General features: G+C 48.6%; 2 protein-coding genes and 1 non-coding gene across 3 annotated transcripts; 2 read left to right on the top strand and 1 right to left on the bottom strand.

Moving 5' to 3' along the window:
- The first annotated feature begins 14,800 nt into the window (after nt 1–14,800).
- Nucleotides 14,801–194,214, top strand: APOLTP (apolipoprotein lipid transfer particle homolog). Its single transcript, XM_088833046.1, has 74 exons — nt 14,801–16,480; nt 21,130–21,183; nt 22,488–22,648; nt 26,842–26,912; nt 29,218–29,383; nt 29,464–29,601; nt 30,472–30,664; nt 32,322–32,452; nt 37,105–37,205; nt 39,944–40,109; nt 42,156–42,341; nt 42,469–42,621; nt 44,396–44,540; nt 47,098–47,256; nt 48,015–48,139; nt 51,284–51,478; nt 60,949–61,104; nt 61,676–61,860; nt 62,762–62,944; nt 63,989–64,080; nt 66,163–66,326; nt 68,955–69,114; nt 69,359–69,438; nt 74,430–74,616; nt 75,500–75,655; nt 76,269–76,402; nt 77,519–77,677; nt 87,608–87,788; nt 92,855–93,066; nt 94,929–95,117; nt 95,542–95,681; nt 96,764–96,926; nt 97,048–97,134; nt 102,059–102,196; nt 102,292–102,411; nt 103,757–103,849; nt 108,037–108,254; nt 110,141–110,334; nt 124,032–124,340; nt 125,202–125,431; nt 125,510–125,647; nt 131,295–131,651; nt 132,777–133,133; nt 134,372–134,725; nt 137,051–137,182; nt 138,035–138,184; nt 138,271–138,387; nt 140,462–140,669; nt 143,608–143,774; nt 145,128–145,240; nt 146,289–146,370; nt 151,825–151,962; nt 154,393–154,567; nt 156,707–156,828; nt 157,380–157,520; nt 159,020–159,133; nt 159,239–159,367; nt 159,999–160,160; nt 161,800–161,964; nt 165,731–165,899; nt 166,313–166,497; nt 166,700–166,792; nt 166,949–167,153; nt 168,784–168,968; nt 169,050–169,147; nt 171,190–171,374; nt 175,682–175,887; nt 175,998–176,175; nt 177,072–177,181; nt 177,435–177,551; nt 177,695–177,836; nt 182,548–182,758; nt 188,106–188,215; nt 193,540–194,214. The coding sequence occupies exons 1-72, from the start codon at nt 16,414–16,416 to the stop codon at nt 182,565–182,567; spliced, it is 11,355 nt and encodes a 3,784-aa protein (XP_088689172.1). The 5' UTR covers nt 14,801–16,413; the 3' UTR covers nt 182,568–182,758; nt 188,106–188,215; nt 193,540–194,214.
- TRNAG-UCC (transfer RNA glycine (anticodon UCC)) lies at nt 109,314–109,386 on the top strand. The gene has a single exon. It is a non-coding gene; the product is annotated as a tRNA-Gly (tRNA).
- A 31,469-nt stretch (nt 194,215–225,683) lies between the features above and the next one.
- On the bottom strand, nt 225,684–231,022 carry RMI2 (RecQ mediated genome instability 2). Its single transcript, XM_055409499.2, has 2 exons — nt 230,706–231,022; nt 225,684–226,808 (listed from the first exon to the last, which is right to left on the bottom strand). The coding sequence occupies exons 1-2, from the start codon at nt 231,001–231,003 to the stop codon at nt 226,660–226,662; spliced, it is 447 nt and encodes a 148-aa protein (XP_055265474.1). The 5' UTR covers nt 231,004–231,022; the 3' UTR covers nt 225,684–226,659.
- Between the last annotated feature and the right edge of the window lie 10,068 nt (nt 231,023–241,090).

Genomic DNA, 241,090 nt, shown 5'->3' on the forward strand with positions numbered 1-241,090 from the left:
TGGATCAGGGATCCAACCAGTGTCTCCTGCATTGGCAGGTGGATTCTTTACCACTGAGCCACCAGGGAAGCCCTAAGTGGTTATTTTTAAAAGTGCTCTGGGAAAAGCAAAGCAGGAACTTGGGCGGTGGGCTAAGGCATGGGGAATCCTAAACCCAGAGCCTAGAAGTCCAGACTCTGGGTGTGAGCAGCGTTGTCATACTGTAAAATGTTTGTAGACAGAAAAAAAACCCTGCCTGTCACATCATTTCATTAAATAAAGAATGTTGACCACCAGCCACTGCGGCTGCCCCGGAGGGGAGTTCAGAGAAATTCAGAGCACGACAGGGCAATAAATCGAGAGATGAGTTGTTGAGTAAGGAATAGCGACTTTATCTGGAAAGCCAGCAGACTGAGGATGGTGAAGTAGGGGCCCCTCCAAACCATCTTCCCTGAGGTAGAATTCAGGCTTTTCTACTAAAAGGGAATGGGGACGGGCGTCAAATCCTCGTTGTGTGGAGACCCTGGAGACTCCTTTTCCTCCTGCAGTCCTTCACAGGTGGGCCAGGTCAAGACGTTTCATGTAAGATAAACAAAGGCATTTTAGCTTAAGGCTCATTCTATGGGAGGCAGGGCTCCCAGAGATGAGCCACTAAATTTATAATTGAAGCTTACAGGCAACATTCCTTTCATGATTAACTTGTAGCAAAGGCAATAGAATACAAAGGTTAAAGAAACAGATCCAATATGGGGTCAGACTGGTTCTTCTCTATTGTAATACCGGCCCTAGGCAAGATGTACATGAAAGGAGTAATTTGGGGCTTCCCTGGCAGCTCAGTTGGTAAAGAATCCTCCTGCCAGTACAGGAGATACAAGAGATGAGGGTTCGATCCCTGGGTCGGGAAGATCCCCTGGAGTAGGAAATGGCAACCTGCTCTAGTATTCTTGCCTGGAAAATCCCATGGACAGAGGAGCCCGGGGGGGGCTACAGTCTTTGGGGTCGCAAAGAGTCTGACACGGCTGAGCGACTAAACAGCAACAGCAAACCCTCACACTGTGCATTTTTTTAAGTCAGCATTGTGATTTGCTATCATCTTTTGATATTCGATTACATTTTTTTATTCTTTTTTTAATTTATTTAATTGGAGGCTAATTACCTTACAATATTGTATTGGTTTTGCCATACATTGACATGAATCTGCCCCGGGTATACATTTTTTTCTTTTTTTCCAGCAAAAACTCCTAAATATCCTGGCTCCTCCCTTACCTCTTTGGAACAACTGCTCAAACCTATCTGAGAAGTTATGTCGGGGTTTAACGTTCTCAGTCAGGTCCTCAGATAAAATATAATGCAGGTTTTAGGTTGTGCTTTTTTTTCAGTTGACAGTAGGCAACAACTCAAAATGGATATTTTTTCATCACAGCTGACACCCACTTTGATGAGGAATTCTAAAGGGAGGGGTGGTGTTTGCCCTTGACAAGATATACTGTCAGTTTTGAAGGGTTTCATATTCTTGGCCTTTATAGGTCTCTCTTCTCTCACCTGCAAAGTGTCCAAACACCTTTTCATGTTTCTCTTCCCCAACAGCACCGTGTCCTCATCCTTCACAAGCTGCCAGTATTACATCCAGACTTCTTGGCCCTTTCACTTATATAAACTATTTTTGAATAAATATATGCCCCATAACAAAATTCAGATGGTACAGAAACAGGAGAGAAGTGGGCAGGGCATAACCTTTAAAAGAATGACGTGACAAACTGATTAGAACCAATTCGGTCCAAGATGGTGGATGATTCGACTCCCAGTAGATCGTGACCTTATTATACACTCATTGTAATACATTAGCATGAGCTAAGTGACACCCACCCACCAGCCCATGACAGTTCCAAGGTTGACCATCAAAGGACAAAATTGGGAGGTGGCCCAATTCCTGGAATCCTCCCACTCATTAGCCTATGAAGTTACCCAGCTCATAAAAACTAACCACCCCATATTTCATGGCCTTTCACCTTCTGAGATGGCCCACACTCTATCTATGGAATATATATATCTCTAAATAAATTCACTTCTATCACTTTGTCTCTCATTGAATTCTTTTTGCCGTGAGGCATAAAGAACCTGAACTTCATGAAGTCCTGAGACCAGGTGACAATGTTAGTCATTCACTTGTGTCCGACTCTTTGCAACCCCACAGACTGAAGCCCACCAGGCTCCTCTGTCTATGGAATTCTCCAGGCAAGAATACTGGAGTGGGTTGCCATGCCCTCCTCCAGGGGACCTTCCGGACCCAGGGATTGAACTCAGCTCTCCTGTATTGCAGGCAGATTCTTTACCACCCAAGCCACCAGAGAAGATGAGGTGTGCCATCTCAATTAAAAGACAGTGGGTTCAAGTCCCAGTGTGAGTTGCACAGTTTCATTAAGTGAACGTGGGCTTTCCTTTACAGCTCTGGCGCCTTGTTCCGTTGTTTTCCCCAGATGAAACCACTCTTACCAGTTCCTGCTGGGTCCTTCCAGAGAGTTCTATACATTAACAAGTGCATTTTCTCTCCTGCATCTTTTAACATACAGTCGTGGCATAAAACCTGCAATACCCTGCATCTTATTGTGTTTTTCTTTCTTTAACAAAATATTACAGATCTGGCCCCTTTTTTTCCTGAAGTTACACATTACGCCATTGTGTGGATGTATTTTTTCATGTAATTCACCGGATCTTGTACAAAGGACATGGTGTGGCCTCTAGCCTTGGGCTATCATGGGCAATGATGCTGTGAATGAGCTTGTGGATTTGTAAGCAGATAGGAGGTCTTCAGAGAAAGGGAACCAGGCATGACTTTCTTGACAAAAAAGAAGCCAATTTTAGCCTAAAGCCATCTTGTGATCTAGGCCTGGCCACAAGGCTTGCCCTTGAACAGGGCTCAGTAATTAATGTTCTTAAGGGAAGTGAAGAATTGCAGGAGCAAAGCAAAAGCAGTCAAGAAACAATAGTTTAGCAATAAAACGGAATCCCACTTCCTCCTCAAGGGATGTACATAACAGTCTGCCACATCTTTGAGTTCTATAGAAACTAAGGTTCCCACCTATGTGGAGGGTGGAATGATGGGGTCAACTTTCCTGACTGCAATCAAGGAAAGCTTGGACTTTGTTAACCCTGGTCCCAACGCTATGCTGAATTTTCCTTTGCCTAAGCCCCTTCATGAATATGCATGTATTCTTAACTTAAAACTATTCCAGTTTTGCTGTTCAGGAGACACTGCTTTGTGAAAGATGACTGGTATTCTCCTTACATGAAAAAGTAATGAATCCTCCCTTCTCTTGATCTTTGGCTTGGTTGTGTCATTTGGCCTGACACCCACCAAGAAGTGAGCCCAGTTCTCAGATAACAGATTTACTGCTTTTCCCTCGAGCAAGTACAGTGGTGGTCAGGTGGCCCCTGAAGATGTCTACACACAAGACCCTGGAGCCTGTGAGCATCTTATGGCCCAAGGCCAGAGGACTTTGCAGATGGGGTTAAGTTTATGGGCTTTAATATAGGAGGATTATCCTGGATTATCTGGGTGGTTTCAGGGTGGTAAACTGAAGGGAGTGGGAGTGAACATCACTTAGTCTGTCTGACTCTTTGTGACCCCGTGGACTATACAGTCCATAAAATTCTCCAGGCCAGAATACTGGAGTGGGTAGCCTTTCCCTTCTCCAGGGGATCTTCCCAACCCAGGGATCAAACCCAGGTCTCCTGCATTGCGGTCAGATTCTTTACCAGATGAGCCACAAGGGAAGCCCAGCAATACTGGAGTGGGTAGCCTATCTCTTCTCAGGGGATCTTCCCAAACCAGGAATCAAACCAGGGTCTCCCAAATGAGTTATGAGGGAAGCCTCCAGGTAAACTGAAGAATAACCCCCAAATATATTCACATTCTGATCTCCCAAGGCCTCCTACCTGTGGCCTAAGGGGCAGCATTCAACAGGTAAGAGCCTGGAGATGGGGTTCCTGGATTATCCTGGTGGACCCACTGTCATCACAATGGTCCTTGAAAGAGGGAGACAGGAGAAGTCAGAATTGGAGGAGCAGGTGTACCAGGACTGAAGCAGAGGCTGGGGTGATGGATCTTAAGATGAAAGAAGGGGCCACAAGCCAGAGAGCGTAGGAAGCCTCCAGAAGGTGGTAAAGGCAAGGAAATAGATTCTCTCCCCTCAGAGCCTCCAGAAGAAATCAGTCCGGACAGCATCTTGAGTTTAGCCCAGGGAGATAGATCCTTGTCAGACATCTGATATCCAGAACAGTAAGAAAATAAATGCCCATGGTCGTAAGTCACTGTTTCTGGTAATTTATTATCATAGCAACCATAGGAAACAAATACTCCCAATCTATCACATGAGCAGATAACTTTCTCTAGCTGGAGGAAGAAAGATGTAATGGAAGGAAATACTCAAAGCACACAAGGGACCATGAGGAAGTCCTGAAAAGGAAAGTGGGCAGGCTCTGGGAACAAAGTCAGGCTTCCAACTGGAAATGGACACCTCAGTCCCACAACTGCAAGGAACTGTGTGCCGCCAACAACCTGGATGAGCTTGGAAGCAGATTCATCCTGTGAAATAAAATTCATATTTTATGGCAAGAAAACTTGAAACCTAAAAATTTCTCTTCTGTTCTTTGGCCTCCCTTTGCCCCTCTGTGCGTTGTATATCTGCATTATGAAATCTGTTGCAGTTCAGTCACTCAGTCATGTCCGACTCTTTGTGACCCCAAGAACTGCAGCATGCCAGGCTTCCCTGTCCATCACCAACTTCCAGAGCTTGCTCAAATTCATGTCCATCAAGTCGCTGATGCCATCCAACCATCTCACCCTCTGTCGTCCCCTTCTCCTCCTGCCTTCAGTCTTTCCCAGCATCAGCGTCTTTTCCTGTTGCAGGGAGGAAGCCAATTCTGACTCCATGTTGGAACTGTTTCTTTGACTTGCCTTTCGTTGCTTCTGTTGTTAAAATCATACAGAATGGTTTGCCTCAGAGAATCCTGCCCCTCTGCCTGACTGTTAAACACAAGCTCCTTTGTTCAGAACCGTGTCCACGTGTAGATGGCAGGAAGGAAGATATTAACACATCCCGTGCCTGAGGTTTGCCATTCTAGGAGATGTTTGCAAGATTAATGGCCTTTTTACTTTGCTTCCTCACTTCCCCTCACCTCTGATCTATAAAAGAACCTGGCATCCAGACCCCAATAAAATGGTTATTTTGAGGCACTAGCCTGCCATCTTCTAGGTCTGCCCGCTCCCCAGTTAAAGTCTTTTCCTTGCCTCAACACTTCGTCTTCCGGATTCACTGGCCTGTCACGCTGAGAGAACAGCGAGCTTGGACTCGGTAACAAATCGACCAAACTTCTTCTATTAGCAGCGTCGCCTGAAAAAACACATGCCATCTGAAAGCTGAGAGTTGTTTAATTTGGTGGAAAATTTTAGGACTTCAAGTCCAGGGGACTGCATCTCAACTAACCCTGAGATAATTGCTCTGAGAAGGGAATAGGGAGGCCAGTGGAGGAGTCAGGTTATACAGAAGTTTGCAACAAAGGGCGGGTAGTCTAAGCATCAAAAGATTTTTGTTAGTTAACAAAAACTAGGTATCTCAAGGAATTTAGCGCTTTTCTATGTATGGGAAGATGCACGAGTCTGGGTTCAACTGAAATCATTTCTTTCATATGCATCTCAACCATCTGGGGACAATATTTTGTGATTTTTCATATCCTTAGTTCCTTGCTCACTGTAGGGAGTGGTGGCAGCCTAAAGACTTCAGGATCACAGAGATTGTTCTTTCTGGATGCCACTGGGGCTCAGAAATTCACTTTGGAGGGCTGGAATCACTAATGACTGTGATGTCCTTGTTTACTGAAATGGCAGGAAATACTCCATTTCTCAGCAGGAATACCTACTCAACCATAAAGAGCAACATTCTCCCAGCATAAACAAGACAATTCCCTGAAAGACAACATTTCGTCTTGAGCTTGTAAGGGGTCACATGACCTACTACAATGATGCTTTGATCTCGATTATATCAACTGTCAATAATGTCTTCTGATGTACAGTCCTCTGTCTCAAAAATATTATATAACTATGCTTTGCCTTCTAGTGGGGATAATAGTTCTCAGAGCTTTCTGAGATGCTCTTCCTGGATTTGCTCAAATAAAATTGTCCATTTCTTTCTTAGAATGACTAATTTTTCATCAACAATCCCTAGAGTCTCCAGAAAAGAACATGGCCCTCGGTGGATTAATAAGTGGCACGTCTAAGAACACTGAAGTAGTATGCAGCTGCAGAAAAGAACAAGTCAGATCTATGAGGGTTTGTTAAAGAAAAAAATAGACACAGTGTTGCATGTTTTAGGTCACCATTATACGTTAAAAGGCGGGACAGAAGGAAGAAAGAACACGTGGCTTTGCTTGGCAATGTGTAAGATTCCCTGGAAGAATCCAGCAGGAAAAAGTAACACCTTGATCTCAGCCTGTGAGGTTTGAAGCAGCTGAGCTGTTGTTGCGCTTGTTGCTCTTCTGTCCTCCAAGACTTTGATATCATAAATGGGTGTTGTTTTAAGCCACTGAACTGGTGGTAATGTGTTATAGCAGTAGTAGGAAACTAGGTAATTAAAAAAAAAAGTATCTTTTGTAGATGTAGGTCAAAAGTAAGTGTATTTAAATTTTCTTGTTCAGTTACCAAGTCGTGTCTGACTCTTGGGGACCCTATGGACTGTAGCACCCCAGGCTTACCTTCACTATCTCCTGGAGTTGGCTCAAACTCACGTCCATAGAGTTGGTGATGCCATCCAACCACCTTATCCTCTGTCGTCCCCTTCTCCTCCTGCCCTCAACCTTTCCCAGCATCAGGGTCTTTTCCAATGAGTCAACTCTTCACATCAGGTGGCCAAAGTATTGGAGTTTCAGCATCAGTCCTTCCGATGAATATTCAGGGTTGATTTCCTTTAGGATTGTGTAGTTTAATCTCCTGGCTGTCCAAGGGGCCCTCGATTAAATGTTAGCAGCTGCTAAATTTCCTCCTCAAAGCTTGTGCTCATTTCTGCCCTGCTGAAGTGCATGGGATGCTTGCTTCCCCACACTGTAGCCATTTATCACAGTGCTTTATCTTGGTCTGTCTGGCAGAAGAACAGGATATCACATGGTAGACTTAGGAAGTTTTATTTAGGTATAATTGACTTTGGCCACCTCATGCAACGAGTTGACTCACTGGAAAAGACTCTGATGCTGGGAGGGATTGGGGGCAGGAAGAGACGGGGATGACAGAGAATGAGATGGATGGATGGCATCACCAACTTGATGGACATAAGTTTGAGTGAATTCCGGGAGTTGGTGATGGACAGGGAGGCCTGGCGTGCTGTGATTCATGGGGTCGCAGAGAGTCGGACACGACTGAGTGACTGAACTGAACTGAACTGAATTGACATGCAGCAAAGAGTACAATGTGATACATTTTGACGTGTTTATGCCAGTAGAACCATGATCACAATCAAGATCGGGAAAACACTCATTACCCACAAATTTCCTCATTCTTTGTGATGCAAATTCCTCTTTCCATGCAACCAGTGATTTGATTTCCAAATTTTCAGTCTCTAGTATTTCATGTAAATGGAGACACAGTTCTCCCCTCTCCAGCATCTTTCAGAATAGTTATCTTTAGGTTCATCTATGTCCATGTATATACCAATTGTTTGTTTTTCTTTATGACTGAATAGTGTTTCATTGTATGGATTTACTACACTGTGTTTCTTCATTCACCTATTGATGGACATTTGGGTTGTTTCCAGTTCTGAGCTTTACAAGCAAAGCTGTTATGAATATTTGTGTCCAAGTCTTTGCGTGGACCTATGCTTTCTTTACTGTCGGTTAATTATCTCAGAACAGAGTGGGTGGGTCAAACAGCAGGGGTGTGTTTGACTTTTGGAGAAACTCACCCGGTAGCTTTATTTTGAATTTCTTTTATGGCTGAGGTCAAGAGTCTTTAGTTTGATAAAAGTTTATTTCTGGATTGTTTTCTGTGAATAGGCTGCTCATATAGCTGTCCATTGAGTTATCCGTCTCTAACTATTTGTAGAGCTGTTTTCATCACATAGTAATTCCCATGTGTACTTGGCTCCTTTCAGGCCTCTCTCTTTTCCATTTGAACGTAATATGGAGCCAGAGGACACTTGAACAGTAATTTACAACCCGTTCATTCTGCCAATAAATAAATGAGTCCAGAGAGGTCAGGTGGCTTTTCTAAGATCACACAGCTAAATGAAAAAGTAAAGAGATGGGCTGTCCCTCCCCACCAACCCGTGTTTCCAGTCACATTAGTAATCAATGTAGAGCAGTCTTTACTTCAAAGATAAAAGGTACGGCAGAAAATAGAAGTCACACAGTGTCTGGTCTCAGATCACAATGGAATGAAACTCTAAATCAATATCAGAAAAACCCCTAGAAAAATCCTCAAATACATGGAGACTGAAACACACACTTCTAAATAACACATGAGCCAAAAAAGAGTCTCAAGGGAAAGTTTTAAGTGTTTTGAGCTAAATGAAAATGCAGCTTGTCAAAATGTGTGGGATTCAATGAAAGAAGTGCTTACAGGGGGATTTATAACGCTGAATGCATGTACGAGAAAAGGAGAAATATCTAAGGTCAATAAACTTCTTTTAGAGGAAACTAGAGAAAGAAGAACAAATTGCAGAAAGCAGAAGAAAAGAAGGGATAAAAATTAGAGCGAAACCAATGAAGTTGGGACAGGAAACCAGAGAGAATCAACAAATCCAAAATCTAGTTCCTAGAAAAGATAAGTCAAGTTGACAAGGCTCTAGCCAGGTTAACTAAGGAAAAAGAGAAAGCACACAAATTGCTAACAGCATAAATGAGGGATGAGACATCTTTACAGATCCCACAGACATTAAAAAGATAGTCAAGGAATATAAACAAATCTAATAAACTAGATGAAATGGACCAATTCCTTGAAAGACATAGTCTGCCAAAACCCACACATGAAAGAATAAACTATCTAAACACACATATCTTTTATAGAAATTGAGTCAAGAATTCATAGCCTTCCAACACAGAAATTATCAGACGAAGTGGGTTCAGTGATGAATTCTACCAACATTTAAGAAAGAAATGACACCAATTTTCTACATTTTCTTGTAGAAGATAGAAGCAGAGGGGATCATTCCTAATGAATTCTAGGTGGCCGGCTTTACCCTATGAAAATCAGACAAAGACACTAAAAGAAAGGAAAATTACAAAACTATATCTTATGAATCTAGATGTGAAAAAAAATCAGCAAAATATCAGCAAATCAAATTTAGCAATCCAAGCTTTCCTCCTGAGATCAGGTTCAAGACAAGGGTATCTCTTTTCACTACTCCTTTTCAACATCTTATTGACAGTCCTAGGTAATTCAAAAATATAAGTGAAGGATATACAAGGAAGAAATTATCTTTCTTCACAGACAACATGATCACCTATATAGAAAAATCTGAAACTATTAAGCAATTATAGCAAGATTTTAGGATGCAAGATTAATATACAATAGGGACTTCTTTGGTGGTCCAGTGGTGAGGACTCTATATTGGCAATGTGATGGGTGTGGGTTCAATCCTTGCTTGGGGAATTAAGATCCCATGTGCCATGCAGCCTGGACAAAAGATTTAAAAGTTTAATATACAGCAGGAGAAGGAAATGGCAACCCACTCCAGTGTTCTTGCCTGGAGAATCCCAGGGACGGGGGAGCCTGGTTGGCTTCCGTCTATGGGGTCACACAGAGTCGGACACGACTGAAGTGACTTAGCAGCAGCAGCAGCAGTCAACTGCTTTCCTATCTACTAGCAATGAACATGTGGAATTTGAAATTAAAATTGATACCATTTATATTGTGTGTTATTATGACCAACCTTGATAGTATATTAAAAAGCAGAGACATTACTTTGCCGACCAAGGTCTGTCTAGTCAAGGCAATGGTTTTTCCCGTGGTCATGTATGGATGTGAGAGTTGGACTGTGAAGAAAGCTGATCGCCGAAGAATCGATGCTTTTGAACTGTGGTGTTGGAGAAGACTCTTGAGAGTCCCTTATACTGCAAGGAGATCCAACCAGTCCATTCTAAAGGAGATCAATCCTGGATGTTCATTGGAGGGACTGATGCTAAAGCTGAAACTGCAATACTTTGGCCACCTCATGCGACGAGTTGACTCACTGGAAAAGACTCTGATGCTGGGAAAGGTTGGGGGCGGGAGGAGAAGGGGACGACGGAGAATGAGATGGCTGGATGGCATCACCGACTCTGTGGACATGAGTTTGAGTGTACTCCGGGAGTTGGTGATGGACAGGGAGGCCTGGCGTGTTGTGATTCATGGGGTCGCGGAGAGTCGGACACGACTGAGCGACTGAACTGAACTGAACTGATATTGTGTGTACTCAAATGTGTCTGACTCTTTGTGACCTCATGACCTCATGTTGACCTGCCAGGCAACATGCGATTGCAAAAGACCCAGAGTAGCTAATACAATATTGGAGGAGAAAAAGTTGGAAGATTGAACTACTTGATTTCAAGACTTACAATAAAGCTACAGAAATCAAGAGTGTGATATTGGTATTAGATAGATCAGCAGAACCCAGAAACAGGCCCTCATAAATACACTCATAGGTGCAAAGGCAATAAAATGAAACAACAATAGTCTTTCTAATAAGTGGTGCTGGAACACTTGCAAAAAAAAGAAGACAACGCAGACCTCACACCTTTCACAAAAATTAGCTCAAGATGGATCACAGGTATAAATGTAAGTCACAACGATAAAACTCTTAGAAAAAAAATCTAGATGACATGGGATTTGATGATGACTCTTTAGCTATAAAACCAAAGACATGATCTATGGAAGAACAAAATTGATAAGCTGGAGTTAAGTAAAATATAAAATGTCTGCCTTGCAAAAGACACTGTCAAGAGAATGAAAAGATCAGTTACAGATTGGGAGAAAATATTTGCAAAAAATACATCTGATCAAGGACTATTACCCTAACATATCCAAAGAACCCTTGAAACAACAATAAGAAACGATTAAAGTACGGGACAAAGACCTTAACAGACACCTCACTAAAGAAGGTGGCAAATAAGCATATGAAAAGATGCTTGGCATCATATGTCATCAGGGAAATGAAAGTTAAAACAATGATGAATACCATTACATGTTTGTTTAGGATGTGCTGTGTAGCATGTGGAATCTTAGTTCCCCAGCCAGGAATTGAACTCAGGCCAAGGCAGTAAAAGCCCAGAATCGTAACCATTAGGCAACCAGCAAACTCCCAGTACAGCTACTTTGGAAAACAGTTCAGTGATTTCTTACAAAATTAATTACAGTCTCACCATATGATCCAGCAATTTACTGGATCATATTACTATTTACCCAAGTGAACTGAAAACTTATTTTCACACAGAAATCTCCACATGGATGTTTATAGTGGCTTTAGTGTAATTGTTAACATTTGGGAGCAACCAAGGTGTCCTTCAGTAGGAGAAATAAATGGTGGTACATCTAGACATTGAAATATGATTCACCTCTAAAGAGAAATGAGCTATCAAGCCATGAAAAAGACATGGAAGGAACTTAAATGTATCTTGCTACATGAAAGAAGCCAGTACGAGTAGGCTATGTACTGTGTGATTCCAATTACACGGCATTATGGAGAAGGCAAAACTATGGAGACAGTAAACACATAAGTGGTTGCCCGGGATTCGGGGGAAGAGTGATGAACAGGCAGACTGCAGAGTTTTAGGGCAGTGATGTGATACTATAATGGTAGATATGTGTCGTCATACGTGTGTCCAAACCCACAGAGTTTTCAGCACCCAGTGAACCCTAAGGTAAACAACAGACTTAAGGTGATAATGATCTGTCATCAAAGGTTCATCAGTGGTAACAAATGAACCTTTCTGATGGGGGATATTGACAGTAGGGAAGGTTATGCATGCATGAGAGCGGGGGTATTTGGGAAATCTGTATGCCTTCCTGTCGATTTTGATGTGAACCAAAAACTGCTCTGAAAAATAAGGTCTTAGGAAACATGGCTGAAGTGTTCATAAAGGGCAAATTGCCTATTAAATCTTTACCCAGGTAAGAAGAGCTCACTGCACCCCCTACCGGTCAGTTCTTCTCTGTGGTGCGGCATCTCCTGCAGCTCTATAAAATCAGGCTGTCTTTGTTCAGGGCTCAGTCATGTCTGACTGTGAAGCTATGGACCGCAGCATGCCAGGCTTCCCTGTCCTTCGCTAACTCCTGGAGTTTGCTCAAACTCGTGTCCATTGGGTCAGTGATGCCATCCAACAATCTCATCCTCTGTAGTCCCCTTCTCCTGCCTTCAATCAGGGTCTTTTCCAATGAGTCGACTCTTCGCATCAGGTGGCCAACAGATTGGAGCTCCAGCTTCAGCATCAGTCCTTCCAATGAATATTCAAGGTTGATTTCCTTTAGGATGGACTGCTTGGATCTCTTTGCTGTCCAAGGGACTTTCAAGAGTCTTCTCCAACACCACAGTTCAAAAGCATCAATTCTTGAGCGCTTAGCTTTCTTTATAATCCAACTCTCACATCCATACACGACTACTGGAAAAACCATAGCTTTGACTAGATAGACCTTTGTTGGCCAAGTAATGTCTCCACTTTTTAATGCACTGTCTAGGTTTATCTTTGCTTTTCTTCCAAGGAGCAAGTGTCCTTTAATTTCATGGCTGCGGTCACCGTCCACAGTGGTTTAGAAAGGAGACTTCTTATATTGGTAGCTCTGACTTTGGAGTGATAGGCCTTATCTTATCCTCTGCCTTATTTCAGTACTAGAAGCTCTCCTTCCAGTTCTTTGTCACCCCAATCCTGCAAATTCTTTCAAGGAGGAAGCAGCTTAGTTTTCGGTGGGAGGATGAGGAGGTAGGAAGTCTTGTCTAGGAGAGGTTGATTGTGAATCAGATCCTTGAATCCTGGTGCTCCATGTAGCCAGTGTATCAGGTTTTTGTCTAGTAATGACAGACACGGGAAAGCGAGGCCAGAGATGCTGGGAGCCCTACTCTGGTCAATTCCAGTAGACTGGGTGATGGCAAACCCAAACGGTCATCAGAATGTCCTAGGGAGAGGAAGTGGGAGAGCCGCCCCCCCACACAAGTGGTTCCCATTTTCCAGGCCTATACTGTGATGCTGTTATGTTGATTGAGGAACATCATATGGAAAGTTGAACAGTTGTTTTTTCACTTTGCTTTTTAAAAAAGTAGTCTGTATTTATTTGACTGCACCAGGCCTTAGTTACCACACTCAGGATCTTTAGTTGCAACAAACATGCAAACTCTTGTTGAGGCATGTGGGTTAGTTCCCTGGTCAAGGATGGAACCTAGACCCCCTGTATTGGTAGCACGGAATCTTAACCACTGGACCACCAGGGAAGTGCCTGTAAGGTTTTCTTTCAGATTCCTGACTGTGAAAGGGGAAGGAAGCTAGATGTGGGGGCAGAGACCAGAGTCTCCTGGAGGAGAAGATGGAGAAAGTGACAACCGCTGAGCAAAGCTGCCCAAGTTAAAGGGTTAGAGACCCTGGAGCAACCCTGGGTTAAAATCCTCAGATGCTGTGTGGCTTTGGGCAAGTGACTTAGCCTCTCTGTGTCTCTTCTTTTTGTCTGTACAATGCGGTGCTGCTAGTTCAACCTGGTGGGTTGTTGTTGGGTGGGGATGGTCAGTGGGAAGGTTTGACTGAATGAGTTAATGTTCAATGAGTGTTTTGCCTTGTACCTGTACAGGTTTTTACAAAATTGAGATATGTTTGACACTTGACATTGGGTGAGCTGATGGCATGTGACCCTTTAGTTTGATACATTTATATTGCAATACTGTTGCCATTGTAGCCTTAGCTAACACCTCTCTTGCACCATATATAATGTATTTCGTATAGTGTTGGGGAAAATTCAGATCTAGACTCTTAGCAAGTTCAGTGTTTACAATAGCATTTTGCTGTCTGTAAACACTGTACTGTGCGTTAGGTTCCAGGACTTATTTCTCCCGCAGTCGCAAGTAAACAGTTTTCTAGCAACGTTACTATCTAGTCGTGGAAGTCCTGGGAAATCTCTCCTCCACAAGCTGTTCCCGGTGATTCCCTGACCAGGGTTCTCCCTTAGTACATTTCATGTTTTTTGCACGTGCATCTCATTTCTCCAAGAATTTTAGCTTCTCCAGGCCAGCCTAGTCGGATGTCGTTTTCTGCTTTTTCTCACAGTATTTAGTGGCACCCCCTGCCCATAACGCATCGTGGGGCCCCAGGCAGCTGTCAGCTGAGTGGCCATTTCAGTCTTCAGCCCTATCTGTTGGGAGTTTCTGTGCTCAGGCAGTACAAATGCTTGAGCTGCAGGGGGGGAAGGTGAAATTACTGATTTCAAACTATAAAAGAAAATGACTCAGGCTTCCCTGGTGGCTCAGTGGTACAGAATCCACCTGCCAATGCAGGGGACATGGGTTCGATCCCTGGTCCAGGAAGATCCCACATTCCTCACAGCAACTAAGCCCGTGCACCACAGCTGTTGAGCCTGTGCTCTATAGCCTGTGAGTGGCAGCTACTGAAGCCTGTGTGCCTCAAGCCTGTGTTCTGCAACAAGAGAAGCCCGCACACTGCAACTAGAGAGTAGCCCCCGCTCACTGCAGCTAGAGAAAAGCCCCCACAGCAACAAAGATCCAGCACAGCCATAAATAAATAAATAAAATTTATAAAAGAAAATGAACCAAGTTTAAAAGCATAATTGGTTATTTCCATAGAATATAATGTGTCAGTCAAGTTTGTCTTCATTTAAGAAAGCTACATTTAACTGTTAAGAGGTGAATGAATGAACAAATGTGCTTTACCCATTCGGTGGAACAATATTCAGCTAGAAAAAGGAATGAAATACTGACACAGGCTAGTACATGGCTGAACCTTGAAAACGTGGTGCTCAGTGAAAGAAGCCAGACACACCACACCACAAGTCGAATGATTCCATTTCTAGGAAGTGTACCAAAGAGGCAAATCCGTGGAGACAGAAAGCATCACTGGGGACCAGGGACTAGGGTGACGGAAACGAAGAATGACTGCTTATGGGGGGTGGGGGTATCTTTTACTGTGATGAAAATGTTCTAAAATTGGTTCTGGTATTGGTTGTACAAGCCTGTGGATATACAAGAACTATTGAATTGTGTACTTTAAATGGGAGAATTGCATGACTTATCTCAACGCATGTGTGCTCAGTCGTGTCTGACTCTTTGCAACCCCATGGACTGTAGCTCACCAGGCTCCTCTGTCAGTGGGACTTTCCAGGCAAGAATACTGGCGTGGGTTGCCATTTCCTTCTCCAAAGGATCTTCCCAACCCAGGGATCGAACCTGCATCTCCTGCATTGGCAGGTGGATTCTTTACCATTCTGCCACCCATCTCCAAGGGGTTTGTAAAAAAGCACATGTGGGGCTTCCCTGGTGATCCAGTGGTTAAGACTCTGTGCTTGCACTGCAGGGGGCGCGTGTTCCATCCCTGGTTAGGGAAGTTCCCTGCATGTCGCATGTCAGAGTTGCAGCCAAAAAAGAAAAAAAGGAAAGCACACTTATTGTGGAAGCAGGTGCGTAAGAGGAGGGGCTAGTCCATGAGACCTGCAGGGGCTGAAAGGTGGTAGCTGAGGAGCTTAGCTGCCTGCAGCCCAGAAACCAGGGGGTGCGGGTGGATGGCAGGGAGCCTGGGAGTACATGTGAGTGGACCCTCAGGCTTCCCAGAAGACTTGCCCTGCTTCTCTGCTGGTGGTCCTCACGTGCGCAGGAGGGAGGCCTTGGGCCTGAAGCATGGAAATAAGACCCCTCAGCTGCTGAGAGCCGTTTCTGAGGCTAGGCTGGCCCTTCTGTTCGCTTTGCCCACCCTAACTAAGTACTGGGGATGACAAACCCCAAATCAGACCCCAGAACTCAATATGGTGGTGATGGTTGCATAATGTCATGAATATACTCAATGCCACCAAATTAGCACTTTCAAATGGCTAAAATGATAGATGTTATGTTCTGTCCATTAGACCACACACAAAAAAGGGCCAACCATGCTACACTGCCTTCTGCCCCAAGAGCTCTGTTTACCAGACTTGAAGAGGCAAATCTTTTTTTTTTTCCCTAGACAGAAAAGGGATTTCTTTTCCCCCTCACTGATCAGAAGCCCCTCTACCTCCCTCCCTTCTGGGGCTAAGAACTTTTTTAGAGGCTTCTGATTGGCTGGGTCTTTGCCCTGGAAGCCCCCTCCTCCCCTTTCCATCCCCTGCTTGCTGGGAGAGTGGATTGAAGCTGAACTCTCTCCTTTGGGAGAGAAGGCTCCTTTCTGGGCTGTTCAGTGTTGCCCTGCAGAGAGAGGCTGGTGGCGTGGGGCTTCCTCGGGCCAGCGGCAATGCCAGCGCCCCTGGGCTTCCTTGGTCTGGTCTTGTTCTGGGTGCTGGCGCCAGCGACTGCAGGGAGTAAGTAAAGCTACTCAACCCTATTCTGTCTGGGGCAAAGGGGCGGCAGCCCAGATCTGCTTGGGATGGTGTGTTTATAGCCAGATGCCTGTTTACCGGGCCTTCTGCACATCCTTGGTTTTACCTTTCATGGGGGCAGAGGGAAGGAGAGGTTACAAGTGGGTCCTTCGTCTCTCTCTCACTCCCATCTTCCACCAACATCCTCTGGAATCCAGAGTCCAGATTTGAAATCCTGAGCGAGGAAACGCTGACTTGTAGGCTCCCCGAGCCTGTGTGCAAGGTTGCTTCACAGTCTGCAGGGTAGCAATGTGAAATGAACTTTAATTTTTAATAAACTTCTGTTTATTGCAAGAAGGTATAGGACAGCACTATCTACTAAAAATACAGTGCAAGCCAATATGTAATTTTAAATGTTCAAGTAGCCACATGTAAAAAGTGTTAGAAGGTAAAATTAATTAAAAAATTTTTTAAAAATTTTATTTATTTTGGTTGCCCTGGTCTTCATTGCTGCACATGGGCTTTTTCTAGTTGTGAGTGGGGGTGCTTTTTTTTTAAACTTTAAATTTTGTACTGGGTTAGCTGATTGGCAGTGTTGTGGAAGTAGTTTTCACATGAACAGCAAAGGGACTCAAGCGATACGTATGTATGCATCCATACTCCCAGCAGAGGCATCTCTTGTTGCAGAGCGCTGGCGCAGTAGCTGTGGCGCATGGGTTTAGTTACTCCACAAAATGTGGAATCTTCATGGACCAGGGATCCAGCCTGTGTCCCTTGCATTGGCAGGTGGATTCCTAACCACTAGGATCACCAGGGAAGTCCTGAAATTAATGTAAAAGTATATTGTAATTGTTGTTCAGTCGCTAAGTCATGTCTGACTCTTTTTTACCCCATGGACTGCAGCACTCCAGGCTTCCCTGTCCTTCTCATCTCCGGGAATTTGCTCAAATTCATGTCCATTGAGTCAGTGACATGACTCACTGGTTGAGTTACGGGTGGTTGCCATCCAACCATCTCATCCTCTGCCACTCCCTTCTCCTTTTGCTTTCAATCATTCCCAGCATCAGGGTCTTTTCCAATGAGTCAGCTCTTCGCATCAGGTGGCCAAACTTATTGTACCTGACCCAATATATCTAAAATATCATCAGAAAATGTAATCAATATAGAAATTATTAATGAGTTTTATTTTCTATTCTTCAAAATCCAGTGTGTCTTTTATACTTAGAACATTTGAATGCTAAATGTTCATTACAAATGTTTGATCTCTTATTAGATATCTTAAAATTTTGAGTTGAAAGAGATGAATGAGGTCATTATGCTTTTCACTTTGGGAGTGGGGCATGATGAGGTTTTAGTATTGAGTGGAGAAGTACTTATTTGAGACAGTAAAGATGGGAGATATGAAACAGTTATCTCAACCATTCTGGGTAAGACAGAAGTAGGGGTTAAAGTCAAGGCATGGATCCTCAGATTATATCAAACAAAGTAAGGATATGAGGCAAGACTATTTATGGTGTATTCTGTAGAATGTGATAAGCCAAGAGTGGGGATAAACATGCAAGGAATTCTTGAAAACACCAGGCTTAGACCATAGCACTACTATATTACTTTGTTTTATGTAATGTGTTTTGTGGAAAATGACTATTCCATCATTTAATAAAAATTAGCTCAAATCCCCACCCCCAATTCTTTCACATACTAAGTCGTTTCAAACACCTTTTAAAGTTTTCCCCGGGGAGTGGGAGGAAGGTTCAAGAGAAAGGGGGCATGTGTATGTCCATGGCTGATTCACACTGGTGTACGGCAGAAGCCAGCACAACGCTGGAAAGCGATAATCCCCCATTTAAAGCATTAAAAAAGTTATTTAAAAGTTTTCCAATAACTGACTTGAGCATAGGTTTTCAATTTTATTAAAGTTACATAAAACGAAAGGCTTCTCTATAGCACCAGCTACATTTCAGATGTTCACTAGCCTCATGTGGCTGGTGGATAGTTCCCAGACAGAGCAGGTCCCAACTGTTTTACTCACTGTATTTTCACCTATTTGCCTCTCACACAGGTGGTGCCTAGAGAGTGTGTGCTGGCTGGGTAAATAAATGAATGGGAATCAGACTTGACCTCTGAGAAAGCTGAAATGAGGCTCGATTTCATTCCTGAGTGGTAGAGATGACATCAATTTCAGTCCATTTCCAGTCTCTCCCTAGAAGTGATGGAAAGATTTATCACTCCCCAGTTTTCAACGTTTCCCCCTTCTTGATTGATACATTTAGAAGGATGATTGAAGGGTCTTTGTTCTTCAGAAACTTTTTTTTAAAAGCGTTCAGTTCAGTTCAGTCGCTCAGTTGTGACCGACTCTTTGCGACCCCATGAATCACAGCACGCCAGGCCTCCCTGTCCATCACCAACTCCCGGAGTTCACTCAACCTCATGTCCATCGAGTCGGTGATGCCTAGATATGTCTTTTTAAGTGCTTGAAAAATGGAAGGGAAACAGACTTGGTTCAAGCAGAGTGCTCTCCGAACACCCCTTATTCCTGGGAGCTTATGGTAGACCCAGATCACTGCTCTTGGCGTAGCTGGGCAGAAAAAGTCGATGGAGAGGTTATCGGTGGAACAAAGAAGCTGAATGCTGGATCTGTGCACAACTGGGAGTTTAATGATTATTCATGAACATGTTTAATTTGGAGCGCAGGGTTCAAGTGATCAAAGAGTTGAAGGCAAGTTGGCAGGGAAATTAAGTGCCTTTGAAATGTGGTTTTATCCATTGATATTTTACTTTAATGCAAAGAGTGATTTGTTGGATGAGCCAAAACATTCAGGGGAAGCAAAAACTCTGCCAAATGCCCTACCGTTTTCTGTTATTGCAAAGGTTTAAATGAAATGGCATGCATAAAATGCACTTTCCCCCCATTTTGGGAAAGTATATATTTTTTAAGGGATTAAAAACAGGCTGGCATGTGTCATGATTACCAGTTGAGGCACAGTGGGGTGGTTTTGAGAATGGTCTTATTGGAAAGTCATTCTACAAAAATGGCTGCAGATGGACCCCTGGCTAAGGCTGTTCTGAAAGGATATGGATGATGTCCAGGGAATGCCAGGCATGTGGCTGGAAGGAAGGACAAATGAGGAGTGATGGTAGGTGGAAATGGGACGTCTTCAGGTGAGGGTTGGGACGGGCGGATGGAGAGATGCTGACCCTCCAGGGAAGAGGTCTGAGGGTCCCCTGCGGAGCATCCTCGGCAGCCTGAGGAGGTCCCTGGCCGTTCTGCTCGTACCCTCGTTGTTCTGCAGCTTAGATGGTGGGTGAATAAGGTATTATGAGATCGACCAGGGAGCTGAGCCAGACACCATCCTTCACTGCCGCAGTCTTTCGGGCTTGCCTTTGTTGGCTCACCCATTCCTTTATTCACGCGCCTATTCCTTCGTGACAATGTAGTGGTTAAGGCTGTGGACTCAGGATGCCTGGGTCCAAACCCTGGCTCTTCTACTAACTGTGTCTCAGTCTCTGGGCCTCCGTGAAATGGGAGTAATAATCGCACTCACCACAGGGAACTGTCAGGATCGAAGGGTTGAATATATAACTTGTTTGGAACAGCGCTTGGCACATAATAAGTGCTGTATGCTAGCTGTGTTCATTCATTTATTTATTCCAGTGTCGACTGGGAACCAGGCACTGGGCGATACAACTTGTGAAGATGACCAAGATAGTGAAATCATTAACATTTTTATAAGCATTGTGAAGGGAATAGGATGCTAAGATAGGGACTGACAAGTCGGGGTTTACTCTGGACAGGGAGACGTGCTTACGCTGGGGTCTGAAGGAGCGTAGGACGTAAGAACTGGAGGAAGAACGTTGAGACCAGAGGGAACAGTATGTGTGAAGGCCTTGAGCTGGGGAAGGACCAGCATGGCTGGAGGTCAAGTCGGGTGAGATATGGCCAAAGGGGCAGACGGAGGCCAGCTGGCTTGGGAAGGATTTTATTATGAACATGTGTGGGTTGTGGTGGTTGGGGAGACTTAGGAGCTCTTACGCAGGGAGTGATGCGATTAGATTAAGGGTTTTAAAACATGACTGTAACTGTTGGGAATGAACTGTGGACACAGGGAACAGTTGGAAGGCTACTGCAGTGGTCTAGGTGAGAGATGAGGCTTTGCCTAGAGCGATGGCTGTGGGGGTGGAGACATGAATGGAGAGAGAGAAGGATGGAGTAAGGGAGAGAGGGTGGCTGGATGAATGAAAGGAGGGATGGAGGGATGGCTAGAGGGAGGGAGAGCCAGATGGCTGGAGCAGGGGTTTGATAGACAGCTGGACGGAGGGAAGGAGAGATGAGCTGATGGAGGCAGGGGGCTGGAGACCTGATGGGACTGGCAGCGCTTGCCGACACATGGGGCTTGGGGTGATGATAACGGAAAAGGCGGGGAAGCACAGGAGGACAGTGGTATTAGTGCCCAAGATGGGGAGGAGTGGGATGGGGGAGGGTGCATGGAGGTTACTCCCAGCTCCACGCGAGAGAGGAGAGCGGGAATTATCTCTTTTTGTCCCCCTGGCCCCTTTAATGTCCTCTTGCCAGAGCAGGTCGGCGGCCCGCGGGAGGGGGCTGTCGCATGTCTCCTCCTGGCCTTGCCCTGGTTCCATCTGATTTGTGATTGCAGAAATGCCAGACTCGCTGGTGGGGCAGGCGGCCTCCTGCATGACTTCCTGCACAGGTGAGTCTCTCCGGGGACCTTATCACACTTATGGTGAACTCAAGACAGGGCAGGGCAGGGGTTTGGGGAGGCGAAGCTGATCCTGGCCAGGTCTAATTAGGGACAACCCCTGAGGGCCTCAGCCACATTCCCAGGGAGACCAGTGGGGAAGAGCAAGACAGGTTCTGCAAAGGCCACCCAGTCATCAGCATTTCGAGAAGCAAATCACACACTCAGGTTAAAATGTCCTTAAACCATCCCAGCACTAAAGCCCTGGGGCTTTCCCTCAGGTGGTCCCCAGGTGGAATAAAATCTTCAGCCAAGTGATTCTATTTGCATCTTGGGGTGGAGTAGACGAGAGAAACGGGGCAAATGGCTTAGAAGGAAGCATTTTCGGAATGTGAGATGTGGGTATATTTTGAGCACAAAGAAATGAACAAGAATGCGTTCATTCAATTTCAAAGCCCAGGAGAAGGATGAGCTGTCATAATTAATACTTTAATGGTGTTTCACAATTGGTCTGTGGTCTAAATAGAAGGTTCGGGAATCACAGACTCTCTGCTCTCTAGATCCGATCTACCCCAGAGTACCTCCCCCACCATCTCCAACACCTCCAGACTGGCCAGTTCTGCAGCTCTGTGTTCTGTAAAGATCAGGGAACTCTATCCAACCCACCCCCCTGTCCCTGCTGATATCCACCAAGGCAGTAGGTGAGAAATCATCAGACAGCTGAGGTTTGGATCCCAGCTCTGCAACCTTGGGTGAGTTAGTTAACCTCTCTGAGCCTTGGTTTCCAACTCTGTACGGTGGAGAAAATGAGAGTACCCACTTCAAAGTTGTTATGAGGCTTCCAAAAGCTAATGTAAAATAGATCAGTGGTTCTCAATCAGGATGACCATATCTACCAGGGACATTTTGCAAAGTCTGGGGACATTTTTGCTTATCCCAACTGGGGTGTGCCACTGGCATCTGGAGATGCTGTTGAGCATCTTATAATGCACAGAACAGCCCCCACAACAGAATTATATGGTATCAAAATTTTGATACCACGGAGGCTGAGAAACTCTGGAATGTATAAAGCCCTTATAAGAAGGCATAGCACGCGAAACACTAGGTAACGTTGACTAAGCACTCCTTGTTATTATCTTCATTTTCTTCACTCTCTTGGGGTCTGCAGCCTTCCCCTGAGCTGGGAGCAGGCAGCTCACAGGCCAGATGAGAGGGGAAGGTGACAGTTAGGATGCCTAAGTAGTCCAGGTGGAGCTGAGTCTCAAAAGGTGTCAGATTGTCGAGGTGACACCGTGTGCCCTCTCTCTGCCCTCCAGGGTCAGCTGATCCTCACCTCCCCGTGGGCACCAGATACATCTATCACTTTTCCACCAACACGAGCACCAGCCTGCAGGGGGCCCAGGTGGAGGGGAGTGGCCTTGGTCTGCAAGGCTTGGTCACCCTCGATGTGCTTGGCCCTTGCCAGATGGCCTTACGGGTGAGTACCGCTGAGTAACCAGGGGATCGCGTTGACATGGAGGGCCACGGGGAAGCCATAGCCCCTGAAATCAAATTCAAGTGAGGGCTCCAGAGTAGTGTGGGAATGTGGCACCATTTTGGTTGTAGAGGGTGCCAGGGTAGATGCAGTGTGGGGAGGAGTGGGGATTAAAGAAGGAGTGAAGGGTATTCCTTGGAGCAGGTATAGCCACAGGATGGGATCAAGCTATGTCCTTGGGACAATCAGTTCAGTTGTTAAGTTGTGTCCAACTCTTTGCGACCCATGGACTGCAGCACACTAGGCTTCCCTGTCCATCGCCAACTCCTAGAGCTTGCTCAAACTCATGTCCATCGAGTCGGTGATGCCATCCAACCGTCTCATCCTCTGTCGTCCCCTTCTCCTCCTGCCTTCAGTCTTTCCCAGCATCAGGGTCTTTTCCAATGAGTCAGTTCTTTGCATCAGGTGGCCAAAGTATTGAAGCTTCAGCATCAGTCCTTCCAATGAATATTCAGGACTAATTTCCTTTAGGATGGACTGGCTTGATCTCTTTGCAGTCCAAGGGACTCTCAAGAGTCTTCTCCAACACCAAAGATCAAAAGCATCAATTCTTCAGCACTCAGCTTTCTTTATGGTCCAACTCTCACATCCATACATGACTACTGGAAAAGTCATAAATGGAGGGTCACAGTTGGGAAACTGTAGGTCCCAGGGGTGAGCAAAATCAAACCAAATCAAGGCTTTGTAGGCAAAGGAGCCAGACTATGATGGACAGCCCAGACCCAGTTGGGGGCTCCAGGCCTGCCCTGGGCATCTCTGTACAGGCGCACTTCAGAGATATTGCAAGTTTGATTCCAGGTCACTGAAATAAAACAAATATTGAAATAAAGCAAGTCACACTAATTTTTTGGTTTCCCAATGTATATCAAAGTTATGTTTACACTAAATTGTAGTTTATTAAGTGTGCAATAGCATGATGTCTATAAAAAGTACATAATTAAAAAATACTTTATTGCTGAAAAAAGCTAGTTATCATCTGAGCATTCAGGGAGTTGTAGCAGTAACATTAAAGATCACTGATCATAGACCATACTAACAAATATAATAATAATGAAAAAGTTTGAAATATTGTTAAAACCACTAAAATGTAACACAGACATGAAATGAGCAAATGCCCTTGGAAAAACTGATAGACTTGCTCGATGCAGGGTTGCCACAAACATTCAATTTGTTAAAAAAAAAAAGCAGTACCTGGAAGCACATTTAAGTGGAGCACGGTAGAACAAGGTCTGACTTTATTGGACAGCGGTGGTACTGGGTTAGGTCAAAGTGGAATTATGAGCTAGATTCTCTTAGTTGCTATAGGTTTCTTTTTCATCAACATTTTCCTGAAGTTTTCCCATGTTCTTGCAAGTGGAAATGCCTGACTATTCTCTGGTCTCTTTCTGATGATGCTCGTGTGTTTCCTGGACAAACATTCCCACTCTGCATCAATGGTTGCCAAGTTTCCACTAAAGTCTTATGTCCCATTTGTAAGGGTTTTTTGAACTGACTGGAGTGCTTGCTGATGAGTTTCTCAAAACTGCTTTGTTGTGTTTTCATGTAGACCACAGGATGGAGTCTTTTGTGAGGTGGCTCTGAGCTGCCTCTGACTTCTTAAACTATCCAAAATGTTGGTTTTGGTCAGAATTGCCACTTTTCTGTCCTTTAATGTCCATCAATGAACTCTGGGAGTTGGTGATGGACAGGGAGGCCTGGAGTACTGTGATTCATGGGGTCGCAAAGAGTCGGTCATGACTGAGCAACTGAACTGAACTGAATGTCCATCAAAACTGTAGGGGTTGTTTTTTCTACAGGGTCGGTCTTCACAAGGCAAATTGTGTACTGCTGTAATTTTGTTTCTTTGCTTTGTTTTTAGCATTAAAAAAAAAAATGGATACTGTTGAATGTTGGCAAGGGTAGAAAGAACTGGCTCATTTCAGAGACTTGTGACATAGTGAATTCCCTGGCAGTCCAGTATTTAGGACAGTCCAGTATTTAGGACACTGCAGGGGGGCACAGGTTTGATCCCTTGTCAGGGAACTAAGATCCCAAAAGCCACATAGTGTGGCAGAAAAAAAAAAATTGTGTCATAAATGGAAAATTTACAGCCACTTAGGAGGCAATCCATTAAGTATATTTTTGTAGGAAAAGGCTGAACGTAAGTATTCAGGACAATGAATTTTATAGATTGAACACTCCTGTGTAGCCACCTCCAGATCAAGAAATCCCCATAACCTCCCTCTTTCTCTCTTCCAGTCCCTTCTCCCAAAGGCTCCCCTGAGTTCAAATACCATGGATTAGTTTTGTTCATCTTTGAACCTCTCTTTAATGGGATCATGTAGGATGTTCTCTTTTGTACCTGATTTCTTATTCTTTATTTTGATTTTTTTTTATCATGGTAAAATATACATAATATAAAATTTAAAATCTTAACCATTTCAAGTGTACAATTCAATAACGATATGTACACTCCTGTTGTGTGACCATCACCACGCTCCACCCCTAGAATGTTTTCATCATCCTAAACAGAAGCACTGGACCCCTGAAATGACACATATATAGTTTATTTATTGGCTATGCTGGGTCTTTGTTGTCGTGAGTGGGCTCTCCAGTTGCGGTGCTTGGGTTTCTCATTGGCACGGCGTCTCTCGTTTCAGAGCACGGGCTCTAAGGCACGTGGGCGTCAGTAGCTGCTGCTCTTGGAGTCTAGAGCGTGGGCTCTGGGTTCAGTAGTTGTGGCACATGGGCTTAGTTGCCTCATGATATGTGCGATCTTCCCAGCCCAGGGATCGAACCAGTGTCCTCTGCATTGCAAGGTGGATTCTCAATCTCTGGACCACCAGGGAAGCCCAGGATTAGTTACTCTGGAAAAGTGAAATCACGGGGCAATGAAACTATGTGATTCTATAATGACAGATACATGTCATCATACATTTGTCTAAACCCACAGAATGTATGACACCAAGGAACCCTTATTTTTATTAGGGACTTTGGGTGGTAGTTATGCATTGGTATAGGATCTCAGTTGTGACTAATGTCCCACTCTGGTGGGGGATGTTGATAATGCGGAAGTCAGGGGGCACGTGGGAAATTTCTGTACCTTCCTCTCAATACTGCTATGAACCTTAAAACTGCTCTAAAAATAATAATAAAAAGTGAAATCACGCAGCTTAGGGATGCAGGGTTTTTAAACAGTTTTTTGTTTTTGGCTGTTCTAGTTCTTTGTTGCTTCCTGGGCTTTTCTTTAGCGGTGACAAGTGAGGGCTACTGTCCAGTTGTGATGTGCAGGCTTCTCATTTCGGTGGCTTCTCGTTGTGAAGCACGGGCTCGAGGGCGCTCGGCCTTCAGTCGTGGCCCCTCCCGGGCTCTAGAGACAGGCTCAATTTTTACGGCGCACGGGCTTAGTTGCTCCGTAGCATGTGGGATCTTCCTAACCTAGGGACCAAACCCACATCTTCTGCATCGGTAGGCGGATTCTTTAGCACTAAGCCACCAGGGAAGCCTGGGATGCAGGTTTTAGGGGTGATTTTATTTTTCATCTTTAGAGAGTCCATCTTCTTTAGCAATAAGTACACATGTGTGAAACCATGGTGATTTGGGGACATCCAAGTCTTTTATTCATGACGACGAAGCATTTTTTGTTTGCTTTGCAATCCTAGCTTATTTTTGTTTATACTGTGTAGCCATATGAATCTCTCACTCAAACTTCAGGGCCTTTTGGGGAAAAATGAGAAGCTAATGGGGCTTCCCTGGTAGCTCAGCTGGTAAGGAATCTGCCTGCAATGCAGGACACCCAGGTTGGAGCCCTGGGTCTGGAAGATTCCCTGGAGAAAGGGATAGACTACCCACTCCAGTATTCTTGGGCTTCCCTGGTGGCTCAGCTGGTAAAGAATCCACCTGCAATGCGGAAGAAGCAAATGAGAACTTTCTGTACAGTGAGTGGGCAGCAGAGGGGCCTGACTGTTTAAATTATTTACCCTGGAGATATTCAACATCTACCACCTTCTGCTCAAGGGGCAGATCTCCCTGCCTACCCCTCCCTCACCAGCATGAATCACGAGGGGCCCCAGAAATACTTTAGGTGGGGGAGGGGGTGCTGGTGTGGTCCTGGAATATCCCAGGAGAGGTCACCAACACAGTGCATCCTGCTTCAGCTCCAGCACTTCCAGCTGACATCCATCCTGGGGTCCAAGGTGGAAGTTCTGAAGCAGTCAGAGAGTTTGAGGTAAGACGCTAGGCCCTGCTCCCCATGGGCCTACATATGTGAGCCCTGCTCCCTTTTCTACTGGCACTGGGTGCACCAGATCGTATTGAAAGAATCCAATTAGGGTAACCCCCTTACAGCAGAGAAAGGCTGTTTTGGACTGAAGTTCAAAGAGGATTCCATCTTTGTTTTGACCTCGTAAACACCCAAGCCATTGATGAGGACCACTGGGGGCTGTTGTGATGTGGGAGCCTTGAGTGGCTCCAAAGAGCTTCGGATGGCCTTCCCTTATCTGGAGGAAGGAACTCTCACCCTGTATTTTCCTGGCTGTCACTCTCAGCATGTCCAGATTTTATGTCTGCCCAGCACCTTCTGGGCTTCATCCTTAAGAACATTCTGGAAGACACTGGGCACCCACTGAGGCCTACCCTTCTCCTCCTCCCCACTGCTGAGATGGGGGTTTTTCCTGGAGACCCATAGCTTCTTTCTCCCTTCCGAAGCCAAGCTCCCCTTGGTGACCCAGCCAAGCCTGGAATTCTCCCTCAGCGTGTTTCCCAGGGACTCCTGACAGTGGCTTCCTGGCCACAAAGCTCAGTCCAGCCGCCAGTCTGAAGACAAGCCCATCTCCGCAGATTCCTCTTCCTTTTTGATTGCAAATTCATTTGTTAAAAAAAAATAATAAAGTCTTTGTGCAGGGATACAGGGATGGGAGAGCTGCCAGGGGCAAATGGATCCCCACTGAAAAGCTTAGGGAGGTCCTCTCCTAAGGGGCAGGCAGGGCTATTGTCCCTGGGGAGTCTCATCAGAAATGCTAAGTCAGTGCACAGGGCTGTCAGCTCCTAGAGAGACCAGACTGACACTAGTTATTCCAGAAGGGGTGGGAGCCATTAGCATTTCTCTTGAGGCCTGAGGCCCTGAGGGCTGCCACAGGGTGGGGGTGGGGGTACAGACTCCATGTGGAGCTGCAGAGGGGCTGGAGAGGGGGCAGTGACCTCCCCGGGGAAGTTCAGTAGGGATACTTGTGTCCCCCAAGGTTCTGCTTGCTGGCTGGCCGGTGGGGTTTGGGGCTTTGCCAGTTTCCCCTTCATCACAGGGCACCTCCCTCTTCAACGCTCCCCACACAAAGAGGATTACTCCCCAAGCCCTCGCCCCCAACCTGCCCTATCCTCTCCCTCACCAGGCCATACCAGACACAGGCTCCTGGTCTGTGTCAGGTGAGGGGCGACGGGAAGAGCACTGGGCTGAATTCTGGACCCAGCTCCTCCCAGACTTGCTGCGTGATCCTCTCCAGTTGCTGTCCCTCTCTGGGCCTTCTTTCCTCCTTTCTACAGTGCTGGAGCCTAAGTCACTTCTGTCCTGGTCTGTCTGTGTGCGGGCTGGAAAAGAATTTCCAGACACCAGGCAGAATGAGAGGAGAATAAAGTTTAGTAGAGTGGGAGACCCTGATAGAACAGCAGGCTGACTCTATCGGCTCTGCTGCTGCTGCTGCTAAGTCGCTTCAGTCGTGTCCGACTCTGTGCGACGCCATAGACGGCAGCCCACCAAGCTCCCCCGTCCCTGGGATTCTCCAGGCAAGTACACTGGAGTGGGTTACCATTTCCTTCTCCACTATCGGCTCTAGGGAGAGCCAAACCTTTTGCAGGCGAGCAGCCACTTTTTTAGAGCCTCAAGACAGAGAAAATTCCTACTGGAAGGGTGGCATTATGTGATTGGTTAGGATGCTATAGGGTAGGTAATAGGGTGGGTATCTTACCTAATAGGGGGTCACGGTTAGATCTGGAGGCTCATGGCAACAGTTGCTATGGGGTTTGGTCAGTTCCAGAGATTTTATCCTGTGACCTTGGTGCAGGGCTCCACAACTTCCAGCTCATGGTGTCTGAGACCTGTGACTCCGGAGCCATCCTGCCTGGGTTTGAATCCCAGCTGTGGCCCTGAACAAGTCACCTTACCGCTGGAGCCTCAGGTTCCTTCCAATATAACAACATGAATGGGCTGGGAAAATGAGAAGTTTTGCAATGCAGGACGTCCTGGGAAGCTCAGCTTTTTCTTTTTCTTTTTTTTTTAAGCTGGGTTCACCCATTTTATTCAGGTGGCGACAAGGCTGGCAGTAGCTTCAAGCATAGGCTTGGCTGTCTATTGTGTGGTTTCGTTGAGACCTGGCTAGAGAGCTGAGCTGAGTTAGGAAGCCAGGCCATCTGGGCGGGGTGTGGGGATAGCTGGGTGCTTCCTATGGGAGGGGCCCCCGCTGGAGGGGCAAGGTTGCGGTAGCAGAGAAGAGGTGGCCTGCGGCCTTAGATGGGCCCCCCTGACGCCCACCCCCGCGCAGCGCTGTCCTGGGCCGGGCGCCGCTGCGCTTCGTCCTGCAAGCAGGGCGTGTGGTCCGCCTGTGCCCTGGCCGAGCCGAGCCGCGCTGGGCGCTGAACGTGAAGCGGGCGGTGCTGAGCCTCATGCAGGGTCATCCGGGTGTCCGCAACCCTCAGACCGTGGAGGAGGTGAGTTCCGAGTCTCGAGAGAGCGGGGTGGGTGATGGAGTGATGGGGAGCAGGGCACTGACTGGGTCCCGCTCGCCCAGGTGGACATCCTGGGCAGGTGCCCCACCACCTACCAGCAACTCGGAAGCAGGCTGCACAAGACCAAGGCCCTGGCGAGGTGCTCCCCGCGCAGGGTGCGCGCCTCCCTGCGCTCGCAGGCCCTGCCCGCCGCGGAGGAGGTGAGAGCGGGGCTCGCCCCCACCCGTCCTCCCTTCTTGGCCCACTTCCGCTTCTCTTCTCCTCCTTCCCCTCCCCGCTCCGCATCTCTCCTCCGCCTCTTCCCCCACCCCCCAACTCTCCCCCACTTCCCAGCCCGTCTTCCCCTTTCCTTCTTTCTCCTCACGGTTCCCTGCAGATGAAACTGTTGTGTAAACAGTTCAGTTGCTCAGTCGTGTCCAACTCTTTGAGACCCCATGAACTGCAGCACGCCAGGCCTCCCTGTCCATCACCAACTCTAGAGCCCGCCCAAACTCATGTCCATTGAGTCAGTGATGCCACCTAACCATCTCATCCTCTGCTGTCCCCTTCTCCTCTTGCCTTCGATCTTTCCCAGCATCAGGGTCTTTTCAAATGAGTCAGCTCTTCGCATGAGGTGGCCAAAGTATTGGAGTTTCAGCTTCAGCATCAGTCCTTCCAATGAACAGTCCGGACTGATTTCCTTTAGGATGGACAAGGGACTCTCGAGAGTCTTCTCCAACATCACAGTGTAAACAGTAGGCATCTATGTAAGGATAGGAGGTGTGATCACTGTTAACACGACTAATACAAAGTCTCAGCATCTAGAAGCAGCTGCCGGACTGCAGGCACTGGCTTTCTTCATTTTCCAGTTGAGGCTTTATCCTTCCTCCTCTTGGGGTGACCTCTGACTGCTCTTTTTTGCTTCCCTTGGTCTCCCACCTCTGTCTATGGGGAGGGGGATCCTGAAGCTCCAAGGTAGTCCCCAGTGGGCTTACCCCAGCCTTGGCTGTTGCTACCAATTTGGGGGTTCCAGGGGGTTCCTCACTCCCAAGGCCTGGCCTGAGCCTCCACCTCTTCCCCACATGGTCCAGCAGTCCAGCCTGGCCTCCCGTCTGACCTGCGTCCAGAGTTTGCAGGCTGGCGTGCTGCGGGAGGCCTCCTGCATGCAGCTGGACACCGCGGGGCCCCTGTCCAGGGAGGCAAGTGCTGCGCTGATGTGGACCTTCTCCTCGCTCTCCCTGCTGCAGGAGGTACCCCAGGACCCGGCTGTCACAGGTGATGGGGGTGGGGGTGGGGGGTGGCCCCCCGACCCTTAGGTGAGCCTCCCAGTCTCCTCTGACCAGAGGGGCTCCAGCAGGCAGAGGCTCCACTGCTGTGTCCCTGTCTGGACATCCTTGAACACCTTCTGAAAGTGGCCATTGTCAGGGTCGGCCTCTTTTTCTAGACGTTTCTGTCGGCTAACATGGCTTTCAGGCCATGTTGACTTCCTCTCTGGGTTGTTTTCAGTGGGAATGGCATTTTCTGGTTCCCAACTTTTGTGGGAGAATCCACCTTACACCTGATGACCCTTCGACCTGACCATTTTGGGGACGAGCTGACTCAGACTTCCTGATTTTCTAGAAAGTTCCTGCCAACATAGAGCATCCCCTGGAGCACAGTTCCCTTCTATGATTTTTGTACAGAAAGAAACAAAGCAAGGCATGCATCTGAGGGAAAGAGATATATATTTTTTCCACGGTGAAAAAATGGCTGTCTCCCTGAATCAGGAAATAAGGATGGTTAATTCTTACTGCTGACAGTTTGGAAGGATTTACTGTGGGCCAGTATCTGTGCTGAGTGCTTTATGTGGATTATTTAATTTAATTCTCATCATGACCTCATTAGGAAGTTGTTTTTAGTTATATTTTTTTCACTGAAGGAAGCTGTGTCCAAGAGGTAGAAATGACGTGTCTGAAATCACAGAGCTAATGAGAGGCAGAGCTGGGACTGGGACCCGTGGGGTCTTTTCCACAGCCCTGCTGGATAATCAGGTTTGCCTCAGAGAACAGACTTGCTGCCTGCACCAGCCCAGGCAGAACCCAGCAGATGGGGACGGAAGCCCTGGGTCTTCCCAGCATTCCGTTTGGTTCCATGGGGCACAGGTTGAGATCCTAGGCTGACCTGCCCTCTGAGGCTCCCTCAGACACAGACGCTGGCCACGACTGGGGCATCTAGTTTCAGGACCTGCCTGTTGGTTGACTATTGAGTTGAATGAGCTTTTCTTTTTTTTTAAACAGGGTGTAATTGAGATGTAATTCACATACTGTGTAGTTCATGCATTTAAAGTGAATAATTCAGTGGCTTCTAAGAGTCAGAGTTGTCCATCCATCATCAGAATCAACTTTATGACATTTTCGTCATCCCAGAAGAAACCTTGCACCCATTGGCCATCACCTCCTGTTCCCCCAATTCCTGGCAACCACTAATCTACTTTCTACCTCTAGATTTTTCCATTCTGGGGAGTTTGTATAAATAGAATGAGATAGTATGTGACCTTTTATAACTGGCTTCTTTCACTTCCCATAGGTTTATCCTATGGGATGAAACTACCTTCTCAGGTTCATCCGTGTGGTAGCATGTGTCACAGTTTCATTTCTTTCTCTTGCTGAATAATCTTCCATTCCGTGGAGGAGGTTTCCATGTTTCCTGTGGCAATCCCCAGAGGGTTTTGGGGTCACCTTATTTGGCCCATTCCTTACTGATGGGCGCATGGACCGTTTCCCATCTTTTGCTGTCAGCAGTAACACTGGCATGATTTTCTTGTGTGTGTTCCCCTCCCCCGTGGCCAGAAACATACTGGAAGAAGCCTTGGCAGGGTGTGGGAATGGCTCCCAGGGGTCCTTCCACTCACTCTGACATTTCCCCCCATGCGGTCATCCCTGCTAAGAATTTCCCACCTCAGATTCAGACGGTGGAGACTTAACCCCGAGCAGCTTGTTGTACGAGTGGGAGGAGACCCCGTCCCAAGCTACGGTGGCTACAGGGGCTGCATCAGTGAGGAAGCTGTGCCTGGCTGGGGCCACAAGCTTTGAGGTAAGTGGCTTCTCCAGCCCCAGGTCAGGGTCTGCCTGGGGCCTGGGGCTCTGGGACACCCTCCTCTTCCTACCAGATCCTTTAGGGTCTACTTGGTAGAATATTCAGTATTAGAGATGCTGTATACTGTTGGGCAGGTTATGCACTGCACAGCTGTGCCTCGTTGTGAAAGCAAAAGGAAGAACTCTAGCAGGTGTGTGCAAACCTTGACCTAGCACTGACTGGATAGGAGCCTGGAGGGGGCCTCCTTCTCATCGGTCTGTCTGTGGGCTCAGGGTCCTAACCAGAGTAACCTTCTGGACCTGGCCTGTCCTAGAGATCTCTCAGGACACACCCCCCCCATATACACACACAATCTGGAGGAAGAAACGGTGACACCCCCCCCACATACACGTATACACCCCCCACCCCCACACACAATCTGGAGGAAAAAATGGCAACCCACTCCAGTATTCTTGCCAGGATTATCCCATGGAGAGAAGAATCTGGTGGGCTATATAGTCCATGGGGTCACAGAAGAATCAGACATGACTTAGTGACTAAACAACAATGAATACACACACACAAGAATATATTGAGACTTCCCTGGCAGTCCAGCAGTTAAGACTCTGCACTTTCACTGCTGAGGACCCAAATTCGATCCCTGATTGGGGAATCTAAGATTCCACAAGATGCACGGCAGCCAAACACCCGGAATATATTGAATTTGTATAAAATACACTGAACATGTAGTCAGTCAATACAGACTCTATGTGTGTATATAGTGAAGACTCACAGGTGTACACACACATTGTACATTTTGGGTGTACGTAGCAGAGACACCTTGCGGCTGGTTCTTCACTGTTTCGGGGACTGGGAGCCAAGGCCCCAGCTCATTGTTCTCTGGAATCCCTGAGCTGGGGGGCTCTGTGGGGGTTAGAGAGCAGCCCAATGAGAGGGCCCTCAGCCCCGCGAGGTGGTGTGCCAAGCCTGTGGCTAGAGGGTGACAGAACTGGCTGTTCGCCCAGGCACCCTGGCCCCCACAGCAGGGCTTCTCACCCTGGCACTCCTGACCCTTGGGGAGCCCCGTGCACTGTTGGATGTTTAGCCACCTCCCTGGCCTCTTCCCACCAGTGTCAGCATCACCTCCATCCCTGTCACGATAACCCAATGTCTCCGCGTGTTACCTGAGTCCCCTGGGGAGCACACTCACCCCCACTGAGAACCACTGCTCTGCCTCCTATGTTCCAACCTGTCTCCTTCCATCTGGCCCCAGAGCCTCACCCCCTGGCTCCCTGATCGGGCATTTCCCCAGCAGAGGCAGCTCAGGGCCAGGCATGTCGCGGGCCTGTCTCCCCTCCTGCAGACTGGCAGTGCTGGCCCCAGAGGGCGCGGGGCGGCTGTCCTGTCTTTATAGCGCTAACAAGGAAGCAAATTGTTCCCACCAGGGAGGTCCCCTGGGCTGGGGTGAATTGCTGAGGACTTTGTTCCTGAAAATAGCTTTTTGGGGATGCCTGAGTGCACATCAAGCAGTGCTTCGCATCCCTCTCCCTAGGAGAGGGCCCACCGGTTACCAGGGGGATGGCTGCGTGGGCTTCGGCTGGGAATGCCTCTGCCCCACCCCATTGTTGGTGGGCAAGAGACAAGATGGGTTTTTCGGTTTGGAAACAAAACCAGGACTTGGGACTCAATAGAGAGCAAATTCCGCAGCCTGACCCTCTGCAGAGAGGCCCCGGGGATTTCGATGTGGGGGGGCAGAGGCCTGGGGTGGCCCAGAGCCTGGTGGAGTGAAGGATGGGATGGGGACAGAAGGTGGGCGGGCCAGTGCCTCCCACGCCCCCAGGCTGCCAGGGAGGACACCTGAGGAGGGCACAACTCCTGACCACCATCTGGGGTACTCAGAGCACCCATATCACAGACACTGATCCAACACTGTGTACAGCCAAGTGTGGATGGTGGTGTGCCAGGCTGGCTTGTACTGACTTGCCAGAGCTGATGGTTAGCCTCTGGAAATCCTGTGGGTTGGCTGCTAAGCAGACATTACCAAAGATGAAGTTATGCTCTAATGAGAACCTACAGTATAGCACAGGGAACTTTATCGGTGCTCTGCGGTGACCTAGATGGGTGCTGGAGCTAACTTGCTTCAGTTTTGTCTGACTCTTTGCAACCCCATGGACTGTAGCCCGCCAGGCTCCTCTGTCCATGGGATTCTCCAGGCAAGAATACTGGAGTGGGTCGCCATGCCCTCCTCCAGGGGCCTCCCCATCCAGGGACCAAACCCATGTCTCTTATGTCTCCTGCATTGGTAGGTGGGTTCTCTACCACTGGCGCCACCTGTTAACCAAAATGGGAGGGAAGTCTGAAAAAGAGGGGATATATGTGTATGAAAGGCTGCTTCACTTTACAATAGAAACTGAAAAACTGGCACTGCCACGTGCAGCAACTTTGTGTGCTTAATCGCTGTCGTGTCTGACTCTGCGACCCCCATGAATTGTAGCCCACCAGGCTCCTCTGTCCATGGGGATTCTCCAGGCAAGAATCCTGGAGGGGATTGCCATGCCCTCCTCTAGGGGAATCTTCCCAACCCAGGGATTGAACCCAGGTCTCCTGCATTGGCAGGTGGATTCTTTACCCTCTGAGCCACCAGGGAAGCAACAATACTCCAATTAAACAAAAGATTGTTATACCCATTTACAGTGAAAATGAATCATATTCAAAACGAAGGTAATGAGTACTCAGTATCATCGTCTGCGAGTTATTTCACTGCATTTTGATTTTTGCATTGGTGGTTACTGGCATCCCCTGTAGGACAGAAACATGGCACAATGGCTTGCTTCTGTGCAGTGACTCCACGTCTGCGTTCAGTGATGGCACCTGGCTGCCGGTAATGGCCACAGTAGGGGTATTGATAGCACGGAAACTGGCAGTCGGGGCTTTTTATCCCCCCTCTCCAGGGCCTTGAGTGCAGGATGCTGGTCAAGAGTGTGAGTTAAGTCTCAGCTCTGCCACTTAGTAGCCCTGTGGCCGCTGTCACCTGACTTAAGTGCTCTGTTAAGTGAGGAGAGTCACGGCCCCTCGTAGGGTCAAGGTCAAATGAAGCGGTGCCTGGAACGTGCCTAGAACAGCGCCTGGCCCACAGTGGAGGCTCCACGCAAAGCAGCCATTGTTGTTATTATTACTCCTGTGTATTGATGTTGCTGAGGAGGGCATGGCAACCCACTCCAGCATTCTTGCCTGGAGAATCCCATGGACAGAGAAGCCTGGCGGGCTACAGTCCATAGGGTCACAAAGAGTTGGACACGACTGAAGTGACCACACACACACACACCCACACCAGCTCCGCCAGCAGAAGTCACACAGTTGGGATGCTGCCTACCCTGGGGGCAGACACTCTGGTGGGAGGGTTGGCCCATGAGGCCTGTGTCCCGTTTGCATCCACTGAAGTCAAGCTGTGTGCACAGAACTCAGTCCCAGCCGCTTAGAGCAGAGGAAGCCTGAGCGACGCAAGCCCATCCCTGCAGCCGTGGACCCCCGGCCGGGTGGGGTGAGGGCTCACACTTGGCCTCGACCAAGCCCAGCAGGAAGCCAGGAACCTCATCACTCTTTCTGTGGCTTTGGGTTTGGACTGAGGCAACAAACCTGAGACTAAGGGGCCACTGCGGGGGAAGGCAGGATGTGGGGCCAGCATCCCAAACCCACTATCTCCTGAAACTCCTGAGAGGTGTGGGCTCTGAATAGAGTCCTTTATTTCCTCGAGTGTTTGGAGACTTGGTGACTGTGCCAGTCAGACCTGTAGACAAGGGGCAAAAGCTGCAAACCCCTGCCGATTAGCCATCACTGTTCATAATTGTGAAAAACGTTCACATATTTTTTTTAGTTGGAAATATCGGAAACTTTGTGAAATATGGTCGGACTCATTATAATCATTATGATCATTGTCACGTGTTTAGTTACTCAGTTGTGTCTGACTCTCTTGTGACCCCATTGACTATAGACCGTCGGGCACCTCTGTCCATGGGATTTCCCAGGCAGGAATACTGGAATGGGTTGTCATATCCGTCTCCAGAGGATCTTCCTGACCCAGCGATTGAAATCCCATCTCCTGCAAGTCTCCTGCATTGCAGGTGGATTCTTTTCCTCTCAGTCACTGGGCTTTTATTAGAGCATAAAGTCCACGAATACACATGCCATCTCTCCTTTTCACCCTCATGTCCCTGGCCCTAATGTATGCCTGGCACATAGTAGGTGCCCAATAAATGCTTGTTAAACTAAAATATAAAAATGGGCCAGCCTGTGTGCCAGGAGCTTGGGATTCAGTGGAAAGAAGCCCATATGAGCAGCCTCATCCCTTTGGGTCTGTGAAGCTGTGGGAGACACTGGAGTTCCCACCTTCTTTGCAGGCATGTTGGTGGCTCAGCTGGTAAAGAATCTGCCTGCAATGCTGGAGACGTGGGTTCGATCCCTGTGTCGGGAAGATCCCCTGGAGAAGGAAATGGCGACCACTCCAGGATTCTCATGTAGAGAGTCGCATGGACAGAGGAGCCTGGGGGTTTCAGTCCATGGTGTTGCAAAGAGTTGGACACAACTGAGCGACTAAGCACATCTGGAGACAGGGGGATGGACGAGGTGACCTTTGGGGTTCAAGTCTCTCACGCTGCCCCCTCTGATTCCAGGCCACAGAACTGTTCCTGACGCTGGTGTCTGAGCTCCGAGGCCTCTCTGCGGATGAGCTCATGGAACTCTGGGGACTTTCTTTTAAATGCCGAGACAGCTGGTAAGGGCCTGTCCCTGAATTGGGGGCTGGGCCAGGAGTTGGCGGCGGTGGGGGGGTTCCTGGTGGGGCTGGATAATCTTGCTGCTGTCCGAGGTCGCCTTCGAGAGATGGATAGTGACATTTCAGCTCAGCCCTGTGATATGTTATCTCTTTCCTGACTTATCCTTCAGTCTAGGGACATCTGCCAAGAAGACGATTAAGTGGGGAGCTTGGAGGTTCCCACGGGGGCTGGAGGCTGGGGAGACTGGAGTCTGCGGGGGCCTGGCGGGGATAAAGACAGGCATTGTTCCCTCCCCACACAGGGTCCCTCTGGCTGGGAGCTGGAATTAGCATTCCAATGCGCCTTGGGTTCCCTTCTGCTGGGAGTGGGGGGTGCTGGGCAGGGCTGGGATCCACCCCCACACCCTGCTTATGTGGGGCCAGCAAGGGGTATAGAGAGACCCCAGGGTTGGAGGGGAAGTTCTGAGGTCCTACCTCCAGGGGCAGAGGACTGTAGAGGGTCGAGGGGGGAAACTTGTAGCTCCTTTCCCAAGTTCAGCCAGCCGTTCATTAAGCCCATGAGATCCAGATTTCAGGTCTGTGAGCTTTTCAAAGGCTCTCAGATCTTGAGACCTGAAAAAAACTTTATTGACTCAGAAATAAGAAAGAAATCCCCCCCAACCCCTGCCGCCCACCATATCAGCATTGTTGTTTAGTTGCTAAGTTGTGTCTGATTCTTTGCGACCCTATCTTAGCCCACCAGGCTTCTCTGTCCATGGGATTTCCCAGACAAGATTGCTGGAGTGGGTTGCCGTTTCTTTGTCCAGGAGGTCTTCCCGACCCAGGGATTGAACCTGCATCTCCTGCGTTACAGGCGGATTCTTTACCGCTGTGCCACCAGTATGTTAGTCACTCAGTCGTGTCCGACTCTTTGTGACCCCATGGATTGTAGCCCACCAGGCTCCTCTGTCTATGGGGATTCTCCAGGCAAAAGTACTGGAGTGGGCTGCCATTCCCTTCTCCAGGGGATCTTCCAAACTCAGGGATCAAACTCAGGTCTCCTGCATTGCAGGCTGATTCTTCAGACAGTCTGAGCCACCAGGGAAGCCCGTGAATCAACATTATCACATGTCTATTTGAACGACTACCAAACTTAATAGCTAATAACACACAGATACCTTCCAAGCCTTTTATCTGTATTCACTCATTTAATCCTCACAATGACCCCATGAGGTAGGGGGTTTTATTCCTATATAACAGTTGTAGAAGGCACAGAGCAGTTAGGAAACTTGCCCAAAGCCACACAGCAGTTTCGATTTGAACCCAGTTTGTCTGTGCTTATCCATCAAGTTCTTAGGGTCTTAAAAATAAGTGATACTTGACTTGGGCACATTTTAGCTGTCTTTGCTGTAGGGAGGGGCCTCTGCGTCTCCATGTGGAGTTCCCTGTTCCCCTGGTGACTCACCCTACTTGTCATTTGGGATATTCCCACAAGTCCCTGTGTCTTGCTTGTCTACCTAGATGTTAGGAGTCAGGGAGGTGGGGAGACCATCCCCAAATCTAGAAGTTTCCAAGAGGACCGATACTCTTGAGAGATTTCTCTTGCCCTCACCTCCTCCTCCATTTCTGCCCAGAGCCTGGTTTTCCTGGGCCCAAATCTATAAGGGAAAGAGAGGAAATACAAGGGTGAGAGATGGGAAGGGCAGGTGGGATATCTTCAGGTGAAGAGGCTTGTGTTCCTGAGGCCTCGTGGTCATCTTGGAGCTGGCCCAGTCATCAGCATTCCCATTCTGTAGATGAATAAATTGAGGCTAGAGACTGTTTATGGGCAGACGGTGTGTGCGAGTTGAGGGTGGGTGGGATGCCTGGCCCCCTGTGGCCCTGGATGTCACTCGTCAGGGTTGATAAGGTGGGGAGTCCACTCCACTCCACCATGCGCCCTGCTGCCTGTGTGACCCCAGCCCTGGGAGCCTCCCGTTCCAACTACGATTGAGGCACCCACCCCCGTTCAGTCATCATCTCCCCATTTAGACTCATCACTGTGCAAAGGTTCAAAACCTTTCCTGAACATACCAACCTTTCTGTAATTTCAAAAAAAGAAAAAGGAAAGATTGTGATGTTGGGCTGAGAGCATTAGAGACTTAACGAGGGGCTTCTTTTTCTTGTGGGGCCACCTGCCAGTTGTTGACTCCTGTTCTACGCAAGGGATTCTTATCCTATGAGGTGAGTGTGGTTGGTTTTGGGAGAACAGTGGGCAGGGACTCACATCGCCCCAAACTGCTGTGTCTCCAGAGTGGGCTGAATTGCCAGGGTTTAGACCGGGCTTCCTTGGCAGGTCAGAAGGTAAAGAATCTACCTGGAATGCAGGAGATTTGGGTTCAATCCTTGGGTTGTGAAGATCCCCTGGAGAAGATGAATGGCAACCCACTCCAGTGTTCTTGTCTGGAGAATGCCATGGACAGGGGAGCCTAGTGGGCTACTGTCCGTGGGGTTGTACAGAGTCAGATACGACTGACCGACTAACTTTCAGACAGGGCTGCTGGTATCTCCCGGGCCCTAAGAGCACAGAATCCCGGCCAGGCTGCCTGGGTCTGGCTCAGCCCCTTTCTGGGTATGTGAGCATGGACATGTCCTGCCGTACCTCTCTGAGCCTCTGATTGCTCCCAGATGACCGGAGGCTACATGAGAGAGGAGTCCCGGAGGACACCTGGGCGTGTAGGCTGCCATCGTGATGTTCCCTGGGCCTCTCTCCATGTCAGGCAGCCGCTGGTGGATGCCCTGCCCTCCTGTGGCACGGAGGCCTGCGTGGGCCTCATGGCAGAGCTCATCATGTCCGAGGAGGTGGAGGCAGACGAGACAGAGGCGTGGCTCTGGTCGCTGGCCTTCGTCCCGGAGCCCACAGATGCTATGGTCCGCGCGCTGCTGGTGAGCCCTGTGCCCTGCCTTCACCCATGTGGTCCCACCCCTGCTCCACTGCTGATTGGACGCAGCAGGGAGGGATGGGGGACCTACCGTCCTCCAGGCTTTGTGCCCCTGCCTGGTGGGGCCAGTGGAGGCAGATCAGAGAAACCGGCTTTGAGTCTCAGCAGTGTCCCTGCCAGCTGCGTGATCCTGACCTATCTGAGCCTGTTTTTCTGATCTGTAAGATGGAGATCGAGAAGTATTTGCCTCTTGGGCTTGTGGTAAGAAATTAGATGCTGAATGTAAAGCACTTCTCTGGATACCTTGTGGGGAGACCCAGCAGTTTAGAGCTGCTATTGTTCTTGTAATCAAGCGTATTTCATGAGTCTCAGGATTAGGAAAGCATGTGAAACAAGGCTAGTGACTTTTAACAACCCAAGGAGGTCCTATTTAACCCCCATGATACCGCTCTGATGTAGGTGCTCTTATCCCTCCCATTTTACAGATGAGGAAACTGAGGCCCAAGGAGGCTGGGCAGCTGGCCCAGGTGATGCAGCTGCTGTGCCATTTTCTTGGGCCGTGGGGGGTGTTCTCACTCACCTGGGGGGCGTGTCCTCACTCACTTTGTGGGGGGGAGTCCTCACCCACCAGGGGGCGGGCTCTCTTGTCACTCTTCACTGTGCCCTCCCAGACTGGCAGGGGGCCAGGATTCAGAGGCCACCAGTGGGGAGCGTATGCGAGACCGCTGGGCTGGCTGATGGGGTGTTCTCTAGCAGGGTCTCTCTGTTCCTCATGCTGGTTGGACTCTTGACTAACGGGCCAGGTGGTGTGTAGGGAGCACTCACCCCTGTCCCCGCTGCCCCGATGCCTGCATTTACAGTAGGGCCAGTCCATGCAGGCTGTGTGGTTGGCTCCGTTCAACAGGGAACCAGGCACTGAGTCAGAGCCAGGCCGGGACTGGGCCCAGGGGGCATTGCTCACAGCCTACCAGGGGACACGGTGGCCACACAGACCTCAGTGCCCTACAGGGCCCGTTGGGGCTCAGCCAGCGCCGGGTGGGGTTGGGTGTCCCCTTCTTTCCTCTCTCTCCCTCCTTTGTTGGCTCAGCAGAAGTGTGGGGGGTGGGCGGCTTGAAGCGCAGACTCTGGTGCGCATACCGCCTCCCACCCCGCTTTAGAGCCAGCCTAGTCCCTTAGCAGCACGACCCCAGGCAAGGTGCTTTCTCTGCCTTGTGATGGTGTGGACTGATAGTCGTTATGATGTGGGCTAAGTGTTATGTACACACTGGTGTCGCGGCTGTGACCACTTGCCAGGGACATGCAGGGAACAGAGCAGGTGGGTCCCTGGGCTGTTGGGGTCCAGGCTCTTCGCTTGCCTGTCTCCTGCTGTTTCTCATCCTGCTAGCCCAGAGCTTGTGTCTCTCTGTATTGTTATTTATTCTCTCGTCCCATCACAAGAACGCACTGCCCCCCAGTTGTGGCAACTTATGCTGTCTCCAGCCTTGCCAAATGTCCCCTGTCAGCCTGAGATACTGTTGTCCATCCTGGATGCACAGGAAAGGTCTTCTGGGGCATTAAAACAAATAATTGATTTATTTAATTTTGGCTGTGCTGGGTCTTCATTGCTGCGTGGACTTTTCTCTCGGTGCGGCGAGCCAGGGCTACTCTCTAGTTGTGGTGAGGGTCTCATTGCTATGGCTTCTCTTGTTGTGGAGCAAGGGCTCTAGGGTACACAGGTTTCCGTAGTTGCAGTTCCCAGGCTCTCGAGCACAGGTTCAGTCGTTGTGGCACATGGGCTTAGTTGTCCCGTGGCATATGGAATCTTCCTGGACCAGGGATAGAACCCAGGTCTCCTGCACTGGCAGGCAAATTCTTTACCACTGAACCACCAGAAAGGCCCCTGGGTCATTTTAAGAAATGCTCCCTGCAGGTTGCACCACAGGCAATTTATTCAGACCCTCAGGAGTGGGGGCTGGGGTGTCTGTATTTTTAGGAAGCGTCCTGTGGGGAAGCCTGTGAAAGACCCCTTACCAGGCTTCTTGGCTGGAATCGGGGCGGTTTCTGTCCCCAGCCTCTGCTGCAGACCCCGAGGGCCAGCTCCAGCGCCTTCCTGGGCATCTCGGCTTTGGTCCACAACCTGTGTGTGTCTCTGGACGGGCCCTGTGAGCAGCTGTCTGGTGTCGGCTCCCTCGTGAGGATCCTGGGAGATGCCGTGGGTGCCAACTGTACCTTCCGGGAGCCCTCAGATGCTGATCAGGTGAGGACAGCCTACACCCTGGGCATGACCCCTTGAGGGGGTCCCTGTCAAGCAGGCGAGCTGTAGACTGGACGGGAGGGCTGGGCGCCACCACCAACCTCAAGGCCCCACTGTCATCTTGTTTCAGCTCCTGTTCGTGTTGAAGGCCATTGGCAATGCTGGCCGGGCGGCCACGGCTCTCACCCCCAAGCTGAGCACTTGTGCCTCCCTGGGGAGCTGCCCCCCTGAGATCCGGCTGGGGGCCATCCAGGCCTTCCGGAGGGTTCCCTGCTCTGCGGACGTGAGCTCCTGGGAGTTATTTCACTGGGGTTGGCATTGGGCAGGAGTGGTCTTGAACCACTGTTAATGCATGTCTCCACTTGCTCATTCACTCATCGCATTTACTGGGCACCTGCTATGTGCCGGGCACTGGCGTGAACAGGTGTCTGGGTCTCTGTTCTCATAGAGCCGGTATCTGGGGTAGGGGGTCATGTATTCATCGAATACCCAAGTAAGCAAGTGATTACAAACAAACCACACACAAGCCATCTGTGCTGCAAACCCTCTGGTTCAGGGGTCAACAAGGTCCATGGTCAACATCCAGCTTATTGCCTGTTCTTGTAGGTAAACTGTTGTTGGAACACAGGTCTGCCTGTTCATTGACATGTGGTCTGGGCTGCTTTCTTGCTACGATTATAAAGTTGAGTAGCTGCAAGAGCGACTGTGTGGTCTACAAAGGCAAAAAAATTGACCATCTTTCCCTTTACAGTTTGCTGACCCTTGGACTAGTGGCTCCTGTCTCATTTAGAGTCAGAGTCCTTCCTGTGATCTGACCACTGACCCATGAGCACCTCTTGGCTTCATTTCCTGCTTCCCTCACCCCCGCTACTCCTGCCCAGCCATGCTGGTCTCCCTGTTGATCATCAGGCCTCCAGGGCTCACTTCTGCCTCAGGCCATTTACACATGCTCTTCTTCTTTCCTGGAATGCCTTTGCTCTGTATTTCCCTAGGCTTTCCTCCTTTATCTACAGAAGGTTTTTACTTAGAAATCACTTTACTGTGGGGGGTCTTCCTTGGCTGTTTCACCTGCAGTTGACCTTTTCAACCTCCCCCTTGCCTACGGCCAGAGAAGGCAATGTCACCCCACTCCAGTATTCTTGCCTGGAAAATCCCATGGACGGAGGAGCCTGGAGGGATACAGTCCATAGAACTGCAAAGAGTCAGACACTACTGAAGTGACTTAGCATGCAGCAACGTATTCTATATTCACCTGGTTTACTATCTGTTTCTGCACTAGAGTGTAAGCTTCGGATGGACAGAGCGGGGTTTGTTTTGCTCACAGTTGTTCCCTTGCACCTTGCTGGGCATGTGATAGATGCTCAATTAATATTGCTGCATGAGTGGATGGGTGGATGGCTGTGCTGTGAACGAAACCAGCAGGTGCTGAGGCAGAGAATCATGGGGTGGGGGAAGGGCTTGCTTAGGAAGGGGGGCATGGGGAATAGCTTCAGAGGAAATACCTCCTGTGAGTCTGTTGCTATGGTGTTTTCATAGATGATGTTGTCTTGGAATGTAGCCACGCCCGCTTGTTTACCCATTGTTTGCATGCCTGCTCAGTCGCTAAGTCATGTCTGACTCTGTGGCCCCATGGACTGTAGCCCACCAGGCTCCTCTGTCCATGGGATTTCCCAGACAAGAATACTAGAGTGGGTTGCCATTTCCTTGCCCAGGGGATCTTCCTGACCCAGGGATCGAACCTAAGTGTCATCTCCTGGATTGGCAGGCTGATTCTTTACCACTGGCACTGCGTGGGAAGCCCTTAACATTGTTACCTGTAGAAGTTGATAAGGCTCTGGGCTGGGGCTCTGGGAAGTTAGGTATTAGCAGTGACTGGGCAGACTCCCACGTCCCACAGTCGGGCCACAGGTGAGAGTGTCTGGGAGCAGTGGAGACTTTGGGACAGCCGGGTCAAGGCAGCGGGGCCCCTGCTGGAGCCAGGGCAGACGAGGGGACATGGCGCTCCTGGGTGGGGGTGGGTGGGCGCTGGGTGATGGCTTTCCCTTTGCCCGAGGCAGCGATCCGTGCTTTCCAGCCTGTACCAAAACGCCGAGGAGGATTCTGAGATCCGCATCAATGCCTACCTGGCCCTGATGAGGTGCCCGGGCGAGGAGGTGTTTGCCCAGGTGCGGCGTACCCAGGCCGGAGAGCAGTCCACCCAGGGTGAGCAGCTGCAGGTGGGGGATGGGGGCTGGCCTGGGTGCCACCTGATGGGTGCAGGGGTTCCAGAGCACTCTGCCTCCACCCCTCAGGTGTCTTCCCCTCCCTTTCTATTCCCCTTCTTTCGCCACGCCATCTGGACAAGTAGCCTCACATGCTCCGCTCACCCCTGTGGCAATTGAACAGCCCAGGAGGAGTTGCTTCTCTCTGGTCCTCAGTCTCCTCATCTGTACAATGGGTGACAGTCGCTGAGCTCCTTTCTAGCTTTGGCCAGGTCGTGGCACACCACTGAAAGGAGAGAGGAGAGGAGGCAAGACTTGAGGCAGACCAGGGACAGTGTCTGCAAATCTCGGACCCCTTGTGGGGCCAGAGAGTTCCTTTGAAACAGGTAGAACTTAAAAAAATAGGCTCAGCTAATTTTCAAAAAGTTTTTTTCCTAGTGCACAGTGATTAGTCATAATTCACAGTGAGTTGAAAGCCTGGGGACTGCCTGACTGAGTTCAAGTCCCAGCTCAGCCACTTCCTACCTGTGTGCCTTTGGGCAAATGACCAAACCTTTGTGAGCCTCCGTCTCTCCATCTGTGAAATGGGGATAACAGTACCTTCCTCGTAGAGGAATCATAAAATGAATTAATACAAGAAGGCATTTAGAACATTGTAAGTGCTGTATGCATAGCTGTTAACTTTCCATGTTATTATTACTACTGCTGTTATTATTGTTGCTGTTGTTCAGTCATTCCGTTGTGTCCCAATCTTTGCGACCCCATGGACGGCAGCGTGCCAGGCTTCCCTGTCCTTCACCATCTCCTGGAGTCTGCTCAAACTCACGTCCATTGAGTCAGTGATGCCATGCAACCTTCTCATTCTCTGCTATGATTATGCAGCCACAATTTCAAAGCAGACGGCAGATGTAAATGGAAAGTTAAAGGCCGCCTTCCTTGCCTCCTGATCCCTAAGTCTGGTTTCCTGAAGGCGCTGACTTTGACCATTCTCATGTGTGTCCCATCGGAACATGTGTAGTGAGTGTATGAACGTGGATGTGTTATCACCGTAACAGAAGCTCAGGATCATGGTGGACACACTGCCGTGCCCCTTGCCTCTGCCTTCCGTGTGTCTGGGCACGTGCCCTTCCACATCAGGGCACTTGGGCTCTTAGCTGCAGCTGTGGGATGCTCCACTAGGAGCTTAAACCATAGTCCACTTTACCAGTCCCCAGTGATGGGCATTTAGATTTTTTTTTTTCCTGGTCTTTTGCCCTTAGAAACAGCAACCAAAATGAATCTCTCTGTCCATCCACCTTCAGACCCTTTTGCTAATCTAGCCGGAGGATAGTTTCCCAGAAGTAGCCAACAAGAGGCTTCCCAGGTGTCGCTCGTGGTAAAGAGCCCACCTGCCAGTGCAGGAGACGTTGAGACGCAGGTTAGATCCCTGGGTCGGGAAGATCCCGTGGAGGAGGAAATGCAACCCACTCCAGTATTCTTGCCTGGAGAGTCCACATGGACAGAGGAGCCTGGCAGACTGCAGTTCATAGGGTCTCAAAGAGCTGGACGTGATGGAAATGACAGCACACACACACTCAGCCCTCATAAAGGTCTGCACACACGTTTAAAAGTCTGATGTGATGCTGCTAAGCTACCTACTAAAGAAATGACACCTCCCCGACCCCCAAAGGGAAAGAAATGGTGCTATAAGAAGCCACAGTTTATTGTTGGCAGTTTCTAGGGTGGGATGGGATGGGTGGGTTGTTCTGCATCAATAGACCACTGGGTCAAGCCCCTCAGAGGGGGTCAGCCAAGGGGCAGCCTTAAGAGAGACCCTGGGGTATCAGGCTTGTGTGTTGCCTGACGGGAACAAAAACATTCTCAGCTCTGTTTCATGGTGGATTGTTCTAGAAGCCCCCTGCTGGGCATTCTGAGAGCCTGGGATGAGCAAAGGGGTTGGTGATCCCAATTAGAATAATATCCTCTGTTGGAATCCTTTCCCTCGGTGCACTGATTTCATTTTTAACTCTCAGAGAGCCTCAGAGGGTCCCCATCACGGATTGCATGTTTACCCTTTCCCAGCCCTAAAAGATACTCAGTCCTTTAGGTTCAGACTCTGCCCTTGACTAGATCTGTGCAAACAGCCCTGGGAGATGGGTCATTATAGTTCATTTTACCGATGAGGAAACTAAGGGTCAGAGAAGTGGAGTGACCAGCCCAAGGTCACACAGCTCATGGGTGGTGGAACTGGGATTCAGACTCAGGTCTGACTTTCAAACCAGGGCTTTCCCCACACTCTCAAACAAGTCCAGTCCCCACTGGACTCCAGTGGGCTCCCTTTTCCTTCAGGAAAGCGCATCAGAATGCCCTGTACAGCTTAGATTTCCAAGTTCCATTAAGGCACTTCTGTTTGATGTTTATCTACAAAGAGGACATGGTTCTCAGTAGCTAGGCTCCTGAGAAGCCTCTGGTGGGTAGAAATAGCAGGACCTGGAGTGGGAGTCTGGGGGTCTTTTCTCTGTACTGTGTCAGCTGTGGGCCCTCCCTTTCCCTTCCTGCTGGCTGCGACCGGACTCCAGTGGGCTCCTTTGTGTGGAGTCACCTCCTGCAGCTGTTGGAGACGGATGACCCCTTGAAACAGAGCCTCCGGGAGGCCATCCCTGAAGATATTGTCAGCCGGGAGTTCCATCCAGAGGTGTGGAAACATTCATCCTACTCTGACGTCACCTTCCGCTCAGGTATGGGCCTCCCTGGCCAGCACCATCCTCCTCGGGGACCACAAAGGCTTGGGGACCCGGGAGTTCTGACTCGGGAGGACATGTGGATAAGGCCGAGACCATGTCTGTTGCTAAATGTCCAGATATTCACATGCCATCTGCTTGATTTTTTTTCCTTGTAACCATAGCAACCTACCACTTTTGTCGGAAGAGGTAAAAAATAGTTAAATATGAGCCACGTCGTAGCGTTCAATGAAATAGTACTTCCATCTTTTCTCTAAGCTGGTTCTTTTAAACTTACTGTTATGCTAAAAGAAAGCCTCTTATGCTACTATTAGCAGAAGATTAGTTTAATTCTATAAATAGGGTTGTCCTAAACAGAAGAGCAGTGACCATGAAACACTGTTGTTGAATTCTCATGGGTTCTTGCCTGCTGAGGGCTGTGAGTTTAAGAACTGCTTTTCCCTGGGTTAAAAAGGGAGATTAGCATCAACCAGAGACAACTGCTTCCTTGTAATTAAACAGAATCAAAAAGAGACCCCATTCTAGGTTAAGTATCCAACCCCTCTCAGCTACTTGGAAAGTTGGGGGGCAGGGTGGGGTGCTCTGGCTGCCCTGCGCAGATGTGGGTACATTCGTGACCTTCCCTCTGCCCTTGGTAGGGCTTTCTTCTGAGCTTCCTGTCCTGGCTGAGAGGATGTACCGTGTGTCCAGCCCCTCGGTTGTCAGCTCCTGCCCTGTGAGTGGCGTGGTGGGCACTGATCCTTTCTCTCTCTCAGCCGCAGGCAGCCTGGGGGCCAACCTGGAGGGGAGCCTTCTCTTCTCTCCAGCCTCCTTCCTCCCCCGCTCTGCTGCAGCCAACCTGACCATCCACGCGCATGGTCATGCCTTCAACCTCCTGGAGGTAAGAGGGGGCCTGTTTCAGTCTGTTCGGGGTGTCTCCTGGGCTTGGGGCCAGAAATCATCCCATCCGTCCGTCTTTCCACCCCTCACTTCTTGTATCTATTGAGGTACTCCCAGCCCCCAACCTCCACCCACCTATTTATCTGCCCGTCCACCCACCTACTCACCCAGCCTACTGACCCACACATAAATCCGTACCTCTGTGACCGCCATCCCTCCTCCTCTCCCTCCCTCTCATCCAGCTATGTACCTCCCGCCTCTCCCCATCTACGTTCTCACCTACTCAATTATCTCCCCAGTCATCCACCCACCATCTGTCTATGCACCCACTTAGCTATCCATCCACCTGTCCGTCAGCCCATCCGAACAGTCGTCCACCCGTCCTTCTCATCCACCTGTCCATTTCTGTGCCTTCCCACACATCTCTCCTTCCACACTGTCACCTGATCATCTGTTTATTCTCTCAGCCATCCACCCATCTGTCCACCTGTCGATTAATACCTACGTACCTTCTCATCTGTCCACACACTCGTCCGTATGTTTATACATCTGTGTCCATCCATCTTTCCATCCGTTCTTCTATCCTCATCCGTCTATTCATTCACATACCCCAACTATCTCTTATCTCCTCTCTCACCCACTGTTTGTTCACCTACCCTTCCACCCATCTGTCCATCTGTCTGTCTCCCCACCCACCCTTCTCTTCATCTGTTCTCCCACTGATCTATCCACCCTTCTACCCATCTATCCATCCATCCATCTGTGAACCTCTCATCAACTGCACAGTATCCATCTTCTGCCTAACGTGTGCCAGGTACTGGGCTGTGTGCTGGGCTCGGAGAATATGATGATGATCAAGAGGTATAATTCCTGCCTTCTTGGTGCTCACAGGCCAGAGAGGTAGACAGATAAGAAATGAGTAGACACGTTCGTAAAACAATGGCAACTTTAAGTAGTGAGTTTAGAGATCTGAAGGATGAGCGGGAGCAGCCGTGTGAAAAACTGAGGTAAGAACCTTCCGGGGGAAAGAGGGCAGTGTGTGCACAGTTCCTGAGATGAGAGAGGGCTTGGTGTGTTTAAGGAACAGGAGGAGAATATTAAGATGGGAGCTCAGGGAGGGAGCAGGGTTGAGGAAGTTTCAAGTTGGGGAGTGACATGCAATTTGAATGTGGAAACTGATTTGTAAGGGGCAGCAATGGAAGAGGGATGATCTCTGAGGTCATGTGCCCAGCAAACTTTGAAGTAAGGTAATACCTTGGGGCCCTTCCATCTCTTCCCCCCAGGTTGCTGGAGCTTGTCTGAGGGAGGGTGCTCTGTGCCCTATCCCAGCTCTTTCTAATTTATGGAGAACAGGGGACTTATCATCCAAACTTTGCCTGCTGGGCACCTGAACTTAGATCTGCCTAGGGCTGAACCTCTGGTAATTTCTCTGCAAATGCTCTCGTAGACATCTGTATGAGAGGTCGGAAGTAAAGGATGTAAGAATGAGGGAATAGACGGGTGGATGGATAGGTAGATGGAATGAAGGAAGGACTCATTCATTCATCCGTCAGATTTGAGAGTCAGTCAGGTCATCTGTTAGTCAGGGTCTTCCAGAAAAGTAGAACCAATAGGGTTATCAGTTCAGTTCAGTCGCTCAATCGTGTCCGACTCTTTGCGACCCCATGAATCACAGCACGCCAGGCCTCCCTGTCCATCACCAACTCCCGGAGTTCACTCAAACTCATGTCCATCGAGTCGGTGATGCCATCCAGCCATCTCATTCTCTGTCGTCCCCGTCTCCTCCTGCCCCCAACCTTTCCCAGCATCAGAGTCTTTTCCAGTGAGTCAACTCGTCGCATGTGGTGGCCAAAGTATTGGAGTTTCAGCTTTAGCATCAGTCCTTCCAATGAACACCCAGGATTGATCTCCTTTAAAATGGACTGGTTGGATCTCCTTGCAGTCCAAGAGACTCTCAAGAGTCTTCTCCAACACCACAGTTCAAAAGCATCGATTCTTTGGTGATCAGCTTTCTTCACAGTCCAACTCTCACATCCATACATGACTACTGGAAAAACCATAGCCTTGACTAGACGGACCTTTGTTGGCAAAGTAATGTCTCTGCTTTTTAATATGCTATCTAGGTTGGTCATAACTTTCCTTCCAAGGAGTAAGCGTCTTTTAATTTCATGGCTGCAGTCAGCATCTGCAGTGATTTTAGAGCCCAACAAAATAAAGTCTGACACTGTTTCCCCATCTATTTCCCATGAAGTGATGGAACCAGGGATGCCATGATCTTTGTTTTCTGAATGTTGAGCTTCAAGCAAACCTTTCCACTCTCCTCTTTCACTTTCATCAAGATGCTTTTTAGTTCCTCTTTACTTTCTGCCATAAGGGTTATAGAGACTGACAAGTCCCAGATCCACAGTCAGCAAAGCTGGAGACCCAGAGGAACTGATGGTGTAGTTCCTGTCCGAAGGCAGGAAAAGCCAGTGTCCCAGTCTGAAGACAGTCAGGCAGGAGGAGTGCCCCCTTATTTGGAGGAAGGGCAGCCCTTTGTTTCGTTCAGGCCTTCAACTGATTAAATGAAGCTCACCCACATTATGGAGGGCAGTCTGCTTGACTCAGTCCACTGACGTAAATGTTAAACTCATTCAAAAATGTTCTCACAGAAACATCTGTAATAACACTGGACCAAATACCTGGGTACCCCATGGCCCAGTCATGTAGACACAGAATTAACCATCTCACCAGGCATTGAGCACACTTGGTGAATGAGACGCAGGTCCCTGCTCTCATGAAGCTCAAGATCTTGCAGGGAGACGCACAAATTAGTCTGAGTGTGACCTTGGAGTATTGTGCTTGACACTCAGAGGAAGGAGTAATAAATTTGATTGGGGCTGGGGAGGGAGAATGTATGGAGCCAGTGATCTGGGAATTCAGGGAAGGCTTCCCAGAGGTGGTGACATTTGAACCAGGCCTCAGAGAATTGGTCAGAATTCTTGCTGTGTGGCATTTGCCAAGCAGATGTGAAGCTGAGATTGTATCTCTAGACATTTGGGCCTGGATGGGCCCTAGGGAGCCTGGAGCCCCCCTGTTCAAGCTCCCAATCCCACAACTCTTGGTTACTATTACTGTTCCCCGAGTCCCTGACTTTCCTTCCCAGTTGGGGCTCCGGCTGGAAAATGCCGAGGAAATGGCCCACAGGCTGTTTGGCCCGAAGTCATTCTGGGGGCAGGAAGGGGAGAGACAAGCCCAGTCAAAGGAGCCCCCAGAGGCAGAGCCAAGGCCCACACCGCAGCCGGCTGACCCCGCCTGTCCAGGAGAAAGGTCCAGAAAGATGAGAGACCTGCAGCAGAAGGTAAGGGAAGCACCTGTGCCCACCTCATTTCACCCTCCCCCTGTCAGGTGCCAGCTTGGGCTTTGGGACTGGGGGACCCAGGTGTCCATGAACTCTGACTCTGCCCTCCCACCCACCGCCCCCCCCTTACAGAAGCACATTGCTGGTCCAGATCTCAGCAGGGAGCTGCTAGCCTGCCTTCTTTTGAAAAACCATTTGATATATCACATACATAGAAAAGTACCCACCTTGGAAGTGTGTTTCCATCAGTGAAACATCCTTGTAACCAGTACCCAGACCCTCATAAGCTCCCCAGAGGCACCCTTCTGCCTCCCTATTCTGGTTTACCTGCCCATAACCAGAGGTAAGCTACCACTGTTCTGACTCCTAATAGCACTGAGTAACTCTTTAAAAATCAGCTTTGTTGAGGTATAATTGTCCTACAATAAATGGTATGTGTTTAAAGTTTTGACACATACCATTTGACAAGTTTTAACATAAGTAAACACTGTGAAGGGGCTTCCCTGATGGCTCAGTGGTAAAGAATCCGCCTGCCAATGCAGGAGACAAGGGTCCCATCCCTGGAGCAGGGAATGGTGACCCCACTCTAGTATTCTTGCCTGGGAAATCCCACAGACAGAGGACCCTGGCGGTCTACAGTCCACGGGGTCGCAAAGAGTTGGACATGACTTAGCCCCTGAAAAACAACAATACACTATGAAACCATCATCAACTAAATCAACATATCCATCACCCCCAAAGGTTCCTTAGTGCTCCTTAATCCCTTCTTCCTGCTCCACCCTTGCCCCCCTATTGTGATATGATTTTTCTGTCAAAATAGATAAGTTTGCATTTTCTGGAATGTTGCGTAAATGGAATCATGCAGCATATACTTTTGTTTTTAAAGCATGTGCTCCTTTCTGGCCTCACTTCCTCTATTCAGTGTAATTATTTTGAGATTCATCCATCGTGCAGGGTATACTAATAAGTTTATTTCTTCCTATGGTCAAGTAGTGTTCCATTGTAGGGATGGACCACAGTCTGTTTAAGTATTCACCTGTTGATGAACGTTTGTGTTATTTCCGGTTTTGGGGCTATTACAGGTAGGGCTGCTATGCACATTTATGTACATGGTGGTGGTTTAATCACTAAGTCGTGTCCAGCTCTTGTGACCCCATGGACTGTAGTCCGTCAGGCTCCTCTGTCCATGGGATTTTCCAGGCAAGATATTGGAGTGGGTTGCCATTACAAATCTTCATATAAACATATGTTTTCATGTTTCAGATAAATATTGAGGGGTGGGGTGGCTGGATCATATGTTTAAGTTTTTAAGAGAGAGCTAAATTGTTTTGCAAAGTGGTTGTACTATTTTGCATCCCCACCAGCAGTGTATGAGAGGTCTAATTCCTCCACATCCTCACCAACACTTGGTAGGATTAGACTTTTTAGTTTTTGCCATTCTAATAGTGTGCAGTAGTATCTTGTGGCTTTATTCCCTAATGCTGATAATGTTGAGCATCTTTTCACGTGCTTATTTGTCATCCATGCGTCTTTGGTGAAGTGTGTGTCTGAATATTTTGTCCTTTTTTAAAAAACATTGGGTTGGTTTCTCAAGAGCAAGTTTCGAACATTCTTGATCTATCCTGAACACGAGGCTTTAATTATCTGTGTGACTTGCAAATGTTTTCTCCCCGTGTGTGGCATGGTCTTCACATTCTCTTAGCAGTGTCTTTTCTGATCTTGCTGGGTCTTCAGCATGGTGTGTGGGCTTCTCTACTTGTGGCGCCCGGGCGCCAGCATGCACGGGCTCGGTTGCTGCAGTCGTGGGCTTCTCTTGATTGTGGTGTGTGTGCTTAGTTACCCCACAGCATCTGGTATCTCAGTTTCTCGACCAGGGATCGAACCCACGTCCCCTGTGTTGGAAAGCAGATTCTTAACCTCTGGACCCCCAGCGAAGTCCCAACAGTGTCTTTTTAAGAGCAGACATTCTTGGTTTGGACAAAGTCAGGTTTATCCATTTCTTTTATGTGTAGCGTTTTGGGTGTTCCATCTAAGAAGTCTTTGCCTAAAGCAGCCTTACAGAGATTCTTGGAACCCTCAGGAGACTTCCAGAGTTCTCTGTGCACCGCTTTCGCCTCTTGTACTCTGCCCTGCAATGTCCATTCACCTTGGTCTCCCCAGGCTCCCAGATCCTTAACTCCAAGACTCTGCCCTGCCCCGCTCTGTTCCCCTCCCAGCCTGAACTTCCCTCCAGGCGGTGAGCTGAGGCTCACCTTGCTATTTCCTGTCTCTTGGGTTCATCATCTCGCATTACCTGATGGTGTCTAATGTCTTGGGAACTTTTGTTTAATCTGTTTCATCTGAGTTTCGAGTAGCTCCACATGGGGAGGTAAATCCAGTCCCTGTTGCTTCAATCTGGTTGATAGTAGAAGTCACATCTAGTTCCTTTTGTGAACTTTATGTAAATGGAATCATTTCCATGTACTCTTTTGGGAAAAAAAAATGAGGTGATGTTCATATAACATAAAGTTAGCCGTTTAAAAGTATACAATTCAGTGACACGTGATACATTCACAGCGTTGTGCAACCACCACGTCTGTCTAGTTCCAAAACATTTTCATCAGCCCAGGGAGACCCCACCTCCATTAGTGGTCATGCGCCATACCCTCATTTCCCAGCCCTGCCAGCCATGAATGTGCTTTCTGTCTCGGTGGATTTATCTATTCTGGACATTTCTTATAAACAGAATCATACAATATGTGGCCTTTTGTGTCTGGTTTCTTTCACCGAGCGTGTTTTTGAGGTTCATTTGTGTCACAGCATGTATCAGTACTTCATTCTTTTTTCTATCGCACAAATAATTCCTTTCTTAATTGAAGTATAGTTGATTTATTATGTGATAGTTTCTGGTGTACAGTAAAGTGTTTCAGTTATATATGTGTGTGTGTGTACATGTGCACTTTTTCAGATTCTTTTCCATTATAGATTATGACAAGATATTGAGTATATTTCTCTGTGCTATACAGCAACTTCCCTGAATGAGCTTCATGAACGTCCCTGCAGCGGTACAGTGGCTAAGATTCCATGTTTCCACTGAAGGGGATGAGGGTTCGATCCCTGGTTAGGAAACTAAGATTCCACATGCTTCATAGTGCAACCAAAAAATATGAAATGTAGGAGCTTTCCTCGTGGCTCAGCTGGTAAAGAATCTGCTAGCAGTACAGGAGATCTGGGTTCGACCCCTGCTTCAGGAAGATCCCCTGGAGTAGGAAATGGCGGCCCACTCCAGTCTTCTTGCCTGGAGAGTTCCATGGACACAGGAGCCTGGTGGGCTATAAGTCCATGGGGTCGCAAAGAGTCAGACACGACTGAGAGACTGTCCCTTTCACTTTCGTTCAGTAAGTCCTTGTTGTCTATTTTATCATCTCACACGCTAGTAAAGTCATGCTCAAAATTCTCCAAGCCAGGCTTCAGCAATATGTGAACTGTGAACTTCCAGATGTTCAAGCAGGTTTTAGAAAAGGCAGAGGCACCAGAGATCAAATTGCCAACATCCGCTGGATCATGGAGAAAGCAAGAGAGTTCCAGAAAAACATCTATTTCTGCTTCATTGACTATGCCAAAGCCTTTGACTGTGTGGATCACAATAAACTGTGGAACATTCTGAAAGAGATGGGAATACCAGACCACCTGACCTGCCTCTTGAGAAACCTATATGCAGGTCAGGAAGCAACAGTCAGAACTGGACATGGAACAACCGACTGGTTCCAAATAGGAAAAGGAGTACGTCAAGGCTGTATATTGTCACCTTGCTTATTTAACTTACATGCAGAGTACATCATGAGGGACGCTGGGCTGGAAGAAGCACAAGCTGGAATCAAGATTGCTGGGAGAAATATCAATAACCTCAGATATGCAGATGACACTACCCTTATGGCAGAAAGTGAAGAGGAACTCAAAAGCCTCTTGATGAAAGTGAAAGAGGAGAGTGAAAAGGTTGGCTTGAAGCTCAACATTCAGAAAACGAAGATCATGGCATCGGGTCCCATCACTTCATGGGAAATAGATGGAAAGACAGTGGAAACAGTGTCAGACTTTATTTTTTTGGGCTCCAAAATCACTGCAGATGCTGATTGCAGCCATGAAATTAAAAGACGCTTGCTCCTTGGAAGGAAAGTTATGACCAACCTTGATAGTATATTGAAAAGCAGAGGCATTACTTTGCCAACAAAGGTCCGTCTAGTCAAGGCTATGGTCTTTCCTGTGGTCATGTATGGATGTGAGAGTTGGACTGTGAAGAAAGCTGATTGCCAAAGAATTGATGCCTTTGAACTGTGGTGTTGGAGAAGACTCTTGAGAGTCCCTTGTACCGCAAGGAGATCCAACCAGTCCATTCTAAGGGAGATCGATCCTGGGTGTTCATTGGAAGGGCTGATGCTAAAGCTGAAACTGCAATACTTTGGCCACCTCATGTGAAGAGTTGACTCACTGGCAAAGACTCTGATGCTGGGAAAGGTTGGGGGCAGGAGGAGAAGGGGACAACAGAGAATGAGATGGCTGGATGGTACCGACTCTGTGGACATGAGTTTGAGTGAACTCAGGGATTTGGTGATGGACAGGGAGGCCTGGCGTGCTGTGATTCAGGGGGTCGCGGAGAGTCGGACACGACTGAGCGACTGAACTGAACTGAACTGAACTGTGTATCCGTTGATCCCAAACTCCTAATTTATCCCTCCCACCTGCTTTGCCCATTGGTAACCGTAAGATTGTTCTCAATGTCTGTGGGTCTCTTTCTGTTTTGTAAATAAGTTCACTTACATCATTTTTTTAGATTCTACATATAAGTAATATCATGCGCTGTTTGTCTTTGTCTGACGTTACTCACAGTATGGTAATCTCTAGGTCTGTCCACATTGCTGCAGATGACATTATTTCATTCTTTTCTATGGCCGAGTAGTATTCCATTGTGTGTGTGTATCTCACATCTTCTTTTTCCATTTATCTCTCAATAGACACTTAGATCGCTTCCATATCTTGGCTGTTGCTGCTATAAACATTAAGGTGCATGGTGTGAAGTGGTTTTGATTTGCATTTCTCTAATAATTAGTGATATTGAGCATCTTTTCATGTGCCTATGGCCATCTGTATGTCTTCTTTGGAGAAATGTCTCTTTAGGTCTTCTGCCCATTTTATGACTAGATTGTTCTGATACTGAGCTGTGTGAACTATTTATGTATTTTGGAAATTAATCTTTTGTCAGTTGCATCATCTGCAAATATTTTCTCTCAGTCTATAGGCTTTTTTTTTTGTTTCTGGTTTCTTTTGCTGTGCAAAAGCTTCTAAGTTTGGTTAGGTCCTGTTTATTTTCCCTTTTATGTCTTTTGCCTTGGGAGACTGACTTAAGAAAACATTGCTACGATTTATGTCAGAGAAAGTTTTGCCTATATTCTAGGAGTTTTATGGTGTCACGTCTTATCATTAAGTCTTTAAGCCATTTTGAGTTTTTTCTTGTGTATGATGTGAGAGTGTGTTCTAAGTTCATTGATTTTCAAGCAGCTGTACAGCTTTCCCAGCACCACTTGCTAAAGAGACTGTCTTTTCTCCAGTGTGTATTCTTGTGTCCTTTGTCATAGATTTGTTGATCTCAGGTGTGAGTTTATTTCTGGGCTCTCTAACGTGTTCCATTGACCTCTGTGTCTGATTTTGTGCTCCATTCCTTCTTAAGGCTGGATGATATTCATTGTGTGGATGAACCACATTTTGCACGTCCCTTTACCCACTGATGGACTTTCGGGTTTTTCCCATCTTATGACGATTGTGAATAATGCTGTCCACATCCTTTCTTTTGTCTCTGACTTCTTTTGCTTAAAGTGTGTTTGTGAGATCAATCTGTGTTGCTGTGTGTACTTACAGCTTGTTCATTTTCCTTGTGGTATAGCATTCCATGGTGTGAACTTACCACAATTTCTTTATCCAGTTACTTTTGATGGGCTATCCATTTACCACTGGCAATTTCCTTATCCATTTTTAAAGCCAGTTTCTGGCTTATTATGGGTAGTGCGTTCTTGTACATGTCTCTTTGGTGAGTGTAAGTGTATACATCTGTTGCATGCGTACCTAGTAGTGGACTTGCTGGGCAAGGGGTGTGTGTATGTGTGCTTCCTCTGGTTTCCCACTTGATACTAATACTTGAGTATTTTTCTTACTGAAAACTTACTGTATGCAAACATTTTCATACCCATTCTGTGGGTGGGGACCTTACTTTACATAACCTTCTCCCCACCAGTGGCTACTGAGGTTGTTAGTCCCTTTTTGTTCTCATAAATGTTATTTCCATGTACATCTAGGGATGGTCAAGGTAGTGGCTGAGGCATTCCCTCACGTGTTCACTCACTTACTAGCCATCAGCTGTGACCCCCACACAGCCCAGGAACCCAGAGATGATCAGGGCGTGGTCCCTGCTGTCAAAAGCCTCTTGGACTAAATCTGAAGCCAGTAAGTAACTTGAATGAGGGCTGTGGGTTGGATATAAGTGTTTTTTCTTAGAATCACAATCCCACGATTTCTTAGAACAACACAGTGGGTCTGTTATTTTCTCACTTTTTTAAAGCTTTTTTTTTAGGCTTTTTAAAAAAAAAATCAGTTAATTAACTTTTGTCTGCCCTGGGTCTCTGTTACTGTGGAGGCTTTCTCAAGTTGTGGCGAGTGGGGGCTACTCTTGTTTGCGGTGCTCGGCCTTCTCACTGCAGTCGCTTCTCTTGTTGCAGAGCACAGCTTCTAGGTGCGTGGGCTTCAGTAGTTGCAGCGTATAGGCTCGGTAGTTGTGGCCCATCAGCTTAGTTTCTCCGTGACATGTGAAATGTTCCTGGACCAGTGATTGAACTTGTGTTCCCTGCCTTGGCAGGCGGATTCCTAACCACTGTGCCACCAGGAAAGTCCTGTTTTCTCGCTTTTGATATATATTCACTTTGCAAGATATATTTTGCACAAGCGCAGTGATGAGTGACAGTAGTCCTTGGCCTGAGTGTTGGAGAGACACCAGGGCATGGTGGGGACTGTGGTAGACAGGCTTGCGGCTCAGGCCTCGGCTCATTGGCAGCCACTGCTCAGTTCTGAATGCCTGTTGCCATTTTGGGGAGGGGGAGACTGGGAGGCAGTGGGAGACAGGCTAATATTTCTCTTTTTTTGAGAAGCTGAGTATCTGGATTTTATATCAAATCTCCCAGGTTTGAAATAATAGAAATAAATTAAAAAAAAAATACATACTGCATGAGAAATAAGACCAAGAAACTGTCACAGACCAGAGGAGACTAAAGACATGATGCTAAACACCGTGTGGTACTGGATTGAATCCTGGAACAGAAGAGGATGGAATGGAAAAGCTGGTGAAATCCGAATAAAGTCTGGAGTTTAGTTAGTAACAGGCTGGTGTTGCTTTCCTCGTTTTCACTGTGCATCTTGGTCATGTAAGGTGCTCACAGTGGAGGAAACAGGATGAGGTATGTGGTGGCTCTCGTACTAGCTTTGCAACTTTTTCTAAAACTTTTTCAGTTCAGTTCAGTTCAGTCGCTCAGTCGTGTCCGACTCTCCACGACCCCATGAATCACAGCACGCCAGGCCTCCCTGTCCATCACCAACTCCCAGAGTACACTCAAACTCATATCCACAGAGTCGGTGATGCCATCCAGCCATCTCATTCTTGGTGGTCCCCTTCTCCTCCCGCCCCCAACCTTTCCCAGCATCAGAGTCTTTTCCAGTGAGTCAACTCGTCGCATGAGGTGGCCAAAGTATTGCAGTTTCAGCTTTAGCATCAGTCCCTCCAATGAACATCCAGGATTGATCTCCTTTAGAATGGACTGGTTGGATCTCCTTGCAGTATAAGGGACTCTCAAGAGTCTTCTCCAGCACCACAGTTCAAAAGCATCGATTCTTCGGCGGTCAGCCTTCTTCACAGTCCAACTCTCACATCCATACATGACCACGGGAAAAACCATAGCCTTGACTAGACGGACCTTGGTTGGCAAAGTAATGTCTCTGCTTTTTAATATACTATCAAGGTTGGTCATAACTTTCCTTCCAAGGAGCAAGCGTCTTTTAATTTCATGGCTGCAATCAGCATCTGCAGTGATTTTGGAGCCCAAAAAAACAAAGTCTGACACTGTTTCCACAGTTTTTCCATCTATTTCCCATGAAGTGATGGGACCAGATGCCATGATCTTTGTTTTCTGAATGTTGAGCTTTTGAAGTATATTTGTGGCTCAACTGGTGAAGGATCTGCTTGCCATGTGGGAGACCTGGGTTCGATCCCTGGGTTGGGAAGAGTTCCTGGAGAAGGGAAAGGATACCCACTCCAGTATGCTGGCCTGGAGAATTCCATGGGGTGGCAAAGAGTCAGACACGACTGAGCGACTTTCACTTGCATAGTTGATTTACAACATAGTGTTAGTTTCAGGCTTTACAGCAAAGTGACTCAGTTACCCGTATATGTATGTGCTGTGCTTAGTCACTCAGTTGTGTCCGACTCTCCGTGCAACCCCATGGACTGTAACCTTCCAGGCTTCTCTGTCTATGGGGATTCTTCAGGCAAGAAGACTGGAGTGGGTTTCCGTGCCCTCCTCCAGGGGATCTTCCCAACCCAGGGATCGAACCCAGGTCTCCCACACTGCAGGAGGATTCTTTACCAGCTGAGCCACCAGGGAAGCCCCCATATATGTATATCTACTCTTTTTTAGATTCTTTTCACACATAGGTTATAACAGAGTATTGAGTAGAGTTTCCTGTGCTATATAGAGTCGTTACTTGTTAATTATCTATTATATATGTAGTAGTGTGTATGTGTCAATCTCAATCTCCCAGTTTATCCACCCCCCTTTCCCCTCTGGTAACCATAAGTTTGTTTTCTATATCTGTGACTCTATTTCTGCTTTGTAAATAAGTTCACTTTAGTATCATTTTTCTGGATTCCACGTGTAAGTGATGTCATATATTTGTTTTTCTCTGTCTGACCTACTTCACTCAGTATAACAATCTCTAGGTTCATCCATGTTGCTGCAAAGGGCATTATTTCATTCTTTTTAATGGATGAGTAGTATTCCATTGTATATATGTACCACATCTTTATCCATTACTCTGCTGATGGACATGTAGGGTGCTTCTATGTCTTGACTATTGTGAATAGTGCTGCAATGAACATTGGGGTGCATCTATGTTTTTGAATTCCAGTTTTGTCTGGCTATATTGTTGGATCATATTCAGCCTGGATTTTTAAAAGCCTCTATTATTTACTAACACACACACACACATTGCATTGGGTATTGGGTAGACTGTGCAGGTCTAAGAAAATATATCCCTAGGTTCTGCCTGTGGACCATGAGTTTTGCAAGTCCCGTTCTAAACCCCACAAGCCCTTGACCTTTCTCTCCAGCTGCCCCTTCCCCCTCCCAAGGTCCAGGTGCCTTGCTCAGCTAAGCCAGACATGTTCCTGGTCACAGGTGGCCCGGAGGCGCGGGGAGCAGCGGGGGCTACAGTGTCAGCTGAGCATGAAGGTGTTCGGGCATGAGTTGAGCTTTGTGAACTGTGGGGCGATGGGGAGCCACGTGACGCGCCAGTCCCTGAACCTGGCTGAGCTTGCCATCAAACTCCTGAAGGTACCTCAGGCTTGGCCCATCCCTGCCATCTGACCTGATGATGTTTCCTTTGATGCTTTGGGGGAATACTAAAGTACTTTCAAACTCAAGAGCGTGAAATTTGGAACCAGACCGCCCAAGGTTAAAAATTGGCTGCACCGCTTACCACCTTGGGCGTATTGTTGAATTTACCATGGCCTCAGTTTCTGCATCTGTGAAATGGGCATGATAGACTAGCAGTAATAATATCTACTTCACAGAACTGTTGAATCAAATGACTTAGTGCAGTAAAAATGCAACAAAGTGGAGTGTGCCTGGCACTTACTAAGTTCTCTGTACCAGGTGTGCAAGCAGGGCCCACACCCTGGATGGGCCTGGATGCCTGACCTCTGACTATGACCTACAGTAACCTGTCTTGGTTCAAACCCCAGTTCTGCCGATTTCTAGCTACATGGGCTCGGATGGGTTATTTTATCTGTTTGAGGGCTCTGTTTTCTCATCTGGAGACTGGGGACGATGATGAGGTTCTGTCTGAGGGTTGTGAGGGGTGAGTGAGGGGGTCTTGTGCACTGTTACGGTTCTCTGACTGCAGGGCCAGGAGGTGCAGGTGAGCCGGAGGCTGAACCTAGCAATGGAGGAGCTCACCTTTCCCACCATGTCTGGCCTCCCAGCCCGGTTGACCCTCAACGTCTCGGCTGCCATCAGCATCCGTGTCCGAGGGACAGCTGACTTCCAGCAGCGCTCAGATTTCTCTCTGAATGGTTACGTCAAGCCCAGGTAACTGGCTCCTCAGATCTGGGGGAGATAGGTGGATCAGGGCCTCCCCCTGCAGAGAGCTGGGGCATCAGCATGGGCTGAGGGGGGAGCCCTGCTCTGCTGACTACCTTTATACCAGCTACTGTAGATGGAGTGTTTTCTGTGCCAAGAGACTAAGGAGATCCTGGGCAGTTGTGCCCACTTAACAGATGAGAAGACTAAGGCTCAGCAAAGTACAACCCCCATGCCCAAGGTAGCACAGCAGCTGGGATTCACAGCTTGTGTCACAACCCCACTCTTCCCTCTGCCCCCTCTGCCTCTTGCGGGAGGGGGTGGGAGGAGAGGAAGAGAGGGAGGAGCATTTAAGGTACAAGAATCCATATGGCAAACACAAGGCAGACACTTTTCTTATTTCCATTAAGGGTTAAGGAAATTGAGACTCACAATGAGTGCACAGCTGACCCAGGGCCACACGGCATCAAGGATTTTGAGCAGGCCTAGTGGGCAACTCTCCCAGTCACTAAGCTGACCTGCGTTTGGTTTCTGGGTCCAACATGGGGAATGTGGGTGTCCTGTACTGCCTGCTGTTGGGCATAGAGACCTTAGGCTTGGGCTCTGACAACCGGGGCTCCAGACTGGCTGTTCCACGTCCCAACTGTGGAACCCATGTAGTTGGTGTCACCTCTGTGAGCCTTGGTTTGTCTATCTGTTAAATGGGGCTAATGATGGTGAGGGTTCGATGGCAAGGTATAGAGTGCTTAGCCACATGGAGTGTGTGGTCATTGATGGCCTCAGTGGAGGGGCCGCTCTGACTCAGGACCATGGAGTGAAGCTGGCAGGGGGTTCGTGGGTGGTGTGTGGGTTGGCACTGGTTTGGCCGTTGCCTGGGGCCATAGGCTGCAGCTGTGTGCTTCTTCCTTAGCGCACTGCTCCAGATCTCGGCGCAGATGGGCACAGTGGGTGCCCTGGGACAGGCTGGGCTGAGGTGGGTGACTGGTGTCCGCGGTACTGCCAGCCTGGATGGTGGGATCCAGGCAAGGAAGGGCCAAGATCTCAGGGTGCATCTGAATACACCGGAGGAGGTCGTGGAGCTGTTCCGCTTCAGGTGGGTTCCTGAACCTGGGGAGGGAGCCCATGAATATGTCTGTGTGTGAGGCAGGGTGGGCACTGGTGTGGGTGTGTGTGTTTGTGAGAGTGTGCATGCCTGTGTCTGAGTGTGTGTGCCTATGGGTGTGCCTGTGAGTCTGTATATGTGATTGCATGTCTTTGGGTGTGTTTGCCCATGTCAGTGAGTGGGGTGTATCATGTGTTGTGTGTGTGTGTGTCAGGGTAGGGTGGGTATGTCTGTGACAGGGGCTGAGGGAGACCGAGAGGTGGGGACTCCCACAATGCTCAGATCTTTCTGGGGGTCCCTCCTGGGGTCTACTCTTCCCCAGCCTCCTAGAGAGGTGATGCTTAGAGAACAGTGAATTTAGAGGAAATAGGAGCAGCCAGACTGCTTCTACCTCCACTGCCTCCCTTCCCTTGCTGGAGGCACTGCTGCCCACCTGACCCTCTCTGGGCAGCAGACAGTGGGGTCTCCTTTTACTTGTCAATTAAATCCTATCACGCTCCCCCTCCCCTATTTAAAATCCCTTGCTTGCTTCCAGGATAACCCAGCTAACATGCTTGCCCTGCCCGATGGAGGCCCTGCCCACTCCCTCACTTGCCTCCTGCCACTACTTCCCCCCTCTCTCCCTCCCCGCCGTTCTGACCCCTTCTCTACCCTTTTGTTGGTGGTTCCTAAAGAGCTGCCTTTATTCTCACCCCAGGGCCTTTGCACCTGCCGTTCCCTCTGGGATGCCAGCTCCTTCTCATCCTTTGATTCTCTAACCGCATATTACCTCTGCAGAGTGTCCCCTCCAAACCCCCCAAATATCCAATGCTTTGCTGTATCCCCAAGATGGATGCTGTGCCCGTGCCATCCTGTATTTTAGGTTTTTCATAGTGCTTGTCGCCTTCTGTGTTCATGGACTGACTCCCCCACCAGCGTGCAGGTGCCCCAAAGGCCTGTCCTATTCCTGCTGGGACCTGCCCCAGCGCCTTGCCCTATTGGTTTTATGGATGAATGGCAGTGACTCACCTGGCACTTCCCTCCCTTCCCACCCAGCTCTCAGCTGTATCTCGTCACTGAGGATGGTATGAGGAGACTTAATCACATTCCCAGCCCTTCCAAGGCCCAGTCCTGTACCAGCAAGGAAGGTGGGTGCCAGCAGGCCCTCTGTCATTGTCCCAGGATGGGCGTCTTGGGGGTTTCGGGGTAAGATAACAGCTGCAAATTCCAGAGTTACTCTTCTCCCCTGAAAGTGCTTATGTCCCTTAACTCAGTGATGCTGTGTCTAGACTCTGCGTGTTCAGTTGCTCAGTCATGTCCAACTCTTTGTAGCCCCACGGACTATAGCCCACCAGGCTCCTCTGTCCATGGAATTTTCCAAGCAGGAAAACTGGAGTGGGTTGCCATTTCCTTCCCCAGGGGATCTTCCTGACCAAGGGACTGGACCCACGTCTTTTGTATCTCCTACATTGGCAGGTGGGATCCTTACCCCTAGCACCACGTGGGAGGTGAAAGGTGAAGTTGCTCAGTCGTGTCCAACTCTTTGCGACCCCACAGACTGTAGCCTACCAGGCTCTTCCATCCATGGGATTTTCTAGGCAAGAGTACTGGAGTGGGTTGGCATTTCCTTCTCCAGAGGATCTTTCCGACCCAGGGATCGAACCCAGGTCTCCCACTTTGTAGGCAGATGCTTTACTGTCTGAGCTACTCCACGTGGGAAGCCCTCCCTATACCTTATGAAAATAAGCCAAAATAGCTTTAAAAGTGCCGAATGCACAGAGATGTTTGTTGCGTCATTATTTACAGAGAAAAAAAAAAGTGGCAACTCAAATATCCAACAGTAGGAGAATGGCTTATTATAATGGCCTTTGAGCTAAGAATAGACTTTTACATTTCCAAACGCTAAAAAAATAATCAAAAGAAGACTATTTCAGAACATGTGAGAAGTTTGTGAAATTCATATTTCAGTGCCCAGAAATGAAGTTTTATTGGTGCAGAGCCAGTCCCGTTGTCTGTGGCTTTTCTTCAACAACAGCAGAGCTGAGTAACAGCAAACTGCGGTCACGGTTGTATGACCAGCAAAACCTCAAGTATTTACCATCTGGCCATTTACTGAAAACATTTGCCAACTCCTGGTTTAGTAAAATATTGAGATACCCCGTAACTTTTGAAGTCTGTAAAGAAGGGCGTTTTTTAGTAGAGTTTTTTGCATTTCCTTTTTCACGTATGTACATATATATGCATTTTTGGCTGCGCGGGGTCTTCGCTGCTGCACACAGGCTTTCGTCAGTTGCAGTGAGTGGGGACTACTGTTTCTCGTGGTGCGTGGACTTCTCACTGTGGAGGCTTCTCTTGTTGCAGAGTGAGGGCCCCGGAGCAGAGGCTCAGTAGTTTGCGGCCCACAGGGTCAGTACTTGTGGCATTCGGGCTTAGTTGCCCCATGGCATGTGGGATCTTCCCGACCCAGGGAGCAAACCTGTGTCCACTGCATTGACAGGAGAATTCTTAACCACGGGACTACCAGGGAAGTCCTGAACTTCATATTTTAATAGCGCAAGAAAACTCTTTGATGATAACATCAGGTGAAAGGCAACAAAATTGAGAAGGAGGTAGATCAAACAGTCACAGATCTTGCAATCATTTGGGGGGTTAAGTGGAGGAGGGGCCTACTTAAGTTACTCCTTTAGGCTAAACAGTGTCCTGAACACTCAACTGAGCTGTAAATCCTCCCAGCTACACTGTGGGGCTAAACACAGAGATGTTAGGTAACTTGCCCAAAGTCTCACAGCTGGGCAATGACAGAATGGGAATGCGGATCCAGGCTTTCTTGCTCCAAAGCTAGTGTCCTACATCGTACTGCCTGATATTCTGATAGTCTTCACGAGGGGTCCTGAACCAGGGGTGATTTTAACCCTACCCTTGCAGGGGACAGTTGGCAACTTCTGTTGACATTGCTGGTTGTCATACTGGTGTGGGAGGTGCTAAAGGCGTCTAGTGGGTCGAGCCCAGGGCAGTCCCCCACAACAAGGAATTATCTAGGCCGCGGGTTGAGAGTGCCAAAGCTGAGAAGCCCTGGTCTATACAGCCCCACCTGCTATGATTAATGACTAACTGATACAGTTTCTCCGAAGAATGTGGAGATGCTCTTTCTTGGCTGCTGGGAGCGTCCATGGCCCCGGCTGGAGCCCTCAGTGCTCTCCTGACTGGGGTGCCTGCTTCCTTTCCCACAGCATCCCGCACCTGGGGCTGGCAGCTCTGCACTGAGGTGTGCTGGCCGGCGCCCGACCAGCCCTCCCTGCTCTCTACGCCTGTGTTTGCAGCTGTGACGCTGGAGAAGCAGGACCGGGGGCTCCAACAGTATCTGCTGGAAGCTGCCTACACCCTCCACCCCCAGGTAGGCCCTAGGGAACAACTTCTTTCTCAACCGGATTCAGGGGCTCCCTAGATCTTCCACTCAGGGGTCAGCCTTGAGCATCACTCATAAAGACGGGGACCTCCTCCCCGGAGCTGTTGGGCTGGGCTGGTCCTGCTGAAGTTCCCCTCCTGCCTCAGGACCCTTGCACACGCTCCTCTGTCTCTGGTTTGTTGGCTTGTTAACGCTGAATCAGCCTTCATAGCTCCATTCAAGAGGTCACCTCCTCAGTGAAGCCTGCCCTGATTACTCTGAAGTGGCCATATTCGTTTGTTATGTGCTCTAAGGGGACCATGTTCCTTCTCTTTTCAGTCACATTTGTGTTCATTACTGAAGCCGGTTAATTAAGATCTGTCTTCCCCACTAGTCACTTGGTTCCTGGGAACAGATCCAGTGCCTTTCTCACTCCTGGGTCCCCAGCACCTGGCAGCGAACAGACACTCAACAGCCTCCTGTCTGACCTCCCAGTTCCCACTCTTATCTCCTTCCCATGTGTTTTCCACCAGCAGCCAGACAGACCTTCCCAAATCCCTAAAGGATTGTGTCCGTCCTCTGCTCAGGACTCTGCAGTGGCTCCTTTCCTTCTGAGTAGGAGCCGAGTGCCCTGACAGGCTTTGAAGGATCCAGCTGTGCTGGCCTCTCCTCCCCACCTCCCCACTGACCTCCTGTTAATTAAATGCTGCCTCCTTTTAATTAAAATTGCTGCCCCAGGGCCTTTGCACTGGCTATTTCCTCTGCCTGGAACACTCTTTCCTAGACATCCTTTCTTGACTCCTTGCCTTGCTGTCTTCTGGTCTCATCAAATACCCCTTCCCCAGCAACAACTTCCCACCCTGACCACTCAGTCCAGAACAATGACGCCTGACTCCGAGTTTGTCAGCAGAGCGCTCATGGCCACCAGCTGCCATCTTGCACATTTCTGTGTCTGGAGGTCCTGTGAGTGTGGCTGCCAGGAGGGCAGGACTTGGTGTGTGACACTCGGCCGCACTCCTTGTGCCTGCAACAGTGCCTCTCAAACAGCAGTGAACGTTAATTGGTTCTGAGTGAATATGCGATGCTGCAGGATATTAAAGAGCGCACATGCGTTAAGCTGCATTTTCACAGAAGCACACCAGAACCAAGGATTTGGGTAAAAGATGAAGAAAAGACTCCAGAAGGACCCAGTAAGAGGGCGGAGGAAAGAGGGTGGGCACAGGAAAGAAGCTGAGCAGGAGTGATTGCTGGTGGGGTGGCAGCATCAGCCCGATCCCTGGTCAGCCCTGGAGCAGGACTTACGTTGCAGAGTTTGGTCCCCTGTGGGCTCAGGAGTGAGATGTTTTCCCTTCCTTTGCTGGAGGGAATGTTCTGGAGGTCACAGGTGCCTGGCATGAGGAGCAAAGTACACAGACCCCAATGTCCATTGCATCACTGTTTATGATAGCCAAGACATGGAAGCAACCTAAATGCCCATCAGCAGAGGACTGGGTAAAGACGTGGTACGTATATATAATGGACTATTACTCAGCCACTAAAAAGAATGCCATCTGCAGCAACATGGGTGGGCCTAGAGAGCACCATACTGAGCGAGGGACGTCAGAGAAGGAGAAATATCCTGTGACTTCCCTTATATGTGGAATCCAAAAAGAAGTGATACAAATGAATTTACTTACAAAACAGAAACAGACTCACAGACTGAGAACAAGCTGATGGTTGCCAGCGGGAAGGATAGGGCCAAGGGACAGTTAGGGAGTCAGGCATGGACATGTACACACAGCTATATTTAAAATGGGCACCCAACAGGGATCTTCCGTAGAGCACAGGGAGCTCTGCTCAATGTTATGTGGCAGCCTGGATGGGAGGGGAGTTTGGGGGAGAATGGATACTTGTATATGTATGGCTGAGCCTCTTCATTCATTCTCCACCTGACACTATCACAACATTGTTAATCAGTTACACCCCAATACAAAATAAAACTTTTTAAAAAAAACAAAGCACACAAAAGCTGGGAGATGAGCACGCTGAGCTGGTGAAGGGGCCTGGGGGTCCGGGCAGGTGTGTGTTACAGCTGCTTCCCTAGTTGTTTACCAAACAAACCGAGAGCCTGTTCCTGTGGTCCTGAGTTGTCCTGTAGGACTTTCCTCCAGGATGTATAGCCCCAGACTCCTGGTTTTAGGATTCTTGTCTTTCAAGGACAAGAATGACCATAAGGACTCCAGTTTTGGGGGTTTTTTGGAAACATACATCTATTTGTTTTTGGGTCTTCATTGCTTTTCTCTAGTTGCGGCGAGTGGGAGCTCTTCTCCAGTTGCAGAGCTTGGGCTTCTCCCTGCAGTGGCTTCTCTTGTTGCGGAGCGTGGGCTCTGGAGTGTGTGGGCTTCAGGACTTTCAGCGTGTAGCCTCAGGAGTTGCAGTTCCCGGGCCCCAGAGCACAGGCTCAGTAGTTGTGGCGCGCACGCTTAGTTGCTCCGCAGCTTGTGGGATCTTCCTGGACCAGGGGTGGAACCTGTGTCTTCTACGTTGGCAGGTGGATTCTTTACCACTGAGCAATGGGGGAAGCGCAGAACTCGAGTATTTTTCAGGTGGGGGGACCTGGATGGGTTCTCAGTCTTGAGGACTCTGCTGTGTTTCCAGAAGGACTGCTGGATCCCTCCAGAAGCCTCGGCTCACATCTTCATGGGCACACCTGGATCGGAAGTGCCCAGGGACGTTGGGGTGGACATCAGCTACAGCTGGCCTCAGGGGAAGTTCCGTCTCAAGCTTCTCCATCCCAAGAAGAGGATCGAGCTTGATGGTAAAGACAGTGGTCCCCCCGTCATTCTGCCCCCGACCACGGGCCGGATCCACGGGCCAGATACAGCCCGCTCACTGTGGACTCCTCAGCCACCTTCTGAGGTTGGCACTACATATAGTCCTATTTAATGGACGAGGACCCCGGGGCTCAGAGACTAGGAAGCCAGGAGGACATCCCCCAGCGAAGGCAGGGGTGGATCCAGGATGTTGAACCCTGGTCTCTAAACTCTCATTCTGTCTCCCAGGAAAGATCGAGGCTGTCCAGAGGGCCCGCATCGGTCACCTGGAGTTGATCCTGGATGAAAGCGATGTCTACTACATCAAGGTTTGCACCCCGTCCTCAAACCCCTGGTGTTGACACCTGCCACCTCCCAGGACACTTCCGGTCCCAATCCCTGCTTACTCATCACCACCTCCTTTGGTGTTTTTGTTTCTTTTTTAATTTATTAATTAATTTGTTTGATTGCATCGAGTCTCAGTTGTGGCATGAGAGATCTTTGCTGCAGCATATGGGATCTTTTGCTGCGACGCACGGACTCAGTAGTTGTGGGGCATGGGCTTAGTTGTCCCGTGGCACATGGAATCTTAGTTCCCTGACCACGGGATCGAACCCATGTCCCCTGCATTGGAAGGTGGATTTTTAAAAAATATTTATTGATTTATTGGGCCTTAGTTGCATCACATGGGATCTTCACTGTGGCATGTAGGACCTTTCAGTTGCGGTATGTATGCTCAGTTGCCCTGAGGCATGTGGAATCTAGTTTCCTGACCAGGGATCAAATCCAAACCCCCCGCACTGGTAGGCAGATTCTTAACCACTGGACCACCAGGCAAGTCCCTCCTTTGGTGCTTTAGCTGTTCTTCTCTAACCACCTACTAGTACCGTCTAGTATGAAAACGAAAAAAATGGGTTCAGATCTTACCACCATTGATGTCAAAAACTGATAATAATAGTAGCACAGAAGCATGCTTTAAAAAATTCAGAGTAGACAAAGGTACAAAATAGTAAGTCACAGAGTACCACTCCCCAGGTTTCCAGAAGAAATGTCAAGGCGCCCACTGAGAAATCTGTGTGAGCTTTCCAGGGCTGCTCTGTCAAAGTACCCTGAATTTTAGGGGGCTTAAACAACGGAAATCCTCTCATAGTTCTGGAGGCTAGAAGTTCAAAATCACCGTGCTGGCAGAGCTGGTTCCTGCTAAGGCTCCAGTCCACGCTTCTCTCCTGGTTTCCAGTAGCCTCGGGGATTCCTTGGCCTGTTAAGTGGCTGTCTTCCCTTGTCTCCTCATTGCCTGCCCTCTGCAGGTATCTGTGCCCAAATCTCTCTCTCTGTAAGTTTCCCAGTCAGGCTGGATTAAGGTCCACACAAATGACCTCATCCTGCCTTTGTCTGCAAAGATCCTGTTTACAAATATGGTCACATTCACATGTCCTGGGGGTTAGCTTTGGAGGGAAGCACAGTTCCGCTCATAATATTAAGGATTTGAAAAACCTTCCAGCTTTTTAAAAACATCTATTTATTTATTTTTGGCTGTGCTGGCCCTTTGTAGCTGTGTGATCTTCTCTCTCGTTGTGGGGAACAGGGACTGCTCTCTCTTTGCAGCGCGGACGCTTCTCTTGTGCTCCCGGGCCCGAGAGCACAGGCTCGGTAGTTGTGTCCTGCTAGTGAGTTGCTTCACCACATGTGGGTTCTTCCCGGACTGGAAATCAAACCTGTGTCCCTTGCACTGGCGGGTGGATTCTTTACCACTGAGCCACCAAGGAAGCCCTATAGATACTTTTTAAGGTTTTCAACCTAGAGGACCTCGATGGGACTCAGTGGATCCTCTGAAGCCCCTGCAATTGTGCAGAAGTTTTGTGTCTGTCCTCCTCCTGGGGAGAAGGTTTAGACCTTCCAGTCGATGCTCAAGCAGGTCTGTGACTCCAAAAAGGATAAAAAGAGCAGCTGGAGACTCGCTCCTGCCAAGCGGGACCTCTGGGCCCCTTTGGCCATGAGTCTGGTTGTTCTGTATCTGTCTCCAGTGGATTCTCAGAGAGGTCTGAGTTGAAAATTAGAGCCAGGGTTGGAATTTTTGCAGCATGAACACACTCTCATCTCCCAAATCTGCTTCCTGTCCGGGTGCGAAGACCAAGTGTCAGGGGAGCATATCTTCCTCTTAGAACCCCAGCTGCCTGCTGGCTGAGACTACTCGTCATTTCAGAGCTCCCAGGAGCCCTCGAACAATCCCGCTTTGCTAAGCACACTAGTGCTAATTGCCTGCCCCTCCCTGCAGGCCTGCCCGCTGTTCTCCAGAGGGCTGTCTGCAGCCTGGAAGCATTGGCCTTTAGGGAAACTCCAGTTCTAGCTGCCTCAGATTCATCACGATATTGGTAACAGCTGGAGCTTCAGAACTTTCCAAAGCCTTTTCTAGGATGGGCAGGGGACACATATGGCTTTGACGCTGGGTCTCTCTGTCTTCTTGGTAAGCCCGCAGGAAATGAGGAAGCTAAGGCAGATGAACTCAGGAATACAAAGCAGAAATACTGGGCTCAACTTGACTGAGAGTTTATGGGCAGCGTGGAGGAGTGTTAGATTTCAGTGCCCTCTCCCCTGTGCATGCAATGATAGAGCATCCCTAAGTCCCAGGTTACTACTGATCCAGCTCAGCTGTGATTACTGGTTCTCTCTCTCTTTTTTTAAAATGTATTTATTTATTTGGCTGCACTGAGTCTTAGTTGAGGCACACGGGATCTCCAATCTCTCCTGCGGCTTGTGGGATCTTTAGTTGCAGCCTATGGGAACCTAGTTCCCGACCCAGGACCCCCTGCATCGGGAGCGTGGAATCTTAGCCACTGGACCACCAGGAAAGTCCCTGATTAGTGGTCTCTTGAACTGATAAGTATCCTGGTTTGGATGAGAAATTCTGTAATCATGCTATTCACGGGCTGCACTTTGTACAGCTGAGCAGAGCAGCTTCTGACACACACCAGAGAGAAGCATCGGCAAGACACACCATGAAGTGAGAGAAGCGGAGCAGAGTGGAGAGCCTGCGTCTATTTTTGTGCAGAGCAAGAGGCAGAGTGTGTGTGATTGTGTACAATCTGTAGGCCCACATGGTCTTTGGAAGATGCACAGATGCAGGCACGGTGGTTGCCTTTGAGGGAGACTGTGAGACCAGGAAGGGGAATGAAACATATTTTTCATTGTCTTTATTCATTTATCCAATAGCTGCTTATTAAGTACCTACAGTGTGCCAGGAAGCCAGCTCAATGGAAGAGATACACATACAGAATTCTCTCCTTTTGGAAGAGAATGGGAGAGATCATAAAATACATAAGCAAATTGTGATGAGAGTTTGAGTGAACTCCGGGAGTTGGTGATGGACAGGGAGGCCTGGCGTGCTGTGATTCATGGGGTCGCAAAGAGTCGAACACGACTGAGCGACTGAACTGAACTGAACTGATAAGAAAAGGGAATTGATGAGCTAGATACAGGGGTCTGGATTATATGAGAAAAAGGGTCTGAAAGTTGGCTTCAGTTTTTTATTTAATCATTTGGCTGCACTGACTCTTAGTTGCGGCCTGTAGGATCTTGTTCCCTGACCAGGGATTGAACCTGGGCCCCCAGCATTGGGAGCACGGGGTCTTAGCCACTGGACTGCCAGGAAAATCCCTTGGCTTCAGTTTTAAATAGGCTTACAGGGTAAGCCTGACTGAGGAGATAAGCTTTAGCAAAGACATAAAGAATGTGCAGAAGAGAGCTATGTGAATCACTGGGGGAAGGGTATTGCAGGTAAAGGGCACAGCATGTACAAAGGTCCTGGGGCAGGAATGTGCACAGGATGTTAGAAGCACAGCCTGAAGCCCCGTGTGGTTGGACCAGCATAGGAGAAGGGACAGAAAAATGCGAGGACAGATCAAGTAAGGCTTTGCCAAAGAGTAATCAGAAGACACTGATCTGTGACTGTGGTCAAGGAACAAAGGCAAAAACAGGATTTACAAGAGAGAAAAGACCCTGATGCTGGGAAGGATTGAGGGCAGGAGGAGAAGGGGACAACAGAGGATGAGATGGTTGGACGGCATCATCGACTCAATGGACATGAGTCTGAGCAAACTCCGGGAGATAGTAAAGCACAGGGAAGCCTGGCATGCTGCAGTCCATGGGGTCACAAAGAGTTGGACACAACTGAGTGACTGAACAACAACATAAAGCAGTGGACAGTGGAACAGGGAGGCCACTGTTTCGTCTTTTGGATAATCAGGTTGGCTGGCGCCAGCAGAGAGGGCTGTAGAATGGGTCTATAGTCGGCACAGCCATCAAAGATGACAGCTGCAGCTGCTATGGGTTCTCTGGACAAACCTCAATCGTGGAAACTTAGAGTGTGTTTGGGGTCATCTATGTGTCTTACCTGCTGGGGTCCTGCCTGTGCCATTTGCTTTCGTCTGGCCAGGGCTGCATGGCTGACTTCCAGAGATAATCTGGCTTATTGTTGTGTTTAAAATATTTATTTATGTGTTTGTTTATTCAGCTGCATTTCAGGTCTTAGTTGCAGCAAGTGGGTTCTCGAGTTGCGGCTCATGTGCTTAGTGGCCCCGCAACATGTGGGATCTTAGTCCCCCGACCAGGATCGAACCCGTGTTCCCTGCATTGGGAGGTGGATTTTTGACCACTGGACCTCGTTGACCTTTGCAAGGACTTTAGCTTTTACCCCGAGGAAGATAGGCATGCCATCATCTCCTGTGCATGGAAGCGCTTGCCCTGGCCACCAGGGCAGGAGCCGGGAGAAGGTTGTCACAGCAACACAGGCATGATGAGCAGGCTCAAGCCGGGGCAGTGGTGGAGGTGGCCAAAGTGGTTAGATTCCAGAATATTCTGCAGGGAGAGCTGGCCAAGAGTCCCTGACAGATTGAAAGGTGGGCAGGGAGGAAGAGTCATTCATACTTTATCTGAATTTGAATAGGGATTACCCATTCCCTGGTGACTCAGAAAGTAAAGAATTTGCCTGGAAAGCAGGAGATCTGTGTTTGATCCTGGGTCAGGAAGATCCCCTGGGGGAAGAAATGGCAACCCACTCCAGTAGTCTTGCCTGGAGAATCCCATGGACAGAGGAGCCGGGCGGGGTACAGTTTATGGGCTCGCAGAGTTGGACATGACTGACTGACACTTTCATTTCCGCTTACCTATTGTGAGCAATTTTTTAAGAAATTTGAGAAGGGTCAGCCTCGGAGCGCGTTAACCTGGCTCCATCTCCTGCCCTCTGTCCAGTCCCGGTTCTTGCAGCCAGGGTGGGGCCTGTTAGCCGAGCCCGTCCCCCCAGGTGATGCTGGGACCTTTCCAGGGCCAGAGCAACCTGTGGCCAGCAGTGGGCGGTGAGGCCCAGCGGTTTGAGGCCCAGCTGGAGGTGAAACTGGTGACATCGGGCAGCCCTGTGGTCCTCGCTGGAAACCTCAGCCGGCAGGCGGGCAGCCGGTTGGCCTTCTCTGTGTCACTGAGCAACCTGCTGGGTGATGAGGCCCACGTGTCAGGTAGGAAGAGGGTAGTGGGCCTTCCTGCCACCTTTCCTTAGCAACCAGGCTTCAGGAGAGGAGGGGAGGGCTGAGTACCACACTCATATCCCCATCACCCCAACTCCCAATATTCACATTCCACTTAAGGAAAACCCAGACCTTGTATCTGCTTGCAGCCTCTGCCTCAGTCCCCCAGATGCCTTTCCAATGCGCTCAACAGGCCCCATGAACCGTAAACCAGCACCTTTTGGACTGTCTGGGTTGCAACCCACATTACGTGTTACATACAGGATGTGTAAAACACACCTTTTGCATTTTTGACCCGAATTGCCTGGGGCGCTGTTTGGATCTTGAATATACAACCTGGCCTGGATACCCACCCACCTGACCAGGCGCTGGCCCTGGTGCTGGAGCTGGCGTGGAGCCCTCCTGGAGGTGCTCCTCGTGGGGTGTTCTGGGAAATTCCGAGGGAGTGATGTGAATGGCTGGCCCCAATGACCAGCTGGCCTGTACATTTGTGATAGTCTTAACCAGCATGGCTGTTTCTGTGATCAGGTTGAATGTGTAGCAGAAACAAGTTTCAGAAGGTGAAATTTACCTGACGACTGTCATTTCTTTTCCGTCTGATCCCGTTTTGTCTTATTCTACTTTATTTAAAACCTTTTGGTCTGGACCCACAAAAGTGACTTTTGGGGTTGCCGGCTGGACAGTGAAAATGCTGTCAGTGGCCCTGATGTCAGTGGTCCTTGGTAGAGACTCAGGCATTGGTTCTACCGGGACCCACTGGGCTGCTCCCCTATTCTTTCCTCGCCTCGCCTCACCCTGGGGTGGGGGATCAGTCCCTGGGGCACGGCCCATGACCACACTGTACCTGCCCTCTTCCCACCTGCTCTCCCCACAGCGCTGCTGGAGAAGAAGGTGAAGGACGGGTTGCAGGTGGTGTCCCTGGATGGTGAGCTCTTTGTGCCGGGGCTCATGGGGCTGCATGCCCTGGGCCAGCTGCAGCGGCGGAGCCACCTCTGGACCAGCTACCTGAGGATCAAGTATGGCCTCTGGGGTATGCCCGTGTGCTGGTGGGGGGTGGGCTGGGGAGTGGCTGGACTTGTGCCCTTTCCTGGGGCGGTGGCTCCGAGGGCTAAGGTGCCAATGTCACCTTGGGTGTTTTGGCCTTCCTGCATAGCTCCTTAGCTAAAGAGTCATTCTATTAGCTTTGAATGGAGCCGAGTCCCTGCCCATTAAGAAAAACTCCGAGTATGTGTACTGGCCTACTCTGCTTAGTCGCTCATTTGTGTCTGACTCTTTGTGACCCCATAAAGTGTAGCCCACCAGGCTCCTCTTTCCATGGAGATTCTCCAGGCAAGGATATTGGAGTGGGTTGCCATGCCCTTCTCCAGGGGTCTTCCCCACCCAGGGATTGAGCCCAGGTCTCCCGCATTGCAGGCGGATTCTTTACTGTCTGAGCCACCTGGAAAGCCCTGTGTGTGTTGGGGTTGGGCATAAATCTGTCTCTTAGAACCTCCCAGTTGGCAGATTCCAATGAGTGACATTAGTTGAGGCAGCTCCAGAGGGCTGGCTGAAGCGGGGCCATGCCGGACACTCCTCTGTTTGGAATGAGGATGGAGGGCTGCCTGGCAGAGGAAGGGCAAGAGTCTCTGGGTTGCCCTGCACAGGTCAGGCCACGCAGCTGGCTCAGGAGTGCAGCACCAGCCAGAAGCTATGGGCAGAGAGTGGCTCGGAGGAAGCCTACAAGCTGGAGCTGAACCACAAGCTCCACTGCACACACATCCCAGCGTTCAGTCACAAGGTGGGTGCCTGGGCCGATGGGGGCATCTGGAGAGAGCCCTCAGGGTCAGGGAAGTGGTGGGTGAGCACCCTGAACCCATCCTCAGAGAGGTCAGTTGCTCACGGTCACGTATGGGGATGGATCACAGATTGGAACTTGGGTCTCATGTCCCCTCTGTTCAGCTGGTATTTATTGAGCACCTGCTGTATGCCCAACCCTGAGGGAGAGCTGTGCTCAGGGCAGCCCCTGATCTCTGTCATCCTATTGCTGGGTGTGGGGCAGAGAGCAAGAGACATGGACCAAATCAAGTGAATTATAAATGCCATGGATGATAAACAGGGCAGAGACTGATCGAACACAGGGGAGTCTAATTTGGACAGGGCTGCAGGAAAGACTTCTTTGGTGGAAATGTATTTTAAGCTGAAAAGTAAAAAATGAGATAGTTCTGTTCCCATGGAAGCATGCTATAGCCAGAGGAAACAGTAAGTGCAAAGATCTTGGGGCTGAAGGGCGAATGGAGGGCTTAAGGAACTAACAGTTTACCAGAGTGATGCGGGGTGAGCCAAAGGGAGAAGTGGCTGTTTCTTGGTTAATTTACTTTGTTTTCAGTTTGCCTCTTCCTCCGAACCACTGCTTCCACAAAGGCAGGGCTTCTGGCTCCTTCCTTCCTGGCTATCTAGTGCCCAGTGAAGCACTTACGCGGTACCTGGGGGAAAATGTGTTCAATAATTGAATGGATGGATGAGCCTGTGTTGCCTCAACCTGTGGTTCAGAGGCAGGAGGAAGCAGAAGTGTGCCTGCCAGGAGCCCCCAGGTGGGGAACCCTGATCCTTGTAGATTCAGTCCCAGGAACCAGAGGCTGCTGTGGGAGAGTGGGGCAGGGGGAGGTCTTGGGCTCGTATTAAGATCAGGAGTCATCTTCCCATGGTGGGCTGGCTCTTTCTACTCCTTATCAGGGCATGGATAGGCCTGAGCTGGGGCCTTCTAGTTTCTTACCTCGGGATAGAGGGTGCCAGAAATATAGTCATGAAAGTGAATCATATTCAAATGCAAAATTTTACAAAATCAAAATCAGTGCAAAAAAAACTGGGTACACAAGGCTTCCTCGGGGGTCTCCCTTGGGGGGTGTGTCCCCAGGTCCAGCTGCGGCACGAGGAGGGCTCGGGCCACCTACACTGGGAGCTGGAGGCGAGCTACGGGAAGCATTGGGATGACAGCCGCAACAGGAGGCGCCTCCGCATCCTCCACACCTACCAGAATGACTCAGGCCCAGCCCTGAGCAATCACTTCCTGGAGGTGAGTCCCGCCCCCGAGGGCCTGTCCCTGGAGCTCAGCATGCACGTGGCAGCAGGTTCTCAGTTACACGGACACAGGAGCTAAAACTCAGGCCCAGAGATCTTCCCTTTGGCATCTCCGGCCCCCATGTCCCTGGGGAAGTTAAACATTTGCTGGTGTGCCATGTGGCAGTTTGCAAGGGGGATTGGGACAAGCAGATTTCCAGCTATAAAGATGCATTTTGGAAATGGTTCACTTGCAAGGTTTCCTGGAAGGTACGCTCTTTTTGGTAAACCAGGAATAACTGGAGAGCTTAGCCTCTGAACAGGTACATGCTCTTAAAAGGCACACGTTATCTTTCTGAGTTTCTTTTTCGATTGTTTTTGTTTTTAAATGTTTAATTGTGGTCAAATATACATCACATCAAGGCTTCCCTGGTGGCTCAAACAGTAAAGAATCTGCCTGCAGTGCAGGAGACCCTGGTTCGATTCCTGGGTCAGGAAGATCCCCTAGAGAAGAAAATGGCAACCCACTCCAGTGTTCTTGCCTGGAGAGTTCCATGGACGGAGGCGCCTGGCAGGTTACAGTCCATGGGGTTACAAAGAGGTGGAAACAACTGAGAGACTAACACATACACACACACACCATGGAATTGACCATTTTCACCATTTTTAGGTGTGCAATTCAGCGGCGTTAAGCTCATTCATATTGTGTGGCCGTTACCATGGTCCATCCTTTTCATCCTGTAGAACTGAAACTCTGGACCCATTAAATAGTATCTTTCCATTCCCCTCCCCCAGCCCCTGGCAACTGCCATTCTATTTCCTGTCTGAATTTCACGATTCTAGGTACCTCATGTAAGTGGGATCCTATAGTATCTGCCTTTTCATGACTGGTCTGTTTCACTAAGCAGTATGTCCTCAAGGTTTATAAGTCTGCATGAAGTTCCATTGTATGGATGGACCCCATTTTGCTGATCCATTCATTCCATCAGTGGACACTTGGCTTCAGATACCTGTTTGAGTCCCTGCTTTCCAGTCTTTGGGGTATATACCCTGAAGTAGAATTGCAGGATCATGCAATAATCCCATTTTTAATATTTTGAGAAACTGTCATACTGATTTGCATAGCAGTTGCACCATTTTACCGCCCTACCATCCGTGTACAAGGGTTCCAGTTCCTACACATCCTCACCAGCACTTCTTTCTGGGCTTTGTTTTTTTTTTAAAAAATAGTAGTCATCTTAATGGGCATGAGGATCTCATAGTTTAGATTTGCATTTCCCTAGTGATTGATGATGCTGAGCATCTTTTCATGGGCTTATTAGCTGTTTAATGATCATATTTAGAGAAATGTCTTTTCAAATCCTTTAGTCCTTTTGAATCAGGTCGTTTTTTTGACTTTGTTGTTGTTGCTGTAGTTCTTAATGTATCGTAGATATGAAACCCTTATCAGATGTCTGGTTTACAGATATTTTCTCCCATTCCATGGGTTGCCTTTTTACTGTATGAATAGCAATCTTTGTTGCACAAAAGGGTTTAATTTTTATGTAGTTCGGCATGTTTATTTTTACTTTTGTTGCTTGTGTTTTAGGTGTCATGTTCAATAAATCGATTGCCAAATCCAGTCTAATGAAGATTTTCAATCACATGTTTTCTTCTAAGAGTTTTATAGTTAGGTCTTTGCTCCGTTTTGAGCTAAACTCTGTATATGGCATAAGATAAGGTTCCAGCTTCTTTCTTTTGCACCGAATACCCAGTTTTTCCAGCACCATTTGTTGGAAAGCTTGTCCTTTCCCCCAGCCGTAAATGTGTGAGCTTATTTCTGGGCAATCTATTGTATTCTGTTGGGTTGTGTGTCTGTCTTTTAGGTCACAAAATACTGTTTTGATTACTGTAGCTTCGTGAGACCTCCCATTGTGTTCTTCTTTTTCAAAGTTGTTTTGGCTATTTGGAGTTCCCTTGAGATTCAGTATGGATTTTAAGATGGACTTTTCTACTTCTACCAAAAAAAAATACCATTGAGATTTTGATAAGGATTGCATTAAGTCTATAGATTCTTTGGGTAGTATTGACTCTTTGCAATATTAAGTCTTCCAGTCTACAGAGGATGCCTTTCCATTTATTTGTCGTTTCTAATTTCTTTTAGCAGTTTTGTAGTTTTCAGTGCCTCCCTGTTTAACTTCATTTCTAAGTATTAAGCTGATTTTAAATGATACCAATACTCCATGAAAAAATTCTTGTGAAAAAATACAACATTTAAAATAAGGCTCAAATGGAGAAAAGACAGTCTCTTTAACAAGTGGTGCTGGGAAAACTGGTCAGCCACTTGTAAAAGAATGAAACTAGAACACTTCCTAACACCATACACCAAAATAAACTCAAAATGGATTAAAGATCTAAATGTAAGACCAGAAACTATAAAACTCCTAGAGGAGAACGTAGGCAAAACACTCTCCGACATAAATCACAGCAGGATCCTCCAAGACCCACCTCCCAGAATATTGGAAATAAAAGCAAAAATAAACAAATGGGACCTAATTAAAATCAAAAGCTTCTGCACAGCAAAGGAAACTCTAAGCAAGGTGAGAAGACAACCTTCAGAATGGGAGACAATAATAGCAAATGAAGCAACTGATAAAGGATTAATCTCCAAATTATACAAGCAGCTCCTGCAGCTTAATTCCAGAAAACTAAGTGACCCAATCAAAAAATGGGCCAAAGAACTAAACAGACATTTCTCCAAAGAAGACATAAAGATGGCTAATAAACACATGAAAAAATGCTCAACATCCCTCATCATCAGAGAAATGCAAATCAAAACCACAATGAGATACCATTTCACACCAGTCAGAATGGCTGCTATCCAAAAGTCTACATGCAATAAGTGCTGGAGAGGGTGTGGAGAGAAGGGAACCCTCTTACACTGTTGGTGGGAATGCAAACTAGTACAGCCACTATGGAGAACAGTGTGGAGATTCCTCAGAAAACTGGAAATAGAACTGCCATATGATCCAGCGATCGCACTCCTGGGCATACACACCGAGGAAACCAGAATTGAAAGAGACACATGTACTCCAATGTTCATTGCAGCACTGTTTATAATAGCCAGGACATGGAAGCAACCTAGATGTCCATCTGCAGATGAATGGATAAGAAAGCTTTGGTACATATACACAATGGAGTATTTCTCAGCCATCAAAAAGAATGCATTTGAATCAGTTTTAATGAGGTGGATGAAATTGGAGCCAATTATACAGAGTGAAGTAAGCCAGAAAGAAGAACATCAATACCGTATATTAACGCATATATATGGAATTTAGAAAAATGGTAACCTGAACCCTGTATAAGAGACTGCAAAAGAGACATAGGCATTTAGAACAGTCTTTGGGACTCTGTGGGAGAGGGTGAAGGTGGAATGATTGGAGAGAATGGAATTGTAGCATGTATATTATCATAAGTGACCAGTCCAGGTTCGACGCATAAATTTTCCTCTGTTCAAAAAAAACAATAAAATAAAATAAAATAAGGCTCAAGTTCCCTTTCACAGATATCATCCTGATTCCTGGTCCCCCCCTCAGCTGCCTGGAGAAAGCCATAATTATGGTCTGCATCACTGGAAAGGAGACCTTTTTCTATATATTTGCTCTGTGGACCTGTCATGCGCACTTAGATTTGTTTGGTACGTCAAACTGTGCTTCCTTTAGCAGTGGATCTTCAAGAACGTCCCTTGTTGTCTTACAGAAGTCTACTCTATCTTTTTAAAATACCCGCATCATGTTGCATATGCTTCTATCCTGCATTTTATTAGGCTGTTTCCCTTTTGGTGGTTTCTAAGAGTGCATTCCTGAACATCTTTGGGCTTGCCTCCCTGGGGACATGTGTCAGGGGGTCTCTGGGGCAGATGTCACAATGTAGAACTTCTGGAAATTGGGGCATTTTTCATTTGCTGGCTTTATGTCAATTTGCCCTCCAAAATGTCTAGGCCCATCACCTGCCTCCCAGCCATGTCCAACAGGAGCAATTTCTGTATTCTCCCCAGTACTTTTAGCACTTGAAAAATATTGCTGACGTGGGTGGAAATGGCGTTGTTTTAATTTGCATTTCCTGATGACTTAAGTCTGAGAGACACTGTTTTGTGTATTTATTCTACCATTGCATTACCCTTTCTGTGAATTGATTTTTCATATTGTTTGACATTTGGAAAAAATTAGTATGCTTGGCTTTTGATTGGTAGGAGTTCTATACATAATTGCAGTTTATACATCATATTAATGTTTGAAATTGGAAAGTTTCTTATTTCTGGAAAACATCTGGCCCCCAGGGTTTTAGTGAAGTGATTAAGAGATTTGTGGCAGCATTTCTGCAAGCCTTCCAAAGTGTGGCAGATGCCATGTTAGGTTCTGGGGAGACAAGAATCTTTATCTTTAAGAAGTTGACAGAGAGGGAAAGGCAGAGTGGTCAGTGATGAGTCATAAAGTGTCACCAGATCACGTTTCAGGAGCTTTGTTTGTATTATCTCATTTAATCCTTGTGCGGCAAGTATTATCTGTTCTTACTTTATAGAGGAGAAATGGTGTAAACAGACTTGTCTGAGGTCTCTCAGCTACTTTATGGCAGAACTGGGATTAAAGTCCAGTCTGCCTCAGGCTTTTCACCTCTTGACTGGATTGTGCCAGAACTAATTTACTATAAAATAATTGACTAAATGGTCAGTCAAGAGAAAACACTTCCCAGTTCATTCTGTGCAACCAGTATCATTATGATGCCCAAATGAGACAAAAACATCATAAGAAAAACTAGAGACCGTTATCTCTTATAAAATACTACTGAGCAATCTATAAAAAGGATTATACAATATGACTAAGTAATATTTATCCCAGGAATGCAAGCTTGGTTTAACATTTGAATATCCATCAATGTAATATATTAATAGAATGAAGGACAAAAGCCATATGATCATTTCAAAAGAGGCAGAAAAGTATCTGGCACAACACCCCAGCAGTCTAGCAGTGGAAGGGCACTTCCTCAACCTGATAAAGGCCATTTGTGACAAACCCACAGCTAATGTCATACTTAATGGTGAGAGGCTAAATGCTTTCCCCCTAAGATCAGGGAAAAGAGAAGATATCTGCTTTTCACCACTTCTATTTAACATTGTACTGGAGGTTCTAGCTAGGACATTTAGGCCAAAAAGAAAGAAAAAAGAAAAAAGGAGTAAAGAAAAGCCATTTAGGTTGGAAAATAAGTGAAATTATTTCTGTTCGCAGATGACATGATCTTGTATATGTGTTGCAGTCAGTCGCTCAGTAATGCCTGACTGTGCAACCCCGTGGACTGTAGCCCACTAGGCTCCTCTGTTCATGGAATTTTCCAGGCAAGGATACTAGAGTGGGTTGCCGTTTCCTTCCTCAGGGGGTCTTCCCTACCCAGGGATTGAACCAATCTCTCTTCTGTCTCCTGCATTGGCAGGCAGATTCTTTACCAGTAGTGCCACCTGGGAAGCCCAATCTTGTATATATTAATAGAAGACCCTAATGAACTCACCTTCCTCAGTGATCAATGCAAAGAAATAGAGGAAAACAATAGAATGGGAAAGACTAGAGATTTCTTCAAGAAAATTAGAGATACCAAGGGAACATTTCATGCAAAGATGGGCACAATATAGGACAGAAATGGTATGGACCTAACAGAAGCAGAAGATATTAAGAAGAGGTGGCAAGAATACACAGAAGAACTGTACAAAAAAGATCTTCATGACCCAGATAACCACAATGGTGTGATCACTCACCTAGAGCCAGACATCCTGGAGTGTGAAGTCAAATGGTCCTTAGGAAGCATCGCTATGAACAAAGCTAGTGGAGGTGATGGAATTCCAGTTGAGCTATTTCAAATCCTGAAAGATAATGCTGTGAAAGTGCTGCACTCAATATGCCAGGAAATTTGGAAAACTCGGCAGTGGCCACAGGACTGGAAAAGGTCAGTCTTCATTCCAATCCCAAAGAAAGGCAATGCCAAAGAATGCTCAAACTACCGCACAATTGCACTCATCTCACACGCTAGTAAAGTAATGCTCAAAATTCTCCAAGCCAGGCTTCAGCAGTACGTGAACCGTGAACTTCCAGATGTTCAAGCTGGTTTTAGAAAAGGCAGAGAAACAAGAGATCAAATTGCCAACATCCGCTGGATCATGGAGAAAGCAAGAGAGTTCCAGAAAAACATCTACTTCTGCTTTATTGACTATGCCAAAGCCTTTGACTGTGGATCGCAACAAACTGTGGAAAATTCTTAAAGAGATGGGAATACCAGACCACCTGACCTGCCTCTTGAGAAACCTGTATGCAGGTTAGGAAGCAACAGTTAGAACTGGTCATGGAACAACAGACTGGTTCCAAATTGGGGAAGGGGTACGTCAAGGCTGCATATTGTCACCCTGCTTATTCAACTTATATGCAGAGTACATCATGAGGAACGCTGGGCTGGAAGAAGCACAAGCTGGAATCGATTGCCAGGAGAAATATCAATAACCTCAGATATGCAGATGACACCACCCTTATGTCAGAAAGCAAAGAAGAACTAAAGAGCCTCTTGATGAAAGTTGGCTTAAAACTCAGCATTCAGAAAACCGGATCATGGCATCCGGTCCTTTCACTTCATGGCAAATAGAAGGGGAAACAATGGTAACAGTGACAGACTTTTTTTGGGGGGGCTCCAAAATCACTGCAGATGCTGATTGCAGCCATGAAATTAAAAGATGATTACTCCTTGGAAGGAAAGCTATGATCAACTTAGACAGCATATTAAAAAGCAGAGACATTACTTTGCCAACAAAAGTCCGTCTAGTCAAAGCTGTAGTTTTTCCAGCAGTCATGTATGGATGTGAGAGTTGGACTACAAAGAAAACTGAGTGCCGAAGAATTGATGCTTTTGAACTGTGGTGTTGGAGTAGACTCTTGAGAGTCCCTTGGACTGCAAGGAGATCCAACCAGTCTATCCTAAAGGAGATCAGTCCTGAATATTCATTGGAAGGACTGATGCTGAAGCTGAAACTCTAATACTTTGGCCACCTGATGCGAAGAACTGACTCACTAGAAAAGACCCTGATGCTGGGAAATATTGAAGGCAGGAGGAGAAGGGGATGACAGAGGATGGGATAGTTGGATGCTGACTCAATGGACATGAGTTTGAGTAAGCTCTGGGAGTTGGTGATAGACAGGGAAGCCTGGTTTGCTGCAGTCCATGGGGTTACACGGAGTCGGACACAACTGAGCAAATGAACTGAATGAACTCACCAAAAAAAAATCTATTAGAGCTCATAAATGAGTTCATCAAAGTTGCAGGATACAGGATTAATATACAAAAATTAGTTGTATTTCTCTACACTAGCGATGAAAACCCTGAAAAAGAAATTAAAATAATTTAATTTACACTAGCATAAAAAGAATAATACTTAGGAATAAATTTAACAAAAGAATATAAAATGAATACTCTCAAAAACTACAAAACATTGTTGAAAGAAACTAAAGAAATGGGGGGGAATGTGGGAGGGGGGTTCAGGATGGGGGACACATGTACAGCCATGGCTGATTGATGTGAATGTATGTCAAGAACCACCACAATATTGTAAAGTAATTAGCCTCCATATAAAATAAATAAATTTAAAAAACTAAAGAAAACCCAAATAAATGTGAGGGTATCTCCTATACTTGAATTGGAATATTTAATGTGAAGTTTACAAGACTTTCTAAATTGGTCTGCAGATTCAATAGTCTCTATGTCTTCCTATCAAAATCTTCACTATCTTTTTGATAGCTGATCCTAAAATTCATATGGAATTTCAAGAGACCCAGGGTAGGTAAGACAGACTTTAAAAAGAACAAGCTTGGAGGATTCACTCTTCCCAATTTCAAAACTTACTACAAAGTTATAGTAATTAAGAGTATTATGGTAGTGGCATAAGGGTAGACATATAGACCAACAGAATAGAACCCGGAATTCAAAAATAAGCCCTTGTACTTACAGTTAGTTGATCTTCGACAAGGGTGCCAAGTTAATTGCAGAGGGGAAAGAACAATCTTTTCAACAAATGGTGTGGGACAACTGAATATTCGTGTTTAAGAATATGAAGTTGGACACTTAATATCATATATAAAAACTAACTCAAAATAGGTTATAGCCCTAAATTTAAGAAACATGAAACTCTTAGAAGAAAACGTACAAGGAAATCTTTATGACTTTGGGTTTCTGAGATACGACACTGACAGTAAAACAACAAGAATACACTGGATTTCATCATACTTAAAAACCTGGCACTTCCTTGAAGGTCCAGTGGTTGAGAATCCACCTTTCAATGCAGAGGATGGGGGTTCAATCCCTGATCAGGGAAATAGGATCCCATTTGCCACAGGGCAACCAACCCTACCTGCCACAACTAGAGAGGCCCACAGGCTATAACGAAGACCCAGTGCAGTCAGAAATAAGTAAATAAAAATTTAAAAAACAACAGCAGAAAACAAAACCCAAATTTGTCTTCAAAGGACACCATCACGAAAGTGAAGTAACAGCCCACAGAATCGAAGAAAACATCTGCAAATCGTACATCTGATAGAGGATTAGTATCAGGAATATATAAAGAACACAATTCAACATGAAAACGACAAAGGGTTTGAATAGATGTTTCTCCAAAGAAGGCACACAAGTGGCCAATAGATCTGTGAGAAGATGCTTAAGCTAATTAGTCACTGTAAGGGTTAGTCGCTCAGTCGTGCCTCGAACTCTGCGACCCCATGGACTGCAGCCCACCAGGCTCCTGTGTCCACGAGATTTTCCAGGCAAGGCTACTGGAGTGGGTTGCCATTTCTGTTTCATTAGTCATTAGAGAAATTTAAATCAAAGCCGCAGTGAGATGCTGCCACTAGCACGTGGTACTCAATTGCTCAGTTGTGTCTCTCTTTAGCCCCACGGAGTGTAGCTCCTCTGTCCGTGGAATTTTGCGGGCAAGAATACTGGAGTGGGTTGCTGTTTCCCCAGACATTGAACCCACGTCTCTTGACTCTTCTGCACTGGCAGCTGGATTCTTTTACCACTAGCATCACCTGGGAAGCCCACCACCAGAATATCTGAAATGAAAAAAGAAAGAAACTAACAAGTGTTCGTGAGGATGCAGGGAAATTAGGACTCATATTGGTGGCTTCATAAAATGGTGTGATTGTTTAGAAAAAAGAGTTTTATGATTCTTTAAAATATTAAACACAGAGTTACCGTATGACACAACAATTCTACTCCTAGGTACTCAGGAGAATTGAAAACATATGTCCGCACAAAACTTGTACATGAACATTTATAGCGGCTTTATTCATAATAACCCCAAAGTAGAAACAACACAACTGTTCATCAATGAATAAGTTGACAAATAAAATATATTTATTCATACAATAGAATATTATTCAGTAATAAGAATGAAGTTCTGGGGCGGGATGGATTTGGGGGTGGGAAGAAGGTTCAAGGGAGAGGAGACACATGTATATCTATGGTTGATTCATGTTGATGTATGACAAGCCAACACAACATTGTAAAGTAATTATCCTGCAGTTAAATAGAATTTAAAAAGAAAAAAATGAAATTCTGACACATGCTACAACGTAGATGAACCTTGAAAGCATCATGCTGTGTTAAAGAAGCCTGATGCCAAAGGTCACATGCTGTATGATTCTATTTGTAAGAAATGTCCAGAAGAGGTAAATTAATAAAAAGTAGGTTTCTGGAGTGTATGGGAAGGAGGCAATGGGGAGTGACTGCTAACAGGTGCAGGGTTTCTTTGGGGGGTGGGCTGGGACAGTCCTGGTAGCCAGGGAGCTCAGGCTGCAGTGGAGAGCCAGTGGAATGTTCTAGGTTGGGAGCAGCATCGTAGTTAGCACCAGATCTGATTAGCATCGTGGGTGTGGGTCTCCAGTTTGTGCTGCAGGTGCTGGAGAGGCAGGTGGATTACCGAATGCAGTTGCACCTCCTGAGCCTCCGCCATCCCCACGTGGAAACCAGCACACACCTGAAGGTGCAGTACAACGGGCGGCTGCCCTTTGTGGCGGGCTTGCAGTGGAAGGACACGTCCAGGGCCACCCTGTGGAAGTGGGAAGGTGAGTGACATCTATGGGGTGTCCTTGGCTAGTGGTCTTCACTCAAGTCATGCCCACCATCTGCAGCACCCTTCCCTTTTGTCTGCCTGGCTATCTCCAGACTCAGGCCTTTAATGTGTTGCGGGAAACACACAAACACATCCTCACTTCTTACCCTTACCAACAAAGCTCTACATTACAGGGCCTTGCCTACTTCTCCAACCTTTTCTCATCCTACTTTCCCCATTGCCCATCATCCTGCAACCCTGCTGGCCTCTTTTCTGTTCCCCAGACATACCTCAGGGCCTTTGCACTTGCTCTCTCTTCTCCTTGGAACACTCTCCCATTTAAAAAAATGGATGTACCATAGTTTATCTGTGAATTAATTTTTATTTTTATTGAAGAAATACATAGTTTGAAAAGTGAATTAGACTATGACATGGAAATTGTTGAAGCTGGGTGAATGTTACATGGGAATCTCATCATAATCTCTGTATTCATGTATGTACTTGAACATTTTTTTAAATTTTTAAAAGTTAAAGTTATAACGAACACAGTAATTTTCTGCTTCATGTCTTCCTATCCCCAATTTTGCTTGAAATGGCAATCACTGTAAATTCTTTTTACTATTTCTTATCAGACCCTCCATCTTTTAATCACACTCACTTCTTGCTTTTTCTCTTCAGCATTTTTATTCTCCACATATTTCTTATTATAGAGGATAAGAATTTGCCTTGCACCATCCCTTTTAAAATATGTATTTCCCTCTCTTCCCCTGAAACAGTTACAATTTGTTAATATTCAGTGTTGATATAATTGTGTCCCTCCCAGCTGAGACCCGTGGTATACTAGAATTCTAACTTTTTGTTTTTCCTGGAGCTATAATAGCCTTTCCCCCCTGTTTGATTAGTTTCCTATTCTCCTCCTATGATTATTCCTAGAATTTTTAGCAACAGTGCAAAACTCCTCTCCAGAGGGTCACACACTTCAGATTACTTGTCAGCTTCGATCGGTTCTCCTAGTTTTCTTGTCGACACTCTTCCTGGAGCCACTGCTGCTCCAGGGTAGACCAGCTGTGTCCTGGGGCATCCCCTCACCATCATTCAGGAAGTGCCTTCCACTTCTCTGGGCCACAGTCCCTGCTCCTTGCGCTCATGGTCATTCTTGCTTTGCTCTTTTGTTCCGATGGAGCACATCCTTCAGCAGCTTCTTGCGAGATGATACGTGGAAAGTGTATTTGTTCGCTAGGGCTGTGTTAACCAGTTACCACACGCTGTGTGGCTTAAAACAACACATTTACTCTCTTACAGTCTCCAAGACTGGAATTCTGAAGGTGAGCGTCATTAGGGCCGTGTTCTCTCTGTGACCCTGGGCAGAATCCTTCCTGCCTCTTCCTAGCTTCTGGTGGTGGCTATTAATGCTTGATGTTCCTTGGTTGGTACATTGAGTTACATTAGAGTTACACTGCTCTAATCTCTGCGTGCAGGAGACACTAGTTCAATCTGTGGGTTGGGAAGATCCCCTGGAGAAGGAAATGGCAACCCACTGCAGTATACTTGCCTGAAAAATCCCATGGACAGAGGAGCCTGGTGGGCTACAGTCCATGGGGTCACAAAGAGTCAGACATGACTTAGCGACTAAACAACAACAGTCTCTGCCTCTGTTGTTACATGGCTCTCTGTGTGTGTCCAAACTTCTCTCTTCATATAAAGATACCAATCATATCAGACTTAGGGCCTTCCCTTCTCTGTTAAGTGTCTGTGAATGCTCAGTGTGTCCAACTCTTTGTGACCCTGTGGACTGTAGCCCACCAGGCTCCTCTGACCATGGAATTTTTCAGGCAAGGATACTGCAGTGGAATGCCATTTCCTCCTTCAGGGGATCTTCCCAACATCACTGAGCCACCTGGGACTCCGGTATGATCTCAGCTTAACTAATTTAATCTGCAATGACCCCATTCCCAAATAAGGTCACATTTTGAGGTACCAGGGGTTAGGACTACGTATCTATTCAAGAGACACAATTCAACCTGTAACAGGATGTAAACATTCTGAAACCCTGATTGTTTAAACTGTCTTCATTTGATTTGGCTGAATAGAGAACTCTAGGTCGGAAATGATCTCCCTTTGAGATTTCGAAGACATCACTCCACTGTCTATGTGACTCAACTGAGAGGTCTGGTGTTATTTCTGATCTATCATCCTTTGTGTGTGACCCTTTTGTCTCTGTCTGGAAGCTTTTAGGAGCTTCTTTTTATTCCTGAAAGTGAAAGTCACTCAGTCATGTCCGACTCTTTGCCATCCCATGGACTATACAGTCCATGGAATTCTACAGGTCAGAATACTGGAGTGGGTAGCCTTTCTCTTCTCCAGCAGATCTTCCTGACCCGGGAATAGAACCAGGGTCTCCTGCATTGCAGGCAGATTCTTTACCAACTGAGCCGAGGGAAGCCCTTATTCCTCATATCTTTAAATCTTACAGTGATGAGCCTTGGTTTGGCTCTCTCTTCATTCACTGTACTAAGGACTTGGCATATAACCTTGCGATGTGGAGACCCACCATTTGGGTCTTGGTAGTTTTCTTGTACAGTTTCTTTGGTAATTTCTTTTTGTGTTCTGGAATTCCTATTGGTCAGATAGATGTTGGTGTCAGAAACTAAACCTCTGATTTTCTCTTTTCTCTCCTTTGTTCCATCTCTTTGTCCTTTTGTTGTGTTTTGAGGGCTGATTTCCCCAGCTTCATCCACCAGCCCTCCTACTGACCTTTCTAGTTTTGTTTAGCTTGTATTCCCAAGAGCTCTTTTGTGTTCCTGCAAGTTCTTCATGAATGCATTATCTTCTCTCTATGAATGTAAGTTATAGAATTGGGGGCTTTGATCTGTTCCCCCTGAGTTTCTTCTTTTTTGTTTCTGAAGTTCCTTTTAGTAGCTTTCCCACATGCCAGGTAAGAGTAGGACATGTGCTTTTGTTTAAGAGTCAGTAACTTGGAACTTGTTTGGAAGGAGGTTCTGTGGGAGGGGGAGGGTGTGTGTGCGCTCTTTAAAAAAAAAATTATTTTGTTGAAGTATAGTTGAGTTACAGTGTACTATTAATTTCTGCTGTACAGCAAAGTGATTCCATTATATATATATATTTTTTCTATTCTTTTCCATTATGGCTTATCATAGGATATTGAATATTATTCCCTGTGCTATACAGTAGGATCTTGTTGTTTATCCATTCCATATATAATCATTTCCATCTGTTAATCCCAGTCTCCCAATCCTTCCCTCCCCTACTCCCCCTCCTCCTTGTTAACTATAAGTCTGTTCTCTATGTCGATGAGTCTTTTTCAGAGATCAGTTCATTTGTGTCATATTTTAGATTCCATGTCTAAGTAATATTACATGGTATTTATCTTTCTCACTTGGTTCATTTAGGATGATAATCTCTAGTTGCATTCATGTAGCTGCAAATGGAATTATTTCATTCCTTTTCATGGCTGAGTAGTATTTCATTTGTATGTATGTATGTACAAGTGGGGGTGCTCTTGTTGACTTCCCTGTTGGGTGGGGTCCTGGCTCTCCCTGAGGACCCTGGGCCCCATATCTGTGGACCCTTTTTCAGTCACTCTGTTCTCCCCATCTCCTGCAGAACTGGTACCTCAGGTCAGGGCACCTAACTACACTCTACTCAATATCTCCCTGTTCTCAACTTGGCAGCTCGCCCTCTACCCTTGCTGTGCTGGGTCCCCCTGAATCCTGGCCTCTCAGCCTCAGTTTCCCAAAGAGTGAATCTTCTATCTCCACTAGGAGGTGGGGGAGTGCTCCCTCCCTTTGACAGACTCCACTGCCTCTCATTCAGGGTTGAGCTCAATGGTCCTGTTTATGCGAGTCTTCACTGATCCTCCTGACCTTGGTCTAACTCCCTCTTTCTTTTCCTTCCTAGCACTCAGCATTTTCCTCCTAGGTAGGTCTTCCCTGGTGGCTCAGATGATAAACAGTCTGCCTGCAATGCGAGAGACCTGGGTTCAGCCCTGGGTTGGGAAGATCCCCTGGAGGAGGGCATGGCAACCCACTCCAGTATTCTTGCCTGGAGAATCCCCATGGACAGAGGAGCCTGGCAGGCTATACTCCATGGGGTTGCAAAGAGTTGGACAGGACTGAGCAACTAAGCACAGCACAGCACAGGTCTCATTATATGTTTATTTGTTCAACATTTCTCCCTCACCACTGCCCCCAGACCATGAGTTCCATCAAGGCAGTAACTATGCCTCCTGATCACTGCCAAGTTCCGAGAGTCTGGAGCAATATTTACTAAATTAGCCCTTGAGTGAGTGGGAGACTTATTGCAAAATATGAGAGGGGTCCAGTGACTAGTTTTAGTTCCTTGTAGAAGGGCAACATGCTCTGCAGAATGTCAACTTTTTGATGATGGTGATGATTGATCTTTTCTGAGTGGATGCTTTCTCTGTCCCAAGACACAGTGATTGGTAGTATTGTACCCATTTTACAGATGATGGAAGCACAGGCTCAAAGAGGTCACATAGCTTGCAAGAGTAAAGGCCTTGCTCTTGATCACCTCACTCCAGTGCCCCCTCTCCAACTTTCCTAGCGTTCATTCTAACATGTCTTCCTGAAAACATTTCAAACAGACAGAAAAGTGCAAAGAGTGCTGCAGTGAACACCTACATATTCTCAATGTGGATTCTACTGTTAACATTTTACTTTGCCTATCTTGTCCCCTATGTGTCCACTTAGCCATCTGTCTTATTTGTTGGTACAGGTCAAATTCAGTTGTGAACCGTGGTCCATCTCACCCCTTGGCATTTCAATATGGTATCATTCACTAAGGTGAAATGCCAGCATCTCCCGGGTACCATTTGATGAGTTTGACAGGTGTACAGATCTGTGAAACCCAAGCTCCTGTCAAAGTTCAGAACATGAGAGTCATTCTAGAAGGTTCCCTCATGGTCTATCCCCAGTCATGCCCAGTTATGAGATGTGCCCTGCAGTGACTGTGATGGCTCTACAGGGGTCTCTTGCTGCCTGCCAGAATTCCCCTTCTTGCCCTGGGGATAACTAGTTTCTTGTTCTCTGCCTGTCGCAGGAGCCTTGAACCTGAATAGTCCCTGGCTGATGGTCTCCGCGGGTCACAGGCTGTACTGGCCTAACCGAGCCATGTTCCAGGCTGTGTTGGAGCTGACGCTGGGCAAGGCCTGGACCCTCAAGAATTTGGTGATAAACGTGGCCTGCAGGGGCCAGGGCCTCCAGAGGCAGGGCAAGATCCACGTCTACACGCCAGCTACCACCTACCTCCGGGTGCGCATGCTCAGCCACGCCCCCTGCCCACCCCCTCACCAGCGGCAAGGGAGGCTGATTTCTTGTGGTTAAATCTTCTGAGCAAAGGGTTAAAACTGAGGTTTGGGGGTTTTCCATACCCAGTCCCAGATGCTTGAAGTCTGGCTCACTCAGTATTGATGCTCTTCAGAGTTAGTTGCCAAGTGAATTTGAGAGAGTGGACCCCAAAATAAACCTCAATGTCTCATGTTCTTGCTTAGCAGATGATACAGTAAAATATGAAAGTAGGTTGAACTGGTGCCTTGGAAACAAATAGACAGGAAGATTTTGCCAAAACGCAGAATGAAAACTTTGAGGATGGAGGTCAGTTTTATACCACCTGCTGAGTGAAGCAGCATAGCAGTTTGGAAGGAAAGCAACCAGAGAAGGACTTGTGTGGTGTCACATGTGGGAACCTGGTACATCAAGCCTCTCCCTGTGTTGGGATGATGAGTGGACATGGGGGAGGGGTGGTCCAGGCCTGACTTGGGCTCAGGAGGAGTTAGCTTGGTGGGCATGTCTGGGGACAGCATGGTCCCCTCGAGGCAGGGGCCAGGTGGCACCAGCGTGGACTCAGAAGGAGCAGGTGACTCCCGGCAAGGTTAGGGACCTCGAGAGGGCAGCTATGTGACAGATAAAGCCAGGACAGGATGCACGGAGGGGTCGGCCAGCCCACTTCTGCAGGTGACCCAGCGCAGGGGCGTGATGGTGGCCTGGCCTGGGAGAAGACAGCAGAGGCAGGTGTTCAGATTGCAGAACTTACTTGAAGGTGTAGTCGCCTGACTTGCTTATGGATTGGTTTGGGAAAGTGAGGAAGAGACAAATGACCCCAAGTTTTTGGCTCAAGCAGTTGTATAGCTATGGTTTTTCGAGTAGTCAACTACGGATGTGAGAGTTGGACCATAAAGAAGGCTGAGTGCCGAGTTGATGCTTTCAAACTGCGGTGCTGGAAAAGACTCTTTGAGAGTCTTTTGGATAGCAAGTAGATCAAACCAGTCCATTCTAAAGGAAATCAACCCTACATATTCATTGGAAGGACTGAAACTGAAGCTCCAATACTTTGGCCACCTGATTCGAAGAGCTGACTCATTGGAAAAGACCCTGATGCTGGGAAAGATTGAGGGCAGGAGGAGAAGGGGACGACAGGGGATGACATGGTTGGATGGCATCACCGACTCAATGGACATGAGTTTGAGCATGCTCCGGGAGATAGTTAAGGACAGGGAAGCCTGGTGTGCTGCAGTCCGTGGGGTCACAAAGAGTCGGACACGACTGGGCGACTGAACAGCAACAACAAAGTTGTGTAGGAGCAGGTACCATTTGCTGAAATGGGGCCTGTAGATTCTGGGGGTGACCTGTGGTCAGTGATGTATGGGGTAAGGACTTGGGTAGTTCTGGTATTTGGCAGGAGGTTTGGTAATTCCCGAACTCCATCTTGGCCCCATTACCTCTCCTCCTGAGTCCCCTGGGGGAGCTGTATGAACAAGGGACAGAGGCCAGCAGGGCAGTTGTTCCTAGAGGGGCTTAGTGTTCCTAGAGGGGGGCTTGTGCCAAGGGCAGTGGGCTGGGTACACAGCCCAGCACAAGGCTAAAGAGTTCTACTTCCCCCAGCCCCAGTACAAGCCCAAGTAGCACCTAGCTCCTCCCACGGCTCTGAAAACCATGACAATGATGCAGGGAGAGAAGGCTACCCCTCTGTTCTCTGTGTGCCCTTCAGAGATGGCATTGGAGGGGTTTTAAAGGATGAGTAGGAGTTCACCAAGTGGGACTGAGAGAAAGGGAATCCCAAGAGGAGGAAATAGGGTGTACAAAGGCTTTGGTCAGCCTCTTCATCCTCATTGCAGGTTTCCACGGTGACAACCTTGGCACAGAGCCTCTTTAGCAGCCGGAGTGAAATAGAATCAGCCTGGAGTGAAGCGGTGCAGAGCGAGATTCATGCTGAGAACAGCCGAGACCGTAAGATCCTGCACTGCTGGTTGAAGGGCCCCCAGCGGGAGCTGAACCTAACGGCAGCCTACAGGCACACGGAGCAGGTAAGGGTCCTGGCGGCCTGTGCTGGAGGCTCTGCCATCGAGAGACCCCGAATCCCATATCTGGGATGGGGAAGGCTACTAGTTTGGCCTATAAGCCTCCCCGAGACTCAGTTTCTTTATATATAAAATGGACCCCAGCCACACTAGCGCTGACCCCAGAGCAAAGGTCTGCCACCTGGTACTGGACATCCAAGTGCTTCATTCCTGCTGGGCCCCTGGAGAGGTCTTGCCATAGCGGTGTGCCTGTGCAACCTTAAGGTCTGATGGTGTGGAGGCTGCAGCCCATTTGATCAGCTCTTCTTGGTGGTCATTCCTGGAGTGATGAGTGGGCAGTGGGGGCTGCCCCTGGAGACCCCCAGGGCAGGATGTTTCGCAGCTTGGACCCTCCGGGCATCCCTCCGCATCAGCCTGGTCCTCATTGCAGCCATGGAAGAGTCATGTATCGCTGACGGCTCTGGGGACTGGTGCCAGGGGCCATCCTGAGGGCCTGCAGCTGGAGGGCGTACTGGAGGAGCTGGTTCAAGACAGGAGCTTGTACCGGAAGCAGGGAACCTTCTCCCTTCGGTATGTGTGGCCCCTTCCCCCCGGCAGCTTCCCTCGAGGTGTGGTGTCTGCCCAGATCTCCTGTTTTCCAGTGTGGAGGGTCACCAGGGAGCGGGGTGGAGGGGCCCAGACAGAACCCAGAGCTCAGAGATGAGCCTCCTCCCTGAAAGCCCCCATGTCCCTCACCCCCTTTCATTAGTGTGCCAAGGTGGGCACAGAAAACAGTCTTATCACCCCAGGCTGAAAGCGGCTCTGGGGGAACCACTTCAATTCCTGGAGGCACAGCTGGTTAAAAGGCCTGTTCTTTGTTGGGGGGTGAACACCTTGGGATTGGAGTCAGCAGACCCAGCCTGAAGTGCAGGCTGTGCACTGACCAGCTGGGGGCCCTTAGCCATCTACTGTCAGAACTGCAGCAGTAACCAAAACTAACAGCCACTGCATTTGCCAAGGTCTCATCCATTTTAAATCTCATTTATATTTATTGAGCACCTACTATATGCCAGGGCTTCCCTGGTGGCTCAGCTGGTAAAGAATCTGCCTGCAGTGCAGGAGATCTAGGAGACGTGGGTTCCATCCCTGGGTCTGGAAGATCCCGTGGAGAAAGGAATGCACCCCACTCCAGTATTCATGCCTGGAGAATCTCATGGACAGAGGAGCCTGGTAGGCAACAGTCCATAGGGTTGCAAAGAGTCAGACACGACTGAAGGGACTTCGCATGCACGCACATGGACCAAGTCTTTTTTAAAATACATTTATTTGGCTGCATCAGGTCTTAGCTGAGGCACACAGGATCTTTGTTGCAGCACACAGGCTCCTCTAGTTGTGTTGCTCGAGCTTTTCTCTAGTTGTGGCACACGGGCTTAGCAGTTGGAATGTGAGGGCTTAGTCGCTACGTGGCATGTGGGATATTAGTTCCCTGACCAGGGATCAAACCCACAACCCATGCATTGGAAGGTGGATTCTTAACCACTGGACCACCAGGCTAGTCCCCTGTAACAAAGTCTCAACTCTGCAAGACAGTAACAGGCCCCTGGGGCACAGGTGTCCTCCGACCCCACCAGCCGCTGTAATAGCTTCGTCCTGTTCCCCGCTCTCCACGCCAGGCACCCCTGGACTGTGCCCCTCCCGCAGCGCATCCTCCTGCAGGAGACCTTCACGGCCGACAGGCGGCACCAGCGTTACTCCCTGGAGACCAGGGTGGTCCTGGGTGCCCAGGAGGAGACCCTGCAGACCGTGGTCCTGGGCTACCAGGCCGGGCACCCCTATGTGAGTGGGCTCCAGGGTTCAGCGGGGAAGGGCTTCCATACGCCTCTGACCCATCTCTGTGTGTGTGTGTGTGTGTGTGTGCGTGCACACACGTGTGCATGTGTGTGGTTGTCCCTCCCAGGTCTGTGCAGGCCTGACCCACCCATACGATGGCAGGGCCATCCCCAGGAGCTTGGACGGGTGCGTGGTTTCGTGGAATCGGCACGTGGTAAGTGAAGATCCCAGAGCTCTTTTTACCCCAGTGGTCCCCGGTTCAGGCTGCCATCTTCTCTCAACTGGACGAAGCAAACGAAGAATTCCGGCCTGAGTTTTCTGTTCCGCTGTCTGCGTAATTCAATCTACTTGACAGCCCGAGGGAGTTTTTCAACACGCCAGCGTAGTCATTGTTGCCCCCTTACTTAAAAACCCTCACCTCTTCTCTTGGGAGAAAGACCCCAGCCTGGACCCTATGCTAGTCCGAGACCGTGATTGGGACGTGTCTGCTTTCTCATCCTGAGAGCCGCAAGGCATGGCTCACAGTAAGTGCTTAATGAATAGCTGTTGGCCTGGTTCTGTGGAAAGTCCATTCTAGGACTCCCCTGGTGGTCCAGTGGTTAAGACTCTGTGCTTCCAGTGCAGGGGGCACAGGTTCAATTCCTGGTTGGGGAAGTTCCACATGCTGTGTGGTACGACCACAATTTTAAAAAAAGAAAGAAAAATGCAATGCATACCTAATTTAGAGCAGTGGTTGATCAAGTTTTTCTCTGAAGGACCAGATGGTAACTATTGTAGCCTTTGCAGGTCATACAGCCAATGTTGGAACTACTCATCTCTGCCTTTGTAGCTCACAAACATTGTAGGAAACACACAAATGAATGGACACAACTGTGTTCTGATAAAACTTTTGCTGTGGGCTGAATGTTTGTGTACCCAGCCTCCTCCCCAGATTCCTATGTTGAAGCTCTGCTGCTGCTGCTGCTAAGTCACTTCAGTTGTGTCCGACTCTGTGTGACGCCATAGATGGCAGCCCACCAGGCTCCACCATCCCTGGGATTCTCCAGGCAAGAACACTGGAATGGGTTGCCATTTCCTTCTCCAATGTGTGAAAGTGAAAAGGGAAAGTGAAGTCACTCAGTCATGTCTGACTCATAGCGACCCCATGGACTGCAGCCCACCAGGCTCCTCCGTCCATGGGATTTTCTAGGCAAGAGTACTGGAGTGGCTTGCCATTGCCTTCTGTGATGGTATTTGGAAGTGCGGGCTTTGGGTAATCGAGTCGTGAGGGTGGAGCCCTTATGATAAGATTGTTGTTCAGTTGCTCAGCGCTCAGTCATGTCCGAGTCTTTGCCATCCCATGGACTGCAGCCCACCAAGTTTCCCTTCCTTCACTATCTCCCAGAGTTTGCTCAATCTCATGTCCATTGAATTGGTGATGCCATCCAGCTGTCTCATCCTCTGTCGCCCCCTTCTCCTCCTGCCTTCAGTCTTTCCCAGCATCAGGGTTTTTCCAGTGAGTTGGCTCTTTGAATCAGGTGGCCAAAGTATTGGAGCTTCAGCACAATCCTTCCATTGAATATTCAGGTTTGATTTCTAAGATGGACTGGCTTGATCTACTTGCAGTCTAAGAGACCCTCAAGAGTTTTCTCCAGTACCACAGCTCGAAAGCATCAATTCTTCTGTTTTCAGCCTTCTTTATGGTCCGACTCTTACATCCATACATGGCTACTTGAAAAACCATACCTTTAACTATACGGACCTTCGTCGGCAAAGTGATGTCTCTGCTTTTTCATACACTGTCTAGGTTTGTCATGCTGAAGCTGAAACTCCAATACTTTGGCCACCTCATGCGATGAGTTGACTCACTGGAAAAGACTCTGATGCTGGGAGGAATTGGGGGGTAGGAGGAGACGGGGACGACAGAGAATGAGATGGCTGGATGGCATCACTGACTCAATGGACATGAGTTTGAGTGAACTCCAGGAGTTGGTGATGGACAGGGAGGCCTGGCGTGCTTTGATTCATGGGGTCGCAAAGGGTTGGACATGACTGAGCAACTGAACTGAGGTTTGTCATACAGCTTTTTCTTCCAAGGAGCTAGCATCTTTTAATTTTATGGCTGTAGTCACTGTGTGCAGTGATTTTGGAGCCCAAGAAAATAAAGTCTGTCATTGTTTCCATTTTTTTCCTATCTATTTGCCATGAAGTGATTAATCTTAATGATAAGATTAGTGTCCTTCCATAAAGAGGATCAGAGCTGAGCTTTCTCTCCACCACCTGAGGTCACAATGAGAAAATAGCCATCTGCAAACCAGCAAGAGGTTCCTCACCAGAACCCGTGCATGCTGGCACCTTGGTTTTGGACTTCCAGCCTCCAAAACTGTGAGATGTAAAATTTCTGGTGTTTGAGTCACACAGTCTGTGGTATTTCTGTTATAAAAGCCTAAACAACTTGATTTGCAAAAACAGGCTGACCAGTTTTTTCCACCCCCAGTCTGTAGTTTTCAAGCCCTGGCTTAGAGGGCCTTGGCATCTGTCTTCTAGGAGTGAAACTCATTTTTGCCTCTGTGCCCTTAGCAGTTCATCTTCTGTCTCTGGATCTCAGTTCCCTCTTCTGTGCAGTGGAGACAGCAGTCCTCATCTTTATGCGGTTGTTGTGAGGATTGAAACGGAGTGCAGTGATCTTTCTCGAGGACTTGTTGTGCAGTTGCTAAGTCATGTCTGACTCTTTCTGACCCCATAGATGGCAGCATGCCAGGCTCCTCTGCCTTTACTCTTGCCTGGAGCTTGCTCAAACTCATGTCCGTTGAGTCAGTGATGCCATCCAGCCATCTCATCCTCTATCACCCCCTTCTCCTTTTGCCTTCAGTATTTCCCAGCATCAGCGTCTTTTTTAGTGAGTCAGCTTTTTGCATCAGGTGGCCAAAGTATTGGAGTTTCAGCTGCAGCATCAGTCCTTCCAAGGTTGTACTTGGGTGCAATCTTGAGTACTTACAACATGGCTGTAGGCCCTCATCCAAGTCTCCTTCCTGACCCCTCTAGGAAAAGACGCTCCAAGAGATGATCCCATTCTCCAGCAAGCATGTATTGAGCACCTGCTGTGTGCCGGGCCCTGGAGAAGGAAGACAGTGGCGGTTTCTCCCTTGGGGATATCCACAGGTCTGGGGCTGGAGCCGGGCCAGCTGCTGGACATGGAGAGACCTGTGTTTCTGGGGCCTGGCTTCCCCGCCTCTCAGACTGGGCTGTGGGCAGCCCCCAGGTGTGGGAGCTGAAGTCCTTGGAGGTCCTGAGGGGAAACCATGGGCAAGATGACGATCCAGAACACCTGCACAAATGTTTCCCGGCGGTGTGTCCTGTTTTCTAAACCGGAGATTGCAAAATGGCGAATGGGCCAAATCCAGCCTGCAGATGTGTTTGGTTTGGCCTGCTTAGCATTTAAATTAAAGGAAGAAAAGTGTCAACATTTAAATCAGAAGATTTGGAATAAAACCCAGATCTCTACTTCTAATTATAAAAAATTGGAAGATCTGACCTATTGGGCCTGAAACCCCACCTGACACCAACAGGCTAGAACCAAGTAGGTGGGGATGCTTTAATTTAATTTAATTTGACTGTTCTTTCTACAACCCTGTGTGCTCAGTCGTGTCCAACTCTTTGTAATCCCATGAACTGTAGCCTGCCAGGTTCCTCTGTCCATGGGATATTCCAGGCAAGAATACTGGAGTGGTTTGCCATTTCCTTCTCCAGGGTTTTAAAACCCTATCTTTGTTTAATGACACACATTTTCCACTTCTCTTGGACCTTTGTTTCTACCTCCTCCATCCTGGCTCTGAAACAAAGCTGTGTATTCTTTTAGAGATGTTCACCAATGATAAAATTCTAGTGGCAAGGCACTTTTTAACTTATCAGTCAGCACAGGTGGGAAAATATGGCAGCCTGCTGCTTGCACTTAGCATGTGGCAGAAGCGAAATGGTTGTTGAGTGAATAAGTGATTAGCTCTGTGTATACATTTCCTGTTGCTGCTATAATAAATTGCCACAAACTTAGCGGCTTAACACAACACAAATTTATCTTACATGTCTTGAGATCTGAACTAAAAAATGGGTTTCACTTGGTTGAAATCAAGGTGTTTCCAGGATTGCATTCTTTCTAGAAGTTCCAGTTGAGAATCCCCCCCACTTTTTTTTTTTTCTTTTTCTAACTTCTAAAAACCGCCCATGTGTCTTGGTTCATGGTCCCTTTCTCTGTTTTCAAAGGTGGCAGAGTAACATCTTCCTCTTTCTGACCGTGACTCTTGCCTCCCTCTTATAAGAACCCTTGAGACTTCCCTGGCAGTCCTGTGATTAAGACGCCATGTTTTCACTGCAGGGGGCGCAGGTTCAATACCTGGTCAGGGAACTAAGATCTCACATGCTGTTTGACCAAAACAAAAAACCCAACACAAACCAAAAAAGCCTTGTGATTAGCTCATTGGATAATCCAGGATAGTCTGCCCATCTCAAGATCCTTAATTGTAAAATCTCTTTTGCCCTGTAAGGTAATAGATTCCCAGAGTTCAGGGTTGAGGACATGGACATTTTGGGGAAGGTGGGTATTTTTCTGCCTGCCACATTGTGAATTAAACATTCTTCCACTTAGCATGGCATTGCCCTTGGGATTTCAGGCTATAACTACAACTAGTGATTCTGCCGGAGAAGGCAATGGCACCCCACTCTAGTACTCTTCCTGGAGAATCCCAGGGACAGAGGAGCCTGGTGGGCTGCTGTCTATGGGGTCGCAGAGAGTCAGACATGACTGATGCGACTTAGCAGCAGCAGGGATTCTGCATTTGTCTAGATACTTGTTGAGCACCTACTGTGCACCAGGTGCCATGCTGAGTGTTACAACTGCAGCAGTGACTAGAACAGTCATCCTTGTGAATGAGAAACAGGCCCTCAAGCCTACCCTGTGCACCCTACCAGTGGGCACTGGAGTTTACATACATATCAAAGACCCCCTGTGCACCTTCCCGCTTTCTTTCCTGTGAGTGGCACAGTGTAGACTGCTTTCACCCATCAATCTTGGAACCACTCTGATTGCTGGGTTCCGAGAGTGGCCTCTGCAGGCACTCAGAGATGGGGAGTCCCCTCTCTCAGGGCTGTCGGTTCTTGTACAGGCTAAGAACAGAGGTGTCGAGGCCACTCTGAAAGTCAACCAGAAAGTCTTGTTGCACCTGAAGGCTCTGCACCATGACAGATCGCGGCGTGGTGAAGTCTGGCATAACCTAGCCCTGGACGTGGCTCACTCCTTCCAGGTACCCATCCCTGGGCTGGGCAAATGCCGGTTGGTGACCTCCAAGCAGAGCTCGACTGCTGGCGAGAGTAAAAGGTACTGTCTGTTATTTCCTAGCTGACGTTCCCCCAAGCCCTGAATGTGGACGGGGACTTTGTCCTCAGACAGAGTCACGAGGGAGCATTTGACTGTGGTGTGGATGCACGAGCCACCATCAACCGCAACGTCACGTCCCAGGTCAGAAGACTGAGTTCTGCCTCCTAACTGGGGGAGGAGGGGATTTAATGTTAGCATGTCCTGTATGGGACAGCTGAGGAAGTGGCAGGGTGACCCTGGCAAGCTGATAACACAGGCTTTATTTTTGCAGCGTGCATATGATGAATCAGGGTGCACCATGGTGACAAAAGTTTGCTTTACTGTGAAAGTTTATTCTGCAGTCATGTCACAGTTCATTGTGGGTCTGCTCCACACAGTCACTCAGGGACCCAGGCTCCCACCACCCTGTGGCTCTGCCCCAGCTGGCTAGATGAGGAGAAAGAGGGTGAGAATTTTGCAGGAGGTTTTCGTTGGTCAGGTACATAAGTAATTCCATTGGTGGGAACTCATCATTTGACCCCTACCCAGCTGCAAGGGTGGAAAAGGCAATGGCAACCCACTCCAGTATTCTTGCCTGGAGAATCCCAGGGACAGAGGAGCCTAGTGGGCTGCGGTCTGTGGGGTCGCACAGAGTCGGACACGACTGAAGCGACTTAGCAGCATCAGCAGCAGCTGCTGCAAGGGAGGCTGGGAAATGTAGTTTTAGCCGTATGTCCTAGAGGGAAAGAAAGTACATTTTGGTGAATATATAGCAGCCACTGTGGGTATATTCATTAATTCACCATATATTGATAGTGTCTCTGCTGCATGCCAGGTTCTGTGCCATGTATTGGGACTGCACAGATGGCTGTGTTTCTGTTCTCATCTCCAAGGAGCTTTCAGGTTCAAATCCCAGCTCCACTCTCGACTTGCTGTGTGACTTTGGGTAAATTATTCAACCACGCTGAGTGTCAGTCTTTCCTCCTGTGAAGAAGGATAGTAATACAGGGTAATGATTGAACAAGATGATGATTGTAAAACCAGCTTCCCAGTGGCTGGTTCATGCTGCTGCACTGCGTCACTTCAGTCGTGTCCGACTCTGTGTGACCCTATAGACAGAAGCCTACCAGGGTCCCCCGTCCCTGGGATTCTCCAGGCAAGAACACTGGAGTCAGGGTCAAATAAATGGCAACCGTGAACACAGCAGACATGAGCAGACCCCACGGCACGGGGAGGATGGGGTCTGCGGTCCGAGAGCTGTCCTCTCAGCCCCGTGTCTGGGACCTCACTTCTCAAGCTTCTAAGTAAGGCAGTCTCCGTAAGATTCAGGCTGAGGATCGTCCTGGAAGGATAGTGGCTTCAGGCATCTGCTGTGGGCCTGGGTTTGGGACAACTCTGGGATGGCCTGTCCCTCCTCAGTGCCCAGCCAGCCACCTTCTTGGGTTCTGCATCTCACTCCTTGCTCCCTCTGACCCCTAACCCCTTCTCCGCATCCCCCTCCTAACAGGTCTTGGTCCAGCTGAACGGATCTGACTCCCACTCGGTGGTTTCCTTCCAGCTCAGACATCCCTGCGGACCCACGTTTCCTCCAGACTTACAGGTACAGACGGTGGTCCCTTTGGGATGACCTCAGTTACCTGCCAAGTGTTGTCTTTGAGCAGCCAGCTTGCTGGGAGATGGGGCGGAAGGAAGGGAGGATGGAGGGAAGGGAGCAGGGGGAGGGCCACACCTCGATGCTAAGCTTAGCCAGAGAGCCCCTCCAGAATCAAGAACAGATGGGAAGGAGATTTCCAAATCCGTCATTTGGAAGTGACTGTTCAGGCAGGAAGGGTTTTCAGCTCCCTGGAGGGTGAAAGGATCACGTTTCACCCTTGAAAATGGAGAGAGGCAGAATTGTCCTCGAAACCCCGCCCTGTGGTTGGATCTGGAAGAAACTGTATGAGCCTTCAGAATGGCGTTTTAGATCCCAGAGTATTTTGCCCAGTGTGGGGTAGAAACACTGTAGGGTTTCATTCTACAGGGAAAGGAAGCGGCAGGGAGAGGAGTGCAGGTGGGAGGGCTGTGCTCTACTCCCCCAGGGCTGGCTCAGTAGAAAGCCCCCCACCTCGGTTGCTTTGAGAGTATGCCGTGGACACAGGAATTAGGCTGCGGGCTGGGGAGATGGAGGTGTAGGGGGGTAACCCCCCACTGGGATGAGGACCAGAATTCGATAGCCGTTTTTAAATGCCTGCTGTGGCCTCAGTCCTGCGCCTGTGGGTTTTGACAACTTGAGGGGAGCCCGAGAAGGGCTCTGAAGACGGGACGCTGATCGCTCTCAGGCATGTTTTCTCATGTGTTGGGATCTCTGAAATCAGGCTGTGTCTTCAGACCCACACTGGTTCATTGTCTCATCAGCAGCCTTTTCACTCCGAGATGTATAAAATCATGGCACCTGTCAGACTGGAAAATGTGCCATCGCCAAAGTCAGTTATAACAGGAGCTGATGTCCCTTGAACGTTCGTCGTGTGCCAGGCTCTGGTCTCAGCCCTTGATGTGGGTCATCTCGAGGGTGCCTCGTGCTGCTGCTGTCTCGGCATGTCATAGATGTGACTCTGAGGCACCCAGAGGTGATGTGACCTGTACAAGGTCATGGAGCACATAAGCGGAGGTCTTGGATGGGCACCCAGGCAGTCTGGATTTGTAGCCCAGTGTGTCCCCAGGGCTCACAGAGAGGGTGGAGGAGTCCTACTGGAACCTTGGGTGCTGGGTCACCTAATGGATTCAGATTTTATTATTACTTTTTGTAAACTTAGAGTATAGTTGAATTACAATGTTGTGTTAGTTTCAGATGTATAGCGAAGTGATTTAGTTATATATATGGGTTGGGAAGATCCCCTGGAGAAGGGAACAGCTACTCACTCCAGTATTCTGGCCTGGCGAATTCCATGGACTGTATAGTCCATGGGGTCGCAAAGAGCTGGACACAAATGAGCGACTTTCACTTCATATGTATATATATGTATATGTATCTCCACTCTTTTTAAATCTTCTTTTCCCATATAGGCCATTAAGAGTATTGAGTATATTATTAAAAACAGCAGGAGCCTTTGCTCACATTATCTCTGTGTTTGAATGAGGGCTGGGCCTGGGGGGCAGGAACCCAGCCTTCTCAAACCCATCCCCCCAAAACATCAGGTATCTCTTCACTGATGTTTCTCAACCTGATTTTCATTACTGTATCCCTAACCAAGGAGGCTGGTTAGACACTTTTCCCCTAATTGTCCGCTCTATGAAAATTTAAGCCCACACGTGTCCTTTATTTCTGTTATATGCAGATGCATATCTGTGCCTTGTATAAGAAGTTATTTTTTTAACCAGCGTCCCTCCCCCCCGCAAGAATCAATTATGCATGTAGAGCGATATTGCCTCTGTTGAGAGTGCATGCTCACAAGGCCTCTTGGGGCCCGCAGAGTCAATCAGAGAAGACACGGTGTACCCTGGAGGTTCCCAGCTTCAGCTGCACGTTAGAAGCAGCTGGGGGCAGTTTTATTAATAGAACACCTGGACTGCAGCCTGGAGATGCTGAGTTGATTGGTTAGGGAGTCCCAGGCGCTCTTTTAAAAAATGAATAAATCTCAGTTTTTAGAGCAGTTTTAGGTTTACAGGAAAATCGAGCAGAAAGTACGGAGAGTTCTCCTAGACCCCTGTTCTCCACACGGTTTTCCCACTTATTAACATCTTGTGGGACTTCCCTGGTGGTCCAGTGGTAGACTGTGCTTCCACTGCTGTGGGGTGCCGGTTCGATCCCTGGTCGGGGACTGAGATCCTGCATGCTGCATGGCTTGCCAAAATAAAAAATAGATAAAAGGAGAATGTTTAAAAAATAAGCCAAACATCTTGCCTTAGTGTGGTACATTTGTTAAAATGGAGGGACCAATATTAATTCATTATGAACTAAAGTCCATCATTTGCTTTAAGGTTTTCTCTTTGTGCCATCCATTCTGTGGGTTTTGCCAAGTGCATAGTGTCATAAATCTGCTTTCATAAATCTGTATCACGCATAGTAGTTTCACTGCCCTAAAGATCCTTTGCGATCCCTCTGTTCCTCCTTCCCTCTCTCTTACCCTCTGGCCACCAGTTACCATTTTCTGTATTTTTAGTTTTACCTTTTCCCCCTGGAACATCATACAGTTAGAATCATTCAGTTTGTAGCCTTGAAGTGAAAGATTGGTTTGTTTCATTTAGAATGGGGTGTTACAATTCCTTTGTGTCTTTTCACGGCTTAATAGCTCATTTCATTTTATCACTGAATACTGTTGCATTGCATGGGATACACTGCTGTCTATCAATTCAAGTAGCGAGAGGCCAGGCATACTTGTAAAAGCTCCCCATGCGATTGTAATGTGCAGACTGGGCCAGGCCAGATTCTACCCTGTAGTGGGGGAACCAAGGCCCAGATCAGGAAGTGGGCTTCAGATCCTACAGAGCTGGTGGAAGAGTGGGCCTCGCTGCTTGCACCCTACTCCTCTGCCCATCACCCTGGGGGGCCTGGCCAGGCCTTTGCTCCAACCTCATCCCAGGTGTGAAAGTGAAATTGCTCAGTCGTGTTCGACTCTTTGTGACCCCATGGACTGTAGCCTGCACCAGGCTCCTCTGTCCATGGGATTTTCCAGGCAAGAATACTGGAGTGGGTTGCGATTTCCTTCTCCAGGGGATCTTCCCAATCCAGGGATCGAGCCCAGGTCTCCTGCCTTGCAGGCAGACACTTTACCCTCTGAGCCACCAGGGAACTCACCCCAAGTGTGGCCCCTCCTTATGCACCAGACACTCTCTCCTTTGACCTCCAGAGCTTCTAGGGGTTCTCTGGGCCCCACAGGGCACTGTGGAGCGTACTTTTCTGTAACTGAATTGCCCAGGGGTCTTCTGCTCCCCCCAGCAGCCCTATTTCAGGCACAAGCATGAGTTTTAGAGCCAGGCATCCCCAGGTTGAATATGTGAGTCTCTGAGCCTCAGTTTCTTCATTTGTAAGACAGAAATCCCACCTCATAGGTAGTGGGAAGGACAGGGTGATCCTCTGTTTCTGGGCAAGGAGCTGGGGTCAGGGAAGGCTTCCCCCTATTCTTCCCTTTGTCTTATTTCTCTTCCTGAGTGTTTTCTGTCCACTGTGTTTGGTGATGCTCAGTGTTGGAGTGACTCGGGAAGACTTCCTGGAAGAAGAGAACCTCTTACATACCCAGCTCCCACAGACCCTTCTTGTCCTTCCTCTGCTTTTTTTTTTTTTTAATAGTATCTTTTATGAAAATAAAAAAGGGGGGTTCCCCTGGTGGCTCAGATGGTAGAGCATCTGCCTGTAATGCAGGCAGAGCCAGGTTTGACCCCTGGGTTGAGAAGATCTTCTGGAGAAGGGAATAGCTTCCCATTCCAGTATTCTTGCCTGAAGAATCCCATGGACCGAGGAACCTGGCAGGCTACAGTCTATCGGGTCGCAGAGTAGGACGTGACTGAGTGACTAATGCTTTCACTTTTACTGTTTTATAAAAGTATGTGTTTATTTATCATGTGGCTGTGTTGGGTCTTAGTTGTGGCACGCGGTGTCTTCCTTGTGTCACGGGAGATCTTTGTTGCAACACACGGATCCTCTACTTGAGCCGCAAGGGCTCAGTAGTTGTGGCTCACACGCTAAGTTGCTCTGTGGCATGTGGGATCTTAGTTTGTCCCCTGCATTGCAAGGTGGATTCTTAAGTACTGGACTGTCAGGGAAGAACCCCCAACACCCCTGCTTCTGAACTCTGTCCTCTTTCCCTGCAGGTGCAGGCGGCTGCCGGGCGCTACCGAGAGCGCAGCCTCAATGGCGCCCTGTCTGTGCACGTGTCTGGCAAGGAGCTGGTTCTGCTGGAGGCCGGTGAGAGCCAGGACCATCACAGGAACACCCGGGGCTGGGGTATGAGCGTCCTCCTACAACAGGAGGTCCTCAGAGCCCCCAGGGCTGTTCAGCTGCAGCTCTCCAGCAAGGTCGCCCCAGCCAGGTGACCATCCCCAGGCGGCTTCAAGGAGGGAGGGGGCCCCTGAGGTTGAAGGGCTGAAGTGCTGGGAGATGGGAAATCATCACCCAGAAGTGCCCTCTGGGACCATCGCTGAATGGGATAGGACCATCTGTGCCATTCTTGATTTTAAGGCTTGAGGGAGTAGAAAGGAGGAGACGTTCAATTTTCCACTTTGATCTATTTTCCTTTCTTTTTTAGTTACAACAGCATTCACAGTTGTTGTTAAGTTGCTAAGTTATGTCTGATTCTTTTATGACCCAGTGAACTATAGCCTGCCAGGCTCCTCTGTCTGTGGGATTTCCCAGGCAAGAATATTGGAATGCGTTGCCATTTCCTCCTCCAGGGGATCTTCCTGGACCAGAGATTGAACCCGTGTCTCCTGCATTGGTAGGCAGGTTCTTTATCGCCTAGCCATCTGGGAAGCCTTATTCCCAATCTTCAAAGGGTTTGAGGTAGATTATGAAAATGTACATTGTTCTAGGTCAAGAACTGGCAAACTTTCAGGAGAGGACAGGATGATAAATATTTTCGGATCTGTGGGCCATGTGCTCTCTGCGGCAGGTCCTCTGCTATCGTAGCACAAAAGCATCACAGTCAACATGCAAATCAATGCAAGTGGCCAAGTTCTGATAAAACTTTATTCACTATACAGGTGGGCTGTTTGGGCCCACAGCTTGCCAATTCTTATTCTCAGTTTCAAAAAAAAATACATGAGGAAATTAGGGTGAAGGGAAGGAAAAATGGGAAGATGATCAAAGTGGCATCGGTAAATGAAATGCGTGTCTTTTTCTAGAGTGGAGCTGATGATTTGACTCTGAGCTTCCTAGCAGCCAGTGCAAAGTAAGAAACCGAACAATGGCATTATTTGTAAATAGTGCCTTTCCTTAGGGAAACACACACACACACACACACACACACACACACACTCACACCTGTGTGAGTGTGTACCAAGGAAAGCATGGCTGATCTTGCCCCTGGTCTTGGGATTCCCATGGAAAGCATCTCCCATGGTGTCATATACAGAACATACCATGTGGGACTTCCCTGGTGGTCCAGTGGTTAAGACTCTGCACTTCCAATGCAGGGGGCATGGGTTCGATCCCTAGTCAGGAAAGTAAGTTCTTACATGCCTCGTGTGTGCTAAGTCACTTTAGTCATGTCTGACTCTTTGTGACCCCATGGATTATAGCCCGCCAGGCTCCTCTGTCCATGGGATTCTCCAGGCAAGAACACTGGAGTGCGTTGCCATGCCCTCCTCCAGGGGATCTTCCCTATTCAGGGATCAAACTCCTGTCTCCTGTAGCTCCTGCATTGGCAGTCGGGTTCTTTACCACTAATGCCACCTGGGAAGCCTTACGTGACTTGAGTCAAGAAAAGAAAAAAACCCAAACAAACAAAAAAAACGATGTGGGGTGGTTGGCACCATGTCGCCTGCCCCGATTCTCCAGGAATTTTAACAGCAGGCTTCCTGGGACTGTTTTGTCCCTCGTCCCCCACCATAATAACACAGACCGATAACTCATTAGCAGTATCAGTGCAGCATGGGTAGTTCCACGCTTTCCTCCACTTTACGGAAGAAACTGAGGTTCAGGGGGTTATGACCTTGTGCAAGGCCACGCGGTGAGTGGGCAGCAGCGCTGGGATTCAGTCTCATGTTTGACTGACCTCAAAGCGTGTGATCTGAGCCCTCTGTTACACTGCATCCCTGTAGGCTGAGGGCCCAGTAAGGCGATCCCATGATGGGACTGAAGTGTGGGGTTAGGAGCGCACTTCATATGGCCAGACTGGCTTACTTGAAGGGGAAAAACACCATTTGCTGCAGAGATAGCTGCTTATGTTTTCCACGCCCCCATTATTTTCCTTCCTAGGATCTGGCTGTTTTCCAAAGCCCTGCTGGACCAGAACACAGTGCAGCTCTTCCTCAAGGCTTCCGAGGAGTGGAGAGGAGGCCGGGTCCTGACCCTGCGGAGCCAAGTCCAGCATACAGTGGCCTCCTGGGCAGCCCTGCCCCGTCTTCTGACCCTTGTGGGAGTGCTGAAGCAGAAGGAGGTGCTCAGAGAGGGTGAGAGCCCAGGGAGCACCGTGGGATCGTGGGCAAGCACTCTCTGTGGATCCTCCATGTGGACGAAATCCTACACGTATTCAAGTCCTCAGATGCTCTGTTCCAGCGTCACACACACTCGTGATGCTCCTTGGTCAGGAATTAGTACCTTGGACTTTGCTGGGGGCTCAGCTGGAACAGAATCCGCCTGCCAGTGCAGGAGATTTCCAGAACCGCAGGTTCGAACCCTGGGTCAGGAAGATCCCCTGGAGGAGGAAAGGACAACCCACTCCAGTATTCTTTGGGCTTCCCTGGTGGCTCAGAGGGTAAAGAATTTGCCTGTAATGCAGGAGACTGGAGTTCGATCCCTGCATTGGGAAGATCCACTGGAGAAGGGAATGGCAACCCACTCCAGTATTCTTGCCTGGAGAACTCCACGGACAGAGGTCCTAGCAGACTGTAGTCCATGGAGTCACCAAAGAGTTGGACACGACTGAGGGAGCAACGCTTTCAGAGTAACACTTTCAAAATGAATCTTCTGCCTAAACACCAGAGGGAGTAAATGGGTGAGACACATGGACTGAATGATTTTCTCTCTGGAGGGTGGAGTCCAGGCTGGTTTTGTTGTGTTTTGAGACTAATCCATGTTGTCACAAGTAGCAAATGTCATTTCTCCATTGTAGTCCAGTGTATGAATATCCCATGATTTATTTGTACATCTTTTTTTTATTATGCAACATATTTTAAAAATTGAAAACCAAACTAAATAGGCTACCTTGTACAGGATTTGTCAGAGCCTTAACATGCTAATCGTGTCCAACTCTTAGCGATCCCATGGACTGTAGCCTACCAGGCTCCTCCGTCCATGGGATTTTCCAGGCAAGAGTACTGGAGTGGGTTGCCATTTCCTTCTCCAAAGGATCTTCCCAACCCAGGGATCAAACCTGGTTCTCCCACATTGTAGGCAGATGCTTTACCATCTAAGCCACCAGGGAAGTCCTAACATGGACATCACCAGATGGTCAACACCGAAATCAGATTGATTATATTCTTTGCAGCCAAAGATGGAGAAGCTCTATACAGTTAGCAAAAACAACACCAGGAGCTGATTGTGGCTCAGATCGTGAACTCCTTATTGCCAAATTCAGACTGAAATTGAAGAAAGTAGGGAAAACCACTAGACCATTCAGATATGACCTTAATCAAATCCCTTATGATTATACAGTGGAAGTAAGAAATAGATTTAGGGGACTAGATCTGATAGATAGAGTGCCTGATGAACTCTGGATAGAGGTTCGTGACATTGTATAGGAGACAGGGACCAAGACCATCCCCATGGAAAAGAAATGCAAAAAAGCAAAATGGCTGTCTGAGAGGCCGTACAAACATCTGTGAAGAGAAGAGAAATGAAAAGCAAAGGAGAAAAGGAAAGATATAAGCATCTGAATGCAGAGTTCCAAAGAATAGCAAGGAGAGATAAGAAAGCCTTCCTCAGTGATCAATGCAAAGAAATAGAGGAAAGCAACGGAATAGGAAAAACAAGAGAGCTCTTCAAGAAAATTAGAGATTCCAAGGGAACATTTCATGCAAAGATGGGCTCGATAAAGGACAGAAATGGTATGGACCTAACAGAAGCAGAAGATATTAAGAAGAGGTAGCAAGAATACACAGAAGAACTGTACAAAAAAGATCTTCACGACCAAGAGAGTCACAATAACGTGATCACTGACCTAGAGTCAGACATCTTGGAATGTGAAGTCAAGTGGGCCTTAGAAAGCATCGCTACGAACAAAGCTAGTGGAGGTGATGGAATTCCAGTTGAGCTATTTCAAATCTTGAAAGATGATGCTGTGAAAGTGCTGCACTCAATATGCCAGCAAATTCGGAAGACTCAGCAGTGGCCACAGGACTGGAAAAGGTCAGTCTTCATTCCAATCCCAAAGAAAGGCAATGCCAAAGAATGCTCAAACTACTGCACAATTGCACTCATCTCACACGCTAGTAAAGTCATGCTCAAAATTCTCCAAGCCAGGCTTCAGCAATATGTGAACTGTGAACTTCCAGTTGTTCAAGTAGGTTTTAGAAAAGGCAGAGGCACGAGAGATCAAATTGCCAACATCCACTGGATCATGGAGAAAGCAAGAGAGTTCCAGAAAAACATCTATTTCTGCTTCATTGACTATGCCAAAGCCTTTGACTGTGTGGATCACAATAAACTGTGGAAAATTCTGAAAGAGATGGGAATCCCAGACCACCTGACCTGCCTCTTGAGAAACCTGTATGCAGGTCAGCAAGCAACAGTTAGAACTGGTCATGGAACAACAGACTGGTTCCAAATAGGAAAAGGAGTGCGTCAAGGTTGTATATTATCACCCTGCTTATTTAACTTATATGCAGAGTACATCATGAGGAACGCTGGGCTGGAAGAAGCACAGGCTGGAATCAAGATTGCCGGGAGAAATGTCAATAACCTCAGATATGTAGATGACACCACCCTTATGGCAGAAAGTGAAGAGGAACTCAAAGGCCAAAGGCCTCTTGATGAAAGTGAAAGAGGAGAGTGAAAAGGTTGGCTTGAAGCTCAACATTCAGAAAACGAAGATCATGGCATCTGGTCCCATCACTTCATGGGAAATAGATGGGGAAACAGTGGAAACAGTGTCAGACTTTATTTTTTTGGGCTCCAAAATCACTGCGGATGCTGATTGCAGCCATGAAATTAAAAGACGCTTACTCCTTGGAAGGAAAGTTATGACCAACCTAGATAGCATATTAAAAAGCAGAGACATTACTTTGCCAACCAAGGTCCATCTAGTCAAGGGTATGGTTTTTCCTGTGGTCATGTATGGATGTGAGAGTTGGACTGTGAAGAAAGCTGATCACCGAAGAATTGATGCTTTTGAACTGTGGTGCTGGAGAAGACTCTTGAGAGTCCCTTGGACTGCAAGGAGGTCCAACCAGTCCATTCTAAAGGAGATCGATCCTGGGTGTTCATTGGAAGGACTGATGCTAAAGCTGAAACTGCAATACTTTGGCCACCTCATGCAACGAGTTGACTCACTGGAAAAGACTCTGATGCTGTGAGAGATTGGGGGCAGGAAGAGAAGGGGACGACAGAGAATGAGATGGCTGGATGGCATCACCGGCTGGATGGCATCACCGACTCTGTGGACATGAGTTTGAGTGAACTCCGGGAGTTGGTGATGGACAGGGAGGCCTGGCGTGCTGTGATTCATGGGGTCACAAAGAGTCGGACACGACTGAGCGACTGAACTGAACTGAACTAACATGCTAATGGATATTGGAAATATCCAGGAAGGAGGGCTGAGTGCGATGTTCCCTTCTAACACATGTTTTATTTTTTCTCTGTGTTAGGTCTTTATTGTGGCCTGTCGGCTCTTCATTTATGCCATTTGGGCTTTCTAGTTGTGGGACATGGGCTTAGTTGCCCCTCAGCACGTGGGATATTAGTTTACCAGTTCAGTTCAGTCGCTCAGTCTTGTCCAGCTCTTTGTGATCCCATGGACTGCAGCCAGGCTTCTTTGTCCATCACCCACGTCTGGAGCTTGCTCAAACTCATGTCCATTGAGTTGGTGATGCCATCCAACCATCCCGTCCTCTGTCGCCCCCTTCTCCTGCCTTCAATCTATCCCAGCATCAGTGTCTTTTCCAATGAGTCTTCTCTTCTAATCATGTGGCCAGAGTACTGGAGCTTCAGCTTCAGCATCAGCCCTTCCAATGAATGTTCACCAACCAGGGATCAAACCCACATCCCCTGCATTGGAAGGCAGTTTCTTAACCCCTGGACCACCAGGGAAGTCCCTCTAACAATTTGTTTTTCTTCCAGTTTTATTGAAATATAATTGTCATGTAGCACGATATTAGTTTGTGTATAGCATTGTGATTTGACTTTTGTACTTTAGGAATGATTATCACAGTAGGTTTAGTGAACATCCATCATCTCATTTAGACACAAAATTAAATAGAAAATTTCTTATGGTGAGAACTCTTAGGATTTATACTCTTAATTTTCATATATGATATAGAGCAATGTTAATTATATTTATCATGTTCTATATTACATTCTTCTATGGGAGGAAATGGTAACCCACTCCAGTATTCTTGCCTGGGAAATCCCATGGACAGTGAGCCTGGCAGGCTGCAGTCCATGGGTGAAAGGTTGTTGCTGAACCATGAAAAGATGCTAAGATTCTTGGCCTCTGGAGGAGAATTCAATCCGGGACCAGAGACAAGGCTTGATTGCTCAAACCTTTAATAACGTATCAAGGAGATAAAGAAAGCTTCTGACATAGGCATCAGAAGGGGGCAGAAAGAGTACCCCACTGCTAGTTTTTAGCTGGGTGTTATATGGTCACTCAGTTCAGTTTCAGTTCAGTCGCTCAGTCAGTCATGTCCAACTCTTTGTGACCCCATGAATCACAGCACGCCAGGCCTCCCTGTCCATCACCAACTCCCGGAGTTCACTCAAACTCATGCCCACAGAGTCGGTGATGCCATCCAGCCATCTCATTCTCTTTCGTCCCCTTCTCCTCCCGCCCCCAACCTTTCCCAGCATCAAAGTGTTTTCCAGTGAGTCAACTCATCGCATGAGGTGGCCAAAGTATTGCAGTTTCAGCTTTAGCATCAGTCCTTCAATGAACACCCAGGATTGATCTCCTTTAGAATGGACTGGTTGGATCTCCTTGCAGTTCAAGGGACTCTCAAGAGTCTTCTCCAACACCACAGTTCAAAAGCATCAATTCTTCGGCGATCAGCTTTTTTCACAGTCCAACTCTCACATCCATACATGACCACAGGAAAAACCATAGCCTTGACTAGACGGACCTTGGTTGGCAAAGTGTTGTCTCTGCTTTTTAATATACTATCAAGCTTGGTCATAACTTTCCTTTGAAGGAGTAAGCGTCTTAATTTCATGGCTGCAATCAGCATCTGCAGTGATTTTGGAGCCCAAAAAGCAAAGTCTGACACTGTTTCCACTGTTTCCCCATCTATTTCCCATGAAGTGATGGGACCAGATGCCATGATCTTTGTTTTCTTAATGTTGAGCTTCAAGCCAACCTTTTCACTCTCCTCTTTGACTTTCATCAAGAGGCTTTTGAGTTCCTCTTCACTTTCTGCCATAAGGGTGGTGTCATCTGCATATCTGAGGTTATTGATATTTCTCCCGGCAATCTTGATTCCAGCCTGTGCTTCTTCCAGCCCAGCATTCCTCATGATGTACTCTGCATATAAGTTAAATAAGCAAGGTGACAATATTCAGCCTTGACATACTCCTTTTCCTATTTGGAACCAGTCTGCTGTTCCATGTCCAGTTCTGACTGTTGCTTGCTGACCTGCATACAGGTTTCTCAAGAGGCAGGTCAGGTGGTCTGGGATTCCCATCTCTTTCAGAATGTTCCACAGTTTATTGTGATCCACACAGGCAAAGGCTTTGGCATAGTCAATGAAGCAGAAATAGATGTTTTTCTGGAACTCTCTTGCTTTCTCCATGATCCAGTGGATGTTGGCAATTTGATCTCTCGTGCCTCTGCCTTTTCTAAAACCAGCTTGAACATCTGGAAGTTCACAGTTCACATATTGCTGAAGCCTGGCTTGGAGAATTTTGAGCATGACTTTACTAGCGTGTGAGATGAGTGCAACTGTGCGGTAGTTTGAGCATTCTTTGGCATTGCCTTTCTTTGGGATTGGAATGAAGACTGACCTTTTCCAGTCCTGTGGCCACTGCTTAGTTTTCCAAATTTGCTGGCATATTGAGTGCAGCACGTTCACAGCATCATCTTTCAGGATTTGAAATAGTTCAACTGGAATTCCATCACCTCCACTAGCTTTGTTCATGGTGATGCTCTCTAAGGCCCACTTGACTTCACATTCCAAGATGTCTGGCTCTAGGTCAGTGATCACGTTATCGTGACTATCTTGGTCGTGAAGATCTTTTTTGTACAGTTCTTCTGTGTATTCTTGCCACCTCTTCTTAATATCTTCTGCTTCTGTTAGGTCCATACCATTTCTGTCCTTTATCGAGCCCATCTTTGCATGAAATGTTCCCTTGGAATCTCTAATTTTCTTGAAGAGATCTCTTGTTTTTCCTATTCTGTTGTTTTCCTCTATTTCTTTGCATTGATCACTGAGGAAGGCTTTCTTATCTCTCCTTGCTATTCTTTGGAACTCTGCATTCAGATGCTTATATCTTTCCTTTTCTCCTTTGCTTTTTGCTTCTCTTCTTTTCACAGCTCTTTGTAAGGCCTCCTCAGACAGCCATTTTGCTTTTTTGCATTTCTTTTCCATGGGGATGGTCTTGGTCCCTGTCTCCTGTACAGTGTCACGAACCTCCATCCAGAGTTCATCAGGCACTCTTATCTATCAGATCTAGTCCCCTAAATCTATTTCTTACTTTCACTGTATAATCATAAGGGATTTGATTTAGGTCATATCTGAATGGTCTAGTGGTTTTCCCTACTTTCTTCAATTTCAGTCTGAATTTGGCAATAAGGAGTTCATGATCTGAGCCACAGTCAGCTCCTGGTCTTGTTTTTGCTAACTATATAGAGCTTCTCCATCTTTGGCTGCAAAGAATATAATCAATCTGATTTCGGTGTTGACCATCTGGTGATGTCCATGTGTAGAGTCTTCTCTTGTGTTGTTGGAAGAGGGTGTTTGCTATGACCAGTGCGTTTTCTTGACAAAACTCTATTAGCCTTTGCCCTGCTTCATTCCGTGCTCCAAGGCCAAATTTGCCTGTTACTCCAGCTGTTTCTTGACTTCCTACTTTTGCATTCCAGTCCCCTATAATCAAAAGAAGATCTTTTTGGGTGTTAGTTCTAAAAGGTCTTGTAGATCTTCATAGAACTGTTCAACTTCGGCTTCTTCAGCATTCCTGGTTGGGGCATAGGCCTGGATTACTGTAATATTGAATGGTTTGCCTTGGAAACAAACAGAAATCATTCTGTTGTTTTTAAGATTGCATCTAAGTACTGCATTTCGGACTCTTGTTGACCATGATGGCTACTCCATTTATTCTAAGGGCTTCCTGCCCACAGTAGTAGATATAATGGTCATCTGAGTTAAATTCACCCATTCCAGTCCATTTTAATTCACTGATTCCTAGAATGTCGACGTTCACTCTTGCCATCTCCTGTTTGACCACTTCCAATTTGCCTTGATTCATGGACCTAACATTCCAGGTTCTGGGGTAAATGCGTAGTACATTAACATATAGCTTAACACAAGCATTTCCATAAGAAAAATGCATTGGTTAACTCAAGGTTTGAGAATAGTTAACTTCAGGTGGAACCAGGTGTCATTATGGCAACACAATATTTTAAGAGAAACCTCCTTTTAAATTTGTATAGACACATAATTGCTTCTTCAAAGATTTCTTTCTGACCAATTCTCATTGTCCTCTTCTGCTGCTGCTGCTGCTAAGTCACTTCAGTCGTGTCCGACTCTGTGTGACCCCATAGATGGCAGCCCACCAGGCTCCCCTGTCCCTGGGATTCTCCAGGCAAGAACACTGGAGTGGGTTGCCATTTCCTTCTCCAGTGTGTGAAAGTGAAAAGGGAAAGTGAAGTCGCTAAGTCATGTCTGACTCGTAGCGACCCCATGGACTGCAGCCTACCAGGCTCCTCCGTCCATGGGATTTTCTAGGCAAGAGTACTGGAGTGGCTTGCCATTGTCCTCTTCTGTAGCTTCCAATTGCACACATTTTAGAAGTTTCTGTTTTGTTCCACAGATCTCTGAGGCTCTGTTGATCTTTTTAGTCCTTTTTCCTTTGCTTTAAATATCTATCAGTCTTTGTTCAAGTTCATTAGCTCTTTCTTCTCCAAACACCCCCCAATAAAAAATTTTTAGATCATCCAATAATTTTTTTCAATCCCAGATTTAATATTTTTTAGTTCTAGAATCACCGCTAAGTTATTTTTATTTCTGTTTTTCATTCAATACAAGAATATTTCCTATATTTTTGAACATGGTTATAAGAGCTGTTTTAAAGTCTTTGTCTGCTAATTCCAGTATCTAGGTCATCTTGAAGTTGATCTCCCTTGATTATTGATTGCCCTTTCTCTTAAATGTGATTTACATTTTACTATTTCTTTGTACATTGAGTAATTTGAGATTGTATTCTGGACATTTTGAGTGATGTTAAGACTCTGATTATTTTCTATTTCTCTGAAGAGTATTATTATTTAAAAAATATTTTTTAGCATGCAGTAAACTTGGCTGGTCTCAAAATCAAGACTCTGTCTTCTGGTGGGCTGCAGTAGAAATAATTTTCAGCTCTTTTTATCTTAGCAGGTCTGCTTAGAAGTCTGTCCCACCCTTGTTCAAGGATTAACTTTGGACAGACTTCATAGGTAGAATTTGGGATTCTCCCTTGTGGCTCTCTCTGGAATTTCTCGCTTCACTTTCCATTTGCTATCATCACCCTGAACTCTGTCCTCTGATTCTATAATTGGTAAGACCATGGATTTCTGTCTGAGTTTTGCTTATCCTTCTCGGCACCAAGAAGAGTAAAAACATGCAGCTCAACTATTGCTGGTCCTTTCCTCCAAGTGTTGACTCCCCTCCATTGTCACTCTCTAGTCACTTCAGATAATTGTTTCATATATTTTGTCCAGAACATGCAGTTGTTACCTTGAGAGGGTTACTCAGTTGAAGTGTCCCCACCGTCCCACCATTAATGGAAAGAAATCCCGTGTCCTTTCGATATAACCTATCACACCTTGGCCACTTCTTCCTTTATGGCCAGAAAATGCCTCTGTCTCACGTTATGCTTTCCCTGACATGGAACAAGCCATTTTCCCAAGGATTCCTGACTCCTTTTGTGCGAAAATAGTATTTAAAAACTAAGGTCTGGGATCTAGATGTGTTTATCAGTCTTTCCAGGCCTTCTCAGTGAACAGACCAAGAAAATAGATGGATGTGTACATTCATATACATATCTTTTCTGTGTATAGGTATATAAGTTTACAATTACTAGTTCATACTGATGCTCTTAATTCCAGTCCATCATGAAAAAGTTCATTCTATTTCTTCCCCCCTTTCATATTTCTTACTCCTCTCTTCAACAGCAAGAAACCTGGCTCTACTTATACATAATATATTTACTTATTTGTTCAGCCCTAGAATACATAGAAAGTAGTTAGAATTACTAACCTATATCGTTGAGAAAACAAAGCCTTATAACTAGAATTCAGTATTTGTTTAGAGTTCTCTTTGTCTTTAGACTGAGGGTATAAATCCAAATGGGGCTTCTCAGGTGGCACTAGCGGTCAAGTATCTGCCTGCCAATGCAGGAGAGGTACTAGACATGGGTTCGATCCCTGGGTCGGGAAGATCTCCTGGAGTAGGAAATGGCAACCCGCTCCAGTATTCTTGCCTGGAAACTTCCATGGACAGAGGAGCCTGGTGGGGTATATAGTCCATGAGGCCGCAAAGAGTTGGACTCGACTGAACACAAAAAAAAATAAATACAAACATGGTGTTTAAACATTAGTTGGGGTTAATCTCCCACCCATCCTGTGTGATGCTATTAATTATTTGAAATACAATTGGTTCACTGGTTTCTGTTTATATTCTATTTTCAATTTTCCAATCTATCAATTTTCTGTATTTATTTTTTGATTATGTGAAACTGCAAGGTTCCAAAAGTCAGGATTTAACAAAAAGGGATTTTTTTGCCCAAATATCCTTGACTGTAGTGCCCTGGCTGAACATCTGTCCAGGGCCCAGTGTTTTAGAAACTAAAGACTCTGCTTTTCTACCAACCTTGGGGAAATAGACTCATTCTCTCATCTTGGGATAATATTAACACCAACCCTCCTAATTCCTAATTAGTTAAATTGTGGCAAAACCAAATTGCAGGGACTTCCCTGGCAGTCTAGTGGTGAAGACTTTGCCTTCCAACGCAGGCGGGTGCAGGTTCAATGCCTGGTCGGAGAGCTAGATCCCATTTGTGTCATAGCCAAAAAAGCAAAGCATAATAGAGATGCAATATTATAACAAATTCAGTAATGACTTTTAAAATGGTTCACATTTAAAAAAAAAAAAGCAAATTGCATAATAAAATACCTGTCTAAGACTGTATGATATAGGTTTGAAAAAACTTAAAGAAAGCTACCTCAGGGTACTGTTCTCAAGTTTACTTTGATTTACACTGGTGGTCTCCCCTTCATCTTTCTGAAGTTTGTCGTCTGCAGCTGATAACAGACTCGCATGCTCATCTTAACACATGTTGCTTTATTTAAAAAAACCCGAAAACTTTACAACGTTGTGTTATTTGCTGCTGTGCGGCAAAGTGAATCAGTTATACCTATACATATTTCCCCCTTTTTTGGATTTCCTTTCCATTTGGGTGGCCACTGAGCGTTGAGTAGGGTCCCTGTGCTATACAGTAGGTTCTCGTTAGTTTCCTGTTCTATACATGGTTGTGTATACATGCCAATCCCAGTCTCCTAGCTCATCCCACCCTCTCATGTCCCCTCTTGGCGTCCACACATTGTTCTCTCCGTCTGTGTGTCTATTTCTGCTTTCCAAAGAAGGCAATTATCGAGGTATACTTTCTTGGGGCACAGTTTACACACAGGGAAGAACCCTTGCAGTTCTGATGAACTGGTGGTGTACCCACCAATGTAGTCTAGGTGCAGAACAATTCCATCTCCCCCAAAAGTTCCTTCCTGCTGCTCAGTGTCATTAACCTTTGCCCCACCCCCATTCCAAGATGTCACGTGAATGGACTTGTATCGTGTGGAGACTGTGAGCGTGGCATCTTTTGCCCTACATAAGCGGTTGATATGCAGCCGAGTTGTATGTACCAGTAGGTTTCCCCTTTTATTGGTGAGTAGTATTCCATTGTGTGGATATGCTGCAGCTTTAAAAATATTTTACTCATTTATTTGACTCCATTGGGTCTTGGATGCAGCATATGTTATCTCTGGTTGCAGCACACTGGCTCAGCAGTTGGGCACATGGACTTAGCTGTCCCATGGCATGTGGGATCTTAGTTCTCCAATCGGGGAGTGAACTTGCTTAGAATTCTTAACTGCTGGACTACCAAGGAAGTCCCAGTGCTGCAGTTTATCCATTCACAGCTGAAAGCTATTTGGGTTGTTTTTAGTATTTTTCAATTATGAATGAAAGTGAAAATCGCTCAGTTGTGTCTGACTCTTTGCGACCCCATGAACTATACAGTCCATAGAATTCTCCAGGCCAGAATGCTGGAGTGGGTAGCCATTCCCTTCTCCAGCGGATCTTCCGGACCCAGGAATAGAACCAGGGTCTCCTACATTGCAGGTGGATTCTTTACCAGCTGAGCCACCAGGGAAGCCCCCAATTATCCAATTATGAATAAAGCTTCACCCATTATGGGTCTACCGGTTTTTGTGGGAACATGTGATTTCATTTCTCTTTGGTAAATAACCTAGGAATGGGATTGTTGTGTTGTATGGCAAGTATATATTTATAGGAAACTGTCAGACTATTTCTAGAGTTGCTGTACTATTTTCTACTCCCACCAGCAGTGTGTGAGGATCCTAGTTGCTCTGTGTCTTTGCTAGCGATTTGTATTGTCAGTTTTCGGCTTTGAGTTTCATTTTAATCATTCTAATTGATTTGTAATTGTATCTCATTTTGGTTTTAATTTGGATTTCCCTCTTCCCTGGTAGCTCAGCTGAAAGAATCTGGCTGCAGTGAAGGAGACCCTGGTTCGATTCCTGGGTTAGGAAGGTTCCCTGGAGGAGGGCATGGCAACCCACTCCAGTATTCTTGCCTGGAGAATCCCCATGGACAGAGGAGACTGGAAGGCTACAGTCCATGGGGTCTCAGAGTCAGACACAACTGAACAACTAAGCACACAAATGACTAATTTTGTTGAACCATCTTTTGATAGGCTTATCTGTCACTTGTAAATCTTCTTTGGTGAAGTGTCTATTCAGACATTTTGCCTACTTTAGGGAATTCCCGGGTTGTCCAGAGGTTAAGACTCTGAGCTTCCACTGCAGTGGGCGCAGGTTCAATCCCTGCTGGGGAGCTAAGAGCCCCATGCCTTGTGGTGGCATGGCCAAAAAGCAAAGAAAGAAACATTTTTCTCATTTTAAAAATTGAATTGCTTGGGTTCTGATTGAATGTGGGAGTCATTTATACAAGTCCTTTATCAGATATGTATTTTGAAAATATCTATGGCTAGTCTTTTTTTTTAAAGTAATTTTATTTATTTATTGGCTGTGCTGGGTCTTTGTTACTGTTGGACTTTTCTCTTATTGAGTCTTCCGTGTCTGATTTACTTCACTTAGTATGATAATCTCTAGGTCCATCCATGTTTATGCAAATGACAATATTTTCTTTTTATGGCTGAGTAATATTCTATCGTGTGTGTATGTGTGTGTGTGTATCACATTTTCTTTATCCATTCATTTGCTAATGGATCCTTAGGTCTTGGGTATTATAAATAGTGCTGCTATAAACATTGGGGTACTTTTATCTCTTTAAATTAGAGTTTTCATCTCTTCCAGATATATGCTCAAGAGTGGAACTGCTGGATCATATAGTAGTTCTAGTTTTTTTTTAAGGACCTGCATGCTGTTCTCTATTAGTGACTGTACCAGTTTGCATTCTTATTAACAGTGTTAGAGGGTTCCCTTTTCTTCTGTGGTCAGTTTTTAATTAATTTGTGTATAGGTTTGGGCAAGGTTCATGGTAGCTTTTTTACATGTGGATTTCCAATCAGTTCAGCACAGTTTTTGAAAGGACTGTCCTTTTCCCACTTTGCACTTTTGTCAAAAATCAACAGCATTTGTGGTGGGTTTATTCTTGAATTCTATACTATTCCACTGACATTATTTCATTTTTCTTCACAGTAATCAAGTGAAGTTTTGATCATCCATGTTTTCTAAATAAGGACACAGCTTGACATCCTAGAGGACATGGAGACACAGGGCCCTACAATGTAAAGAATCTTTAAAAAAGATGATTGCAAGATTCTGTGAGAAAGTTCTATCTGTATGGAAAGTACTCTGTAATAGAGTTTAGCATGAGCTCAGTGTCTGGAAGCATAGAACAAGGGTGTTTAACGAGGCCTGTGGCTGCAGAAGGGTCAAGGAAGGCTTCCTGGAGGTAGTGACCCCTGAGTCAAACCTTGAATGACAGGAGGGAACTTGGGCACTTGGACCACATTAAGGCCCTAGTGGAGACTGGTCAGGATCAGGAAACCTTAATGGTTTTGATAAGAGCAAGAATATCCCTAATGCATGACTTATGTATGGCCTGGGTCAAGGGTATGGAATCTTTTTCTCCAGGGGGGTGGAGGAGACCTCTGAGCAATTTTTTTCTCTATAAAATTCCAAAATTTCCGGGTCTCAGTTTTGTTGCCTGTAAAATGGGGCCATTCCATCATGGTGATATGTGACTCTCTGGAGCAGGATTCAGCACTGGTGTTAACAGACATGCCTTATCAGGCTTACTGCTTTTTTGCCTAAGCTGTTTTATTTGTGAATTAGGTTGTTTGGTCCTTGGTGCATCCTGGGGTCAGGGGAAGCTGATTTCATTTGGTCCTGTTCTCAGATATGCTGTCTCTGACATGACTTAACATTACATCATGAATCTAGGAACTTCCTGCCCCTGGGTTCTATTCCTTCCTTCCCAAAGCAGCCCAGTTCCCTGGGCTGACCCCCTTCTTTTTTCGAACTCTTTCCCATCCTTTGCAGGTACTGTCAAGGTCACTGCCGACTCAGTTGTGCTGGGATTCCTTTTTCGGGACAAGCATGAGAGGGCAGGGAACAGCACCAGCATGCACAGTGTGACCTGCATCCTTGCCCAGAACAGCAGCAAGGCCTTGCCAGGAGAACTCCGGCTGAGGGGGCGGCTGCAGGCCCAGACAGGGAGCCTCGGGGGCCAGGCCAGCCTCCGTGCTGACACGGCCAGCCTGGCTCTGGGCGGGGTCTGCACCTGGGGCCCCGGGCATGGCCAGCTCTCTGGCAGCCTGAGTCACAACATCAGCGCTTTGAGTGAGGCAGGTAGGAAGGGCTGAGAGAGCCCAGTGGCTTCCTTCCCTGAAGACTCCCAGGGCCTGCAACCAAGGGAGTTAGAGCCCCCAGGCCCTCAATCCACCTCCCAGCTCTATTTCCCCCCCCCCACCTTCTCCCAGTGCCTCCATCTTCCCTGGGCTCTTATTCAGCCAGAACACCAGTTGCAACCCAGTACAGACACACCCAGGCTCCCCAGGTGGCTTAGTGGTAAAGAATCCATCTGCCAAGCAGGAGACGTGAGTTCGATCCCTGAGTCGGGAAGATCCCCTGGAGAAGGAAATGGCAACCCACTCCAGTATCCTTGCCTGGGAAATCCCATGGACAGAGGAGCCTGGTGGGCTACAGTCCAAGGGGTCTCAAAGAGTCGGACACGACTTAGCAACTAAACTACCACCACCACCACCATAGACACACCTCCAAAGTGGAGGGCAGATAGCCCCTGCCACCCGCCCCTCCTCCCAGGACTTCCCACCCCCAGTCCAGCTTCTGGGCTTGGACACCTGGTTTAGCAGGGCTTCCAGGATGTTCTTGGCACCGCAGTTAGGAAATAGCTCAGACACCCCCAGCTCTAGTTCCATGGGCCTGGGGGTGCCCGAAGGTGCAGCAAGGTGAGAGAGAGGATCAGGCCCCTGCTTCCTAAGATCCCATCCCTACCTTTAGGGAGCAAGGAATCCAAAGGGGACATGGGTCCTATTACTTGCTAGGTGTGGCCATTGTGGTCTTAGGAAGGAGCTGGGAGGCGAGTTTGCCTCAAGGCTCAGGGGACCCTCGGGAGAGAAAGTGGGCTGTCAGGGACCCCGTTCTGGCTCCCGTGGGGCATGCCATCTCCGTGGTTCCTCTCGCCCCCAGGGCTCTCCTCCGAAGCAGGGATGCTCCTGTCACACACCCACGTGGCTTCCAACTTCTCAGTGCGTGTAATGCTGCGAAGTTCCGGGGGTCAACTGGATGCGGCCCTTGGCCTGGAGGGTGTGGCCACCAGCGCACTGGGCCGCCAGCTACGCGCCAGCCTCCGCCACACCGTGCCCGGCCTTGGGCGCTGGGGCGTCCCCTTCTCCGTGGACGGCCGTGGACATTTGCAGGTGGGTGAGAGGGCTGGGCCCCGGGGCCTCACTGGGGCAGCGGGTCCAAGGGACACCCACAGCTATGCTTCTGCCCAGAGCTCGGGACCCAGTCTGGAGGCGGGGCTGGTGGTGAGCGTGGATGGCGAGGTGCTAGGTGGAGCCCAGGAGAGGAGGGGAGCAGGTGACCGCCGTGAGCTGACCCTGGGGCTGCACCCCAGCCTCATAAGGCTCCAGGTAAGTGACCCTTAGGTCTGAATGTGGGTGGGGCCCAAGCCAGGCGCACTGCCTCTAACTTTCTCTAGTAACCTACCCAGTTTCCACCAGAGTGCCCCGCCTGCCGCCCCGGCCCCGCCCACCGCCCCGGCCCCGCCCACCGCCCCGGCCCCGCCCACCGCCCCGGCCCCGCCCACCGCCCCGGCCCCGCCCACCTTCCCTCCCAGGCCCTCACGAAATTTCCCATCCTCCCTTCTTCTCATCCATCCTTTCTCCTTTCCTCCCACCCTCCCTTCCCATTCATCTGCGTTCCCTTCCTTTCTTCCTCCCCACCCTGCCTTCTCTTCTTTCTTCTGCCCACTTGTCTTCTCATCCTGTTAATGCTCCCTCCCCTGCCCCATAAGTGGCAGTGGAGTGGAGGCACTCTGGGCTTATCTGGTAAAATTAAAACTGCTGAGACTCTCACCCATCAGTTCATGTTCCCCTGGGGAAACCTGGAACACTGGCCAGCTGTTTTATATTGGTCTCAAGAACGAAAAATAGGAAACCACCTTTGTGCCCATCACGGGTGGGGTTAAACCATCCAGAGTGTGCGAGAGGCAGGGTGAGTGAGCAAGGTGTGCGACCTGAAGCCAAGCTGCTTCATCGCTTACCGACTACGTGACTTCAGGCCAGTTGCTTACTCTCTCTGTGCCTCAGTGTTCTCGTCTGCAAAATGGGACTGTTAATGATGCCTGCCTCCCACAGTTACCTTGAGGATCCGATGAGGAACCAGTGAGAACCTGGCACACAGGCCCTGTGAGGACGTGAGCTCTGGTTACTTCCGATTGTGACGATGCTGTGGCTTAGCACTTCAGTTTGCACAAACTTCTCTTTGAAGGTTATCTTCCCAGGGAGGCCTTCACTAGGGGAGATGGGGTCAATTGGATCTTAACACTCTGTCCAGGGTCAAGGTTGGGGAAAACACCTCATGCCTACACGGGGTGCCCCCCGCCCACCCTGCTGGTCATCCTAGGTCAACTGCAGAGGAATCTCTGTGCCTGTCTAAGCTGTCAGTTGCTTTTCTAGGGGGCACGTCACTGGGTGGCTTCTTGAGGTACCAGGGTCTCTGTCACCATCAGGGCAGTGGTGGTAGATGGTGGTCTGCCTTCGGCGAAGGGTGGGGAGGGGCAGGCATGGACCGAGCACTAAGGCCTTCCTACTAGATGGCTTAGGGAAGGCCTGTGGCCACTGCCAAGGTGACCTGCACAGTCCCCTCCTGCAAGCCCTTCGCATCCCCAGGGACATGCATCTGGGCTCCCAGCCCAGCCTGACAGTGGATGGGTGGTTCCTTCTGTAAACACAGTGACAAGGACTCAGAATCCAAGTGTTTCAAGCCAGCCCCTGCCCTGGGGGTGGGGGTGGGGATCTGGGCTGGTGACAGGCATATCTGGGCCTTTTGGGGGAGACAGAGTGTGGGCCTTACAGGCACACGTGCTGCCCAGGCTGGGACTCAGAACAGCCCATGAAGCTCTGAGCTCTCCCGGGCCAGGACCCAGGTGAACAGTAGGTTATCTCCTTCCAAGGCAAACCCTAGTGGGGAGGCCCATGTGCAGGGCTTGGATCCCCTCATCGCCAGAGGGGCCCAGTGTCTCCTGGACCAAGAGCTGTGGGTGAAGTGGACCCAGTCAGGGCTGCCCTCTGGGCAGCTAAGTGGACAGCTGGTTGTAGGCCTGGCTCAGCAGAGCTTTCAGCCCAGCTGGCTGCGGGGTGACCAGCCAGTGAACATAGCCCTGGGGATGGCCCTGGGGAAGGAGGAGACTTGCCTGGCCTGGCTGCGTGCTGGTTGCTCTGGAGGAGCCAGCCAAAGGAACCAACCTGCTCGGGGACCGGGGAGACTCGAATCTGGAGGTGTTGAATGGGTGCTGCTGGGTGTCCTACCTGGGGCACTGCCTGAGGGCCCTGGGAGCCAGTGCTGTGGGCTCGCCACCTGGTTGTCCAGTTAGAGGGAACCGCCTTGGGGAGGATGGTTTCTGCCAGCGTCACCTCTGTGAGCACAAAGCATGTGATGCTTTCATGCCTCCAGCTTGGGTAGTGGTAGTAGCTTCACCCAACACAGGGAGACACAAGGACCAGAAAAATCAAACTACCACAGCTTCCTGCCCAGACCTGCCACTCACCCGCTGTGTGACTTTCCAGTCAGTCAGTCCAGTCGCTCAGTCATGTCCAACTCGTTGCGACCCCATGAATCACAGCACACCAGGCCTCCCTGTCCATCACCAACTCCCGGGGTTCACTCAAACTCATGTCCATCGAGTCGATGATGCCATCCAGCCATCTCATTCTCTGTCGTCCCCTCCTCCTCCCGCCCCCAATCCCTCCCAGCATCAGAGTCTTTTCCAGTGAGTCAACTCGTCGCATGAGGTGACCAAAGTATTGCAGTTTCAGCTTTAGCATCAATCCTTCCAATGAACACCCAGGATTGATCTCCTTTAGAATGGACTGGTTGGATCTCCTTGCAGTCCAAGGGACTCTCAAGAGTCTTCTCCAGCACCACAGTTCAAAAGCATCAATTCTTCAGTGATCAGCTTTCTTCACAGTCCAACTCTCACATCCTCACATGACCACGGGAAAAACCATAGCCTTGACTAGACGGACCTTTGTTGGCAAAGTAATGTCTCTGCTTTTTAATATGCTATCTAGGTTGGTCATAACTTTCCTTCCAAGGAGTAAGCGTCTTTTAATTTCATGGCCGCAATCAGCATCCGCAGTGATTTTGGAGCCCAAAAAAATAAAGTCTGACACTGTTTCCCCATCTATTTCCCATGAAGTGATGGGACCAGATGCCATGATCTTAGTTTTCTGAATGTTGAGCTTAAGTCAACCTTTTCACTCTCCTCTTTCATCAAGAGGCCTTTGAGTTCCTCTTCACTCTCTGCCATAAGGGTGGTGTCATCTGCATATCTGAGGTTATTGATATTTCTCCCGGCAATCTTGATTCCAGCTTGTGCTTCTTCCAGCTCAGCGTTCCTCATGATGTACTCTGCATATAAGTTAAATAAGCAGGGTGACAATATACAGCCTTGACGTACTCCTTTTCCTATTTGGAACCAGTCTGTTGTTCCATGACCAGTTCTAACTGTTGCTTCCTGACCTGCATCAGGTTTCTCAAGAGGCAGGTCAGGTGGTCTGGTATTCCCATGTCTTTCAGAATGTTCCACAGTTTCTTGTGATCCACACAGTCAAAGGCTTTGGCATAGTCAATGAAGCAGAAATAGATGTTTTTCTGGAACTCTCTTGCTTTCTCCATGATCCAGCAGATGTTGGCAATTTGATCTCTAGTGCCTCTGCCTTTTCTAAAACCAGCTTGAACATCTGGAAGTTCACAGTTCACATATTGCTGAAGCCTGGCTTGGAGAATTTTGAGCATGACTTTACTAGCGTGTGAGATGAGTGCAATTGTGCGGTAGTTTGCGCATTCTTTGGCATTGCCTTTCTTTGGGATTGGAATGAAGACTGACCTTTTCCAGTCCTGTGGCCACTGCTGAGTTTTCCAAATTTGCTGGCATATTGAGTGCAGCACGTTCACAGCATCATCTTTCAGGATTTGAAATAGCTCAACTGGAATTCCATCACCTCCACTAGCTCTGTTTGTAGTGACGCTCTCTAAGGCCCACTTGACTTCACATTCCAAGATGTCTGGCTCCAGGTGAGTGATCACGCCGTCATGATTATCTTCGTCATGAAGATCTTTGTTGGACAGTTCTTCTGTGTATTCTTGCCACCTCTTCTTAATATCTTCTGCTTCTGTTAGGTTCATACCATTTCTGTCCTTTATCGAGCCCATATTTGCATGAAATGTTCCCTTGATATCTCTCATTTTCTTGAAAAGATCTCTTGTTTTTCCTATTCTGTTGTTTTCCTCTATTTCTTTGCATTGATCACTGAGGAAGGCTTTCTTATCTCTCCTTGCTATTCTTTGGAACTCTGCATTCAGATGCTTATATCTTTCCTTTTCTCCTTTGCTTTTCGCTTCTCTTCTTTTCACAGCTGTTTGTAAGGCCTCCTCAGACAGCCATTTTGCTTTTTTGCATTTCTTTTCCATGGGGATGATCTTGGTCCCTGTCTCCTGTACAATGTCACGAACCTCTATCCAGAGTTCATCAGGCTCTCTGTCTATCAGATCTAGTCCCCTAAATCTATTTCTTACTTTCACTGTATAATCATAAGGGATTTGATTTAGGTCATATCTGAATGGTCTAGTGGTTTTCCCTACTTTCTTCAATTTAAGTCTGAATTTGGCAATAAGGAGTTCATGATCTGAGCCACAGTCAGCTCCTGGTGACTTTTAGCCAGGCCTTAACCTCTCTGAGCCTTAACCGTTGTCACCTGTATACCACAGGTGGCAGTATACAGCACGTCCCTACCTTACGCTGTCGAGTGGGAAGTGGACCAGTGCGCATTAAGTGCCATCTCAGTCGGGTACCCTCTATTTTGCCCTGGCTTCAGCTACCAGGGAATCATAATCTCATTTTACACATGTGGAAACTGAGGCTTAGGGAGGTGAAGTCACCTTCGTAGGGTCACACAGTGGCCTAGATGGCAAGAGGGTTAACCAAGGGAATTGAGGATCAGGATTATAAGGGTCTTAAGGGGCAGATGGGCTGCCTCCCCCCAGAGGAAACTTAAGACTAGGGGGCGTGTGGAGTGAGTAGCTGGATGTGTGAGAAAGACTCAGAGACAGCGGCAGGAGGGAAGGGGTGGTGATTGCTGCAAGGAATAACCGCGCAGGCGAGTTAGGAAAGGAGCTGTGAATGGATGGAACCTCCCTCTGAGAGTCATGGCCTGGAATTCCAGGGAAGGGCTAGAAAGGGGGCATTCCTCAGTCCTGGAGCAGGCCAGTGACATCCAAGCAGGAGAACCATACCCTGGCCCCCATGGGAGGCCACCCCAAGCTCTGTGGCGCCTCTTGTGGTCTCCAATTAGCCACGGTGGAGCTGATACGTGCGTTCACCCCATCACTGGTGACGCTGTCCCTGCCCCAGGCAGACAGATGAGTGCTGGGTGACAGGAAGGGGCTGAGGGCAGCTCCCACTTCTGTCTTGGGGGTGCAGACTCCCCTCAGAACCCCAGATCCTGAGAATTATACCACTTAGAGGCACAGTAACTTCCATTTGGGACGTTAAGGGGGATGTGTTCAGACCAGAGAGGCTGAGAGGCCTGTACCCTATTGTGGAAAAGAGAGGCGAAAACAGAGACCTCAGGGGAGGGGGCATTTTTTGTTCTCATTCATCTCTTAGTTGTGTCCGACTCTGTGCAACCCCATAGACTGTAGCCTGCCAGGCTCCTCTGTCCATGGGATTCTCCAGGCAAGAATACTGGAGTGGGCTACCATGCCCTTCTCCAGGGGATCTTTCCAACCCAGGGATTGAACCCAGGCCTCCTGCCTTGCAGGCAGATTCTTTACTATCTGAACCACCAGGGAAGACCCAGGCGAGGGGGCATGAGGGGCCCCAAATTTCTCTGAATGGTTAGATTTCTTGACCCCCCTGGGAGGCTGTTTTCAGCTCTTGAAAGAGAAAAGAGGTGGTGGATGCCCCCGGAGGATGAGGGCTTTTGTGGACAAACAGACAGTGGACACGCTTCATGGGGTTCTGTAGGGACCACCTCACCTGGCCTTTCTTGGCAGCAGAATCCAGCTGTGCTGACGCTGAACGGCTCCTTCCTGGTCCACACCTTTGGGGCCAGCCTGGTGGCTCAGGTATCGTCTGGGGACACCTTCACCCGAGCCCACATCCACTCAGCCTGCAGCCACCGTGCTCACCTGGACACTGGCCTCCAGCACGCATGGCCTCCACTTCAGGCACTGGGAGTCCCCCCCAACAACCACATCCGAGTATCCGTGGGGGGAGATGAACACCCCTGGGCCCAGCTGGAGGTGGCCCTGGGCCTGTGCACCCTGACTGCCCGTGGGGACTTCAGATCAGAAGCCAGCGTCACACACAACTGGACCCTGGCCCTGGTGAATCACTGCCCTCTGCTGGAGGTAAGCCTCCTGCCCCACATGTCAGTGTGGGTTCCCACCTCCCTTTATAAGTTATTAACCACCTACTGTGTGCCCCGCTTTGCACTCAGCATGAGAAACTTTGGGTTATTTTTTTCTTTTGCTGTTGTCACTTAAACTGGGGGACTCATTGACTATGAAGCTTTGAGCCAAAAACAGGACCAGAATTCAGATTTTCTCCCTTTTCGCAAAGGGCCCTCCTGAGACACTGGTTCGCATCCTTTCCGTGGTTCAAGTTGGTTCTGTTCTTATGTCTCACTTCCTGCATCCCTGGAGTTAAGGATCCAGGAGTAAGAATGAGACTAGTACAGAGTAATAACATGAATGCTGAGTACCCTATGAGGCCCCTTGAATCCTCACCCCCTGGGGGAAAGGGCTGCTTGTACCCCCTCGTCCCCTATGATACACTGGGGCCCAGAGAGGTGGGGGACCCTTTCATTCCCATCTTGGGTTTGTGCCCCCATGTGGGGTGTGTCTTAGGCCCCAGTGGAGCAAGCTGCTTAAGGTCTCTGCCCTCCAGCAAGTGAACATTGATGTTCCTGATCTCATTCCAATAGCCAGTGCTTTCTGGGTGCCTGGCTGTGGATTCACAAGTATTAACTTACTTCCATCTCCCAGCAATTGATGATCAACTCCCATTTTAGAGATGGGTAAACTGAGTCTGTGGGTTTGGAGAGACCGAGTTAGTGGTGGAACGGGAATTTGAGCCCACATCTCTCGATGGGGTACCCTTGGTATCACTCACCTTGCAGAAGGAGGTGCTGATAGAGTTTAGGCCATGGGACCACTGCTGCCCTCTTCCCACCTAGACACATCTCCAGCTCCCCCACCTTGACTTCTGGTGTGTGTGTGTATGCTGAGTCACTTCAGTTGTGTCCGACTCTTTGCTACCCCATGGGCAGTAGCCCACGAGGCTCCTCTGTCCATGGGGTTCTCCAGGCAAGGATACTGTGGTGGGTTTCCATGCCCTCCTCCAGGGGGTCTTCCTGACCCAGGGGTCAAACCTGCATCTCTATGTCTCCTGCATTGGCAGGCGGGTTCTTTACCACTAGCGCCACCTGGCTTCTGGCACTCACCCAAATTCCGACCACTTTCTCCATATTCCAGGCAGCAGGAATCCCGCAGGCCTTGCGCTCCGAGGGCAGCCTGAGCTGGGGCCCCTGCGAGTTTGACCTGACCACGGACTTCCATGGTGACCGTGGAGATGCCCACCTGCAGTTGGCCCGTACCTGCGGGCCCCAGACCTTGGTCCTGGGACACCTGACCCACTCCCTGCCCCTCCTGGGCCGACTGGGCCTGCCACCCCGGAGTGCCATCAGCTTGACCGCCCAGCTCATCCCCGCCCCCCACAGCTCCCTGTCCCTCCAGATGGGACCGTGCCGGCTGCAGGGTGCCCTGGAGCAGCACATTGAGAACCAGAGCACGTGGACACTGGCCACTGAGCCAGGCTGCCCGCTACTGGAGGTGTGTATAGAGGGCCAGCGAGGTGCCTGGAGAGGAACTTCCCGTCAGTGTGAGGCCTGAGCCTGGCTGACACCCCCTCCAGGGACTTCTCAAGACCAGCTACTATTTCCCCAAAGCCCTGTTGGACACTTGACCCCTCTTATCTCTCATCCCGTGTTCCCATTTGACAGATGAGGAGATCGAGGCAAGGTGAGATTAGAGGCACGCAGTGCCATGAAACTTGTTGACTGCAGACTCAGAATTTTTGAGAGTCTGTCTTTTTAGTAAAATTTTTAAGCAGGAAGGGAATGAGAGGAACTCTTCTCAGCTGACAGTTGGGAACAGTTGCATCTTGGTTTCATAACCTGTTAAAAGCCACAGGCTGGGTTTTATCTGAGCTGAAAGAGAGTCTGAGAATTGTCCTGTGATGTTTGGGGGAAGGGGATCCTGTGACTCAGGAAAGGGGGAAGCTGGAGTCTAGGTCAGCAGACAGGGCTGGTGCCCTTGTCAGAGTGGGACAGGCCCCTTCCCTGTATCTCCTGATGGAGCTTACTGGGCATAGGGACAGGGTCTGGTCCACTCAGCATCCCTGAGCATAGGGCTGGGCGCTGGCAGACATTCTGTCAGTGTTAATCAGGTCAACACAGGATTGATCCATGAGAGAGCAGAGCATCATGGGATGAAGCAGGCCTACCCACTAGGACTCTCTATGATGATGGAAATGTTCTTTGCTATCCAGGACAGTAGCTGCTAGCCATAGGGATCTCCTGAGGGCTTAAGATGATTTTACTCATGCTGCAGAGAAACTGAATTCTTACTTGGACTTCATTTTAATTGAGATGGAACCAGCCCCATGTGGTTAGTGACTGTCCTAGTGGACAGCGGAGAGATGAAGCACAGACTGAAGACAGATCAGGTCAAACCTTAGCTCCTCTACTTACTAGCTCTGTGATTCTGGGCAATGACTTTGCCTTGTTGAGCCTCAGTGTTCCCATCTGTAAAATGGGGACTAGTAACTACCAATCTCAGAGTCATTGGAATAGGGTGAAAAGAGAACATTCTGATGAAGCACTCAGCACGAGACTGTGTGTACCGAGTGTTCTCTGATGGACAGCTGTTGTGTGTTCTGGTTGAAGCTGCAGTTTTGTTGTTACTATAATGGGAGAGGAGTCGGGGTGAGGAAGAGGGTTGCAGATGGAGAATCAGGCCACTTGTTGGTGTGGAACCACCCTCTGACCCCTCTCTCTGGGGTCCAGCAGGGCCTGGACCTCCCATCAGAGACACAGCTCAGCGACTCCCTGAAGGCCTTGGGTGGGGAAGCAGAAGCATCAGGGGTCCTTGCGGCGGCCAGCCAGACTGCTTCCTTGACCTTGGCGGTGATCCTGCACCCATCTGAGGCCACACTCCGAGCGAAACTGAGGCCCACGCTGCCTGCTCCTCACGCGCTTCCCCCGGAGATCTCGCTGACCGTCCAGTGTGGGTGGGAGGCCGGGCACCGGCTGCGCCTGGAGCTGCACACGGGGGCCTGCGAGCTTCAGGGCAGTGGGGAGCTGCAGCTGGACCGCCAGCTGCAGTGGCGGGTGGTGGCCGAGAGCTCCTGCAAGGGCCTGCAGGTATGTGTGCCGGGGGTGAGCGAGGGGGTGGGGGTGAGCGCCAGGGTCTGCAGGTGCGAACCCTCCTTTTTAACCACTGCCAAAGTGAGAGAGATGGGGTGAACCCTAGAGGAATGGAAAACCTCCTCTAAGCCCTAGACATACAGCTGTAAACACGGCAGAGATGAATGCCTCCCTGGGGCAGACAGGCAACCCCCAGGATAAATCACCAAACTGTGGAGTGTATTACACAGGGGTGAGGGCTAAGGAGAGAGAGAAGGTGGGAAAAGGGGGTCATGAGAAACAGGGCAGATACTGCAGTTTTGCATGTCGGTCAAGGTTGGTCCCCGAAACAGGATGACATTTAAGCACAGACCTGAAGGAGAGGAGAGAGTAGGACTGTGGGTACCTGGGGAGAAGGTTTTTCACTTTTCTTAAAAAATATTTATTTCTCCTTATTTATTTGGTTGCACCGGGTCTTAGTTGAGGCATGCGGGATTGTTAGTTGTGGCATGCGAACTCTTAGTTGCAGGATGTGGGATCTAGTTCCCTGACCAGGGATCATACCTAGGACCCTTGCACTGAGGGTGTGAAGTCTTAGTAACTGGACCACCAGAGAAGTCCCAAGGGGAAAGGATTTTCTGGGCATGACCAGTACAAAGGCCCTGAGGCAGAGCTGGAGAGGAAGGGCATTCTCTAGGATTGGGACCAGCAAACCGTCTCTATGGAAGTCCAGATAGCAAATATCTTAGGCTTTGCAGGCCATTCAGCCGCTGTTGTAACTACTCAGTGCTGCTGTTGTTCTGAATGGGCATGACTGTGTTCCAATAAAGCTTTATTTACAACAGGCAGCGGGCTGGATGCAGCTGGTGGGCTGGCATTTGCTGACTTCTGTTTTATAAAAAGCCCATGGGGTGGGAGCACCCTGGGATTTAGGATCCATCACGGAGGTGGAGAGAGAGGATTTAGGATCCATCACGGAGGTGGAGAGAGAGGATTGGATAGACGTCAGATGTGGGTGTGAGAAATAGGGGAGCCAGATGGCAACTGTGAGAAGAGGACGGAGCTGCTGCTGTTCCTGGTGACAGGAGGGACGTGGGTGGAGAAGGAGAGCTGGGAAGGGGTGTCGCTGACTCACAGGCCCTCTTTGGATGTGTTAAATCTGACAGGGCTCTTAAACGCCCAAGTGGAGATGGTGGGGGCAATCAGGAGGTCAGCTGTGGTCTGAACTGGAGGTCTCCTCCTCTCAGTGGTCACATTTAAAGCCACAGACTGAGGACTTCCCTGGTGGTCCAGTGATTAAGACTTCGCCTTCAAATACAGGGGATGCAGGTTCAATCCCTGGTTGGGGGGCGAAGATCCCACATGCCTCAGGGCCCCAAAACCAAAACACAGAACAGAAGCAATATTGTAACAAATTCAATAAAGATTTTTAAAATGGTCCATATCAAGAAGAAAAAAACTCTTTAAAAAGTCACAGACTGGCTGAGATGGCTGTGGGGTAGGTGGAAATTAAGCACTCAGGTTGCAAAGCCAGGGAAGATGAGAAGGAAACAGCCAAGGGTACCGAGAAGAACAAGCCAGAAGGAGGAGGAACCCCAAGGGAGAAGGCGGGGGGGTCTCGAGGCTGGGGAGGAAAGGGTTAATAGGGTCAAACGCTGTGTCAGGCAGGTGGAGCCAGGCAGCGTCCTGGGCACTGTGAGGCCAAGAGGCCCAGACTCTGAATGGCGGTTCTGCCCCTTGTCCCTGGTGGCCTTGAGCACATCCCTGTTCCTCCCGGGGCTTCAGAGTCATCGTCGTAGATGGGGTGCAGTGACCTCCTCCGCTGTCACGATTAGATGGACCTGCCCTGTGCTCAGCGATGCGCTGGTGGGCGGAGCCTGGGGAGATGCCCACGTGGGCCGGCCTTGCAGCCTGCTTCCTGGACAGGCTCCCATCGCCCCTCAGGAGCAGGTGTCTGGGTTCTGTGAGCCTGGGGAGTTGGAGGGGTTGGGGGTGGAGAGGAGGGGAAATACATGTTTCAGAGCTGCCAGTGTTGTAAGGCTCTTGACCGGTTGGTTTCACGGGATGCGGTTCTCTGGGGCATGAAGATGCGATTTTTGTGGTTTGGGGAATTGGGAAGGGGGCCGGAGGAAGCTCGTTTGACAGTGCAGGGCTACTGAGGTGGGGCCCTCTGGCACTCCTAAAATCTGACCCAAGGCACAACCCTCTCCTGGAGAGACTCACGTGGGCACATCCTCACCCCATTTTGTTTTCAGTTCAAGGGAGATCATGGGATCCCTGATGCCCACTTGAGATCCCACCCTAGTTAAGAAGCTCTACTTCCATCTCTTTCAACCCTTCCAGGCCCTGGGGGTCCCAGGCCAAGTCAACAGCTCCGGCTACATTGTGGTGAACTCCACGGCCGTGGATGCTCAGGTGCTGGTCACCGTGGATGCCAGCACGTTACGGGGGCTGCTTGTCCTCAGTACCACCGAGGTGAGGGTGCAGACCAGAATGGCCTGGGATGCCGGGGCCATGTGCTCCTGACGAGAGAAGCATTTGGATACCAGCTGAGCTCCAGAGAGGACCCTGGCAGATGAGAGCTTCAGGGTCCATGAGTGGAGGAACGAGACTTCCGAGGAGAAGTCCCTCAGCTGCCCCCTCCCCTTCCTAACTCCCCAGGAGCCATCGCTCATCTGACTCTTTCAATGTCATGTTCAGGAAAGCACACAGCCTGCTCACTTCTGCATCTGCCTCCTTTTATTCAGCATGATGTTTGTGGGATTCACACGATCTGCATCTTTTTCACTGCTGTATAGTATTCCACGATGTGCTGGTATCCAATTCGTTTTTCATCTTATCCATTAGCATTTGGGCAGTGTCTAGTTTTTTACTGTATATTTAATTAATTAAATTAAGTAAGTACATTTTGATTTTATTTTAAAATATCTTCATTGTGATATAACACACATGACAAAATTTACCATCTTAACCACTTTCGAGTGCACAGTTCAGTGGCATTAAATACGTTCACATGGTTGTACAGCCATCACCACCATCGGCGACCAGAACTCTCTTCATCGTGCAAAACTGAAACTACCCACAATACAGCAACTCCTCATTTCCCGGTCCCTCCCACCAGCTCTACTGAATTTCCTTCCTTTTTAAGGCTGAATAATATTGCATTGTATGAATGGCCCATATTTTGTTGATCTATTTATCCATCAGTGGACACTCGGGTTGCTTCCACCCTTTGGCTATTGTGAAGAGTGCTGCTATGAACATGGGTGTGCAAATATTTCTTGGGGATCTCTCATGTGAGTCTTGGTTTTTCTGGCTCTGTTATAGACCCAGCAGGAGGTGAACTTGCTGCTCACACACAACCTGCCTCAGCCCAGCCCCTTGGCCCTCCCAGCCGAGATCCTGCTGTGCCTGACCATCGAGAGGCTCGGGCCCAGCTGCAGACACACCCTGCGGGTCGCAGTGGATGGCAGAGAGGTGGGGGCTCTGCTGGGGTGAGGCGGGGCTCGGTGGGGCTGGGAACTGGCCTGATGGCCCTGGTCCCGCGTCTTCCACCCTGACAGGTGTCCGAGGAGCTGACCTTCACTCGGCGGCCAGAGCACATCTCCCTGGACTGCAGACTCCAGCACAGCATGCCCGCACTGCGGATGCTGTCGGTGGAGGACAGGGTGGCCCTTCAGGTCAGCCTTGGCGAGGGGCAGTGATAATGGAAATCATTCATTCATTCATTCAACAAACCTTTTTGGAAGTACCTCCAAGACAAGGGGATGGTAGAACAAGCTTCAGACCTCCCCCTGAGCCTCAGTCTTTTCATCTGGAAATTGGGGCTGCTGATACTCCTTTTGCCCTGGTGGCTCAGCTGGTAAAGAATCCGCCTGCAATGCGGGAGACCTGGGTTCAATCCCTGGGTTGGGATGATCCCCTGGAGAAGGGAACCGCTACCCACTCCAGTATTCTTGCCTGGAGCACCCCATGGACAGAGGAGCCTGGGGGGCTACAGTCCATGTGGTCACAAAGAGTCAGACACGACTGAGCGACTTTCCTTTCACGTTTCACTTTCAGTATTCATTTCCTTCACCCCGCCGTGCCCCCAGGACTGTGTACATTCTCCTCCTCTAGAGCCCCCTCCCCCACTCCCAGCAGACCAGAGCTCGTCCTCAGCCCGCTCCTTCCACGCTGTCCATGCACGTTCACTTCACGGTCTTATCCAGTCTCTCATATCAATGGCATATCTGCACTCCCATGTCCCCCATCTCTCCCTCCCCTGAACCCGAGATCAGTAGGCCCACCTGCCCACTGTATCTCCACTCAGATGCTGGCAGGCACCTCCGACTTTAGCTGTTCCAAAATCAGACAGGCCAGCCCCCCAGACCGGCCCCTCCCTGTCTGTCTCCATCTTGGCAAGCAACGCCTAGTCCATCCTTCCCACCATGTAGTCAAACCCTTGAAATCAACCTCGATTGGCCAAGCCCTCATCCAGGAACCCCCTAAAGCGTCACCTCACTAGAACAAAAGACTCTCCTATCACCCAGGAAATTCCAAGGGACCTATGAGCTCCGTGTCATATTCTCCTGTCACCCCCATCACTCAGTCTACAAAGCTGTATGAGCTCTGTGCCAGGAACTGGGGTCAAAGACCAACTGTTCGCAGGAACTGGGACCAGAGACCTCTGTAGCTGCAGCTTTCCTGTGCCATGCCCTTCTTCACCTCTCCCCAGCTTTCTCTTTTCCGTTGACTTCCCATCATCCGACATGTGATGCCTTTGGTGTTGTCCTGGTCTGACTCCCACTGCTGGTGTTTAAGTTCCACGTGGTAATGTAAAAAGTTCAGACATTCCTGTCTGTCTCACGTGTGGCAGCCTCCAAAGGTTTAACAGGACCCAGCGAGTGGTAGGTGTTCAGTCAGCATGGTTGAGCGATGGCGTGACACCTCCCACTTTATAGAGCGGGGGACTTAAAGTGGGAATCTGCTCGCCACCTGCAGCCACGCACTGTGTGTTCTGATCATAATGGCTAATGTGCTGTTGTGGCTTCAGTGATTAAGTCACAGGCACGTTGGTTGGGAGCTTGCAAACTCAAAGCCTTTGGGGCCCTGTGGAGAACTCCAGTATATCAGGTGAGCTGTAAGGAGACCTAGAGAGCTCACACCCTGCTAAAGTCTTCCAAGTTGTATATTTTTAAATTTTTGAAAAAAAGTTTTTTTTAAAAAAAATGTATTAACTTTTGTTGTAATGAAATACATCTTTACCATTTGAACTGTTTTATTTTGTTTAAAGATATTTTTAGGTGGACCATTTTCTAAAGTCTCTATTGGATTTCTTACAATATTGCTTCTGTTTTATGTTTTGGTTTTTTTGCCCGTGGGCATCTTAGTTCCCCGGCCAGGGATTGAACCCTCACCCTTTGCATTGGAAGGTGAATTCTTAACCATTGGACTTTGAGGGAAACACTGATAAATTTTTGCAGCTACTCTCTAATTCAGAGCATTTTCATGCCCCCAGATGGGAACCCTGTTATCCACGAGCAATCACTCCTCCGTAGGCACCTCCCCTTCCTCTAGTGCCAAAAAGCTGGTGTGTGGTTTGCCAAGTGTAACCCAGCTGTTCCTCCATCCTGCTCTCTCAGGGCCCCAGTTCTTTCCACCCCAGAGGTGTGGACGGTCCAAGACCCCAGGGTTTGGGGGAGCGGGTCCTAGCTGGGCCAGGCTGGCGTTCTCTGCTCAGGGTGGTCCAGCGTCTCCCGGTTGTTGTTCTAGGTCTCCGTGGACGTGGACAGCAGTGGCGCTGGCTTTGAGAATTCAGGACGCATCTCATCAGGGTCCACATCTCTGAACTACTCCGTGAGCTGCCGTCGCTGCGATGGGCACCTGGAGTTCTCTGGTTGGAGCGAGCACAACAGCTGGGCCCTGCGGCAGGCGGGGTTCCCGGGAGAGGCCCGCCTGGGCGCCGAGCTGCAGACACAGAGTAAGGCGGCCGGACCCTGCCCGGGGTCAGGAGTCGTCCCCCCTGCACAGACACCTGCCCGCCAGCCTCAGGCCCAGCGTGACCCTGAGTTCCAGGACTAAGCAGGATGCCCTTGGCCTTGGAACCTGACTCTTAAAGGAGCGGGTATTCACCTCCCAGGGCAGCCAAGGCAACGTACCATAAAATGGGTGGCTTAAAACAACAGAAATTTATTCTCCCAACTTCTAAAGGCTGGAAGTCAGAAATCAGGTGTGGTCACAGCTGTGCTCCCTCCCAAGTCTTTAGGAATCAACCCTTACTTGCCTCTGCCAGCTCCTGGTAGCCCCAGGCATTCTTGCACTTATGGCTATATAACCCTGATCCCTGCCCCCAAGCCTCTGCCTCTTCTCTTCTTTCTGTAAGGATGCTAGCCGTTGGATTAGGGCCCATCCCAACCCAGCGCCTCACCTTGGCTTGCTTCGTGGTTTAGTCGTTAAGTCGTATCTGACTTTTGTGACTCCATGTACTGTATCCTCCCAGGCTCCTCTGTCCATGGAATTCTCTAGGCAAGATGACTAGAATGGGTTGCCACTTTCTTCTCCAGGGGATCTTCCTGACCCAGGAACTGAACTCAGGTCTCCTGCGTTGCAGGTGTATTCTTTACCAACTGAGCCACCAATCCTATTTCCAAATAAGGGTGTATCCACAGGTCCTGGGAGTTAGGACTTCAAGCATAATTTTTAAGGGGAAATAGTTTAACCCATATTGGAGGAGGAAGGGAAGGTAACAGTAATAAGAGTCATTGGTTTTGTTGTTGTTTTTTTTAATGAGGAATTTTATTTTTATTTATTTGGCCGCGCTGGGTCTCAGCTGTGGCACGTGGGATCTTTAGTTGCAGCATGCAAACTCTTCGTTGCAGCATGTGGGATCTAGTTCCCTGACCAGGGATCGAACCTGGGCTCCCCGCATTGGGATTGTGGAGTCTTAGCCCCTGGGCCACCAGGCAAGTCCCAAGAGCCAGCGTTGATCGAGTGATTATTGCATAAGTAATCACTGAGGCAAGCTCTCAGTATATAGCTCAGTGGGTCTGCTCCACAACCCCGTTCACACCAAGGGAAGCTTGAAGCCCCCAGTGGTGCCTCTGGGTCCTCAGACCCTCTGACCTATCTCCTGACTCCCTGCTCATTCCACTCCTTGATATTCTTCCAACATATGAGGCTTACTCCTGCCTCAGGACCTTTGCACAGGCTGTTCCCTCTGCCTGGAATGCTCTTCCCCACATGACTCCTTGTGGGAGAAACAACCTACTTCTCAAATGTCCCTCACAACCTACTTCTCAAATGTCATCTCCTCATTGAGGCCTTGCCTCTCCCCCTATTTATTTACCCCTATTTACCCCCACCTCCCTCCAGCTCTCCCCACCTCTCTCCCAGACTTTGTCTTTCTAACAAGCTATGTAACTCACTTCTTAAATCTTATTTTTCACTTTTCACCTTCCATCCACCCCACACTTCACTCTGTCTGTTTGCAGAGTGGCAGATAGTAAGCGCTCAGTTAATCATCTGGTGAGTGAACGGGTATGAGGGAGTGGTGAATAACACCATCCCTGTTCTGCAGAGGAGGAACAGAAGCTCAGAGAGGTTGAGTCTCTTGTCCCATGCCACATAGCTGGCACATGATGAATCCAGGCAGTATGACTCCAGAGCCATCCTCTGATCCCCCCATCCCGTGTAGACAGCAGAGATCAGGATCCTTGGGTGGCCCCGAGTTTCCTGGATGGTCCTCTGCTGGCCTCAAACTCTTCCATCCTTGGTTCTCAGCCTCCTGCAAGGGGGAGCAGGCGCCTGGGTGAGACAGGGGACTGTCCGAGTGTGAGCTGACCTCACTGACTGCTCTGAGGAAGGGTTTGTCGGGGATGTGGTGGGTTGGTGATGGGACAGGTGTCCCAGGAATGATTCCACGCAGCCCCAGGTCCTGGGGCCAGGAGGCCCGGTGCACTAGCCTTCAGCCACAGTGACCTCTCACCTCCCCCGCTGCTGTCCCTCAGGGGGCACGTTCTGCCTGGCGTCAACATTCTCGGTGTCTCCACAATCAGGAACCTCCTCAGGCACAAGGGGACTGAGTCCCCTTGGACATGTGTTCCCTCCCCACTCATGCCCCACACAGTAGGTGCACATGGTTGAACACTGCATTATGAGGGAGGGAGACAGACCTACTAGGTGTGTTATCTCAGTTAATCTTGGCGATGTCTCTTGAGGTGGGTGGCCTATGCCCACTCTGTAGGTGAGAAAATTGAGGCTCAGATTTACCAGCTTGTCCTTGTCGCCAAGGAGGGCCTCCCAGGTGAGGGGGCAGAGTGAGATCCCAGAATCTCCTTTTGTGGAGGGGTTTCTTCTGTCTGCTGAGCTGAATTGTGGCCTAGTTCGGAGGCGGGGACTGGAAGAGGTGCCCGCACAGGCTGGGGGAGGGCGCAGACCCTTCTACCTGGGCCAAGCAAGCTGCAGGGCAGTACCATTTGATATTGATTTGATATTATATTAAACCTGGAGAAAAGCATCATTGGTTTGTTCACTCCCTCATTAGCTTCTGGGCACTTGTGATGTGTCTGGGGCAGTACTAAGTGCTGGGGTCACAGCAGGGAAGGAAATATACTAAAGATCCTGCATTCATGGAGCTGACCTTCTGGTGAGGGAGGAAGCAGGATGGGCTGGGAGGTGCTTTAGAGGGGCAATCAGGGGAGGCTGCTCGGAGGAGGTGTCATAGCAGCAGTGACTCCAATGAGAGAAGGCGCTGGCCAGGCCCAAGACGGGGGGAAGCCTCATGACAGACGCTGTCACAGGCACCCAAAGGTGAAAGGCTTGCCCAGGTCAGTCTCACTGGTCTCCACAGGGTGTGACCCTAAACTGAAAAGGGAAATGATCCCCAGGTCCCAGCAGCCTTTGCCATTCTCTGTTTCTAGAGACCCAGACCCAGGCCCGTGTGGTCCTTGAAGGTGGGGACGGTGGGATCAGCATGGATGTGGCAGCCCTGGTGGCCCAGCCAGTGAATGGCCCCCTGCAGCTGGTGGTGAACATCAGCCACACGGCACCTCTTCTCCGGAGGCTGGGCCTGCCCTTTGCCAGCCAGGTGAGGCGTGGGTGGCCAGCCCAGCAGGGGCAGATCCCCTGCTAATTCTGTCAGCTCCCATCCTGTTCCCAGGGGCAGAGGACCCCTGTGCACAGTTGATGCGAATGGTCTTGCCTTGTGTCTGTCCAGCACTTTACAGTTTGCAAAGGCTTTATTAATAATGACAATAATTGTGACCAGCGGCCTCTGTGCTCCCTGCCATGGGGCTGGTGTGGATGGGCCCCTGCATCTGTCCAGCTCCTGGTCCCGTGTCCTTTCCACCCTTCCACCTTTTAATCAGAATCAAAGCCCAGCTTACATTTACACAGCACCTACTGCATGCTTGGCACTGTTCTGAGGGTCCTATATGCACTAGCTCATCTCCTGACACCCCAGTAAGAGGCAGAGCAGCACAGCTGTTACACATGCCATCTCTGGAAGCCAGTCCCAGCTCTGTCATTTGCTGGCTGGCTGTCCTTGGGCAGATTCCTTAGCCTGTCTGTGCCCTCAGTCTCCTCATCTGTGAAATGGGGATAATACGTGTACTGTTAATGTGAGGGTTGTGAGGATGCAGAGTGTCAGTACCAGAGATGCCCCTGGGATGGTGTGTGGCTGCAGCGGATGCTTCAGAAGCCTCTGCTGCTCTGACGGTGCTGGTGATGCTGGCCGCTGTAGTCATCAGCATCCTCAGGTCACAGGTCCGTCTCTCGGTGACCTGCCCAAGGTCACGGAGCAAGTAGGCATCAAAACAGGGACTCAGACTTGGTACTGGGTCCTTCCCTGAGATGTGCCCCACACCCTCTAAGGCAGGAACTGTGCTGACCCCATGCAGCGGGCCAGTGTTACTTGGGGTGAACTCAACTTGCTTAGTGGGGCCCTCCCTCTCCCTCACGAGCCACGGAGCGTGTACATCCAAGTCTCTTTCCCAGCCTTCTGTTTTGGGCTATCTGGCAATGCCCCTGCCCCTCACTCCCCTCTGCCATGGGAGGAAGGGCAGTTCCTGGAGTCCAGGGGCCCAGGATGTCACTCTTCCTGCAGAGGGTTTGAGTCACTGTGACCCACAGCTGAGCAGCACTTCATCTGAATGCCCTTTCCCTGCCCTCAGCCTGGGTGGTGGGGAGGTCTGTAGGATGCCAGCTCTTTGCCAATGTCTGGGGTACAGGTGGACACTGGGGACCCATGGCTGGCAATCTGGGCTGCAGTGAGGGAGCCGGCCCAGGCCTGCCCAGGGGTCCTCACCATCCAAGGGTGGGCAGATGGGGCCGAGTCTGATGGGCATCTGCCCTTCCAGGCTGGTGGGCGGACAGGTATGTGAGGGTCCTCAGCGCCCCCCAGCCTATCCCCCCACCCTCACCCATCCTCTTTCCTCTTCAGCTCATGTTCCGGGAGCTTTGGGAAAAGGAAGAGATGCATTCTTTCCTGCAGCTGATGTGCGATTCTCAAACCAGCCTGGTCCTCAACGTCCACGGCCGCAACCAGGCACTCAGGTAAGGGCTTTGCCACACTCCGGGGGCCCCGAGAGGGGAGGAATGGGTGAGGGAGAGGCCTCAGCTGAGCACCCAACCCACAGCGCTGCTTTAAACCCTCCCCACAGCCCCACTGCACAGAGGTGGCAAGGGAGGCTCAGAGAGGCCAAGTGACTTGCCTGAGGTCACACAGCTAATAAAACATCTTTGACTTCTGGGGCTCAGGACACGAATGAGGAGTTCTTATTCTCCCAAGCTAAATGCATCCCAGGCGTCGAATAGTAATAACTAGTATGGCTTTTCAGTCTGGGAACCTTCTGGGGCATCTGGTTCTGGGGTCGGGGGTCTTAACACTCAGATGAAGTCAGGTGGGTCACCAGGCTCCAGGTGATGGAGGGTGATGAGGAAGCTGCTGTTAATGATACAGACCAGCGGTTCTCACCCGGGGGGCATTGGGGAGTATCTGGGGAAAGGTCTGGTTGTTACAGCCAGGCAGGGGGGTCTACCGGCCCCTTGTGGGCGGGGCCCACAACTACTTCCAGACCTCCTGTATTGCACGGGTCAGCCCACAGTGATGACTGGTGTGTCCTGCGGTGTCAGCCATGCTGAGGTTGGCATACCTGGTGCAGAGGCATCCCCAGACAGGGCAGCCCCCGGGGCAGCGGAAGTGGGGAGCCTTGGGTGCCTGTCCTGAGGAAGCAAGGGAGGGGTGCTGTGAGCCCAGGGCTGCAGGAGGGGGCTGGGTTTAAAGCTCGCTGTCCAAAGCGAGGGGGGCCCATGGGTGGGCCACTGAGTACCACCCAGCCCCTGTGCTGGAGGGGAAGTGGAGGCACTTGCCCACCATGCCAGGACCAGGCGGAGGCCAAGCTGGAATGCAAACGCGGGTCGCTGTAGCCCTGACCGTTGCACCCCACGGCCATCAGGCCTCCGGGCATGTTAATAGCCCTTTCGTTGGGTTGCTGCCATGTTTCTGGGTCTCCAGCCCTCTGCTGGGGTGGTTGGCTTGGTCTCAACCCAGCCTGCACAGGGCACCCTCAAGCCAGGCCTCTCACACCTTCTTTGCTTCCAGCAAAGAGCTGCGGCTCTCCGGCCGGCATCACCTCCCCATCCTCCTCGGCTGCTGCCCCAGCAGAGCCTCCGCCTCAGCCAAGGTAATCGTGTTCCGGCCACCCCTGAGCCCCTAACTGGTTCCAGATGCCCTGCCCAAGGCGGGTGGGGGCCGCACAGACCAGCCCTGCCACTGTGGAGGGTTAACACATCACACATGTCCCCCAGCCTGCAGCAGGCCCCCCTGGGCCGCCCTCGGAAACCCCTGGCTCCAGGTTTCCCAAACAGGCCCGGGTTTACATTCCTGGGTCGGCCCTGCAGTTCCCAGCGGGGCCCACGAGACCCCCAGGAGCCGGGGGAGTCTTGCCCACCAGTGCCTGGCGCCGCCTTCCCCCAGCCTGGCACACTCGTGGGCGCTGGATCAGATGATGCAGCTTTTGAGCTGAGCCAGCCTCACCTCCCAGGTGGCCCATCTGTCTTTCCCATGGCCTGTGCGTGGCTTCCTGCTCTGTTCCACAAGCCCTGTGTTCACCTAGAACCCCGGGATCTCTCTCTGGCATCTGCTCTGCGTGTAGCGTCTGGGGGTGCTGGGCGTGAACAGGGGGCTGGTGAGATCCACGATTCCCCTTCCCTTGGTGCTGGCATTGTTTCTTTCTGTCTGCTCCTCCCCGAAGCAGGAGATGCTGGAAGGTGTGCCCAGTACCTGGCCTAGGGCCCAGCACATAGTAGGTGCTTAGTGAGAGACAGTGAGGGAATGAGTGAGTACACACACCAGCTGGTCGCTTCCTTATCCTACCAGCCACCCAGCTTTGTAAAAAGCACCCCCCACCAGCCTTGGCCCAGGCTGACTTTGTTATAGAGCACCTACTGTGCGCCAGGCTGTGTACCAGCACGTCACACACAATCTCAGAGCTCTGCAGACTTCACTCACCATCATTCAGGGAACCTCTTAGTTTTCCCCCAATCTGTTTTCAATAATTTCCAACCTATAGAAAAGGTACTATAGGACAGTGACCATTTACCAATTGGTTTTCCCCCCAGTTTTATTGAGATGTAATTGACATACAGCCTTGTTAGTGCATACAGCACATTAATCTGACTTGCATCTACTGTGAAATGACTGTAATGAGTGAGTTAAATCTGTTATCTCAGAGACAAAAAAAGAAAAGGAAAAAAAAATCTTATGATGACAACTGTTAGGATCTCTTCGCTCTCTTTTTTTAAATTAATTTTATTGGAATATAGTTGATTTACACGTTTAGTTTCTGCTGTACAGCAAAGTGAATCAGTTATACATATACATATATTCACTCTCTTTTAGATTTTATTCCCGTATAAGGTCACTACAGAGTACTGAGTGGAGTTCCTTGTGCTATAGAGTAGGTTCTTATTAGTTCCCTGTTTTGTCTCTGGTGGTGCATATGTGTCTGTCCCAGCCTCCCAGTTTATCCCTCCTTTCCCCTGGTAACCGTAAGGTTGTTTCTGCACCTGTGACTCTAGAGGTTCACTTGTGCCATTCTTAACAACTCTCAGATATACCATCCAGCAGGGTTAACGGTGGTCATCTCACTGTACGAACATCCCTGGTGTTTATATCACCGAGTGCTAATATCTTGCCACATCTTTCTATTATACTTACACATGTTTTATGCTTTTATGTGTCCACACGCATATGTTTGTGTTGAGAGTAATACTGAGCTGTTTCTGGCGCCCTCTCATTACCCCTAAATCCCGCCGCTGGCGTTTCCCATAACAGGGGTATTTTCTTGTATAACACAGTAGAATTACCGAATTCAGGAAATTTAGCATATGACATAATATCGTTCTTGAGTATACAGCTCATCATAAAATTTCCCAGTCATGCAGTAATTCTTTCTCAGTAAGGTCCTTCTGAGCTCTTTTGTTTGTTTTAAATCTGGGATGCAGTTCAAGGTCACCCAGGGCATTCAGTTGTCATGTCTCTTTAGTTTCTTAATATCTAGGACAGAGGTCTACAAGCTTTTACTGTAAAAGGCCAGATAATAAATATTTTAGCCTTTATACCCAATACCCTCTCTGCTGCCATCACTCGGTTTTGCATTATAACAAAACAGCAGCCATAGACGATATGTAAATAAGTGGGCTTGGCTGTATCCCAATAAAACTTTATTTACAAAGCAGGCAGTGGGCTGAATTTGGCCCAAAGACTGACCCCAATCTAGTGATTCTCTTCCTACCACCTACCTTTCTTTCCTCTAACATTTTATTATTATATTTTTCAGACACTGAAAGATTCAAACAGCTTCCTAGCAAATACCCACATACCTGTCACCTAGATTTTTTCATTCATATTTCCCTCTATTTTATCACACGGCTCTCCACCCTTCTTAATTTTTAATACACTTCAAAGTAAGTTGCTGATACTGATATACTTTCCCCTAAATATTCACATCATTAACCACCTTAAAGAAGAGCTCCTGTATTGAACACCAAGGATTTACTGTATAGCACAGGGAACTGTAATCAATAACTTATAATAACCTATATGGAAAAGAATCTGAAGCCGTATACCTGAAACTAACACAATATGGTAAATCAACTATAGTTCAGTTTTAAAAAAGAAAGAAACCTTTCGCATGGATGATTGTGCAGTGTCCAGGCAATCATTTTGCAAAATTCCTCTGTTTGAATTTGTCAGATTGCTTGTGTAAAGTGTGATTCAGGTTGAACGTTTTTGACAGGGGAGTCACTAAATTAATGATGTTTCGGGAAAGCTCTTAAAAATACCAATTCTTGACCCAGTTTCTAGAGGCTCTGTTTTTACAGGTCTTAGGTGGGGGCCCAGAGTCTATATTTTTAGCATGTGCCCTGAGCGAATAGCAAGGAGAGATAAGAAAGCCTTCCTCAGTGATCAATGCAAAGAAATAGAGGAAAACAATAGAGTGGGAAAGACTAGAGATCTCTTCAAGAAAATTAGAGATACCAAGGGAACATTTCATGCAAAGATGGGCTCAATAAAGGACAGAACTGGTATGAACCTAACAGAACAGAAGATATTAAGAAGAGGTGGCAAGAATACACAGAAGAACTGTACAAAAAAGATCTTCACGACCAAGATAATCACGATGGTGTGATCACTCACCTAGAGTCAGACATCCTAGAATGTGAAGTCAAGTGGGCCTTAGGAAGCATCACTACGAACAAAGCTAGTGGAGGTGATGGAATTCCAGTTGAGCTATTTCAAATCTTGAAAGATAATGCTGTGAAAGCGCTGCACTCAATATGCCAGCAAATTTGGAAAACTCGGCAGTGGCCACAGGACTGGAAAAGGTCAGTTTTCATTCCAATCACAAAGAAAGGCAATGCCAAAGAATGCTCAAACTACCACACAATTGTACTCATCTCACACGCTAGTAAAGTCATGCTCAAAATTCTCCAAGCCAGCCTTCAGCAATACGTGAACCGTGAACTTCCAGATGTTCAAGCTGGTTTTAGAAAAGGCTGAGGAACCAGAGATCAAATTGCCAACATCCACTGGATTATGGAGAAAGCAAGAGAGTTCCAGAAAAACATCTATTTCTGCTTTATTGACTATGCCAAAGCCTTTGACTGTGTGGATCACAATGCTGCTGCTGCTGCTAAGTCACTTCAGTCGTGTCCGACTCTGTGTGACCCCACAGATGGAAGCCCACCAGGCTCCCCCTTCCCTGGGATTCTCCAGGCAAGAACACTGGAGTGGGTTGCCATTTCCTTCTCCAATGTGTGAAAGTGAAAAGTGAAAGTGAAGTCGCTCAGTCGTGTCCGACCCTTAGCGACCCCACGGACTGCAGCCCACCAGGCTCCTCCATCCATGGGATTTTCTAGGCAACAGTACTGGAGTGGCTTGCCATTGCCTTCTCCGGTGGATCACAATAAACTGTGGAAAATTCTGAAAGAGATGGGCATACCAGACCTCCTGACCTGCCTCTTGAGAAACCTATGTGCAGGTCAGGAAGCTACAGTTAGAACTGTACATGGAACAACAGACTGGTTCCAAATAGGAAAAGGGGTACGTCAAGGCTGTATATTGTCACCCTGCTTATTTAACTTATATGCAGAGTACATCATGAGAAACGCTGGGCTGGAGGAAGCACAAGCTGGAATCAAGATTGTCGGGAGAAATATCAATAACCTCAGATATGCAGGTGACACCACCCTTATGGCAGAAAGTGAAGAGGAACTAAAAAGCCTCTTGATGAAAGTGAAAGAGGAGAGTGAAAAAGTTGGCTTAAAGCTCAACATTCAGAAAACTAAGATCATGGCATCCAGTCCCATCACTTCATGGCAAATAGATGGGGAACAGTGGAAACAGTGGCTGACTTTATTTTTTTGGGCTCCAAAATCACTGCAGATGCTGATTGCAGCCATGAAATTAAAAGACACTCCTTGGAAGGCAAGTTATGACCAACCTAGACAGCATATTAAAAAGCAGAGACATTACTCTGCCAACAAAAGTCCGTCTAGTCAAGGCTATGGTTTTTCCCATGGTCATGTATGGATGTGAGAGTTGGACTGTGAAGAAAGCTGAGCGCCGAAGAATTGATGCTTTTGAACCGTGGTGTTGGAGAAGACTCTTGAGAGTCCCTTGGACTGCAACTCCTTGGGTGTTCATTGGAAGCACTGATGTTGAAGCTGAAACTCTAATACTTTGGCCACCTGATGTGAAGAGCTGACTCACTGGAAAAGACCCTGATGCTGGGAACGATTGAGAGCGGGAGGAGAAGGGGACGACAGAGGATGAGATGGTTGCATGGCATCACCGACTCGATGGACATGGGTTTGGTTGGACTCCTGGAGTTGGTGATGGACAGGGAGGCCTGGTGTGCTGTGGTTCATGGGGTCGCTAAGAGTCGGACACAACTGAGCGACTGAACTGAGTGATTTGGCTCTTCAACCAGCCTGGAAATTAGGACATGATTTCACACAGTTTTCATATCAACACATTAATAAGCAGGTTTCATCATCCCAGTTCTGGTTAGAGAGTGCAGTCCTTGGGGGTTATGGGACTAGCTAGAGGTCATTTGCACCATGCTTGGAAGAGCCATACTGAGTCCCGGAATGTGTGATGCACTGTCTGTGTGTTGTCCTCTGCTCTAGACTGCTCCCTCCCATTTACAGTGATAATTAGAATGCCTGCCTGCCTGCTGCAGGCTGGTAGCTGTCTGCAAGTCAGTGTTAGAGCATAAAGGGCATGTGGAGATTGTTGTCCTGGCCACACCTGGTGGTCTAACCTGAGCTTAGGACCCTCGTGCGTGCTAAGTCACTTCAGTCATGTCTGACTCTTTGCGACCCCATGGACTGCAGCCCGCCAGGCTCCTCTGTCCATGGCATTCTCCAGGCAAGAATACTGGAGTGGGTTGCCCTGCCCTCCTCCAGGGGATCTTCCCTGGACCTCACGTCATCACAGTGCATCTCATCCAGAGAGCTGTGGGTCTTTAAGTCTGGGGCCTTTGGGAGGCAGAGCCTACTTTCAGCACCTTCCTGAATGTTCTGTCAGAGTCTTGGGTGAGGAAATCTGCCTTACTTTTCTTCTGACCCAGCTACGATACTCTGAGGGTGGAGCCGAGGGCACATTTGTGTTGATGGTGGAGGAGCATCATTTCCACATGGGCGCTGGACTCGCAGCTGCTAAGGACAGCCTTACCAACATCATCAAGCTGGAGCAAACCTTCCCCCAGGTGCGTGGAAGAGGCCAGGGCAGGCTTGGCGGTGGTGTGGCGGGGGTGGGAATGTTCCTGGGGCAGCCCTTTGAGAAAAGAGGAATTGTCCTTTTTCCTGGGAGGACCCACTGCAGGCAGTGCTGTGACGTGGGCAAAATTTGCTGGAATGGATTCTCAGCTGGTCTCAATGTCCCTTCTTCCCTTCCCCCCTCCCTCCCTCTCTCCCTCCCTTTCATGTTATTTACGGAGCACCTACTTGGTGCCAGGCCAGACACTGTTCCAGAAGCTGGGGATGTTGCTTAGAGCAGTCTGATGAGTCCTCCCTCTCATCGAATGTAGTCTAGTGGGGAGACTGCGCCTGCAAAGCATCAGAGACGTGGGCAGGAGACACGTCAGGGAGATCCCCTGACGAAGCAATGGCAACCCACTCCAGTATTCTTGCCTTAAAAATCCCATGGACAGAGGAGCCTGGTGGGCTACAGTCCATGGGGTCACGCCGGAGTCAGACATGCCTTGGCGACTAAGCAACAACCAAACGTGGAGAGACTGACCAACAACACAAAGAAAGTCACATAAGAAAATGTACCAGATGATGATGCCTACCTTAGAAAAGGGCTTCCCCGGTGGCTCAGACGGTAAAGAACCTGCCTGCAGTTTGGGGTGATATGAGTGGGAATGACTGGGGAGGGATTTAGTTGGCCAGCAAAGGCCCCACTAAGGAGGTGACAATGGAGTTAGCCTGAGTTAACCATTTGGAAACCTGGTGACAGGGCATTCCAGGCAGAGGGAACAAGATGTGCAAAGGGCCTGGCTCAGGAATGACTTTGGCACGTTTGAGGAATGGCCACTGTGCTGGAGCAGGATGGGTGAGGGGGAAAGAGCAGGCAGGAGCGGGAATCTAATCATGCAGGGCAAGTCAGGCCACAGAGAGGAGTTGGGATTGTGTCCTCTCTGAAACTGGAGACCTTTGAGGACTCCTGGAGACCTTTCAGACTCCTCTGGCTGCTGTGTAGTGCGTGACCTACAGGGGGCAGCAGAGGCATCAGTGAGTAAGCCATGAGCCGGATCTCAAGTGGATGGTGACTGCAGCCATGAAATTAAAAGAGGCTTGCTCCTTGGAAGAAAAGCTATGACCAACCTAGACAGCATATTAAAAAGCAGAGACATTACTTTACTAACAAAGGTCCATCTAGTCAAAGCTATGGTTTTTCCAGTAGTCACGTATGGATGTGAGAGTTGGACTATAAAGAAAGCTAAGGGCTGAAGAATGATGCTTTTGAACTGTGGTGCTGGAGAAGACTCTAGAGAGTCCCTTGGACTGCAAGGAGATCCAAGCAGTCAATCCTAAAGGAAATCAGTCCTTAATATTCATTAGAAGGACTGACGCTGAAGTTGAAACTCCAATACTTTGGCCACCTGATGAGAAAAACTGACTCATTGAAAAAGACCCTGATGCTGGGAAAGATTGAAGGTGGAGAAGGGGATGACAGAGGATGAGACAGTTGGATGGGATCACCGACTCAATGGACATGGGTTTGAGTAAACTCTGGGAGTTGGTGATGGATGGGGAGGCCTGGTGTGCTGCAGTCCGTGGGGTCACAAAGAGTCAGACACGACTGAGCCACTGAACTGAACTGAGGGTCTCAAGAATGATGGTGTCTTGGACCGAGATGGGGGCAGTGGTGATGGGCTTTAGAGACATTTAAGAGTAAACTCCCTTCCTCCCCCTGAAAGTCTCCTCCACCATCCTCCTGTGGCCCCCAACAGCAGGGAGGGTGCCCCTTGCTGAGCCTTCGCACAGGCTGTTCCTTCTGCCTAGAATGCCCTTCCCTATTTTGTCCACCAGCCTCTTTCTCTGTGTCCCTTCTCCCCCTTGAATGTCTTCCGTGGCTTCTCTTGTCACCTTGCCCCGTCATTTTCTGACTCTGTGACTATCTCCCCACCAGCCTGGAGTCCCTGAAGGGCCAGGGTCAGTCCTGGTTATCTTTGTCCCCCAACCCCCAGCCCTGGGTCAGGAACATCACACCAGCTCATTAAATGTTGGAGAAATTCTCTACCAACCGCAGCCCCTCGTGGCAGCGTCCGTGGGTCCAGCCCTGAGCTGAGCACATCACCCCTTGTCTCACTGAAGTCAGCACTGTTATTCTCACCCCAGGTTATAGGTGGGGAAACTGAGGTTCAGAGAGGTTGGGAAGCTAGCCCCGGGCCACCCGGCTTGGAAGTGGAGCTGAGAGGTGGCTGTCCTCTTTACGGGGGCGTCAGTTTCTGGTCGGCCATCCCCCTTCTGCCCGTTCTCCACTCCGTTGCGCTATCTACCAGCCCAGTAAACAACTACAGCGTTGTTTCTTGTCTTCCCTTTTCTGAAAGCTTCTCTCCTTTGCCACCCTCAGCAGGAACATGGACTGGGCTCCTCAGTGACCCAGCTCCATCTTTTTTTCTCCCCCCCAGTTCCACGGCCTTCCTGGGGAGCTGGTCCTGCAAACCTCATACAAGCGAGCCCGTGGCACCCAAGTCCTGCACCACATGGCGCTGTGGGACGGGCAGGGTGTGGCCCTCAAGGGGAGCCTCAATGGGAGCCTCTCCATGCCCTTCCTCAAGCCCGCTGGGACCCTTGGTCTGCAGGGTGAGTCTCCCAGGGGCCACGCATTCACCCATTCACTCAGAGCATCATCCCTGGGTGCTTGCTTATCCCATCACTGTTCCAGGCACTAGGGGTCCATTGGGAAGCAGGATGGCCCAGGTCTCAGGTCTCAGGGAGGCGGGTTGTGAGCAGGGACACACACAGAACAAGATAACATCAGAGTGTCTCCAGGAGTGAGAACGCCTGTGAAAACAAGCAGGGTTTGGTTTGGGGACGGGGTGGCGCTCCTCCAGGTGGGTGGTCTGGGAAGGCTTGTCTCAGGAGGTGACTTTCAAGCTGAGCCCCAAGTGACAAGAAGGTGAAGCTCTGGGGAGATCATCGTGGGCGGAGGAGGAGGAACAGCAGGTGCAAAGGCCCTGGGGTGGGAACAGGCTTTGTGGCTGGAGTGGACTGACGGGAGGAGCAGAGGGGAGGAGATGAGGTGGGAGAGGTTAGGGGAGCCAGGGGACACAGGGTCTCAGCCTCTGACAAGCAGTTGGGGTTTATCCTGAGTGTGATAAGACAGGAGGGCAAGGTTAGCGTGTGGAAGATGTGGCAACACCCTGCATCCCTGAGGGATTGTAAGCTGAGGCTGACAGACTGCAGGTTGGCAGGGGAGGTGAGTGTGGCCCCAGCGAGGGTGCCCATGACCCCCTGAGGCCCTCCAGGAAACAGCCCCATCCCCCAGGGCCATGCAGACACACAGGCTGTCAGTCTGTGTTTGAGGAGTCAGCGTACACAGAGCAGAAACTGGCTTGCTGGCCTGCCAAGCAGGAGACGCAGTGCAGACCCTGGCCCGGGGTGGGCATGGCTTGCTGGGTGGCCCAGTGGAGTTCCCCAGGGTCAGGGTTGCCACATGTGTGCCCTGCAAAGCAGAGGAAGAGAGGATCCTCAGCACGCCAAGGCAGTGTATGTTGTGCGTGCCCATGTGTGCACGTGTGAGTGTGTGCACGCTCAGGGGGCCCATGGATGGGCTGAGCAGCCTGTGGGCCCTGCTGTGTGGTTACTGGGTGCAGGAAACAGCAGGTCAGGGGCAGAGGGAGTGAGGGGTTGTGGCTCTGCATGTGGTCAGTGCTCCCTGGACTGGTGGCTGGATGACGCCTTGAGAACAAGCTTAGAGCCATTGTCTCTGGGCACAGCTCCCCAGGGTCCATGTAGGGACAGCCCCCTTCTAGAGGCCTCAAAGCTGGTCTTTGTTTGCAATGGAGTCTCCGGTGGACTCCTGCTCTGGGGGTCTAGGAAGGCAGGAGCAGTTGGTGGCCTTATGGGATAGAGTCAGATGGTGCCGGAGGTCAGGGCAGCTTGGCTCAGGCTTCAGAGATGAAGGAAGAAAATCGAGGGCAAGGAGGCCGTGAGGCCTCAGCAATGGGCTGTGTCATACTCCAGGATGGAATGAGAGCACAGGGCAGCTGAGTGTGACCAGGTGGGTTTGGAGCATTCAACGTGGCCGGGGTAACCATGTGTGTGAGGGACCTGAGAGTGATATCGGAAGGTGTATCTGTCAGCTACTGCTGTGTAACAAATGACCCCAGACTCAGTGACTTACAGTAGTAAGAATTCATCACTGCTAACGAGCCTGTGGGTAGCTATCTGGTCTTGCTCACGCATCAGGGTCAGGCCCTAAGTTGGATAGGTGGTGCTACTGATTTCGGCTGCACTTTCTTACTTGTTCACGGGCTGGTTGGCTGTCACCTGGTCCGGGACATTCTCTGCTGAAACATCCAGACTCTCCTCTGTGTGGCATCAGTGTCTGGCATGCCAGCCTGGGTTTAATCTCACGATGGCTGAGCAGGGGTCCCAGAGAGCCAGACGGAGCTAAGGCCTTAAGGCCGAAGCTGGGGTTTTGCAGTGTCAACTTCACCAAATTCTACAAGCCAGTCACGAGGTCAGCCCAGGTTCCAGGGCCAGGGAAACAAATTCCACCTCTTGATGGAGGAGATACAAGGCCTCCTTGCAGAAGTCCTGGAATGGGGCTCTCATGGGGATGCTGATGGACTTGTTGAGTGGCGTGGGGACCAAGTGAGGGGACAACTTTTGAATTTTGTGCCGATTACATGCGTGTGTGGCCCCAAAGTGGCCCCCGGCCCTCTCTTGGCCTCAAGCTGATACCCCCACCCCTCCCTGTACCCCCTCCCTGCCCAGTGGAGCTCACCCACCCGCTGCCCCTCCCCCTGCCACGGCACTGCAGCTTCCGCCTGACCTCCAAGCATTTGACACGCCGTCACCAGAGTGACCTGGTCGTGGGCTGGGACAGCAAGGACCAGGTAGGCATCGGGCTGGAAGGGGACCGGGGAAGCCCACCTTGCAGCCTGAGAGGGACACTCGGGGCCCTGCCCTGCCCGAGGAGTGTTAATGGGGCCAACCACACTGAGCCCTGGTCCCCAAAGGACCACGGGAAGAGCGCTGGAGGGGAGGAGGGAGCCTGGGTCCCAGCACCACCTGGATGATAACAGGAAGACCAGTGGCTGACGCATAGCGATGGCCTCTTGTGTGCCAAGCACCCCAGCCCCGTTTCATAGATGAAACTGAAGTTCAGAGAGGAACGGAGCTACTGAAAGGCAGGGCTGCTGGGATTCAGATCCATGAAATGCCTCTAACCCCCAGTCCCCTCTCCGTCATATGCTTGTCCCTATCTGCTGCTCTCCAAGCCTCAACTTACTCCTCTGAAAAATGGGCTGAAGCTCCCAGAGGGCCTCCCCCAGTGGTGGGCCAGCAGCCCTCACTCCCTTGACCTTGATGAAGGAGGTGACCTGAGCTGGGTCGTGGGGAGGGCCTCTCTGCGGGAGGCCTCCCGCTCAGCCTGTCCCCTCCCCAGGTGGTGCTGTCCTCCTCTCTGCGGCTGGGGAAGGGCAAGCTGGCCGCCCGCCTGGCCCTGGCTCACCCCTTCAGCCTCTCCTGGCAGCAGGCTGAGGCCAGTGGCCTTGCTGAGAGCAGGGGCGGCAGGCAGACCCGGCAGGTGAGCGGGGAGCAGCTGCGGGGCCCTGGGTAGACGGCTCTTGGGGGTGGGTGAGCCGCATGGCTGAGGCCACAGGTGGGACATCTGGGACCACGTGCGGGGAGAGGAGGATCTTGTTTGTTCATCAGAGACAAGAACGTCTCTGGAATCACAGTGCCCTGAAGCTTGGAACCCCAGGGGGGCCCTTCATGCCTTCATCCCTTCACTGGGACTGTATTAAGCACCTAATGTGTTCCTGGTCGTGTTGAGGTACAGGCATAGTCCCTGCATTGATAAAGCTCATTTTAGTGGGAGGAGCAGTTCACGAGCATGTCTGGTTCATCACTGATGCACTGGTCTCTTTAGTTGGTCACTGCAGGAGTTCACATAGGGCAGCTTGGGCTCTCCATCTGACTGGGAGGCTTTGGGCAGTCTTCAGCACCTCTCTAAGCCTCCGTTTTTTTGTTTTTTTTTTTTTGTGAAATGGGAGACAGTAGGCCAGTGTGTGCCAGGCAAAAAGACCAAAGCTCAAAAGAATGAATAAAAAATTAAGAGTTGTGATAAGTCCTATAAAGAAAGTAAGGAGGGTACTAAGAGAGAGAATCATTGGAGTCCAGTGGGGAGGGGACTTTAGATGGGGAGGGGACTTTAGATGGGGTGGTCTGAGAGGACTTCATGGAGGAGGTGGCTTGTCAGCTGAGGACCCGCGGATGAAGAGGAGCCGGATGAGCTGGAGGAGCAGCAAGTGCAAAGGCCCTGAGGTAGGAACAGGCTGGGAGCTTCTGGAGGAGCCAGAGGCAGTTAAGACCAGCACAGAAGAAATGATGGGGTGGTAGCCGGTGACGGGGGGATGAGGTCAGGTGAGGGGCAGACCAACTGTCTTAGCTCGGGGCTGCCATAGCAAAATGTCACAGGTTGGGTGGCTTAAACCACAGACTAGAGGCTGGGAGTCCAAGATCAGGGGCCAGCACGGTCAGGTTCTGGGAAGAGCCCTCTTCTTGGCCTGAAGCCTTCTCTGTGTCCTCACACGTCGGGGAGAGAGCTCTGTGGGGTCCTTCTTACAGAGCACGGATCCCATCATGACCCCACCCCCAACCCATCTAACCCTAGTCGCCTCCCAACACCTCCTGATGTTGTCACATTGGGGATTAGGGCTTCGACCCACAGGCCCCAGTGAGGGGCTCAGATTTCACTGTCCTGGGAAATGATGAGTCTGGGTGTTGAGAATGGGGATTTTTCCACCCAGTAAACACTTCTGGTCTGCAGTCTGGGCGTGGCTCTGCGCTCTTACAGGCATGAGCTGGAAGAGAGGTCAGTGTTTCTACTCCCACTTGCCGCCTCTGTCCCCTAGAGGGGTGGGCAGGGGGGCCACCAGCTTCTCCACATTCCCCCCACCGATCCAGGCTCTGCACCTCTCCCTCCCTCTTACCTGCCCCCCCCGACACACAGATGGGGGGACCTCAGCCTCTCCTCCGTCCCACCTCTCCCGTCCACCTGCCACTGGCCGTGTCTCCACACAGGTACAGCTTTCCTGGAACAGAGGGCAGCCGCTGGCCTTGCAGCTCACCTGGACCGACAGGTCCATGGCACAGAGCACCTCCTGGGACGGTTGCATGGCTGCCTCCCCGGGGCAGGTATGCACTGCCTGCCCTCCCGACCCGGCACCAGGCTCCCCCAAACCCCGGGCCCTGTGCTGCCCCCTGCGCCCCAGTCACATCCACCATCCTCTTCCCCGTCAGCTCCAGGACACCTGGGGCCTGGGTGCTCTCAGGGCCTGTGGGGCCTTAACGCAGACCCCAGCTGTGTTCAGCGAGTGGCTGGATCTGTCCTGGGATGGACGCCGGGTGCGGCAGAACCTGACGTACGAGGTAAGGCCTGGGGAGCTGGGTGGCCCCACCGGCTGCAGAAAGTGCCTGACTCTGAGGCCATAGGGTCCTGGGTGTGAGTGCTTGTTGTGCTGGGGGGCCCCGGGCAATTCATTTCTCCACTGTGAACCTTGGTTTTCTCATCTGTGAAATGGGTACAAGTATCCTCCCCTGACTGTAACGTCGTGAAAGCACTGGGAGGTCAGGATAGCAAAGTGCCCAGCATGAGGTGGGCACTCGGGGAGCAGACAGAGGAGTGGGTGAGCCCAGTGGGCTGCCAGAGAGGGGTGGGAGGAGGTGGGGAGCTCAGGTTTCTAGAGGTGTCAGGGTCTCGCCAGTGTCACCATCTGCCCAGGGCTCCTGATGGACTGAGTGCTGCTCTGCAGAGCCTGGGGCAGGGGCTGGGCCGTGGAGATATGAGGGCAGCTGGCCTGGAAGTGCCCTTGTGCCTTCTGGGTTTCCTTAGGCCCACAGCCCCTCAGTCTCCCAGCAGAGGTCCTGCCCGGAGTGTAAACGCCCGCTGTGGGGCTGCCTGGGGCTCTGATGGGGTTCCTGTCACCTCCTCTCCTCTCATGAGGGTCTCCTTCTCTCTTCCGGGATGAGCCCCCATCCCACGATGCCTTCTTCCTTCCAGAGGCGCCAGCCATCCCTCCCGGACAAGATCCACGCAGAGGCCATGCTGGAGCACATCCTTGGGGCCCCCTGCCCCACCCAGAGCTTCCAGGGAGACGTGGAGACTGACCGTGCCCGCTGGCTGCGCCACTCCCTGCGGCTGGGGCTCTGCCACCTGCCCACGGTGAGTCTGTCCCTGTGGAAGGGCCCAGGGACCCGGCAGTGAAGAGAGAGGAGGGGGCCCGCCCAGGGCAGGGGTGTGAGTGAGGGCACCAGGTGCCGTCGTCACGGGTCTGTAGGCAGCCCCGGGCAGGGCTGTCTCCTCTCTGAGCATCTGGTGTTTCATCTGAGGGATGAGAAACGCGGCTGGTTCCAGCGCGTGGGGTGATGGGGAGATTCAAGATGTGGCGCCGGGAAAGTGCTCGACGTATAAACCAAGCTGCTGTTTTCATTGTTGGGGGAGAGGTTGGGACCCCCAACCCCCAGCATTCCCCTGGGTTTGTCAGCTAGTTGATTGGTCTTTCCTGCCTTCCTCCAGCCACCTTTTACCCATCTTTCCAGCCATCCATCCATCCATCTACCCACCCTCCAACCTCCCATTGATCCATCCATTCCTTCCTTCATCCTCCCCATCTTCCAACCTCCTCCCTTCCATCCATCCTTTCATCCATCCATTCTTCCCCTTTCCTATTCCCCACACCCTCTCATCTCTCTAACAGTCCTGGGGGTCACAAACTTTACCTCCAAAGGGTCAGGTAGTAAATATTTATTTTTTAAAAATTATTTATTTCTGTTTGTGCTGGGTCTTAGTTGCTGCGTGAGGGCTTCCTCTAGTTGCCGCGAGCAGGGGCTACTCTTTAGGTGTAGTGCACGGGCTTCTTAATGCCATGGCTTCTCCTGTTGCAGAGCATGGGCTCTAGGCACCAGGGCTTCAGTAGTTGTGGCGCCTAGGTTTAGTTTCTCCGTGGCAAGTGAGATCTTCCCGGACCAGCGACTGAACCCGTGTCCCCTGCGTTGGCATGCAGGTTCTTAACCATTGGGCCGCCAGGGAAGTCACAGTAAATATTTCAGGACTTACAGACCATATGGGCTCTGTTGCAGCCACTCAAGTCTGCCATTCTGCCGTGAAGGCCACCGTGGAGGACATGTAAATGAAGGGGTATGGCCAGTCCCAATAAAAACATATTTACAAGAACAGACAGTGAGCCAGGTTTGGCTCATGAGCCGAAGTTGCCAGCCCCCAATCTGTCCATCCATTCAGAGGGCATTTGTGAGTCTTACTTATGCCAGGCTCTGTTCTAGGTGCAGGGACAAGGATGGTGAAAGGGACAGACCAGGTGCCCGCCCTCCCGAAGCTCAGAGCTGTGGGTAGAAGAAGATAAACAAGACAAGTGTAGTGAATGCTGTGAAAGAACAAAGCAGGGAGAGGGGATGAATGCAGAGTGCAGTGAGAACAGCCAGTGCAAAGGCCCTGTGGCCGGAGGATGCTTATAGATGTTTGAGGAACACAGGGTGGCTTTTAAAGAGAGAGCAAGGAGGTGAGGTTAGGAAGATAGTGCACGTCCACCGGACCCGCCAAGGAGACCGGCTTCTCCTCCAGGTGCAATGGGGAGACAGAGGCTTTGAGCATGGGGAGTGTCTGATTTGCAATTTTTTTAAGGTAAAATGGAGGAGGGGCTGTAGGCTGGGGCAGGAGTGGAGGCTGGGATAGGATATTGTGACTGTCCTGGCGTGAGGGACTGTCGCCTGGACCAGGGCCTAGCGAGAGGAAGCTGTGCCCCTGCGCTACCCTGACCACCGACACACCCGTCTTCTCGTTCCAGGCCCTCTCAGTCTCTGGGGAGCACACCCTGGGCAGTGGTGAGCTCCTGCTACACTCTAGATGCCAGCTGGGCCTCGCCCCGGACACAGATCACGGCCTGCACCTCAGCCTGACGCTCCGCAACCACAGCAGGCCCCGGACACATGACTACTCTGGGGAGCTGGAGGTAAGGTAGCTGCCCGCCCCAGAGGAAGATACCCTGATGGCCATCCGTCCCTCTCTGGCCAGTGGACCACCACTGACTGGGCAGCCCTGCCATCTAGTGGCCAGTATTGGAACTGCAGACAGGCACCCGACCGGGGCCTGAGCTTACTTGTAGTGGCACCCCCTGAGCCTGCCCGCCCCCCACCCCCAACCCTCCACCACCAAGACAAAACAGCTCCTCTGCTGCCCCAGCACCAGACCTTCCCATAACCAAGAGGCAATGGCTGGACTGCCTGGGTTTGAACCCCAGCCAGACCTCTTCCTAGATGGCAATTTACCTCCCCTCTGTGTGCCTCGGTTTCCTCACCTGTAAAGTGGGGGATAACCATTGCACCTATCCTACCTCCCGTGGGATTAATATTTTAGGGGTTAAATATGTCAGCATGTGTATACTGCTTAGAACAGTGCCGGGTACAAAGCCAGCACGAGGATTGGCTTCTTTTAATGTGTGCGTCTGTTCGGTCACTCAGTCGTGTCTGACTCTGTGACCTCATGGACTGTAGCTCACCAGGCTCCTCTGCCCATGGAATTTTCCAGACAAGAATACTGGAGTGGGTTGCCATTTCCTACTCCAGGGGATCTTCCTGACCCAGGGATTGAACCTGCGTCTCTTGCATCGGTGGGTGAATTCTTTACTGCTGCACCACCTGGGAAACCCCAGCTGCTATTATTATTGGCTATTATTGGCCCAGTCTTCTATTACCTCTCCCTTTCCCAGCAGCCCAGGGAGGTAGAAAGGGTTCAATACCTGCTCTGCCCTCATCTGGCCAAACGGTATTGGAAAGGGACCTCTCCGAGCCCCATTTCCTTAAGTGGGGGTCAGATATATTTCATAAGGTGGTCAGTGGGGTTCTGGGCACCCCTTCTCTCCACCCACACAGCATGGGTATAGAGTAGGTGCCCCATCAGGGCTGCCATATGCCCATCTCTCTGTCTCCCTGACCTTGACCTTGTGACTTTCCCTTTACAAGCCTCAGTATTCCCCTCTGTCAAATGGGAACAAATCCCACCTCCTTTGCAGAAGTGTTGGGAAAAAAAGGAGCAGAGTTCGCATGGCACATGCACACAGGAAGTGCTCTTGAGATGGGCGTTTCCTGCCAGTGTCCAGAGATGGACGAGGCGTTTCTGTCTCTGGAGCTCACCCAGCCCCTGTTTCCAAGTCCAGGAGCTGTGATGGTTTCCAAAGCATTTTCCTCTCTGAGGCTTGCCAAGGCTGGCTCTCATTTCTCCGTTGACCAGCCAGGCCGCCAGCCACCCCCGCATGTGTAATCCCAGTGCCCCAAGGTTCACGTCTCCCCGCAGTGGGTGGTCAGGGAGTGGCTGGTCCCTCTGCTTCCATCGCGAGCCCGTGGGTGGCTGGTTTTGACCGCTTCTCCCTTGCCCACACCCTCTCTGCTCCATTTTGGGGTCCGTGGCATGGGGAGGGCTTTCCCAGCCTGGTTTGGTGTTCACACCAACCTGATGGAGAAGAGGGACAAAATTCGGGGGGGCAGGCACTTACCCCAGCTGCTGGGGCCCCAGCCACTCAGTGACTGGGACGGAGTCAGATGCAGGAGGCCATCTGCGAGGAACACCCCAGGTGTGGTCTGCAGATGCCTGACCACCCCCACCCCCGCCCCGTACCAGGCTCACTGCCCGAGCACTGTGAAATCTCCTAGGAATTCCTGGGCGCCACCCCTCCTACCCACTCAGAAATCTGCTGGAAGGAGACTCAGGAAACGGCATGTTTTGCGAGCACCCTGAATTGGATTCCTAGGGCTAACAAATTACCCACCAACTGAGGGCCTTACCATGACAGAGATTTCTTCTTTCACAGTTCTGGAGGTTAGAAGGCTAAAATCAAGGTGTCAGTGGGGCCGTGTTCCCTCTAGAAGCCCCAGGAAAGAATCCTTCCTTGTCTCTTCCAGCTGCTAGGGGCCGCCAGCAATCCAGGAGTTGCTTCATTTTCCCAATCTCTGCCTCTGTCTGCACATGGCCTTCTCTTTTTTTAATACTTATTTTCATTTATTTGGCTGTGCTGGGTCTTAGTTGCAGCATGTGGGATCTAGGTCCCTGACCAGCGATTGAACTCAGAACCCTTGGAGAAGGAAACAGGCGATCCACTCCAGTATTTTTAAAACATTTTATTTATTATTTGGCTGTACCAGGTCTTAGCTGTGGTATGTGGGATCCAGTTCCCTGACCAGGATTGAACCTGGACCACCTGCACCAAGAGCATGGAGTCTTAGCCACTGGACCACCAGGGAAGGCCCCACCTGGCCTTCTTATAAGGACACCAGTCGTTGGATTTGGGTGTCCTTATATGACTTCATTGCAAATTTATTTAATCTGCAAAGAACAGACATGCAAATGACACCACGTTCACAGGTAGCAGGGGTTAGAATTCCGTCCGAGCTTCTTGAGGAACACAATCCAACCCATAACACACCTCCTGCATGCACACGCTTGCACGCGCGTGCAAACACACACACACACACATGAATTCTGATTCCTGATAAACTTTGAGAACCACTGTTCTGCATCTGATCTTACAGACTTTGAAACCGGGGCCACACACTGACTGTGGGCTGCACAGCTTGGGAGATGCAGTATTTGCAGAATACAGAGCAGCTGAGTTCAGGCCTGAGGGGCTCCCCTCCCCCACAACCGCGTCCCAGTCAGCCTGTGGCCGCCCCTCCCCCTGCAGGGTCTCCCTCAGGGCTCCTGCCCTTAGGCCGCTGAGGGTTTTCCTGACTCTGCCCCACTGGGGGCCGGGAAGATCCCCTGGAGAAGGAAAAGGCACCCCACTCCAGTATTCTTGCCTGGGCAGTCCCATGGATGGAGGAGCCTGGACGGCTGCCTACGGTCTATGGGGCCGCGAGGGAGTTGGACACGACTGGGCGCACACTTGGTACTATTTTATCGGTGTGTCATGAGTTGTTCCGGTCAGTCGTTCCACTGGCCGTCCATGGGGTTGCTGAGAGTGGGACGCAACTTGGTGACTGAGCAACCACCTGCCTTGTGTCCCCTCCCTTCTAGGCTGGTGGCTACAGGGGCTGGGATGAACTGCTCAGTGGCCCGCCCAGGTGCCACCCAAGGTCTCCTTGACCTTGCAGAGACATTTGTAGTGGTTCTCCTGCAGATATGGAAAACCTCACCAGGAGGGGGAGACACCCAGGTGCTGGGGATGCTGAAATGCCGGGGCCCAGCCCCTCCCCGAGTCAGTTAGGTCAGAATCTCTGGGGTGAGGCCTGAGCATCAGGAATTCTTAAGCCATCTGGATGCCGTGTTCTTGCACAGTTAGGTCCCTGGATGTGGATTTTAATAAGCATTTATGCAGTCGGTAGGGATTCTGAGCCCTGTGCTTTCCTGGTGGCACAGATGATAAAGAATCTGCCTGCAATGTGGGAGACCTGGGTTCGATCTCTGGGTTGGAAAGATCCCCTGGAGGAGGGCATGGCAACCCACTCCAGTGTTCTTGGCTGGAGAACTCCATGGACAGAGGAGCCTGGCTGGGTACAGTCCATGGGGTCGCAAGAGTCATATGTAAGCATGAGCATGAGCCTGTGGCAGGGTTGTTGGGTGAGGGGGACCCAGCGCTTGCTCCTGAAGGTATGGGGTGGGGTGGGCATTGCCTTTCCCCCGGAAGGTTCAGCCTCAGCCTCCCCAGCCACCTTTCCCCAGGTCTGGGCCAGCAGAGGGCAGGGACAGGGGCCAGGTCCCACTCAGACCTCTGCCCCCTCCCCCAGCTCCGTGGCCCCAAAGCTCAGTGGCTTGGCCTGCTGGGCCACGTCTCCACCTCGGCTTCTCGAAGCCTGGTCCAACTGGAGGGAAGCATGGACGACGGGGATGAGAAAGTGAGGCTGTCTGTGTCTCGGGCCCCGAACTGCCTCCAGGCCTCAGTGGCCCACGAGGAAGGTGAGTGGAGGCACGGGGTGCGGCTCAGTGGGGCTCAGCTTGGCCCAGGAGAAGTCAGAGATTGGGGTGCTGCGAGCTCAAAAGTCAAAGGCAACCCTGGTAGGGCTTCGTGGCCCCCCCAGCCAGGAGGAGAGGAGCTCTTCGTGGCCACCCGGATTGACTGTGGTGCCAGCAGAGGCAGGCAGAAGGTCTGGATCAGAGGTGGGTGTGGGGATGGGAAAGAAACCAGGCTTTGGCGGTGGGGGTAGGGGTCTGAAGGTTGATGTAGGCAGCTCGGTTTGAGGCCCTCAAGTCCCAGGACCGTTGAGCCTCTGCCCGTGGGCATTGGGGAGCTATCGGAGGCTGTGGAGTGCCAGAGGAGTAGGCAGATGGACAAGTCCTGGGCTCAACAGCAGGTCCCTTCCTGGCCCCAGGGAGCCAAGAGGAGAGCGTGCTGCTGCAGGCCTGTGCCCACAGGCAGGCGGTGGAGGTGGAGGCCCTGCTCCGGGACCGAGGGCAGCTCGTCCAGCCGCTGGCTCGCCTGACCCTGCAGGCTGCCAACCACAGCCTCCGCTTGGTTGCACGCGGCTGCCAGGGGACCCTGCTGGACCACGTGGAGGTGAGATGGCTGGGGGCAGGGTAGGGTTGCCAGTCCTACCACCCCCACCCGAGCCCCATCCCGAGGCCACAGGCCCAGGCTCCCAGAGTCCAGAGGAGCCAAGGAAACCAGTGGCACGTGGGTCCGCAGCCCTGCTGCTGGCATCAAGAGCTTTCTGCCTGCTGCATTCTCGGGGGGTCAGCCTGTCCCTCTGTGTCCGCAGTCCAGGGTGGCTGCTCTCGGGTCCCAGGTGCAAGCCGGGCTGGAGGAGAGGATCCACAGCTTGGAGGCCTGCGTGAGACGGTTCCAGCGCCTGGTGGGTAGAGTGCACTTGGGGTGTCACTGGAGAGGGAGGGAGTGTGGGGCTGGGCGGTGTCGCTGCTCTGCTCTGTCTGCCGCCCCCTCTGAGGACACGAGGGTGCACGTGGCCCCAGACCCTCACGCTGATCCGGCCTCCGTTCCCCCTACCCAGGTGCAGCCAGCAGGAGCCCTGGACGGCCTCGCCAGCCCGCTTCTGCAGCTGTGCCAGGAGGGGCTGGGGGCCGTGCGGGATGGCAGCCGGGCGGTGGCCACGCTGTGGGGCCTGAGCCCTGCTGGGCGGGCGCTCACCCTCCACTTGCCACTCTCCCTGGAGAGGCTGCGGGAGGGGCTGGAGCAGCTGCGGAAGGAGCTAGAACGTGAGTGCAGGGGCGGTGGGGGGGGGGGTGGTGACCATGCCCCCGATTGAGCCACGCCTGACCCCAGGGCCCCCGATCCACGCCTAAACCCTCACACTTGGCCTGGGGCACTGGTTCAAGCAGGAAGGCCACCAGATTTCCAGTAGGCCCACACCCCAACTTCCTTGAGAGCCCTCTGCCATATTTCTCACGGACCTACACCCTTCAGACTTGGGGAGCAGTGTCCTTTTTTAAAGAGTAATTCTATTGGTTTATTGCTGTTTTGGGCTGTGCTAGGTCTTTGTTGCGGGGCAGGCTTTTCTCTAGTTGCAGCGAGCCGGGCAGAGGGGCTCCCCTCTAGCTGCGGTGCGCAGGCTTCTCGTGGCGGAGCACAGGCTCTAGGCTGAGGGGTCTTCGGTGGTTGCGACACATGGACTCAGTAGTTGCGGCTCCCGGGCTCAATAGTTGCGGTGCGTGGGCTCCTCGGCATGTGGGATCTTCCCCTACTGAGGACCGAACCCGCGTCTCCTGCATTGCAGGCAGATTCTTAACCACTGAGCCACCGGGGAAGCCAGCCGTGTCTGTTCTTGTAGTTCTGCAAGCTCGTGTCCCTCGTGCTCACCGCCTTATTTCTTCTGGGACCTCTGCCCGAGTTTCTTTAGTCTCTGCCTGAATTCTTTAGGGTGTACGGCTTTATTTCTGCGAAGCCCACTGCTATAGATTCCAGGGCCTGTTTCTGGTTCTGTGATAAGCACCAGGGAGGCCACGCCGGCTGTGACGGCTGCTGTCCCTAGCACCCTCCTGGTGACACTGGGACCGTCCAGCCTTTCCCAGGGTCCGGGAGCACCAGGGATGACAGGGATGACCCCAGGACCCTGCCCAGCACCAGGGTGGCCATCCCAAGACTGGCTGGTGCTCAGGCCAGACTGGCCGTCCAGCGGCCTCTCACGCCTGCTTGTGCGTCTAGTCAGAACCCCAGGGCCACCCTGGCCTCGATGACTCAGGAGGGCTCGGCCCTCAGCTTGGAGTCGCACCTGCAGCCATAGGGCCAAGATACAGAGCCAGGCTGCGGAGGGACCAGTGTAAAGGAGGCTCCAGGGAGGATCCCCGTCCATGAGCTTCCAGACTCATCCCCCAGTGTGGGCATGCAGGATGCCCTCAGCACCCCCAGCTTCAGATTGTGACAACACGTGTCAGACATCAACTGCCCAAGGGAGCTCGCTAGGGGCTCCACACCCAGGCTTCTCATTGCGGGGTGGTCAGGTGGGAGCGCCTGCCTGGCACAGACCGATGTCTGAGACTCGCAGAAGGATAGGGGGTGTTCAGCGTGTTGTCTGTGTACCCCAGGCCTAGGGAGTCCCTCTCAATCAGCACTGGGAATGGTAGGACTCCTCCAGAATCCAGCCAGGGGCCGCCCTGGCAAACGAGCTTTGCAGACGGGCGGTCTCGGGCCTGCTGGGTTGACGTCCACAGTCTCGAGTCCACAGCCGCCACCTCATTCCAGGTTAAAGGCTCTATTTCCTTCCTGGGGGCCCAGGTGGTCTGGGAGAGGCAGGCTGGTTTCCCTGCATGGGGCTGGGATGCGGCCAGCAGGGTTGCACCTGCCGCCAGGCCCCGGAGTCCTCACGGTGGGCGGCGGCTCCCTTTGCAGGGCCCCTGGCCACGCTGAAGGACGCCTACCTGGAGGTGATGGTGCAGCCCCTGGACGACGTGTGGCGGGAGCGGGTGGAGGAGGCCTTGCGGCAGCTGCAGGCCTGGCTGTCCAGGACGCCGGGCACCTGGGGGTCTGGGCCCCTCGGGGCAGCGCTGGAGGCCACAGGGGGTGCCCTGGAGCTGGTGAGGTGGGGCGCGGGGGTGGGAGGTGGCCTCGCAGGCGGGGATGGCCCTGACGGCTCTTGCGGCCCCCACCCTGTCCAGGCCGCCCACTGGATGCTGTCTTGGGCCGATGCTGCGCTCTCACGGGCACTGAGGCGGCTCTGCAGACCCCTGTTGGACCTGTACAGCTTCTCGGCCAGGTGACTCGTCCCCTCCGAGGCCCTGCCCCACACCAGGCACACCCTCCACCTCATCCGCTCCCCTGCCAGAGGCATTTTCATCCCCATTTTACAGATCAGAAAACTGAGGTCTGCTCTTCATTCTGCAGATATTTCACAAGCGCTCTCTCTGAGCAGGTGGGGTTTTAGATGCTGCAGACGCAGTGGTGAGTGGGACAGGTTCTGGCCCTCCCCTGGCTGCCTGGGGAGACAGTGACCAGGTTATCTGCCCCTCAGTGGTGGCAAACCTTCCTGTAAACGGCCTGAGAGTGGTGTGTACGGGTTTTGTAGCTAGCTGGCCCCTCACGTAGCCTTGATCTTTTGTTTCTGTTAAGAATTCTTTGAACATGTCAAAGCCATTCTTAGCTTGTAGGCTGTCCAAAAACAGGACACAGGCTGGATTTGGCTACAGACCATAGCCTACCCACCTTTGAGGAACTATGTGTGCCAAGTGGCCTTAGTTAGGTGCGACCCTTTGTGACCCCATGGACTGTGACCCACCAGACTCCTCGGTCCATGGAATCTTCCAGACAAGAATACTGGAGTGGGTTGCCATCCCCTTCTCCAGGGGATCTTCCTGACCCAGGGATCGAACCCATGTCTCTTATGTCTCCTGCATTGGCAGGCAGGTTCTTTACCATTAGTGCCACCTGGGAAGTCCCTGAGCTAGTATGTTCGCTAAATGCCACAGGAAAATAAAAAGGACATGGGGGCATTTTTTAAACATTAATCTTTTAATGAATTGATTAATTTGGCCATGTGGCGCAGCATGCAGGATCTGAGTTCCCAAACCAGTGATTGAACCCACGCCCCCTGAAGTGGAAGTGTGAGTCTTAACCACTGGACTGCAAGGGAAGACACCAGTGAGGGCATTTTAAAGAGTGAGGCCATGGTTGGCTTCAGTGAGAAGGCCTTGAAGGGTGAGGAAGCTAGCCGGGTGTAGTTATGGGAAGAGAGTTCCAGGGGGAGGGCAAAGCCGGTGCAAAGGCCCGGGGGAGCAAATGCACCTGCTGCTGGAGGAATATGAAGGAAGCCAGGGGGGAGCTGGAGTGGAGGGTGGAGGAGTTAGGGAGGTAACGGGGTTCTGGTATACACAGGAGGTTTTGAACTGAGGAAGGACATGCTCTACCTTTCATTTACTAAGATCTCTCTGGCCCCCATGTAGAGAATAAAGACTGGGGGCAGGAAGCGGGGGATAGAAGTGGGGAACCCAGTTTAGAATGGTCCGGGCAAGATGGGAGGGTGGCTGCACTGGGCAGTGGCAGCCATGGAGGAGTGTGAGGCAGTCAGACTCTGAACAAGCCTGTAGGATTGGCTGACAGATTGGATGTAGGTGGTGAAAGAGAAGAGCTGGGGATGACTCCAAGCATTTTGGCTTTGATGATTGAAAGGGTGGAGGGTTCATCTGTGGAGTAAGGGGGGTGCCTGGGGTACAGGGATCAGCTTAGAGCTTTTTTAGCTGCTTTTTTTGTGGCTGCTGTAGCAAATTACGACAAGTTCAGTGGCTTAATGCAACATAGATGTATTGTTGCGTGGTTCCAGGGGTCAGAATTTCAAAATGAATTTCAGGTTCTTCCCTTTTGCAGCTTCTACTGGCCACCTTTCCTTGGCTCGTGGCCCCTCCTCCATCTTTAAAGCCAGCAGTGTAGCATCTTCTCCCCTCTGACCTTTGTCCATATATCTTTCCTCTGATCCTCCTGCCTCTTACAAGGGCCACTGTGATTCCACTGGCCATATGGTTAATCCATCTCAGAATCTTTAGTGTGGTCACACCTACAAAGTCCCTTTGGCCACCTAAGATGATGTAACCTTTCAGCGGCTTGGGCGTCCTTGGGGCTGTTGTTCAGCCTGCTGTGCTGGAAGTGTGTGGTGTGGGGCTCCTTTCTGGCCTGTTGAGTTTGAGTTGCCCTCCAGACACCCCACCGAGGCAAGCTGACTTTCTGAGGCCTGGGCCATCAGGCACTTTGGGAAGGGTCAGGAGGCCCTCGTGCCGGGGTCTCCCAGCTCCTCTGTGCTCCCTCCAGGGACCGCTCGATGGCGGTGACGCTGCCGATGCTGCCGGCAGGGGACGAGCCCCTGAATGTAGCCCGCGTGACCAGCCACCTGATGGAGGAGCTGCTGCTGCGGCCGCTCCGAGCACTCTACAGGACCAGCGTGCTGGCTGAGTACCACCGGCTCAAACGCAGCCTGCTGGGGGCCCCCTCTGGATGTAAGTCCGGTGCTTCTCCTCTCTGGGAGCCCCACTGCCCTTTGGGATGCAGCGGCGTGACCTGGCAGGGACAGATGGACAGTGGGACCATCCTCTGCTAGTACAGGGACGCCCTAGCACCATGGTGCTGGGCCCGTCTGCTCCCAGGCTGAGTGCTGAGGTTACTGGGCTTCCCAGGGTCACACAGGACTAGGGCTGGGCTGCACATCCAAGTCATTTGTCCAGAAAGTCACAGCCTGAGCCTGAAGCCCAGCATGGAGGCATGGCGAGTGGCTGAGGACCAGGCCAGCTCCCTCTGGGGGTGACTCTGCAGGAAAAGCATAAAACGACCTCCAGTTGCAGCCGGAAGGCCACTAATCGAGTCCAGACTGTCAGGCAAGACTTCGAGCCAGAGGCAGGACCAAGAGCAGACACCGCTCTGGGGGCTGGGACTGCCTGGGAGTTTGCCTTCTCTCCTCTGAGTGTGTGCTGGTGAGCCGTCCCATCTCTCTGCCACCCGGAGGGCCAACGTGGCTCACTTGGGAGGGAACGGGTGTATGCCTTTGGCGCCCGGGAAGGTCTCAATCAGTGGGCCGGGCTTGGCAGTAGCCTGGGGGTCTTGTGATTGCACAGGTGAGGACAGGTGGGAATGCAGGCAGGTGGGAGCCGCTGGAGTCAGGGGTACTTGTCTGGCAGGCAGCGGGGCAACTGGAAACAGCCTGGTCCCCGGGTTCCACGTGTGTGACCTGGGGTCGGCCTGTGACCTTCAGCTCTGGCACAGGACGGAGGGACCCTCCTCGTGAGGCCATCATGGGCTGGCCCGGGTGTGTGTTCAACAGACAGGGCTTCTCTTATCTGCTCCCTACCCAAGCCTCTGCTCTTCTGCTGGCCTAGTAGTTCAGAACTGCTCTGTCTCGGGCCACTTTCTGCTCACTGTGAAGAGAGCAGGGCCTGGCCCAAGTGGCACCTCCCACCTGTGGGATGGAGCCTTTGTACTTTTTCTTAAAACAGTGAACGTGTCTCTGCCGTAGCTTCAGTGAGGTTACAATCCACCTGCTACCCAGGTCTTTTTTGAACTGTGGGTATAATTCAACAAAGTCTGACCTTCCGTCAAGGGTGACAAGAAATGAGAGACAAATGGAAAAATGCCATTTGTATTCATCTTTATAAATTATGTGGTTAGTTCAGTTTGGAGGCAAAGGTGTGGTTCAGTTCAGTCGCTCAGTTGTGTCCGACTTTGCGGCCCCATGAACTGCAGCACTCCAGGCTTCCCTGTCCATCACCAACTCCCGGAGTCCACCTAAACCCATGTCCATTGAGTTGGTGATGCCACCCAACCATCTCATCCTCTGTCATCCCCTTCTCCTCCTGCCTTCAATCTTTCCCAGCATCAGGGTCTTTTCAAATGAGTCAGTTCTTCACATCAGTTCTTCACAAAGTATTGGAGTTTCAGCTTCAACATCATTCCTTCCAATGAACACCCAGGACTGATCTCCTTTAGGATGGACTGGCTGGATCTCCTTGCAGTCCAAGGGGCTCTCAAGAGTCTTCTCCAACACCACAGTTCAAAAGCATCAATTCTTCGGCGCTCAGTTTTCTTTATAGTCCAACTCTCACATCCATACATGACCACTGGAAAAACCATAGCCTTGACTAGACGGACCTTTGTTGACAAAGTAATGTCTCTGCTTTTTAATATGCTAGGACTGGAGTGACTTAGCAGCAGCAGCAGCTAGGTTAGTCATAATTTTCCTTCCAAGGAATAAGGATCTTTTAATTTCATGGCTGCAATCACCATCTGCAGTGATTTTGGAGCCCAGAAAAATAAAGTCAGCCACTATTTCCCCATCTATTTGCCATGAAGTGATGGGACCAGATGCCATGATCTTAGTTTTCTGAATGTTGAGCTTCAAGCCAACCTTTTCACTCTCCTTTTCCACTTTCATCAAGAGACTCTTTAGTTCTTCTTCACTTTCTGCCATAAAGGTGGTGTCATCTGCATGTGTGAGGTTATTGATATTTCTCCTGGCAAGGAACCTGGGGTAAATCCTTTTGTTGTTTTCTGAAGTACGGATGTCACTGATTTACAACATTGTATTAATCTCTGCTGCTCAGCAAAGTGACTCAGTTATACATACACATGCTGTTAAAAAATATTCCTTTTCACTTATGGTTACTGATATTGAATAAAGTTCCCTATGCTATACATACATACCTACATATAATAGTTTGCATCTACTAATCCCAACCCCCCACTCAATCCTTCCCCTAACCCCTTCCCTTCCCCCTTGGCAACAGTAAATCTGTTCTGTATGTCCATGAGTCTGTTTTGTAGATAGGTTCCTTTGTGTCATATTTTAGATTCCACTTGCTAGTGACATTATATGGCATTTGTCTTTAACTTTTTATATTGGAATATAGTTGATTAACCCTGTTGTGTTTGTTTCAGGTGGACATCAAAGTGATTCAGTTATACATGTACATGTATCTTGTTGTTTAGTGTCAAAGTCATGTCTGACTCTTTTGCGACCCCATGGACTGCAGCCCACCAGGCTGCTCTGTCCATGGGGTTTCCCAAGAAAGAATACTGGAGTGGGTTGCCATTTCCTTCTCCAGGAGCTCCTCCTGACCCAGAGATCAACCCTGCGTCTCCTGCACTGGCAGGTGGATTCTTTATCGTGGAGCTACCTGGGAAGCCTATACGTATATTTTACTCGTTTTCAAATTCTTTTCCCATTTAGGTTGTTACATGATACTGAGCAGAGTTCCCCGTGCTACATATTAGGTCCTTGTTGTAGGTTATCCATTTTAAGTATAGTAGTATGTATTAGGTTGGCCAAAAAGTTTACTCTGCAACATCTTACTGAAAAACCCAAACGATCCTTTTGGCCAACCCAATACATGTCAGTCTCAAACTCTCTTAACTGTCCCTCCCCCTACCTGTCCCCTCTGGTATCTGTAAGTTCATTCTCTAGGTCTGTGAGTCTGTTTCTGTTTTGTAAATAAGTTCATTTGTATCACTTTTTTTTTTAAAAGATTCTACATGTAAGATATATCTGTCTTTCTCTGACTTCACTCAATATGACAGTCTCTAGGTCCATCCATGTTGCTGCAAATGGCATCTTTCTTTCTTTTTAATGGCTAATATTCCGCTGTATACTGTACCGCATCTTATTTATTTGTTCATCTGTCGATGGACGTTTAGGTTGTTTTCATGTCTTGGATCTTGTGAATAGTGCTGCTATGAACACAGGGGTGCATGTATCTTTTCGGCTTAGAGTTCTGTCTGGATATATGCCCAGGAGTGGGATTGCTGGATCATATGGTAATTCTGTTTTTACTTTTCTGAGGAACCTCCATACTGTTTTCCATAGGGGCTGCGTCAACTTGCATCCCCACCAACAGTGTAGGAGGGCTCCCTTTTCTCCATATCCTCTCCAGCATTTATTGGTAGTTTTTCATGATAGCCATTCTGACCAGCCTGAGATGGTATTTCATTGTAGTTTTGATTTGCATTTTTTGAATTATTAATAATGTTGAGCATCTTTTCATGTGCCTATTGGCTATTTCTTTTTTAGAGACACGTTTATTTAGGTCTTCTGCACATTTTTCTATTGGGTTTGTTTTTCTTTTATATTGAGCTGTATGAACTGTTTTATATTTTGGAGATTAAGCCCTAGTCGGTCACATCGTTTGCAAACATTTTCTCCCATTCTGTAGGTTATCTTTTAATTTCTTTTATGATTTCCTTGGCTGTGTAAAAGCTTGTACGTTTGATCAGGTCCCATTTGTTTCTGTGTATTTCTATCACCTTGGGAGGCTGCAGGTCGTCCATTTAAAGGGTCCGATTCGGTGGCCGGTGTGCATCCATCAACATGGTCAACTACAGAACCTTCCTCACCCCCAAAAGACACCCTGCATCCCTTAGCTGTCTGTCCCCATCCCTCCACTACACCCCAGTCTGCTTGCTGTCTGTGGACTTGCCTGTTATAAACTTTGTATGAACGGAATCATGTAACATGTGCCCAGGCTTCTCACTCAGAGTTTCCCAGGGTCCCCAGTGTTAAAACGTGCATCACCCCTCGGTTCCTTCTTGTTGCCGCCTTGGCTGTAGACCATTCACCTCGGGGCGTCCCTAGAGCTCAAGTTGTCTAGACGCCAGGGTTCCTGGAGACAGATCCCACTCCCCAGGTGGGCTGCCCCTGAAGACACCAGCCAAGGAGCAGGCCCTGGACACCCTGGGCTGCCCTGTGGACTCCGGGCCGCCCCCAACCCTGCAGCCGGTGCAGCGGGCCCCACTCACCCTACCTCTGGCTTTTTCTCCCCAGACCACGCCGTGGTGGCCAGGGCCAGCTACATGGTGACCTTTGACGGCCAGGTGTGGGGCATTGGTGACCGCTGTGGCAGCCTGCTGCTGGCCCAGGACTTTGCTCACGACACGTTCTCGCTGATGCTAAACCGGGCGGGCTCGGGGCTCACATCGCTGACCGTGAGGCTGAACCACACCATCCTTGCCCTCTACCCCAGCCTGAAGGTGAGCCTGCACGAGCGGGGTGGGAAGGTCGCCCAGCCACATTTTCTGCCTCCTGCCGTGTCCGCACACGTGTGCCCTGTGGAGCCTGTCCTAGCCCGTCTGGCCCACAGACCTACAGGCTGTACAGCAACTCCCTGCCTGGGGAGAGCTGTCTGGACAGAGACCTGCCTCCTGCCAAGACCAGGAGGGACGACCCCAGGATTGAACTGACCAGTGAGGACGGTATCTCCATCACCTGTGACGTCCACGCCGGCCTCTGCAGCCTGACTCTCAGCGTCTGGCAGCACGGTGGGTCTGGGCCCCTGCTGGCAGCCTCCGAGTCGGTGCAGTCAGCTTCCAGGGCTGAGACTGACAGATCCCAGCAGGCAGTTACTCTGTGCCCTTGGGAGGATGAGGGTGGGAGGCCCAGGGATGCTCTTGTGCCACTGCTGGTCCTTGGGGTTCACAACCTGAGCGGATATCAGAACAGCCCAGAACTGGAAGAGGTTCAAAGACCATCTCTGCCAGCTTTGATCACGTTCAGTGCTGGGACAGCTCCTACCTCAGGGAGTGCGTGCATGCTAGGTTGCTTCAGTCATGTCTGACTCTGCAACACTATGGACTGTAGCCCTCCAGGCTCCTCTGTCCATGTGATCTCCAGGCAAGAATACTGGACTGGGTTGCCATGCCTTCCTCCAGGGGGGATCTTCCTGACCCAGGGATCAAACTGAGGGGTGTACAACTCTGGACGCAGCCAGCTGGTTGAGCGCTGCCCGTTTTAGGAGCTACGCTGCATGGTCAGCTCCTTCTCCTTTGATCCCCCCGCTGTTGTCCCCGGGACAGGTGACCCATGTTAATTCACTCACCCCCATGTCCCTAGCCACAAGCAGCAGCACCAGGTTTTGAGTCCAGGGCTCTGACCCCACGTTCTGCCCCCTCCCCTTGACCTGGTTGGGCTGTCCCAGGAACACCCATGAAGAGCTTGCATCCTGGCTGCTTGGGAGAGGGCCAGTGGACAGGGAAGGGCCCAGGAGGGGAACAGATGCTTCCCTCACTGTCCTTATTCTTCTCTCCCTCTGGAGAGAAGGTTCAGAGCCAGGGCTGGTAGTTTAGGGAGGTCAGCCTTGGAGGACACAGGGTCTGGCCATGCCCCTGACCCTGGCCAGCGGGCTCTCACGGCCCATCCTTCCTTCCCTGCCCCACAGGCCTGTCCGCCGGCCTTCTGGGCACCAATGACAACGAGGCCAGCAATGAGCTGATGCTGCCGGATGGCACGGTGGCCAGCAGCCTGGAGGAGTTCGCCCTGGCCTGGCAGGTGAGCCGCTGGCCAGCCCCCCTTTCCGCGGGCCTGGGCATCATCACTAGGATGCTGGGGGTGGAGGGGGAGCTGTCCGTGTGGATTGGCCATGCACCTGAGCAGCACGGGGACCTCATCTCCAGGACTCCAGAGGCTCTCCATCCTAGGCCGAGCGGGTGGTGGTCCCCTCCTGCAGCTGGGGCACTCAGTGGAGCCGCCTAGGAGACAGAGGTCCAGGCAGGAGGCCTGAGTCTTGGGTTCATGCCCCTAGGTGGCTGGTGACTGCAGAGCCGTGGAGAAGACTCGGCCGGCATGCCCGGAACAGAGCCCCACCTGCCGGGCGTTCTTCCACGACCCCCACTCCAGCCTGGCGAGCTGCTTCGGGGTGGTGAGTGTGTGGCCGCAGAGGCCATGCAGTGGGTGGACTGCAGGACGGAGGAGGCCCTGACCCCGATCTAGCCGATGCCCCTCCTCTGTGATACTCCCCAGGGTGCGGGGGGCAGGGACACTGACATGGGTGCTGGATTTCAGGTGGACCCAACACCCTTCCTCAGCCTGTGCACCCGGGATACCTGTGGCACCCAGGAGCGCCAGCCTGCTTGCACCCTGGCCGCCACCTATGTCCACCTGTGTGCCAGGGGCTTCGTGCCCGTGGACCCGCCTCCACAATGCGGTGAGTGGCTGCGCCAGCAAGCAGTCTGACCCCCTGCTTCCATCCCGGAGGGAAAACCCATTCCTTTCTCTTGGCTTCCGCCCAGAGGACACACACTCAGTTGTACAGTGAGCTAAGAGGCAGAGCAAAGTTATGTGCAAAGGAGCACTTTTAAAAAAAAAATTAACTTTTATTTGGCTGGGCCAGGTCTTCATTGTGGCACGTGGGATCCAGCTCCCTGACCAGGGAAGTCCCAGGAGTTATTAAGAAAGTTACTAAGAAAGAGAAAAAGAGGCCCCAAACTCCCCTACACTTCACTCCAGGTCTAGCGAGCCTGGTGACCTCTGGTGCAGGAGATGAGAGCTTGGGGAGGTCAGGCAGCTATAAAGGCAGTTGCTGAAAATTAGAGCCACAGGCCTGCACTTAGAGGATGTGAATGTACATGCCCTACAAGGTCTGGAAACCCTTGGATACACCTGCAACCAAAGTCGTGTGCGATTCCCATGGCTCGTGTCCCACTACCCAGACATGGAAGTTGGTGAGTGTGACAAACAATGGCAGTGGATCCCTGATAATGGAACAAGTGTTTATGACACTTGTAAGAGAACAGTTAGGCAGGCTTTATTGGGGGTCTGGAGATGTAGGGACCACTGCAGTAGGGGCAGAAAGATTGGGCTCATCTCTTAACAAGGAGAAGTGGGCATTTAGAGTCCAGGAGCAGTGGGGATGGGGGTCAGTGGATGGAAGATTACGAAAAGGAAAGTTCAGAGGTCGGGGAGATTCTGGCTAAGCTGACCTAACAGAATTGTTGCTGAAGGCAGGCTAGGGAGTCAGACATCACCCAGTTGCAGAAGTCAAGGTGATCAACTCTGGAGGATCCTGATAAAGGGACTGACCTGCTAAAACTGGACAATGAAGACGTGACCACGGAAGCCCAACTGTCAGGACCTAGTTGAGAAGAGTTCTAAAGGAGCCTGAGTAGAGTCTGGCCAAGGAGAAAGTTTTTCTCCAAGACTTCTGGATGCTAGAATTAAAGATGATCAAAGATAAGCACAAATCCAGAACTCATTTCTAGAAATGAAAACATATTCACAGAAATTTAAGACAATGCATTATTGAACCAGGTGATTTTTCCAGAAACCAATGCCTGGGGCCGGCAATTTGTTATATAAGTGAATATTGATAGGTGTCAATATTCTATAACATTTTATAACATTTAGGTAACAGAAACATATTAATTCATCTCTGGTCAGTAAGTTGTTAATAGCAAAAGAGGAAATTAACTGGAAAATATGAGAGGAGGAAGATGAAGTGAGAATTTTAGAATGAGAACGTTCTCAGATCCAAGCAGCACAGTGGGACTCCCCTGGCAGTCCAGTGGTTAAGACTCTGAGCTGCCAATGCAGGGCACGTGTATTTGATTCCTGGTCAGGGGACTAAGTGGAGAAGGCAATGGCACCCCACTCCAGTACTCTTGCCTGGAAAATCCTATGGACGGAGGAGCCTGGTAGGCTGCAGTCCATGGGGTCACGAAGAGTCAGACACGACTGAGCAACTTCACTTTCACTTTCATGCATTGGAGAAGGCAATGGCAACCCACTCCAGTACTCTTGCCTGGAGAATCCCAGGGATAGGGAAGCCTGGTGGGGTCGCAGAGAGTTGGACACGACTGAATCGACTTAGCAGCAGCAGGGGACTAAGATCCCACGTGCTGTGTGGTGTGCCCACCCCCACCCCCGCGAAAAGCACAGTGTTTCCCAAACACTATAAATAAACCTCTACCATGACACATCAGAATGGAACAGTGGAGAACCCAAGCAGAGGTCCTCAAAGCCACCAAAATGAATGGAAAAGAGGCGCGTTTTCAAGGAACAAAGAACCATTCTCTTACCAGCAATGACAGGAGATGGTGGACTAAGTCTTTACAGCATTGAGAGAAAATAATTGTCAGCTAGTATTCTGTGCCCAGTTCAGGTGATCTTTAAGCTGGAACGCTTCCAGCACTGACCTGCCTGGAAACGTCACTCGTGAGGTGTCCATTAATGTTCAGGGACACGGCCACGCACCTCCATCCACTTGCTGTTTGCGGCTGCCTGTGTGCTGTGATGCGGAGCATTTGTGACCAAGACTCTCCAGCCACCAAGCCTAAAACATTTACTATCTGGCTCTTCACGGAAAATGTTGCCTGATCCCTGGTGTGAACCAAGGAAAGCAGAAGGAAAGTAATGAATTAGGAAGAAATGAACAGTTCAAGAGAGAAAAAAAAGACACACAAATAAACAGTACTAGGAACAAGGAGTCAAAACTACAGGTTTCAAAAGGTGACTCAACTTTGCTGACAAATTTCAAAACAAAGTGTTTCCCAGAAAAATACAATCTGCCCAAACTGACTGGAGTGGGAATATTAAAAATCTAAAAGCATCTCACAGCTGCTAAATTAACTGCATCTGTAGGCTGAAATGTACCTCTGAAAGACAACAGGTACAGTTTAGTGAAGAGTTGTTAGACATGACACCAAAAGCCTGATTCATAAGAGAAAAAAAAATCAATAAATCGGACTTCATCAAAATTGTCTGCTGTTTCCTGCCAGAAGAATGGAAGAACAAAATCCTGGGAGAAAATACTTGCAAACCACATACCTGACAAAGGACACATATCTAGAATACATCAACAACTCTCAAAATTTAAATTTAGGTGGATAAACCTAGAGCCTGTTATACAGAGTGAAGTCAGAAAGAGAAAAACACTATCAGATATTAATGCATACATATGGGATCTAGGAAAAAGGTACTGATGAACCTATTTGTAGGGCAGGAAGAGAGACACAGAGAACAGACTTGTGGACACAGCAGAGGACGGACAGATTGAGAGCAGCACTGATGTATACACATATGTAACTAGCTAGCAGGAGAACTGCTGTACAGCACAGGGAGCTCAGCTCAGGGCTCTGTGATGACCTGCAGGAGTGGGATGGGGCCAGGGAGGGGGCTCAGGAGGGAGGGAGCATACGTGTACTTAGGACTGATTTACGCTGTATGGCAGAAACCAACCCAGCACTGTAAAGCAATTATCCTCCCATTGCAAAGTTTCTATTGAAATCTAGTGGATTTACAATGTTGTGTTGGTTTCAGGTGTACAGCAAAGTGGTTCCGTTTATATGTGTGTGTGTATATATTTATATATTAGTCTTTTTAGGTTCTTTTCCATTATAGTTTATGACACGATATTGAATTTAGTTCCCTGTGCTATACAGCAGGACCTTGTTATCTGTTATATTTATATATAGTAGTGTGGATTTACTAATCCCAAACTCCTCTAAATTTATCCCTTTCCCCTTTGATAACCGTGTTTCTTAAAAAAAAAAAAAAAACAACTAAAAACAAATTTAAGTCAAAAAACAATCTACACAGAAAATGGACAAGACACATGGAAACATTTCACCCACGATAGCAAATAAGCACCTGAAAAGATATTCGGCAGTACCAGCCAGTAGGAAAAGGAGATAACACTTTACACACCTATTACAACAGTTAAAATGAAAAACAGTGACAGTACCCAATGCTGGCAAGAATGTGGAAAAACTTGTTCTCATATATTGCTGGTGGGCAGGTAAAATGGTACAGTCACTGGAAAAAAAGCTAAGCATACACTTACTATGTGATCCAGCAAATGCATTCCTGGATATTATCCCAGAGAAATGAAAACAAGTGTTCACACAGAAACCTGTGTATGATTATTCATAGCACTATTATTCAGTTCAGTTGCTCAGTCGTGTCTGACTCTTTGCGACCCCAAGAACTGCAGCACGCCAGGCTTCCCTGTCCATCACCAACTCCTGGAGCTTGCTCAAACTCATGTCCATCAAGTCAGTGATGCCATCCAACCATCTCATCCTTTGTCGTCCCCTTCTCCTCCTGCCTTCTAATCTTTCCCAGCATCAGGGTCTTTCCCAGTGAGTCAGTTCTTCACATCAGGTGGCCAAAGGACTGGAGTTTCATTGAGTCCTTCCAGTGAATATTCAGGACTGATCTCCTTTAGGATGGACTGGTTTGATTTCCTTGCAGTCCAAGGGACTCTCAAGAGTCTTCTCCAATACCACAGTTCTAAAGCATCAATTCTTTGGTGCTCAGCTTTCTTTATAGTCCAACTCTCACATCCATATATGACTACTAGAAAAACCATACTTTTGACTAGATGGACCTTTGTTAGGAAAATAATGGCTCTGCTTTTTAATATGCTGTCTAGGTTGGTCATAGTTTGTCTTCCAAGGAGCAAGTGTCTTTTAATTTCATGGCTTCAGTCACCATCTGCAGTGATTTTGGAGCCCAAGAAGATAAAGTGTGTCACCGTTTCCATTGTTTCCCCATCTATTTGCCATGAAGTGATGCCATAATCATGGACCAGATGCCATGATCTTCATTTTTTGAATACTAAGTTTCAAGCCAGCTTTTTCACTCTACTCTTTCACTTTCATCAAGAGGCTCTTTAGTTCTTCTTTGCCTTCTGCCATAAGGATGGTGTCATCTGCGTATCTGAGGTTATTGATATTTCTCCCAGCAATCTTGATTCCAGTTTGTGCTTCATTCAGCCTGGCATTTCGCATGATGTGCTCTGCATATAAGTTAAATAAGCAGGGTGACAATATACAGGCTTGACATACCCCTTTCCCAATTTAGAACCAGTCTGTTTTTCCATGTCCGGTTCTAACTGTTGCTTCTTGACCTGCATATAGATTTCTCAAGAGGCCGGTAAGGTGGTCTGGTATTCCCATCTCTTGAAGAATTTTCCACAGTTCATTGTGATCTACACAGCCAAAGATGGAGCAGCTCTATACGCTCAGCAAAAACAAGACTGGGAGCTGACTGTGGCTCAGATCATGAACTCCTTATTGCTAAATTCAGACTGAAATTGAAGAAAGTGGAGAAAACCACTAGACCATTCAGGTATGACCTAAATCAAATCCCTTATGACTATACAATGGAAGTGAGAAATAGATTTAAGGGACTAGATCTGATAGACTGAGTGCCTGATGAACTATGGATGGAGGTTCGTGACTTTGTACAGGAGATAGGAATCAAGACCATCCCCAAGAAAAAGAAATGCAAAAAAGCAAAATGGCTGTCTGAGGAGGCCTTACAAATAGCTGTGAAAAGAAGAGAAGCGAAAAGCAAAGGAGAAAAGGAAAGATATAAGCATCTGAATGCAGAGTTCCAAAGAATAGCAAGGAGAGATAAGAAAGCCTTCCTCACCAATCAATGAAAAGAAATAGAGGAAAACAGCAGAATAGGAAAGACAAGAGATCTCTTCAAGAAAATTAGAGATACCAAGGGAGCATTTTGTGCAAAGATGGGCTCGATAAAGGACAGAAATGGTATGGACCTAACAGAAGCAGAAGATATTAAGAAGAAGTGGCAAGAATACACAGAAGAACTGTACAAAAAAGATCTTCATGACCCAGATAATCATGATGGTGTGATCACTCACCTAGAGCCAGACATCCTGGAATGTGAAGTCAAGTGGGTCTTAGGAAGCATCACTATGAACAAAGCTAGTGGAGGTGATGGAATTCCAGTGGAGCTATTTCAAATCCTACATGATGATGCTGTGAAAGTGCTGCACTCAATATGCCAGCAAATTTGGAAAACTCGGCAGTGGCCACAGGACTGGAAAAGGTCAGTTTTCATTCCAATCCCAAAGGCAATGCCAAAGAATGCTCAAACTACCGCACAATTGCACTCATCTCACACGCTAGTATAGTCATGCTTAAAATTCTCCAAGCCAGGCTTCAGCAATACGTGAACCGTGAACTTCCAGATGTTCAAGCTGGTTTTAGAAAAGGCGGAGGAACCAGAGATCAAATTGCCAACATCCTCTGGATCATGGAAAAAGCAAGAGAGTTCCAGAAAAACATCTATTTCTGCTTTATTGACTATGCCAAAGCCGTCACAATAAACTATGGAAAATTCTGAAAGAGATGGGAATACCAGACCACCTGACCTGCCTCTTGAGAAACCTATATTCAGGTCAGGAAGCAACACTTAGAACTGGACATGGAACAACAGACTGGTTCCAAATAGGAAAAGGAGTACATCAAGGCTGTATATTGTCACCTTGCTTATCTAACTTATATGCAGAATACATCATGAGAAATGCTGGGCTAGAGGAAGCACAAGCTGAAATCAAGATTGCCAGGAGAAATATCAATAACCTCAGATATGCAGATGACACCACCCTTATGGCAGAAAGTGAAGAACTAAAGAGCTTCTTGATGAAAGTGAAAGAGGAGAGTGAAAAAGTTGGCTTAAAGCTCAACATTCAGAAAACCAAGATCATGGCATCCAGTCCCATCACTTCATGGCAAGTAGATGGGGAAATAGTGGAAACAGTGGCTGACTGTTTTTCTGGGCTCTAAAATCACTGCAGATGGTGACTGCAGCCATAAAATTAAAAGACACTTACTCCTTGGAAGGCAAGTTATGACCAACCTAGACAGCATATTAAAACACAGAGACATTACTCTGCCAACAAATGTCCGTCTAGTCAAGGCTATGGTTTTTCTAGTGGTCATATATGGATGTGAGAGTTGGACTATAAAGAAAGCTGAGCCCCGAAGAATTGATGCTTTAGAACTGTGGTGTTGAAGAAGACTCTTGAGAGTCCCTTGGACTGCAAGGAGATCCAACCGGTCCATCCTAAAGGAAATCAGCCCTGGGTGTTCATTGGGAGGACTGATGTTGAAGCTGAAACTCCAATACTTTGGCCACCTGATGCGAAGAGTTGACTCGTTTGAAAAGACCCTGATGCTGGGAAAGATTGAGGGTAGGAGGAGAAGGGGATGACAGAGGATGAGATGATTGGATAGCATCACCGACTCAATGGACATAGGTTTGGGTACACTCCAGGAGTTGGTGATGGACAGGGAGGCCTGGTGTGCTGCAGTTCATGAGGTCGCAAAGCGTTGGACACGACTGAGCAATTGAACTGAACTGAATACAGTCAAAGCCTTTGGCATAATGAAGCAGATGTTTTTCTGGTATTCTCTTGCTTTTTCGATGATCCAATGAATGTTGGCAATTTGATCTCTGGTTCCTCCGCCTTTTCGAAATCCAACTTGAACATCTGGAAGTTCATGGTTCACGTACTGTTGAAGCCTGGTTTGGAGAATCTTGAGCAACTTGTAACCACCAAAATAGCCTATGGTCAAGTACATAGTTAAACAAATTCTGGTACATCCATACTCTGGAATACCACTCAGCAACAGAAGGGAACAAACTGTTGATACAGATAACGACTTGGACGGACCTCCAAAGCATGAATGAAAAAAGGCAAATTCAAGGATCATGCGCTGTTTGATTCTATAACGTTTTCAAAACTACAGATTATAAAAATGAACAAATTAGTAGATACTGGGAGGAGGAAAGGCCGTGACTACAATAGGTAGAAAAAGGGAGATGTTTGTGGTGATGTAACAGTTCTGTAGTTTGATGGCGGTGGTTACGTGAATCCACAACTGTGACAGGATATCCCAGAACTATACACAACGCCAGTGTCTGGGTTTTGTTACTGTACTATAATTATGGAAGATTTAAACATTGGGGGGAGTGGGATAAAAGATACACAGGACATCTCTGTACTATCTTTGTGGTGCATGCTAAGTCGCTTCAGTCATGTCCAACTCTTTGCGATGCTATGGACTATAACCTGCCAGGCTCCTCTGTCCATGGGATTCTCCAGGCAAGAATACTGGAGAGGGCTGCCATGCCCTTCTCCAGGGGATCTTTCCAACCCAGGGATCAAATCTGTACCTCCAGCATTGGCAGGTAAGTTCTTTACCCCTAGCACCACCTGGAAAGCCAATACTATCTTTGAACTTCCTCCCAATCTATAATTATTTTAAAATAAAAAGATTTAAAAATTAACTATAAAACACAAGACCCAGATAGTTTAATAGGCGAGTTGTAATAATGTACCACAACTGTTCCAGAATATAAAAATGAAACCCTCCTCTTCCCAACTCATTTTAATGAAATTAGTATTATCTGATGGAAGCTGACAACTCAAGGGCAAGAGAGGAGAGTTAGACGCCCAACTGCAAACTTGAATGTAGATGTTACTAATATGTGAGTGAGTGAAATTCAAAAATGTGTTGAGACATAAGCTAAGAGAACATCATGACCAGCTGGAAGTAATCTCTGGAACCCAAGGATGGTATTTGAGAACAGTGTACTAAAGTAGGCAATTTAGACTATTCAGGACAATCCTTCTGGTAGGATATCTAATAATGTTGGACAAGACAGCAAAAAATGGTGTTTGGGAAATATCTTGATCAAAATCCAGGGGGAAGACAGGAGAGTGACATCAGCAAGGCAGCAGGCTCAGTTCAGTTCAGTTCAGTCGCTCAGTCGTGTCCAACTCTTTGTGACCCCATGAATCACAGCACGCCAGGCCTCCCTGTCCATCACCAACTCCCGGAGTTCACTCAAACTCATGTCCATCGAGTCGGTGATGACATTCAGCCATCTCATTCTCTGTCGTCCCCGTCTCTTCCCACCCCCAATCCCTCCTAGCATCAGACTCTTTTCCAGTGAGTCAACTCGTCGCATGAGGTGGCCAAAGTATTGGAGTTTCAGCTTTAGCATCAGTCCTTCCAATGAACAACCAGGATTGATCTCCTCTAGAATGGACTGGTTGGATCTCCTTGCAGTTCAAGGGACTCTCAAGAGTCTTCTCCAGCACCACAGTTCAAAAGCATCAATTCTTCGGCGATCAGCTTTCTTCACAGTCCAACTCTCACATCCATACATGACCACGGGAAAAACCATAGCCTTGACTAGACGGACCTTGGTCGGCAAAGTAATGTCTCTGCTTTTTAATATACTATCAAGGTTGGTCATAACTTTCCTGCCAAGGAGCAAGCGTCTTTTAATTTCATGGCTGCAATCAGCATCTGCAGTGATTTTGGAGCCCAAAAAAATAAAGTCTGACACTTTCCCCATCTATTTGCCATGAAGTGATGGGGCCAGATGCCATGATCTTCGTTTTCTGAATGTTGAGCTTCAAGCCAACCTTTTCACTCTCCTCTTTCACTTTCATCAAGAGGCTTTTGAGTTCCTCTTCACTTTCTGACATAAGGGTGGTGTCATCTGCATATCTGAGGTTATTGATATTTCTCCCGGCCATCTTGATTCCAGCTCGTGCTTCTTCCAGCCCAGCGTTCCTCATGATGTACTCTGCATATAAGTTAAATAAGCAGGGTGACAATATACAGCCTTGACGTACTCCTTTTCCTATTTGGAACCAGTCTGTTGTTCCATGACCAGTTCTAACTGTTGCTTCCTGACCTACATACAGGTTTCTCAAGAGGCAGGTCAGGTGGTCTGGGATTCCCATCTCTTTCAGAATGTTCCACAGTTTATTGTGATCCACACAGTCAAAGGCTTTGGCATAGTCAATGAAGCAGAAATAGATGTTTTTCTGGAACTCTCTTGCTTTCTCCATGATCCAGCGGATGTTGGCAATTTGATCTCTAGTGCCTCTGCCTTTTCTAAAACCTACTTGAACATCTGGGAGTTCACGGTTCACATATTGCTGAAGCCTGGCTTGGAGAATTTTGAGCATGACTTTACTAGCGTGTGAGATGAGTGCAATTGTGCGGTAGTTTGAGCATTCTTTGGCATTCCCTTTCTTTGGGGTTGGAATGGAGACTGACCTTTTCCAGTCCTGTGGCCACTGCTGAGTTTTCCAAATTTGCTCGCATATTGAGTGCAGCACGTTCACAGCATCATCTTTCAGGATTTGAAATAGCTCAATTGGAATTCCATCACCTCCACTAGCTTTGTTCATAGTGACGCTCTCTAAGGCCCACTTGACTTCACATTCCAAGATGTCTGGCTCCAGGTGAGTGATCACGCCATCGTGATTATCTTTGTCGTGAAGATATTTTTTGTACAGTTCTTCTGTGCATTCTTGCCACCTCTTTTTAATATCTTCTGCTCCTTTTAGGTCCATACCATTTCTGTCCTTTATCAAGCTCATCTTTGCATGAAATGTTCCCTTGATATCTTTAATTTTCTTGAAAAGATCTCTTGTTTTTCCTATTCTGTTGTTTTCCTCTATTTCTTTGCATTGATTGCTGAGGAAGGCTTTCTTATCTCTCCTTGCTATTCTTTGGAACTGCATTCAGATGCTTATATCTTTCCTTTTCTCCTTTGCTTTTCACTTCTCTTCTCTTCACAGCTATTTGTAAGGCCTCCTCAGACAGCCATTTTGCTTTTTTGCATTTCTTTTCAGAAATCGACAAATCCTTATTCCTCCGTGGAAACACTGAGTATAGAACAATAAACGGACCAAAGTAGCTTTGTGAGAACCCTAGAAACCAGTTATGCAGCAGCAACAACCAAGTGAGTGCCTGACCGGGAAAAAGTCTCACTTCAAACAGTAGGAAATTTCATGGCATTTTTTTTTTTTTTTGCTTGCCTTCCCCAGTACACTCTCAGAGAAGGCAGTAGGTTCCTGGCTCCTGCTTTGGGGTGGAAGGAAACGAATGGAACTTGCTTGCAATGTGTTGACTTGTCTGGGACCTGCCGGGGCACAGGTTTCTATCTCTGACTCAGTGGTGATGAGAAGCCTGGCGTGGTCTGGATATCATGTGGGTGGTTGCTGAAAGCAGGGGTAGGTTCTGCTGCCAGAGACAGCTGGCAAGAGTCTGCAGGCCTGCAGGTGACTGGTGGCAAGATTATGGACAGACAGATACAACACTGTATCTAAATCCCTGAGAAGTGGGGGTGAGACGGCTAGTCTGCTGGGAATGTGGAGTTAAAGCATACACACACAGGCCCAGGGAAGATACACCCGCTAGAAAGTATCTGAAAGTACACTGAACTTTCATACCAGGCTGATTAATGAAGGCCTTCCCCTGAACAGGGGAAGTCTGCAAAGAATGGGAGAGGTGGGTGTCTTTTCAAATGCCCTGTTCCAACAAAAGATGACAAGACATACAAAGAAACAGGGAGACAGGGCCCATTCAGAGAAACAGTAAATCTCCAGAAACTCTCAAGAAACATAGGCCTGTTACTTACTGATAGGTTTCAAAACAACTTCTTAAATATGCTCAACCAGCTGAAGGAGAAGATAGATGGCAGACAACTAAGTGAAATCAGGAAAATAATATATGAGAAAAATGAGACTATCAGCAAAGAAGTAGAAATTATAATAAACGAACAAGTTCAGGAGCTGAAAAATGGAATAATTTGAGCTGTCTTTAAGAGACTCACTTTAGATCTCAGGACACACAAAGTGAAAGGATGGGAAAAAGGTATTGCATACAAACTAACTGAAAGACAGCATATTTCAATAATGGATGGAACAACCAAAGAGAAGATTAACAAGGAAACCGAGAATCTGAATAACCCTGCAGATCAACCAGGCCTGACACATACACATATATACACACATACATATATACGGAACACTTAACCCAATAACAGCACTGTTCTCCAGTGGACACTGAACATTCTCCAGGTTAGGCCATAGAATAAGTCTTAATAAACCTCTAAAATTTCAAGTCATACAAACTCTTTCAGTCAGAAACCAGAAATAGCAGAAGGAAAAACTAGACAAATCATAAATTGTACAAAGTTAACACATTCAAACACCCAATGGTAATCACAGGGTAAATTAGAAAATATCTTGAGACAAATGAAAACTATGGGATTGAGGGAAAGCAGTGCTAAGAAGGAACTGAATAGCTGTAAATCCTTACATTAAAAAAGGAGCTCAGATCAACAACCTAACTTCTTAAGGATTCTTGAAAAGAAGAAATCAAACTCAAAGCTTGCAGAAAGAAGGAAATCATAAAGATTAGTTCAGCGATAAATGAAGTAGAAAGCAGAAAAATGAAAGTCAATGAAACCAAAAGTTGTTTTTTTTAAAAAAAAAAAAAGATCAACAAAATTGACAAATCTTTAGCTAGATTGACTAATTTTAAAAAGAGAGAAGACCCAAGTAAGTACAAATCTGAAGTGAAATCAGGAACATTACAACTGATTTTTATAGGACTAAAAAGGGTTATGAGAGAGTGTGAGGAACACTTGTGTGATGAGTTGGACCATCACGATGAAACGGATAAATTCCTAGAAACACATTACCTGCCAAGACTGAATCTTGAAGAAATCTATACCTAGCAAGCAAATTGAATCAGTAATCAAAACCTCCCAACAAAGGAAAGCCCAAGACCAGACGGCCCCTCTAGTGAATTCTACCGAGGATTTAGGGAATTGAAGTCAAGCTTTCTCCAACTCTTACAAAAAGTTGAAGCAGAGGGAACATCTTTAAATCCATTTTATGAGGCCAGCCAGAATTATCTTGTTACCAAAGCCAGACAAGGATACTTCAAGAAAACCACAGAACAATATCCCTGATGAATACTGATGCAAAAATCCTCAAAAAAAAAAAAAAAAAATACGGCTGGCCCTCTATACCTATGAGCTCCACTTCCACAGATTCAATCAACTATAGACTGAAAATATTTGAAAAAAAAAAATCCGGAAAAGTTCCTAAAAGCAAATCTTGAAGTTGCATGCTGGCAACTATTTGCATAGCATTTACATTGTATTTAGTTATTCTAAGTAACCTAGAGATTATTTAAACTATACAGGACGATGTACTGTATGGTGGATGGGCTGTATGCAAATATTACATCTTTTATATAGGGGACTTGAGCATCCACAGATTTCGGTATCCATGGGAGGTCCTGGAACCAACTGGATACTGAGGGACAACTATACTGGCAAACAGAATTCAAGAGCACATTAAAAGGATTATATATCATAACCACGTGGGTTTATTCCTGAAATGCAACGATGGTTCAACACAGAAAATCAATGCAACGCACCATATTAACGGAATGATGGGGGAAAAAAAAACCACGATCATCTCTAATGTTATATTAAAGCATTAACTCAAAAGAGATATAAAATACATAAATATTAGAGCTAAAACTATAAAACTCTTAGAAGGAATTATAAGGGGGGGGGGGTCTCCCCTGGGGGTCCAGCGGTTAAGAATCTGCCTGCCACTGCAGGGGACACGGGTTCGATCCCTGCTCCGAGAAGATCCCACATGGTGTGTGCAACTAAGCCCGTGTGGCTGTGCTGCTCCGCAACAAGAGAAGCCACCGCAACAAGAAGTCCCCGCACCACGACTAGAGAAAGCGCACGTGCAGCAACGAAGACCCAGCACAGCCAAAAATATAAATAAATCTTTAAAACAATAATAAATAGACCAACTGGACGTCACCAGAATTAAAAACTTCTGTGTGTGAAATGACACAATCAACAGAGTATAAAGGCAACTTGTGGAATGGGAGGAAATACCTGCAAATCATTAGCTGATAGGGGGTTAATATTCCAAATATACAAAGAATGTCCACAACTCAACAACAAAACCTGTTTAAAAACTGGTCACAGGACTAGACTAGACATTCCTCCAAAGAGGATATACAAATGACCAATAAGTGCGTGAGGAGATGCTCAGTGTCACTCATCATTAGGGAAACGTCAATCAAAATCACAATGAGACGCACATTCACGCCCATTAGGGCGGCTCCTGTCAAACGCTTAGAGAGGTCAGCAAGGATGTGAAGAAATTGGAACCATCGTGCATTGTTGGCGGCAATGTAAAGTGGTGCAACCAATATGGAAAACAGCACGCCCCCCAAAATTAAAAATTAAATGACCGTATGATCCAGTCATTCCACTTCTGGGTATAATGCCACAAAAGAATTGAAAGCAGGGTCTCAGATGTTTGTACGACTATCAGAGCATCATTCTTCACAACAGCCATGAGTTTCAAGAACCCGAGTGTCCATCAACAACTGAACGGATAAGCAAAATATGTGTATATGTACAATGGAATATTATTCAGTCTTAAAAAGGAAGGGAATTATGACACAACACAACATGGATGAACTTTGAGGACATTATGCTAAGTGACATAGGCCAGTCACAAAGAGACCAATACTCTATGATTCCCCTTATATGAGGCACCTAAAGTTGTCAAATTCAGAGAGATAGAACATAGGATGGTGGTTGCCATGAGCTGGTCTAAGGGGGTAATGGGAGTTGTTTAATGGGGACAGAGTCTCAATTTTGCAAGATGAAAAGTGTTCCTGAGATGGGGGTTGATTGCACAACAAAGTGAAATTAACACTACTGACCTGTTAAGATGGTCAACTTTTTTGTTATGCATATTTTGCCACAACTAAAAACTTTCGAATGAGAAACTTTTACTGAGCACCTACTTCATATGCTAAGCATGGGTGATACAATGCTAAACACTGTACTTACAACTGCTGTAATTATTAAGAAAAAATAAATACACTTAAGGAGACAAAATTCTTAGAGCAAGAACCAGTTCAGACAAGACAATAGACATAAACAGGAATTCAGAAGTGGGTTTTTCCAACACAGGCTGTACATTCTGGCAGGGAACTAGAAACTATTAAAGGTATACTATCATGTCTGAAAAAGAACCAAAGATAGAATATCAACAGATGACAGAACAGGCGTTCAGTAAGCTTCTCTAATGCTCATACTTTCCTTTTAAACATTCTCGTAGCAAATGAGGGCTGGGAGGGACCTTCCTTAACCTGGTATTTGGTATTGAGGTATTTGGTACCCAGCCTTTAACATCATAGCTGATGGACAAACATCAGAAGCAGGTTGGCAAGGAGACAGACACTCTTTGTCTCTGCTTTTATTTCATATTGTATTGATGACCCCATCACACAGAGACCAGAAAAAGAAAGTAACACATATTAAAACTCACCTGCTAGAACTTCCCCGGTGGTCCAGTGGCTAAGACTCTGCATTCCCAATGCAGGGGGGCCCGGATTCAATCCCTGGTCAGGAAACTAGATCCTGCATGCTGCAACTAAAGATCCCATGTGCTGCAACCAAGATCACAGATCCAGCGTGCTGCAACTAAGACCTGGCACAGTCAAAATTAATAAATATTTTTTAAAAATTTGTAAAAACTCACCTGTTGATGGCGCCTTGCTCAGAGAGGTGCAGAGGATCTGCCTAGGTATGTGACCCCTAAGTTGAAGAGGTCCCTGCTTCAGAGTGAACTGGAGATCCAAGGGGTAAGACTGTGGCTCCTTCTAAAAGTGCAGAGAAGTCACCCAGAGGTCACCGAGTGTTCCAGAAACATCTGAATGTCCCTGCTGCTTCCATGACCTGGATACTCTGTCTCCATCAGGATTCAGCTCCTGAACTCCCCCTTCACCAATCGACTAGATAGCTTAGTCGTGTCTGACTCCCTGTGACCCCCTGAACTGTAGCTCACCAGGCTCCCCTGTCCATGGGATTCTTCAGGCAAGAATACTGGATTGGGTTCCCATCTCCGGGAGATCTTCCTGACCCAGGGATTGAACCGGCACCTCCTGCATTGCAGGCAGATTCCCCTTACCCACCAACTTTGGGTGTATCCTCTGTACTCCCAAAGCATCAGGTGCTGGGGTCCAGTCCTCTCCCAGGCTGAGAACCATCTCCCCATTAAAAGAGGGAGATACCCTTTTCATGGGGGTCACTTGAGGCCTGACTCTGCTGAGCCTGCAGTGTGCCAGGGGCTGTAACAAGAGCCCCCAGCTTGATTCCAGGAAACAGGGAGTTTCCTGTCCTCTGGGTCCACGAAGCCTTATACTTCTCTCCTCTTTTCTCTGCAGTTTGAGATTCTGCCTGAGCCAGCACCAGACTTGCCAAAGATCTCAGACTCCCTCTCCTTCTGCCACAATCCCATCTCATCCAGCTGCAATCCCATCTCATCCAGCAAGGTCAAGATTCTTGTCTGGGGTAGAATGACGAGCACAAAATACCAGAAGTCAGAGATGATCAGCTGAGATGGATCCAGGAAAGAAGGGCTGTTAGTGATTTTGAAATACCTCTGGGGGCGAAGGAACCCACACTGGTCTGGATAATTCTCCATCTCCCTCAACACCTGCCCTGTGATCCAGGAGACAGCCTGGCCCACTGGATCCCACTCTGGAGAGGGAGCACCGCTTTGGAACTGTTCTTGCCTGCGGTATTTCTTTACTCACCCGGCTGCTATTTCTGAAGCCTCTGCTGTATGAATCAGGCTACCCTGGGTCTTCCTAGCTTGGGATTGGCTTTCCCTGAGGCATGAGGTTCCTTGAGGGGAACGGATGGTCCCAAATCCCTTAATCAAAGCCTGATTGGATGCTTCCCTCTTGGCATAGATCCCGCTTCTAAAGCTGAATGTTCCGAGGGCTTGTTTCCACAGACCTGTGCTCTGGGCATTCAGCCCCCAAAGGTACAGCCTGCAGAGTTGTTCACTTTCTTTGGGGGAAGGTGTTGCCCTTGAAAAATTAAAGCTAGCGGAATCCAAGCACACGTGTATTAGATTGGTGGGGTCAGCTGTTCCACTGGAGGGATGGGGTGGAGGGGGAAGGCGTGGGTGCCTGTGAAACCCGCTCACCAGTAGGGGGCCCCCAGGACCCTCTCTACACTGAATCAAGAGTCCAGAGCAGTGAGTGAGCTATCAGCCATTAGGCTTGGGGCTACCAGAAAGCCAGATGCCAGTTGTCAGCTGTCCTTGGCCTCCCCACATGTAATCCTTGGCACACAGCAGGTGCTCAGTGAAGTTTAGAAAGAGGAACTCAGAGGGTTTTAGACTTTCCAGCAATGAATGCAAATGGGGGATCTGGTCCTGCTCATTCCCACACTCTGGAGGGAGTGCTGTGTTGCCATGGTTATTACAACCAGAAGCCTCCAGCGTCCAAGCTCTGCTCTTCAAAACATATCAGCTCTTCCCTCTGACTTTATAATAACCCATGAGGTGTGGACAATCCCTGAGTACCAGAAGCAGCAGCGGCAGCAGGCTCAGAGAGCCCAGGGCACGTACCCAATGTCACATGACTCGCAGACGGCCAGGCTGGCGCTGATCTGGGCCCGTCTGCCCCCAAGCCTGCCCAACCACAACCATCTGCCTTCCAATTCACGGTGGCCTTGTACCATCTATAGGCATGCCTCATTTCATTGCACTTTGCAGTTACTGCATTTTGGGGGCTTGGGAGAGTTGTTTATATTTTACAAATGGAAGGTTTGCAGCAACCCTGTGTTGAGGAAATCTGTCAGTGCCATTTTCCTCAGAGCATCGCTCATTTGGTGTCTCTGTGTAACATTTTGGTAATTCTAACAATATTTCAGACTTTTTCAGATTATTATATGTGTTATGGTAAACTGTGATGTCACTACTACAACTAGCATTTTTTTAGCAATAATTAAGATATGCACACTGGATTTTTTTTTTTTTTTAGAAACAATGGTATTACACACTCAATAGATTACAGTATAAACATAACTATTATAAGCAGTGGAAAACCAAAATGTTCCTATGACTCACTTTATGTCAGTGGTCTGGAACTGAACCCAGACATCACCGAGGTGTGCCTGTAATCTGATCTTTACAAAAGAGTCAAATGAACTTCAGCTGTATCCCAAACCATAATGTGGAATGCTTGTTCATTTTTATCTAATAGGTGTCAAAACAGGGACTTCCCCAGTGGTCCAGGGGCTAAGACTCCACACTCCCAATGCAGGGACCTGTGTCCAATCCCCCTGGCCAGGGAACTAGGTCCCACACGCCACAACTAAGAGTCCGCACGCATGCTGAAGATCTCACATGCTGCAATGAAGATTGAAGATCCTGTGTGCCCCAACTAAGATCCGGTGTAGCCAAATAAAAAAGATTTTTAAAAATTATTATAAATAAAAGAAAAAAATAGGCATCAAAATGACCCAAAAGCCGTCTCATGCCTGAGCAGAAATGCACCCACTGAAGTGTTGTGTTTGGGCCTTGGAACTTGGCCCTGGAGGAGGAGGGAAGGGGGCGATGGAAGGCAAAGCTCTGGAATGCAGGGGCCTGAGGAGGCCGGAGATGGCTGCGCCCACACTTTGCAGCCACCTGTAGGTTTCTAAATCTGTGCAATGGCTCAGGGATTTCCGGCCCAGAAAGGAAACTGCAGAAAGACTTGCCAGCCTGCTTCCCCACCCTGTCCCTCACACACTGACCAGGAATCTAGCAGTAGGCTGGGGACATTGGGGGCCCCAGGACGGAACACAGTTCCTCCTTCTCCAGGCTGATTCAACATCAACACTTGGCAATTTGTAGTGTGTGTGGGTGTGCATGCACATGTGTGGCATTTAGAAAAATACGGAAGGATTCCTTTAAAAATTACCTATAAATAGCCCATGAGCCACAGCTATGGAGCCTGTGCTCTAAAGCCTGGAAGCCACAACTACTGAAGCCCACGCACACTTGAGCCTGTGCTCCACAGCAAGAGAAACCACGGCAACGAGAAGCCCGTGCGCCACAACTAGAGAAAAAACAAAAAGCCCAGCAGCAACAAAAACCCAGCACAGCCAAAAATAAATTTTAAAACATATTTTTAATAAAAAAATGTTCATACCTACAGCCAGCTAAGAGCAGATCCAGGTAAATTCCTTTGAAATTGACTCTCCATGAGATAATCTGGTAAAGGGCCAAAGAAGGCAATTCAAAAGTAGAAAGATACAATTGATGAGTAAACATTAGGTGGAACATTTAATGATACTGGAAATCAAATGTGAATGAGAATAATCATAAACTAATTTATTACATTATAGGATCAGTTCAGTTCAGTCGCTCAGCTGTGTCCGACTCTTTGCGACCCCATGAATCACAGCACGCCAGGCCTCCCTGTCCATCACCAACTCCCAGAGTTCACTCAAACTCATGTCCATCGAGTCGGTGATGCCATCCAGCCATCTCATTCTCTGTCGTCCTCATCTCCTCCCGCCCCCAATCACTCCCAGCATCAGAGTCTTTTCCTGTGAGTCAACTCGTCGCATGAGGTGACCAAAGTATTGGAGTTTCAGCTTTAGCATCAGTCCTTCCAATGAACACCCAGGACTGATCTCCTTTAGAATGGACTGGTTGGATCTCCTTGCAGTCCAAGGGACTCTCAAGAGTCTTCTCCAACACCACAGTTCAAAAGCATCAATTCTTCGGCGATCAGCTTTCTTCACAGTCCAACTCTCACATCCATACATGACCACTGGAAAAACCATAGCCTTGACTAGATGGGCCTTTGTTGGCAAAGTAATGTCTCTGCTTTTTAATATGCTGTTTATAAATAATAATACCCAGAACTGGTGAGGCTGTCAGCAAAACCCCTCCCCTCAAATTCTGTAAAGGGCAGTTTCAGTTGTGAACAACCTCAGTAGCAGGTTTTGAAAGTCTTAAAACCATTCTTTCCTTTGACCTAATAAACCCACTCCTGGGCCTTTATCCAAAACAAGGGAGTGAAAGGAGACAAATGATTCCAAAAGATTTCAAAATAATTTTCTTACTCAAGATAATAAAAATTAAAGACAGCCAACAGGGAAATTATTTTTTTAACTGGTAGTGTATTGCAAACACTATCTTGAACTCATTTGTCAAAAAGTTCAGCATCAGGCAATGCCTTAACATAAAAAAGAATTAGCTTCCAAGTAAAGTGGCAGAATGCATAAAAATCTGTAATAATAATGACTGCATATGGACAAAAGCTGGTAAGGAACAGAAGAAAATGGGAACTCCACATAGGAAGGGCATGACACGTAGCTGGCTATTTTTTTTTAAGTTAATTTGATTATTTTTCTTTTAAAATTATAATTATTATGATTCTTTTTGTCTCTGAGAGTTTTCAAAAGTTAAGAAGGAAGGAAGGAAGATAGAAAGCAACCCAAGTGTCCATCAATGAATAAACAGATTTTAAAAGTGGTCTCTCCTTAATACGATTAGAAACTTACAAGGAAAAAAAAATACTGTAAAAACAAAAAACACAAACACATGGAGGCTGAACAATATGCGATGAAACTACCAGTGGATCACTAAAGACATCAAAGAGGAGATAAAAAAATACTTAGAGACAAATGAATATATGATGATTCAAAGTCTGTGGTACACAGCAAAAGCAGTTCTAAGAGGGAAGTTTATAGCAGTATAATCTTACCTCAGGAAACCAGAAAAATCCCAAATAAACAACCTACCCTTACACCAAAAGCAACTAGAGAAAGATGAACAAACAAAACTCAAAGTTAGCAGAACCAAAGAAATCATAAAAAATCAGAGCAGAAATAAATAAAACAGATGAAGAAAGCAATAGAAAAGATCAACGAAACTAAATGCTGGTTAAAGATAAACAAAATTGATAAACCTTTAGCTAGACTCATCAAGAAAAAGAAAGGACAGAGCTCAAATCAATAAAATTAGAAATGAAAAAGGAGAAGTTACAACAGACACCACAGAAATACAAAAGATCATCAGAGAAAAATAAAAAGGACAACTCAGAGGAAAAGGGACAAATTCTTAGGAAGGTGTATACAGTCTTCCAAAATGAACCAGGAATAAATAGAAAATATGAACAGACCAATCACAAGCAAAAGGATTGCTCCTGGCTCAGACGGTAAAGAATCTGCCTGCAGTGCAGGAGACCTAGGGTTTGATCCCTGGGTTGGGAAGATCCTCTACAGAAGGGAATGGCAACCCACTCCAGTACTCTTGCCTGGAGAATTCCATGGACTGAGGAAGCCTGGTGGGCTACGGTCCATGGGGTCGCAGAGAGTCAGACACGACTGAGCAGCTAACACACAGTCACAAGCACTGAAATTGAAACTGTGATTTTAAAATTCCCACCAAACAGAAGTCTAGGACCAGATGGCTTCACAGGCGAATCCCATCAAACATTTAGAGAAGAGCCTATCCTTCTGACACGCATATCCTTCTGAAACTATTTCCAAAAACTGCAGACGAAGGAACACTCCCAAACTCATTCTCCAAGGCCCTGATACCAAAACCAAACAAAGATATCACACAGAAAATTACACGCCAACATCACTGATGAACATAGTTGCAACAATCCTCAATAAACTGCAGCAAACTGAATCCAACAACACATTAAAAGGATCATACACCATGATCAAGTGGGATTTATCCAGGGATGCAAGGATTTTTCTTTTTTTATTTTATACTGGAGTACAGATGATTAATACTGTTGTGAAAGTTTCAAGTGGACAGGAGAGGGACTTAGCCATACATATACATGTATCCGTTCTCCCCCAAACTCCCCCCTATTCAGGCTGCCATATAATATTTAGCAGAGTTCCCTTATATGCAGAATCTACAAAGAAACCATACCAATGAACTTATTTATAAAACAGAAACAGACTCACAGACATAGAGAATGAACTTACAATTACCAGGAGAAAGGATGGGGGAAGGGATGGTTAGGAAGTTTGGGATCGACATGCAAGGATTTTTCAATATCTTCAAATCAATTAGTGTGATTCAACACATTAACAAATTGAAAAATAAAAACCATATGATCATCTCAATAGAAGCTTTTGACAAAATTCAACAACTACCTATGATAAAAAAAAAAAAAAACAACCCTCCAGAAAGTGGGCATAAAGGGAACCTATCTCAACATAATAAAGGTCATATATGACAAACTCACAGCTAATATCACACTGATAAAGTCACAGTGAAAAACTGAAAGCATCTCCTCTAAGATCAGGAACAAGACAAAGGATGTTCAGTCACACCACTTTTATTCAACATAGTTTTGGAAGTCCTGCTACTGATAAGTCACTTCAGTCGTGTCCGACTCTTTGTGACCCCATAGACGGCAGCCTACCAGGCTCCTCCGTCCATGGGATTTTCCAGGCAAGAGTAATGGAGTGGGGTGCCATTGCCTTCTCTGTTGGAAGTCCTAGTCACAGCAATCAGAGAAGAAAAAGAAACAAAAGGGATCCAAGTAGGAAAAGAAGTAAAACTGTCACTGTCTGCAGATGACATAATACTACACACAGAAAATCCTAAAGATGCTACCACAAAACTAGTAGAGCTCAATGAATTTGATAAAGTCGCAAGGTATAAAGTTAACACACAGAAATCTCTTGCATTTCTATATACTTACAATATGAAAGATCAGTAATTCAGGAAACAATCTCATTTATCACTGCAACAGAAAGAATAAAATACTTAGGAATAAACATACCTAAGGAGGCAAAAGACCTGTACTCGTAACACAGTAAAGATACTCATGAAAAAAGTCACAGACAACACAGACAAAGAGATATACCATATTCTTGGATTGGAATAATCAATATTGTGAAAATGATTACACTACCCAAAGCAATCTACAGATTGAATGCAATCACTATCAAATTACCAACAGAATTTATCACAGAATTAGAACAAAAAATTTTTACAATCTGTGTGGAAACACAAAAGACCCTGAATAGCCCAAGCAATCTTGAGAAAGAAAAACAGGGACTTTCCTGTGGTCCAGTGGTTAAGACTCCATACTTCCACTGCAGGGGGCATGGGTTTGATCCCTGGTTTGGGAACTAAGGTCCTGTGTGCCACAGCCAAAAACAAATGACAACAACAACAAATGGAGCTGGGAAAATCAGGCTCTCTCACTTCAGACTATCTTACAAAGCTCCAGTAATCAAACCAGTATGGTACTGGCACAAAAACAGAAATATAGATGAATGAAATGGGATAGAAGCCCAGAGACAAGCCCATGCTCCTATGGTCACCTAATCTATAACAAAGGAGGTAAGAATATACAGTGGAGAGAAAACAGTCTCTGCAATAAGTGGTTCTGGGAAAACGGGACAGCTACATGTAATTAGAATGAAATTAGAACACTCCCTAGCATCATCCACAAAGATAAACTCAAAATGGATTAAAGATCTAGATGTAAAGCTGGACATTATAAAATGCTTAGAGGAAAACATAGGCAGAAGACTCCTTGACGCAAATCACAGATCTTTTTTGACCCACCTCCTAGAGTAATGAAAAAACAAACACACGGGACCTGATCAAACTTAAAAATTTTAGCACAGAAAGAGAACCATAAACAAAACAAAGAGACAACTTACAGAATGGGAGAAAACATGTGCAAATGAAGTGACCAACAAGGGGTTAAATCTCCAAAATACAAATAGCTCATGCAGCTCAGTATCAAAAAAACCAAAAGCCCGATCAAAAACATAGGTAGAAGATCTAAATAGACATTGCTCCAAAGAAGACATACAGATAGCAAGAAATACCGAAAAGCACATGAAAAGATGTTCAACACTGATAATTACTAAAGAAATGCAAATCAAAACTACAATGAAGTAACACCTCAGGGACTGGTCAGGATGACCATCATCAAAAAGTCTACCAAAAATAAATACTGGAAAGGATATAGAGAAAAGGGAATCCTTCTACACTGTAGGTGGGAATGTAAATTGGTGCACCCACTATGGAGAACAGTATGGAGGTTCCTCAAAAAACTAAAAACAGAGCTATCTTATGATCTTAAAATCCCACTCCTGGGCGTATATCTGAGAAAACCAAGATACATGCACCCCAATGTTCAATGCAGCACTTACTTACAATAGCCAAGATATGGAAGCAACCTAAATGTCCATCAACAGGTGAATGGATAAAGATGTGGTATATTACTGAATATTACTCAGGCATAAAAAGGAATAAAATAATGCCATTTCAGCAACATGAATGGACCTAGAGATTATCACACTAAGTGAAGTCAGAAAGAGAAACAGAAATACCATATGATATCACTTATATGTGGAATCTAAAAAGGATACAAATGAACTTATTTATGAAACAGACTCACAGATTTGGAAAACAAACTTTTGGTTCAGTTCAGTCGCTCAGTCGTGTCCGACTCTTGGCGACCCCATGAATCACAGCACGCCAGGCCTCCCTATCCATAACCAACTCCCGGAGTTCACTCAAACTCATGTCCATCGAGTCGGTGATGCCATCCAGCCATCTCATTCTCTGTCGTCCCCATCTCCTCCCACCCCCAATCCTTCCCAGCATCAGAGTCTTTTCCAGTGAGTCAACTCGTCGCATGAGGTGGCCAAAGTATTGGAGTTTCAGCTTTAGCATCAGTCCTTCCAATGAACACCCAGGATTGATCTCCTTGCAGTCCAAGGGACTCTCAAGAGTCTTCTCCAACACCACAGTTCAAAAGCATCAATTCTTTGGGGATCAGCCTTCTTCACAGTCCAGCTCTCACATCCATACATGACCACTGGAAAACCATAGCCTTGACTAGACGGATCTTTGGTTACCAAAAGGTAAAGTTGGTGGGGCAGGGATAAATTAGGAGGCTGGAATTAACATATACGCACTATGTGTGTATGTGTGTGTGCACACACGCGTGCTCAGGCATATCTGACTCTTTGCGACCCTGCAACCTGCAAGGCTCCTCCATCCATGTGATTCTGCAGGCAAGAATGCTGGAGTGGGTTAACATTTCCTCCTCCAGGGGATCTTCCTGACTGAGGGATCAAACCAGCATCTCCTGTGTTGGCAGGTGGGTTCTTGACCTCTGAGCCACTTGGGAAGCCCATATATTCACTACTATATATAAAACAGGTAATTAGTAAGACGTACTGTATATCACAAGGAACTCTACTCAACACTCTGTAATAATCTAGAAGGGAAAAGAATCTGGAAAAAGGATATACGTACAGGTAAAACTAAATCATTTTGCTGCACACCCGAAACTAACACAACTGCCTTCAGCTCAAAACAACAATTATACTTACGTGGCATATTTCGGGGTGGCACGTTTGCTCCCCTTCACCCTCAGTCCCCTTCTTGCCGTCTGTTGGGGTTATGACCACATTAAAGGATGGCCATTGTTCAAGGGTGAGTCTGAGTTCTACAACAGAAGTGGAAGAGAAAAAGCAGCTCATGTTGACCCATGTCAAAGTGAGGAGGAGAGCTGACCCACATCTCAGGAAAAACTGAGTCAGCTTTTATTACCGAATCTCACTTCTCAATTATTTTAAAGATGGGGAAGGAGTGGGTGGAAATGAGGTCATGCTGAAGCACTCTGGCCTGTAAACTTAGAATTCAGCTGCCCAGAGAGGAGCAAGATCCCTGGCTGTCCAATAAAGGATGCTTTCCAGTGAGTTCTCACTGACTCAGGGCGTCTGGGGTGTGATGTGTGTCTTAGTTTCTTTCTCCCTGGAAGCATGTATGCATTCCCCGAATGTCAAAGTTCTCACAAATTGATAAACGAACAGAAAAATGACAACCTTAAGTCAGTCCAGGGGGACTGGTGGGGAGAGGGGTTGAGTTGATCAAGATAAAAAGGGGACTGTCAAGGCTGACCATGCAAACAAATCTGAAAACTCAAGAGGAGATGGATATTATCTAGGGGAAAAAAAAAGGAGTGTGTGCATGTTCAGTCATGTTCAGCTCTTTGCAACCCCATGGACTGTAGTCTGTCAGGCCCCTCTGTCTATGAAATTTTCCAGACAAGAATACTGGAGCAGGGTACCATTGCCTTCTCTGGGGTATTTTCCTGACCCAGGGGTCAAACCCTCATCTCTTGTGTCTCCTGCATTGGCAGGTGGGTTATTTACCACTGGCACCACCTGGGAAGCCCAAGGTGCCAATAGGCACCAAGGGAGAAAACATCTAACTAGACCAGAAGAAACTGAGAAAGTTGTTAAAAAAGATACCAGCATCCCCGAAGCCCCCACGGTAGAAATGGGGAGAAGGGACCCTGACCTCAGGCAGGGATGGTTTCCCAGGTGAAATCAGCCAGTTTAAACGCTAACTTCCATGCTCTGTAGACTGATCCAGTGCCTAGAAGAAGAAATACTTCCAAATTCTTTATCAGGAATCTGTTGAGGCCAAAAACCAACCACTATAGCACAACAAAGGAAAACCACAGGCCAACCTCATTTATGTAAAAAAAAAAAAATCAATGCAAAACTCCAAAATAAAATATTAGCAAATAAAATCCACAGGATCATTGAAAGGGAAAAAGTGACCAGAAACAAGTGAGACTTGTATGATATAACAAGGAAGGTTTGATATTAGGACATGTTTTAATTCACTTTACATTAATATATTAAAGAAAAAAAAATCATGATCTGTAATAGATGTTAGAAGGCATTTGACAGCATTTGTCATTTACTAACAAAATGTTTTATCAAATTAGAAAAGGTATACTCTAATTTGAGATACCTAATTAACGTATCATTAGCATGATAAGACTATATACACAGACACACACACACATGCACCGAGCCCCCAAATCAGACTCATCTGTAATGACTGGAAGCAACAGAAGTCTCCATGAGACTCTGGCACAAAAGAATGCCCTGCACCACTGCTTTCTATAATGTTTCTAGCTGATGAAAGTAGGCAAGAGGAAAAAAAGAAGCCATTTAAGGAGAAAGGAAGAGGTCAAATAATTATGTTTACTCTGGAAAAGTTCAAGGGAGCCAACCAGAAAAGGTGACAGGCAGTGAGAGATTTCTCTAGGGGGTCAGACACAGAAGTAACCTACCAAAACACCTAGCCTTCTGTTGCATAAACAGCAAGCACATGGAAAAGTTAGAAGAAAATATTCCACTTACAAGAATAACCCCCCAATAAATCTCCCAAGCAGTGAGTGCACAAAGATGTGTACAACCTATGTGAAGAACTCTATAAAAGCTGGGAGGGAGATAAAACACTACAAATGCAAAGAAAGCTGTGCTGCATATGTCCCTATTTAGAAAGGTTCAACCCTAAAGAGATGTATCTGTCAATACCAAGTGTTAGGGAATGGTGGGATTGGAGCCCTCACACATGCTGGAGAGAACGTAAGATGGTGTGGCCACCCTAGGAAACTATCAATTTCTTAAAAAGTTAAAAATATATTTACCATATGGCTCAACAGTTCCACTCCTAGGTATCTTACCCCAGAGAAATGAAAACACACACTTAGACAAAGACAGTGCACAAAGCCCCATCAGCAGTTCGATGAATGAACAAACTGTGGTATGTCCATACCATGCGGTCACTCAGTCATGTCCGACTCTTTGCAACCCCATGAACTGGAGCCCACCAGGCTCCTTTGCCCAGGGGTTCTCCAAGCAAGAATACTGCCATTTCCTTCTCCAAGGGATCTTCCCAACCCAGGGATCAAACCCAAGTCTCCCGCATTGCAGGCGGATTCTTTACCATCTGAGCCAATGCACATAAAAGGAACAGAGATGAATCTCAAAAACATTATGCAAAGGGAAAGACAGATGCAAAAGGCCACATATTGTATGATTCATATCATTCATATGAAAATGTCCAGAAAAGGAAACTATACAGAAAGAGAACACCAGTTGGTTGCTGCCTGGACCTGAGGGGGAGGAACAGGAAGTGGCTGCAGATGGGCACAGAGAAATCTTGGGTGATGAAAAGTTTCTCAAATACATAAAGATGGAGGCACAACTCTAAATTCACTAGATGTCATTGTAATGTACACTTAAAATGAGTGATTTTTATTGTATAAAAAAATAAAGCCATTAAGACTTCCCTGGTTGGTACAGTGGTTAAGAATCTGCCTGCCGATGAAAGGGACATGGGTTCAGTCCCTGGTCAGGGAAGATTCTACATGCTGCAGAGCAATGAAGCCTGTGCGCCGCAACTACCAAGCCCATGGGCAGCAACTACCGAGCCAAGAGCCTAGAGGCTGTGCCCCGCAAAAAAGAGAAGCCATGCAGTGAGAAACCCTGGCTCAGGGCTACCCCGAAAGAGTAGCCCCCACTCACTACAACTGGAAAAAGCCTGTGTGCAGCAGCAAAATTCCACACAGCCAAAACTGAAAATGTAAAAAATAAAAAAGCCATTAAAAAGAATTGAAAAAATTAACTTCATAAATTTAACAGAGAATAACATGATCTCAACAGAAATATCTGACAGCGATATACATACACGTCTATATATATGTTTGTGCATATGTTTTAAACTAGACAAGCTGATTCTAAAGTTGATGAAATTTTAAACAATAACCAGAAATTTTCTGAAAAGAACAATGAAGAAAAACTAACCCTAATAGATAGTAAATCAGATTATACTGCAATGATTAAAACAATTTCATACCAACAAATACACATGGGTGTATATTTATACTTATGTATAACAAATCAGTGGCACAGAAGAAAACACCAAATACATATAATACATTCAAGAATTTATTATACAACTAAAGATTTCAAAGCCAGAGGTGGGGTGGGCACTCTCTAGTTACTGGTATTAGAACAACTGGATAGCATACGGGGAAAACATTGTTAGAACCCTCTATATTATTCCTTCCACCAAAATGAATTCTGAATAGAAGATTTAAACATAAAAAGTTAAATAGTAAAAGTACTAGAAGAAATTTTTTAAACCATCTCTTGTTAGGAAAGGCCTTTCTAAGCATGACTCAAAACCCAGAAATCCCATTTATACACAATCTAGTAAAAAGTTTTAAAAGTCTGCAGGGCCAGCCCCAAAGGATTATCCTCCCCCTGTCATGTGCGTGTGTGCTCAGTCGTGTCTGACTCTTTGTGACTCCATGGACTGTAGCCCTACAGGCTCCTCTGTCCCTGGGATTCTCCAGGCAAGAGTACTGGAGTGGGTTGCCATGCCCTCCTCCAGGGGATCGTCCCGACATAGGGATTGAACCCGTATCTCTTATGTCTCCTGTATTGTAGTAGGATTCTTTACCCACTCAGCCTCCTGGGAAGCCCTCCCCCTGTCAGAAACAACTCTAAAACTAGGCAGAATATACAAAACAATTGCTTGCAGGAATTGGGCAGTGCAGCACAGACCTGCAATCCTTGAGAGAAGGGAAGTTCTTGAGATGAAATCTCACCACAGCTTTCTTTGGAAAGGAGCACTTTTCAGACTGCTGAGTGAGGATGTATAGCTTACATAGAAAGCAGCTGTCTTGCTAACTGGAGGAAAGGGAGATCAGAATTCAAGGATGCTAGGGTATTTTGGACTTGTGCGACAAGGCACAGGAGGGGAAGGAGTCACACAGAAATCTGCAAGGAGGATTCTTAGATCCTTGACCAAATCCTAAACTGCGCCAGCACACAATGAGACCCTATGAGGTGTAATGGAAAACCCATTCTAACAAAGCTGAAAACCAAGCCTTGATAGGGTCAAAGGTGATCAGCCAGCCAGTGATTTAACTGTCTGTAAGAACAAAACTCAATATTCTTCAGAGAAACAATATATCTGGAATTTTTACATGTTATCCACAAAGCTCAGCATATAATTCAAATTACTAGCTCTGTGAAACAGGAGCACATTGTTAATAAAAGTAGATCCATACATGACCCAGATGATGGAATTAGCAGATATATATATAAGTGTGCTAGGATTTTAAAATGTGTTAAAGAATTTAGAGGTAAAACAAGACAATGGGTGAAAATTTAAAAAGACAATGGAAACTCAAAGAACCAAACAGAAGTTTTAGAACTGAAAGATAAAAATGTTGGAAATGAAAAATCCACTGAATGGATTTAATAGCAGACTGGACACAACCCAAGAAAAAAAATCAGTGACTAAAGATTGGTAAGTAGTAATTATCCAAACAGAAGCACAGAAATAAACAAGAATTAAAAATAAAAATCACAAGAGAAAAGAGAGAGAAAGAAAGAATGGATTCTAAGAAATGTAACTGGAGTCCTAAAAGAAGAGAAAGAGAAAATAGGCCAGAAGAATATCTTAAGAGAGGGTGTTGTTCAGTCGCTCAGTCGTGTCTGACCCTTTGACACCCCATGGACTGCAGCACGCCAGGCTTCCCTGTCTTTCACCATCTCCCAGAGCTTGTTCAAACTCATGTCCATTGAGTCAGTGATGCCATCCATCAGGCTTCCCTGCTGGCTCAGACGGTAAACATTTGCCTGCAATGCAGGAGACCCAGGTTCTATCCCTGGGTCTGGAAGATCCCCTAGAGAAGGGAATAGCTACTCACTCCAGTATTTTGGTGCTTCTCGGGTAGCTCAGACGGTAAGAGACAACAGATAGTAATTTATTGAAGTTGACTGAAGATCTCAAAACAGATTCAAGAAGCTTCAGTTCAGTTCAGTCGCTCAGTCGTGTCCAACTCTTTGCGACCCCATGAATCACAGCACACCAGGCCTCCCTGTCCATCACCAACTCCCGGAGTTCACTCAAACTCATGCCCATTGAGTCGGTGATGCCATCCAGCCATCTCATTCTCTGTCGTCCCCTTCTCCTCCCTCCCCTAATCCTTCCCAGCATCAGAGTCTCTTCCAGTGAGTCAACTCGTTGTATGAGGTGGCCAAAGTATTGGAGTTTCAGCTTTAGCATCAGTCCTTCCAATGAACACCCAGGATTGATCTCCTTTAGAATGGACTGGTTGGATCTCCTTGCAGTCCAAGGGACTCTCAAGAGTCTTCTCCAGCACTACAGTTCAAACGCATCAATTCTTCGGCAATCAGCTTTCTTCACAGGCCAACTCTCACATCCATACATGACCACGGGAAAAACCATAGCCTTGACTAGACGGACCTTGGTTGGCAAAGTAATGTCTCTGCTTTTTAATATTCTATCTAGGTTGGTCATAACTTTCCTTCCAAGGAGTAAGCGTCTTTTAATTTCATGGCTGCAATCAGCATCTGCAGTGATTTTGGAGCCCAAAAAAACCCCCAAACATGATTAATACAAAGGAGACCACACCTAAGCACATGAAACTAATGGAAATTAAAGAAAAAGAGAAAATCTCAAAAGCAGCTAAAGGATGAATAAATTACATTCATGGGAACAAAAGCAATAGTGACAGATGAATTCATTAGAAACAGTAAAAGGCAGAAGAAAATGGAATGACACTATCAATTGAATATTTTATATCCAACAACATCTGTCAAAATGAAGGCAAAACAAAGAAAATTTCACGCAAAGATGAGAGAATTTGTCACCACCACATCCTTGGTGCAAGAGATATTAAAAGAAGTTGTTCAGGGATTTCCCTGGTGGTCCAGTGGCTAAGACTCCATGTTCCCAATGCAGGGGCCCAGGTTAGATCCCTGGTCAGGGAACTAGATCACACATGCTGCAACTAAGAAGTCCGCTTGCCACAATGAAGATCCATGTTGCAACTGGGACCTGGTACAGCCAAATAAATAAATTTTTTAAAAGCTAAAAAAAAAAAAAGTTGTTCACACCTAAAGAAAAACGATCCTATGTGGAAGCCCAAATCTGCATAACAGAAAGAGAAACAATCCAAAGAACTAATTTTTACAAATGTTTGTCTCCCGCTCATCTGAACTGGGAAAGGAAAGGATGAGAAATTTTTACCCTCTTCTCTCAACTGGGTACTACAGAGAGATCTGGAAGAGTGGACTTTGGTAAGAATTTTTATCCTCCACTGACTTCTGCCAGTTGACTCAGGATCCCATCTTCAGGCTCCAGGGCAAGTAGAGCATCCCAGAGGGTCCCTTCTGAGTCACCAGGAACTGAAGCAGAGAAAACTATAATTTCCCCCCCATATCCTTCTGAGTTTGGCTGAGACCTCTGTAATAAAAGGCAGAGGCATTTCCTTGGTGGTCCAGGGGTTAAGAACCTGTCTTGCAATGCAGGGGATGAGGGTTTGATTGATGATTGGGGAATTAAGATTCCGTATGCCGCAGGGCAACTAAGCCCATGTGTTGCAACTAAGCCCATGTGTTGCAACTAAGATCCAACACAGCCAAATAAATATTTTTTAAAAAGATGGATTAACAACAGAAAAATGATAGACATTTATTAACATATCCACCTCATGTAAACGGGAGACATTGAGAGGGAAAATGAGTTAATACTCAAAGTGGCCTGAGTCACCAGCTTAAATACTATCCTCAACTAAAGACAAAAGAAAGATGTGATGAAATCAGTTGTGGGGAGGTTACCAGTGTAATTAACAAGGGGAAGAGAGGGAGACACCTTTACAAATAGAGATTTCCTTTAAAAATGTAAATTCCCCTTACAAAAGGGTAACTTCTGCTGTTTTTAAAGCTTCTCATGTATCTGCCATTATCTCAAAATAATCTTATGTCAAAGAAACATTATTTGGGGGTGGCATATTCTGTTACCTTCACTACTTTGGGGGCTTCCCTGTTGGCTCAGACGGTAAAGACTCAGCCTGCAATGCAGGAGACCTCGGTTAGATCCCTGGGTTGGGAAGATCCCTGGAGAAGGGAACGGCAACCCTCTCCAGTATTCTTGCCTGGAGAATTCTATGAACAGAGAGGAGCCTGGTGGGATACAGTCCGTGGGGTTGAAGAGAGTCAGGCACGACTGAGTAACACTTTCAGTACTTTTGGATAGAATAATTAGAAACTAAGAAATAGGCCTTTTTTTAAAAAATGAGGAATACCAAATACTATACCATCTTTTCCTCAACTTCCAGGTAAATGTTTCTCTTTCCCACCAGCCAGGCCCAGCTCTGAGATTCTTGCAGTTTCATTAGGTTTTAGGAGTCCCTTTTCCCCAAAACTAGAACAACAAACTGCCCATTGACTGAAGAATAAACAAAATACGGTCTCTCTGTGCAATGGAATATAATTCAATCATAAAAAGGGATGAAACACTAAAACATGCTACAACATTGATGGGCTATGAAAACATTATGTTAAGTGAAAGAAGTGTAAAAATTAAAACAGAAACCTCATTTAAAACGGAGTCAGGAGGCCAGAAGGGGAGTTCTTATGTCCCACGACTAGATGTCAATTTCAGACACAATAGGAAGAGGTGTAACTTGCGTCTCCATGGTCCTACTTCACTACCCTAGCAGGAGGAAGGAAGATTTTCTCTTCACCTAGCAACTGCCCAGCTAATGAGACTGTCACAATTCAGCCAATGAAAAGCCACTATACTTCAAACTTGCAGTTTCCTCCAATGGACTCTCTGTTTATAACACCTTCTCTCAACTCTCCTTTCTCCTCTGTCAAAGAACCTACCTCTTTTGTTCCGTATATTTGCCTGTGGTTTGTCATAGATGGCATGTTCTGCATTGCCATTCTTTGCTATTCCCAAATAAACCTATCTTCCTGGTAAAAATAACTGGCTGTTTTATTGTTTTAGGACAACAGAAGCCAGACACAAAGTGCCACATGTTACATAATTCTGCATACATGAAATGTCCAGAATAGATCAATTGAAAGGGACAGAAAGGAGACTCGTGGTTGTCAGGCATGAGAAGGATGGCGGGATTGGCGGGGGATGGGTAGGGGGGTGATGGGTATGGAGTTTCTTTCAGGGGTGATGAAAGTGTTCGGAATCACTGGTGGTGGTTGTACAACCTTGTGAATACACCAAATGCCACTGGATTGTACACTTTAAACATAAACTTCATATTCTGTGAATTATATCTCAATTCTTGTAAAAAGACTAGTAGTGGAAGGAAAGCACTGAAAATGATACTTTGGTTTCATAATAAAACAAGGGATTTTCAAAAAACAGAAAGAAAAGGAAAAGAAATATCTTTCAATTCTGCACACTTCCTTCATCTCCTCATCCATCCACGCAGAGAATTTTGTGTCTGTTTCCACCCAGTAAAAGGCCTGTGCTTGCCTTTTAATTTGGGGCCTTAGAGCCTGGCAGGTAAATCAGAAATGGGCCCCAAGTAAAAGGAGAGGAGTCCCATAGCACCCCTGGGATCTGAGCCTCCCACACTCCATGACTCACTTAACCGAGTAACAGCCTTCCTTCCTGTTTATCATCTGGGAGAAAAAATAAAATGGTACTTTTCTTTTTCCGCCAATAATTTATATAAGCCAACTTTGCAAACAATGGTTTCCTTAGCAACCTCTGACCCATTCTCTTCAGACACGAATTCTCTCCAGTTGGACTGTCCTTTTCCAGTCAATCTAAGTTTATCTTGAAATCTCACTTAAAACAGAAAAGTTGGGGTTTTCACAAATGGACAAAGCATCAGCAGGAATGCCCAGGGCTGAGGGCTGAAGGCCAAGGAAACAAGAAGTAACGTTTTAGTTTATCTTTCCATGCCATTGTGAGTTCAACAGTGATGATTTGCTTTCAAAGTTCATCAATTTGGCATCTGATAGCAGTAAAATTAAAAAAACAAAGAAACACGAAAAAACCAAAACGCATAATCCAAAATCACAGACAGGACAAATTAGGAGGAAAAAATGGTTTTGGAAAATGTTGACTTGGGAAGCGACAACTGTAATGCATTGTTACCTAATTTTACGTTGAACCCCGTGACAAGATGATCAGACCTGGGACCTCACTTTCTAGAGAAAAGATGCTGCCTGGAGCCCTGCGTGGCACACCACACACAGCCCACCTCTCAGCTCTGCTCATCTCACCAGGTTTCCCCAACCAACAGAAGAGTCGTGGCCACTCACCCAAAGGATGTGTGCGCTTCTGACTCAGTCACTAAGTTGTGTCTGACTCTTCTGTAGCCCACCAGGCTCCTCTGTCCAGGGGATTTCCCAATCAAGAATACTAGCGTTGGTTGCCATCTCCTGCTCCAAGTGATCCTCCCAACCCAGGGCTCAAACCTGTGTCTCGAACCTCCTGCACTGGCAGGCGGATTCACCACCAGTGCCAAGTGTGTGCTAAGTCGCTTCATTGTGCCTGACTCTGTGCGACCCCGTGGACTGTAGCCCGCCAGTCTCCTCTGTGGGATTCTCCAGGCAAGAGTACTGGAGTAGGTTGCCATGCCCTCCTCCAGGGGATCTTCCTGATACAGGGACTGAACCTGTGTCTCTTCTGTCTCTTGCATTGGTAGGTGGGTTCCTTACCACTAGCGCCACCTGGGAAGCCCCCTAGTACCAAGTAGAGTGACCAAATTCATTCGCGTGCTGTGGATCAGCTGCCTGCCTTGTGCTCTCTCTCTCCAGACCAGGGCCGGCTTCCTGAGTAAGCAGAGCATACAGCCAGGGCCCTGAGCTCAGACGCCCACTCCCCACACTTTCCTGCATGCTCTGTGTCGCCATCTTGAATCTTAATTTTTGAATGAGGGGCCCTGTGTCTTCATTGTACACTGGGACCCCCACTTTATGTAGCAGGTCCTGCTAGAGAGTCCTTTAATGCAGATGCTCGGGTGACTGGCACAGGTCAGAGTTAAAACAAGGGACTGGCCAGCCATGGAGCCCCTCCCAGCAAGGAGACCCGTCCCTGCCTCTAGATTCAACTGACTCAGAGCCCCCTCCTACTGGAGCTTTAAACAGCTGGGTAACTGACCCCCCAAGACTATTTTGAGATTGACAGCCCACTTCTGCAAGAGCAGATTCGTTTCACATAACTGTGGCATTAACAGTAACAAGAGGCGGGGAAAGACAAGGGACTTCCCTGGCTGTCCAGAGGTTATGACTGTGCTCCCACTGCGGGGGGCACGGGTTCCCTCCCTGGCCTGGGAATTAAGACTTTGCAAGGCCGCATGGTACATCCAAAAACAAAATAGCAAGAGGGGCCAGTGCCAAAGGACCAGGGCCTGTTGCACGTGTTCTGGGTTAAAAATTCCTGGGTGCACAGGACCTGGTCTGCCCTTACTGTGTTACTCGGAGGGGTCTGTCCTGAGCAGAACAAGACCTGACCAACCCCCTTCACAGTGATGCGGCACCTCCGAGGGTGGATAGAGGCGGTGTCCGCAGGGTGACCGGCAGCGCCCGGCAGCTGGCCAGCTGTGCCTCAGTGGCTCAACCCCAGAACCCAGCCCAGTCACCACCCTGGGCTCTGGCCATTCCCTGCTGTGCACCGGGATCTGAAAGGCCCTTCCTTTCCCGCGAAGCCTCTTCTGGGGTTTCGGGAAGGAAGTGAAGACAGAGAGAGGAAACCGCAAACCCTTATAACTCTAATAGCAGCGTCGCCTTTTGGTCCACGGCCCTCTCCTGGGGACACGCTGGTGCGGTTGGGGCGGGGGGCTGCAGAGGATGGGGTTGAGGGGCTGCACCTGCTACATTTCATCCTGAAACACTCCCCCCTGGGGAGGGGAGGGTATCATTCTCCCATTTTATAAGCAACACTGTAGCGGCTCTGCGAGACAAGGCCCAGGCACTGAGAGAGGCCGGCGAAGCCCAGACGGGGACACGCCAGGTCTCTGACCTGGGGCCGGTCGTTTGTCTCTGCAGCGCTCGGACCAGAGGGGCTGTGGGGCCCATCCAGGCTGTGGGTCACTCTGCTGGCGGAGGCTCCCCTCTCCAGGATGCCGGTGGGGCCAGGGCCGAGCCAGATCATCAGTCCCTGGGAACAGTCTCTTACAGAGAAACCCAATAGGGAAGTGACCATGGGACCATCCATCGCCCTCTGCATCTCTGAAAAGCCAAGCTCTGCACTTACAATCAAAAAGCCTCAGGGGCTTCTCAGCTCAGAGATGACTTAACAGTTGGCAGTTTCCTTTTCCCATTTCGGTCCCAAACTCTGCCTCCAGAATTTTCAAAGTGTTAGTCACTCAGTTGTGTCCAACTCTTTGTGACCCCATGGACTGTAGCCCACCAGGCTCCTCTGTCCATGGGATTCTCCAGGCAAGAAGACTGGAGTGGGTTGCCATGTCCTTCTCCAGGGGGTCTTCCCAACCCAGAGATTGAACCCGGGTCTCCCGCATTGCAGGCAGACCCTTTACCGACCGAGCCACCAGGGAAACCCAAAGGCTAACTTTAAAGCCAGAATGAATTCCTACTCTCTATGCCCGACACCGGGCTTCCCTGGTGGCTCAGAGGTTAAAGCGTCTGCCTCCAATGCGGGAGACCCGGGTTCGATCCCTGGGTCGGGAAGATCCCCTGGAGAAGGAAACGGTAACCCACTCCAGTATTCTTGCCTGGAGAATCCCATTGACGGAGAAGCCTGGTAGGCTACAGTCCACGGGGTCGCAAAGAGTCGGACACGACTGAGCAACGGAACGGATGCCCGACACCTGTCTCTTGAAGCCTGCCTGGAACGCTGGCGACCCACTGGCTCTCTTGTCCCCTAGACCGAGCTGGCAATAGCCGCAGGAACCTCAGACGCTAGCATGAGAACTTGGCCCACTTCGTCACTGTGATAACCACCCTGGGAGCCGGTTACTCCCTGCTTAAACCTTCTGGGAACACTTACAGCCTGAGCACTGCAGAAAGGATTAAGGCAACAGAGAAGAGGCATGTTTTTCCAATTAGCTATAAACCACCCATGTTAGAACATTTGCAAAACCAGCCGCTCGCTTCCACATTATCCAAGATACCACCTTCTTTCTTTCTCATTAGTATATTCACAAGGTTTTTAAGCTGACTTGGTGTTCAAGGCCCATAACCGTGAAATAGACAGGATGCTTGTGGCAAAATGCCTACACCGGAATACCAAGGCCCAAAGTCTCATCTTCCGTGAGCCGGGCAAGGAGGGAAGAAATGGAAATTAACATCTACCTACAAGCATTCCCCACCTTGGGCGAGCAACACCCTCCAATGCGTGCAATTACCTTTGTTTTAGATTTGGATATACATTTTACTACACACGTACGTTTTTGAAGACGATTTCCCCAGCTGACATTTCTCATCCCCTGCCAAGTCTGGTCTAGCCTGCCAAGGAGAGGAGACCAAGATCCCAAGCCATGAGCTCATTCTCCTTAAAGGGCCTTGTTGGAAAAGCAGGGAATGTGGGGAAAGCAGGGGAAATGCCATTCTCACGCCTACAAAGTGGGTCTCGCAATGGGCAGGGCAGCTCTGAGAGCAGGAAGTGAGAACATCAGGAAATGTGTGTGATCATGGCCAGAGTGTCAGTGTCTGATATGGGCCACCTGGTGAGCTAACAAGGTCAGTCTGACTCCCGTTTTGCAGGTGAGGAAATAGAGGCTAGAAGAGGTTGAGGGTCCCAGGCCACACACACCTTGAGTGGTGGTGCAGCTGGGCTCTGAAACCATATGGGGGAACCACTGACCGAAACTGCCTGCCCTGGCCAGGTCCCCTAGTGAGTTATCTTAGACAGGAGGTCTGGGTAAGGAATGCAGAACTAACAAGCTACCACCAACCAGAAGAATTCGAGAAAGGTCACAAGGAGAGAGAAGACGCAAGTCCATATGTCCTGCCAACCTCCCGGGATCCTTCTTGGCTGAGTGAAGCACGTGCCACCAGGAAGGACCCTGAGCCAGAGTGATTGGCCAGAGACAACCTGGAAACTAACCCAATTACCATACAATGCGAGACTGCAAGCCATGTGGCAGAGCTGTTCTCCAGGGTTCCCTGACCCTCCTGCTCTCCACCCGGGGCGCCCCTTCCCAATAAAGTCTCTTGCTGTGCCAGCACATGTGTCTCCTTGGACAATTCATTCCCAAGTGTTAGACAAGAGCCCACTCTCAGGCCCTGGAAGGGGGTCCCCCTTCCTGCCACAAAACCATGTTGTGTCTTTAGAACCTGCTTTAGCCCTTAAGCTGTTGCATTTGGAGGGTCCTTGTGACGGACAGAATTCTAAAGATGCCCAATCCCAAGAATCCCACCCTCGTCCAATCCAATGCTAATCTAGATGTGGCTATGAAGGGAATCTGGAGAGGTAATGAAAGTCTCAAATCAGTTGACCTTGAGGCGGATGGGCCTGACCTTATCATACGAGCCTTTAAAGTAGAGCCACGAGAACAAATGAGGAGATCAGACTGGAAGCACGAGAAGAGTGACACAGTTTGGGGCTTGAAGAATGGAGGGGGATGCAGGGCAAAGGATGAGGATGGCTCAGGAGCTAAGAGCAGGCCCTGACTCACAGGAAGGAGATGGGGATCTCAGTCCTGCAAACAAAAGGAACTGGGTTCTGCCAACAACCTGAGTGAGCTTGGAAATGGCTTCTTCCCACAGACTCCTGAAAAGACCTCAGCTGGGTGATCCGGTGGCTAAGACTCCATGCTCCCAACACAGGGAGCCCTGGTTTGATTCCTGGTCAGAGAAATAGGTCGTGTCTGACTCTTTGCAACCCTATAGACTGTAGCCCGCCAGGCTCCTCTGTCCATAGGGACTCTCCAGGCAAGAATACTACAGTGGGTTGCCATGCCATCCTCTAGGGGATCTTCACGACCCAGGGACTGAACCTGTGTCTCTTACATCTCCTGCATTGTAGGATTCTTTACCCACTCAGCCACCTGGAAAGCCCAACAAGATCCCACATGCTGCAACTAAGACTCAGCACAGCCAAATAAATAAATACTTAAAAAAAAAAAAAAAAGGACCTCAGCCAGCTGACACCCTGACTTCAGCCAGTGAAGCCCTGGGCAGAAAACTAACCATGCCGAGTCAGAAAAGCTGCTGAGTTTCTTAGGAGCCACTACAGTCCTTGCTCCATGGTCTGAGCACCAGTCCCAGCTGCCACAGCCGCCAAAGACTCCATGTCCTCAATGCCTTTCTGGGCCTCTGAGCTACCTCTTCCAGCTTCCACGGGCCCTTAGAGCACCGTTCTTCTCTGCCAGAACCAGGTAAGTGGGGTGAGAAGAGGACTGCCCTTGAAACTAGACGATGCTGAGCAGGTCTTGAGCCTCACCTTCTTTAACTGCTGACCTCAGGGTAAGACACACAGCCTACACCTGTGCCCCCCAAGACCAGCTGTAGCCATTAGCCGCAGATGGCTGTTTAAATTAAAATGCATGGAAATTAAGTAGAATTAAAAATTCAGTTGGGTGAGTTGGCTTGATGGATAAAAAATACAGGCTGCCCAGTTAAATTTGAATGTCAGACAAACTGATCATTTTTTAGTATAACTGAGCCCCAAATACTGCATGGGATATACTTACACTAAAAGAAGTTTTTGTTTCTCATTCAAATTTAATCAGGCAGCCGTTTTTTTAAAAAACTAATTATGTCAGAAGTTTTAGATCTACAGAAAAATCATGCCAACAGCACAGTTCCCACATGCTTCACAGCCAGTTCCCTCCCTTATCACCTCTTATATTTATATGCTACATTTACTGCAATTAGTGCACCACTGTGAATGTTATTATTAACTAAAGTGTACAGTCTGTTCAGACCTCCTCAGCTTTTCCCAAGCGTCTTTTTTTCACTGTTCCACAATCCCATGATCCCCTGTTTTGCTGAGTCATCACGCCTCCTTAGGTTCCCGCCCCCCCAGATTTAAATAGCCACACGTGGTGTTGCTTGTCCTGGCCATGAGGATTTCTCAAGCTTTTATTTTTTTGATGACCTGGACAGTTTTGAAAAACACTTTGTAGAATGTCCCTCAATTGGGATTTGTCTGATGTTTTTCTCATGTGTTATACTGGGGGTTATGGGTTTAGGGGAGGAAGGTCACAGAGGTTAAGTGCAGAGCTCAGCACAGAGCAAGGGCACGTGCTTTGGGTTTTTTTTTGGGGGGGGTTGCTGCATCTTGCAGTGTGTGGGCATCTTAGTTCCCCAACTAGGGATCGAACCCACGCCCCCTGCAATGGAAGCACGGAATCCTAACCACTGGACCGCCAGGGAAGTCCCAAAGAGCACGTGCTTTCAATGTGACTTACCACAGCTGATGCTGAGCTTGCCCACCTGGTTGGGGTGTGTTTGTCAGGTTTCTCCACCTTCTATCCTCTCCCCCTTGCCATGGCGCCCTTTCTGGAGTGCAGTCACCACGCACCGCCCATGCTTGAGAAGTGGGAGGCATCCTGTACTTTTATCTATTAAATTTGGTGGCCCTATCCATGCACCTGGCACATGTCAAATGCTCCACAGCTACCGGAGGCTAGGGGCCACCATAGCAGACAGCGTTGAGTCAAAGCACACAGGCCGTCCAAACACAAGTTGTTCACATACCACCCCACTACTGTTCACTTAACATTTTCCTTTAAATAAGCTCACTTTAAAAAACAAAAAAGATGCATGCTCCAGAGTCCGCTTGTGGCAACTCCTGAGCTGCATGCTAGAGCCCATGCTCTGCAACAAGAGAAGCCACTGCAGTGAGAAGCCCCTGCTCGCGGCAACTAGAGAAGAGCCTGTATTGTGCTGCAATGCAGACCAGCACAGCCAAAAAAAAAAAAAAAAAAGAAAATTTTTTGAAAAAGGAAGCCGGATATCAGTACCCTAAGATTCCATTAGTGGCAGCCCAGCACCGAGGACGCCCCAGGACATCCAAGAACACCTGGAGATGGTCCAGCCCGGTTCCTCCCTGTTGGTTTTTCCATCCTCTGTTTCTCCTCCTCCTCAGGGAAGCGGGAGGGTGAGTGGCCCCCTTGGCTCTGGTCCTGTGAGCTTCGGAGTTCTTCACTTGGCCTTCCTGTGGCCAAGGCCCAATTCCTCTGGACATCAGGATACCCATCCGAGGAGGCAAAGGGCCCAGGGGTCAACCAATGCCGGAGTAGCTCTGACTTCCGCCAGGTACCTCCAGGCCCGGAAGCTGGAGATCTGCAGCCGCTGCACCTGGTTGGTTATAAGACTCACCTGGAGAGCTTTCTAAAGCTATTTTCCCGAGCCCTGGCCACGTGGATTCAAATGAAAGATGTGGGTAGAACGATATTCACAGCAGCACTGTTTACAACAGCCAAGACCTGGAAGGAACCTAAATGTCCATTGATAGATGAATGGGAAAAGATATCATATGTATATATATAACTCAGCCATAAAAAAGAATGAAATAATGCCATTTGTAGCAACATGGATAAACCTAGAGATGATCATGCTAAGTGAAGGAAGTCACAAAGAGAAAAATACCAGATGTGGAATTACTTACATGTGGAATCTAAAATATGAACCTTCCACTTACATGTGGAATCTAAAATATGAACCTATCTATGAAAAAGACTGATAGACCTAGAGAACAGACTTGTGGTTGCCAAGAGGAAAGAAAGGGACGAATGGATTGGGAGTTGGGGATAAGCAGACGCAAACTATTAGATGTAGAATGAATCAACAACCAGGTCCCACTGTGTACACGGAACTAGAGTCAATATCCTATGATAAACCTGATGGAAAAGATTGTATTTGTGTATAACTGAGTCACCTTGCTGGATAGCAGAAATTAACACAATATGTAAATCAACTATACTTCGATTAAGTAAATAATGAACAATGATGATGCAGGTGGAAACGAAGTTAAAAGCAGCCCCCTGGGGCTGATCATCAGCCATTTCAGACAGTCTCCTGAGGCTGCCCTGCCGAGGCCCAGCCTGGACAGCTCTCTGGGTGAGTGGGCCCTGAAGGCCCCAGGGCAAGGGAGGGCACTCCCTGTTTAATGCAACTCCTTTTCCTCTTCCCTTCTTGTGGAAGGGAAGCTTAGTATTTTACCTCCAGGTGCTAGAGCCTCATTGTTCTTTCTTCTCTATCTTTCTTGCATAGCACATCTCTGGCCCCTGGGATCAGGCCCAGAGCTAGACTGCCTCCCCTCTGGGTTGCACCCATTGTATTTGGGGGAAATTAACTTGTTTGTTGGGATCCACGGGCTCACAGATGGAGAGGAATCGCTCTCAGGATGAATTCCACCCAGACCCGCACCCGGCCCCCCCACCAACCAGACCCAGATGATTTAGATAATGACATTTAGCTGAGATGTAAGACTGAGTTGTGCCGTATATGGGATGGGGCTTCCCAGGTGGCTCTAGTGGTAAAGAACCTGCCTGCCAATGTAGGAGACATAAGAGATGAAAGTTCGACCCCTGGGTCGGGAAGGGCCCCTGGAGGAGGGCATAGCAACCCACTCCAGTATTCTTCCCTGGAGAACCCCATGGATGGAGGAGTCTGGCGGGCTACAGCCCATAGGGTTGCAAACAGTCAGACACTACTGAAATGACTTAGCCAGAATGCACATAAAGGGAAGGAGACCTTCGGGAACCTTGGAACCAGGTGAATGTATTCTGTATTTGGGACGGACCTGCATCTTTAGGGGGCAGAGGGCACTGGATAGGCTGAAGGCCTTGTGCCAAAGGTGTCCACATTCCTAATCCCTGGAACCTGTAAATATGTTACCTTACATGGCAAAGGAGACTTTGTAGATGTGATTAGAAATGAGGAGATTACCTAGTGAGCCTAATCTAGTCACGGGAGTCCTTAAGAGCCGGGAAATTTCTTGGGCAGTAAGTTGGGGAGGGAGAGACAACCACGTGACTTTTCACATCCTCGGAGCCTGGACCTTCTCAGGAAGCACTTGGTGACAGACCAATGAAGCGAACACTGTTTTGAGCACCTGGATTCTCTAACAGCCATGCAGACAAGTGGCTTCACCTCTGTGACTTCAAACACTCCTTTTCTACAGATTACAGAAACAAGGTTCAGAGAGGTGAAGCAACTCACCTAAGGTCACCCAGTAAATAAAGAGCAGGGCTGAGATGCAGAAGTGGGACGGCAGGAACCCATCTGGTTGCCAAATCCTGCGCCGCCCCCATCTCCCGCCGCTGTTAGGGCTTGGCCCTAGTGGGCAAAACTCCCTGGGGTGGAAAGCCACGAAGCTTATGGCCCGGTTTGTTCCTTTGCTTCCTTCCCTGGCTTTCCATCTTGGTCGCCGGCTGGCAGCCCGTTTCTGATGGAACAGGGCAGTTCTGCCGGGGACAGACCAGCAGGGGGCGCCAGCACCCAAGTGTAAAGACCCAGTGGTCCCAGAGGGTCTGATTTTCTCAGAATGGAGGTCCTGGTCCCTTCCCCCACAGAGAGCCACGCCACCCACCCAACTGGCCCGTCTCAGCCACAGCCTGCTGGCCACATGTCCTTGGGCAGAGAGCTCCATCTCCTTGGCAGCAGTTTTTCTAGAGGAAGGGGGAGGGGAAAGCCCCTCCCCGGGGCCGCGACACAGTGAAATGAAATAACAGGGAGAAACCTCCCTGGCTCCTAACCCTTGCTTGAATTTGCATTCTTTATCAGGAGATGTTTAATGGTTCTCGCAGGACTATCATTTCAGATTCTGCCCAAACGACATGAATCTTTTATTTTGCCTCAGCCTCTCTCCTTTTCCTCCAGCCTTCCATGTTTTCACCAAGTCTTCCCTATTTGTACTTCAGAAGGCTCTCCAACGTTATTGGCGGGCCCCCTCGGGCTGATTATAAACCACCCGAGCCGGTTTGATTCAAGAGGCAGGCTGCAAGGGAGCTCCTTGCATGCGGGGAGCTCTTGAGGGCTGAGTATCAATTCAGGAACAAGGTGTCTTTGCATGTCTATTTCCTCCGTCATCCTACCTGAAAAACCAGCCTTTCATGGAACACGCACTGACTGCCCATGTGTGTTGTGCATGGACAGACAGATACCTAAGACACAGTCACATCACCAGAGGCCCCTTCAATGGGGACAGAGATACTAACAGACTTCTTGGAGAAATTTCTGTGCCTGTCTGTAGATCTGTGCGGGGAAGGGGCTTCTATTCGGGTTCCCATGATCTTCTTGGGTCTCATCCACTCTACAGGCTGGTCTCCAAGCCCAAAGTCAGACAAGCAAGGGCAGGACCGGGACTGCCCAGGTGTGGCTAAGCCCCTCTCTGCCTCAGCAGGCAGGGACCCCCAAAAGTGGTCCTTTGCACTGGCTCCAAGATGTCTGCTAAACGTAGGTCGCTATGGCCGAAGATGCGTGTTTCCCTCTCGATGTGACACATGGGGGCGGCTACTGAGTGAGCCTGGCCTGTGGCCTGAGGCTTAGTGACCCTGGGTCCTAGTCCATGTGGTGGCCAACATTTCTCAGGGCCTCGCAGTCACGGCTGGATCCCCGAGGTTGGGAGGCGATTCTGTCCACGGCGTGTCCTCCGGATTCTTTTCCCCCCTCACCATTAAATCACATACAACAGGCCACGAGATATAATGCTTGAATTTTTTCATGTGGTCTTTCCTTCTTCCTGCTTCACCTGATGCATAAGAATTTTGTGGTAAAACTACAGCTTTACAAGAATATGCAACAGAAAGATTTAGGGAACTCAGTGATCCAAAACCAGCTAAATGAACTGGGTTTTTTTTTTTTATTCTCTCTCTCTCTCTTTTTTTTTTCTTCTAATGTAAAGCAGTTCCAAGAAAAGTGAAGTCACGGCCCAGGGTGCTTATTTTCAGTTCTTAGAAAAGAGCCAATTTCAAAAGGGAAGCTTTGCAGCCGGAGCACACAGCCTGCCCTTGTCTGGTGAGGGGAGCTTGCTGATAAACCAACTTTGATTTGGCATCAGAAAACTAAAACCCCCGCCGGAGATGCGTCTTCATCTGGTGATGTCAAGGAGGAAACGCGAGGTGAAACAGTGAGAGTTCTTAATATTCCGGCAGACCGCAAGAACTCAGCTAACAGCTAAGACGCCGGGAGGGCCCAGGGCCAGCTCGGAGCGCCTGGGGAGCCATCGGCATCTGCAGGGACTTGTCGGAAAGACATGGGCACCCTCGTTTCCCCACCTCCCCCGCTCCTGAGGTAGTTTACTGCCAGGCGGCCCTATCGGCCCAATCAGCAATTTTTCATTCAGGCGTTTGTTACCAGAAGTTAGGTGAGAATGGAGCGGGCAGGATATGGTTCTCGGCAGTCTGGGTTGGTCTTGGAGCAGAAGAGGTGGCTTCAGATAAAGGAACCTCAGCAGGGCGGACTTCAGTTTACAAGGGCTTAGGGAGGCTACCGTACAACCAGCTCCAGGGTTACTATCGGGAAATCCAGGCTAATTGTGGAATAAATGGTTGGCCCCAGAATCCTATGACAGAGATGGCGTGGACAACATCAGAATGCAATGTCAGTGTAATCAAAAGCATATGGTCAACTCTCTCTTCCGGCCAGGGGGAGCCTAAGGAGACATGCTGACTCTATCATAGGGTGTCCTGGATGGGCTCCAAGAACAGGAAGAGGACACTGGAAAGAAACACTAAAGAAATCTGAATAAAGGGTAGAATGTGGTTAATAACATCTGTGTTAGTTCACTAATTGTCAGTAATGTGTCATATCCGTGTTAAGATGTTAATAACAGGGGAGAAACTGGGTGCAGGTAAATAAGAACTCTTTGTACTGTCTTTGCAATTTTTCTGTGGACCTAAAACTATTCTAAGATATATATACACACACATATATATATTTTTAAGAGATGACTGAAGGATATGAGTATGAACTTAATACCAGCAACAATCATTTGGGGCCTACCGAGTGCCAGGCACATGTAAAAGTGATTTACACACTTCCTCACACCAGTGCTGCGAGCTCAGTATAATCTGCCTTTTATAGACGAGGAAACTAAAGCACAGAGAAGGTGGGACAGATGAAGGGCTCATATCCAGGTCTACAGGGCTGCAGAGGTCCCGATGAAGCTCAGCAACATTGACCAAACTCTGAACATAAACTGACTCGAAACAAACTTCAGGCAGGCAACAAAACCCAGACTGGCAGGAAAAACAATGTGCATTTTCCAATTTCCCCACCGTTAAAAGAAAATGCTAGAGTTAAAAAATATAGCATAGCCAGGGACTTCCCTTGGGGTCCAGTGGTTAAGAATGTGCCTTCCAACGCAGGGGATGTGGGTTCGATCCCTGTTGGGGAACTAAGATCCCACATGCTGTGGGGCAGCTAAGCCCATCTGCGACAACTGAAGAGCCTGCACACTGCAACTAGAGAAAGTCCTCAGTCCACAACGAACAGCCCGCACAGCCAAATATATGTGTGTGTTATTACATATATATTTATGCATATATATGTATATTTATGTAAATATATATCTGTATGGGGCTTCCCAGGTGGCTCAGTGACAAAGAATCTGCTTGCCAATGCAGGAGCCCTGGGTTTGATCCCTGGCTCGGGAAGATCTCCTGGAGAAGGAAATGGCAACCCACTCTAGTATTCTTGCCTGGAAAATCCCATGGACAGAGGAACCTGGCAGGCTGCAGTTCATGGGGTCACAAAAGAGTTGGACACAACTGAGCCCCACACACACACGCATGTATATGTATGTGTGTGAGCATGAATATATAGCACATCCAAAACACAGACACCCACCACATGTTGGTGAGGCTGCAGAACAGGAACTCCGTATACCACTGACGGGAAAGCAAGATGCTGCAGCTGCTTTGGAAAACAGTGCTACAGACTGAATACGCTGTCCCCTCCAAAGGACCACAGGCTGAATGTGCGCCCTCACCCCGCCCCAAATTCATAAGTTGAAACCTAGCCCCAGTGTGATGGTTTATGGAGGTGGGGCCTTTGGGAAGTGAACTGGATGGGATCTGTGCCCTTATAGGAGGCCCCTGGGAGAACCTCAACCTCTGCCATCACATGAGGACATGGGGAGAAGGCCTTGAATCTGCGAGCACCTTGACCTTGGCCTGCAGAACTGGAAAAAGTAAATTTCTGATGTTTTTAAGCGCTCCCTCGCCCACCCCGCAGCCTATGGGGCTTTGTTGTAGCAGACTGAGGCAGTCTGGCAGTTTCTTACAAGACTAAGACACAGGCTGACCGTATAAACACTGACTGAGCTCCCAGGCATTTACCCGGGTGTGCTGAAAACCTATGTCCATACAAAACCTGCACACGAATGTTTACAACAGCCCTATTCATAACTGCCAAAAACTGGAGTCAAACAGTTGTCCATCAGTAAGTGAATGGATAAACAGACCATGGTACATCCATCCAACGGGGGATTAGTCAGAGTAAAAAGAAATGAGCTATCGAGTTACAGAACGACATGGAGGAACCTTAAATGCATATTGCTAACTTGAAAGGAGCCAGTCTGAAAAGGCTACAGACTGTGCAATTCCAATTATCTGACGTTCTGGAAAAGGTCAACTATGAACTATGGAGACAGCAGGAAAATCAGTGGTTGCCAGGGGTTACAGGGCAGGGAAGGATGAACAGTCGGAGCACAGAGGACTCTCAGGGTAACAAAGCTATTCCCTATGATGCGGTAACGGTAGATACATTATGCGTACTGTATGTCACAAAGACTGACTCTTGATGTCATCAATGGACTTGAGTTAATAATAATGTTTCAACGCTGCCTCGTTGATTTTAACAAAGGTATCACACCAATGTAAGATGTTAATAACAGGGGAAAACTAAGGGCATGTAAAATACCTCACTATAGGTTCTGCTTTTTTTTTTTTCCCCTAAAAATCTAAGATGCCTAAAAAATAAAATCTATTAAAAAGAATACAGCATAGGAAACAATTTATTGGTGGTAGAAATCAACTCCAGCAAAAGTCTACAGCAATGGGGAACAAAACCTGACCCCCTCTCTCCCGTGACATTTACAATCTAAGGAAAAGTGAAGGTTGGGTAAGAAGCAGAGAGCAGCCACTCAACATTCAATACAATCAAAACCAAACTCCATTCCCTACAGAAAACACCGTGAAGACTCTTATCTAACCAGCAGGCTGCCCCTCGCGGCGTCTCATCAGAAGTTATGAGGCAGGAGTTTAGTTCATGCCTGCAAGTCATTCTTCATCTTGATTTTCGTTTCAAAAAGAAGTTCTGAGGGTGTTTCAACATCCCCAAGGGAAGGAAGAAGGGCAGGCATCCACGTCCAGCTCTGCGGAGAAGGGACCTCATGTTTAGGGCTGAGCGGCATCTGAGGCAGAAAGAGGGCTGTGTCTCTGAGAGGCCCCAGAGCCTGCAGTCAGAAAATGCCGTTTGACTTGCAAGCTGGATATGGAAGCTGTGGATGGAGGAGATGCGGGGCCATGAGGTCATTCCTTTTTTACGCAGCCTCTTTTCCTGCCCATAACCGCGCTTTTCATCTCCGTGGGCCATGGCTGAGGTTCAAATTCAGCCTCGTAAAACAGGGCCACGGTGGTAATGGAAAAAGCATCATCACTTGTAAAACTTGGAAAATGCGGCATGAGGTTTCTGTGTGCTTCAGGGAGAGAGAATTAACACAGAGAGAGCAAAAAAAAGAGAACAAAACATCTGCTTTTCATCAGCAAACAGTCAAAGCAAAGGGCAGCAGGGGCTGAGTTCACTAGAGTGTCCCAGCATTTAGAGGTCCTGCATCTGGAATCCTCAGAGCAAAGCTTTCTGATAAACCTTTGAGAAATATATTGAGCATGTCCACGAAATCCACATGGTAAGAATGCAAGTTGTTCCAGAACTTCAGTTGTTTTTTTTTCAATCGCCGGTTCCAACATCATCTAAGGAATATGCTTGTGTAAATCTTCCACTTCCAGCTCCCACAAGCTTTCGTGGAGGGGATTATCTGAAAGATCTGTCATCTTCACAGCCTGCAGGCAGGGCTCAGGGCTGCAGGCCTGAACCACTCCCATCACCATCACATACTTTCCTGGAAGAAGAAAAGCTGGGTGGTAAAAGTCCACACTGATAGAGAAAATACAAACAAAACAGAGACGGGAGTCCTTGAGAGGGTTTAACTTTATCAGGGAGGCAAACTGGAGACCAAAAAAAAACACAGAGACAGTAAATACCAAAATGCCAAGGTGATCAAAATACTTATATATCAATAGTAAATTCCACATTTAACCTGGAGAATGACATCAGTATCTTCTTTGGCTTCTGGTTTTCAAATGTTAAAATCAGAGCACACTGCATAAAGCTATCCTGCCCAAGAAATGGAAGAGATGCTCATACCAGAGGATGGGTTGTAATTAAGACAGTCTGCTCTAAGGCAGGGCCAGAAAACCCTGAGCTTTTCCCTTCTCCCTGTTCTTACTCAATACAAGAGCCTGTGACTGGTCTCCGTGCATAAGACTGGTCCTCTTTCTGCACAGACAACTCCTGACAGAGGATGGTTGGATGGCATCACCGACTCAATGGACACGAGTTTGAGCAAACTCTGGGAGATGGTGAAGGACAGGGAAGCCTGGCGTGCTGCAGTCCATGGGGTTGCACAGAGTGGGACATGACTGAAAAACTGAACAACAACTCTGACAGCCCCAAAGCAAAAATCCAAACCCCCTTTATGTTGCCACAAGAACTGGGCAGTGAAACTGTTGACCTCGGGTTGGGACTGCGAACCCAGCCAAAACCCATGGTCTTCCCACTGAGGTCACCCGGTTTCGGGGCCTAGTGAAGTTCAGGTTCTTGATGTCTTATTGCAGAAAGAATTCAGTGAGAGGCAAAGTGATAGGTAAGAAGTGGACTGATTCAGAGAGAAACACACTCCACAGATAAGAGTGTGGGCCATTGCAGAGGGCAAGTCCAGCAGCCTCAAAATGTGGCATGGTTAGCTTTTGTGGGCTGGTAATTTCATAGGCTAATGAGCAGGAGGATTATTCCAACTATTTTGGGGAAGGGGCTGGGATTTCCAGGGTTTGGGCCATGGCCTACTTTTTGCTCCTTGATGGTCAAACTTGGAACCGTCATGGCGCCTCTGGGTGTGTCATCTCACTTGCTGACTTGAGGATCAAGGTCTAGTTGAAGTTGACTTGTCTGCCATCTTGGACCCATCTGATTCTAACTGGTTTATGTTGTGTCCTTGGGCTATGTCATTCTTTCAGAAATTGTGCCTTGCTCCCTTCCCTCCTGTTTCAGCAGGGGCAGCACTCCCCAAAACACCCTATCGTTCCAGCTGCCTGGAACCAATCTCCACCACCTCCTGCCATCAGCTGGGCACACGCAAGCAAGTCATGGAGAGGGCAGGCTGCCATTCAATGATCTCATGACATATTAACCACAACGCTCTTCCCATTCCCTTGGGGAAGTGGCTCTCCTTGAAAGCAAAACTTGGCCAGTCTTAACCACACAAAACTCAATTGTGTAAAAGAAAAAAAAAAACCCAAACACAGCAGGAAAAGCAGGCACGCGGCCAGCCTCCACCGCATGCCCCTGCAAGGCCGCTTTAATCATACTGCTTCCAACATCAGGGTTGGGTTTGCACCCGGGCCCTGGGGCTCTGACGGAAAGAAGCCAGGAGAGCTGATACCTTACCCTCTGGGCATCAGCCCCTGGTACTACATACTGAGGTTTCCCTGAACCCATCTCTACTTTTGACCTGAGCAAGTGACTCTGGTCTCCTCAGTGATGGAGGCTCATTATAAAAATACACTTGACATACCCCTCTGAATAGGCCTGAAATACTGGGGGAGATGGAACCCTAGGAAAATGACTGAAGACCCAGGAAAGGAAGAACAAACCCACAGAGATCCCAACAGGAGAGGTAATCCACACATGGGAAATCTGTACACACCGAGGCATATAACACAAATAGATGGATGAACCCGAAGGACTGAGTTGTTCTTGCCTTTCATGATCAGCCAACCCAGTTACTTAGTCTGGTTCCTTCTACCCACAGCCTCTCCCCGGATGAGTCTCTCCCCACTGTCTCTCCTTCCCCACTGTGACCCCTCCCTTCCCCACTCACTCCCTTCCATCTGGCCTTTATCTCAGGACCTCACAGGCCTGGATTGGCTGTCCCTCTTCAGCACCCACAGCACCTTGCACTCAAGCTCAAGCCTATGACACATCACTTTGTGTTTTAATGGCTTGCTTACTCTTCAGGCTTCCTGTCTGAAAGTAGTTACTGACTTGTCAATCAAACTGGTATTAATTAGCAAGAGGAAATGGCAAGGCCCAGGCATTCAGGCCAGGGGGTAAGTCAGATGGGTTCGTCAACATGCATTGACCACTGAGGTACCTGTGCTGTGCTCAGTCGCTCAATCTTGTCCAACTCTTTGCAACCCCATGGACCACAGCCCACCAGGCTCCTCTGTCCTTGGGATGTCCCAGGCCAGAATGCTGGAGTGGGTTGCCATGCCCTCCTCCAGGGGATCTTCCCAACCCAGGGATCAAACCCTGGTCTCCTGCATTGCAGGCAGATTCTTTACTGTCTGAGGCACCAGGGAAGCCCACTCAGGTACCGACTGGTACCAACCTTATGCCAGAGCTGGAGCCACCCATGGGAGACAGTCCCAGCTTGCCTTCAAAAAGCATTGCCTAGGGACCAAGACACCAAACAGCTCAGGCTATGTGCTACACCAAGGGCCAGAAAACATTTTCTGTAAAGGGTCAGATACTAAATATTTCAGGCTTTGAAGGTCACAGGTTTCTGTTTCCAACTATTCAAGTCTAGCTGTAATGAGAAAACAGCCCCAGACAATACCTAAATGATTGTGTTCCGTGAAGACTTTATTTATGGACCCGGATATTGGAATTTCATATACTTATCACATGTCATGAAATCTTTCGTTTTTTTCTCAACCATTTGAAAACAGAAAAATCACTCTTAGATCACGGGGCAAGCAAAAAGAGGTGGCACCCTGAGGATTGCAGACCATGTCTAGAAAAACATTGCAATGGAGGGCAGAGAGAGAGGGAGGCTGAAGGATAGGGCTGGGGTGGGGAGAGAAGCGTGCAGGAGCACCACATCGTAAAAAGCAACGGTCACAACCCTCACTATGACCTAGGAGCTGTGTTAAGGCCATTTTTAAAATGTACTGAATCCATACAACAGGCAGCAACTATTAGTCCCTTTGAAAGGCAGTCCAGAAAGGTTAAGAACAACTCTCCAGGGAGAACATCCGAAAAGGGCCCGAGCCAGTTCAACCTAACGCCGAGAGTAGTTGTCAGAAACACAAAGACCCCACCCTGTGGTAGTTTGGCCCATGGTTCTCAAAGTGTGGCCCCCAGGCCAGCAGCACCTGGGAGCTGCTTAGAAAGTTCTCAACCCCACCCAGGCCAACTCTGAGGGTGGCGCCTGCCAGCAGTTTTAACAAGCCCTCAGTGTGAGTCTGATGCACGCTCAAATGTGCATTCCACTAGTTTAAAAGGAAAGAGTAGTGACTACAGCCTGACAGTCCCCAGCAGGGCCCCCCACTCCTGGGAACTGGGGAGAGCTTCCCTAAGGTAGGTACCCTTGAGTCCAGTCATTAGTGATGAACAGAAGTTCCCCACTACGGTATTTTCCAAAACTTGATGGGGGCGGGGGAAGGAGAATCACCCCTGTGAAGGCTTTGTTCCTGATGCTGGGGGGGTCCCTCTCCCGGAGATTCCAGCTGGCAAGGCTGATGCAATCCTAGGAACTTGAATTTTTTAAATGGGGTGCGGGTGATGCTTATCAGAACGGCTTGGGTGGCGCCTGGCTGGGAAGGGGCAGGAAGGAAGGGTATGGAGGCTGGTGACCAGTATGTCAGCACTGCAAAAAGACCTGGAGGTGGCACGGCCTGGCCCCGCCTTCGGACGGTACAAACCGAGGGCCAGCCGAGGGTTCGAATCCGGCTGTTACCTGGGACGAGGCAGGGCCGCCCGCGCGGCACCCGCTCCAGGCCGCGAACCGAGAAGGACCCGCTCGGGTCCCGCAGCCGCGCCTCGCCGCCGCCGGCCTCCACCACAGTGCCCTGCATCCACACGGCCGTCAGCTCCAGCGGCTCGCGGCCCACCGCCGCCCGCGACAACCGCCAAGAGCCCGGGCCCCCCTCCGTGTCGCGCCGCAGCTGCTTCGCCAGCACTTTGAGCGGCGGCGACCGAGGCAGCCTCACGGCCGTGGGGCCGCTGCCGGGCAAAGAGTCCGTGGGCGCCGCCATTCTGCCCCGCCTTCGCGTTCCCGCCGCCAGGTCCGCGGCTACCAATCAGGGGCGCGCTGGCGGGGCCGGCCAATGGTCGGGGTCGGGAGGCGGGGCCGCCAGGCCGAGCGGCCCCACCCCCCCAGCACAGGAGTGCGCGTGCGTAAGTGAAGTACCTAAACGCCCCGCCCCCCAAGTTAGGAATGAATGGATGAAATGAATTAAAAGAGAAAAGAATAAATGAAGGAGGGAGGTAAAGAACTCCTTGTCTCCACGTACCTCAAAATTTGGTGTGCACGCAAATCATTTGAAGAATGTGAGAATTCATCTTTACATCGCCTGGCCTAGTACGGTTCTCTGAGGCTAATAAATACTAGCAAATACTGAAATGAACAGTAGCAATGATGAGGCTACGTTTATTGTCAGTTATCAAGAATCGAGTGGCGAGATAAGGCTGGAGAGACGGACACGTACAGCTAGTAAAATTGCCCGTTCTTTTATTACTATGTTTATTTATTATACTTTAATAACATTATAAAATAATTTAATAAGATACATTACTGTATTATTCACAAAAGGAATTCATGTTCATTGAAAATTTAGGAAAGGAAATCTAGAATAAGAAAAGAATTGTAGAAGTCATTCAGAGATATCCACCCACTGTTGGTGTATTAGCATCCAGGTTTCAAAATATATACACACAAATATTGTTTTGTATATTGCTTTCACTTAATAATAAATCACTTCATGGGAAATAGATGGGGAAACAGTGGAAACAGTGTCAGACTTTATTTTTTTGGGCTCCAAAATCACTGTGGATGCTGATTGCAGCCATGAAATTAAAAGACGCTTGCTCCTTGGAAGGAAAGTTATGACCAACCTAGATAGCATATTAAAAAGCAGAGACATTACTTTGCCAACAAAGGTCTGTCTAGTCAAGGCTATGGTTTTTCCCATGGTCATGTATGGATGTGAGAGTTGGACTGTGAAGAAAGCTGATCGCCGAAGAATTGATGCTTTTGAATGTGGTGCTGGAGAAGACTCTTGAGAGTCCCTTGGACTGCAAGGAGATCCAACCAGTCCATTCTAAAGGAGATCAATCCTGGGTGTTCATTGGAAGGACTGATGCTGAAGCTGAAACTCCAATACTTTGGCCACCTCATGCGACGAGTTGACTCACAGGAAAAGACTCTGATGCTGGGAGGGATTGGGGGCGGGAGAAGGGGACGACAGAGAATGAGATGGCTGGATGGCATCACCAACTCGATGGATATGAGTTTGAGTGAACTCCGGGAGTTGGTAATGGACAGGGAGGCCTGGCGTGCTGTGATTCATGGGGTCGCAAAGAGCCGGACACGACTGAGCGACTGAACTGAACTGAATAATAAATATCTTTCCATATCAACAAATATCCCTCTGCTTCCTCTTGAGTGACCGTATAAGATTCTATTTGTCTCATTACCTACATAACCAATATCCTAGAGGAGGACATAGGCTATTTCCAATTTTTCACTTTATAAATTTTTACAGTGAACCTTACAGTGAACCTACTCAGAACTAAATTTTTGTTCACGTTTCAGATAAATTTCTAGAAGTGGAGTGAAAGTCGCTTAGTTGTGTCAGACTCTTTGCGACCCCATGAAATATACGGTCCATGGAATTCTTCAGACCAGAATTCTGGAGTGGGTAGCCTTCCCTTCTCCAGGGGATCTGCCCAGCTCAGGGATTGAACCCAGGTCTCCTGCATTGCAGCCAGATTCTTTACTGGCTGAGCCACAGGAGAAGCCCAAATGCTCCCTAAAACTTGCATGTCCTCAATCAATCAAATCCTAAACCAACCAATCCTTTAAGTCAAGACCAGTGGTCAGGAGACTTTGTCCTCCTGGGAACTACTGCAATTTCAGGCTTAGAGTATTCATCAAGAGCTCAATTTTTATAAAGCAGCCAAGGCTGGGGAGCCTGGTGGGCTTCCGTCAGTGGGGTCACACAGAGTCGGACACGACTGAAGTGACTCAGCAGCAGCAGCAGCAGCAGCGAGGCGTATTGGAAAAGACCCTGATGCTGGGAAAGACTGAGGGCAAGAGGAGAAGGGGGCGAGAGAGGATGACATGGTTGGATGGTATCACTGACTCAATGGATATAAATTTGCCTGAACTCTGGGAGACAGTGAAGGACAGAGAAGCCTGGTGTGCTGCTTGGGATCTATGGAGTCATAGAGTCAGACACAACTTATCAAATGAACAACAAAACATACTGAACAAGGCTCTGTCCTTAGAGCTTTGTAGGGAGTCTGTACTACAAAGGTGGGGAAACTGAGGTTCACAGAAGCTTGGTGACTTGCCTGCAGCCTCCCTGGAAGTAGCCTCTGTAGGGTCCTGGGCTCTATACCTCAACCCTAAGCTGTAGAGTAACCAGGTTCCTAACTTGGAAGGAAGTGGGGATTTTAACCAAGAGAGAGTCTCACCCCTTCTAGCCTGATGGGTCCCTACTGGCCTTACCCAGAGAAGGCCAGGAAAGTGATGGGGAAGGGAGTAAAGACGGGAATTTCCCATTGTTCTCTTCACCTTCAAAACATAAGTCTGGGGGGCTCCCGCCCAAGTGGAGTGGGCGCGCCGTGGGTCCTGCCTGGGGGCTGCTCCAAGGTAGGTGCGAAGGTGGTCCTGGGTGTGGTGGTAGCAAGTCCTCCCAGAAGGGGAAAGCATCTTAGGTGAGAGGGATGAAGAGGACAGGGAAGGGGGAACTCAGACAGAGGGAAGGGGCGACCCGGAACTGAGTTGGAATGGGTTGCCTGAGAATGGGCGAGTGACATGGAAGGAAAGGAGAAATTGGGATGAAGATGCAGCCTGAACCACACCTGAGAGTCTTTTCCTTTCTTACTGTTTGGACATGACTGATGCCTGAGACTTTGATTTGGGGCCCATTTGGGTTTAAACTTCAGGGGGGATCCCAGTATCTTGATCAACTTGCTTTTGCCACACTCACTCTGTCCTGCTTCTGTGGGGTTTCTTCTGCCTGGGAACCGAGCCCTTCAGATCATCTTTCTTTGAGATTTTCTCAGATCAGATCAACTCCTAGACTTAAAAACAGAGTGTGGTCTTCTTTGCTTTGGCCATAAGAAGGCTTTAGCCTACAATGTTGAGCACGACCTAACGTCAGCATTCCCTCACCCATATAAAGGCTGCTGTAACCTTGGATAGAGTCGACCTTCTCTGCTTTATGACTTTTCCTCTTCCTTCAGTTTCAATGATTCAGTTTCTTTTACCATGTGACTGCTTATCTTGACAACCGGTAACTAGGTAGTGTGACTGAGAGGTCTGTGTTTTTTTTCTTAGAACTGACCTGGATCATGATTTTGAGATTAAATACCTGTGCTGAAGGTGAAAAACAAAACAACCCCACAAGTCTGGGGACCTTCCTAGTGGTCCAGTGGCTAAGACTCCAAGCTCCCAATGCAGAAGGTCCAGGTTTGATCCCTGGTCAGGAAAATAGATCCCGAACGCTGCAACTCAGATTCACACACCACAATGAAAGATCCCGCCTGCCGCAACAAAGATCGCAGATTCTGGGTGCTGCCGCTAAGACCCGGAGCAACCAAATAAATAAATAATATTCAACACACACACACAAGCCTGCACATATCAGTGCCCAGTTTATAACCTCCTGATGGTGTCATTCCTACACCTGGAATATGAGCATTCCAGGCAGAATGAAACACACCAGGAGGGCCCAGAAAGGAGACAGAGGAGGAAGCACTGAACAAACGGCTAGGATTTTAGAACAGCTGGGACACAGAGTGCAAACAGAGGAGTGGGAATAAAGGAGGTTGTACTTACATAATAACCTCACTCCTTATCCCCGTTTTAACAGATGATGAAACTGAGGTTCAGGCCAATGACAAGTTTAAGGCCACCCAGATGGCGAGGGGCCCCAAACTTGGTGCTCCTTGGACCACACCTGCATCCCACCTCCCCATCAAAGATGTCTCCGGACCTCTCTGCTCATGCTTCTCTCTGCCGACACGCCTTCTCCCAGTCTCTCCCAGCTGGTTCAGTCACCACGTGCCTGCCACCACCAGGACTGCTTCTCTTTAGGGAGCCCTTCTTGAGCCCACAGCTGGAGTCAACGCCTACCTTGCAGACCAGGCAGCTGACACCCAATCCAGGTTTTGCAGCCTCAGCCCCCAGTGACCGCTGGGGCTGAGTAACCCAGAGTTGAGGGAGCTGTCCGATGTGCACTCTGGGATATTGAGCAGCATCTTTGGCCTTCACCTCTAGATGCTGGGAGCACTGTCCTCAGGGTGGCAACAAAAAGTGGCTTCGGGTGTCACCAGTGTCCCCTGGAGAGTGAAATCACCCCCTGCTGAGAGCCACTGCCCTCATCTACAGACTCGCCATGTTCTATCTAGAACCATAAATACTTGAGTCTGAGTCTGTCTCACCAGCAGAAAAAAGGTTCAAACTCTGGGCCCAACCACGGCAGAGCTGGTAATGCTGGTGGAGCAGTGCCACACTGGGCTTTGCAGGCCCAGGCGAGGGGCCGACCATACTCAGCCAATGGCTGTCACATGAGATCATGGGTCCAAGCACTAACATTTTAATGTATAATCTCTACATTGAAAAAGGTGTTGGCAATGTATTCAACTCTAAAACCGTGTGTGTGCATACTCAGTTGTGTCCAACCCTTTGCAATCCCATGGACTGTAGCCCGCCAGGCTCCTCTGTCCATGGGATTTCCCAGGCAAGAATAGTGGAGTGAGTTGCCATTTCTTCCCCCAGGGGATCTTCCTGACTCAGGGGTCGAAACTGTGTCTCTTGCATTTCCTGCACTGGCAGGCAGATTTCTTTTTTTCTTTTTTTTTTTACCACTGCACCACCTGGGAAGCCCCTAAAACAGACAGACAAACATACAAACAACGACTCTGTGGTCCTGAACGCAGCCTGTGGTCATCCTGGTCCAAGGGCAGCCAATCTGCAAGTGAGGCCCCTAGAAGGTGAACTCTGATCCTGGCACTGAGCAGCTTGTGTGTTCATTTATGGAAAGCTCCTTGGAACCTCCTGCAAAATATCCAGAGGGCTGGGCCGACTGTTTCTCCAGTTCTAGGAGTTGCAAAATGGGTGTCTCAAATTATTGTCGTGAGTAGACAGCTGGGGTCTGCCAACACATGCTGGGTGAGCCCTCCCTCGGTGGACGGCTATCTCCCTCCCCATCTGCCACCCATACCCGGGGCCTGGAGCCACCCTTGTGCAGGGTCTTCCCAGGCCCCAGCTTCCCAGTGAGATCACAGACTCCTGGAAGGGAGTTTCCTGCCATGAGGACAAAGGTAAGGCAAGGGGAACTTCTATGCCTTGGCCTCACACCCAACCCACTCATTCACCAGATCAAATAAAAAAATGCTTCTGATTGCCAGGAACAAAACCAAACCCTAATGCCCAAGGAAAAGAGTTTGCTCTGGAAGCTCATCCATGCAGTAACAAGGCGATCAAACTGGTCAACCTGAAAGGAAATCAACCCTAACAATTCATTGGAAGAACTGATGCTGAAGCTGAAGCTCCAATACTTTAGCCAGTTGATGCGAAGAACTGACTCATTGCAAAAGACCCTGATACTGGGAAAGATTGAAGGTAGGAGGAGAAGGGGATGACAGAGGATAAGATGGTTGATGGCATCACCAACTCGATGGACATGAGTTTGAGCAAGCTCTGGGAGTTGGTGATGGACAGGGAAGCCTGGCATGCTGCAGTCCATGGGGTCACAAAGAATTGGACATGACTAAGCGACTGCACTGAACTGAACGGAATATCTACAAATGGCAAAAGCTGTCATTAGCCGAGTGCTTACTATATACTAAGCACCACGCCAAGTGCTTCATGTGCAGAGTCTGTAATTCCTCAGAACAGCCCTAAGATGTAACTGCTCTTTTTTAAAATTGTATTTTATGTATTTGTTTTTGGTTGCACTGGGTCTTGTTGCTGTGCATGGGCTTTCTCTAGTTGCGGCAAGCAGGGGTTACTTTCTAGTTGTGGTGCGCAGTTTCTCATTGTGTGGCTTCTCTTGTTGTGGAGCATGGGCTCTAGGCACTCAGGCTTCAGTAGCTGCAGCTCGCAGGCTCTAGAGCTCGGGCTCAGTAGTTGTGGCTTGAGGCATGTGATCTTCCTGGAGCAGGGATTGAACCCATGTCCCCAGCATTGGTAGGTGGATTCTTATCCACTATACCACCAAAGAAGTCTGTAAGTGCTTTCCTTAAGCCCATTTTATAGATGGGGAAACTGAGGTATGGACAGGTGATGTGACCTGCCCAAAACCACACAGCTGGTAAGAGGTAGGGCTAGGGATTCCAGGGCTAGGGACCTGGGACAAAGGGTCCCTCTCCCATATCTTTCTATAATCAGGGCCTCAGAGAAGTGGGCTCTTACCCACTATCCTGGGTCATCACCAAGGTGAATTCCTCAGGGAAATTTTTTTTAAGTACAGGTTCTGTCAAAAAGGGGCTTTCCTGGTGGCTCAGACAGTAAAGAATTCGCCTGCAATGCAGGAGATCCGGGTTTGATCCCTGGGTTGGGAAGATCCCGTGGAGAAGGGAATGGCTATCCACTCCACTACTCTGGCCTAGGAAATCCATGGACAGAAGATCCTGGTGGGCTGTGGTCCATGTGGTCGCAAAGAGTCAGACACAACTTAGCAACTAAATGACAGCAATGGCATTTCTAGCCTATATGTAAGAACAAAAAGTTGTAAGGACTTGAGGGTTGGGGCTGAAACAAAGATCCTATTGTTTGCAGCTGTGATTGTCTATTTAGAAAAACCAAAATAAACTACAGGTAAATATTTAAACTAAAAAAAAGGTAGAGGGCTTCCCTGGTGGTCCAGTGGTTAAGAATGTGCCTGCCAATGCAGGGGACAAGGGTTCAATCCCTGGTCCAGGAAGAGTCCACTTGCATGGAGCAACTAAGCCCGTGTGCCACAACTACCGCAGCCCATGCTCCTAGAGCCTGTGCTCTGTGACAAGAGAAGCCACCACAGCGAGAAGCCCCTGAACTGAAACGAAGAGCAGCCCCTGTTCATTGCAACTACAGGAAAGCAGTGACAAAGACCCAGCGCAACCAAAATACACACTAATTAATTTTTTTAAAAACTTATTAAAGGAAAGGTAAGGTAGATTGATGGGTGGAGAGAGGGAAGGACAGGAGACCAGATCTGCCGTAAGATAAATTTCATCGTAGAATCTTAGAGGCGGATGCATGGGGCCCACTGGACAATTCTTTCAAAAGTACAGAGATGGGGGATAATTCTAGGCTCCAGGGCCACCCCACAGCCTTCCTACGTCAGAATCTTGGGGAATGGGACCCTAGAATGACTCTGAAGCCCAGCCAATAGCCAGCCCCCACCCAGTGACAAGTATGTGTCCTATGCTTTCATCACAGAATATCACCAGAAGGTCACTGGACAGACTGTCGTTTCTTGGTCTCTGGAGCCCCTTTTCCATGACTCCATGCCAAAGCATGGGGTCCTCCTTGCCACAGGCCTCAGCCATGGAAGCCGCAGTGCAGCCAGCTCTGGTGTGGGCTCAGAGATCAGGAGGAAGAAGCGGAGTGTCATGCCTTTATGCATGATGGCTGGCACTCCCGGGCCCCTTGCACCAATGGTGATGTCTGTTCTCCACTGCACACTCAAGGTGGCCGGCCTTTTTGCAGCTTCTTGGAGAAGCCCTGAAACACAGTCCACTTTTTTTTTTTTTTGCTTCTTGTTTTTATTTTTTGGCCTCACTGCGCAGCAAGTGGGGTCTTAGTTTCCTGACCAGGGATTGAACCTGTGCCCCCTGCAGTGGAAGTGAAAGTCACTTAGTCATGTCTGAATCTTTGTGACCCCATGGACTGTGCATGGAATTCTCTAGGCCAGAATACTGGAGTGGGTAGCCTTTCCCTTCTCCAGGGGATCGTCCCAACCCAGGGATTGAACCCAGGTCTCCCACATTGCAGGCGGATTCTTTACCAAGTGAGCTACCAGGGAAGCTATCCTGCAGTGGAAGGGGAATTTTAACCACTGGATCATCAGGGAAGTCCGTCATAACCCACATTTTAGAAGTAAGATCCATACTTCCAGCCTAATGATAAGAGCAACTGCTTCTGCCATGACCACTAGAAGCTAGGCATGGTGCCAGCTACTATATCAGCATCAGCTCATTTCATCCACAAACCTCTGCCAGGGACCTAACTCCACCTCCACTTTACAGAGGAGGAAATGAAAAAGAAACGAAAGCAATCAAACCCACGTGGCACTGACACAGGAGAGGCAAATACATCAATGGAATGGAACTGAGGGTCTAGACATAAACTCATATGTCTAGGGCTAGCTGTTGTTTGATAAGGGAGACAAGACCATTCAGTGAGGAAAAAACAGTCTGTTTGATGAATGGTTCTGAAACTACACACAAAAGATGAACGTTGGACCCCTGTGTGCATGCTGAGTCACTCCAGTCGTGTCTGACTCTTTGTGACCCTGTGGACTGTAGCCCGCCAGGCCCCTCTATCCATGGGATTCTCCAGGCAAGAATACTGGAGTGGGTTGCCATGCCCCTTTTCAGAGAATCTTCCCAACCCAGGAATTGAACCTGCATCTTTTATATCTCCTGCATTGACAGGCAGAGAAGGCAATGGCACCCCACTCCAGTACTCTTGCCTGGAGAATCCCATGGACGGAGGAGCCTGGTAGGCTACAGTCCATGGGGTCGCTAAGAGTCAGACACGACTGAACGACTTCACTTTCGCTTTTCACTTTCATGCCTTGGAAAAGGAAATGGCAACCCACTCCAGTGTTCTTGCCTGGAGAATCCCAGGGACAGAGGGGCCTGTTGGGCTGCTGTCTATGGGGTCACACAGAGTCGGGCACGACTGATGTGACTTTGCAGCAGCAGCAGCATCATTGACAGGCAGGTTCTTTAACACTACAGCCACCTGGGGAGCCCATTGGACTCCCCTCTACAGACTCATACCACATACAGAATGTATCAAAGACATATACATGATTTTGTATATGACAATGAACCCTTAGAAATGACATCAAAAGCACAAGCAACAAAAGAAAAAAAAACAAATGGGACTTCATCAAAATGAAAAATGTTGGCACAACAAAGGACATTATAAAGAAAGAAAAACAACCTAAAGAATGGGAGAAAATATTTATAAATCATGGTGCTACTGCTGCTAAGTCACTTCAGTCGTGTCCGACTCTGTGTGACCCCATAGACGGAAGCCCACCAGGCTCCCCCGTTCCTGGGAGTCTCCAGGCAAGAACACTGGAGTGGGTTGCCATTTCCTTCTCCAATGTGAGAGTGAAAAGTTAAAGTGAAGTCATTCAGTCGTGTCCGACCCTTAGCGACCCCACGGACTGCAGCCTACAAGGCTCCTCCATCCATGGGATTTTCTAGGCAAGAGTACTGGAGTGGCTTGCCATTGCCTTCTCCGTTTATAAATCATAAATCTGATGAAAGTCCAGTATCCAGAATTTATCAAAGAATATTTGCAACTCAGTAACAAAAAGGCAACTCGATTTTAAAATGGCCAGAGAACTTGAAAAGAATTTTCCCCAAAGAAGGTATACAGATGGCTGGTAAGACATGAATAGATAGATGCTCAGCATCATGAGTCATTAGGGAAATGATCCGAAGCCCTGTCAGTATTCTTGCCTGGAGAATCCCACAGACAGAGGAGCCTGGTGGACTACAGTCCATAGGGTCGCAAAGAGCCGGACCCAACTGACACGACTGAGCATGCATGGATGCTGCCTGACTCCAAAGGGCTGACCATCCCGGGGCTGCTTCTTACTCCCCCAACACGACACGAGCCCACACCCTCTGAGGGCCTCTAAGGGCCAGTCCAGGTTGCTGAAGCAAGATCAGATCTCCTGGCTGAGGGGTGAGAGGTGGGGCTGGCAACGATGGGACTGGGAGATGAGTTGGTCTCCATGAAATCTGAACACCTGGTGGCCAACATCCATTAAACAGTTTCTGAGCTTCAGCTTCCCTTTCTGGGGAATTAAGGAGCTGCTGCTGCTGCTGCTGCTAAGTCACTTCAGTTGTGCCCGACTCTGTGTGACCCCATAGACGGAAGCC

Source organism: Moschus berezovskii, chromosome 27 (assembly GCF_049115385.1).
Source record: "Moschus berezovskii isolate FMDL1 chromosome 27, NW_MosBer_1.0, whole genome shotgun sequence".
Classification (NCBI taxonomy): Eukaryota; Metazoa; Chordata; class Mammalia; order Artiodactyla; family Moschidae; genus Moschus; species Moschus berezovskii.

Bases quoted from the DNA above. Each gene is read 5' to 3' on its own strand.
- APOLTP (XM_088833046.1), top strand. From the start codon at position 16,414: ATGCCAGCGCCCCTGGGCTTCCTTGGTCTGGTCTTGTTCTGGGTGCTG. The intron at 47,257-48,014 runs GTATGGGCCTCC...TCTCTCTCTCAG, and splicing joins TGACGTCACCTTCCGCTCAG to CCGCAGGCAGCCTGGGGGCC. The intron at 177,552-177,694 runs GTGAGTGTGTGG...GCTGGATTTCAG, and splicing joins TGGCGAGCTGCTTCGGGGTG to GTGGACCCAACACCCTTCCT.
- RMI2 (XM_055409499.2), bottom strand. From the start codon at position 231,003: ATGGCGGCGCCCACGGACTCTTTGCCCGGCAGCGGCCCCACGGCCGTG. The intron at 226,809-230,705 runs GTAACAGCCGGA...TTCTTCTTCCAG, and splicing joins GCGGCCCTGCCTCGTCCCAG to GAAAGTATGTGATGGTGATG.